General features: G+C 45.2%; 3 protein-coding genes and 1 long non-coding RNA gene across 9 annotated transcripts; 1 reads left to right on the top strand and 3 right to left on the bottom strand.

The window, feature by feature from the left end:
* Positions 1-450: 450 nt before the first annotated feature.
* LOC125434016 lies at positions 451-3,832 on the bottom strand. The gene is made up of 2 exons (XR_007244692.1): positions 3,784-3,832; positions 451-628 (listed from the first exon to the last, which is right to left on the bottom strand). It is a non-coding gene; the product is annotated as an uncharacterized LOC125434016 (long non-coding RNA).
* Positions 3,833-10,785: 6,953 nt separating this feature from the next.
* On the bottom strand, positions 10,786-14,459 carry SNRPE (small nuclear ribonucleoprotein polypeptide E). The gene is made up of 5 exons (XM_048496038.1): positions 14,291-14,459; positions 13,815-13,841; positions 12,621-12,683; positions 11,895-11,973; positions 10,786-11,025 (listed from the first exon to the last, which is right to left on the bottom strand). Exons 1-5 carry the CDS (start codon positions 14,342-14,344, stop codon positions 10,970-10,972), a joined length of 279 nt encoding a protein of 92 aa, XP_048351995.1. The 5' UTR covers positions 14,345-14,459; the 3' UTR covers positions 10,786-10,969.
* Positions 14,460-15,582: 1,123 nt separating this feature from the next.
* On the top strand, positions 15,583-47,959 carry ZC3H11A (zinc finger CCCH-type containing 11A). The gene is made up of 16 exons (XM_048496039.1): positions 15,583-19,833; positions 21,766-21,957; positions 23,804-23,923; positions 24,753-24,876; positions 26,896-27,099; positions 28,095-28,211; positions 29,681-29,761; positions 31,421-31,522; positions 32,704-32,766; positions 33,296-33,391; positions 35,128-35,625; positions 36,551-36,627; positions 38,780-39,098; positions 43,612-43,787; positions 44,231-44,298; positions 45,532-47,959. Exons 2-16 carry the CDS (start codon positions 21,904-21,906, stop codon positions 45,770-45,772), a joined length of 2,340 nt encoding a protein of 779 aa, XP_048351996.1. The 5' UTR covers positions 15,583-19,833; positions 21,766-21,903; the 3' UTR covers positions 45,773-47,959.
* A 12,687-nt stretch (positions 47,960-60,646) lies between these two features.
* Positions 60,647-256,698, bottom strand: ATP2B4 (ATPase plasma membrane Ca2+ transporting 4). Of its 6 annotated transcripts, none has more exons than XM_048496310.1 (22): positions 256,118-256,698; positions 159,651-160,246; positions 131,889-132,086; positions 109,597-109,854; positions 108,657-108,782; positions 106,521-106,646; positions 104,096-104,131; positions 101,504-101,665; positions 99,485-99,699; positions 98,342-98,584; positions 96,154-96,395; positions 94,248-94,482; positions 91,245-91,424; positions 90,596-90,683; positions 90,207-90,313; positions 89,250-89,441; positions 88,240-88,453; positions 86,729-86,940; positions 86,253-86,360; positions 85,078-85,260; positions 80,204-80,320; positions 60,647-70,702 (listed from the first exon to the last, which is right to left on the bottom strand). In XM_048496310.1, exons 2-22 carry the CDS (start codon positions 159,844-159,846, stop codon positions 70,397-70,399), a joined length of 3,744 nt encoding a protein of 1,247 aa, XP_048352267.1. In that variant the 5' UTR covers positions 159,847-160,246; positions 256,118-256,698; the 3' UTR covers positions 60,647-70,396. The 6 variants fall into 6 exon arrangements, with proteins under 6 accessions (XP_048352267.1, XP_048352261.1, XP_048352262.1 ...); XM_048496307.1 differs by having other exon boundaries at positions 70,542-70,702; positions 80,131-80,320; XM_048496304.1 differs by lacking the exon at positions 80,204-80,320.
* Between the last annotated feature and the right edge of the window lie 31,660 nt (positions 256,699-288,358).

The raw sequence follows: 288,358 nt of genomic DNA, 5'->3' as shown, positions 1-288,358 counted from the left end.
TATACTATTTTTTTAGCTGTACTCCTTTTTATACATATATTTGTAATGGTAGACACGAAGGCTGATAACTGTTTGTTACATTTCTAACACACAATAAGCACCATCCTATTGAAAGTTCCATCCCCTTGCAGATAGTTTTTTTCTCATAATTTTTCTACCATGGTAGCATTTAGAATGCCTTGAAACTGTGCTTCTGAGAAAGTACCTTTGAGAAATTGTGCTTGCAGACAGCTCCAAACCAATCTAGTTTTAATACAGATTCTTCCTGCCAAGCAGATGGAATGAAAAACCAAGGCTGGGCCACATCAAGAGTGGTTGGTGGCAGGGACAGGAGTTAAAGTGGCCAACTCTATGATGGGGAATTCTGGGAGCTTTGAGGGTGGAGCCTGGGGAGGGCGGGTTTTATGGTGGGAAGTGTAAGCTGCAAAATAAAAATAAAACAGATTTTTATTTTATGATTAAAGGTATATGTCTTTTATTTAGTTAAGTAGATCTATGTTGGGTAGGTTTTTATAGTTTAAAAATCATGTAAGTTTCTTAAGGGCACTCAGGAGACTGTAGGCTGGGCGGTTTCCTCTTTTGCATACTACTGGAAGCTGTCTCCTTTGTCCCAGCATCGATCCTGGACCTGCAACACAAAGGACTAATGAACTCATGCAAAAGGTGCTGGATTCTTTGATTGGATTATACTACCCACACCCCGAAGATCGGACTGTCTGCTGCCTTTTCCTTTGTTTGCCCGGGACTCCACCTCAATGAACTGCTGTGGCGGGACCCGTAGGCAAAAAGGGTGCACCCCGCCACAGTCACCCTCAACGGTTTTCATTTACATCTCAGAGGAAGGACTTTTCCCGCTTCTAGTTTCCCGCCATTGCAAACTCTCGCTAGGGGTGTAGTCTCAGGAGAGTTCGCCAGCATTTATTCATTGTTTCCTGAGTGTTTTGTATTGTCTTTTGTTTCCCTAATGCTTGCATTGTCTCCCCCAGTACCCCCCTTTTGTTGTACTCCCAAAGTGTTATGAAAACCCTGTATGTTCTCTCGCTCAGCGCGGTTGCATTAGCGAGAGTCTGTATTGAAGATTCCTTGATTGTATAGTAAAGCCTTTTTCATTCATAAAAATCTCAGTTTGTCAAGCTGGTTTACTTCCTATTAGAGAATCTTTTAGTTCTTGTTGCCCTAGTTTTGCGGGTAACAGAAGGACCTCAGGAGGGTATAGTGCCATAGCATCCACCCTCTATAATCTGGACACCATTTGTAATTCTGGGAGATCTGCAGGCCCCACCTGGAGGGTGACAACCCTATGAGTACATCTTATCACAAGAAAAGACCCCACAGGGAACACACTACATCCAGCTACAACCTCACCTGAGAAATGTGGATTTTTAAAAAATTCACTTACTCTCCTTCTGACCTCTGTCTGCATTTCCATGGGGACCAAAACAATACCAGCCTCTTCTGTTTATTTGCACATGCAAATTCATCCTGTTATGTTACCAAGTCAACCTGGTGCTTTTGGCAGGCAGTCCTGCTGTAGTGAACAAAGACACAGCAAAGCAGAGCAGGGGTGGGGTGAAATGGAGTGGAGTGGAGTGGGGGGGAGCAAGGGAGAGAGGACTACTCCTCTACATCCTGTCACTCAAAGGTAACCTATATCTTGTAAAGATGATATGGAAGGAGAAGGAAGGCAGTCCTTGATTCTAAAAGGAGAAGTACAGGGGGCTTCAAGCTTATCTGGAAGTCAGCATCCTTCCTCTATAATCTTAAATGCATGGAAACAGGTGTATTGTTACTAACTGTTGGGAAAAACCCCCCACTGCCCATTGCTGTTCTCTGTTGGTACATTATATATTCCTGGCCTAAGCTCTGTCTGCAAAAACAAAAGGCTGATTTGTAATTCCTAAATTGAACGAGCTTAAGCTTTGGGAAGATAGATTTTGATTGAATATTACAAGAAGCTTGAGGAGAGTAGTCTGACAAGGAAGCCAATTGTTGAGACAGTGGCAGTGGGGAGGGTGGATCCTCCTTTACTGGAGGTCTTCAAGCCAAGGCTGGCTAGCCACTCTTATATTCTAGCTTTAGATAGCTTTGGATTTCCTGCACTAAGTAGCAGATTAGTCTAGATGGTCTATCAGGCCCCTTCCAATAGCCATGCACACAAGACCCCACCAGGACTGATAGAATATAAGAGAGAGAGAGCAGGCATGAGCACACTGGGCTCTGATTTATCATCAGTACACAAATGCAGCACCTGTGCATGATGGAAGCATCTGTGTGTATACTCCCACCCCATGGTTGGCAATTTTTGAAAAGTTGCATCCCTGATCATGGGGAGTTTAGATGCAAACACTTCCTGTACTTGTTGGCATCATACAGGTGATCATGCAGGGTGTGGGGCCAGTACACTCAGGCCTGCTGTCCCTGCCCAGGCATTCAGTCAATGCTGGGAGGGCTGGTGTTTAGAGGACTTATGACACAAGCCCTTCCAACCCCTTCATAGACACATGGCCGTCTGCAGTTCTATGGATGAGTGTGCGAACCAATGAACTATGACTGCAACTGGCAGGTAATGTTGATTGCAGCAACACTTTTCCAGCCAACAGGATTACGAGAATCACTTCTGAATGACCCATTGATTTACATGCTCCATTTGTCCCCAAAGAACTACAGTTTGGAAGAAAACTGAAATAGTTTGGATGGAAGAGAAGAGTCATGCAGTAACTAGCCCAGAGTTATTCCCTTTTAATGTCTGCTGTTTAGGACCACACAGTAAACAGCTGAGGCAGTGCCAAATGTGAGGTGTGCATTCTTAGTTTGTGTCTGAATATTGCTCACTCAGAAGTCCAAAGAGATTCTGAGCTCTATATGAACCTATGGATCTGTATTCTATAGATTGGGCACTCTTCCGCTTTCTGCTTTCACACTGCCTTTCTTGGCCCAGGAACTGGCAATGAAGAGAATAGTCTTATTTCTTGGCATTCCCACCCCCAGAAACCAAAAGGCAAAGGATAACTCCACAGACTTTGACCAGAACATAGTCAAACAATGACCATCCCCAGAGACAACAATGCCCTATTGTCATGCATGGCCTTTTCAGTCTTTTCCATTGTGATGCTTGAGAAGCTGCAGTTAACAAAGGCAAAGCCACTTCCTCCTGCTGCTGCCCCAGGGCACATCCTGTTTGGCTAGGAGGGCACTGTTGGGGAGGCATCTTGGTCTAATAATGGTGCTGGAAAGCCCCCAGGACAGCACTCAGGATTCAATGGATAAATGGGACTGTAGCCCATTTTTGCATTGTTTTTGCTTCAGCAAACAATAAGGCATTGTTAGTTCTGTGGGTCCTGTTTGAATTCATGCCAAAGAACAGCAGCAAAATATAGAGATTTCTGGAGAACCAGGTAGACTTCTCTGTGAGGGGTGTGAAATAATTAGCAAGACATATTTGCAGTGTGGTATGCAATATACAGTTGGGTACACAAAAGTGAAAAACAGTGAGAGGGGTTGTGGAGAAACAGACAAGAGCATTCAAACTGAACTAGCCAGAAAGTGGTAAATCATTCGTGACAACTAAAACTAGCCCATGCCTCTGAAGTTCAGCTGTTGGCACAAAACTTTCTTTGTAAAGGCAGAGATGCCCCGAACCACCAACAAAAAGGTTCAACATGGCCCTCCAAAAAGTGTAACTGTTAGAATGTCGAACTGGGGCGCTCAAACATGCTGTCAGAATGAGGGCCAAGTTTGAGGGCAAATGTATTTCAGCTTTTCTTTTTGTGCGCCTTTGCTTACTAAGAAGAAGGGGCACAGGCAGCTGCAGAAAGAAGTCCCAGTGATAGATGTTTTGCCAAGAAGCAAGATGTTCTAAACAGGAAGGGATAGGGCTGTCTGGGTCTTCAGTACATCCCTTGCCCAGAATGGGCAAGCCTTGGATACAACCTAGAAATAGAACGGAAGAAAGCAGAGGTGGAAAACAGCAAGAAGGCAAAAAAAGAAAAAAGGTCATGTTGGTGTGGGTGGGGGCATAGCAACAGCTCAGCCTGATTCCTGCACCCCATTTCCTCTTGGACAGAAAGTCCCCTTGTTTGTTGTATGATTAGCAGGCAAAAAGTGGTTAAGAATTAGAGATAGGCCTGAAAACCATGCATCATATCTCTCAATACATCTATAAAAATGATCTTTTATCAATATTAGGCAATTAGGTGGTTTATGCTGTGGTGATGAACGTTTTAGTTTCAACACACTTGCACAACATCTTGTTAGGTATCCACAGCAGCATTAAACCAGTTTGTAAAAGCTTGAAGGGCACCTATCCAAGCAGGAGCCAAAGCTGTCCTCCTAAACGTAATGAACCAGTGAGGTTTAAGGGCTCAATCATATGCTATTGCTATGGCCTGAAAGCCATTTTTTTGTGAATTCATTCCAGGCTAATACTATAAGCTGTGAAGGTCTTGGTTCATGTGGACAGTGCCGATCATTCAGCGCTTTCTCACAATCATTACCCCCAATAGTAAATTTTCCTGGTAAACCTGACCAGGATCTAGGTTCAAAATGACTTGTTCAAGCTCACATAGAAAACATCTAGCCTGAACTATCTGCATCTCACACCCAACACAAATGACTAATTTGGTATGACAAACTATGATTATCTGATCTGGAAGAGACACTAACTTTTGTGCAGTCCATGCTTTAATAGACTGGTATCAAAACACAGAAAGAGGCCAAGCAGAGATGAAGAAAGCATGTGTGAGTTTCAGATAGGTCAAGTCATATATATGCAGCCAATACATAGTGGCACGCTCACTCTATACATCTATATATGCCTTTCCCACATCTAACACTTTCCACGACTGGTGACAGACATGAGCGATAAAACAGGGCAGAGTACAAATATGTTTTACTTAAAGAATATGGTATAATGTGATTCTTGATTGATTGATGTGGGATAAAAACAATTTTTTTCAGTACATTGGGGAATTTGGCTACCTGAAGACATCTTTTTCCAGATAATCTTTGATTATAAATGATGCTTTGGAACATTTGGCTTGAGACAAATCAAGCGCTGACCGGCTTTCTGATTTATGACTACCTGATTCCAAGTTACAGCAAGTGGGCTCCTGTCTGAAACAGTGAGCTTGCTACAGTGCAGTGTTTGATTACGTTTCTATTCTTGCACTATATGTTGTTGTGGCCAGAGACATTGTTGATACACATTTTTCATTGGGATTCTCTTATCAGCTTTTGCTTTATGCTTTTATGTCTGAAAGCTAAAACTCTTGCTATCCTCATCAGCTAGTAGTTTTTTTTCTTGTGTCACTCTTTATTTCCCTGCACTTTCATTCCCATCCATTTTGCAAGAGTCCTTGTATCAAAACATAACATGTGCATTAGTAAAGAAGTTAACAGCATGATTGATCCCAATGCAATTTATTCAAAAATGTGTGCTCTCCTCAGATGGAAACAATGCCAGCAGCTTTTCAGGGGGATGCCAAATTAGACAGGAATTGAGTACTTAGATTTATCACAAGGGCTAGGGCAGGCTTCCAAATGAATTACTGACATTTTTCATGAATATGGATTTACTATGTACTAATCTGTCATAGGACTATACTTTTGAAATTTTTATTCAAATCCAATTCTGAAGAACTAAAAATACAATATTCAGAGTTTATTAAAATACCTATATGCTGCCTTTCTTAACACACATTTTTATATATTTAAAATACTTATTAGTCATATTTCCACCTTGTGGAACCCAAGGCAGCTTACAATATACATAAAAATAATCAACCAATAACAAACACAATGTTGACAAGTGTTTATTAATGTATTGTCGAAGGCTTTCATGGCCGGAATCACTGGGGTGCTGTGTGGTTTCCGGGCTGTATGGCCGTGTTCTAGCAGCATTCTCTCCTGATGTTTCGCCTGCATCTGTGGCTGCCACAGATGCAGGCGAAATGTCAGGAGAGAATGCTGCTAGAACACAGCCATACAGCCCGGAAACCACACAGCACCCCAGTGTTTATTAATTGGAAGGCAATTCACTCAACAACCATTGGACACAAAATCCCCCTTTCTTCCTTGCATGCACTACTACTGCTGAGCTTCTCTAAAAACTAAACTTTGTTCTTCTCAGGACAACAGTGTGTATAGAGGTTGAGCATCAGTTACAAAGATGATGCATTTAGCTCATTATCTGGTATGTGCAGTCTGAGCCACTCTGAATTTGGTTCTAGATGTAGTGTCCTCCTCTGGTCAAAACTGCAGATGCCAGACAAACACACAGTGCTACCTAGTGGCCTTTCTGGCAAATGCTACTATGGCCAGATGTCCCATACAGCCCTAGCAAACCTATATCAAGCAGTAGCTGAGCAACTTCCTGCTTTCCCATCCAGTTCACACTATAGTTCACCAATGCACAATTTAATAAGCTTTTGGATATTGAGTGAAACAACACATAAGCCAACAATCTTAGCATTCTATGAGGCAATAAGGAATCAGTTTTATTACAGCTTCAACACATGACCATTCCCCTTGCAAGGGCAACCTATTTTGTGCATGATAAAATGGTTGTGCAAGCCAGCTCTTAGCCTCCACAGTTCTTCTGTAGCTCTCTAAGCACAAAGTTTTTTTTAAAAAAATCTTTATTTCGACAGCTTCCAACATATGTCAGTCAGATTCCAGTGTGACATCTGATGAAAAAGGGTCCCAGGAATCTGAAGAACTGGGAAATGTCTGCTGTTTGTATTTGGTTTGTAAACGTCTGTATTTTTAAAGTGTGTTACTTGATTTTTCCACTTTGGGACAACAGCTGAGTAAAATACAGGGTAGGAGGACCTGTACTGCTAGTATACAGTAGAACATTTATAGAAAAGAACAGGTCTAAGATGGCGTTTAACCCCTTTCCTACCTTCCTCTGGCTGTTTATAACTTGCCATAAGCCCAACTAGGGAAGAACAGCCTAGGGAATAGACCTTTGCAGGAAGCACCTGGGGGATTCAGGAATAGGTGCCCTTCCCCTCATGAGTTCTCCCCTACAACTCTTCTGCCATTTGAGCATTTGCATTATTTCAAACATAAGCATGGGAACATGGGTAGTTCCTTCCTGAGACAAGTCCAGACAATGAAAATGGATTCAATTTAGGAGAAGGTGCTGTTATTCCCGCTTTCCATGTAAAAATCTGATGCATTAAGTGACTTATGTGCATTAAGTAACTTACGTCACATGGTGATGTTTCTCATAGGATTGAACTGAATTAGATGTCAAGCTTCAGTCTGGGGACTTCAAAGGAAAGTGGTTCAGCAACAGACCTGATGGTGGAATGTATCTCTATCACTGGTCTGGACATTTTCTAATGAAGCATGCTGTTGTATGTTATTTGAGAACTGAAAGTCTTTTTTACTCCTCAAAGTCTAATGGATGTGAAATCACATATTGCATTTGTATAGCTGGTAGCCGTCTTTCCCATGCTGATCCTGGTACTGCTAGGAAATCTGGAATAGCCAGCACTGAGATGGCCATTTACCTGCACATGAAGCATGACTTTCTAGACAGGCCAACATTTGCAAGCATCTTTATTCTGCTACAAAGCCCATCGGCAGCCACTAACTCCAGTGTATCCTAGCTTATTTTCCTCCTATTTACACAAAGCTTTCAGCCAAAAGTCATTTGCATTGTTCTTTCCAATGTACAAACCTGGGCCTTATGTAAAGTACGGAAAACAAACACAGCCTGGAGCAATTCTCAAGCTTCATGGCATTTCATAGCTACAAATGTGCTCTCTGAATAGGAGCTTAACAAAATCACCACAGGATCCAGATATATCATTTGATATTAAGAGTGGCAGAGGAAGAGAAGGCAGGACAGACCCTTCCATTACCACAGGCAGATCATGTTTGTCACATCACCATCGTGCTCGGTACTAGCAGACAGGGTCCTGTGTCTTTTGCACTGGTTTTGTTGAATGTATGCAGCTTCTCACTCTTTCCAAGATTGTTATTCATCAACAGAACAAAATACGGGAATTTTACCTTCCTTCACTTCTGCCCAACCTAAATCCAGAAGGTATGAGGATGTCTGCTTTGAATTGGTTTCACTGAAGGTTGCTGTTGGGAGTCCAACTCTCGTAGGTGTGAAACTTGGTCGTGTGGGGATGTTCAAGGCTCAGTCTTGTCTTTCATGCAATTCAATCTCTAACAGCTAAAGCTCTCTGGAGAAATCACTTGTGGATTTGGAGTAGGCTGTCCTCAATATGCTGATGACACCCCGCTCTGTATTTCTTTATTCAAATTGCCTCATGACCCTGCAAAGATCCTGAACTGATGCTGTACTGCTGTGGTTATATGCATAAGGGGGAAAAAGCTGAAATCAAATCCTACCAAGACACTGGTAATGCTGGTTGAGAAGGCCAAGGTGTTGAGAAGCTGATAGGATGCAGCTGATGCTTACTGACTAAGGCCCCTTCTGCACATGCAAATAATGCACTGTCAATCCACTTTCATGACTGTTTGCAAGTGGATTTTGCTATTCTGCAAATCCAGCTGTAAAGTGCATTGAAAGTGGATTGAAAGTGCATTATTCTGCATGTGCAGAAGGGGCCTATGTTAAGAGTTTAGAGTTATAATGGATCTAACACTATTATTGAGAAGCTAAGTTAAAGCAGTTGCAAAAAAATGACATTCTATTGGTTTCATTTAGCCCAGGTGATGGTCCCTTACCTTAACTCAGCTTATATGTCCACTTGGATCTATGCTATGGCTACCTCAAGGCTAGATATGGTAATGATCTCCACAGGGTTCTGCCTTGAAAGACAACACAGAAACCCCAGTTGGTGCAGAATGCTGCAGCCCTGTTCCTATCAGGTACCAGGACATTCCATTGGTTACCAATTAAGCACCATGACCCTGGTTCTTCTATGGCAGGGGTCTGCAACCTGCAGCTCTCTAGATGTTCATGGACTACAAATCCCATCAGCCCCTGCCAGCTTGGCCAGTATGGAGCCACAGGTTGCAGACCCCTGTTCTATGGCAACTACACAGAGTTATTGTTCAGAGATGTTAAAATGCCAGTTAGCACTGCTATTGCTATGAATTCAATTACCCATCCAATGTAGACGGCAGTCTGCCAACTCCTGCAATCACAGAAAATAGTTTCCTGTGGTCAATAATCCCTGCAGTAACTCATTAAATATGGAGGTGCACTTCAAATTCCAGCCCAATGGAAAAGCAGACATGTGTATTATGGAAAAATAAAAACTCGCAAAGCAAACACATCAGGCTTCAACGAAGCAGAAAGTCAAGCAAACATGAACTTTAAAAAATGCAGCGGTTTGCTCTACCTGTTTTTTTGCTGTAACTTAGAAAGAGAACTCTTTATTTCTTCATTCAACAACCGGAATTTCTTAAGAGACACAGGTGCCCAAGATTGTAGAGCAACTTTTAGAAAGAGACAGGCATGCTTCTTTACTACTGCAGTAGCTGAGAACAGCCTTGTGGTCCTCAGCTTTAACTCATCTGTCTTCCAGGCTGTTGTGGAGCCAAAACAACTGCAAGGATGAATGCGGGAGGAAACTCTGTTCCACTTTTGGCACTCTGCACCACAGTTAGTAATTCCTTGCAAGGTGCAGCTGCGCCCTCTACTGACTACTTTTCCTGCCATCAACTTCTGACAAAACTTGTTTTTTCAAAGCACCACTCATCCTTCCATTCTTGCAAGGGCAAGTTTCTCAGTACTTGAGAAATATTGAAGCTTATGTTTGATATACTACACAAAACAAAAGCATTTCGCTCACAGCCTGAGAAGCTGAGGTGGGAATTCAGTGTCAGATATTTGGAGTGATTTCCTCAACACGGGCTAGCTCTAGCTGTTCACTATCTCAGCATCAGACATTTAATTACCAGCTAAAGATTACACATGTACAAAAGCATGCAGGGCGCAATACAGAAGTCAAAGAACCAGATCAGAATAGTAGGGAGGGGGATGTTTACCACCCCCATGCCAATTTTAACCCTCACTGGCATTAACAGAAATATCTACATCCCGTTAGTGTGGGTATTTTCATTCTAAGTCTTCTGCAAGACAGTATTTTGTCTGACTTGATTTTTTAACCTGTTATTTGTCAAAAAACCATTCTGGCATGGTTTTAATTTCAATTTTTTTTTTTTAGGGTCTGTGAGGAAATGGCTTTTACAGCTTAAAACACTGGTACAGAAGAACACTAAACAAAACAAAAGGTACTTTTGTTCTGTATTAATGCATGCACTGAGGCCTGTGCCCTTCAGTTACCATTTGCTTTTATGCAGTGCTTAGAGTGGGAGATCCTGGTTCTGATTCCCTCCCCCTGCATGGAAATTTGCTGGGTGACCTTAGGTCAGTTACACTGTCTCAGCCCAACCAACTTTACAGGGATGTTGTGCGGAAGAAGTATGAACAATGTAAGCTGCTTTGGATCCCCACTGGGGAGAAAAGTAGTGCATAAACAAAGTAAATTAAAAATGAATTACTTTAGAACAAGGGTGTCCAATTCTGGCGCTTCAGATGTTCATGGGACTACAATTCCCATCAGCCCCTGCTGGCATGGCCAATTGGCCATGTGAGCAGGGGCTCATGGGAATTGTAGTCCATGAACATCTGAAGCGCCAGAATTGGATAACCCTGCCTTAGAAGCAGGAGGTATTTTAACATTTTGCCGCTAGTACAGACATTTGAAACAATGCTTTGCTCGCTAAACCATTATCACAGGAATTGTATTTCTGCACAAGATACTTTGGATACTAATAACAGACACATCCGAGTATTAACATAGAAAAGTTTATTTATGAAGAACTACAATATTACTCCAATGTTAAAACAGTTATTGAAACTATGCAAATACAAACTAAAACTGACTTATTTTGCCTCCTCTTAGACACTGGAGCACAGTTTGAAACTGATAGAATTAACCAATTAAGTAACATCATAATCAAAGGACAGCAGTTTCTAGTTAGAAACACTTTGTAGAAGAGTAATATTGTCTCCCTTTAACATGATTCGACCTGTAACAAAGAAGAGTGCTGTTACACCTATGTATTTTAAACATTTGTCTTTTTCCTAACAACATTTCAATTTGGTTACATATGGATTCAGGGAAGAGATTCGACAACCGTGCCACCCACTCTAAGTGCCTAACTCTCCAGTGAGTTTGTTCTTAAGTTAAAGAAGTGCAATAAGTCATACAAAGCTATTAATCTTTACCATAAAATTAACTGATTCTCAGGAAATTCTGGGGCATTTTGTTTAGCAGCAGCTCTACAGAAATACTTCCATCAGTTTGGGTGTTTTTTGCTTGGCAAGCTAGTTGGGAGTTTGCTCCTCTGCTGAAAGCCTTTTGCATGCAGGCATGCATGCACACACCATCACTTTGGTGCACTTCTCTGGATTGCAGCCACTGCATACTACTGGATAAAATGACGCATATCTTCCTTCACTTGCTGATACCCACATTAGCTGTACTGGCATTTCAGATGAGCCAACATTTACTTAATCCAAATGTTGGCAAAAAAGGCAGAGTCTACCTGCCATATTCTACACACTTAGAAAACTCCCACCCTTTGATTAACTGCATAAACTAAGCACTAGTGAGCCATGAAAACGTAGAGGTGTCAAAGCACTCCAATAGCCTTCCTGTGTCAAAACCTATTGCTTTTCAAGCTATAGTTCAAGTTGCTGAAACCCAGCTAAAGTTCTCCCAGCAGTCTTCACCATGCTTATGAAGAACCATGACTGGCCATGCTTATGAAGAACCATGACTAATGACCATGCTTATGAAGCATGCTTATGAAGAACCATGACTATTGACAGAAAAGAAGCAGATTTACATCTACCTATAATGTAATTTATGATACCCCAAACTCGTGACACTTACCTAGCTGTTTCCTTGATTTTGTCTTGGAGTGGATCTCCTCAGCATCATCCAGCACCAGGTTCATATATTCATCAAATCCCTGTAAGGCAAATACAGTCAACCAGTTGCTACATTCAACACATGGTATACTCTGTTTCACATAAAGATGTTAGTAGATTGTATATTCCTCCACCACACAACAAAGCACACTGGACCTCCTTTGCTGTAGAGTGCTCTGCCTGGGTCCTAGTGCCTACCTAGCCCTGTTCCCCCCAATCTATTTGAAAGTAAAAATATCTTTTGGCATAAGTACTCAATAATGCACAAAATAATGGTTTTGACAAAGGCAGTGAACAAAAGTATCATATGATATGATTGTCCCCTGACAAACACAGTTAACATGTAGATCCGTGGTGGCAAACCTATGGCGCTCCAGATGTTCATGGACTACAATTCCCATGGCCAATTGGCCATGCTGGCAGGGGCTGATGGGAATTGTAGTCCATGAACATCTGGAGTACCATAGGTTCGCCACCACTGATGTAGGTAAAACAGTCTGAACCTGGCCTAAATGACTGTGAATCAGAGAAATGCTTAATAATTGTACTGTTTGGTTCATCTTGCCCATCAGTGACGCACTTACGACAGGATATAAGACTTGTTCCCTTGAACTAGTGGAACCAATTTCTAAGAAAGATTTAAAGAAGACAGGTGTTCTGATTTCTGGGAAGGGGTTGCAATACTCACAATAATACACCCTTCTATCCGCATGTTCACCTGTTCATACAGCCACACTTGAATCCTCGACCTCTACAAAGTAAACAATGAATACAATAAGTTATACAGCTGTGCCACAGACATTTCCTTAAGACTGACTGCTGTGGGCAAGTCCCCCAAGGAAGGCAACACAGAGATTTTCCTGAGCGATCGATAACTGCTGATAATTTTGTAGAGATGTTATAATGCTATGCTAAACTTTAGAGCAATTAAAAGCCTATGCTTGCTCCAAAACTCAACACAGCAAAGGGAACAATGCCTATGGATTTTACAGTACACAGATCAAAGGTAAGAGAACGGCCTTTCTTCTTTTCAGTGGTGGTAGGGGAAATATTGCACCTTTCCTAACGTGAGGCATGCATTCTATCTAGGCTTCAATCAATGCGGATTTGAATAGCTTCCAAGTATTCTGAAGGCACTGGACTCCCTTGAGTTGCCCTTTCAGCTCACTTCTGATAATCCTCCCTATCTTTTGAAATCAAAGATCCTGGACTTTGGAGGCAACTTTCCACTGATATAAATGCTTACATTAATAGTACTATGGGGACTGCACTCAGAGCAACAACATCAACACCTCACACCAGATCTTGAGCTCAATAGAACCAGGGCTCTGACACTTCCTCTCCAGCCTATTCCAGGGTTCAATGTCCAGTTAAGAAGCTTCCTGGGCAACCCTGGGACAGTTACTTTCTAAACCTACTTCACAGGGTTGCTGAGGATAAAATGTAGAAATTTTGCTTATATTAATTTCTCCTTCTTTGGAAGTTTTTAAACAGAGATATGGATGAACCTCAAATTCATTACCATATTACAGAAATATAGTAACTGAAATATAGTAACTGACAAATGAAAGGAAAGGCTATTTGCAACACCACTGTACAAATGTTGTTCTAACCATGTAGAAGTGCTACAGAAAACTTACCTCATTATTGCCTTTCATATGCAAGTTCTTTGAAGTTAACTCTTACCATAATAATAATAATAATAATAATACCTCATATGCCTTGATAACAACCCTATTTAGAAACACCTTAAGCACACTTGTAAAAGCTAAAGACCCTGCAAACAAATTTTACTGCCTTAGAGTGCTCCAACTGCCATGTTCCCATTTCTTTGTCTTAAAAAATTTAATAAGATTTTATTATGCATAACAATTTTACTTACATTTTGTAGATATCTGAAGATGAGGTTCTGTAACAGGTGACTTAAGGTTAAAACACATAAAGTTTATAGTAAAATGATTTCAACAGAAGGAGAATAAACCGTCATTCAACACTTACAATTACTGAGCAAGTAATTTAGGCAAATCTCAGAATACCTTCCACAATTTCCCCAGCTTAGCGGAGGCTTCCTCCTAATTCACATTTATGTTAACTGAAGAATATAAATTAAGAACTGAACTCTGCAGGCTCATTTAAAAAGTTAGCTTAAGAACGCTATCTAATCTATTTAACGAAATGATGTCGGAGCCCCTAACAATTTATAGCTACAGTTCAAACACAGAAGCAACTGGCCCCATGAAAACGACTCTCCCACCACACACATGGAGAGGCCTGCCCTATAGCGCCAACAATTCCCCCACGTCTGCGCCATTGGCAGATCCCCCCATTTCTCGGCCCCGACAGGCTTTGGAAGGATACGATGGGCTGCACCATCACCTTCTGGACCTTCTGGCCCTGCCCGCGGTACGCCATGGTCGATAACGCCACAAATCACGCCAGAGACCCTTTGCCACCGACTACTCCCCCACTCAACCACTCGCGCGCGCTCCTCACGCGCCGACGTCTCCGGCACTTCCGGTACAGGCGAGTAAGTATGTTCGTCAGTTCCGGCTTCATCATAGAGGAGGGCGGCTCCAATGTGATCCTGACCTAGACAAGAAAAGGCCATTTTGTAGCGATGCATACAAAACCACTTTCTCAATTCTATGGAGGGGCTCCAGTCTGAATGGTTATTTATCAGACCTGCAGGTTCCCGGCTGTAGTTGGTAGAACAAATCTCAGCCAGTTTGCAGATGTTCGTTGAAGAACGCTGAGAAAACTCAATAATCGTATCGGGAGGAGAACCAGGGGGCATTCATTGAAAATGCTGGGGGGAAGAATTAGGACTAATAAAAGGAAACACTTCTTCACGCAACGTCGTTGCTTTCACCTCCTGCATGTGAGCTCCCAAAGGCACCTGGTAGGCCACTGCGAGTAGCAGAGAGCTGGATTAGATGGACTCTGGTCTGATCCAGCTGGCTTGTTCTTATGTTCTTATCTGACTGAACTACAATGGTAAACTTAGGTGCTCTTTTAGTTAAGGTGAACAGTTTTTATCCTACAAAGTCCCCGAGACAGTTCAGTCTTTCTGGCTCCCTTTCTCTAATCATTGTTAAAACTCAATAAAACGCATGTCTACCAATAGTTGGTTTGTACATGTCGTCAAGTAGGAACTTATTTATGGTGGCCCCGGCAAACGAATAGATGGTTTGTCATCCCTTCCTCTGCAGAGGGGTTTCCCATTCGGGAACTGACCCTGAGTAGCCAAGATCTGACCAGATCGGGCTATATCATGCCACGTTCAGTTCAACCAGTGGCTCCGTCTTCCGAGGAGATAAATAGTTTTCGTATCTTTGATCTGTGCACGTCAGCGCTTGTGTGTGCCGGTGCCCAATGTAACTCTTCAGATCCGAATGACCGAGTCACATCTTCGGATTTCTGCTTTCATCCAATTATAATAGTACAATCTCGAAATCCTCCTCCGGCCGGGCATAATTGGTGGCCAAGAGAGAAACAGAAAACTACATCTCCCAGGAAACACCGGCTGCCACGCCTTCAGAACAAGAACCTCCCACTCAACACACGGCATGCTGGGAGCCACTCCCGCGTGGGCGTTTGTAGTTTTTATACCAACGCCTGTCTCTGGCCATCGTACTTCCGGGTGGCGTCGGCGGTGCCTGCGGAGAGGCGCCATCTTGGAGGCTGGCAGTGGTGGCGACGGTGGCGACTCGGGCTCTGCGCGGCGCCAGCGGGACAGAAGACCGGCTGCTGAGAGAGGCTCCCTCCCTCCTGGGGTTCGGTAAAGTCCCTGCGCGCCGGAGACGAAGTCCTGGGTCTCTTCCCTGCCCCCCCTTTCCCGCCGCAGTTATCTGAACAGGGGCCTCCTGGTATTGAATTTCCCGCGGCCTAGTAACGGCCTAGCGTTGTTTATTTTTGAGGCCTGTCTCGGTCATCTTCTCGTCTTCTTCGCGGGCCCTTTATTTGCTCTTTGGTTTTGTTGAACTTTCTATGAGAGTTGGTTCCCCGGATCTTCTTAGTCTGCCCCTTTGCGCGTCCAGCCCAGCCCCGCTAAGTAAAGTTTATCAATATTGCCGCTTTCTCAGCTCTCTTCCTGCGCTCTGTGACTTTCCCTGTCCTTTAAGAGATGTTTGAGGAGCTCTTTCTTTACTCCTACTCATCAGAAGCCTTGTAAGGATCTAGGAAAGTGTCGGGTGGATTGGCCTGACTCCAAAGATAATAAACATAAGTGTATCTTAATTTCTGGGCCCACGTCACTTCCCGGTCCGAGCAGTTATAGCCTGGGCTTGCCATTTCTAGCAGCACTGATATTCCCCTGTGGGCTGCTCACAGTATGACGAAATCCTGTGGTCTTCTTTTGCCTAAAAAACTGCAGAAATAGTATTTAGTGTAGTTGGGGTTACTTCAGTAGTTGGATTCTTTTGTTCTTCGAATTTTTCTAGAAAACAACTATAGATGTTCTGTATTAGTATGTGAACACTTTAAAAAAGGTATATAGCCCTTGTAGACAAAAATACAATAGTGTTGTGGCATTCAGTTTGTGGCACTGACTTTCACTTCCAAAGCAAGGGTCATGCTGTATTAAAATTTGTGTTTTTGAAAGCAGACCCTTTACTTCTTAAAATCTGCATTCAGTTAGGCATCTGAAGAAAGTGGACGTTTATATTTCTGAAGTTTAGTGTGTATTAAGTGCCATTCTATGTAGGTCTGCTAGAATTTTGCTCAGCTCTATTCATTGAGGCATACTTTTGGGAAGGTATTCTTAGAATGGCCTACTAAGTTACAGTTGCCATTATAATAAAACTTCTGAATTCTTTGAACATTCACTTAGGATCTATATGAAGACTGAATATGCCCATTTCTCCAATCACCCACACAGGAGATGCAGCACTTTTAGTGGAAAAAGCCTGTGGCTTCTTCCTAGTGTACAGATGACAGTGAGAGAAACTGAGTAATATGTTAAAACTGAGAAGGAAGGGTTAAGGATTAAGAGTAGCTCCATTCTGTATGTGGCACTTGCTTTTGGCATGGATACTGTGGTCTTTCCCAGAAGTTTGCGAATGACAGACACACAGTAAACACCAGTGTACATGAGTCTGAAAGCCCTGATTGGGTTGCAGCATTCTGCACAAGTACTTAAAGATATGATCTTATATTCATATGGTACATGTTTGCTACAGGAAATGCTGTGTGATGATAGTGCTTCAACAGAAAACATTATTTCAACAAAGCGTAGAATAGTTCAAAGAGAAAACCATGGCAAAACACCCATCTCTGCAAATTAGATTGCAGATGAGAAAATCAGCAATAGTGGAATTTACGGTTAAAGACATGCAGTGGTTAAAGACATTGAGTCACAATGTACCTGGTCTGTCACTTGCTCCCATGCATTATGATCTTCAAGTAAAAAAATGCCATTTTATTTGAACCTGGTTTAACACAAACTTATTCCTCATAGTATTACCATGGGATGTTATAAATGTATTCTTGATGAGGCAGTGTGTAAGTGTACATGAAAACTACTGCTTTTGAGTCCTTTATCTGAAACAAAAGCCCTTATGTGTCTTGCTTCAAAGCCCATTTGTGGTATTTCTGTAACAGGCAATGGACTATTGAATCTGCCAGAACTGAAAATAACATGGCTAGTGCAGGCCCAGTGACACACTTGTTGGCAAATAGCCATAAATTGTGGTAGTAACTTTCCTTGTATCTAGCAGACTAAATGCCAAATAGGACAAGACTCGGTCTGAGAACACAGGTCTGTTCCAGTTCTGATAGTCTTGAGCAGCTGATGTTCCTAGAAATGAATTTCAAAAATCTGAATTATTGGGTTTTTTTCATGTAGGCCTTGGGCTTCATCATATGTGAGATTATTCAGTTCCATGAAATAGAGGGATAGTAAATAGAACTGTAGCTGTAGTTTCTATTCTGTGCTTTAGCACAGTGTGCTGCCTTAGAAGAAGAAAATGTGCTCTCCTGTTTTTCCATCAGAACTGCCTTCTTTATGGTCTTTAAAGCATCTCCATGTGCATGCTCACAACATCCCCAGTGTGACAGCATATTAGCAGATTGCTTGCTTGATAGTCAAGTGTAATGAGAGAGTTGATGTGAGCCCAAGGATTAGAATGTGAAAGTTTGTCATACTGTACTTAGATCATTAAGTTCACATTGTGCTGCTAAGAATGAAACTGCCTTTTTCTGGCACTTGCTCAAGAGCTAACCAGTAATCATTTAGCTCTTAGAAGCATGCATATGATGGCAACACAAAATTGTGCAACTTTTCCAAGAGTACATATGCAGTCTTGAGAATCAAGTTGGCCTTCAAACAATATGCCAATTGTCAAAGTACAGTAGCATTATTTCATTATTTGTCTAAATTGGATTAATAAATTATGAAGCAATATTTTTTACTGTTAAAGGAATGTATTAATTAATATTTTCTGAGAAATGTAAATTAGTTGCTGTTGAGGAACATTTTGGTACAAAAGTGAGTTATGATTAAATATAAATTTGATTTGTTCTTTTTCCTTAATGTAAACTGTGCACTACTATCATTTAGTACAAGTAAATAAAATTTAAGTACCAAGTAAGAAAAAACCCACTAAACTTGAGTTTTTGGTGGGTTGTTTAGTTTTTAAAATATGTAATTACCCTTTATGAAAAAAAGCAGCATAGATGACTAATTTAAAAAACAAAAACAAACACACCAAAAGCAGCAACTTCTCCTTTCTCTATTTTAGATTTGGGGAAATTCCCTGCCAAAAAAAAATCCAGGAAATACACTAGTATTTGTGTGAGTAAAAGGTTCTAACCTTTTATTATTCAACTATAAGAAATATTTTTAGAGGCTAAACTATGTTCTTTTAATTAACAGGATTTTCTTTTTTTTTTTCTGTGGCTGTGGTTGTTTGCTTGGAGTTTGGATCCAGAGTATCCTGTCAATCTTTATCAACAATAAGCAGCCTCAGATATTGCACCTATGTAAGCTTTTTGCAGTGATAAGGAAAAAAACTATACTGAAGATAAGAATTCAAAGATCTTAAAAGCAAAATTAAATCACCTTTCCAAAATCTCACATAAAGCAAATTGGTTTTGAAAGCACTATGTCATGCAGTTATGTTCTCCATAAAATTTCATTGCAACTTAATTTGTCTAAAACCGATGGTTGTAAGATTGATTGTATATATGTGTACCCCTTGTGTCTTGCACATATATACAACATACATGTTATCAATTTATATTCTCAACCAATGTTACCTGATTCGTAAACTACTGACCAGAAAATGTATTTATATGCAGTTGCAATTACATCAATTCTCCAAATTTGACTTTAAACTTTAAATTGAAAATAGCCTAAACATCATTTTTAATTGCCCCTGTTTGTGTATACATTGTTGCATGTATAGACACATTTATGTAGATATACACTTGTATATATACATAAGTTTATACGTACAAGTATGTTTTTATTATACAGTTAATAAAGGCCGGGGAAGATTTTTCCTTTTTCCCAATAGGTGAAGAAATCTTGAAGACCAGAAATTGAAAATTATGTATTAATTAAAAAAAAAAGCTAAATTGTCCGGCTGTGGAAGATGGATCTTCTTCTTTGCAGCCGCTTTGAAACACAAGTTCATCTTTAAATGAACTGTTTATTTTGAAGAGGCAATGAGCCATCAGTGTCTCCAGTCTTCCTGATTGTTCAAATGGACTTGCTTCCTCCAGTAGTTGTTCACCCTCTGTCTGAATTTTGAATGAGGATGAGATGTGTTTCCTGGCAGTGTGAGGAAGAAAAGTGTTTCTATTCCATTGTTATCAATTCATGGATTGAGTGTTGATTCGGCCTACAGGAGAAAAATAACTGGAAGTCTTTGAAGACAGAGTTGATTGCTAAACTTCTCCAGGTATGTCAATTAAAAGAGCAGTTCTAATTTCTCAAACTTAAGGAAATGGACTGTATAATTTCACCTGTGGTTTTAAAAGATATCAGAACAGTAAATACTAGTTCTAAGGTATAATGAATTGACAGTCTTTAGCTGATGCATGGTGTTTTCATAAATGGTAACACGCAGTTGTAAATCGTGACTTGGAACAACTTGTTGTGATGTATTGTTGAAGGCTTTTGAATGTGATGCTATGTAGATTTGGCTATGTGCTGATGCTACTGGGGGCAAACAAAAATCAGAGTAAGGGCATTACACCCTGAAACAATGAACCTCTACAAAGCAGTGTTGCTTATCCAAAAAGAAAAAGAAAAGAAGAAAACATCCCAGAGAGAGAAACACTTTTCAATTCTGCTGGAAACATTCTTGAAAAAATGTTTATACTTCCAGCATCGCTGTACTTGAAGCCCATCTAGGTTCAGCCTGTAAGGTAGCTGAAATGGTTTATTCAAGTGGGCCAGCATTTCCTGATGAGTTTGTTTCATCACCTAAACTTCACCGAGTTCCTCAGGAAGGTACAGGGAAGAATTCTAAAACGGTTTTCTAGAGCAGAAAATTCATAGAAAAAGATCAAGATATTAGGGATCTGCAAGAGAAGCGTTATGATTCCACATATTCTTAGGGCTTTCAGGAATATAACTGCATAATGACAAGGAGCAGGAAACAAAGTTGTGCCACAACTCCAGGTGTCTTCTATTCCGGGAATATCTTTATGAAACCAGTCTGGTATTTGATACTCCCAGAGGGACAAAGGTTCACCAAACAATCCAAAAAACCTGGAATATGGGCTGAAATAACCAGGCAGACGTCACTTGTTGTGACATCATCCCAGTTTAGTACTCAGTTCTAGGTTTAGCAAATCAGAATAGAAAATGTGAAGCTGAATGCTAAGATAGCTTCAGAACTCTTTTTTACCATCAGTGAAATTGGATTGTACCCTAAGAAATCTTAAAATGCAGTATTATGGGAGTTTGCCCTTGTCCAATAAATTTTGAGAGCTTATTTTAGACTTCAGTGGAATGAAGGATGTTCCTTATACAGAAAAATGGTCAAGTAGTAAATTTTGTGGTTTTGAATTACAGCAGTTATCTTGTAGGAAGTTCCTTCCTAGTGGATGGCCTCTTACAAGTAATGAAAAATTGCAGTCAAATTAAGTGTAAATAGCTGTATGTGGAAGAATGTGTTGGCAAATTATATGCTTGCACATCCATTACTTACAAATTGTATACATACCAGCAGCATTACATTAGGTCATGGTAATCTGAACTCCATGAAGTAAAATGAGGCTGCAGCCTGTCACGTCAAACAGCTACTGTATCTGTTACCTTGCCTTACTTCATATGTATCACGTCTCTGTGATCTGATAAATATTGTTCTCAGTTAGAGATCAATACACGTGCAGGATGGATAAAATAATTGATGCACTGGCACGAGGCAGACTGGAATCTTCTGACTGCTTTGGGACTAGTTTGCACCTAATACCATTAAATAAATTAATTATCAGCTTCTGCACCAGTGTAGACTTATTTTATTTCCATGTCAGTTTTAAAAATCTGATAATCAATGCAAAGGCACCAGAGGAGGGAATCCCCCTCTTCGAAAGTCTATTAACTTTACTGGTAAACACCCTTAGTAATGACGCTGATGCCATCTCAGTGTAACATGCTGGTTAAGACATTTTGCCAATACAGCAGTGATTATGTTCTGTCTGAAAACACTGAGGATCAATCCAACCCTTTATTAAAATGGGATATTTATTTTTCGCTTCCCACCTGCTGATTTAACTTTTAAGTTTTTTCAGTAGCTTTGAATCCAAGAAAGGACTGTGAAATTTATGATCCTAATGTAATGGATTTCTTTTTTTTTAAGTGCCCTCTCTTTTCTGTTTTCAAGATAATATATTGAAGAAGATAGCAGAAGGTCTACAGAAGATTTGGGCCGGTTTAAACAAAGTTGCGGCCAGCCGTCACTTGGAAGCCTGTGTTAAATTGTCACGTTCCAGGATAACTTACAGTGAAATTATAACTCAGTATGACTAACCAAGGAGATGATTGTTATTTTTATTTCTACTCCACATGTGCCAAGGTTTGTGTTTATTTAGCTTTCTCTAATTGTGGTTGCTTTAGTATTTTCCCTGTAAGTTTAAGGTAATTGGATAAATGTAACAATTATAGATAAAGGAAAAAACTGTTTTCATGTGTTCGTGGAGAGTGTGTGTGTGTCTGTCTGTCTGTCTGTCTGTCTATACATATATATATATACTTTCAATTGCCAAAGTTGCTGTTGGGCTTGGGAATTTCATTCAATGAAACTATGGTTATACTAGGTATGGTTATAACGAAACTTTTTTTCCACTTATGTGTTTTTCAATTAAACTAGGGGGCGGGGGCAAAGCTGCTCCTGAGGTGGCATGACCCTGGGACTGGCTTAAATGCCACTTAGGCCAGAAGCACTTGCACCGGTGCAGGGAAGCCGTACAGCAGTATGACACCTGGGTGCCATCACCTAAGCCACCACTCCTCCTGCACAGGAACCCATACTGGCATCGAAGGGGGCATTCATTGTGGTGGAGCCAGCTTTATATGGATTTCTGAGGCCTTTTATGCTGAGGACACCTTCATTTGCTGGCTCACTTATGCCAGCAAAATCAGTGGGGCAGCCCATTGCGCCATATAGATCACTTGCATATTGAAAGGGGCATTCCCACTTTTTGCTTCTTGAGCATGGCACAGCAGGCCTCTTAGGAGGTGGCACAGCTACACTGCCCTCTGCTGAATTGTGACTACAACCCCCCCTCATCCCCAGGATAGCACTGCTCATCTTACATATTTAGATAGTGTCAGCACAACAGCTACATCCAAGAGCTGGGGATCTGACTGTGGTGCCTCAGCCAAGGCTGGCCATTGCTGGCTCCCAAAGAGACTTCCCAGCTGCAAGGAAAGGTTTGAAAAGTGAAAATGCCTGCCTTCTACTGAGAAACCTCTAACAGGCTTAATAGACTTGACACCACCCAAAAGGGTGGCTTACCGTGTATACTCGCGTATAAGCCGAGTTTTTCAGCCCTGTTTAAAGGCTGAGAAAAGCCCCCTCGGCTTATTTGCGAGTCACCATTTTCTATTAATCACAAGGAGGCTGGGGGCAGGAGTCACTGCCCAAAGAAGGAGCTCCCTCTGCCTGCCAGGGGGGTTTGTCAAACCCAGCCGGCAGGCAGAGGGAGCTCCTTATTTGCGCAGTGACTCCCCCTGATGTCACTGCCCAAATAAGGAGCTCCCTCTGCCTCCCGGCTTCCCACCCTCGGCTTATACCCGAGTCAATAAGTTTTCCCAGGTTTGGGCAGTAAAATTAGGTGCCTCGGCTTATACACGAGTTGGCTTATACTCGAGTATATACGGCAAGTCTCAGTCCTTCTGCTGGCATAATGTGCTGAATGACCCGGCTTGCCCTTGTTACACTGCTGGCAGCAGCAGCAGGGGTGCTGGGATATGTGACCCAGGGAGGGCAAATCGGCCAGACAGACTCTGTGCTGCTTCCACTGGTGAATCCCCCCCCCCCCCCCGGATGGGGCTCTGAAGTTTACGAAGTGATGATAATAAATTACTTCTCTTGGAACTGTCATTTCAATGTTCCAGATGTATCTTTCTCTTTAATTTCCCCCTTTGCCACCTATGTATTTTATAATTGTATTGGTAAAAGTCAGTTTCTGGTCAAGAGCCAATATCTATCTTTTATGGTGCAATCTACAGGTCTTTCCTCTTGGCAAACCTTGTTTACAGTAAAGACTGGCATTTTGCTAGTAGTTACAATTGTATTTTTGATCACCCTTTGTTCCTGGCTGGCAGGGTGAGTGTTCCTGTTTTGTGAAGATTGTTCTGTAGTTTTCAGATAGATGATCTTGGTTTTTTGTGTTTATATTTTTGTCCAATCTCCACAGGGAGATAGTTGCCCTTTCCGTCACAGTGAATCTGCCCTGGGGAATGAAACTGTCTGCACCCTCTGGCAGGAAGGTCGATGCTTCAGGAATGTATGCCGGTTTAGACACATGGAGATTGATGTGAGTGTTTGTCTTAAATAACCATTACCAAAACAAAGTTAATCTGACATGGATTGTCCTTGTAATACAGATCTGTGGTATTCTTATGGAGCATTTTGTTGACCTATGAAGAGATAATTATGATTTAAGGCAGCAGTGAAAACATGCAGAGCATTTACTCTGTAAGATTGTTTTGATAATTCCAACCTTGTTTTGGATCCATTCAGTGTACAATCCCAGCTCATCTGCTTTCCTGGAAGACAGTAGTAGCTTGCTGAATTGGAAAGAAAGATAAAACAGAGTAAGAAAGCGAAGTTATGATCAGCAGCTGCCCTTTGAGAAGCACCTTTTAGGTTTTGGCCATTGTAATAAAGTAATTTCTGCACATGTGGTTGTCCCCAAAACAAAGAGTCTAATTTTGGAAATTGGGCAAAGCGATTTGTCTTATTTCTTATCCAAATGAAAAGTTTGGGCTTTAAAGGATATGTAGTTTAAGGGTTGAACTAGGTATCATTGTGTCCCTGGATCTTATCTGTGGGCAATATCATTTTAAAGGCTAATGAGGTGTTGGCCTGCAGCACAGCAGAATGAGGTATTCTTGTCTCCCCCCCCCCCCCCAAGGTGCTGTACTGCCACCACCAGCTGTTTTGACACTAGAAGAGGCTCATGGGGTGGGGAAGCAAGAGCACCTCATTCCACTGCAGGCCCATTCACAGCATTTTACAATTGCTTCATGCATGGGTTGAAATAATGGACACAGTCTCATCTGGTTTAGCGCTTATTTTCTCATTATGCTGTGGACTTATGGGTGGATCTTACAGTACATTTTATGTCTTTGTTCTGTCCTCAGAAAAAACGTAGTGAGATTCCATGCTACTGGGAGAATCAACCAGTGGGATGTCAGAAATTGAACTGCGCATTCCACCACAACAAGGGGCGCTTTATTGATGGGCTTTTCCTACCTCCAAGTAAAAGTGAGTTGCAGTTGTTTTCTTGGAAACTTCTGCATTGATGTATTTACAAAGGGTTCATCAAGTTGCCATACACACATACTTTCTACATGCTAGAAGGAGGCCATACCTTAATGATCATCTCTCCCTGTCTCCACTGGTGGATCTGGAAAATTGTAGTGAATACAAGCCACACAGAAATAATTTCATTTTGTTACTTATAAATCTTTTGAGACTACTTGTACGGAGGGTTTTGATATGTTAAGTCCGACCTGCATCTTGAAACAGAGCTATATTGAAAGTAGTTTCTTTCTCACCTGTTGTGTCAAGTGTTATCCCATTTAGTTCAGGTAACTTTAACCCCAGCAACACAACCCTTCTTTTGAGAGGCTGCTAGGGGTACTATTAAAATCGCTTGAATCATTGAGGGAACTGCTTCCAACAACATGAATCTTCTAGCACATAACTGCCTACAAAGCCACTATCTGGGAGATGTTATCAGAAATTGAGTACCAACAGCAGGGAGGTGGCTGATTATTATTCCCTGATTATTAAGCTTCTGAACCGCTAATAACTGTGGAACAGTATTTTGTTAGACGAACCTTTTGTCCGATCCAGCTGGAGATGCTTATTTTTTGAGGATAATCTTGAGATTATAATCAAAATGACCAAAGAATAAGGATGCTGTAATGGGGTCCCTTAGGTACCGGGCGAGGGAGAGATATTATCCCACCACTAGCCACCAATTGTAACAGGACGGGTGGCCTACAATCCAGGTTCCCACTAAACTGACCAGTGGAGTTTCCTTTGCCACCCAAAATATCCCATGCTAGTGTTCAGGGATCTTCTTTTTTTTCCTCTGCTGCCACCATTAAAGAGAAGGAACTAGGAATCCCCAAAAAAACTGCTGCTGGCTGCCAAATATATTACAGGATCCCACCTCACATTCACTCTTGATCTGAGGGGAATGTCCTTCAGAGTCCCACATACAAAAATGGAGGGAACTCAAAATTGTCTGGGATTCTAGCATCTCAGACAGGCACTCTTCAACCTCTCACACACAAACGCAGGCTGGCACGAGGGTAACGTGAACACAATGAATGACATTTATTTTGAAAACAAAAGAAAAGCTTCTTAAACTGGCTCCAAGAGGTACTAATGCTTGATGGTTACAGAGAGGTTCTTTTCACTGAAAAATTACAGAGCTTCAGATGTTACTTAGGTTTCACACACACACAGACACACGCTTTAGATCTACAAAATTCCTTCACAGACACTAGTCCTTTCTGATCCACAACCCACTGAATACACACACCCACACAGTCTATGCCCTGTGAGATTCTGGCATACAAAGCCTCCCTCTCTCTTACACTAAACCCAAACTGATCTCACTGCCATTGGATCGGGCTTTTCCCAGACTGGTGTTACACAGGGGTAGGGCAGACTCTAGGTCTGGACAGTATTTACTGTCAAGCCACTGACTGGCGCGTCACTTTGCACCAAACTCAGGGCCTCCTTTCTCTGACAAGCTTCCTCTGCTTGTAGAGTGACTGGACTACTGTCAGCTAACTCGGCTGAGACAGAATCCTTCAGCTTCAGACCTGACAGAGCGCTCTCTGTCAAACTCTGGCTCCTTCTGATCTCTGTATCAGAATCTCTTCATGGAGAGTGTAACTTGACTAAACTCTGACAGGCACTGTTTATATATACTGCTTGCACTCTAGCTCCCCCTAACCCTGGCCATAGGCAACTGTGCCTTTGCTCAACCAATCAAATGGGGTCCTTAGTATAGTCGAGCCTCCTGCCTTAACTCTGGCTATTACTAAGGCCTCTTCATTAGGCCTTTCACAAACACCAGCCCTTCAGGGTTGGGCAAGTCCGTTACAGATGCCTTACCTTGGTTGGCCATTTTGAATAGAAATTGAAGTCTTAATAGTGGTAGTATCTAGCAAGATTGTTCATTATTCTAATATAATCAGGCAGGTTTCAGCAGCATGGTGACCTAAATACTTATAATTATGGAATTTTTGGTCTTTCTTTTAGATATTCTCCCAAATGTGACTGAATCTGTAGAAGAAGATATAAAGACAACACAGATTCCACTGCAACAGAATAAGCTTTCTGTCCAGTCCAATCCATCCCCGCAATTGCGTGGGGTCATGAAGGTGGAAAACTCTGAAAACGTCCCCAGCCCTACACATCCCCCTGTTGTAATTAACGCTGCAGATGATGATGAAGATGATGATGGTGAGCAGAATAGATTTCCAGAAAATATGAAAGTTATTTGTTTCAGTACATACAAAATGAAAACATTCCTTAATTCAGTTTCTGCCCTGCTTTTCAACCAACTGGTCCTCCAAGGAATTAGTAACATAGGTAAAATGCAAGATTTAATTTCAGTTGACATTAACTTTGACCCCATTTCTAGCAAGTTGCTCTGTATTTTCAAGTTTATCAAATTGGGCATTTGATTAACTGAAGCTGCCAAAGATATTCTGTCTTTAAGATCTGTGAAGATGCCATCCAAATATATTAGTGAGTACATACTCAGATGGCCTCAGTTTCATTGCTGATGTTTATTATTGATGAGGTTCCAACTTTTGAGCTTTCTTTTGCTTCCCACACCACCATGTGTGCTATGCTCCCAAAGATCTCCTCAGACCTTAAAGAACGATGAGAAAGGCCTGGACCCTTGTCCCTTCCCTTTTCTTCAGCAAAGCAGCTGTGTCTTCTTTCTATTTATAACACACCGAGAATGCAGCCTATTATATGAAATATGATGATACAATTTTAAAAAGCAGAGATCTGTAACCTTGAGATTTGGTTAATCACTCCATTTTGTTGATGCTAATATATAAATAAACCTATTCATGACTGAGTGACCAGCATTACAGATGTAAAATTATTCAGAAGTATTATTTTTTCATCCAGTATCCCACTAGGTTTGCCAATATCAAGGTGAGAAAATCCAGATGAAACTTCTAGACCAGGGGTAGGGAACCTGCGGCTCTCCAGATGTTCAGGAACTACAATTCCCATCAGCCTCTGTCAGCATGGCCAATTGGCCATGCTGGTAGGGGCTGATGGGAATTGTAGTTCCTGAACATCTGGAAAGCCGCAGGTTCCCTACCCCTGTTCTAGACTAAGACTGTAATCAGATGTCCTTGGAATATGTTACACTGAATTAAGAGCACTACCGAGTAAACATGGGATTAGACTTGTTGATGTGCTGTTCCTTTCAGATCAGTTATCTGAAGAAGGAGATGACTCTAAAATGACTCCTCAGCAAACCAGTGCAGAGAGTCATAATGGATTACGGGTCGTTTCTACTCGGAAATCGACGGTTAGCACAAAAAAAGGTAAGGAGAATAATTACCGGTAGTGCATTTGACACAATCTCAAATGTCAGAAAATTTTGGACATTCAGTGGGTTGTGGTATAGTGGTTTAGTTTTATGTAAGAATAATGAAAATCACATTTGTTTGCTGTTGTGCTCCTAATGTGGACTTGCTTGCATGTACTTATTTCGGTTTTTGGAAGATTTAAGCATATATAAAGATGTACTGGTCTGTCTAACTGTATGGTATACTCTGACAGCAGCTTTCCAGGATCTCAGCAGAGAAAGATCTTTCATAGGATCTGAGATCATTGAACTGGAAATAGCAAGGATTGAACATGGGACCTTCTGCATTCTTAGCACACTCTATGCTGACAGATTTGGTTTTCCATTCGTTTGCGTTGGTATAGGACAAGTGAGGCACCTCCCTTTCCCCTCTGCCCACTATTTTCTCCTAGGCTCTCCAAAGTTTTTTAACTTTACAAGTGTTCCTGTGAAGAGGAAGACAGGAACACCCAAACCTCTTAAGCATGTTACTTGGCCTGTTGGTTGGGGAATGAACCCAGGAGATAATTCTTATGGGGCTATTGATGCCATTGCATTAGTGGCAATTCTAGGGTTGCACTGCTGGTGAAAGAAAAATAAGAGTTTGGATTTATACCCCACCTTTCTCTCCTGTAAGGAGACTCAAGGTGGTTTTCAAGCTCCTTTCCCTTCCTCTCCCCACAACAGACACATTGTGAGGTAGATGGGGCTGCGAGAGTTCTAAAGGATTGTGACTAGCTTAGGTCACCCAGAAGGAATGTAGGAGTGCGGAAACACATCTGGTTCGCCAGATAAGCCTCTGCTACTCAGGTGAAGAAGTGGGGAATCAAACCTGGTTCTCCAGATTAGAATCCACCTGCTCTTAACCACTATACCATGCTGGCAACAATGAATCTGTGCTGTGTAGTGGATTTCATGCCAGTCTGAAACTGCTTCTTAGCCATGAAGTTTGATAAGTTGTCTTGAATCGTCAGCTTAATTCACCAGTCAGGCTGGTTATGAGAATATACAAGCAACATGTCGTAGAGATTAAATTAGAGGGTATTTATTGTCTTGCAACAGAAACTGTTCTCACATTTTATATAGTAGAGATCCCAAAACTTTTTGAGCCTGCGGGCACCTTGAGAATTGTGACACAGAGTGATGGATGTAGCCACAAAATTGCTGCCACAAGAGTCCAAGCTACATACAGAGAGGAAGCCCAAGTGCAGGAGAGGAGAGATGATTTTTTTAAATACACCAAGAAAAGGGTGTAAGAATGAAAGCAACACTGTGGTGGTAGCCACTGCTGAAATCATATTTTAATATCCTCAGCCAATCAAATCTCCAGTGACCCATAAAAATCCAGCAGGCAGGAGTCCCACCCACTTGTAGAAGGACACTAAATGTGAAGTCTCTGGCCATTGGTTTACATCTGTCATTTGAATGTCTGTTGTTGTTTTTCAGATGACAATTTAAATTTTGGAATAAAAACTCTTGATGAACTCAAGTCAAAGAAGCTGAAAGAAAAGTCAAAGAAGCAAGGCGGTGAGTTAGTTTTTCTGTCCATTGTCCCATGCACTTGAGGACTTCTTGCCTCAAACAGTAAGACTTCTTGCCTCAATCCCCATACTAAGATGCAAATAAGCAAAATGTTATGTTAGAAATAAATATCATAACATAATTTTTTTCAGGCTCTTATATAAGTACTTCAGTGTTTGCAGGGAATTAGATTAGGAGTCAGGGCACTGTACTTTTATTTTGCACTGGAATTCAGCAGCTGGGAAAAGTATTAAGAGCAGAAAAATGTGATTTTGTAGTAGTTTAACTTTTGCGGTCCAAAATGGAGAGCCAGTTGGGGTGCCACCATGTGTGTCGATCTGTGAAAGAAGTCCGTATGTTGAGATGCAATTTTCCAAAAATGTTAAATCAAATGGCTGCATATGTATAAGTTTATATGCAAGCTTTTGGTAAGAGGCATAGATGTTTGGCATAAATGTTTGGTGGATGTCCCGTAATCCCTTTTTTGGCACCTAAATTGTTTGGTCTTCAGGAGAGTGTGTAGATACATTGACGAGTTGCTTTGCAGCCTTTATACATTCTGAAGGCATTGCTCTTCTCTTGCAATGGAGTGAGTTTAAAAATTTATAAGGCAAGATAAAATAGACAGATGAATATATGTTTCTTATTGCAGACAGTGATCTGCCTTAATTTTCTTTTAAAATATCAGTCTGTAGTGCCTTCATGAAGCCTACCAAGAATCATATGATAATGGTGAATATAATGTAATGAAAATGTATAATGCTGATGTATTGCCTATTAATTCACCTGTGCTCAGTTGAGTCAGAAGATTAGAATTGAAGGTTGTTTCTGCAACTTTTGTGTAAGTCACTATCCTGGACTTAGAAGTAACTGACAACTTAGTCCTCCAAATTAGTACTACCTTGAATTAGCTTGAACATGTAGACAGTCTTTCAAAGTGGGGCATTGTATCAGCATCACAGGGAGGATACTTGACCATTGCTTACAGAAGTGAATTTGCAGTTTGGGGTGTGTGTGTTCCTTTAAGTAGTAATGCATAATCAGTGGTGAATTTTACCTAGTTCCTTTGTGTTACAGTGACTGACTTGTTTGAATTTTTTCTGGCCTTCATAATACGAGATTTTGAATGTCTTTTAAAGCTTCTGATACAGGATTTTTTGAAAAAAAATTGCTAATAGATTTTTGTTGTAAGGTACCTTAGGCATCTGTACGTGCAGTGAGTGGCTTAAATATTTTAAATAAAATGTATTGTTGCTGACAGTGAATTTGTGGTTGAGGTAGAATTTGAACTGAAACTTTCCAAGCTCATAGTTAATCCACCTCAGAAAAGTAATTGTCCTCTAGATATGGCAATTAGAATTCCTACCCTACAGGTTGCTATAAAGAGCAAGTGTCGCACAATGGTTCAAGTGTTACCATTTGAGATTGAGACCTGTAATTTCTCTGGCTACGTTTGAATGAATTTTTCTTTTCCTAATCTGTCTCACAAGGTCATTAAATGGAAGGAGAACCGTGAAAAAAGCATCAAGCTTTTTGAAGGAAGGGGAGGGATAAGAATACTGTAAAATAAATATGGAGGTCTTCAAGCTCTCAAAACAGCACTATAGGAATGCTAAACAGTAATAAATAGCACAGCTTAATATTGCTTTGTTTTGCTCTGATCAGACAACCCTATTGAAGTTGCTCTTCAAGCCCAGACCCTTCCAGGCCCACAGAAGGAAAATGTACGAACTGTGGTCAGGACAGTGATGTTATCTACAAAGCAAGGTAACTTTGCAGTGCTTATGGACATAGTTCTTTTACTTGCTCTCTGTTGTTCAGCAGTGATACTCTTGTGTTGCTGTGTTCAAAACCTGATTGATATATTCCTGGAAATGCATGTCCTCAGAGTGGCACAAATGTCATTCAATGGGTAGATCACTATACCACCTCACCCAATAAAAGGAGTTCATTTAGACCTTTATGTAAGCCAACTGAGGTCTTAGGGCCTTATGGGTTTCTAAGCATTTGTTAACACAAGCAAGCAAGTGGAAGAATGGTTTCATAATAATAATACATGCAGCTTTGTTGATCTAAAGGAACAATAGATCCAAATAGCAGTCACTTCCAATTTTTGTTAATGTTTGCTTGCAAACATGAAGTGTTCTGTAAAAGCATGGGTCAGTTTTAATGATGAGGTATGGAGAAGGTGGAGGATGTCACTTTTGTGAACGCCTCTTTTTTTCAGGGATTAGAATTCAGTTTGTGGTTTCGATGTTAACGATCTTTGAAATTAAAAAAACAGTTTGAATAGTACATCAGGCACTAACAAATAACATGCAGCCCTTGTCATATCAGTTTATTGAACCTCTAAACAGGATAATTTTATGTAAGAAAATATGCATAATACATCAATAGATTTAATTCTAATGCATATTTAGCCGACACGACCTAAATCTGTAAATGTTCACCATCACAGTATTATAAACAAAACTGTTTTTGTTGCAGCTACTGCAGAATGGGCAATTTTACACGGTCAGTTACATAAACATGCCGAGCCAATTGTGGTTTGATAGTTTTATAGTTATTCTAACTTTAATTTTGTTGTTTTATGATGTTGTTGTGTGTTAATTATTTAATAGAGCTGGAAAGATGACACATAAATTTGAATAACCTCATTTTGCAAGTAGCCACTATCAATACATTTTTTCCAACTTCGCAACTCTGTCTTAGTGTAATCTTAAAATATCTGTGTTCCTTCACCAATCTGGTAGTCTAATTAGATAAACTGTTTTAATGTATTTCTCACTGAAATAAGAGGGCACCAGTTGATCCAGTACTAATTGTGTATTATTTGTTTATAGTTTAATAAATTGGGCTTTGTGCGAATTATCTGTGCTACTATCTGTATGAGTTTTGTTTTTCCTAAAAGAATAGTTAACTACTTGCATTTCACTGTTTGTTTTCAGGAGAGGCACCTCGGGTTAGATTGACTCTTGCAGAGAGACTAGGGAAACGGAAAACATCTATAGGTGAGAAGAGGTGGAAAAACTGTTGTCCTCTGCCACTGTGCATAAATCTTAGCATGCCAAATCTTTGTTTTATTGTGTCTGCACAAGTTCTGATAATGAACTCATTTTTATTTGTTATTTTTAAGCCATAAAAACGCTGTACTGTTTATGAGACCAAGTTGGATGTTTGGCAGGGAAGGTTTTCGTTACACTTGACATTTTAGTAGAAAGATTTCATAAGATCAAGCGTGTTGTTAATGCATATCCCATTAATCTGCTGCTTGCATTTCAAAGCCCTCTTTTGATCCAAACAATCACTTAAATAAGTGAAAAAGCGTTAATAATTCATAACAGAAGAAGCAGAAGAAGCTACTACCAGAAGAAGCTGGTAGTAGGTTACATATATAAATTGAGTTTTTATCTGTTTTATCTGTTTAGTTTTTGGAATTGTAAGCTGCTTTGATCCATAGGGGAAAGGTGGGGTATAAATCTTAGTAAATAACTAAAACAACTCATGAAAATAATCTACTGGTTTTCTTTCCCTCTGAAGTTGCTGAGAGTGGTGTTCCTCTAAAACGCAGCCTTGCTGAAAGACTGGGAAAGAAAATAGACTCTGTAGACAGTGCTGAGAACACATCAAAGAAAGGTATGTCTGTTTCATTAGCAGTATACATTCCATGTACCACAGCCATAGAGAATGTTAGTACTGAGATGAGAGAACTTACCTTTTCCTTTGTAATCATCTACTTTTTCTTTTAAAATGAGCACAGAGGTGATAGAGCTGGAAACCTGCTGAGTATTATGCTAGTCAGGGTGGATTTGAGTTAAATCAAATGGATTTAAATGATAATTTTAGTTATTAAGACTTGATTTAAATAATGGTTTTACACATAAAGACTCATTGTTGCTTATATAATCTTAATATTTACAACCAAAGAAAGGTTTCATTTTTAAAATAATAACTTTTAAGATTAGTTTTACAGTTACAACAAAAATTTCTGATTTGGTTTTAGTATTAGAAATGCATAGATAGTTCACCTTGCAATAATTGCATAATTATCTTTAGTTTCATTTAGGCCACCAGGCCTTGCATTTCGTTGCTGCAGTGTCTGGATTTTACATGCATGCCTGTCTTTCACATAGGAGAATCATTAAAATATTCCCATACTGGGTCTTTTTTATGGCCTTCTACCTTTATAGATTTGTTTTCCTCCAATGAGAGAAAAATGTAATAAACCTCATGCTATACACAAAAAGACCCTAAGACTTTTGGAGTATTCTGCTCAAAAGATTTCCCTTTCATTTTTGCTGGCTGCCCTCCCTTCTCACACTTAGCTTCTTGTGCAAATCTACTCCAAACAATCTTCTGTTCATTGAATTTCTTGAAAATTAGCACTTTTGAGGTAAGGGGTTGATTCTGTGTATATAGGTTCTGTGTATCTGGTTCTGCACAGTGGGATTAAGGTCTTTTCCTCAGCTCTTTATGCTTATTTTATAACATTTTACTGTGAATAAGAGGCATATCTCTGCAGTCATAAATTCATAGTTTTGAGAACTGCAAATCTGTGGATCTGTGATAATATCTAGATGGAAAAATTGCCAAAATAATTTAACAGGAACCTTTGTGAATAGATTCATTCATTCATAAACAGCCATATTTTCTTCCTGTGGTTGTCAGAACCATAGTTCTACAGGAGAACAACCCCATATTCTGAAATTGAAGCATATGTTTATATATGTTTATCATTAGATGCTTTCATGTAGATTTTTCAAATTAAAAACGGACTAAAAGTAAGCTGACAAGAAAATTATGGAGATGTGTGATAGAAGTAAAACAGAGACGAATGGACTCCTTGCATTCATTTTGTGGTGGTTCTTGTAAATAACAAAATAGGAGACAGTTTTATTTACTTCTCTCTCTTTTCAATTACAAGTTCAGGTCTCTTAAGAGGCTAGGCTTAGCTAGGCAAGAACCATATGGAAGGAGTGAATTTTTTTGTTTGAATGTTCCCAAGTCCGCTTTCAGCATTTCCTGCAGGTGGATTGGTTATATAAGGATCAGCTTTTCTACTTCAGCATTTTTATTTTAAGCTTCTGAGCTTGCTTGCATTGAAAATCTTAGGCTGAACAGCTGTTGCAGGCTTTCAGCATTCCGACTGAGAGTTTGCTTCATTATATTAAAAATCTTTCATGGGTTACAATATAATGTGTACATTGCAATATCCTTTTAGGATTATATTGGCATATCAGCAAAAGATTCTTTAATTACCTTGGTGATGTATTGTTTCTGGAGCAATATGAAGGCATAGGAGTAAAACTTTATGTTGTTGAAATAAAGATTGTTTCTTCCAATGAGCGTTTCGGTTTTTCTTGGTGGTGCAGATTATGCTGCCAAACCTGCAGGTGAAATCCGTGTAAAAACACTTGAAGAAATCCGCTTGGAGAAAGCCAGCCAAAGAAAAGGAGAAATTCCACCCAAGGGTGAAGTTGCTTGTACAACGAATGATCCCAGTCCAGTCTCAAAACCCTCCCCTGCAATCAGGATTAAAACCTTTTCTGAAGTCCTGGCTGAGAAGAAGCAGAGACAACTGGAACAAGAGAGGATAAAAGCTGAAAAAGGGAGCCTTGGCAATCCAAAGCCCGATGGTGAGCCTCAGAAGGAGGGCTCTCTGGTTTCAGTTGTCTCTAGTAGAAGAAAACTGGAGGAGCCTTCAGGCAAAGCCAAGGGCTTCAGGGAGGTGCACATCAAAACACTGGAAGAGATTAAGCAAGAGAAGGCTCTCCGCCTGCAGCAGAGTGGAGAAAACAACTCAAAAGTGCACATGCAATCTGAGTGTGCTGTCCTTGGGAAGAGATTGCTCTGCATTACAAAGCCAACAGGTATAGCCCACGTGCCTTCTCTGGCACCTTTTTACTTTTGAAGTAGTCATCCTGTGCTCAATTTCCTTAGTGAAGCAGGTGGTTGTTAGTATAGGACAGGCACAAAGATTACCTTCTGTCTTGGTTACCTCAAAACAGGATAGAGGAATGTCTTCCTTGTAGTACTGGGGTTGCCAAGAACAGAACTTTCTCACCCATGCTGCTTTTTCTTTTTGTCAGAACCCCCTCTATCTGATTCTAGTGACTGAACTAGATGTTACGAGATCAGCACGTTGGTTAGAGCCCCATTTTCCCCTTATAGTGCTAATGTGCCAGGTTGGAGGGGGAGGGGCTTTTGCATGGGTGAATGGAAGATGGTTTGTAAACTACTTAACATGTAGTGCCAGTCAACCACCACTAGTTTTTAATTGCTGACCACCCCCAGAAAGACTTCAGGGCAGCCTTTGGCATTTTCAGTGGTAGAGGATGTAATTCTAAAGGTACTGAGGTATTTGCTACTGAAATGGCCTATTCAGGAATGTGATTTCTCATAATGTGGGGAGGACAAGTTTGTTGTCCTGTATGTATATACTGGGAATAAAGAAGCAAACTGCAACCTGGGTCAAAAGTGGTAGAGAAAGGGAATGTTGCTTGAGCAGTGTAAAAATGCTGCGGTTGCTTTGTGAACTGTGGCTATTAGGTTACATTGTTGACTACAAAGTGTAGTGGTTCTATAATGGTATAGAGCAGTGGTGGCGAACCTTTGGCACTCCAGATGTTATGGACTACAATTCCCATCAGCCCCTGCTAGCATGGCCAACTGGCCATGCTGAAAGGGGCTGATGGGAATTGTAGTCCATAACATCTGGAGTGCCAAAGGTTCGCCACCACGGGTATAGAGTGCAAGTCTGCAGTTCTTGGGAATTAACAATATGGTATTTAACAGCCCCTGGAAGGGAAGAAAAGAAGCTCCTGGAACGGAAATCCTCGCCCAGAATGTTTCCAGCAGATGCCACTGCAAAGGTAAGTCTTCTATTACCCTACATGAGACATTCTGCATATTAGAAACAGGAGGCTTGGTTACGCTGTTTGTTCACTTTCTAGAATACTTAGCATCCTGGAATCTGCTGTTCACTGGTAGTGGTGGACACAGTCACAGCTGACTTATGGTGACTCTAGGGTTTTCAAGCAAGAGACGTACAGAGGAGGCTTGCCTGCCACCAGGTGGGCTGGCAGAATTCTGAGAGAATTGTGACTGATCCAAGGTCACCCAAGCAGGCTTCATGTGGAAGAGTGGGGAATCAAACGCAGTTTTCCAGATAGAATCCTCTGCTCCTAACCACTACACCATGCTGTGTGGAGCAGCAGTGGCATAGGAGGTTAAGAGCTCATGTATCTAATCTGGAGGAACCAGGTTTGATTCCCAGCTCTGCCACCTGAGCTGTGGAGGCTTATCTGGGGAATTCAGATTAGCCTGTGCACTCCCAACATGCCAGCTGGGTGACCTTGGGCTAGTCACAGCTTCTTGGAGCTCTCAACCCCACCTACCTCACAGGGTGTTTGTTGTGAGGGGGGAATGGCAAGGAAATTGTAAGCCTCTTTGAGTCTCCTGCAGTAGAGAAAGGGGGATATAAATCCAAACTCTTTCTCTTCCTCCTCCTCCTCTTCTTCTTCCTTCTTCTTTCTTCTTCTTCTTCTTTCTTCTACTTCTTCTTCGTACCTTTTACAGCCCTCACATTGACTTATCTAAATCAAAAGTTTGGAAAGAATTCGATTAGCTGAAAGCAAAATCCAAAAAGAAAAGCCATGCAATAATTTGTATTATGACCAGTCAGAATCATAGAACCATCTGGAAGCGTTTAGGTTCTGCAGAACTCTTTTCCTCAGGTTGAAAGGGGTGGGCGAAGAGGAAGAAAGGAAGGATGTATTGTGGCATGATCCTGAGGCTTTATCCTGTAAGTGTTCTATGTGAAAAGTTGAGCAGGTGTGCAGATTTTAAACAATTCTCATGTCAGGTTGTCCCCATGGCCTTCTGGAATGAATAATTCTGACCTTTTGCTGCTTCAGCCCAGAACAGGACTGTTTCAAGTTGGCACATCTGCTTGGCTTTTCACAGAGGGTGCCTCCAAGATGAGGCCTTGGGATAATGGCCTGAGAAATTTTTTTCCTTCCACGCTTCCTTGTATTTTAAACACTCAGCCTATTGAAGAGTTCTGAAGAACTTGAAAGCTTGCATTCTGAAGAACTTGAAAGCTTGCATGCTTTGTTGTGTTATTTTGGCTCGTCTTGATACAAGGTATTAAAATGCCCTTTGTTTTAAAATCTAAATCATGAGTGGTGACAGAAGAGCTCCATAGAGCTGGTTTTCCCAATTTATCAACTGCTTTATACCTCATCAGCTGAGGTCTGAAGTCTAATAACTTTTTGACATGCCATGCCATAATTGGGCTTCATTTGTGGGACAGATATGTTCACTGTAGAAGTGTGCTATGGATATAACCAACAAAGAAATTTGGAAACCTTTGTCCAGCAACACTGTCGAAAGCTAGACAACTTAAGATGTACTTCAGTGTCTTGCATAATTTATTCCCTAATCCAAAATGTGATCCAAAATTTATTTACATAATTAGATATGTTTCCTGTGTCCTGTATTGTTCAGATTTTTAAAACTTCCTTACATTGAACCTCCACAGTAGTGGTTACACATCGTTTTCTTTTTCTTTTTTGGTCCTCCCCAACTCCCTGATGACACTTTGTCAAAGGATTATCTTGAGATAGGAAGATGTATGCATTAGGTTTAGTCATGTCATTTCATTGCTTGCCATCTGTTGGTATAAATCTAGGTCTGTAGTATTATTATTGGTTTTATTGCAGAGTTATGACATTTTTATAGTAAACGTTTTAAATGTTTATAAGCCGCCCTGAGCCTGTCTGCTATTGGTTTTAATGCAAATAAATAAATTATTCAGTTGCAGATATATTGTGTATCCTTGTTCTTCCCCATGCAAATGAGTAAACTCTTTCTCTGGTCAAGTGACAGCACTGTCTGCAGTTTGCACTTCTGGAGTAAAGTTGAGTAAGTCTGAACTCTGTCATAAAAACAAGCAAGATGAGGAGAACATACATGATTGGGGGGACCTTTGCTTACCCTCTTATTCCTTTGATTTCCAACCAGCCGTTGGATGGCAGTGCCAGCAATTCACATTCTAAAGTCTATGTGAAGAGCTTAGAAGAAATAAGGAAGGAGAAGCAACGGATAAATCAGCAACAGGGGGGGAACCTCCTCGAGGAACACGTGACCGCGCCATCTGCTGGGGAAGAACCGGCTGCAAAGAAGGCCCTAGTGATTACCAGTTCAGAGTCCTCAGTGACAAAAGAGAAAATCCGTCCAGTTACAAAGAGGGTGCTGGTGAGATCCCAAGAAGCAGCGCCAGATGATGTGGGATCAGAAGAGTTGGGGCTTTCCACTCAGGCTGTGGAGCGACGAGCTAAAGGTAAACTTTTTTCTAACAGTAACTGGAGTGTAAAAAAAAGAGAGACTGGCCTTCCTTAGAGGTAGAAAGAAGCTGTTTTAAATGCTAGCATATCGATGGTTCATATTTTTAAAGCTTTAACCTTTTCAGGGAAGAACTGAGTTATGTGCTAGTCATGCTTACACATTCCCCTTCGGTCACAAAAAAGCCATATGAGAATGGGTATATTAGTAAAATGATATTCTTGACATGTGCAAGTCAGTTCTTTGCTCAGAAGAAGAGGAGTTGGTTTTTTTACTCTACTTTGTCTCTGCCTTTAAGGAGTTTCAAAGTGGCTCACAGTCATCTTTCCTTCTCCCCACAATAGATAACTTGCGAGGTAGGTGTGGCTGAGAAAGTTCAGAGAGAACTGTGACAAGGTCACCTAGCAGGCTTCATGTGGAGGAGCAGGAAAACAAACGTAGTTCACCAAGTTAGAGTCCTCCATTCATGTGGAAGAGTGAGGAATCAAACCTGGTTCTCCAGATTAGAGTGCACTGCAGTTAACCACTACTCCGCACTGCTTTCCACTTGTGAAAATGTATGAAAACATGATTTTAAAATACAGATTCTAAAATAAGTATTTACAGCATTTCTGTCTCATATCAGTTCTTGGAATTTGCACCAGGACCAAAAATCAGAACTTGATTTGAATTTGTGCCCCTTTTGATTTGGCATTTTGATGAATAAAAAAGTGTAGGTCTGAATGTTGGGAATTTCATTAAAGTCCACTTATCACTAAAATCAAGGCAAACTGCTTTGTAAAGGGTTTCCATTGCCTCCCTTTCCCATTGTCTGCGGAGATATAGCAAGTTCTCAGGAATAATTATCCGCTGAAATCCATCCGTTTGCCAGATACCACAATCCTAAGAGGCATAAACTAAATGGGAAATGTCCCCATTAATCATCATCATCATCCACCTTTTATTGGCATTAATCTATACTCTGATATTTGGGGCTACTAATCCTAAATCGTATTCCTCAGTTTTAAGTGTTGTCATATCTGTATCTGTGAGCCAGCATGGTATAGTGGTGTCGGACTAGGATCTGAGAAACCCAGATTCAAATTGCCACTCTCCCATGAAAACTTGTTACATGACCTTGCGCCCATCATGGATTCTCAGCCTTGACTCCAAGGAAGACCAGAGTCATGACGCAGAGGCAGAAAATGGCAAACCACCTGTGGAGATGTCTTACCTTGAAAACTGTATGGGTTTGCCGTAACCCAGCTGTGAGTGAATGGCAAAACCCCCCCCAGAACAAAACTATATCTATAGATGTGTGCATGTGCCTACACATATAGGTATAATATTTTAACAATAAGGGATGGAGTTGAAATCAAAGGTAGGCTGTGATGCGTACAGGAAGGACTGTCTCAGCATGCAGAACATTAATCAGCAAATCTTCAAAGGACAGCAGGAAGATAAACAAATTTCATTTGGACAGGACCAATAAGAGAATGTTCTCTGTGCCTGCTTTAGCATTCTGTAAGTGTAAATTGAGGTCCCCAAGGGGGCCCCTGTGGGTTCCATGGTGTATGCTAACACCTTTCTTGGTGCCCATCCAGTGAATTCAGAAAGTAAGTAGGACCAAATAAAGTTTCCGATTAATCCCATAAGATTTGATCGGCTATTCAGATTTTCAGAAACTGGGCAGCTGTTGCCAGCATAGCATCATCATCTTCGCTGTGTTATTAAAGGTTGGCTGCAGCAGCCATTTTGTGACTGGCTCCACCTCCTGTGACACCCATTTTGTGACTTTGCCCACCACACTGCTTCAGAATTCCAACGGTGCTGGCAGGATTGAAAAGGTTGGGGGCCCCTGATGTGAATGGATATCAAGGAAATGAGAGTAGTAGTGGGTTTTCCAAGCTGTGTGGCCATGGTCTGGTAGATTTTGTTCCTAACGTACTGCATCTGTGGCTGGCATCTTCAGAGGTATATCACAGAGAGAAGTCTGTTACACAGTGTGAAGATGCCAGCCACAGATGCAGACAAAACATTAGGAACAAGATCCACCAGACCACAGTTCGAAAAACCCACCACAACCAGTTGAATCCGGCCGTGAAAGCCTTTGACAATACAAATGAGAATAGGTTTCACTTTCATTTTCCAAGCACAATATTTGGCTTTCTTTGGGAGTCTTTGGATTACAAATATTTAGAATTATTCCAAAATTCTGAAATTATCAAGTTCTGAAATGTTCAGGATCTTCTTTTTCCTAATATGGGTTGCATATCACAATCAGGGTCCTTAACATTGTCTTGCAGTGATTTGCCACTGTTGGAGCCAAGTCTCTGTTTACTGCCTTTGGAAAGTAAATTACGTTCTCTCTCGGATGCTATCAAGCTGCCCTACTACTCAGGCTACTCAGGCTGAGATATCCCATAGGCAGTTACTGAAACAAGGTGCAAGCAAGTAAGAGTTTTGGACAGGGGTCCCCAAACTTTTTAAACAGGGGGCCAGTTCACTGTCCCTGAGACGGTTGGAGGGCCGGACTAAAAAAAACTATGAACAAATGCCTATGCACAAATGATTGTAAAATGTTTGATTTCACCTTTCAGCCTTTCTGTCATGGTCTATTTTTAGAACAGTGACCAAAGTATGTCAAGTACAGGGTGGGCTCCAAATATTGTTGGGGAGGCTGTGAAATACCTTCCCCTGTAAAAAAAAGCAGAACTTTCCCAGTGAAGCATTCCATCTAACCCAGGGTCAGGTATCTTCCTGGGTTCTTTCCTCCCTAGCAGCCAGCGAGCAATTCACCAGCCTGGCTGATGCCAATGGGAGTGGGGTGGAACAGAAAGCCTGAGAGCAACACATGGAGTAGCCAAGAGGGAAGGGCGAAGCAGGCGTTGCCACATGTAAGGTTTCCAGAAAATTCATGGAGATTTGGGGGTGCAATCTGAGAAAGGCAGGGTTTGGGGTGGGGAGCCCACCATCCAAAGTAGTCATTTTCTCCAGGAATTGATCTCTGTCACCTGGAGGTCAGCTGTAATTCTGGGACATCTCCAGGCCTCCCCTAGAGGTTGGCTACTCTTACATAGAGGTAATATCCACAAATATGTGTCCTGCCTGTGATCAGCAATGTTTAGAAAGCAGCAATTCTAGTCACAGAAAAAGAGCAGACCTGTGGGCATTGCCTTGTTGCATAGGCTGGTTGGGGAGAAAGGAGCCCAGGAGCCCAAGGGAACCGATCTGGCAGACTCCGAAGGCCGCGGATATCTCCAGGGCTCTGTTTTCCCTCCAGCAGACCCAACAGTCAAAGCCACGGAGACCCGTTCGCCGCCTACCAGCCGGTCCTGCAGGGTGGAGGGTGGGGAGCGCCCTTCTTGCTTTCCGCTGGCCTTGTTGGCAGGGACCCTGAGCAGAGGTGTGTGGCCCCATTCACAGGTTGTGGGGGGGCCTGAAGGCAGACGAGCGACTGCAAGCACAACAACCCAGTGGGAAACTCTCCCATGCAAGCCCTGCAGAAGCAGATGGCGAGACCCTGCCAGTTCTCGGGAAGCGCCGTGGGGCTGGGGAATCCAGGTGGATTCAGTGCCCTGTTCGCTCAAGCAGTCGTGGGTGACTGTGTGTTTTGGGGAGCGTGACATCTGTTGCCCCAGCCTCGAAATAGAAAGCCTGCCCCGACTGGGGCTCAACAGTCACCTGTCCTCCCAAAAGCACGTTTGTTCTCATTCCCCCACCCCGAGCCTCAGGGCTGTCCTGGGCATCCAGGGACAGGAAATCCACACCCACTTTACTTCCCTCCCTGCCGACTGAAGAGAAGTCACCCTCTTCGCTCCCCCGATCCTTCGTGCTGGTGGTGGGGCGGGCGAGCCCCTTGCGCCAGAGGGGCCGATTCCTCCTCTCCCTCAAGCCCCCACTGCATGTGAATGGAGCCATCGCCTCCATGCCTGGCAGGCCGGATAAATGCCTCCAGGAGGCCACATTTGGCCCCCGGGCCGTAGTTTGGGGACCCCTGGTTTTGGACATTATCGATAGATTTCTAAATTCCTGGATATTTCTGCTTAGCCTGGAAATTAGACTTCTCAGTGCTGCCGACATGGACAATCTTGCTTCCTTTTCAGACAACTTTAATGTCTGTCTATGGGTCACGTAATGGTGATACCAAATCTGAGCATAGTTCAGTTCCTTCCCAGTTGTGTAGCTCTGTCCCTATGATCTATTCCTGATTCTAACAAACTAGGTCAAAACAATTTCTTCATGTTGTTTAAAGTAATGCACCGACATCAACATCACTCCAATCACGACTTCATTTTTAAATAGGCAAAGAATTAATGTGGGTAAAGAACACCAGGACTGTGTTGGATTTCGAAAAGTTACGTCAGCGCTCTGGAAATGTTCACTGTTGTACTTCACAAATTTGAAATTTACAAAGTGTTTGTAAAGAGGGCCTTCTTGAAGAACAGAAAATCTTTCCCAAAGATATTGTGCTAAATCATAGTAATAAATTTCATCTCCTCACTGGATGCTGTTTGCATTTCGTATTTCAGCCAAACCCAGGGTGAGCATGATGAAGCCATCTGGAGTAAAAGCCACATCTCCGGCAAAGCAGGCATTGAAACGGAAAGCATCTGAATGTCACCCCACTGCTATTGCAGCAGTGAAACCTCTGAGCCCTGTCCCAAACCCAAGCACAAAGGAGCTCTCATCAGAAAACATGGATGAGGTAAGGAAGCAGATTCATTTGGCTAGATTTTCTCTGAAATTCTGTGACAGAGAAGGCATTTGCCTAGGTGTCAAACTCGCGGCCCTCCAGATGTTATGGACTACAGTTCCCCGTCATCCCCTGCCAGCATCATGCTGGCACGGGACGATGGGAACTGTAATCCATAACATCTGGAGGGCCGCAAGTTTGATACCTGTGCATTAGACCATCTTGAGAACGGCATACTGTGGGTGAACTTTTGCCTTTTTATGACATAATTAGCAATATTATTGTAACTTTATTGGGAAAGTATCCATTCTTACATTTATCTTGAGAGGCAAGATAAATAAGGGGGGAGGAATAAGAGGAGAGAAATAAAGAATAAAATGGTATAATCAGAATTGAAATGGAAAAAGAACCTGCCAAGAATGTGGAGACACTCTTGTTTTTATGTGTTTTCTCAGACAAGTGCTCTGGGCTTTGCCAAAGATGCTGTGGCCACTGTTTCTGAGCAAGAGAGTTGTAAAATCAGGTAATATTCCATTTAGTTTTAAATTCATTTATTTGCAACCATGTTTCACTGTTATCATATCCTATTTTGTGAGCAGCCTCAGGCTAGGTTATGTAAAGGGGTGGCATATACATTTGTTAACTAAATGACAATACTGTCCCTTAGGTGCTGTTGCAGTAAGCATTTTTAATCTTTAAGGGGGCACTGGATGTTTGTTTTTATTGTATCTTAGAATAGCTTTACCAGTTAGCTGAGATATTCTAATAACCTGTTGAAGAAGAATTGAATAGGATAGATGTCTTTAGTGTTCTTCCCCTTTGGGTCTGAGCTTGGAACTTCCATTAAAAAAAAACAAGGGCTAGGAATAAACCGAAGCAAACTTAAGTGAGTGATATGAAGCTAGGTTATAGTGCATTCAAAATACATTTTTAATTTTGGTTTGGTCATCTCTGGCAGTGCCCCTGCTGGTTTCATCTTTGGTCGCTGCCAGCCCCTCCCAGCCTTAAGGCCGGCCTTAAGACCTGGGGCCACCAATATGGGTAGTCTGTTATTATTGGAATTGATGCTGCATATTGAATTTAAATTTTTTAGATGTTTTAAGTAACTTATTGGTTTTTATTATGTTGTGAACCGCCTAGAGCCCTTTGGGGATGAGGCGGTCTACAAAATCTAATAAATAAATAAATAAAAATATTAGTAATTGGTTCTGAAGAATTATAGGTTTGGAATAGTAATAGTTACAACTGTCCATAATTTTAATTAACAAAAGTTTAGGATTAGTCTAATACATCCTTGCCGTTCCCCCCCGCCCCCACTTATTTGGCTGCTGTGCTCCTTTCCAATGTTGGGCAGGTGGCAGGTGGGGGAAGGTGGCAGCTGTGGGCTGGGCTTCTTTCACCTTGGGCTGGGAGGCCTGGGAGATCGGCGGTTGACCTGGGGTGGTGGGATTCCAGCCAGCTAGCTACCGCTTCTGCCGAACTGGTACGAACCGGCTGAATCCCACTTCTGAGTGCATCCTGATGTTTTGATACTGTTCTGTAAATTACTTAGCATCAGCATCAGTAATTACTTAGCATTAGTAAATTACTTAGCATCAGATCTCTAGTTAATTTAGGCATATCGGATGCTAGTGAAGAAATTTAAAGCAGCTTATTATCACCTCATTTTGCAGAGACTAGGATTTCTCCATGGGCTTAGATCTGATCCCTGTTTTCCCATTGGAGATATCTAATTTTGTTTTTTCTCTTTGTGAAGATCTGAGCCACTCATAGATAACCAGGATGAGACAGTGAGCTCAACTTCTTCCCCTGCAGCTGTGAGGACACACAGGCTCAGCTCGACAGGAGCTGGGAAGTCACACGCTTCAATTGAAGATGACTTTGATAAGCTGATCTGGGAAATTTCAGGAGGCAAACTGGAAGCAGAGATTGATCTGGATCCTGGAAAAGATGAAGATGACCTCCTGCTAGAACTTTCTGAAATGATTGACAGTTGATTCTTGCACATAATTCCTTTTTTGAAAGAAAATTAAATATGTATATTTTGTTAGATAACTGAGACTACCCCTTTCTAGCTGAAGAATTCTAACATGTCTTAAAGCACACTTGAACTGGTTGAAGAAATTGGTAGTAGCTTCATTAAGTTGCCCTGAATTGCCCTGCTGGTCAGATGGATGTCTCGTCAGAGCTCTCCACTTGATGCCCACTTGAGAACAAAACCACGCACGTTTCAATTTGAGAAGATCTGGTTGTCATTCATCATTCCATGAAGGTTCCATTTGTGCTGCCAGCTTAATGATCTTCAAGAGGATTTTTATTAAACCATTGTGTTTGTTTTCCAGTTATGTGTGCAAAGCTGTTTGTCCTTATATTTCAAAGCTTCCTCTTGCCTTGTGATTTTTATATTTAATTTCTGTATTCTAGAGTTAATGTGTCAACTCTTCACATATTATTTTTTAATTTGATACAAGGTCAGCAATGCAGCTTAAAATGAGGAGCATGAACAGTAGGTAATCTTGGACCAAGCATGCTGCCAAAGTACAGCAGGGATTTGTTCCTCCTTAGTATTGAAAACGATGCAGTATGTTCAAATGAAACATTGGAAAGCATTTTATATTTTATCTTCCCAATCATTCTGTTCTAGCTGGAATGCTTCCTACTGCCAAGCATAAATTCATGAGGCAAATTATAGATGTCCCTGTCATGCTCCTGTGTCCTTTCACCATATTGTGAAGGTATGCAAAATTATTCTCAGGTTCTATTCTCTTTTCCTACACTGAGCACTGGATGGCCCACTGTGCTGGCATTGCTCGGGCCATCTTTGGCAAGGCTTTGGAATGCTATTCTATTTTCCCTTGCCCAAACTGTATAATGATTTTGAATTTTTGTCCTCTGAACTTGCTTGGCACTCAGTGACCAAGCATTTGTAACTTGTATTTGTGGACTCTCTGTGAACACTTCAGTGTTCCCTTCTGTTGCTGTTCAGTCTTGCCTCCACGTTTTTCAACCATGTTATCCTTCAATTTGCTATATTTTAATTAGTCCAATCCTTCTTCTTTACTTTTTGCAATGGTATTGGGATGGGATACAAAATGTGTTTGTGGTTGTGTTCTTAGAACCCAATTCCCCAGGATTATCTACTGTAAATATATTCATTTCTTTGGGGGGAAAACTGTGCTCTGCAAATTCACTTGAAGGTCAAAAAAGACTTGTTTTTAAATGTATTCAACAACGGCTGTGATAAAGAAACTACTAGAGAAGACAGAACTTACAGAGAAGATAGAACCAATGATTTCAAAATACCAACAGACTTGCAATGGAACTTTTGGTTGACTGTGTATGAAACTGACTGACACGCTCTGGAGACTGAAAAGCTTTTCAGTGTTGTTTTCAGTAGCTGCTCTTTGCTTAAGAAGAAATTGGTATCTATTTTCTTCACTTTGCTCCTTTGTAATCTGATGATTGGATTTTAAGTATGTCATGTTATTTTCTGTAAATTGTAATCCTTGTTTTCTATTGAAGACATTACCTAAAACACACATGTTCACCATAACTTTAAACAGTTTTACAAGACAAATGTAATTGTGTTTTAAATAAAGCTAATGTAAGAAAATGTATTAGAAAGCAAAAGGTGTTCAATACATGAGTAGAATAGCATTTCTTTATCTGCCCTAGCATCTTAGCCTCTCAGCATCAAAAACCAGGACGTTCATGTGCAGGATATTTAGTTCTACACTAGAGATAGTTATTGGGCTATATTAGAAGTCTGAAATATGTTCTGAGCTAAGGATTCTGATCGTTATGATTTTGTTGCACTTTTGCTTTCTGTAAAATTGGGGGGGGGGTTGTATGTTAAATATGTAGTATGTTTGCTCACCTTTTTTCAAGCTCATCTGGCCCAAGAATTCCAAAACTAGGCAAGATTTCAGTGTTGTTAAACCATTTATAAACAGCCAGTGCTCAGCTTCTCTATGGTACATGTGATAGTAACAACTTCCTTTCAGAAAGCCCAATAAAGAAGTGGTACAAGATGACATTTTTCAACCAGCCTTTGGAGGGGAAATCAGGATATATTTTAAAGTAGAATTACTGTTTTCTCCTAACTATTGACTATCACCAAGTGAATGCTTGGGCAATGTGAGTGCAACGTGGCTACCATCATAAAGGTTTTTCCAATCTCATCAGTTTTTTGGTTGCATGCATAGTATTGTTTTGTTCAACCATGACCTAACACCCTATATAAGGTTTGCAAGCCAGGGTTTGGAACCTCCAGTAAGGCGCCGAACCTTGGAGGAGTATTCAATAATGAATCGGGTCCCTTGCCATAGGCACTGCAGCTGCATACAGGCTTTTCCTGCCTGGAACAGATCCTCAAATTGGTTGGGCAGGGGGAGCATAAAGTGGTCAGAGTTTCCTGGTTCAAGTGCAGGGAACCTTGTTTAAGTTCATGGGACCCTGAATAGTCCCATGAATCAGGAAGCTGCTTCCCTTTCCAGCAGCACCCCTACATAGTGCACTCAGCTCATTTTGGATGCAAATAAGGCTGCCACTTGGATCATAAAATATGGCAGCTTCTCAGTTGTTCCATCAAAGGATGCCTTCAACTCTGCCCACCACTCTGCAGAAGGGCCTATCGCTGGAAGTGGAACCCAGTAGTTTCACTGGACCCATTGGCAGTGCAGCAGTGGGCAGGATGGGAGCTCCTGGAGGGCCAGAAACTGGCTGCACTAGCACCTGTCCATCAGCCCTGGCTGTCTTCCTCCCCTAACGGGACCTGGTACTGGAGGAGGAGTTTGCAGTGCCTCAAACTGCTTCATCATCTCTTTGAAGTCCCTCTGCATCTCACCCACTTAGCTTCTTAGGGTCTCATTTTTGGCCTCCAAATGATGGAGGTCCTGGTCCACAAAGGCTGATCAGTAGAACTCCCTTGCTTCTGTGAGGTCAACCTTATTCCAGGTCACCCCGCTTGGCGGCATCTTAATGGGGCATGCAACCATCAAGGTTGTTGCTGGCCGGACAGTGGCGTACCTGCCTAGGGACAGGGGGTACCCTATGTCCCCGGGCGCCCCCATTTGGTCACATGGGGGGGGGGGCGCCACCATTTCAGGGTCGTTTGTGTGTTTTAAATTTTTTTGTGTTTTTTACGTTTTGGCCTGTAGGGGGCGCATTTTTAAGGCTAGCGGCACCAAAATTTCAGGGTACCATCCAGAGACTGTCCTGATGATACTACCCAAGTTTGGTGATGTTTGGGTCAGGGGAAGCAAAGTTATGGACACCCAAATGGAATGCCCCATCCCCATTGTTTTCAATGGGAGCTAACAGGAGATGGGGGCTACCCATTTGAGGGAACATAACTTTGGTCCCCCTGAACCTAACTTCACCAAACTTGGGTGGCATCATAAGAATAGTTACCAGATGATACCCTGAAATTTTGGTGTCACTAGCTTTAAAAATACACCCCTTACAGGCACCCCAACAAATTTGTCCAAGATACTTTGTTTTGCAGTGACTTTGCTCCATTGTAGCCAATGGGGAATTTCTGAGTCAGGCTGCACATTTTTGAAGGTAGAGGCACCAGACTTTCAAGGTGGCTCCAGGAAGCCCTCCTGGTAATAGCATCCAGGCTTAGAGACCTTAGAGACCTTTGCTTCTGGGGGTTCAATTTTATGGGCCCCCAAAAGGCTTATTTTGTTTCCACACTCCTGCCCATGAAGCCTGCGGGCTGAGTTCTCTCAGAACTTAACTCGTACCCCCACCCCAAAATCAAAGCTCACCAAGCTTGGATGCTATTACCCAAGGCCTCTTGGAGCCACCTTGAAAGTCTGGCGCCTCTATCTTCAAAAATGTATGGTCAGTTCTTACACACTCAGAAATTCCCCAGAATCTGCCAGGCTCTTCAGCAAGTTCTATGGTGGGAAACTTTTTTCCACCATAGACTTCAATGGGGCTTTCTGTTATGCCCAGCTGGCACTGTGGTAGAGGTTTCAACAGGAGGCAATGTGGTAGTGGTCTTGCTCTGGGTGGGGGCACTTATTTCCTGCAGGGCTGCTGGTGTAGTATAACTTTGCTTCTCCTGAACCAAACATCACCAAACTTGGGTAGTATCATCAGGACAGTCTCTTGATGATGCCCTGAAATCATGGTGCTGCTAGCTTTAAAAATGCCCTCCCTGCAGGCCAAAAAACCCCAAAAATACCCCCCCACAAAAGCCCAAATACTTTGCATTCGCATTTGTTCATATTTGGGCAGGACATAATTGGACACTTTTTGTCCAAATGTGCCCAAATTTGCCCAGATTCCGGCTGAATCTGGTATTTGTTTCATCTGAATCTCTAACCCTCAAAAGTGATGCTGTTTCAGGGTGTGGGAGAATCCACCCCCAAACAGCATCACTTTCAATTTTGTTTTAACCGGGGACCCCAGATTCTCCTTTTAAGGTGGATTTAAAAGAAGAATCTGAGCTCCCTAGTTTAAACACCATTGAAAGTGATGCTGTTTGGGGGTGGATTCCACTGGAGGTGTTTTGTGAGAGATGATGCTGACATTTTGTTTGGTAAATGTTTTGCTGGGGGTGATTTGTGAGAGATTTACATGCTTAATGCCCACTTGCACTGGCCTGGAGTTGTTTCTCAGGCTAACAACCTACCTCATAGGGTTGTTGTGATTAGGAAATTAGGGAAAGAGTTGGTGGGGAGAGAGCCATGTATGTTTTGCTGGGAGTGGGAGGTGTTTTGTGAGCTGGTGCAAAAAATCATTGTTCATGATGGGGGAGGGTGGCCGCCCATTCGCCAGGGGTGGGGGGGGTGTCAAACTCAGGTTTTGTCCCCGGGCTCCAGTTTGCCTAGATATGCCCCTGTGACCGGATGGTGTCACTAGGGTCCTGAGCCATGGGAAACTGTCCAGCCTGGCATTATCCGGTCTTGTGGCGGTAAGATTTGTTGCAGCTTCATCCCCCACATCCAGCTTGGAGGGTTTTCCCCCTCCAAGTCTTGGAGCTTGTTGTTACCCTCATGGGTAGGTTGTGGACTGGTGTCCCCATCTGCATTCAGGTCGCTGGCCATGGCTGTCACCTGCACCTCGTACTCCCCGCAGGAAAGACACTTGGTGTTCTATCAAACTGTCGTGCTCCTGGATTGTTCAATTATGAGACTTTGTGTTCAAACAATTTCCTTTATTGAAAAGAGTGTCAGGATAAAGCATTTAGACTTCCATTGACAGAACTGAGAATTAGATGCCAAAAGAGCTTCCATTATTCCCTCACTTCATTCCCCCTGCTTGACGCCACCTTTCACCGCCAGTTCCCAGGAGAGAGAACAGCACCCCTCCATTCTCATGGAACGGCAAAGACATGGCCTTCACCAAGGCAAAACAATTCATACTCCCCAATGCTTTGAAGTGTAGATGCCAACAGGTGGCTAATGAGTAAGTGAAACTAATGAGCAAGCAAAAGACATCAGTTCCAGACAAGGAATCGCATCTCCCGGTTGGGAGACATGGCAGGATCAGGCCGGAACAAGGCCAGATCATCACACATACCATCTTTGGTCAATAAGAAGCTGAGAATTAAAAAACAGTGGTTTAAAATAATCCTTGATAGGACTTTGTGAAGAGGGCATGGAGGCAAAGCATAGTAAAGGGGACCTGGCCAATGAAGCTGAAAATCATCTTCCAGGGAATCTGTCTGTCCTAGCTCTGCATTCAAACATGGGGCATTTTGCAGTGGTCTTGTTGGCAAATAGGTCTACAGAAGGCAATCCCCACTCCTCTGAAAATTTGAATCAAATGTAGAAGGTTTAGGGACTGATCATTTGTAAGTGAATAACACCCACCTGCTGAGGAAATCTGCAGTGGTATTGGATGGTCCTACCACATGGGTGGCAACCAGGGGAACATCTCTTGGTATGGTCCATCTCCATAACTGGGAGGCCTCAGCACAGGGGGACCTGAATACCATGCCCCCTTGCTTGTTGATGTAATGTTTTGCAGCCATACTGTCTGCAGCGATGAGCAGACCTTTTACAATAATTGTGGCTGAAATAGAGGCAAGAGTGTACCTCTCAGCTCAGACTTCCAACAGATTTTATCTGTATCTGCACCTGCACCTCTATAACTGTGTGGTTTGGTTCTGCAACCCAACAAGATCGACACAGACTTCAGAGAATAATCAGAACTGCAGAAAAAACAATTGCTGCTAACCTGCCTTCCATTGAGGACCTGTATACTGCACGGGTCAAAAAAGGGCTGTGAAAATATTTACTGACCCCTCGCATCCTGGACATAAACTGTTTCAACTCTTACCCTCTAAACGTCGCTACAGAGCACTGCACACCAAGACAACTAGACATAAGAACAGTTTTTTCCCGAATGCCATCACTCTGTTAAACAAATAATTCCCTCGATAATGTTAAACTATTTATTATATACTTATTATATAATTACTGCACTACTTTTTTCATCATTCCTATTACCCATCTCCTCCCACTTATGACTGTATGACTATAGCCTGTGCTGACATTTTATTTTATTTTATTTTATGATTTTACATTTTATGTTTTCATTACTACTGATTGTTTCCTGATTGCTTACTAGACCTATATGACAATCATTAAGTGCTGTACCTTATGATTCTTGACAAATGTATTTTTCTTTTATGTACACTGAGAGCATATGCACCGGAGACAAATTCCTTGTGTGTCCAATCACACTTGGCCAATAAAGATTCTATTCTATTCTATTCTATTCTATTCTATTCTATTCTATTCTATTCTATCTTACAATGTTGAACTAGTGACTCCAAACCTGGAGGGAATTCCAGGAAGGTCCCCCATCCCATTAGGGAAGCATCAGTGTGAATGGTTAGGTTATGAGGAAGAGTACCCAAAGGAACACCTTTGAACAGGTTAGCTGGAGCAGGGGTGTAACGCCAATGGGGACATGGGTTATCTCATGTCCCTGGGGGCACACCATTTTGTCACATGGGGGGTGCCGGCCAGGTCCGTGCACCCAGCCTCTCCCATGGTGCGGTGACCCAGCCAGTGCCTGGTGGCTCCCCCCACCATGCCTGGGAGCCGCTTGCTGGTTGAGTTGTTCACCACAGCCGAAAGCTGGCTCCCCCCCCCCCCTCCAAGAGGGAAGGAGCTGGCCTACCGCCACAACGCCTGCCTGAGCTGCCTGAGCTGTCCGCTGCCGAGGCTCACCCCCTGGCCTTCCTGCAGGCCTGTTCCTGCCCTCCCCAGGCAGGAGCTGGTCTGCAGGGAGGGGGGGGGCTCAGCAGCGGGTTGCCCAGATGGGCGCTGCAGTGGCAGAGCGGCTCAGGAGCCAACCTGCCGCTGCGGCACCCCCAAGCCCGACCCCCGGCCTCCCTGCTGGTTTCTGTAAGTGGGGTGTGGCGGCGGGGGGAGCTGGGCCTGTAAATTGGTTAATCTTTGGGTGGCTAGAGTTAAATTACACTCCAAGGAATGGCAGGAAGGAGCTACAAACAACCAGTCATCCAGATATGAATACACAGTACAGCCTTCAGTAGTCAAGAAGGCAGCCACAGCAGACATAAATTACATGAAAGTGCAAGGTGCCATAACTAAACAAAAAGGCAATACATTTTGACAGATGGAACTGTTGCACTGACATCTCAAAAATTTCTGTCAAGATTCAGCGCTGGCTGTATGAAAATAAATGTCCTTAAAGTCAAGGCCTGTAAACCAAGGGTTGCCTGACAAAAAGGGGAGAATATCTGACAGGGAAAGTATTTTGAATTTAGGAATATGAAGGAACTTGTTAAGATGCCTGAGGTCCAATATCTCCTTCCACCTTTCCATTTTGTATGGTCAAGGAAGTATCTGAAATAGAATCCCCGCTCAGGAAAACGGGGAGTGCGATCTGATTGCACCTTTCTGGAGCAGTGTGGTTATCTCAGCTGCTCAGGTAGGTGATGTATGGCTGAGGAAAGTCGTGAAGGACAAGGACGGATAATTCTGAAATGCAACTAAAACCAGACTTCATTATAGATAGGACCCAGTGATCCTGGGTAATAGTGGACCAAACATAAGAAGACAGTGCCAAACAGTAAAGGAATGTACATTGGTAAGACCTGTAGCCATGCTATTTGGTTTTCCCAAATATGGGAGATCTTTAGGGGAATGAATGCTATGTTGTGCCTTTTATTCTTGTGGGAACACTTCCCCTGTTAATTAGACATGGATGGGAAAAGGAGGAGGGAAGTATGGCACTGGTATGGCTTACCATACAAAAGTTGACTGTAATGATGTGGAAAATACCTTTGTTTAAAGGCTGACGTAGTCTGTGAAGAAATGCCCTATTATTTGCGACTGAGACAATTTTTCCTGATCATATCCAGGATCATGTCCGTCTCCCCTCTAAAGAGAGCCTTGCCTTTGAAGGGTAATGTCTTCAACTCTAGCCCTAGTATCAGGGGGTAAAGAAGCATCCCTGCTCAATACAACTACATGGCTATAGTTTGGCTAGTGCTGTCAGTGACCTGTCCTGCAGAGTTAAGTTGCTGCTTGCCTAAACTGGAACCCTCAACAAATAAAATCTTGCCCAGAATCTTCTTGTCCTCCGATAAAGAATCAGTGAGCTGTGACATGCGTTTCTAAAGGAACATCTCATAGTGACCCATGACAGCAGCAAAGTTAGAGACTCTGAGGTGTAATGCACCTGATGAATACCTGTCCAACCCAGAGTGTCTAATTTCCTTCTTTATTTACAAGTAAGAAATTATAATCTGATCTACAATGAGAAGGGAGGGCATCTGCAACAAAAGCATTGGGTACTGGGTGCTGAAACAGAAAATTGTACCATTTTGTACAAATTCTTCACTTTTTTTGTCAAGGCTCAACTTGACACAGGTTTTGATATCCTGTTGGCAATTTCATGAATGTCCTTAATCAAAGGAAATTCTACCAGCCTCATGCTGGCACTATATATTTATTTATTTATTTATTTATTGAGCTTATATACCGCCCCATCCCCGAGGGGCTCTGGGCGGTGTACAACATAGAAGAAGGCAATATAAGCAATTAACTATAGAGGACACTTATAGTTGGATCAGAAGACCTCCAATGTGATTGAACATATGTAATGTCCAATTTTAGCAATTCAAATGAGATGTTCAGAGTACAGCTACCATCCTCCATTAGAGAAAAAGGAGATAAATCTCCAACACTGTGATCAGATGAAGGCATGGAGGTGTCCTCAAACTCAGGATTGGATTGGAAGGCATGATTGTTGACAGGATCCTGATATGGATATGGGAATGGGATGGAAACATCATGCATCACCATTGATGGCTGATGGACAGAGGATCTTGGCTGACTGGATATCATGTGACATGAAGGCAGCATGTCCCGATGGTCACATGGAGAGATAGAACCTCGGACATGGACAAGGCAACTGACAAGGCTGATGGAAGCCATGAGTTTCAGTAGATGAAAGTGCTCTTGACTATGAGCTTTTTCCTGGATCTAAAAGCAGTAGAGGGACCTTGAAAACATCTCCTGAGGAGGGACAGGATTTTCTGCTGAACATAGGAGAGGTTGTCCTCAGACAACGGAGATGAGAACTGATAGAGATGGTGGAGTTCATGCCTGGAGGCAATGACAATGGATCACACGGAGCAGAAACATCAATGCAAAGCACCCAAATTACAACTACAACTAAGATTGGGACTTCATTGAGGTGACTCTGACTCTCAATGTTGAGGGGATGGACAACATGGAACTGGTGTGTTTCAGGGCTGAAAGGTCAGTTGACATTAAAGCCAAGAAAGACTGGTTGAAGTGCTGATTATGAGTTTCAACAAGGAGAAGATAACGGTGATTGATGTTGAGGAGCACCCTCTAGTAGATATACTGGGAGCATTACTGTGGATGGGCCAGTGACATGTCCTGAAATTGAGAAGGAAGCAGCTTGACCTGAGAGGTACTCTCGACCTTCTTTTTGACCTTCTTTAAAGGGGGCTCTGAAGCAGTCCATGGATTTAGTAAAGTTACATCAAAAGCTGGCCCAGATGGCATTGTAGGAACCAAAGAGACTGATCAAGTACAGGTCCTCTTTGATGACTTAATAGAATGAGTATCCACTGAAATAAGGGAATTCTCCCAAAGACTGACCTTCAGTCTTGAAACTCATTTGTGTCTGGCCTTGGGTATTAAGAGATGATAAGGAAGATAAGTCTCAGAAACATGGGCCTCACCCAGACAGAAGGAACAGTCATAGTGCTCATCATTCTGGGACATCTTAGTGCCTCATTTTGCATTCTTTTAAAAGAAAGCCATTCTCCAAAGAGAAGAAAAATGTGAGGTAAGTTGAAGTGCTCAGTGAAGCAGAATCTTTCTCCATGGGTAGCAAAGAACTGAAGGAGGAATGCTCTCCCTATCTCTTTTCACATTACCATTTGGCAGCAAAACAGCACACTCCGCTCTGGAGGGGATGAGGGAGAGCACCAAGTGCTTGAAAGCTCTAGAACACAGATGTCAAGCTCGTGGCCCTCCAGATGTTATGGACTACAGTTCCCATCATGTGTAGTCCATAACATCTGGAGGGCTGCAAGTTTGACACCTATGCTCTAGAAGCCTTTTTGGTCACAACTCTGTGACCAGCCTGTACCTGCACACTCCTATGTAGGACTGCACTGAATACATGATAATGAACTTGGAAGTTACTCCTTCACTTTAGACACATACTTCAGAACTACCAACTTATTTAATAGTAGGGATATTTCTAGTAAATGTAATAAACTTGAGGGAAAAAAATGCAGACATCTCCTTAGTCAACATCTTGCTGACTGAATGAAAAAAAGACAAAGTTTCAGGTAATTCTTGCGGGTGGGTCAATATCAAAAGATAGACTGTACCCTGACCTCTGAAATCCTTGCAGGTGACATGGAAGCCTTTGTTTAAACATTCTGTGATAATATCACAAAGGGATGCAACATCTGGCATCCTCCTAGACATTAAAAAATTAAAGATTTTCCCATTATTGTTCTATGGTTTTGTCAATAGGAATCCCACCAGTATGCAGCAACCCTTTCCTCTGACAATGCTGGAACTATTCAGTTTTTCCTGTTCCAGAATTATCTCATGCAGCGGTCATTTCACCTGGTCCTTTAAAAAATTATATATACACACTATAAAAGCATTAGTATCCAAATTGATATCTAAATTTGCTTCTTTTATTCCTTTGTTATATGTTTATTAGAGTGTGAGGTATTATCCAACCTCTGCCAAGAAGAGGCATATAAATGGAAGCAATGTTTGAGCTACTGCAGATCTACCACTGTGAGGATATTAGCAACCAACAAGATTTGTTTTTGGTGCAAAGTAGCTTCCAATGAGAAGACTGATAAAATTTGTGTCTGGGTCTTTTGTGGTTTTGTCTTACATATCTGAGACCTAATCTTGTTAGCCATGTCTAAACAAATATTTTACTTAGCCTTACTTTGAAAGTGTATCTGATGCCATTTTTGGTTTGAGAACACTAGGGAATGGAAGCCCCTGTGGGGTATATATTTTGAAGGGGGTGGGTGATGGGTAGCAAGATTTCTATATGGCAAGAAGTAGTGATGGAGGGGAGAGTTTGGAGTGTGGGTTGAAAAATAAATCGAAATGGGTGTAGTTCCCAGATTGTTAAAGTTGAAGAACCAGTATACTAGTTAAATAATGTCTATGTTACATCTAGCCCCACAAAAACAATGGCTACTCTAAATGTAGGGATGGGGCGGGGGGGAGAGAACTGTATATTCCCAGTTTCAAAGCATGCTAGTTTAAGCCAGTGGATCTGGTTTAGCCTATACTCAATAGCTGAATTAGAATATCAAATGCACACAGAGAAGTCAATACTGGGAAGATGGGTGCACCGTTTCAAGTGTTTCTGTTTCTTGACAGTGCACAAGACTGGCACCCCCTCTCCTCATTGCCAGAGGAAAAACTTATAAGATGCATGGTTTAACTGTACCTACTCTGATTTGGTTATAACCCACATTCTCTACAATACATTAAACTGAACTATAAAAATCAAGTAGGTTAACACCTATTATTCTTCAGGACAACATTTTTATGCAACCTACAATTTTTAGAATTACACTTAATAGACTTGTGATCTTTTAGGACTACAATATAGTAAGCTGCATATCCTCCTGCTTGGTCTGTTTGGCAGGTAGTCAACTATCTACCCATTTTGAATTCACCTGCCATTTGACCTTTTTCACTAACACACTGCCAAACCTAGGCAGCAAAAGACCTACTTTTTCCTGTCTGGCTTTTAGTAGCTGAAGCAAGCATTATTTCAATGCACTTATGCCCCCTTGCTTGTTACAATAGCCAAGAAGACAGATTAAAATTAATACCAGTACAAACATTTCCAATACGTATTATTTGTTCTAGGTTTGATGCTGTTAGGAAGCAAGTCCATCCCCACAACACACCCGCATCACAATGATGTACCTCTTTGGCGTGATGCTTTGGACAAGATTGCAACCAAGCCAGGATAGCTGTTGTGAGGGAAGGAAAGTTCAGAGTTTGAATGCTAGATCATCCCCCACCCCAGGAACGTTCTCACTTCCAGGCCATGAAAGTGATGACACCACATAGCCAGTGCGGCTTCCTTCCCTCATGGTGAATCTCCTGTCAACCTTAGAGACTCTTAAAATATGAAAGCTTGGGAATTCAGAGTTTGATACACGAATGATGGTAATAATATGCTATTCAATTGATTAACAAACTGAGTGGAAAGTGTTGTTGTTATTGTGCTGTATCAGCAGCAATGGAAAAAACACACAAACCTGTCCCCTTGTAGAGAACCTTGAAGAGACGCCAAACTTTCTTTCATGCTATCTTGGGGCTATTATTTGTAGGGGCACGTAATGCCCTTTGGCGCCAATAGTACGGGAAATCTCCACGATTTTACTGCTCATTCTTAGTGGCTATAGGAATTGCCATAACCAGATTGGAGAGATGTATAAAGCAAATGGGTTTGAAACATTACAGCTCCTATATGCAGAGTACACTCCACAAGTGCCTTTCTTGGAGGTTTCCATGTAAACATACTCATTGTTTGAAATAACCCAGTTTCGAAGAGCTTTTTGAAAAATCTCCAATAAATCACAGTAAGCACAAGATGATTACATTACATCCTGGAACCCTGGTAATCTGTACCTTGCAGACAGCTTGGGAACAGGAAACTGCCAGATCTTCAGTGCTACATCATAATCTTAAAAATAGATGCACTACAAATTAATAAGCTTTTGTGGAGTACAGAAGTTTTCTCCCTGTGTAGAGTCTTCTGTGAACTGTGAAACAATTGGTAGCAAAATGATATATTTCCCAAGTTATTAGTCTTGGAAGGGGGGGTCCTCTCTTTGACTGTTTCTCTGACACTACTAATAACAATGTAGGATGTGTTAATTTCGATTAGAAAAATTGTGCGTTCGTCTGTGTGACAGAAGTTTAATCCCCCTCCCAATGCATGTATCACACAGCCCTAATCAGAACTGAGGCAGTGTATCGTTTCGTTTTAAAACGTTGAAAATCTCTCTGCATCAGATGTGGTTTAGTTTTCAGCTTCAGCCTGTCATCTGCAGTATTACTGACCTTCCCTATAGGATTGTGGTAAAGAATACTGAGGATAACAAACGTGACAGAGTTTTATGCACTCCCAGAGTGTAAAAATGTAAGCATTGGCAGTTGTCTCCCCAATACACTGAAAATCAATACCATTCCACTACCCAAACGAGAGCTCAGGATAGAAATGTAACCCTTTGAAAGGTCACAGTCTGATGATACTTATTTTCAACTGCCCACTAAATGGAGCATTTGTTTGTAGGTCAGGGCAAAGCAGTCATTTCGAAAGGAATTCCTGTAATATGTATTGAACCTGTTTTTATTGGGACATTCTGAACTAGTCCTGAGGCTTCACATGCTCTGCTGAAGTTCTACAGAACAGAGAATCTGGGTGAGTTTAGCAAAGGGAGCCTCCTGTTCAGAGTATCATGTCAACATGGAAATCGGGATCCATTATCTGAGTTGTAACTTGTGTTAGCCTTCAATACTATTATTTCATGAAGGCAAAGGGCAGGGGAGAGAGAGACAGAAAAAAATGCAACCTTTCCCCACCAACTCTCATTGAGTAATCTCAGAAACTTGTTCCGTTGAACTAATCAATTGTTAACACCACTTACGCATGACTGGTTCAAAACAGCATGCACACAAAAGCAAACACACACACACTGGGTGAAATTAAAAGAAAGGGTTTTGTTTTGTTTGTAAAGAAAAAGCCACCCAGCAAGCAAGCAGTCAGAAGATTCATTCCTTTGGCAATGAGATTAAGAACAGAAACCAACCCCTAAACCTATGACTTGGCATACAAAACATACCAGGAAGAAAGAGATGGGCTACATTTTTGTATCTTTTTTATTTACAATGAGATTAAAAAAATGCTTGCCCAAGGACAACGGGTGACCTCACATGTTCAGCCTGATTTGCTAGCAAAACATTGTGGAGGACCAGAGACAGCAACAGACATATAAGACAGAGGCAGTAAATATTCAGCACTGATATCTAGTGAGGCTTTGCTTTGTGTACACTTCTAATTTTTTTCAATTATTTTATTTTTTGCCCTAGAATTAGGCAATTATCTGCTAGGTCCAATTTCTTTGTTCATAAACGGCAACATGAATTTACCTGAATAGCAATCCCAATCCAGTTTTCTGGATCACAGTTCAGTCTGTTTAGGAAACAAGTTGAAAAGCCAACAGACCAAATGTCAAGGCCCCAGAACAGCTAACAAACTAGTCAAAGGGACTAAAGATTTATTGAAAAGATGAAGGCAGACTGTGCACTGGTGATTTTTTTTTAAAAAATGTAGCAGTTCACCAAGACCAAAGCACTTGGTATTGGTGTAACCCATGGTCACAAACTGGGACATAGCTAAGGAGCAGCTTTTGATTGCCAGACGTCTCCTCAGAAATGGCTCTAGCTCTTTATGGACAGATGATTTCATTCCCCTCTCCCACAAGTCTGCTTCACATGCCAATGGGCAGATTTGATTCCTCTCTGCATCTAGGCCTATACTATTTGAAGGTGAATTTATGAAAGGGAACAAATCCAAGCACCTTACAAATTTGGTAATTATTGTGAGCTATTTCAATAGATAAAGATCTTACCTTATTTTTTAATTAGGTACAACTACTTTTTTCTTAAGCTACAGATCTCCTCTCCAACTATTACTGGATGAAAATATGTTTTCCAAGCAAGCATTCTTTGGGCACCCAAGGGTTTGATTTCGGGGAACAACTGGCAAGCAGCCTTGTTCTGAAAGTTTGCTTTCTCAAGGTCTGCTACAGTCCACCGGCTTTCAGTTCAGATCACCAGGTGAAATAAAATGACTCTCACCTGTATCAAAAGAGATGCATTTGCCAAGAAATTCATCCAGACCACCAAACAATACTGTTTTGCACTTCTCATTCTATTTACGTGGAGATTGCACGCCAGCCCATTTTAAGGCAAACAAATTCTACAGAATATCCTGCTTGGTTCATTTGGGCAGATGTTAACAAAAATGTTTGGACCCAATGGAAATTTAATTATTTGAACCAACTGAAAGGTGGCCTTACATGAAATATAGTTTGACTATGATTGTCAACAATTATGGTTAAAAAAAGAAATGTGCTGTGAAGATCTCTGGTCTAGCTATTATTCTATGTAATTCCCTCATATCCTGCACTTGCAGCAGGTTCCCAATGGAAGTCTGAACTGTGTGCCATTAAAATGAAACGATTTAAAAGGCCCTTTAAAAGGCATTAACCTATTGTCCATCTGATCCAGAATCCAGCTTGCTAATATGATATTACTAGAATTGATTGCAACCTTAAGTCTCAAATCGTTCAAGTCTTACGAAGCAGTAGCTGCAAAGAACCAGCACTGTCAATTCCACAGAAGAGAGAACAGTGAGGTTGGGCAGTGGTGGGCTGGTTGAAAGGCACAGAGATGGCAGCTTTCACATCTACTAAATTATGGCACAAGTAGCACAGGTGACACAGTAAAGAACCACAGAGCACATAGGCCACAGAGATCAGACAATGCTCATGTGAATCATTAATTAGCTATTTGAAAGTAAAAGTCAAGCCACAAGGAATTTGGCATGTTTGTATAGCAGCATAGAAAAGGCAGTCAGTTAAGGAAAATACTTAGCTCTGTAGCTATACACTACTTTTCATTAGAGTCTTTTTCTAACCTTGATGTTTTTTAAAGCCCAGGGTTACTACTGTAGGACTTGCAATCATCTAATATCCTGCCAAGCACACATTTGGTTCAGAGGTTTGTTGCAAATAAATCTGCAATATCATAAAAAGTAGAGTACCGAGAAGATCATGACCCTTTGGAAAACCACAGCTTCTTTTCCCCCACTCAGCCTGAGATCAGTTTTAACAAATTATTTTGCTAGGCTTCCAAAAACTTCTGCATTGTATATTTGGTCACTTGTTTTAGCTTTATGTGAATCCGTTAGATGAGGCATTGAGTGTACAAAAAACACTGCTTGTGCAAGGTGCTATGAGATCCAGCATTTTGTTTATGTCCATATGTCTATGGATGTTGAAAGCCACTGTCGTGTCAATATCACACACACAGTCTGCTTAACAGCCTTTAAATTATGATAGTGGGCCACATGAAACTTGACTTTCTGCATATTCAGTCTTATTCAAACCACAGCACATAGAATGATCTTAGGAATAAGGCCATGGCCAGAAGCTTGGTAGGCAAAATAATCAAAATGTGCACAGAACTCAAGAAGGGTGCCAGATTAATTCTAGGATTTTCTTTCTTTTTTAAAAAGGTTGTACAGGAAACTGAATTTGCAGATGTAGCCTCTTCTATCTTGTTGGTACAGTGAAGGAACAACCAGAACCTGCTAATTTCCCTATTAAAGTCAAAATCCAGTATTTGCATCCCCTTGTTTACCAATCTGGAAACTTGAATGTGACCAAAGAATGCCTTTTTATTTAACTATTGGTTTCTTAAGAAGCATGTCCTGAAAGAAGTTGGGGTTTACCTCAAATAATACCTTTGTAATTTAAGAAGTGTCATCATGAGAGACATGTCTCATGCCAGGGGAAAGTCTAGTAGCATTCATTACCTTACTGGTCCCCTACAAATTCTGATCTAATCTATAGGTTGTCTAAAGCATGAAGAAACTTGGGGTAAAGTGTAAACATCCCTTCCAATCTCAGGTTTGCTACGTATGGAATGGTATTTGCAGAGTTCAACACTAGCCCTCATTGGGTATTAATTATTAATTTTCCACTGCTGTTGAATAATTATTTTTATATTCTGGCCTATCACTACGCTGAAATTTGGTAGAATGTTATCCTAATGTTTGTGAATGTCTTCATTGTTCAAAAAAATCAACCCTCCCCCAAATATCTTGAAGAATGCAAAACTCACATATAGCAAACACATCACTTTCTGTTGGGATAACATGGACCACTTCAGACATGATACTGGACAATCCCATTCGACCACATCAGTGCCAAATCTTACTACTGGTAGCAGGAAACAAATTTCCCAAGTGACCTAGAGTATGATTTGGATTGAGAGTGCAACCTGTAGGAAGAGCTTTGGCTTTTGCCCCATGCTGTTTTCCTTGAGCAAAATGGCCTCAGAGGGTCTTTATATGCTCAATTTTGAAGCTGCACATGTACCAACTTGTGGGACAGCTATATTGTCAAAAATAATGCATGTGTACTGTGAAACCATGCCTTGGGGTAAGGCAATTAGCCTTCATTCCGTTTGTGATAAAAGTATATGCATCAATTTTGTACTTTTCTGGTTTTATTGGAAGCATGCATAAAATCTTGGAATCTACTGGCTGCATCTACACTACACTGTCCAAAGCAGTGTACATTTATTATGTTAGTATTAAATGCTCAAATACTGGTATATAAACTGAGTTATTATAGTTGTATGCTCATTTAGGTGTTATTGGAAGCAAAAAAGATTTCTTCCATGTAAGAAACTACACACATCAAATATTTTTTATTTATGGACATAATGTTGGACTTTCTTGGAAACAAAGCTATAGGGCCCAACTAGCGCCACCAGAAGAAAACTTTCAAATCTCCTAGTTCCTGCTGCAGCCTGCTCCCTCCCTCCCCCCTTCACAATTATACCTTTGAAGGTCAATGGATTTCCCTGGAACAGTGTGGGGAGGAAATGATGGAAGTGACTTCCATTAGTGGAAGACAGGATCCAGTCCAAAAGTGTTAGAAATAAATAACATTAGTAACTTGCTTACAAATACTATCGTATGTATAATCATTACAAATTGGAGAGCTACTTTAAATTTAATATACTTATTTATGTTTTCCCTCTATTTTCTGGGCCCATTTTTTTTTTAAAAAATGCACATTTGTCAAAAAATTGTATTTTTCTGTTTTCTGCTAAAATTCTCTTCTAGAGAGCTGGTATGCATATCTTTAGTTTCAACTAGTATTTGATGGCTCTTTCTGGACCTTGCTGAGACCAAATAGAAGCTAGAAGTGGCACAAAACAGGTTGTGCATGTCTGCACACTGGATATGGGTAACTTTACAAAACTGATAAGACTTTAGTTTAGCTTTTTTTGAAATACATCAGCATAAGTTTTACACTATGATTTGACTCCAGGTCAAGACGTCTACATTCATTGAGGTTATCCTTTATCTCAGCTTCAATAGATGATCAGTGACTTCATAAAGTGGTGGGACATGTATTGAAGACATCACAGTTACAAGTGGGCACAGTTTATTCTCTCAACGCACTCGCGCATTGTTTCTGCTCAACAGCAAAAAAGCTTTATTAATTCAAAACATGCCCCCCCCCCCCCGCTGCACCTTAAAAAAAATTTGGCTTGGTTTCCCCGTCCTGTTCTCAGTCATTATCTACGTTTGAAGTTTCAAATGTTTCAGAAGAAACTAGATGACAATCATCCCAATCCCATAGTTCTGCCCCCCAACCCCAAAATTTCTTCCCAAGAACCATATAAATACATGCAAAACATTGTACATAGAGATTAAATAATATCAAAATGCAATTACAGATCAGGTGCACTTTAAGCTGGACTCTAGAATATGGCAAACACACCAGGGTACATATTGCTTTGAAACCACCATTTTTTTTAATGTCATGCATACCACATAATATTCAGTCTTTTGTTTTTTTAATTTTTTATACAAAAATACCAGTGCTTATCATACTAGTTACTGAAAAAAGGGAAAAACCCATAAATTCTTATCTGCATGCTTGTTTAGAAAAGTTTCTTATTTAGATAAATATATATACAAATATTAAGTCTAATAGTGTATATATATTTATTTATGGTCAGAAAAAAACAAAACAAGTAATCTTAGCCATGGGAATGTTAAAGGGTACATGAATTTGTAGTTTGGATTCTTCTTTTTGGTTAATAGGATATTGCCACCATAAAGCACAACCAAGAATGAGAAGAGAACAATGGGTTACAACTGCATTGGCTACAAAGGAATATTGAGGTTGGCATAAAAGCATCACACACAAGGAGGAGATAGTTCAAGCAATACTCTCTCTACTCATGATACCATTTGTTCATCAAGTATTTCTGCTGAAAATTCCCTGTCAAGAGGACCCTTGTAAAGAAGTAAGATGACTTATGGCCTCTTGAATTAATGGGAACAGCAGAAATGTGGACATGTAACACTTCCAGGACACATATGGAACCTACATTTCTTCCACTTTAAAGCTGTGACTGGTATCAACCCTGCAACAATCTCAACCATTTACTCTTATATCACATAAAAGCAAAGTAGATCAGAAACATTTGCTGAACTGGGGAGGGGGAATTTTGTGGGAAAGACAGATTCTTTGAATACAAACCCTTGCAAACAGGCCTATTGAGCTGGACTCACTTCATGGGTCCTACATTTTGCTTCAGCCCCACCTTACCTGGTGGGCATGTGAAAGAGGCAAGTGAAGCATATGCAGAAGTTTGAACTACTATATAAATGCCACTCGTAAGCATGGTTGGCATATGTATTTTTGTCTATACGTGCCCATGGCTAAAATTACCATTAGATTTGTTTTTCTTCTGGAATTGTCATCTTTTTTTTAAATAATATTTTCTTAAAACTTATTGCACAAACTTTTGAAAAATTAAGTCAGATCCCTGTGCAAATCAATAAAAAGAACCAATTATATAATCATAACCCTAAAAATGGATATTCTCCATTGCACACAGGAAGTGATGTCTTTGGTACCAATCTGCCAATTTATTTAACAAAAGAATAAATTTCTACTATTAAGAACTGGATGTAAAACTATGTTCAAGGAATTTTCCTTTTCTTAAAAAAACACAGCATTCCCAAGCAAACTAACACACCTCACAGGATATTACCTCATTTCCTGTATGGCATGACACAATCAATTATTCTTCCCTCTCTTGCTCACTCTATTGGCAGTAAAGACCTTTTAGTCCTTCAAGGTATATTTTCAGAAAAATTATAGTCTACCACTATCCTGATCCAAAAAGGTTAGATTGCACACTGAAGCAAGCTTCCATGAGTGTATAACCTTGTTTGGGTACAATCCAAATATACACAAAGGATGCTATGTGAAGTTTTAAAAAACCTACTTCCCATACCTGGGGATGACTGTGCTGATCCCTGCTGGCTTGGATCTGCATGCCTTTTCCCTGACAGGTGGCTGGCACAGTCCAATTATAACAGTACTATCAATCAATCTGTCTGTGAAAATGAAGGAACTGCATCAAGGTCCTCCCCCCTTTCCCCTCTACTCTCCAAGCAAGTGACCAGTGCTGTGAAACCCCCAAATGCCAGCGATTTGATTGATAAGTGTATGCACACATGTATCTGTTGATTGGAGGCCATGTCTTATCTAAAGCATTGCATCACCACCAAATATTGTATGGGTCCTTAATAACTTAAGCCCAGTCAATTGCTGCCAGTTTATCATAAAAACTAAAATAGAAAGAAATTACATTAAAATATATGCACAATAAACACTTATACTTTAAGCAACCAGCCATACCAACATAATTTATATAAAAACATTTCTGTATAACACAACTGACTTTAGTACAAAGATGGCTGTTCAGAGAAAGGAAGCTAGCTGGAGTCTGACCAATCATTAAGTTTCAACTGCCAGCCATGTGACCACATTCCACTGCAGTGACATAACTCACAGCTTTGTTTCCTTTAAACAAAATACATATGGCTGACTTATCTGTTTCTGATCTAAAGAAAACTATATATTTTTTGCATAATATTTATATAATTATTTCCCTCTCCCACCCTCCTTTAAGTGAGGAAGCTAGATACAAGAAAGAAAAATGTATGAACTAAAACATAGGCCAGACCCCTCAATGCAACCTGTCAATTACAGATTTTTCTGGGAGTGACTCTAAGTGCCACAGTGTTTTTTTTTCCTTCCAAAACGTTTGAGGTAATAAAAATATCAAACAAATAAAAAAATCAGTGTCCCCTCCCTCCCCAAAATATTTCATAAATATTTATGCAAGCACTTAACACCACCATTTTTTGCAAGTCTTTAAAATAGAAAAATGACCTTTGAAGCAGTGTAACCCTTAGAACATAACTAAATTAGAGTTTTTTTAAAAAAATCTAGTAGATCTCATAGCCAAAGATGGCAGTCCCCGCCCCGCCCCGCCCCATTCCACCCAGTGTGTACAGTTCAGATGAAAGGAATGAAGTGGATATATCTGGAAGGAAATTAAGTGGATGAGGGATGGTATGGTGGCTTATTCTCAATTAAGATGGCTGATGATGGGTATTTCCCCCCTGGATATTGGCAGTTGACTGAGCCTGGCATTCAAGTCCTCTTTACATCAGAATAAGAAATTTCCATCGGTCTACCGTGAACTTGTGATGAAATTCAGTGACCAATCTGGAAGGTGAAGGGGGTTGTTGAAAGAAAATCCAAACATGCCATTAAGTTTCATTTTTGCTTAAGGAACACTTTATCTCTTGGCAAAGTACCAGGCTTCCATGTGGCAGGCGGTGCTTTGGGCAGTGCTTAAACAAGGCACAGAAGTTTTTGCTGTGCGTTATTTAAAAGAAAAAGAAAAAAGGAAGCAATAGCCACCACAAAGGAGAGCTGTATACATTTCAACACTGGGAAGGCAACCAGGCAATGAAACCTTTAGTGCAGCTACTAACATACATGTTCTCTCTTTGCTTCCAGGTAGTACCAACATTTTGAGAGATGGTTGCAAGGATGAAGCAAAACATTTTGTAGTGATAGAGGTCCACCCAGTCATTTTAAGAACTACCATATTTCCAATAAAAGATTTGTGGCCTCCTGTCCTTCTCATCTAATCTTGCCCTTGGTTAGACATGCCAGAGGAGGTGGAGACTCCCCATAGGTCTGTAACTGCAAGGCTGGAGCCTGACTCTCTCTTGGTCTGTCAGCATTTTGATTCTAGGAAACATACTCCAAGCTGCAGAAACACTCCCTCCCTACCAGCATTCAGCACTAGAGCCAGATTCACCTTCTCTGGTATTCTTCTCATTAGGTAAAGGCAGCCATACTGGGAAGTGATAGAGGCCATTTCTGGTACGAGGAGAAGGAAAGACATGCCTAATGAGAAACATGATAAAGCCTTACTGTTGACCCTTATCCCTAGGAAGGTGCTGTGTACTATAACAAACAAAGGCCAACTATGCACAATCTGCTTGCTATGTGATGGGGACAAATGTCAATGGCAGCAAGATTTCTTGTACAGACCTATTTTCTGGAGCCCTGCTTTCACTTTCCATTCTTTTCATAGCAAAATGAGACCACTTTTAGCATGACTTTAAATTTTCTTTGTTGCCAGAATGGGGAAATTTGCCAGTGAACACAATTTTCCCCTGGAGATCTTCCCTCTTCCTTGCACTGCCTTCTATCTCACTGCACTCCCCCCCACCCATGCTGCTGTCTGGTTCAAGTTAAAGAAAAGAAGCTCACTCACACAGGCTTAGCCAAAACACACCAACCTCTGCATTTCATGTTGATAGATTGGTATCTCAACATAAGAACAGAGAGTGCTTGGAAATAACAAGCCTCTCTATTCTCCAGCAATAGCAGCAGGAAAGGAGGGGGGACAGAATATCAGGGCTCTATGTCCCCTTTTTTGATAGTGTGTGGTCCACGGAATTGCTTTGCTTTCTCATTTGGAGGGAGGGATTATTTTTGGAACAGTAATATGGATAAAAGTCAAGTTAAAAGGCTAAGCCAGCAATTTTGAGTACTGGGTGTAAGGAGGTCTGTGCCTTTTAAGATTTGTACCTTTAAGAATCACTTGATGGTCAGAGTTAAGAGAACCAGGCCTGAACAGTTCTCTATAGAAAAACTGCATGCCCAGGAGAAAGTGCCTCCTTGCGTGTAAACAGAAAACTGCAAGGAGACCCCTGTGCAAGTGTACTGCGCACTGAGGAGCTCATGAAGAATCCCAAGGCAAGCATTCTATGCATAAAGGGCCAAAGCGTCCCAGCTATATAAAGCCTTGCAGTTTTCCTTACGGAGTTAGTTACTATAGGGACTGACAGCTTATGATTACAGCTGAACTGGCTGTACAATTTCTCATCTCTTTGAAGAGATTACCTTATAATACTCCATCCCTATAACAACCTTTCATAAAACTAGACAGGGTTATAGCTTACATTTAGGCCACCTTATTTGGAATCATCCTTTACCAGGGGTGAACTTGGGATATTTACTTTATAGGCCCTAAGAGTTATTGACTGGATAGACAAAATTGCAAATATCAAATCAAAGTATACCTCCCCTACACAGACTGATCTACTAATATAGACTTCCAAAATAATTTGCTCTTAACTCATACCCAGCACATGCCTAGTTATGTACCACCTAATTTCAGTCTCAGAGAATACATATCTCCTTGTGGCTTTGCCTTATCTGCAACTACATCACTTATTTGCAATTACATCCATTTTAAGACCTTTTAAGTCACCCTCATCTCCTGTTTGGTTGATATTACCATGGAAACAGAGAGAGTAAGAAGTATATATGCATACAGAAAAATGATAGGAGTCCTGTATCATTCCCCCTGCCCCCACAATGGAAGACTGGGTCACTTTTTATATCTAAGACCTCACTTTCCTCTATAAAGGAATTACATCCACTTGGCATTCTCCCAACTGTTCCTCAATAACGTGTGGAGTTATTTGATTCAGATTCTGCAAGTACAAAAGAAGCTATTAGCACAGCTGCATCATCAGATGCTGGTCACATAGCTCTTTCAGATAATCTGAATCTTGTTTCTTTTAAACATGCAAACAAAACAACTATTACTAATGACATGTGGTTAGATCAAGGAGAAAATGTATTAATGTGATGGTTTCTCACTTGAGAGAGGCACCTTTGCCCAAATCACTGCTAAGCAGCAAAACTCTGACCATGTGGTCCTGGGGTTCTTACAGCTAAATCATTATTAAGGGAGAAAGGGGCAAGGGAATATATATATATGACCCTTAGAAAGGAAGTGGCCATAGTGTGTGGTCAGATGTAGGTGCCTGTGTTGCATGAGGGGGAACAAAGCAGGAGGATCACAGTTCAGAGGTCAAACCGATGTTTCCAAGCTGTGTAAAGGGCTTTCTAGATCTGGAATGGTGTCCTCAGCTATATCGCCGTCCACTGCATTGTTATTTTTGTTGAGGGGTGAGGACTCGCCTGGGTTCTCTCCACTTTGCTTTTTGAGTTCTTCATCTTCCAGGTCTTCTTCGGCACCATCGAAGAATGGGGTCCGAGGCTCATCTTCCTCCAGGATGAACTCTGGGTGAGTCATGAAGTTATGAATGGAGCTTCTGGATTCGGGTTTCTCGAGGCCTTCGTACAGGGAGCTACGGAATGCATTCACCACTTTGATCTGTGCCAAAGAAGGATGGGGGAAAAAAACAAGCAAACACAGTGAGCGGTAGTCAGAGGAGCCCTCAAGGATTTCAGGGGAAAGAAGAATGCAACAAGTGTAACAACAACAGCAGCAGCAGCAGCCACAACAACAGTAGTTTCGAACAAAATACTAAATCAATATAAAAGAGGACCTATGGAGAACCAGAACGGCCACATGGGTCAAAGGTCAGGCACTACACGTGTGATGGGTCTACCAACTATGAGGCGGCTTCAGAAGCTGAAAGAAAAAAACATGTAACATTTCTAAGACAACAGCTTTGAAATGCATAGACTTTCAAAGTACAACAGTTCTCAAATGTGTGCGTCTGTGTTCAACAAAAATACCCAAATGAAACAGCTCAAGGTGGCAAGTTAGACATAAACACAAAGTGTGATTTGCTTCAAGGCAAAATTAGGGTGGGAAGCGATGGAGTCAGTTTTTATCTTTCAAACCTATAAATATTAATTGAATGAATGTGTCACACACAGAAAAAAAGGCTGAGACCACATACTATTACAAGTCTAAGCAGATGCCAATACTGATGAACATACCAGTGAGCATGCAAGAGTGAAAGTCAGTAAATTGGACCCCATATTCTGGAGTTCCAGAGCAACTTCAGAGTTCCCATGCCAGTAAAATGGTCAGCCTTTTCCAAGAGCTTATTCTGTAGCTATGTCAAGCACTCACAGCTGCTCTTGGCCTGTGATAATAAGGACTAAATATCTTCAGTACAAGTATTGTATTAGCCTCATGAGTACAATTTTGCAGGCTAGACTCTCTTCTTTAGTGTCACAACAAAATGTCCATTAACACTATAAATAAAGACCTGGACTTTCAAAGAAGTTTAAGAAACTAGGCCTCTAAGCTCTTACGCAAATAAACTGCAGCTTTAAACAAATGTAGCAGAAAAATACCAATGCATAGCCTCCTCTGAATGTTTTGAAAATCCCAGGCTCAAATCATAAAAATCACAGTTTAGTCGGTCACACAGATAAAATGCAAATCATGTTTCAAGAACATAAAAACATTGTGAACACTGCTGCAGGGGCATCTTCTCTTTACAGGATGCAGCACATTTCTGCAACAGTCATGCTCCCCCAGACAACCAACACAAAAATGTAAAGATCACAGGTTATTGTATACCAGCTCAATTATATATGCATTGGATATATCAGTTTTCTAAAGAAGTGCACAATCCACAAAAACCAATTCCAAAAACAAAACAACATGTAATGACAAATATTTTATAGAGATGGCACAAAATTGGAACTTTAAAAAAAATTACTGAATTTGAGGATCAAACAGTTCTTCAATTGTGCACAAATTCCTGTTTCCCTTTTGTACCCAGGTGCTCATATCTCGTACAGAAGTAGTACCATTATTATAAAAGAAAGACAAAAAACTGCAGAACATTTTCAAAGTTTTGTGGTTAACACATACTACTTTTAAATTCTACAGACATCAAAACAATGTGGGCAATGCCCATCCTTCACTACAGGCATTAAAATAACTTTCCCTAAAGGCAGAGGAGCATGTTACCCGTCTTTTGCACCCCAAAACACTGTTTTTTACTTCTCTAAAGTGGCACTGGGAACGGAAACTATCCTGCTGAAAAGTAGGGCTACAACGAGAATGATTAACTGGCCACTCAACTTTCCCCCTGTAATTCTTCCTCCCATCCTAAGATCCAGGACCATGTTTGTTGGCTGCAAAGAAAGTAGCTAAGATGAGGGAGGGGAATTGCTGCAGGAGAGCACAGAGGAGAAACATCTCCCTTCTCCTGCCCACTGCTTTTCCATTGCCAATCCCCCCCCCCCACATGCAACTTTGTAGAGAACTGGCCATCAGGGTTTCCATTACAAAACTGGCCAGCTTTAAATTATAATTCTGATAAAATCTACATAAAATGTCTGTGAATGGGACCCAGACATTTCCAAATCCAAACTCAAAGTTTTGTAACGAGGCATTCAAGCATAATAGTCATTTTGTAACGAGGCATTCAAGCATAATAGTCACAGAACTCAGGCCCAAACTACAAGATGCATTTTTAGTAAGCTAGGCTTAGGAAATATATTGTTTTAAAAGTCTGTGGGGTCCCATTCAGTTCAGGACAATAGCATAGCAGGAAGAAGAACTTCTCCTGGTACCATTTTCCTGTCCTGAAATAGTCCAGGGGAAGTTATTTACCCCATGCTGGAACAACACATTGCACCTGAAGCAAACTGGGCCTCCACAGACTTTATAACAGTGTTCCTTGCAGCTGCTGTGTGGCTGCAGGGAAACTGAATCCCAAGACCTGTATCTAATTGACTGAAATTACTTCTTGCAAACTCAGTGTTATTTGGTTTTTACTGCATTCTGAAGTGTGCTGGGGAAGTTCTATTATATTTACTTCAGGTGAAGGAATGGTGGATTCAGGATGGTCAGGACAGCAGCCTTGATGCAGCCTGCCTCAAACTTCAGAAATATCTGCAGGAAACAATAGGAATTATGGATGAATTCACTCACGTTCACAAACAATAGGAATTATGGATGAATTCACTCACGTTCACCATGTCTTCATGCATTCCCTGTGGAATCCTTAACCTTACTGGTATATTACGCTAAAGTATATTATGGCTGTCATCAGAACAAATTTCATAGTTACGTTATAACCAGTGTCACACTATTACCTACAGTTATTATCCACTGTGAAAAACAGTCACATAAAAACAAAGGTTCAACAAGATGTTAGTGGAACAAACTGTATTTGCTAGATCACGGCCTTTAAATAAACTTTACTTGCTACTCTGAGTTCAATAGCCAGATTATTGGTTTTGAGAGCAAAAGAAATATCCTGCACCAGGCTGAGTAGCATTCAGTTCAACTTCCAATGTGGCCAACTAGATGCCCCTGGGAAACTGAAGAACATCTAGTAATACTCACATTCCATTGTCTATCCTCAGGATCCAGCAATCAGAGGTATACGATCCCTGAACAAGGAGGCTAATTTCAGCTAACTTGGTTAATACCTATTGACAGAACTGTCCTCTTTGAAGGATTTTTTTTAAAAAAATCAACTAATATAACAGTTAGGTCATTTTGCAATAGTGAATTTAATGAGCCAGAAGTGGGTGCTGACAGTCACCTATTGGCTATCTTGTCTACTTCCAATAAGCTCTATATGATACAGAGTTCTACTATCATGAGACAAGAGAAACATTATGTATAATTTTACAAGTCTCTATCATATCCCACCATTAGCAATTTTTTCTTTCATGAGCTACCAGCAAATTCTTGATCCTACTATTCCTGGAAGTTTCAGGCTGTAAGTTGATTAGTAGATACGTAGAACCCCAACATGCCTTAAAAGTACTCACTTGTGTTTACCAGCTACTAAAAAGGAATTCTGCTCTTTATTTACCTTGAGTCAAGTTCTCGTTATACTGGCAGGTAATTATACTTGGTGTGATTCACTGGATGACACCATTTGATCTGGTTACCAAAAGGTCAGAAAGCTAAAACCGAAGCAGCTCTGAAACTCAAAACCTGCCCCCTGCCAAAAATGCAACCATGCAAGAAATCTTTGGTTTCAGAATGCTGCATGCACAGAGACCTAAAGGGACAAAACATTATCTGAAAGCTGTATAGAATAATAACTCTGTCCACAAAATCATTTTGTCAATGTTAAGATGGCAGGTAATGCCCTGAGAAGGAGAACAATTAGTATTATGGACAGAGTACAACACCTTTGGAGATACCAATGGGGCTGCCAGTGTTTGGAAAAACATTTCACCCTGTAGGAGAGTCTTAATCAGACAGCTGGTGAACTCTTGACATGTTGTATGGGCAGTGAAGATCCACAGATATGGAGAATGGCTGAACATATCCCTAATTCTACAGCTCTGGCATTCAGTATACCACCAGCAGCATCTTAATTATAGAGCTGCTCTAGAGATGGAAAGATGGACCATGCTGAGAAGCTAGAACCAAGAATCTCTTTGAACATCATGAATGGTATTAGGGAGCTGCAACACATTCCTGGGTCCTGACTGCCTGATATAAGGCAAGGAAAAAAAAAACACAAGCCAAGCACTTGATGCTGACAAAGGCAGCACAAAACCAATACAAATAATTTTTTTTAGCGATCAGAAAACAACGATGGCAGCACTGGGAGCTCTAGATTTTAAGTCACCCAGAATGTTCATTTCTTCGGCTTATTTCTTCAGCTCCTCTTAGCTTCTTTGGTACAGAAAAGGCATTCTAAGGGTAAGTTAGTATGGTTTTTTATTTTAAAAAGTTGAATTGTATGGCCTCAACATTCCCCTACTTTTTTGTTTTGTTTTTAGGTTTTTTTCTTTTTGAGTTTCAGATTCCAAAAAACCCATGAAGTTAATATTATCCAACATTACAGTTGCTTAAACCCAAAACTCTGAATCCACACTCATTTTCTCTGTGAACTGTAAACAGTATCCATTCTTACAGCATGTTTTGTACCCACAACTGAAGTCTGTCTAGATTCTACCTGCTGCAGGATTATACCAGCGTAAAAGGGCAAAACTGCTTATGTGCCGTGACAGTGTAGAGCATTTCAAACTGCTGCAAGGGATCACGGAGTTGTTCACAGGCTTACTAAGTGTTCTACAATGAACAGACCAATAAAGGAGGTCAAAATTCATTTGCAAACCTAACATTCCATTGCAGTGTGCAGACATGGGGGGACAGCTGGGTGAACTCTGGGATCCACTCAGTTTGTGCAGGAAGTCAGTTTGGATACAGTTCTGGACTTAGCCTAGGAACACTAAGGTTCAGATCCACACTCAGCCATCAAGCTTACTGGGGGACCTTAGAGCAACTATCAGTTTTAAGCCCAGCCTGTACCACAAAGCTGTTGTGAAGAATGAGGAGAAAGTATGGGTGGTCTTAGCTACGGAGCAGCCAGGACAGCTGCGGCCCTGTACTTGGGAGACCATCACCATCTGGTCTCACCATCCCTTGCCATCATCTCCTCTGCAGTGGCCATGGTCAGAGATCAACTGTAAAGGTGTCAGGGCTTTCCTCAACACCCTGACTGCCAATGACCAACCATGTGTCTCCAGACTCAAGGGACACTCAAGCAGCTTCCAGCAATCAGCTGAAGGGTGGTCAGGCTCTCTCCTCAACTGCCATACAGCTGATTGCTGTTACCAGTCTCTGCCCTGAAATTGCCATTGCCTCTGGAGATGCAACATCAGCATAATTCAGGCAGCAGTTGGCAATCAGCTGGAGGGCACCTGGGTGGGCTGCTGCCCTGATTACTGCCCTGCCTGCTGCACCCAGTACTTCTGGGGCACCATCCTTGACTTTTCCCAATTCCATGAAATCACTACAATGTCTTCTTAGGATGGGGGAAAACTCCACTGGAAACAGTGTCCTGAGCTCTTCAGAAAAAGGGTGGATAAAAATTGAATTGATAAAAGTGGATTGAATGCAAGCTTCTTCAAATAAAGCAGGTCTGTGAAAATGATTTTTGGAACTCAAACTTTCCTTCCAAAAGCTGAGGGCTGGGGAACTTCCAGAATGATGTAATGCAGAAGAAAGAGACTTACTACAAAGGTGGAATCAGTCAAAATAGTCTTCAACATTTTTGCATAAATTCCATGGATAGAGCAAAAACTCACGAATGGGTTCATACACATTTTCAGCTGCAGTTTTTCAGGGATATGAACAGCTTTTCAGAAATATTAACTGCAGCAAAAAGCAATAAAAATTAACAGGGTATTGTGGGTTTTCTGGGCTGAATGGCTGGGGTCTGGTAGTTTCAGCTCCTAATGTTTCACCTGCATCTATGGCTGGCATCTTCAGAGGCAAGTCATGGTAAAACTACAACACAATAACAACTACATCAATCTTAACATGACATACCTCTGAAGATGCCAGTCATAGGTGTGACTGAAAGATTAGGAGCTAAAGCTACCAGACCACGACCAGACAGCCCCAAGAACCCACAGCAGCCAGTTGATTCCAGCTATGAAATCCTTCAACAATACAATAAAAACCAATTGTGTAAAAATGCTTTATCCATAGAAGTCTTGGGCCCAACCTAATAAAAGGTGAGGACAATGCCCAACAGCCCCATATGAAATGAATGGGCATCCCAGAACTTGTCCCAGGATCCTCTGCAACCTCTGATAGGGTCTGCAGTCCTCTTGGAATTACAACTGATCTTCAGACCACAGAGATCAGTTCCCTCAGAGAAAATGGCTGTTTCGGATGCTGAACACTAAAGCATTATATCCCGCTGTGGTTCCTTCCTTTGCCAAACCCCACTCTCCCCACCTGTTACACTCAAATCGCCAAGCATTTCCCAAGCCAGACCTGGCAACCATATCTGCAAAATGTAGGGATTCCTTGGCAGACTAGGAAATTCACAAAGAGTTTGCTAAAGGTAGCAGGTTTGAAACCAGTACATCTATTACAAAAGTTTGCATGGTACAAGTAAACCATAAAGTAGAAACCCTAAAAAAAAGCCTTGCACACTTTTCACCCTCCCAAATCATCACCAAGGGATATTGACTCAGGGCTGGCTTAGTAGTAAAACAAAGGAGTTTCCCACCTTCCTCTGTCTAGAAAAGGACACTCATTGGCTGGGATCCCAACTAGCATTTTTGCTTATGCAGTGCCGTTATTGATCTCACCCCTTCTTACAGTAGCTTGAAATGCTGCACTTCAGCCCCTGCAGGAGAGGGAGGCAGGAAAATCATGCTCTGCAAGTGGAAGTCCTGGCACCTGTGGAAATGCGAATTGTGATCCAAATCACAACTTTATTATTTGGTACCTGTTGTGTCATAGTTCATCAAACTCTTACGCCCTTTCCCAGAAGGGCTCTTTTCTAAGGTGTACAATCAGCAAGTCATGTGTAGAAAGCGAGTATTAAGCCCTCCCACCCTGCAATTTTATTCATGAGCTCTTCCTTTTCTAATCAGTCAGTCCTCATGAACACAGCACATGGGACTAGTGAAATTTTAACACTGTAGAACTTTCCACCAGGTATGGAGGGAGACAGAGAGAGGAGCAGACAGGTAGCTTTACAGAACAGCAAAAATAAAGCAGAGAGCTACATAGAACAAGACCAAAAAGACACAGCATAGTTTTTGATGCTGTTATTATGTGATGGGAAATCCTTCTACTTGCTCAAAGAATATGCCCCCCTGTTCCTACCTCATCCACCAGTGACACGAAAATTATTAAATCACTGCAGTGTGTGGCACCCTTGGCCAAACATGATGTATAATACTAGGGAAAAATAAAAACCTGAGCATATTTCTTTTGATGAACTGCTACACTGACAGAAGTGTAAACACTGACAGCTGCACTCCTTCAGAAATTCTGGGTGTACGCATAAAAAATAAAGTGACAGTATAGGATAAGTACTAAATGCAAGCAAGTCCTCCTTGAAACACTGGTCAGAAAAAAGGGAAATTAAATAAGTAGCAACCAGCAGGAACCATGTTGGACGATGCTTCTTAACTTGCCAAAGAACAGATCAGTATTCAAGGACTCAAATATATGACTCTAGATGGGAAGAATTTGTGTTGTTTGTGGTTTTTTTTAAAAGAAAAAACCTCTATTATATTTAGAGCATGGTATAGCCCATAATTGATTGCTGCTTCTTATAGATTTATGAGGCAATACTAAATAAAAAGAGAAACACTAGTGAAAAATTGTTCTACATGCTATTCTTCAGACTTCTTTTTCACCTGCCACTTTTTCACTCAGAGTAATACACTATCTCCACATACAACTGTAATCCTAAAGCCTGCACATCTATATATCAGATAGCTAGCCATCTGAGTTTTCCAATTTTGTGCAAATGTTCAAAGCCCATGTTTTTATGGAAGCTGACCACAAAGCTTAGGAATCATTGTACTCCCAGGTTCAAGAATGCATTTAAATCTGGTCTGGAAACCTAATTCTGACAAAGGAGCTGATATTAATGATTTGCAAAAGGTTTTGCTAACCAATATTCTGCCTTAAAAGACTGCACATTTTTATGGGAAGGGTTATGGTTCAATGGCAGAGCATATGATTTATAAACAGCAGTTCCCAAGTTTAATTCCTGACCTCTCCCATCACAGTATCTCAGACAGCAGATGTGGGGAATGACTTTTCTCTGCTTGAGACAAATGGATACTATACCACCACTCTGGTCATAAATCCTTTGCTCTGTTGATTCTCTTTTTCTTTCATAAAAATGGCTTTAGGAACATTACTGCACCTTTTTTTACATGGCAAAGGAGGTCCTTTCAGGTGGCTATCTTCCTGTAATGGACTGAGTTCTAAAAGAAGTGCTACCTAAGAGGGATGGAGTATAAACCAGTGGTGAACCACATGTTTAGCAGGCAAAAGGTGCTGAGGGCCAATCCCCTTGCCTTCAGTTAAAGGATCTCAGGAGGCAGCTATCAGAAAACACCCTCCTCTGAGAACGTGGAAAGCCACTTGACACAGCAGACAATACTGAGACATATGGACCAATAGCTTGATCTGATATAAGGCTTCTTTGTATGTTCATATGTGTTCATACATGTTCAAAATATACGAACGTATACATTTCACACTACAGCCTTTGACACAGTCTGCTGGTTTGTGTGACAAGGACCCCCCTCAAATTAAATTTGATATAGATATGACAGCTTTCTCCAGATCAGCAGTATCCATACTAAGATTTATCTGCAATGCTGAGATATTCCATTTGCACCTGAAATTTTTTAGGATTGATGGAAGGAGTAAGCCATAATTCTAAGAATCACTCACACCCTCTTCAACACAAGTTAATGTTTGGAAAATATCTATCTGTTTGCCTGAACTTATCCATGCTTACTAAAAAAAAAGGATCAAATTTATTAGCTTTAGTGAGGCTTACTGCTTAGGACTGAAGTCTCCAGCTTGTAGATGCCTTTCAAGGATAAAAATTATATCCCAGATAACATTACAATTGTTTTATGTAAGTTAAGTACTTCATGTAGAAAACCTGTACTTTTGATAGAGGCATTTCCCCCACTTAATATTTACTGGTGGCCATTATGCCTCCCCTTTTATCTTTAATAATAGCATCAAACATTTTGTGCCCCTGCGGGAATATGGGAATGATAATTCAGTCCTGCAAAGGGGAGAAAGATAAAAATTGCAATAGAGGAGGAGAAGAACCAGAAAAAGAACCAGAAGGAATTTTAAACCAAAGTTAAAGATGCAATAGCTTAAAAAAAAGTTGTATGTATACTCAAATTGATTTCCCCCCTTGTACTTCCTCCCAGTTCTCAAGATAAGAAACCATAAGTCAAGTTACGGGTTAAAAGAAAAGAGAAAGAGAACAGGTTTGGTTAGGTCTGTGCAAGTGCCCTTTGGTGGTTATTAGGAAGTCATGCATTGAATAGACTATCACTCACTGCCCGCAGGAGGAGATGCAGCAGCAGCAGCAGCAGAAGTGGTAGGAGTGGAATTGACGGAGGAAAGAGCTACATGGGTTGGGCTAGAAACATTTTTTACATCGTGGTGTTGGCTCACGATGGAAGGCTGTCTCCTGAGGGCTCCCTGTAAAGAGGAGGCGCCGGTCTGGAATGTGTAAACTACGTCCATCTGCAAAGAATCAGAGAGTGAGATAGCTTTGTCCTGCAGTCAAAAGAGGAAAAGGAACTGGGAAAGAGGAACGGGAAGGCTGGGGAGGACAAAGGATACAAACAGTAAGGGAGAAAGAAGGAGGGGAAAGAGGAACCCCCCCCCCCCATACAATTCCATAAACATGTTCAGCAGTTAATCCACAGGTAGCAGAGTTTGTCACTGAGCTTTCAAGTCTTTTTTTATCTTCTTGTCCCCAGCTATTCTTGTGTTTGCAGTAGGTGCATATTTACTTCACGGCACGTATAAAAATGTGTAAAGAAACCCTCATGACCTGCTACTTTGAGAAAATCAGATGAACATGGCTTGGATCTGCACTCACCCCTTTGTGAACAGAAACAGTGACTTCCACACTGAATTGTATTCAGCAGCAATATGTTATCCCTTTTCCAGGAGAAGCAGGCTGTCCTTTTGAAGCTGCTCCCTCCCTTTTTTTCCATGACAAAAATATTTTGAGTTTTATTTTTTTAAAAAACAACAATTGAAATTCTGATTTAAAAACTAATACTAAATAAATATTTAAATGAAAAAACAGATCAGTAGGCTTCTGAAAAAAAGTGCTTTAAAGAGCAATCATAAATGGAATTACATATGTCCAAGTCCATTGATTTCAGTTGATTTAGAGGAGTGTAACTCAAAGTGCACTGTTAAACCAAATGCATAAATGTAAGATACATTCATTTCCACCCTTAACTGCAAAACAGGATCAAGGTGGGGACAATGTATAGTAGCTCCACAACAGGCATAAAGGGAGGTATTTAAGTCCCCCCTAATACTACTTTTCCTTTGTAAGTTTGGCAAAGTCATTTTTTCTCTTGCTGGATTCCAGGTGTGTGTGTTCAAGTACACACCTGGAACCAGGGGAAGGAGCTCAACAGGTAAGTTTCCACTGCCCTATCCTTTGCTGCAGCAAATCATTCCCTCCTAAAGCTGCTCTGAAGTGAAGTAGCAGGTCACTGGGGTTTCATCAAAAGTACATGCATGTCCAGGACAGTGAAACCCTAAGATCAGAAAGTTGTGTGGGGAGAGATTGTGAGTGAGAGGTGGCAATCCAGTAGAAAAGCACTCTGCAAGCTCAGTGGGCAGGGTTGAGAAGGTGTGCATATAAGCAAAAGATATGCCACAAAAATACAGACCAGAACTTCAGTGGGATAGTTAGTGTGTTTCAGTTGCTTGGCTCCAAAGGACACCAAGGGACACAGCCACACAATCCAACAGAGATTGCCATGTGCTGACCTTCTCTCTAAGGACCAGGCCTGAAATTACCTCGGGTCCATTTGTTTGGCCAAGAGAAGACAACCAGTCACAGAACAACCAAGCTGAAGCTAATGGCAACTGCATTTGTTAATTCATCTCAAAAGGATAATGAGCACAGAGGAATGCTGAGATATCACAATAGCAGAGTGTTCTCTTCACGGTGCCTGGAGGGCCTGGGAAACACTGCTGGATTTGGTACAAACTTCCTGCTTCTCAGGACAGTTATTTGGTATCAGCTGCAAAGGCCCCTTGCTAAGAAGAAAAGGGCTGCAGTTTTCATTTCCTGATAAACCCATTATTAATCATGCAAACAATATCAACTTGTCTCCCATTGTTTCCCTGAGCGGGCACATATACTTTTCTGAGCAATCTGCAATTCCAGGAGCTTTAATGTTCAAGATCAAGACTAATTTGCTTAGATTTACATCACATACACAGAAAACAAACTGAAGCCTTTTTGTATTTGCATAGTGTTTGCTGCAGCAAGAAGCACTGTTTATTCAGTGAACATGCAAAGCTCCACAAGTGCAACCTGTCTTCCACAAAGTGGAAATGATGACTCCATTTTTTTTCTATTTGCTCAACAGGAGCTTCTTAGGGAAATTTTACACCACCATATCATTTTACATCATTCGACATTCCACCTTTTGCCATAAAGGAAGGAACACTTTGGAGACTGGATGGCTCTCCCTCTCAAAGTTCGTCCATGTAAGGTAAGCTTAAGGAACCACATACAGCCATCTCTGTGAGCAGTGCAAATGACTTCTGATCCTCATAGTCTTTGGATGTCTCAAAACCCTTAACTTACCTTAGTGGGACTTACATACTGCAAGAGACATGCAACGGCAATTGCCAGGCTGATGCAAGTCAGCACCAGGGTTTAACAAGATTCCTGATGAGACAACCATGCCCTGCTTCAAACTGCATGCCATGTTCAGCCTCCATGGGATTCATAGTCCTCAGTTTGCACTCTCAGCACGTGACTGGTGTGTAGAGTAGAAGATCTCACCATGCGTAGTACAAATAACTACCCTTAAGGTGGCAGAGTTTATAGTTCCCACTTCTAAAACACATTTAGGGCCTTGTGTCCTGTCATGGAGGCAAGCATCTGGACCACATTAACAATAGATTTTGATGATTTTTACTTTATACAAGCAAACACAAAGAGAGTCATCATGTAACACAAAGACTTCCATCTTGCAGAAATTCAGTGCTTTTCTATCCTCAGCCTGCCCCAGATTCCTTGATTCTTTTAAACTATCACCCTATCTACCTCTCAACTAGTGGCTAGAGTTCATTGCATATCAGTTTTACACCATGTAGTCCAGCCTTTCTAGTTATGACAGATAGAAATAAAAGAATGGTAAGGTTAATATCTCCTCATCTAGAATCACGCAGAATGGGATAGTAGGCTAATGAAGCTACAGTGTCTAAGCAGCATTCTGTGTCCTTGGTTAGTCCTCAAACCATTTTGTAACTATGGATGCTGCAAATTTTGCAACAAACCCATTTGGCAGTCAAACATATCCTTTCGATGCTCACAATCAGACCCTGAGCGAAGCAAGGTTACGTTCACCTTACACTGAGCAACTCCAGCAGCTATCAAACAAGGCTGCTGCTGCCTATCAGTCAGAAACTGACTGATGAATCAACTGAGAGCTGGGTTCTGATTACCCTGCCCTTCCTTGGATTCTAGCCCTGGTGTGCTGGGGCACAGAAAAGCTTTGGATCAGAAACTGACTCACTGATGATGGGGCATCAGCTGGACATGGGCTTCCAAGTCCCTTTCTCTCCCCCAGAAAACAGCTATGTAATGAAGTTGGAGATCATAAGCAATAAGCAGAAGGAACATTCTTCCCCTTTCCTCTTTAGCCCAAGCAATCTGCTCCTTTTTCATGCAGCTCAAGCCAACCATCTGTTGTTTTCCCCTCCACCCACCAAAATGAGAGTTTGGCTGTGGAGAACAAGGAATGATTTCCTCCTTTTCTCTACAGCTCACGCTGACAGCTTGGAGTGGGGAAGAGAAAGGAAATCAGCCGGGTTGTATTTGCTGCATTCTTTGTAAGTCTGGGACGCTCAAAAGTTTCCAGGATGAAAGAACAGAAGAACTTGACTTCCAGCTGATTCCCATAATCAGTTGGGAGTTCGCTCCCGATTTCCTTCTCCTAAAAGACTTTACCGGCACAGAGCAAAAATTTCCCAGTAGGAGATAAAAAGCCAAGCTGATCTGGGGCTCAGCTTCTGATAGCTCCAAACAACTGTTCCTGTGAACAGATTGTGAATAGTCAATTGATCAATCACCTGTCTGATCAGCACTGGCAAATGGGAGTTGAACTGGCAGATGTTCCAGCATCTATGAAAGCTGACTTCAGTACTATTGAGGGATATTATATGTCTACAAGAAACAGCCAGTGCAGTATAGTGGGCAGAGTGTTGGAGTAAGTTCTAGAACAGGGGTAGGGAACCTGCGGCTCTCCAGATGTTCAGGAACTACAATTCCCATCAGCCTCTGTCAGCATGGCCAATTGGCCATGCTGGTAGGGGCTGATGGGAATTGTAGTTCCTGAACATCTGGAGAGCCGCAGGTTCCCTATCCCTGTTCTAGAAGAACCATGTTTGAGTCCCTACTCTGCCATGGAAACCTTAGGCTAGGCATACTCTTTCAACCTAAACTGCTTCACAAGGCTGTTGTGAAGATAACATGGAAGGGAGGAGAATAATGCATGCCACTTCGGGTTCCTACTGGGAAGAAAAGTAAGGCATAAACAAACTCTTCACCTTTATTCTCCAAAATAAAGCCTCCTGAAACATCTGACTCTGGGTTTGTATAATTTAATGTTTCACTTGTTCTTATGACAGTGAAGAACATAATCCTATTTCCTTCCCAACAAATTAATTAATTAATTAATTAAATTTTTATACCGCCCTATTCCCAGGGTATGCTTTCCTTTTGGGTCATTCTCTCATTAAGCAGCTATTTAATCTAAAGAATCACCCACTTGAGTGGATAGCAAGGACTTAAGTAAGACACAGCAATGCAATTCTTAGTGGAATGCTCCATAGGGCTGTGTACTTGGAGGCAAACCCCAAAACCCACAGTAATTCCATGCACACTACAGGAAAATAAACTCTAATTCTGTTTAAGCCTAGAGCAGTATTTTTGCATAACTGTGGCAAGAGATAGCATTAAGTACCCCATCTTTTGCTGGGACTGTGAATGGAAGACTTTAACAAGGCTGCCTCAGAGGCAAGTACCAGGGGGCAGCACATCTAACTGCACTTCCAGTATTGCTAGCTTGGGTCTTGTACCTGGCCAACATCCGTCTACTCCAGAAGAATGGCTGTCACATTCATCTCTACGACATACAGCCCTGATCTCACTGTAATGGCATAAGACTACTAAGAGCTGCCAGTAGAACATGAAAGGCAAGCCCCTAGGAGAGAAAAAATCAGCACTATACCTGAGTCTGTATTCTGTTGAGGCCCCGGAACCACAGGATCTGTCCCCGTCTGAGCTCCATTTCAGCATGGTCAATTTCATCTAGGTCCTCTGGTAGTTCTTCCTCTGGAATATCCTCCTTGGTAATGCCATGTCCTGCCTCCTTCAGGAACTTCAGTTGGTTGGTTGGAACGGTGCAAATCACCTTTAGGGACGTGACATAGTCCAAATTAATTTTTTCCTGTTCTGTGGCTTGCATTACCTTCTTTCTGAATCAGATGGCATGCTTGATGTTTGTTCATTGTTCAGCAATGTAAGATATCACAACATTTTAGTTTTATTTGTTTAATTTTTAAGATATTGTTCTACCCTTTCTTTTGGCCTGCTTCTCCCCCTCAAGTAGTTCTGGAATAAATCATATTGCTTATTGCAACTAACAAGATGACTGTTGTGATACGTGGGCTTTGTCTTCAGACAGGAGAAAGTAAAGAATGGAAAGAGCAACAGCAATTTGCTTTAGAGAAAGAAATGGAGAAAGTTTGATGTTAACTGTTTTTTTAAAAAACAGATTCCCTCCTGCCCCAACCAACTTAAAGGGCTCTCACAAAATAAAGCAACCCATACTGTGGATGGATTTATTCTAGGAGTCATAACAGCATACTCATGCAGGCCTATTTTAATCACTGAACTGACCACCCTTTGGTCTGAAGTCTGGGCCTTAACCATCAGAGTTCTGACTACATTACTGGAATCCTGCAGGAGTCTCATTTATCTCTCTGGAACTTAACAGCACTACTTGATTTTTCAGCCACACAGCTGCAAGAAGCACAACAGCACAGTGCTTTGCTTTGCATATGGAAGGTTAGCATTTCAAGTCCTGGCAGTTTTGACGGAACAGTAGCAGGCCTGCGAAAGGCCTCTGCATAAGACCCTACAGACTCTCTGCTGGTCAGAGAAAATGCTGCAGTAAATGGACTAATCGCCTGACTCAGCATAAGGCAACCCCATATATTCATATGTTTGATTAAAGGTGTAGAGTTTGCCAAAGATTCCTTTTTATAAACAGGAAGCGACAACAAAGATGGGAGGGGTCTTATTCAAGGCAACAAAAAGTTGAGATCTTCTTGGCAGAGAAGTGAAGTTAACTACACTCCCACATCTCCAATTAACTCTATCACATAATGATTTAACTCTCACCTGCCCCCAAAGAAGTTCACCTACACCAATGAAAATACACCAGAACCACTGACTCAAGGTGAGCCCTGAACAGCTGAATGGCTTCCCACCAAATTCCACAATGATGATCTGCAGTACAAGAAAGAAAAGTCACAGTCAAAAAGGTGGTGGTATATACTCTGTGGCTCCTGGAGAACTGAATTTGCAATTAACATCGATCAAAGAGACACATTTTCTTCCATCCCTGGCAAGGAGACCTCCACTTCAGGGAGGGTTGCAACTTAACTCATTCTTTTGTGAACTACTGCCAACCCAAGCCCCACCAGGCAAGAAAGATGTAACACCACAGACTGCACCCTCCATATCATCCATTTCCTCCATGGAAATGAAGTATGACCCTGACAAGAATTTCAGATTGCTTTTTCTTCCACAGCACGTACCACCTATCAAGTTTTGTCTTAAGGTCCCTTACCTCGCTTGGAATTTATTTTACTTACCTGTGCAACAAAAGTTCCCAGCACCACTGTGCAGAAGATGGGATTGCGGAAAATGGCCTCAAAGACATTCCTCTCACCATGGATTTTACGAGCATTAATCTCATTGAAAAGCTGCATCATGACAAAAGTGTTGAAGACGATGGTGTAGTGCTCAGACGGTGGGGAATGGAGTGGAACGTTCCGACCACTGTCTATGTCAAAAAACTTCTCACCTGTCAGAAGATAATTTCAAGAGAAAATGAAACATTCTTTTCCAATTATCTGCATACTCTTGAAGCACCATCATTTGTGATTTGATTATGAAATTGTAATACAGGAGACAAACCAAACTGGAGAATAAAGGATATATCTTGTGTTCCATCAGTCGGAATGCACTCCATCAACTAGCACAGAAACTGCTTTGGCACTGGGGTTGGCTTCTTGGGAATTGCAGCTTTCATACTGAAACAACCATTTCAGATTTCTACTGGATAGTCTCAACTACAGAAGCAAACTATACAATCCCTAGAATAACATAATTCCAGGGGAGCCTACTAGGGCTTCGTAAATGTTTTGCAGAAAACTTCCACCTTCCCAGGAAGTACATAGAGAATAAAGGATTTAACTGCCCCTTGGCTAGTTAATATTCCCTGCATCTTAAGATTCCATTCTCATGACACCAACCACTTGGGCATTGGCAAAGGAAAACAAGGTGATATTAAAAATAAAAATGTTACTGTGGTCGATGTTCTACCATACAATATAAAATGGAATAAAACACATAGCAGTAGAGCCCCCTCTCCACAAGGTTGCCTAAGGTGCTTAAAAAATCTGGACAGTTTACCCAGAGAGGGGGGTTTCGATGATCAGGAAAATCCTCTGTCCTACTGAATGGTTCCTCATCAAAGTCTTCTTGAGGATTTATTGGCTTTATGCCACCTTACTCCTTTGCAAATCAGAAACATGCCCCTAGTACAGTTTGCATTAATTCATTCACAGTACAAAATCCAGACTCTCTTCAGCAAAAGGACTACTAAGTGGGTACTGGAAAAACAGGCAGAGAGCTGAAGTGAAGAGCCTTTTGGGTGAACATGTCCCAATTTAAATGTACAATCTGAAGGAATGAGGAGAAAAAACTGTGTAGCATTACATAAATGCCATATGCATATTTCTGAACCCTTCAGGATCACATGCAGTTATTGATACAGTGCAGATTTCCCAGGTCTGTTTCTGGCAACTAATAGCACAGAATATAATCAGTTAGGTTATCAGAACTGGCTGTGCAGTCAGAATGACCGGTTTTCATGACAGCAAAATATGGGAAAGAGAAAACATTTTTTTTGGAAAAAGGAACTTTCCTATAAATTAAAACGCTCAACCTATAGTTGTCACAGATATGTTCCCTGACAATTTGCCAATGGCAGAAGAATAGTGAGTAGAACCCAGGTCTACCATAAACATGTAGAAGACCTAGTTCAGTAGATCTGTCCATTGCCCCTTCAAAATTACATCTCACACTGTACAACACTTACCTGCAAAGAGCAACGTGAAGATAATGGTGAGCTGGTACACACCGTGCCCCAGGATGTTCTTCATCATGGTGCGGGAAATAAGTGGTTTGTTGCGGCCATATGGCTTGCGCAAGAGCAAGGATTCTGATGGGGGTTCAGTGGCAAGGGCTAATGAGGCAAAGGTATCCATGATCAAGTTTACCCACAACATCTGGACGGCCTTGAGAGGAGAGTCCTACAAAGGGTGAAAAAGTCTTCAGAAAGCAGCGCCAAAGATATCCTAGTCCACTTCTCCCCATGTCCTTAGCCCTGCCCACATTTCACTTACAGCAGATATGCATCAGCCAATGTTACTAATACTGTTAAATACTTATTAGTGACAAAGAGATGCTAAGGCAATCACTGCATGCCCAATGGATACCAAATCACTTGTGCATAGCCAGAAGGCTCCAGATAGAATTTTACAAATTTCAGCATTTATCTAATTAACAAAACCATATTTCCAGTTTTCATGACTGGAAATATATATGAACAGATACGACTGCCAAAATTTCTGATCTAATATTTAGGGCTAGACAAGTCAGACAGACATCTCTGTAATAATATTGGGCAAAATTCACATTAGCTCCAATAACCAATCTAGAACATCAATTCTAACAAGCAGTATAGCTCCAACTACCAGATGCTGTGGACAAAACATCTTCCCCAATCCTGCTAATGATCAGCCAAGAGAATCCAGATGGCTACTGCTGAAAAGGATGGTCAAGCTAGACCTTTGAATTTTTCCTGAAAGGCACTGCTTATTTTTTAATCTAATCCACCCTGTTCCATAACACAGACCCTTCACCCACGGATCCATGCAAAACCCAAAGCTTATGTAAGATAACAAAATCAAGACACCTCAGAGTCGCAACTACCAAGACCTAGCAATGACTTTTTATAGGAGCACAGCTAGGAATGGACACATAAAAATGTGCTTTTAAACCCTTCCTTGTGGTACACAAAGAAAGTCTCCCACCAGCGTCTATTACCTGTGTGATACAAGCACCTGTGAAAGCCACAATGACAGCAACTATATTGACTGTTAGCTGAAACTGCAGGAATTTGGAGATGCTGTCATACACGTTGCGTCCCCACATAACTGCCTTGACAATACTTGTAAAGTTATCATCTGTCAGGATGATGTCTGAGGCTTCTTTAGCAACATCTGTTCCAGCAATGCCCTGGAAGAGAAAATGAGAAGGAAGGGGAGGAGGAGGAGGGGTGGTGGTTAGTCACCAATTTTGTTTGCTGCTTTAAATGATCCTATACAGAGAGACTTGCTCCTAAAATGATAAGCATCACCCCAGTTCAGCAGTGGATAATCCTTTAATTTTGTCCCAAGTCTGGAAGAGGCAACTGTTTTGCATACAGAAATCACAAAAGGCCACCTGAGGAATGAAATGCCCAACCTACATAAATGGCTTAATTACCGTCATTTTCCCTTCCCTTGCCACTAAACTGCTAATAACTCTCTGCTCAGATGCCTTCTCCACCATGAAGAACTATGGCAGTTGATCAAAGAGCATGAGACATTATTAGGTGTATTGCAAAACTCTGTTATAGACATATGGTGGCAGTCAATTTCTACAGAATCTGCAATTGCTGGGGAAAAAAATCCCAGCAAGTTTCAGGAGCGTTAAGCAGGTACCCTGCAGCGACCAATTTTCCCTAATGTTTGCCTGCTGTGTCCTACTGAGCCCAAGAACTGTGAAATGCTGTCCTGAACTGTAACATTTCTGACTTCTGCAAAGTGCAGAAACTGGAACAGAAAATAGAACAGAATAAAAATAGAGCTTTAACCCACACTCCCCCCCTTCTATTCCCCAGCCTCTTAGGCCAGTGCTTGTCAGCTCTGAATTGCCTAGGAACTCAAAGGCAAATCACTCTTCCCACATGCTGCTGTTTTGGTTTGAACACAGCTTTCTTTGTAGTAGAGAAGCCCATACCATAGCAAATCCCACATCTGCTTTCTTCAAGGCTGGGCCATCATTGGTGCCATCGCCAGTTACAGCTACTACCTCTCTTCGTTCTCCAGTGGTGCTGTCAATAATACCTGAAATATTGGGTTAAAAGAGCATAAAAGAACTAGGCAGCAAAAAACAAAAGCAAAACAAACAAATGAAATCAAAACAAAAATACACCAAATAAAAATCCAGCTGAAATGCAACTCAGTGGCTTTAGATATACAAACCTAAGCACTTACCTCCCAACCCTTTGCAAAGGAGGCATGCCCATTTGCCAAGGGAGCCCTTGCCACCTTGTGCCCACCCCACCCCTCCAACCACCTGTAGACATTTTCCTGGGAAGCAGGTGCCACCTCCTCAGTTGACCTTACCTTTCACAAGCGTATGTTTATCTGTGGGGGAAGACCGGGCCAAGACTCGTAGCTTGGGCCAGATCTTATCCAGTTGCTCTTGTTCCACCTGTGAGGCAAAACCACAAACACAAAAACCAAGTTGGCCCTGGACCTATTTTTCCCTACCTAATGTAAGTTGTGAAAGCGTCTGAGAACCCTTACTGGCACATCTCATTCACTAAGGATAGACTAATTACATCTGACTTCCCAAAGAGAGGATTAATTATTTCATCTAGAATTGATCAGTGCCTATATGGATCCAAGACAGTGATTCTTTCTATGACAAATTTATTTGTAAATTTGGAATAACTGGCTGCAGTCAGTTCAGGTCCATCTCTGGGATGTCATAACAAATACATATATTGTTAAAGACAGCCGTGAGATGCTATGGAGAGTTTCCTCTATAGCAGCTTTCTAGTCTTGTGAAGCCTGTGGTTTGGAGCAGTCTTTTCCTCAGGAGGAATAAACTGATGAATCAGCTGATGATTCCTCTCAGAGGCCACAAATGAAGGCACTACAGAGAAAGAGGCATGTTTCAGAAGGAACTGAGTAAGGAACAGCCCTCAGGACAGACAGTCAGGGATGTGAGACGTTTTTGCCCATCCATTGCCCTGAACCTTGTCCTTACCTCTCCTTTCTCATTGCGGATAAGCCGGTTGAATTCTTTCCCTTCCAGGCACAAGAAGTCCTCCCCAGGCAATAAGATCCCACACTTGGTGGCAATGGCACGTGCTGTGTTGATATTGTCACCTGTAACCATCCGAACTGTAATACCAGCACGCTGGCACTTCTGGATAGCTTCAGGCACCTATGGCAAACAACATGTCAGTAAACTAGGCAGCATCAGATAGGAAAAAATGACAGACAAGTCTGAAATGGAGGAAGGAAGGGAAAACAACTACCTGAGATGTAGGAACACAAACAACAACAATAAAATGCTTATGCTTAAAGGCTATTTTTAGCCCCAATAGCTATTTTTTCTGTTTTAATGTGTATGTCCTGTTTGGTAGCCAGATAACAGAAAACCTTTCATTGCCCAGCCAACAGAGGCCAGTTGTTGCAACATCAGGCAGAGGCGAGGGTGGGGCCCATTCCAGAAGCTGTTCAGAAGCAACCTGTTGATTGCATTGGCTAAAATGTAGAGGGGGAACGCTTATTTTGTAATCTGGATGTTTGCCTTCATTTACCTACAGAGACAGCTTTAATCCTCTTATAGTCTGGATTTAAACCAGAGGCGTAGCTGGACTGTACTGCGCCCATTGCACACTCTGTGTTTTCCACACACCCCTCTGCCACACCCTGCCCCCCCGCCCCACACACACTTACCTTAGTGAAACAGTGCAGGCTGGAAAATTGGTCTGTTCCATTCAGGCTGAAAACAACCTGGTGGGAACTACACTTCCCATGAGACCTTGGGGCTCGCAAGGTCTTCTGGGAAGTGTAGTTCCCACCAGGCCATTTTCAGCCTGAAGGGAACAGGCCAATTCTCCAGCCTGCACTGTTTCATTAAAGTAAGTGTGTGGGGGGAAGGTCACGGGGATGATTTTCCACCCCCCCAGTGTGCACCCAGTGCAACGCGCGCCCCCCGTCCCCTGGTAGCTCCACCTCTGATTTAAACAAAGCATGGGCCAAATTTAACAGTGAGCTGCCTCAGTACATATTTTCTATGTGAAAGTCACTTGCATTTTGGAGTTTACAAGAAGTATGTCACAACTATACATCCTTGTATTTAGCTCTCCTCTTTGGGTGCATTCTACCAGGACAACCATTTATCAGTATTAGAATTAGATAAATAAGTGTACACATACACTTCCTTGCGTGTGTTGGGACGATATGGTTGGCTGCTGACTCCTAAACCCTGGCACCTCAGCTATATAGCCTGTGTTGCGTGCAGCTTGTATTACAATGTTTCCCACTTCTAACAGCAAACATTAACCTCCTTATGCAGTGATGTCACTGCTATACACACTGTTATTGGCCTGCTAACAGAACTGAGCATCATCATGCTGATGTTGCATACATGCTGAGGGACTGGCTCCGGTGCTGTGGGGAACAGAGGCAAATGTCTGGCCCTGGGTTTCCTGTCCTACCACAAGCTTCCAGCTATTGATTTGCTTTAAGTTTGGGAGAGCTGCTCTCTTCCTTTTAAGTTAGAAGATGCAAAGGTAGTCATGGTAATCCAGAATATGAGATCGACCACTCTGAAGGAGCAGGTCAACCGCCTGCCTTGGCCCATATGACTTACTGCACTGACACATCACTGCTCTAATAGGTTTATCTCCTACAGAACAAGCCTGAGCAAGGAGGAGACATTACCAAGAAATCAGCAAATTGAATCATGGCCTCCTGAGTGACTACATGCAGGGCATCTGCAAAACCATTCCCAGCCTCAAATACTTCAACATCTAATTAAGAAGAGAAGTGTGCAGGGGATTGGCTTTGAAATGTAATCAAGAGGTAGGCACAGGAGGGCTTATTGTGTTAGGTCAGCTATCTGTCTGTCATTTTTATAGTAAAGACGTGAGAGAAAACAGAGTGTGGGAGGTGGAGAGAAGCAGAGAAAGGGGATGGGTGCTGGATAATAACTAATTCCTTTCTTCTTGCAGACACCTTTGTCACCAGTCAGAATCTCTGCTGTGTCTTCTGTGGAGTTTGTAAACTGAAGTTCCTTATTCTAGATGGGATCCTTCAGAAGCTGCACTGAAGGAGGAATTTGAGTATTTGCCTTGTCTCTGACCACTGCATGGGAACAGGAGAAATTGGATCTGTTCAAGTCCTTTCTTCTATGTAATTCTTAAATGTGGATGCCAACTCCTTCCCTGATTAGAGTTTCCAGTATTTTTTAAAAAAGGATGATTAGGCAAAATTCAAGGTGCATTCTTTTCTTGCTGCTGCAAAGCCATAAAGGGAAAAGGTGCACCACTTAATTTCTTCTCATCTTTAACAGATGGAAGAAAAAGGTGAATTCATCAGGAAAGGAATGGCAAAGTGTATTTAAATTCAAAGGGGCTCTACACAATCCTGAATCTGGCAATTTTACAGGGAACTGAATCTCAAATGTAGTTTAAAAGAGTAGGGACCTTGAACCCGCAATACAGATAAGGACTATGTGATGACAGATGTCAGAACGCAGACAGGATTTCCTTTAAAGGCAGTCATTGGTGCAAGAACAGAAGTAGAGAAAACAAACAGAGAGTAAACCAGGCAGCTGAAAGGGAACATAATTGCAGGTGGAAATAGCAGACTCTCAGGAAAAGAAAATAAAGGAGAAAGAAATGGTGAAGGTCCAATATATATCAGAGGTCACAACAGATGATCAAAACAGGATGAATAAATGAGAACAATTAAAGATGAAAAGTGGGAAGTCCAAAAAAGGAAGGATCTCACTGGACAGACTGAACAGAAGACAGTCTTGCAAAAGAGCAGATCAAGGATCTAACTTCAAGAATAAGTTGGTGAGTGACCAAAGCTGCAGTGAAGCAGGTAGCAAAAGAAAGAAAAGCAAAAAAGCAGGGACAAAATGGGAATCAAACAAATGGTAAGGGTAGAAATATGACTGGCTAGGAACAAGGTGAATTTGCACTGCTAGTTCTAGCAAAGCACAGAAAAGGGAGAAGTGCTATTCTGGTACCTCTGGCCGAACTGGGTCCTCAATGCCCACCACAGTGATGCAGGTAAGGTCAGACAGGATCTCATTCTCAGCATCCCAGTCAGGCTCAACACTAGCAGGGAAATCCCGGTAGGCCAGACAAATAGTACGCAGCCCATGACAAGCCATTGGCTCGATGACTTTTTTCACCATCTCATCCCGATCCTTCACCTTAAATATTCGGGGTTCCCCATCTTTGTCCAAGATCTTTGTGCATCTGCATCAAAAGACAAACAAAGAAGTGAGCGTTATTCCACAGACTAAGTTTATGTGAGCAAAGGTGAAGATTTTAAGCACTTCTGTAAGTTTAATCAAGAGAGTGTGCCTTATTTATTCGGAAAGCTGATATGTCTTCTCTCCAGAGATCTGCTTGAGGTGGCTCAAAAAATAAAAACTCTACAATAAAATAATTTAAAATCCACCATAAAATTATTAATATTAAAATAAAATACAAAAGCCTAACTGTTGTATAAATCATGCATTCTTTACGTGTGTATATGAATACTGTATTCAAGGAGGATTGCCTTCAGTGAAATCATACTAGAATATCCTACCATTTCTCCACTCAGTTTCTGCATGGTGGATATGCTTAAGAGAGATAACATGATTACTTTTATAGCTCTTTAAAGAATTGTTCATATGAGAGTTATAGAAGCACAGAGTTCGAAGAGGCCTTAAAAGTAATCTAATCCTGGAAATAATAAACTATAGAATACTGACAGATGGTTGTTTTAGCAGTCTGCATCAATATATGCAACTTCAGAACACATTTTCAGAACCTTGAACATTTATGCCTGACACTTCAAAAACACAAAGAAACTGCAACAAATTAAGGACACTGTTGTGTTCATAGCTATGGTTAAACCACTCCAAACACACAAAAAAGCAAGGAACTCCAAATTAAGCAATTCTAATCCTCAATGATTTGCATGGCAGCTTTAACTCTATGGTGAGACAGCGGGAAATAAAATTAAGAGAGAGTTCATGTCCAGGGGAAATATGGAAATGCTAAAATAATGGAACTGTGCTAAAATTCAAGCAATAAATAGTCTGGGGGAAAAGAAAATATTATTTGATCATATATGTGCCCTAATATTTTGTATGGGAAATATTAAAAATGCACACTTCTAAAAACAGTTTTATTTGATTATAGGGAATCTTAATAATTATGTCATATTAATGGTTTATGGAAGTTACTAGAGAGACTTCTGCTCCTTTTAACTCTAGATATATGGAAGTACAGTATTAAAGTGACCATTCTGGCAATGATGTTCAATTCTATATTTCCCCTGCCAGTTGGTGTCCAACCACCACTGCTTCAGGTGCCCTTGCCTTCTGAGATCAAGCAGGCGGCAACCTGGGAGAGGGCCTTCTTGTTAGTAGTATCAGAACTCTGGAACTTTTCACAAGGGCAGAAAAGCAGCATATAAATGATGTAAAAAAAATTTAAGTCTTGTTTTTGTTTCTTGGCCAAACATCCTGTAAGTGCAGAGATGACCATGGACAACAACCACAACATCAAAGCAACTCAAATGTCTCTGGAGCTCCTTACAATATTGACGGCTTCCCGACACAGCTTTAAAATTTGCCTATCTTCTTCAGATTTTGGAGAAACGTGAAAATATAGGCAAGCAGAAGTGATGCTGACAATCAGCACTCTAGGGAAAGCAACCATTTGGATGGTACTGTACGTTCTTTGAAACCTCATTCTGCATATTCTTAACACAACGGATTTTGAATTTCCACTACAGATTCTCATCCAGTTTACAACACAGTTTCCCATTTTCTGAATCTTGGAAAGGTTTCACAGGCTACTAGCTGCAGTACATGTTCAAGAAAACACACACACATATTAAGGGTGGTACATTAGGGCAGAGTAGTAAGTTACTTGCGCAGGATGATCTCAGAAGCTCCTTTGCTGTACATGCGAAAGCTTCCATCGGGATTCTTCAGCACCGTGCTCATAGACTTACGGACAGAATTGAAGGTGTAGACCTTGTAGAGTTTTTCCTCAGGTACCTCGTTGCGGACTGCTTGATAATCCTGTTTCAAGTCCAGAACAAAGCCCAAAAGTGCACATTCTGTCTTGTTTCCAACCTGGCGTGGGAGGCCCCCTTCTTTTTCTGGTGGCTGAATTTTCCAAAATGAAAAGTAAGTAATTATACATATAGCTATGACCGCTGCACTGCAGTGACTGCTAAGTAAAATAAATAAATAAAAATGAAAAAAAAAACCCACCAGCACTGAGCATCATCGTAATGCAGTGAATACAGCACAGGACTTGGGTCAGACAGACCTGATTCAAATCTCTGCTAAGCCATGAAGCTCCTTGGGCCATCATTCCTTCTTAGCCTAACAGGGGCGTAGCTGAGCAAAATGGCCCCTGGGGCTCACCCTGGGCATGGCACCCCCCCCACTGCTATGTCCCGGCTCCCCTGAACTCCCTGTGGAGTTTGGGGCAGGGATGCAGTTGAGTGCCAACCAGTGGGGCTGGTCCTACAATACATCCCCCATTTGACCTGCAGGGAGTAGTGTCTGGGGTATAGCCCACCTGTGCCTCCTAGTTATACCACTGTAGCCTAGCCTACTCCATAGGGTTCTTAAAAGGACAACATTTGGTGGGATGGGGGAACAGAAGTTTATCTGGTGCCCTGAGCTCCTTGGATAAAAGGCAAGGTAAAAATGTCATCATTGTCTACCAGGAAAGGGTGTTTTCAGTCCTGGCCCAACTTGGTGGAATGTTCTGTTTAGTGAGATCAGGTCCCTGTGGCATTTGATGCAATTGCACTGGGTCTGTAAAACAGAGGTGGTTCACCAGGCATATGGTTGAGGTAGCTATGGCTTTTTTATCATCAAAATGGCCCCCACCCCTCCATCTTGCTGTTCTGCTTTAATTAGTTGGGATGTTATTGGATTATCGAATCCTTAGCTTATTTAAGATTCGATGTTTTAGCCACCATCTAAGTTTTAAATTGCTGTTTATTGTTGCTTTTACATGTCAGAAGCTGCCCTGAGTCTGTATATGGAAGGGTGGCATATAAGTCAAATAAATAAACAAACAAACAAACATGTCATTGCAAACATCTGGATGTTTTAGTATTGTGTAACCACTATTATTGAGCAGAATTTCAAACACAAAAACGACATTTTAAGTTTAAAAAAATCTGAAGCAGGTTAGCTAGATGGGAGTTATTTTTATCTCTCAAAAGTCAAAACTCTTAATCTCTTTAGACTTCAGTTCCCATCTGTGAAAAAGGGATATTAGCAGAATTTCCTCACCTGTCAGATTTGTGGAGCTGCTTCTGATCTCAAATTGACTGGGACTCAGTCTCCTCCTTGTCAGTCCCAGATCAGAGGAGCCACCTGTTCAGTTGTTCCCCACCTCACAGGGGAGTTTGGAAGACTTAAACATTATAAAGCTTGACATTCACTTCACATGCTACTTAACTATTTCTCAGTCTGAGGAGGAAAATGTGCATTTTCTGAAGAGGGTTGTATGTTTGCCACTGTGGACTAAGAACACTGTGTAGCCAATGAACAAGTCAGGTTTCCAGATCATATGCATGTGTTGAAAAAGATGCTTGTGCTAGTCATCTTGCAGTTTGTTTTCAAACAGAAAGATAAATCGTGTATAAAAGGGTGAACAAAAGTTTACTTTTTAAAAAGATAAACAAGCAGGACCAGTGGACTATGCTTATATCTTAAAATCTATTGTAATCTTTCAGTTCTTCCACAAGTATGTTGACCGAAATTGTTCTGGGATGGAAGAAGTAGGTATATGGGCTTTTTTTCTACTGCATTCTACTCATGTACACATGAGTGCATAGGCTAGATTTGTATAATCTGTCATCCTTGTAAAGAGAGGTAAAAATATGCTTAGGCTTATGTTTGCAATATCTGGCTTATATAATGCCCTGAAACACATGGTGAAGAACAGTGCACACAATCACTTCCTCCAACATGAAATAACAGTCTGGACAGTGTGCGAATGGGTCCATGGATGCCATATTCTCTGACAGATCACAGGAATAGTTGCAAGTGACAGCTCCTTTGCAATGAAGTGAATTAGAACTTACCAGGATTTTGGAAGTATAAGCAGAGTTGATTGCAACACCATTGACAATGAGGTCCAGGGTCTTAGGAAGGATGACGTCAGGGTCAGGGATCTGTCGGTAGTGGGTATCACCCACATAGGCCTGCACCACAGTCATACGGTTCATGGTGAGGGTACCAGTCTTGTCTGAGCAGATAGCAGTAGCATTGCCCATGGTCTCACAAGCATCCAGGTGCCTAACCAAATTGTTATCTTTCATCATTTTCTGTGGAAGACACAGTAACCAGTTGGAGCAGTCAGAGAGCCTCAGTGCCACAAACACAGACCAGTTGGTCAACATGAGCTGCTTCAGAACACCCAAGAAATCTTAGCAGGTCATCACCTCCTTGTAAAGCTTTATCATCAAAAAATGTATTCCAGTCTTCAATTATACATTTACAATTTTGAAACCCAACCTTTCTCTATTGTAAAAGTCTTTCATTCTCCTCCTTCAATCTAGGGTCCCTTAACATCAGGGGGACCCACTGTCTCCCCTGCCCCCCTCTTGGGAGGGTTTTTAAAGTTGAAGTTTAAAGTTGGACGCCGATAATTACTGTATTTTGGAACGCTGTATCTTAATGGGTTTTAGTAATTTGGGTAAATGGAGCCTATATTATATATATTTATATTTTGTATTCTGTTTAGGTGCAATGTTTGTTAATTTGTTGTAATTATGTGTACACTGCTCAGAGCACTCCGGGGGAAGGCGATATATAAACTATAACTAACTAACTAACTAACTAACTAACTAACTAACTAACTAACTAACTAACTAACTAACTAACTAACTAACTAACTAACTAACTAGATGCCCCATTAAATAACAGATATAAACTTTCAGTATTTTAGATACAAGTTGGCAGCTTTGGAACCCTGAAGTTAACATATCTGCCTTCTCTGTTTTTGGTATGTTAAAGCTCTTTCTCCATTTACCTCTAGCTAATAAAACCAAGGACATACATACAAAACTCCTTTCATGTGCCACCCAACAGAATTTACTCTATGTTCCCTCACATAACACATATCTGACACCACATGACAAATCTAGTCTAAAAGAAAGCAAAGCAGTCCTATGGAAAACCCCGCCCAATCTTCCTCCACAACCTGGCAGTCTCTGCCTTCTCACCTTCACAGAGTAAGCCAAAGAGATGGTGACAGCCAAGGGCAAGCCCTCAGGCACAGCCACTACTAGCACGGTGACACCAATGATGAAGAACTTGACAAAATACTGGATGTAGATAGGGGTGCAGTCAGCTGTCCAGCTCCTTCCCTGAATCCCAAAGGTATCAATCACAAAATACAGCACTAGGATAATGACAGTGATGGCTGACATGATTAGTCCTGAGCAGAAAGAGACAAGAAGCAGCAAAATGAGATTGAGCAGGCCTCCAGCATATCCTAAGACTACAGGCAGTCACAACTAGAAGGAAAGCTACAGGACTGAGTTAGAATTTAGTGGGCCCTTCAATAAGGGAGAGAGCTGTTAGGCACCAATTAGAGAACAGGAGCTCTTTGCTTAATGACCACCTAGCAAAGATACAGGCTACAACAGAATGTTAAGGCTACATGCTGATTTACTGGGTCATTACTTGGGGTTCATTCACTGGAATTTGAACATTCACTGTAACAGCTTGTCCTCAAGAGGTGCAAAGAAATTATTTAAACACCTTATTCCTGAATCTGCTTTAAGGCAAACAGCACAGCAGGAAGCAAAACAGATCATATCCTTGAATTTTGTTATTTTTTTAAAGCCCCAATTAAAGATGTTTGAGAAGCCTGAGGCTGCCAAGATGTAGGTTTCACTGGCACAAGCAGGATGGCTCTTGGTCACTTTGACTGACTGCGATGTGGCAGCTGCCATTTCCTTTAGGTGTCATGATATGAAAAGACCACAGCTAGATGATTTGCTTCAAAGATTACCCAAAGTGCAGCTAGGTCAAATATTAATGCTACTACTTTGCCTTATTTTCCAGAGGTTAGCTGAATTCTAGCGATGGAGTGGCGAGGGAAGTCTTGTAAGAGCTACCAGTGAATTCAATGTGGACATCTCTGGTCTCCCAAGTTTGACTTAAGAATTTAACAACTCACTGTGTGTAAATGCATGTAAGCGAAGCAAAACATGCTTATTTTTTATAAAGGAAAAGCAGTTCTAAGGAGGGAGCATTTTGGAATTGGAAAAGATGGCAAGTAGGAAGAGCTTCATACCCCTGTAAACCTTATTGCTCCCAAGGCAGCTTTCCTCTAAATGCTTTTAAAAGGCCACTGGGGGGTTGATTCAAACCTCTGCACTTAATCAGTAAAACAAGCAATTCAATTGAGAGCCACACATGTTGATAGCATCCTATCATGCAGGTACATGAGGGACAGCCCACCAGCCTTTTCAATGCAAGCAGACTTATGCTGCGTCCTTCTAATTCAGTGCTGTCTATTCTGACAGCTCTCCAGGATCTCAGGCAGAAGTCTTCCTTAATCCAGCTGCTGCCTCTGGGTCCTCAGTTGGAGATGGTGAGAGACTAGACAGGGAACATACAAAGCATGCACTGTACCAATGAGATTGTAGCAGGGCAAAAGCTCCACTTTGCCAGGAATCTCACTGGCCTAAAGAGCAATAATGTCCTTCCAATCCAATTCACTTCATTGGGCATGAAAGGGCCAAAATATGATGGTACTGTGGGTGACCTTGGATCAGTCACACTCAGCCTCACAGGGTTATTATGAATATAGGAGCTCCTGAGGAATGGCAGGATTAAAATGTGCTAAAAATGCTTTGTACACAGAAGATTCCAGGTTCAATTCCTGGCATCTCCAATGAAAAGGATTTCAGTTTTCAGGGAAGACTTTTCTCTGCTTGAGACTCTGAAAAGCTGCTGCCTGTCAGACCAGATAGTAGAGGGCTACATGGATCAATAGTGTTGTTCAGTATTAAGATGACTTTATATGAGCAGAAAGGCACACTAGGAACTCTTAGTTGGACAAAGTCAGATCCTGACTCGATTTGCAACTAAATTTTGCCACCCTGGCTCAGATCTGTTTTCTTTGGCCATGCAAAACAAATTCTACTTTAAAAAAAAGATATTTAATCACCTGGGAGCAGACCTAGTAGAAAGCTGCTAAGTAGCTCCATCCTACCCCAGAACATGCTCACCTGCTTTTCCAATCTGAACTGCCAAGCGGGTGAGTTTCCCCTGAAGTACAGACTTCTCCTTCTTCGGGATCTTCACTTTCTTCTTCTCCTTCTCCTCATTTTCCACCCCTTCTTGGCTTTTCAGTGGCTGGATCTCCAGGGCCACACCATCCTGAGTTTTTGCTGGATCCAAGATGAAACAAACAGTGAGAGTGAGTGGGAAGCAGTGGCCAAAACAAAACAAAAACAAAATTTTAGATGCAACAGAGAGAGAAGGAAGGATGGTGGAGAAAGAGAAAATCCCAGTGCACAGGAACCCCAACAACACACACAGATACTTGGTCACGTGGAAACCTAGACAGGCCGAGAGTTGTGCTCCATATTCCCCAGCACAGATGACTGAAACAGCTCCTGAGAATCCCCCCTCCCTCCAAGGCAAATACAACAGGTCACTTGACTACAGCTAGAAGAAAACAGGTCACTTGACTACAGCTAGAAGAAAGGACAGCCTTGCTAGGAAGGCACAGAAGCCACAGCTCTAGGGAGCTACTTCCCGGCTCTGCTGCTGACCAGCTGCATGTCCCTGTGCAAGGCATCTTCTCCACTAGCATTTCTGTGAGATGGAGTTATCAGTACTTACCTCACAGAGAAAGAAAGATGGCAGGGTACAAAACCTAACTTGCGGACAGATTCTGTATTCAGACTCACGGCATAAAGGCAGCATTCTGTTCCTCAGCCAAGGTCAATGCTGACTATTTTAGATGCCAGGGTCAGCATTCCAGCGACAACAATACACTTAATACATCTCTTAGACAAACAGGGAGAATATTTCTGTCTGATATTTATGATGCCTCTGAGTTGACTTAAAAGCTCAGGGGCCTATAAGTTATTCCTGTTAATATCTGGAGAAACTATAGCTTTTTAAAAAAGCAAATAAGTTGATTCTCGGTTTACATTGTGACCTCACCAATACATTGAGGCAATGTAATTCAAAAGCTAGTTTAACTGATAAGTCTGTACTAGATTAGATCCCTTAGCATCGCAACACTGCAATGACATTAGTGTTTCCCAAAGTAAATAGATTTTTTTAAATTGTGGGGTGGGGATGGAAAAGGTTAATTATGAGAGGACAAGGACCGTCAACCAGGGATGGATGGTGATGTTCACATGGCCCAGGAACAAGCTGACCTAGGCAGAATGGCAAAGGTCACTCAGCTTTTATCCATCCAGCGGCAGAAACAAGAATGGGTTAGCCTCTGTTCACAGTTGCTGCTAGCAGTGTTGTTGGGTCTGAGCTGACTAGCCCCTTCAGCACTACAAAGGCTCAATTGGGTTAGCTGTTGGCCACTAGTAGCTTTTCAGGGCACTGAGAAATTTCTTGGTAAGTTAAAGAGACAACCCACCACTGGAATCAACTAATGAGAAGTAAACCTTTTAGTTTATTTCTCCCAGACTTTGTGATCCAGCCCATATTTCTTTGGGATTTCTATTAAGTACCAAAGGTGGATCCTCATCTGGTGCACAGCAGCAGCAAACTATGTTACCTGCCAGAGGTGAGGATTGAGTTCCTAAAGCTCTTTGTAAACAAAGTCACCTCCACCTCCCACACTGCAAGCTCTTGTGCCATGCACTTTTTTCATCTCCTGTCTATCAACCATTTATAAGCACAGAGACATATTTTATAAACAGACTGAAAAACAGATTTCTCATTGTAAGCAAACATGAGATGTTAACTCTTCTCAAAGTGGAGTGAATTCAGAAGAATGTAACTGATCTGCACAGTTAGGACTTAAGGACATGACAGGGCAAAAAGTCAATGCCAAAATAACCAGGAGTTCTGATCAGGAAGAGGGAAAACTCAAAACTGCTGAGGAAAGGAAGAGAGAAAGAGAAAGGTGAAGGAGTGGGAAGGAGAACAGACAGGTGCAGAAATGGGCTTCTTCACCATAGCCTGGAAAGAACAGGGGGTGAAACATATCAGAGAATACACATTCACTTTGATTCAAAAGGCCATGAGAAGAACAGAGTGTAATGACTACGCATGCTGGACCGACCAGTGGGGACTCATAAAAAGTTCAGGTGATGGGGAACAGGAAAGACCAGTTGGTGCGACTTTGTGAAATGTGTGTTAAGGTGAATGTGTGAGACTAGCTCAATTACACAATGCTAACGTATTGATACACACAGAATAAGTCTTAGATTTAATATCACCTCATGGATTTCACTATGGGGGGCATGAGAAACCTTTTAGGCTCCTCTAAGCCTCCTATCTTTGTTTTTCCTCCTGTGTTTGATATAATTTTGCCCTTTCTTAAAAAAGAAATATACATTTAAGAAACTAATGCAGGAGGAAAAAATCAGCCCAGATATGAAATCCTAAATTAGCAGAGGCTGGCATCAGTTATGGAAAGCTGCCAGTCACAAATAAAGGTCCAGCTAGCAGAAAGGGCAAAGGGGAGAGGCTAGCACTGAGGCAATCATTACACCCTCTTCTAGAACAACAAGGCGAGATTCCCGCCATAGCGACAAAGAGCACAGACTCATGGGAAGAAGGAAGGAGGAATGCTCAGTAGTTAGTGTGGTGCTGGTTCAAAGGATGGAGAGGCTGGTTACCTTTGTTGCGATTTTCAGGGACTCCTGGTTTTTTACCTGTTCAGACAAAGAGAGAAAGGGTGGAGCACTGAGCACACGGTTCTCGACATCGATGACCCTGCTGGTGTGGGGAGGGGGGGCTCAGTGCTCTCTCAGGGAGGCTGCCAGACATGGGATGAAAGCTCTCCATGACTCAGCTGCCATCTGGGCTGAGTACCATTGCAACAGGGCTGGAAAATTTCAGCATTCCTCTCTGCTTAATGCCAGCTCTTGGATCTCACTCTGCTGTAACAAAGGATTTGAATGAACTGAACTATGTTCTTAAGACTGAAATGGAGCTGAATTTTAGTTCCATTCCCAGTACTGCCATGTGTGTTGGGGAAGTCACTCTCTGAGTTCCCAAGCAGAGGTTCTAATCTGGAGCTTCTCAAAGTTTGCCATAGTGAGCCTCCATAAATCAAAATACTTAAAAATATATGGATCACCCTAATATTTTAGGTTTTCTTCATTATCTGCAGCTCCAGGCAGCCTGCACTACACTTCAAACAGGAAGCCAATTTAATTTGTGAGTTTCCCTTCATACTGTAGAAAAGCAGTTCAAAATTCTTTCTCAAACTGCTTCCATCTCTTTATAGAGTTATGGACGTTATTCTGAGAACTGCACATGGCAATAAGCAGTCTGTATAGGGCAGTTTCATTAACAGTGCGAACAGAAGAAAACAACTAAACCTAGATTGACTTTGATCAGACAGGGTCAGGGTAGCCAGTACTCTATAATCCCCAGCAATCAGAGACATCTGTCTTATCCTGCGAAGGACATTCAAATTGCTAAGACTAGCATCTTAAAGTTCTGCAACACTAGTGTTCAGAAGAGGTCTCGCTAAATTTGTGGATGCCTAAAACAACAGAGACTGTTCTGTTTGCATCAACCATAGAGTGTTCTACAAGCATAGTTATCCTGACAAAAAGGAGATAACTTTTGATCCTGCAGAGCTTGTGTGCACAGAGGAACCCACATATACATGGCTATTGCTTTTTCCATCATGAAAGAAGTGAAAGGTAGTTTTGTTAAGTAAATGGCTACTGCAGTCATTTCAGTTTCCTCTTAATTTGGTAGTTTAAACAAATAGGAAGAAATTATTGGCTGTCTCTCATATACCCACCTGACTTCCTAACCCAATTCAACCTCCCCTCCCCAATAATTTGAGAATTGCTATTTTCATCCTGGACAACAACAGAAAAAAACATTCCCTGGAGAGACAGGATTGATCTGGGGAAACAATATGGACACCTCCCTTCAACATCTTCAAGTGCCCCTTCAGTTTCTTTAATGCTTTTGACAAGTGCTGTCTGTTATCATCATTTCAACTGGGAGGATGCTGGGGATCCCATCATTTGGACATTTTTATTTATCCCCATTTGGTTTACCAGATGGATTTTAAAGTTCAGGTGCCTCTTCTACTAGCGGTGAGTAAATTGGGCGAGGCTCTGCTTTTGTAAGCCAAATATCAAGGTTTTATTTTCCCTCACAATGGAAAGTATGAAAGGAGTCCAAAGAAGCTTCCTTATTTGGAAACCAAAGCTACTGCTTGAAACTCAGCATGAATTAGACTCATATGACTCCAGAGCCAGTATAATCTGATGCATACAGTTGGATTGGCTGAGCTGAAATCTGTTGCTCTGCCAAAAAAAATCCACTTTGGTTGTGTTTAACATTGTCAAGTCACTGTTGCTCAGTCTACTTATTCTGAACTGTGAGCTTTTTATTCTACAAAATGAGAATAAGAGGGTCATGTCATAGGGTTGTTCTGTTGAGGAATTGATGAAAATGGTAAAGCATTTTATACATTAAAAATCCTGCAGAAATTATTACCTACTGCTATTTTTCATAGCATGATTTCATGGGCCTTCTATGTCAGGGCTTACTGAAAGAAAGCTGTATTCTCTCAACTCTCTTTCAAAGTGTTCAAGGATGATGGCTGAAAAGGCATCTCACAATGCTCTTCTACTCAATTTTAAGTAATTAGGCTCCATATTTTCAAATTGGAACAATTATTTTAAAAATAAACAGATTCAGGAGAGACAATCTTGATGGTGAAGTTTTCAGGTCATGGGGCTTTTGTGGAGGAGTTGAATTATTTTTTTTATCATGTTTCAACTTTTTTTTAGGGGTTTCACAGACATAAGAAGTGCCTGCTAGATTGGACCAAGGCTCCACGTAGTCCAACATTTTTTGTCTGAAAGTGTGCACTGGCCATAGCCCCGGACTGTATTGATCTTACAGCACTAGATGCTGACCTTCCAACATCTCTTCCTAAAGCCCCCAAATATCCATTTCATCAAGTCACACTAAGGGGGCTTGTGTTTCAGCAATGACATGTCAATGCACTTATAAATACCTCCAAAGATGCTTCCCTCTGAAAGCCTGACTCCCGTATCTTCTTACCTTTCTTGATCTTCTTCTCCTCATCTCCTTCCCCTGCTCCCAGAAGAGTGAAAATTATTCCAGTTTGTGAGTTGACACCCACAGCTGTGACCACCATTCGACCAGAGCCTTCCATCACATGAGTACCTGGTAAAAAGAGGCAGCAGAAAGGGGAACTGGAATTTAAAATGAGCAGATAAGACAAAAGTATAATTCATTCTAAAGAGAAGTCAAGGGGAAACACATGTTGGTTCAGACAGTCACTGGGATTCAACGAACACAGATTTAAACTAATAAAGCTTTCAGAGATCCACATGGAAATAATGCATGCATGAAGCTCATGTGTGCATAGACTTTCTAGGACATTTCAACGGAGGGCAAAAGAACACACATACAAAGGAGTACGGGCACTGAGTTTTCTTTTCTGTTAAATGAACAGAGAAATTTTTGCAGATGTGGGCTTTGTCTTATATTTCCATAAAAGATTCCTCAATAAAGACAATTAGGTTAATGAACCCTTGAATATATATTTGGGGCAGAACAGTCCTGCTCTGACCTGCAGGCCCTATTGCACCATGCCCTACAAGGTTTTCCCAACACCTGGAGGGGTTTTTCTCTCTGCGTGTCCACACAACCTTTGTAGGAATTGCCCCTGCTTCCCTTCCAAGTTCTGGAGCCATGCCTCTATGTCTCCCACTATCCAGTGTCTGGTTATCCCAGAGACAGCTGACTGCCTTGTGTATTATTGGGGAAGTAACCACTTGCCAACTGACTGCTCCTCCATTTCCTCCTGATGCTCCTTTTTAAAACAGCACATCCAAGTCTATGGGGTACAGAGAACTCCCATCAGCAACAAATAAAGATGTTATATTAAAAAGAAAATATTCACAAGCATACTCATGGAAAACACCAGATAGAGCAAGTGATTCAAAAGAAAAGGGTAAAAAGCTATGCCTCCTTCTAGAAATGTCCTGGCAGATGTTAAATATAAAGCAGGCTCCTTAGCGTAGAAAGTTGCAGACGTTTGACAAGATTTCCATTATCTTGAAGCCTTATTCAGATGGGAAGGCCAATACATGACAATGGCTGCCTCCAAAAAACCTCAGTTCCGAGTTCTGTCTGCCTCAAATCAGTGTCAACAGAAGATCCCCTCCTCCTTGTTCCCAGGAGTTTTATCATCCCCCTTTCTCCTCCCACTGACTAGGTCAGGCCAGGTCAAAGAAGCTTTTCCTGAAGTCTTTCTAGCACTTAATTCTACAAAAAACCCATTACACCTGCTTGATATCACCTAGTTGGAGGTCTAAGTGGAGATGGGAGGAGCTTGACTACCCTAGGACCAGGAGTAATGGGTTCAAGGGGAAGGAAAAGAGATTTCACCTAAACATCAGGAAAAACTTCATGACAGTAAGGATTGTTTGACAGTGGAACGCACTGCCTAGGAGTGTAGTGGAGTCTCCTTCTTTGGAAGTTTTTAAAAAGAGGCTGGATGGCCATCTGTCAGGAGTGCTCTGATTATGTGTTCCTGCATTGCAGGGGGTTGGACTTGATGGCCCTTGGGGTTTCTTCCAACACTATGATTCTATTGTCTCCAGCTAGACATATTAACATTTCTAAAAGGGTGGCTGAAATGAGGCTGGAAAGCAATTGAATTGCCTCCCCCACCCCCGCAACATACACCTGTTCTCAGCCAAAAAGGAAAAACTTTTGTAACTCCAGATGCAGGTTTTTGTTCAGTTCAAACCTCCAAAGAAAAATGAATTTCCTTACATCCTTGATCAGACCTCCCAAGGATCAGGCAAGCAATGAAGTATTTCTGGACTGCCTCTTTACCTTCATACACTGGAGAAAAGGATATAAACCACTTGCTCACTGATATGAAGACAAGTGGAGGGAGCATGCTGTGCGGATACTCCAGCATTCATGAGTGTCTCCGCTTGCCAATGCAGAACTTCCTTTCTCAACAATATGGAGAAGTCTAGGTAATCTCAAAACTCAGCAAGACAGCACTACTACTACTGAAACACCTGACATCTCTTGCAATGATGACTACCAGACCACAGGTCAGCATTGTAAAGCAACAGTATCTTTGCAAAAATAAGCTTGGAACTGAATGACTTCCTTCTCAGGGCTCGCAGGTGACAATTACGTTTGACTTACCAGAAAGCAGCATGGGGTCCTTATCTAGAGACTTCTTCACTTGATCTGATTCCCCTGTTAGAGAGCTCTCATCAATTTTGAGATCATTGCCTTGGATCAGGATTCCATCTGCTGGCAACAAGTCCCCTGTAAGAAAGAAAATAAACAGGTCACCAGAGTTTCCAGCCCTTCTTCATCGAATGGAATACTCATGCACCTGAAGTTTCCAATACACAGTCTAATGTGAAAAACAGATTCCCCTCGCTCCCCACATGATTCTAGCAATTTCAAGGTCAGACAACTTGGAGAGTTGATGTGTCCCTTGGAGGAGAGAAAGGAAGTTCAAAATTGGAAAGTAAACCTTGATGATTTTGAGGCAGGCTACCTGGCTAATGAGAATTTAAAAAATGTAATGCAAATAAAAGAAAAAACTCTTATTTCAAACTTATTTTTGAGGTGCTCAAAATCTCAAGTACTGGACTGACAAATGTTCACCCTGCTGGATTTTTCACAGTGTAAAATTGTTCCCTGCCCAACTGACTTTCTCTTATTGCTGTTCAACCAACATCCCCCCCCCCCCACATCCTTTTTCAATCTCTTCTCTACAATCTATCACACCAATTAAGTTCTCTGCTATCATGAATTACTCAGCGGTTACTTTCTTAGTTTACAATACTTGCCCATAAAATCCTCCCACCACCTCCTACATCATGACAAATAAACAATACTTGTGTGATTCTCTCATGCCAACACCATCCTACACCAGCTACTTTCATTCTTGGCAGTGAGGAAATCTGGTGAAAAATGGGAGGTTTGTATTAGCAATGCAAACCATTCATATTGCTTGGACAAAAACAGAAGCAAGGCAGGTATGCCAGTACCTTGAGCCTCTCAGTTTTTAAATACAGTGCCACCTGTGGGAAAGGAAAAACCATTAGGTCAGGCATGAGGACCCACTTACCATACTTGATCTGAGCAATGTCCCCCACCACAATCTCAGCCACAGGGATTTGGATAACCTGCCCCTTGCGGATAACTGTGAACTTCTGCTCCTGTTCGATGCGGCTTTGGAGGCCCCGGAACTGCTTCTCTTTGCTCCAGTCATTGAAGGCTGTAACCAGCACCACAATGATAACTGAGAAGAGGATCGCTGCTCCTTCAATCCAGCCAGCCTGGGACTCACCCTCATCTTCTACTCCACCTGTTGCTTGCCCACACTCTGCAATGAGATGCGAAAGATTTCTTTTTCAATAATAACTTCACTTTTATAGTACACCTGTGCTTGAAACATTTCATAAAATGCAGTCAAACAGCATTACTATTCCAGACGTGTATATACTGTTTGTTATGTTTCCATCATTATGACAGGGAAGAAGATGACAAAGTCATAAAGACCTATAGACTATCAATGAAGAGAAGGAAGAAACATGGCTAGTTTCACGAGTGAAAGTATCTTTCTGTTATTATCCCTTGTAAGCAACAATTTCTATTATGTTATACTTTTTTTCTGAAATAAAGCCCCTTAAAACTATCCCAATGTGTGCAAACGTATATTTCTTTTCAGAGTTCAGTTTTATTTTTTTGTTTTTATACTGCAGTAGACCGTAATTGTGCTCTACTGAAATAAATACAAATAGCAAAAAAAAAAAAAAGAAGTACATAAGGGGTGGTTATATACAACACTTGTTGTACGGAAGTGCAACTGCACTCTTGTGACACAAAACAAAATGTAACGACTACTCCAGTAAGATTGTCCACCATTGTTAAAGCTTTTTTATTGCACACATTCCTTAATGCAACCCACAAGAACTTTATCTTTCAGTATGAGTTCTGCTCCATTATATATGTCTGTTATATAGAAAAAATCCAGAAAGAAATTTGTCAAAGGAGGATTTCAAAAGCATCTCCAGATATTTTTATAGTGAACCCTATTAAGGAGAGCAAAGGTACACTGCACCAGAATTGCAAAGTGAACAAGGGTGGAAGGGATATATATTAATAAGATTTAAGGTTTTTATTTACTTTAGTACCTATTACAATATTTTACCAAGTACCAATTAAGCCTTGAGGAAACTGTCAACCTGTGCATGAAAACAATTAATCCACTGAGTGGAGAATGCTCAGGAGGAATTTGCTCAGAAGGGTTAGAATCTTTTCCATCACTTCCAAATAAATTCTTCATTTTTTCATTCCCACATTTTCTTTATCTCAGTCTGATTCCAGTTAAATTAATGAACTTAGGCTGCTATGCTTTGTTTAGGATTACTCAGTTCAGATATCACACAAACTATCAATGACTAGTGTGACCACCTGAATGGGGGCCATTCTACTCAATATAGTTAGCTAGGGTCTGTCAAACTAGAATTTGAAACCATGGTTTGATGTTGTTTATTAATCAGGTAAGTTTAATTATGGTTTCATGTTACATATGAATGTGAGCTTCCTGGCATGGCCCCTGGTGGTGCCCTTGCTGTAATGTAGACTACGGTGTCAGCTGAGTATCTGTGGAGGAGTCAGAGAAATATTAAAGAAATATTAAAGAAATATTAAAGAAATATTAAAATCAGTGTTTGTTGAAGCAAGCCATAATTTCAGTGGTCATCTATATCATGATTTCACAAACTATAGTTAAAATAAACTAAAGCTCTCTGCTATGACTGAACTGAGATATGGTTCTTGCTGTATTTTGAATGGCTTGAATATGACAGAAGTTCAGCAAGGTGCAACTCTTCTGACCTCACTAAAATGAAGAAAAGAGAGATGGATATTATAGCATCAGTTAAGATACAACACCAAACTCTATCAGTATAAGTCTTGAGCTCACACTCAACATATTATTATTATTGTAGATTTCACAACTGCCAGATCTTTAGCTGGTTGCTGGCTATTCATTACAATTCGAGCCTCACCTAAAGGCCTAGAAAGTTGTAATGTATTGGCATAGTATTTGTGCAGATCCCAGTAGGACTGCCTTCTGAATTTGACAGATGTTAATTTTGTCGATTTGAAGATGTTTCAAGTGCTGCCCTAGTGTTTTCGGGATGGCGCCCAGGGTGCTGATTACCACTGGAACGACCTCGGCTGGTTTGTGCCATAGACGCTGAAGCTCAATTTTCAAATTGTGGTATCTCGTGACCTTCTCGTATTCTTTCTCAGTGATTCTGTTGTCACTGGGTACTGCTATATCGATGATGATCACTTTCTTGTCCTCGATCACAGTGATGTCTGGTGTATTGTGTTTCAACACTTTGTCCGTTTGGATTAGAAAGTCCTACAGGATTTTGACCTTCTAATTTTCCATTACAGATATTTGCACATTCCTAATCCCTGCAGCCACAACAAGTAACAATAGTGGTAGTCTCCTGGGCAAGCACCAGGTCATTATTGACCCATGGGGTGACAGCACATCACAACATTTACTAGGCAGACTATGTTTATGGAGTGGTGTGCCATTGCCTTTCCCAGTCATCTACACTACCCCCAGCAAATTAGGTACTCATTTTACCAACCTCAGAAGGATGGATGCAAGAGTCTTAAGAATGTTTTAGATGATATAGTTAATTGGCTTCAGCTGATTAAACAGAATTAATTTTGAGTGTGTTTATTATGCGCAGGAGCTGCTTAAAATAATGCCACCTGAAAGCAGTTTTATCATACTTGTGGAGGTGTATATTCCAATTAAAGATATTAACAAATTTCATGACAAGTCTGGTTTGGTTCGGAAATTCATCTCCATATATGGGATGAATCTGTAGTTATCCTATTTCTCAGCTATGCAGAACCAATAAAAACACAGGTATCAAACAGACACCTGATTATTTGTCATTTGTGCTTAAGTGGCACAGAATTAGCATGTGATGCAAAAATAGCATCAAGAGTAAATAGAGCATCTCCCGAAAAGAAAAAATACATAACTAAAATGGTATTTCTGAACATGTGAGAAAATGAAAACAGGTAGAAATATACATATCTGCACATTCCTAATACCTGCAGCCACAACAAGTAACAGTAGTGGTAGTCTCCTGAGCAAGCACCAGGTCATTATTGACCGATGGGGTGGCAGCACATCACAACATTTACTAGGCAGACTATGTTTATGGAGTGGTGTGCCATTGCCTTTCCCAGTCATCTACATTACCCCCACCAAGTTAGGTACTCATTTTACCAACCTCAGAAGGATGGAATACTGAGTCAACCTTGAGCCGGCTACCTGAAAATGATTTAGGTCAGGATCAGACTCATGCTGTGAGCAGTGATTTGACTGCAGTGCTGCAGCTTACCACTCTGTGCCTCAAGGTTTTTACTGCAGCTTCAATAGGCAACTACCATTTATGATATGTGACACATGATTTGGATTCTCTTATAGCAAGCACCAGGTCATTATTGACCGATGGAGTGGCAGCACATCACAACATTTACTAGGTAGACTATGTTTATGGAGTGGTAAATGACCTGGAAGTAGGGGTGGGTAGTGTGATGGCCAAGTTTGCAGATGATACCAAATTATGTAGGGTGGTAAGAACCACAAAGGATTGCGAAGAGCTCCAAGCGGACCTTGATAAATTAGGTGAGTGGGCTAAGAAATGGCAAATGCAGTTCAATGTAGCTAAATGTAAAGTGATGCACATAGGGGCAAAAAATCCAAACTTCACATACACGCTACAGGAGTCAGTGCTATCAGTCACAGACCAGGAGAGGGATTTGGGCGTCTTAGCTGATAGTTCCATGGGAATGTCAACTCAATGCATGGCAGCTGTGAAAAAGGCAAACTCTATGCTGGGGATAATTAGGAAAGGAGTTGATAATAAAACTGCAAGGATTGGCATGCCCTTATATAAAGCAGTGGTGCGACCGCACTTGGAGTACTATGTGTGTTTGTTCACTTCTGAGTGCAAAGCACATCTCAAAAGGGATATCGAAGAGATAGAAAAAAAAGAGATGCAGAGAAAGGGCAACCTTGGATGATTGAAGGATTGGAGCACCTTCCCTTATGAGGAGGAGGCTGCAGCGTTTGGGACTCTTTAGTTTGGAGAGGAAGGCGTCTGAGGGGGGATATGATTGAAGTCTATAAAGATTATGCCGTAATGGGATTAGAAAATGTTGACAGAGAGAAATTTTTCTCTCTTTCTCCCTCACAATACTAGAACTAGGGGCATTCATTGAAAATGCTGGGGGGAAGAATTAGGACTAATAAAAGGAAACACTTCTTCACGCAACGTGTGATTGGTGTTTGGAATATGCTGCCACAGGAGGTGGTGATGGACACTAACCTGGATAGCTTTAAAAAGGGCTTGGACAGATTTATGGAGGAGAAGTCAATCTATGGCTACCAATCTTGATCCTCCTTGATCTCAGATTGCAAATGCCTTAGCAGACCAGGTGCTCGGGAGCAGCAGCAGCAGAAGGCCATTGCTTTCACATCCTGCATGTGAGCTCCCAAAGGCACCTGGTGGGCCACTGCGAGTAGCAGAATGCTGGACTAGATGGACTCTGGTCTGATCCAGCAGGCTAGTTCTTATGTTCTTATGTTCTTATAGCATTGGTTCTCAACCTGGGGGTCGGGACCCCTTTGAGGGTCAAACGACCCTTTCACAGGGGTTGCCTAAGACTCTCTGCATCAGTGTTCTCCATCTATAAAATGGATAAATGTTAGGGTTGGGGGTCACCACAACATGAGGAACTATATTAAAGGGTCGCGGCATTAGGAAGGTTGAGAACCACTGTCTTATAGCATTTCCAGGAGAGGAGTTAAGAACTACAGTGATACTGGGAAATATACTGAGATAGAACTTCCGCAGTCTAGCTCATATTTTCCCTTCAACAAAATGTCCTAGAGTGCTTTGCTGTGGACCAGGTTGGGTTGGGGGTGGTCTGGACTGATATTTACGAGAAATAAACAAAATGCAAATGAAAAGGGAGTGAATACTTTCTGTACTCCAAACTGCACCAATAATATTTGTATTGGGATATTCTCTGATCAGCTTCTGATCTGGGAGTATGATGAATATTGCTAAAGGCTCAGTGTAAAGATTCAGCAAAATGCTCATCTACACACCAGGCTGCAGCTGATGGAATTATAAGCATACTGTCAGGAACCCATGAGGACCTGCAAGGTGCATTTCCCTCTTCCCCACTATTTCCTTTTTTTCCTCCATGAAAGCCTCCATAACTTCTTCTCCCTTTCTTGACTCTTCTCTTTCCCATCCACAAGCCAACCTACCTTTACCTTCTCCTCATCTTTTCAACTCTACCCTACCTCTGCCCAGGAAAACTAGTGCATAGCTGCAAAGTGCCAGTTACCAGGGTGGGTCCAGTTACTCAGTGGAGAATTTGCAAGGACTTGCAAAGGCCACCCATTTTTCCACCTCAACTTCCCACTCTCTCTTCCCTTCCGCCTGGCAAACTGTATATCCTCAAGCTTCTCCACTTTCTTCCTACCTTCCACTAACATTTTTCATTTGCACCTACATCTTCAGCGATATTTATTTACTTCATTTATAGGCCACCTTTCTCCATAATGGGGAATCAAAGCACTTTATTCATTTTCTTCACCTCCATTTTATCCTCAGAACAACCCAGTCAACAGTGGCGGACTGGGAACGAAAACTCTAGGAAAGGCCTCCTCCAACACCCCACTCTACAAAGGAGAGAGGAAGAGAGAAAAAGGACTGTCTGAGTCTGACTCTTCCTCTCAAAGTGGGGATGGAAGGAGCGAGGAGGAGAAGGCAGTCTGCCAAATCAATTAGGGATATTAACAAGCCAGGTGCTACTTCCTTCACCTAAGACAGGCCTCAGCAGGCCAAGGGCTGCTTCCCTCACCCTTTGTAGGCTTGGCTGGGCTGATCTGGGCACGACCCTCTGCCTTGCCTTGTATGGGGTTTATTCAGGCAGAGCTGAGATTACCCTCTGCTTTGTGGAGGGCTTGGCTTTCATCATGTCTCACCTTGTTTGAACACTGCCATCTGCCTTGCCTTGGGCTCAGCTGGGCCAGGCACTACCTTCTGTGATGTCTCTGTGATGCTTCCCTTTGCCCCACCTAATGCCAGGCTCCATCATGTGTCTTGCCTTGCATAGGGCTTAGGTAGGCCAGGTGTTGCCATCTGCTTCATCCTGCCTTATATGGGGCTTTGCTGGGTCAGGTGGCTCCATCTGCCTTGCCTTGCCTGGGGTTCTGCCTGGGCACTACTGTTTGTTTTGCTTTATGTGAGGCTTGGGCAGGTGCCAGCTTCTGCCTTGCCTTGCTTGGGCTGAGCCAGGTTCCCTCACTGCACCCCACCCCCTCCAGCTTCTTGCATAGGGCTGTAGCAGGACAGGCTCTGTCCTGCCTCACCTCCAGCTGGCTAGGTTATCACTTCTCCTGTGTTCCACAGGGATTGGGCAGGTCAGGCTTAGCCCTTCCGTCAGAGGGATAACTGGCCCAGGTGTTTGAACGGAGGCAATCAGCCTGCTGGGAAGTATTCAGGTGCTCTTAATGGTCAGTCTTGGTCCTGTCTGTGAGGTAAGTGAGGCTGAGAAGATCTGCAAGTAGATTACTTGCAGAAAATCATGAGGGAACTTTAGAAATATCATCTGCCTTCTTCAGTTTTAAGAGATGATCTATTCTATTCAGCATTCTCTTTTCTCACTCTACTGTATGTATGGATGAGAATGCTGATAAGAAGACTACCAATGGCTTGAAACAATTTAGGCTGTCTGTTTTTAAAATTGTCCTCTTTGAGCATCTTGACTAAAAGGGAGTTAAGCACACATAGGTAGTGTAATTAAATGTGGTTGGACAGGTAAATTTTGCCAGCTAGATCTTTGAGTAACCAAGGTGCTTAGGCTGTTAGACCTTAATACATAAGGCTTCAATCCTAATGCATTTGGGAGTAAGTCCCACTGAAATGTACTTACAAAAAAGGAGAAAACAATAAGGCTATAAATATATGCATGTGACTTGAGAAGGAGACGACATCAGGAAGGTCTGAAGCCAGTTTTCACTTCTTGTGGATAAAATACAATTATATATTCTGTACCTTAAAAAAAGAATCTGGACAAACAAAATCAGAATACTGTAATTTGTCCAAATAATGCAAAGTGAGCAAATTTGCACAAGCTTTGTTCACTGTGTTATTTAATCTGTGATTCATTAAGGAGCAAATAATTATGCAGAGCACTGAAAATCTCCCTTGTGATCATGTAACTCTTATTACATGCTTCAGTCAAGGGTCAATCTATACAATACAATTTCTAGAGAACTGAGGCCAGGGACTTGCTTTTCCCTACACCACAGCGGTGAGCAGTGGCGTACTGCTAATGGAGACATGGGGTATCGCATGCTGTTCTGTCATGTGGAGGGGAGGCGCCAGGTGCCAGCCAGGTCTCTGAGCCCGGCCTCTCCCACAGCTCAGCGACCCAGCTGGCACCCAGTGATCCTCCTGTGCCAGGGCACCACTTGCCAACTGAGTTTTTTGCCATGGCTGCAGGACGGTTCCAACCCCTCCCCCCACTGGGATGCCAGCTCCTGCCTTCCCCAGGCTCTGGGTAGGGCAGGAGCCAGCCTGCAGGGTGGCAGGGGGCGGGACTCAGGTGGTGGGTGGCCCAGGAGTTCACTTGCTGCTATGGCACCTGTCCAAGCCCCGCCAGTCCAAGCCCTCCCCTCCCTGCTAGCTCCATGGCTCTCATAAGTGGGATGCAGGGAGCCAAGGGGGGCGGCAATGCCCACAGGCACAATTTAGCCCCAGTACAGAACTGGCTGTGAGGAGCTGCTTCTTAAAAGCCCACAGAAACCCAGTTCTGCTGAGGATCATGGTATGGAGGGTGGAGATGCCTGCAAAAAACCTCCCACTCGTACCACTTCACCAAATCTGCATGAACTCATGCCATGTTCTGTGCAGCATAGGGTCCCTGAGGGCTTTCAACGTGTTTCAGGGGTCAAATATCATATTATGTAGTTTGACATGGAAGTTCCACCCAGGATTGCCCACTTTTCCCAGCTATAAGGGCTAGAAACACAGCTTCTAAAAACTATGTGACAAATGCTAATATTGTTAACGGCTTGTAGTAGCTGTGGTTTTATACAATAATACAGATTCTTAATTAATTAGAAACCACTTTGGAAATTTTTCATAAATAAACAATGCTAGTATAACATAGCGGTCGGAGTGTCACATTACAATCTGGAAGACCCAGGTTTGAATCCCCATTTTTGTGCATTTGCAGAGGTAAGAAACAAACACAGGGCAGCCCATCCAAAAAAACTGTTATGGGAGAAGCTATTTTGCATCCCAGTTAATATTTGTGCGTTTGCATGGGTGGGAAAGCTTAACCCAGGCATCTGCATTCATGTATCATAAGTAATAATCTAGCTGCAATTCTAAGCAAGAGAAATGTGAGGAGCAAGAGAAGCATGCAAATCTTTAGCCAGGTCAAATGTACACTTTTTCCAGCTGTGGTTATGTGTCATGACTGAACAGAGGCCCATTATGCATTACCCACTTATCCTGCGACTGCTAGCTTTAGAGTGGGGTTTCCCTGCAGCTTTCTGCGCAAAGCATCTATCAGAGGTGATTCACCATTTTGGCCACCTGTGGTGGCCTTGCTTTTCCCAAGCATGCCCTTTGAAAACCCAATTGCTGAGAATCAGTCCCTGCAGAATCTCCTGCCAATAAGACCTTTCCTCGATTCCCCTCCCCACAACTATCACCTGTCCACCATTCCCTTGATTCTGCTACCTGCTGCCTTCGTATGTTTCTGTTTTGTTCAGCATTGCTTTGTTGCTTCATTTGCACTTTTTTTTAAAAAAAGAACCTAATATCTTAGCTGCCCAATCCTGCACCCGATACATTATATGCTTGAATACATATCTAACATTTCCCTAACTCAATGTTAATAACAAGGCACAATCAACTAATTTGTTAAGGGGACTTTGAGACCTTTAGGGCTCAGAGATCCTTTGATATAAGGCACGAAATTAAGAAGTAATATGTGCACTGGTACATTTTAGGTAACAAATTTAAAGAGCTGTCACAAATTGATATTTTAATAGAAGACATTTAAGAATGAGATGATAAGCTACACAGCAATAAAATACAGATGGCATTCACTCAAATGTCCTGAAGAATCTCAAAAAGATGAAATTATGGAACTGCTAAGTGTAGAAAATTAGCTTATGTGCCACAGTTTTGGAAGACAGCTGAAATTATTCCACAACGCATGTATGTGATTTAAAGGCTGTAAAGTTGCTGGTAGTAACATACAGAGTAGCAGTGCAATCCTAGAGGACTCCTAAAATGCCCATATAGCCACTAAAGCTCATTATTCTTGGAGGAGCTCTGAAGATTAGATCAAGATAGAGGAAGACAGCCAAGACAATGCAAACAAAAGAGTTTATGACATGGGGAGGAAGCCAACTTCAGGAATATACAGAGATGATACTGAGAATTCTGTTCCCTGTTTTTCAGAAGATGTCTTTGTATTTCAAGTTAGTACATCTGGCTACACTCTGAGACAGCAAAACTTTCCAGGATAGTCTCTACACAACTTTCCAGGACAGTCTCTAGACATAAGGGCATTGTGGATGGGTCCTCTCCCCACACATGGCCCATTACCATGTTTCCCAATGCTTTCTCATCACTGCTTCTTCTCAACACATTATTGTTCTGGGCAAAGCACAGGACTTCACTGCTAACAATACAACTATTACATTAATTTGGCAAGAGAGGGAGACAGAACTCTGGTATTACAGGCAAAGGACATGGCAAATATTAAGATGGTAGGGCAGACTGTGAACAGGATGTTCTTACAAAACTAGATGAGTTGGCAGTGAAATGTCAAATGAAATTCAGTGTGAAGAGGGCAAAGTAATGAGTACCAAAAACAACTATTTAATGTAAGTGTAGAATATTGGACTTTAAATTGCCTGTCAGAAAACTGAGTTTAGACTCACTCTACACAGGTGATGCACACAGCAGTTCCAATGTATCTAACCAGACAAATGGTAAGCAGAAAGATTAGGAACTATTAGGGAAGAAGAAAAGAAATCACACAAGAAAAAGCTGACTATGTCTATAAAGAAAAACCAAGTGTTCACAACCTGATTCCATGTGCTATTCATAGAGAAAAAGACACAATGGAACATAAAAATATTTTTGACAAAAGGAAACAAAAAGATACCGAAGGCAAGGGCAGATTCCATTATGAGGAAATGCTTTACAATCTTTACAATTTGCCAGCTATGGGATGTTATCACAGATGTGAATAAGGTACTTGTCTATTTTAATCAGTATCACAAGTTATGTATGATGATAATGCTTACATCTGATCTTGCTCCTAGGGCTATTTTCCTCCAAAATATAACCAAACACCACTTAATCTAACTAACAAATCTTGGATTCAATGGGCAGCTGATTTAATGTAATGAATTATTTCATGAATTGAAGATGTATAAAAGCTCATAGCATAACTGATAAAAATGTGTGAACAATATAAATACAAACTACCACTACCTGCTACAGTCATCTTGGCAATTCAAATTTTGGGGGAGGGAGGCTTAAACTTTGACTACACCATAGCTCCTGTTGTATCAAATCTAGCCACTGGCACACGCAGGTCATTGGACTGAGTTAACCATCATCTTACCCAACTTGGCAGTTCTCAATGATCAGCCATCAGGAAATAGTCACTCCTAAGCAATGCCATGTTAAGTTTGTCACAGATACCAGAAATAACAAGAAATGTCATCACAAAGAAACAAAAAAACAACAACAATAGGCTAAGGCTCAAATTGTTCCTGCCATAGGACACTATGGCATATTTTAGAAACAGCTGGGAGCAAAAATATATATAGCAGCACCTCATTTCTAAGCACACATCTATCACACTAACCACATTGTCTCAATATATTTATAATTCTTCATAGCTCTTTAAATATTTTGTTTCCTTTTGTCAAAAATATGTTTATGTTCTACTGTTCTGCTGGCAAATTTCAGCGATGATGTTTTATTAAGTTAGAAAATTTTATGTCATCTCTTCAGGAACTTGCCCAAGTAAGCTTACAAAATAAAACAGAAAATATTAAAATATATTAATTAAAACCCAGAATTAAAATCCTGCCCAGCATAAAACAGAACATAAGCACAGACCACATTGCTCTTAAATATTTCAAAGAAGGATCTTCATGCCTTCTTGCTATGCTTTTCATGACATTTGGTGAGTGAACAGCAACAACATTATTTCATGGCTTTCTTTAAATTATCTTCTTTCCAATCTCTGAAGTTTAACCATTGCTTATCTTAGCACATGGTCTACTTTCTCCCATGTCCAAAGTGTTCCTGGGACGTTTTTCTTGGAAGAAACAATTAGTACAAAATGCACCCTTGTATTGCCCAGCTTGGAGGAACCTAGAGCCATGCGTTTTGTACTGTTTGAGCTCTTAGGTATCATTTGCTCAAAGAAATATTGCCTAACACTTCTTCTTTAGCCTCTTGCTATTTATTCTCAGATGCTAAGAGCCTGTTTCCACCTTGAGCCAAAGCCAACAGAAAACTTCTTTTAAAATGAGGAAAACAACTATTGGACACAACACTATAGTTGGAGCATCTACAAGGGGACCTGCAAAAGCTCAGTGGTAGAAGAAGGCACTTCGTGAAGCTTCTTTTGGGACTCCAGAACTTGCCTATTTGCCATAGGTTTGACCCACTCAGATTTTAGTTGCTGCACAAAGAACTTCGAGAATGGAAAAACCATTCTGGAGTGGTATTTGAGAAAAAATTCTTACTCTCAATGTGCTTAGATTTACGCTCTGGTTTGTCAAGTTCCTCTGTTGGCTGATTGCCCTTTAAATCCAGAACAGCCAAGCTCTTAGAAAGAATATATAGAAAATTCTCTGTCAAAGAAGTAAAGGGACTATTCAGGGACTAGGATCTCTTCCTCCTCTTCTTCATCAGACAAGAACTCTTTCTTCTCTGAACTCGAAGTCACTGGCTTAAGATGGAGAAGGAGCCCTGTCTGGACTCATTCTTCTGAGCAGCCTTAGTTGACCATCTGCTAGCCCCCCCCCCCCCACCAAAGGATTTCTGGCACTGCAGTGTCCAGAACAGGCTGGAGAAGAGGGGCAACTAAGTCCCTGTGCTGATGGAAACTTTAACATCTCCTCCCTAATGTAAGCAGGCAGGTCAAGTGGGATGTTACTGGAAGGGCTGTTACTGGATTGGGGATCTGTTACTGGATTGCCTCTGCTTTCACTTTAAGAAGATCTTCTGTGCTGGTGGAAGGGTTCACTTTGAATGCCCCATGAGAGTAGGGGCTCCCTCTGGGTCCTCGGTGTCTGCTGCAGGTGCTGGAGGACAGAGGTGCTGGGCAATGTCCATTTTGTTTTTGCATGTCTTTTGGCACACTTTGCAGAGTTGCAGGGTGGCTGTGATGCAGCAACACTGGCTGAGGCAGAAGCAATCCATGGGTGCAAAGTGCTTGCCTGATTAGATACTTCTTTGGCTCCTGCTGTTATTGGAACCTCCACATTGTTCTCCGACAAGAAACCACCCTGCATAGCCTCAACTCTAGTTTGAAAGCCCAGAATCCTGCTTTCTTACAAGGATCCTATCTGAGCCCAGAGGCGGTCCTCTCATTGGGCAAAGTGGGCAGTTGCCCAGGGCGCCCCCTTGTGGGGGGTGCAAAAACTGCAGGTTCGTTTGTGGGATTTTTTTGTATTTTCAGTGTTTTTCCGTTTTTGGCCTGCAGAGGGTGCAGTTTTCAGGCTAGCAGCACAATTTCAGGGATGTTTCGGGAGACTCACCTGATGCTATCAGCCAGGTTTGGTTCAGGGAGTCCAAAGTTATGGACTCCCAAAGAGGGTGTCCCATCTCCATTGTTTCCAATGGGAGCTAATAGGAGATGGGGCTACACTTTTGAGAGTCGATAACTTTGGATCCCCTGAACCAAACTTCACCAAACCTGGGAGGTATCATCAGGAGAGTCTCTTACTGATACTACCCAGGTTTGGTCCAGGGGGCCCAAAGCTATGGACTCCCAAAGGGGGTGCCCCAACACCCATTGTTTCCAATGGGAGCTAACAGAAGATGGGGGTACACCTTTGAGGGTCCATAACTTTGGTCCCCCTGAACCAAACATCACCAAACCTGGATGGTATCATTAGGAGAGTCTCCTAAAGATACCCTGAAAGTTTGGTGCTGCTAGCTTAACAATTGCACCCCTGGCAGAAGGCACCCCCAAATTTCCCCAGATTTTCCTTTTAAATCCCCCCCCTTTGGCATGGATTTAAAGGGAGAATCTGAGGTCCCCAGTTTTAACATTGAAAGGGATGCTGTTTCAGGGTGGGGGAGAATCCACCCCAAAATAGCATCACTTTCAATGTTGTTTGAACTGGGAACGGTCCATTGGTACTTACCCTGAAGGGGCCTTCTCCTGGATGGCGATGAGGGCATCTTGGACGGGTGATTTCCAACCTATACTCAGGGAGGCAGGACTAAATGATGTCACTTCCTGTAATGGGTTGGACTCTCTCTCCTCGATCCCCAGAATCCGATTGGCTTAGCAGTAGAGTGAAATAGAGATCTCGGGATAAACAGGAGTAGTGACAACAACATAGAAAAATAACACAGAACATGGAATAATATACCTATAATGAACTCCAAGAAGACCTAACTTTTAACTATAATTCTAACCATAAAAGTGATGCTGTACAACGGAGACTATGACCTCAGGGAGGGCCAAGATGCCCTCATCGCCATCCAGGAGAAGGCCCCTTCAGGGTAAGTACCAATGGACTGTTCTCCTGGAGGCGATCTCGGGCATCTTGGATGGGACCTCCCCGAGCAGTGTCCCTTTACCGGGTGGGTGTCTAGTCTCCAAATATATGTTCTAGCACTCTGGTGCCAAAGGCTGTCTCGTTAGCTGACATGGTGTGTAATCTGTAGTGCCTAATGAAGGATGTGACAGAGGACCATGTTGCTGCCCTACATATGTCTTCTAGGGGAATGAGACGCCTGAATGCAGCATTGGCAGCTGCGGACCTTGTAGAATGAGCCGTGATGCCAGGAGGGACCGGAATGTTGGAGGCCCTATATGCCTCGGTGATGCAGCTTTTTAAAGTGTAACTGAGAGACGCCTTGGACATTCTGGCTCCGACGTTTGGCGGGTTAACATTGATGAAAAGGGACTCAGTCTTTCTGATAGATTCCGTGCGGATAATGAATGCCTTGAGTGTCCTCCTGATGTCAAGGTGATGTCAAGTCTTTCCTTGGGATGGGAAGGAGAAGGACAAAAAGTCGGAATAATGAGCTCCTGTTTGAGATGGAAGGCGGAGGCAACCTTCGGGATGAAAGTCGGGTCTAGACGCATGACCACTCTGTCTTTGTGGAAAATGCATAACTGAGAGTTGACTGAGAGAGCTTGAATTTCTGATATTCTCCTGGCGGTGGTGATGGTGATGAGAAACAGCAGTTTCATCCGTAACCATCGGAGACTGATGGATTGGATGGGTTCGAAGGGTGGCTTGGTAAGAGCTGACAGAACCGTGTTAAGCCTCCAGGCTGGGAACCTGTGCACTACCGGAGGTTGTTTCTGAGAGACACCTTTAAGAAATCTTAAAATGTCCGGGTGCCTGGTGACTGGTACCTCATGGATTGTAGGCCACACGGTAGCTAGGCCTGCTAGATATCTACGTAGCGTTGAACTCCTGAGGCCCTTCTCGAAGCCGTGCTGAAGGAATAAAAGTATGTCCGAGATGGAAGGATGGAGGGGTTCTATCTTACTCTTTTGAGCCCAAGAAACGAACTCCTTCCAGGAGGAATTGTATATGCGTGTAGTAGACGCTCTTCTGGATGCAATGATGGTGTCTATAACTGTGCCGGAATAACCTTTGGTCGCTAGTGCTTGGCGTTCAAGCGCCAGGCGGTCAGACAGAACCACCCTGGTTTGGGGTGGACGATGGGGCCTTGAGATAACATGTCTACGGGCGTGGGCAATCGAAGCGGTGGAGATCTTGCCAGTTGTAGAATTGAAGAGAACCATGGCCGTCTGGGCCACCATGGTGCTACCAAAATGACCTCGGCTTTCTCTAACCATATCTTTCTGAGTAGTCTTGGCAGAAGGGGGACTGGAGGGAATGCATATAGGAGCTCCTTCGGCCAGGGGGTGGTTAAGGCATCCATTCCCTGGGCCTTTTGATGGAAGTACCTGGTGAAGAAGCAAGGCAGTTGGGCGTTGAGTGCTGATGCGAACAAGTCCAGAGATGGATTCCTTAGCTCTAGAGTCAGCCTGTGGAAGATGTCGGGGTGTAGTTGCCACTCCGCTTCGACTACCAACTGCCGGCTCAGCCAGTCTGCTTGAGTATTGAGAGTTCCTTGAATGTGTTCCGCCGACAGCGATAGGAGATGAATCTCTGCCCAGGACAGAATTGTCGACGGGACCTGGACCCACCCTGATTGTTGATGTGGGCCTTGGCGGCAATGTTGTCCGTCCTGACCAGCAGGTGGCGGTCCTGGAGAAGGGGCTGGAAGTGCTGGAGGGATAGTAGAATGGCTCTCATCTCTAGGACATTGATTGGTAGCTTGGCCTGACTTATTGACCAAACACCCTGGGCGAAGTTCTGTTGTAATGACGCTCCCCACCCGCTGAGGCTGGCATCAGTGAAGATCTGCAGTCTGTGTGGATAGAGGTAAACTTTTCCTCATGAGAGGTTCTGTTGATGGGACCACCACCGAAGGCTGTTGCGGAGCTCAGTGGAGATCTGTAGGGAGCGGTCCCTCTTCTGCATGATGTGATACTGACAAGGTCGGAGGAACAGTTGTAGTGTCCGGGCATGAAACCTGCCCCATTGTAACATGTCTATGACAGAGATGAATAGTCCCATCAGTTTGGCAAGCTGCAGAAGAGAGACTCTGCTGGCTGGAAGGAAATTGAGTACGAGTTTTTGGATCTTGGAGATCTTGGCTGGAGGGATGAACAGGCGATTGAGTGAAGTGTCTATTATTGCCCCTAGGTCAGGGGTAGGGAACCTGCGGCTCTCCAGATGTTCAGGAACTACAATTCCCATCAGCCTCTGTCAGCATGGCCAATTGGCCATGCTGGTAGGGGCTGATGGGAATTGTAGTTCCTGAACATCTGGAGAGCCGCAGGTTCCCTACCCCTGCCCTAGGTGTTCCATCCATCTCGACGGGTTGAGAGAGCTCTTCTGCAAGTTTACCAAGAAGCCGTGTTGGCGAAGTGTGGTCATGAAGATGTCCAGGTCTTGAAGTGCTTGTTCTCTTGAGCTCGAACACACAAGGATATCGTCTAAATACGGGTGGATGTGAATTCCCCGTTCCCGTAGGGCCATGATGGGTGCTAGGAGTACCTTCGAGAAAACTCGGGGTGCGGTGGCGAGTCCAAACGGAAGAGATTTGTACTGGAAGTGGTCTGGTCCCACCGTGAACCGAAGAAATCGTCTGTGCAGGGGGTTGATAGGAATGTGCAGGTAGGCCTCCGTGAGGTCCAGTGATGTGAGGTAATCGTCCACGATGGATCGGAGGGTTTCCATCTTGAAACGACGTAGGCGAATGTGTCTGTTCACGTATCGAAGATTTAAGATGGCTCTCCAATCTCTGTTCCGCTTGGGAACGGTGAAGAAGTGTGAATAAACACCGCAGGAACGTTCCGAGATGGGTACAAGCTCGATGGCCTGAATTTTGAGAAGGTGCTGCACTGCCTCTTCAGTTCTTTTTAGCTTTTCCGGATTGCATTGGGCTGGGTAGACTCGAAATCGGGACCTTGGGAAGCTGGAGAATTCTAGAAGGTATCCTGAGGTGACGACTTCCCTGGTCCACTGGTCGACGTGGTCGCCTGTCCACTGGTGGTGAAAATGTTGAAGGCGACCCCCGACTGGGATCCGGGCATAGTCAGGGTCTGGAGGTTCTATCAGGTTGAAACTGCTTGGCTCCTCTGCCTTGCTGACGATTGTAGGGACGAAAGGAACTGGAGAAGGTGTTGCGTCTTCGGAATTGTTGCTGGGGCTGCTGCTGTTGTGGAAACCAGCATTTGCCATCTCTGGGTGCACGTGGAAGGGTGCGTTGAGATCGGAAGGTGGAGTACGGCTTGAAGGATGAAGCTTGATCAGATCTGACGTACTTGGGCATAGTCTTCTTGTTTCCTTTGGTCTCGACTAGGACAGCGTCTAGCTCTTTTCCGAAGAGTCTTGATCCGTGATAATCAAATGTGGAAACAATCTGTTTGGAATGAAAGTCGGCAGACCATGCTCTCAACCAAGCCTGTCTTCTAATCACAGTGCCAAGGGCCAGGGCCCGAGAGACTAATGTGAGCGCATCAAATGTGGAGTCTGCCCAATAAGACACTGCTGACAAAATCCTTTCTATTCCTTCGCGTAGGCCTTGGGCCTCTGGAGGAATCATGAGGAGTAGACGACGCAGCCACACGATGGTGGCTCTAGCCATGGTGGAAGAGGGGGCTAGGGCTCTGATGGATAAGGCTAATCTGTCGTGAATTCTTTTGAAGAAGACCTCCGCTCTGCGGTCCATGGGGTCCTTCAGGGTCCCTTCTCCGTCCTTGGTGACAAGGCCACCTGATTGGAGGGCCACTACTGGGGCATCAACTAGGGGGGTCTTGATGATGTTATGGATGTGCTCTGGTAACACATAGAGACTTTTAAAAGATGAAGGGCAACTTTTATTAGCGTCTAGATCAGGGGTAGGGAACCTGCGGCTCGAGAGCCGCATGCGGCTCTTCTGCCCTTGCACTGTGGCTCCACGAGCTGAGCTGCCAGCCCCATCCTTGCCCACCCTGCAGGCAGCAGGGCGGGCGCACCAACTGCCCACGGTTGGCTGGGCCGCACCGCGGGCTTCCCCTCTCGCCCGCCCCGTTGGAGTGGGGTGGGCGCTTTCCCGGCGGCCGGCAAGGCTGAGCTGCCGGCTTCATCCTTGCCCGCCCTGCAGGCAGCAGGGCGGGCGCATCCATGGCTTCTCAGAATAAGCGGAGGAAAAGGTAAAAAACCCTATATATATAGTGTTATCTTTATTTTAAATGTCAAAAATTATTTGCGGCTCCAAGTGTTTTCTTTTCCTGTGGAAAACGGGTCCAAATGGCTCTTTGAGTGTTAAAGGTTCCCTACCCCTGGTCTAGATTAAGCCACTCCCTTTTTATTCTTCTCTCAAAGAATTCAGGAAGAGGGAAGGCTGCGGCAGTGTCCTCTGACTGAGGGAACATTCCCTTCTTCCCTTTAGGGATCCCTTTGACTGTCTTTTTGGAAGTGGAGGGGCCCTCGGGGTCCTCTGCATCCACGGTATCCTGCAGTTCAAGGGCAGAAATGGCCTTTGCCATAAGCTGGGCAAGGTCCTCTTTTTTGAAAAATTTTACGCACTGCTCCTTATTCTCCTCCTGAGGTTCCTCTGGATCAGAGAAATGGTCTGAAGTTTCCTCAATCTCCCCTTCGCTGGCACCTTCCTCCTCAGGGAGGTTTAGGGGATCCCTATAGCTGGTGTGGGGAGGACTTAGTGACCTAAAGGAGGAATTGGAGCGGTGACTATGTCTATGTGACCTTTTGGATTGGGAAAGGCATTTTTCCTTGCGTTTGGCTTTTTTATTTTTATCATGTTGGGCTATTTCCTCCCTCATGGTCTTTCTAAAGATGCCCATCAAGGCCTCTGGGGAAGTATTCGCCCAGGGAAATGGTTCTGGGAGGCTAGAGGCCGAGGCAGACTGGGAAGGGCCCTCCCTCTCCTTTCCCCCCCGATCTTGCCTGGTAATGGAGATGGGGGAGGAGCCCTCAGAAGCTGGAGCCTGCGCATTGTCCTCGGCTGCACCATCATGGCGGCCCGCCCCCTCAGAATTGACTCGCTCTCCCCGCGCCTCGCCTGGTGCGCAAAACGGCTCCGGTCGTCGTTGTTCGTCCTGGGGCATTGGGGGAGCGCCACCAGCCACGTCCCGGAGAGGGACGCTGGTGCTCCATTGCAGCCGGCGTTGTTCCGTTGCGCTAGGCTCCTGGCGCACTTTTTTCTCGGCCGGGGCTTTCGCGCCTTTTTTGGAGGCTGTTTTTGCCGCGTTTTTGGAGGGAGCCTTGAGTTGCTCCTGGCTGGCTCCGGCGATGGCGGGCTCCTGCAAACCCCTACGGGTTGCTGCCCTGGTGCCTTCCGCTGCTGACTTCCCAAAAGAGTCGGGGTGGGGGGGAGAAGGAGCGGGCGTAGCCGTGTTGCTCCGCCATTAGCCCTCGGGAGAGAGGCTTGGAAACGGAGAAGAGGCTGTAAGCTGGGGCGGGGGGGATTAGCCGGGCAACAGCACACAGGGAAGACAAAAAACAGGGAAGACACAAAAAACTCACGAAGAGACAATGTGGAGAAGAAGAAGTGAATAATGAAGGTCTAGGGCTTGGAGTCCTAACAAGCACTGATCTCCCTGCTCAGGCAGGAACGATTCTGGGGATCGAGGAGAGAGAGTCCAACCCATTACAGGAAGTGACATCATTTAGTCCTGCCTCCCTGAGTATAGGTTGGAAATCACCCGTCCAAGATGCCCGAGATCGCCTCCAGGAGAACCCTTAAGGTGGATTTAAAAAGAGAATCTGGGCTCCCCAGTTTAAACACCATTGAAAATTATGCTGTTTGGGGGTGAATTCCAGCATCACTTGTTTTAACTAGGGAGCCCAGATTCTCCTTTTAAATCCACCTTAAAGGGAGAATCTGGGGTTCCCAGTTTAAATAACATTGAAAGTGATGCTGTTTCTCCCAATTTGGGGGACTGGATACAACACCATAAAATGTTTTCATAGCAGTAATAAAACATTTTGAAAGCATTTTGAAAATGTTTTCCAAAAATTATTTCTGCTGTGTGGCATGGCCTATTGCTGTGTTCAGATTTGTGAGTTGGGGCATGTTCTATAATGTAATGGTGACTTTGAAACGACCTGGTGTAAAAAATCATTGCTTGGTCACAGTGGGGGAGGGCGGCTGCCCATGGGGGGGGGGCACCAAACTCCAGTTTGCATATATACGCCACTGGGCACAGCTACAAGGTGGCTGGGTGGGTGTGCGTTGCACCGGGCACACGCCTGGGGGGATCAAACTCAGGTTTTGCCTAGGGTTCCAGTTTGCCTAGTTACGCCACTGTCTGAGCCGGATCCAATCTTCAATTCAATTCACCTTCCCTCAGCCTCAGTGATAAAAAATAGGGACAGCCCAGAGGAGAAAAGATGAAGAAAGAGAATGGAGCAGAGGAAATTAAGGTAAGAAAAAGTAAAAAGGCAAAGAGAAACTAGTGCAGTCAACCAAGATAGCTGCAATTCCCTGTGAGGCAGGAAAAGAACTGAGAGGAAAGGGGATGATTCCAAGCCAAACAGGAAGAAGAGTTTCCAGCCTCCCTGACAGTGGGAATCACCCAGAAGATGTCTTCTGGCTCTGAGGGAGAACTAGACAGGGTTCCAGAAGAGGTGCTCTAAGAGAGAATAAAAACACTAAATGACGGCATCTATAGAAAAGTATAGCTTGTGTGCTTTTAAAGTATATTAACCAGAGACTTACAAGTAACCCCCTCTTCCATTCCCTGCCTTCCTCAGTAACACTGAATGTGCAGATAATTTCCAGGCAACAAATATAATCCTGAGGCATATGACACATAAGTCTTGCAGAAACAATGGTGGCATGGGTCTGGGCAAAACTTGGATGGAAGATTTCCCATCCATTTTTATCCTACTTTCTCTAGAAGGGCATCATGGCTGTTTATATGGCTGATCTTATTCATTTTAACTCTAGACCAGCCCTGTGAGAGTGATTGGCCCAGGGTCACACCCAACTAGTTCAACAGTTAAGAGAGGGTTTGAACCCAGGTTTTCCAGATCCCAATATCACATTCTAACTAGTGCATGCAGTGTCTCTCTCTATTGCCTTGATTGTTATGGTGAAAGCATTGTGAGATACATGCAATTATTCAGCCTCCAATCCCTGATTAAAGAGGACTGTTAAACCAATGCCTACAAAAATACAATGCATCATTCCCCTGAAACAAAACGTCTCCAGAGCTCCTAAAACAGTATCGACCCAGGAAGATCACTGCATGTCCCTCTTTCTTATTTAACACCATCAACCATTCAGGCGTCTTTACTGTCAGAAATACGGTTCAATTTGAACTGTCCGTTTACAGAAGCAATACAGACAACCAAGACAGGAACTACTGATATACCCTTTTCTGTTATGACAGAGCTTGGTAAGATGGTGTTTTAGTCCCAGTTTCTTTCTTGCATCTTGACTACAGTTAATCCCTGCACAGCTCATAAAATGGTTTGACACACAGCCTAACAGAAGTATTCAATGACCCGAAGTAAGTCATTTGTTTGACAGTTTCATATAATGTTCAGGTAATATTTCCAAAGCATTTAAGTAGAAATCACTTCTGTCTTCACTGAAAAAGTCACTTGTGTCTCACTGAAACTCAAGCAAAACAATTCTGTACAACGTTATAGAATAGGAAAATCAAAATAATCCCAAACCCACTGGAAACAACATTGCATTTATTATTATATTAGCCAAATTGAATTACCCAACTACTGTATTTCAGCAGGACAAAGGAGTGTCAATCAGGAGCAGTTCCTTTAACTGAAATAATTTTTGGATAGAGCTGTAGTTTAATATTTTCTTACATCGCAATATTGTTGTACTAACTGAAGAGATGAAGGTTGAGTGTGCCAAGACTATGAGAATGAGTGAAAAAGCAGGAAGGAAAACACAGCCAGCTAGGGAACTCATTGGAAGAAATATCTGTTTAATCAGGTAAGAGAACAAAGGAAGGGAAATATAAAATAATGTTTACAGCTAAAGGGGGGAGGGGGGAAATCAGCACAGATTAATAGGCAACATGGATTTAAAGTTACTGAGGAATCTGACTGAGACAACAGCCAAAATAGTCATTTCTCAAGAGCACAAAACTACTGTGCCTTGAAACGGGATTGATGTATTGATTGAGACATTCATTTCAAAGCAACTGCTTTAAAATGGGGATAAGGCCGAGATATCTTCCACTTGGAAAGGGCCTAGTTGGACGTTCTAGGAGATGAAGGTCTGGTTTTACCCTTCGTCACCTAGAGTCCTACTGTAGCAGGCATATGAGAAGAAAATGCGAGTAGGATGCTGTAATACCTATATAGAAAAACGTGAATGTACTGATTTCCCTCCTGTGTTAGGTGCTTGCATGGAAACAGAAGGCCTGCCTGGATTCGGGTCCCCATCTTCCCTTTGCTCCATCATGCTGTACCCTCAGAAGTAACAAGTTACTCACGATCATTGTTGCCATCAGAAGGGCGATAGAAAGACAGACCCAGGGAGATTATGGCTGCAATTTCCAAGATGATCAATGTGACATCCTGAAGCGCTTCCCAAACCAACTGTAGAAAGGTTTTGGCCTTTTTTGGTGGAATGAAGTTCTGGCCAAACGCTTGCCTTCTTTTCTCGAGATCAGCAGGGTTCCCTGACAGGCCTAGAAACAAGGAAAAGAGAAGACAAAAAGAGCGTCACAAAAGTATCATTGCGATCACAGCTTTATTTTATTATACTTCATTTATACCCTTCCTTTCTCCCCAAAGTGACTTACGTCATTCTCATTTCCTCTGTTTTATCTTCACAAACACCTTGTGAGGTAGTTTAGGTTGAGAATGTGTAACTGTCCCAAGGTCACCCATCAAACAGTGGAGCAGAAGTGCCAGGGTGGGGAAACAACATGCTGATTCCCCCTTCCAGCTGAACAGCCCAAGGAATAGAAGGGTCACTAAGAGATGTAAAGCCACTCACTCCAGATCATATCGTATTGGCATCCTGCAAACAGGATATCCCTTAGACTAGAGCTATGTGTACAACTAGTAGTAACAAGAAGAAGAGTTGGATTTGTAACCCTCTTTTCTTTACTGGGGAGTCTCAAAATGGCTTACAACTTTTTCCCTTTTCCTCCGCACAAGAGACACCTTGTGAGATAGGTGAGGCTGAGAGAGGCCTGAGAGAACTGTGACTAGCCCAAGGTCACCCAGCAGGCTTGATACGGAGAAGTGTGTGTGTGGGGGGGGAAAACCCTGGTACACCAGACGGTGGATTCACTGGGTACGACAGACGATAAATAGTCCATGATGAGAAGCTCTATTTCAGATGATTTGAAGAAAACAATGATGACTTTCTGTAATTTTTGAAAGATTTTCTTGACCTAAAGAACTTTCCCCCCATGTAAACCTTGCATCCTTTAGTCAAGATGCTTGAAGAAGAAGAAAAAGAAGAAGAATTGGTTTTTATACCTTACTTTTCTCTACCAAAAGGAGTTTCAGAGCAGCTTACAATTTCCCTTTCCTCAATCCTCCACTTTGGCATTTTGATAGGTGAGGCTGAGAAAGTCATGAGATAACTGTGACTAGCTCAAGGTTGCCCAACAAGCTACATGTGGAGGAGTGGGGAGACAAACCTGGTTCACTAGATTAGAGTCCACTACTCACGTGGAAGAGTAGGGAATCCAGTTCTCCAGATTAGAGTCAATCACTCTTAACCACTACATCATACAGGTTCTACAGGCATGGAATCTGGTATTCACTGTGGAAATCTGGCATTCAGATAACTGTAATACTCAGTTCCATGCATTTGCATAACAAAATTTTAATTAATATAACTTGTACTGTAAAGGATTCTACACAGCATTTAGATTTGGAAGAAATGAAATATCAGCAAAATATCTATGTCTCGAAGTACCTCTACTGACTCTCTATAACAGTGATGGCGAACCTTTCTGAGACCGGGTGCCCAAATTGCAACCCAAACCCCACTTATTTATCGCAAAGTGCCAACCCCGTAGTTTAACCTGAATGCTGAGGTTTCAGTTTAGAAAAAAACGGTTGGCTCCTTCTTCCTCTGCCACACCCATTTGAGCAGGGGCCAGCCTGCTCTAGCCTCCAGCAAGTCCTGTGTGCACCGCTCTGTGTCTCTCTAGCATCTCTGCCTCCTCTCTGCCCACCCCCAGGCAGCTGCCACCCAAAGCACAGCCACCAGGCCCGCCAGCTGAGTCCTCCCTGCTCACCGCGGTGTGGGCACATCGTGCTCAGTGGCCCAGGCCAGCCTTGATGTGTGTGTGTGTGTGTGTGTGGGGGGGTGATTTTCTGCTCCCCACATGATGAACTCTGTTTGTGTGTGCCCACAGAGAGGGCTCCGAGTGCCACCTCTGGCACCCGTGCCATAGGTTCGCCATCACTGCTCTATAAGATGAAATGAAGAAGAGAGTGATTTTGAAAACTGCCCTCACTCATCCTTATGAATTGCTATCCAACTCCTCGGTGTATGCTGGGCAAGAAGGAAATCTAAATTCTTTTAAAAACAAATTGTTCAAACATCATCGCCCATCCTAGTTTCTCATCCAGACTGATAGGGTCCAATGGCCTCGCCAACACTGTAGCATCAAATGCTCCTTCCTCTGGACCCAAAATATCTAAGAAAATCTAAGAATAAATTAACTAAATTAAATCAAATTCAAATCAACATTTATTGGCATATCAATACAACATCATAGACAGAAAAATTCATTCAAACCAAGCACAAAAAAAGGAGATATTAGATTTTCCCTCGGAGCACTGAGGTATAAGAACATCAAGGAATTTGACTACTGAGCCAGTTACATCACTGCTAGTATTGTCTAGTAATAAGATAATATTCTGCAGGTTAGAGGTACCTTCTCTGTTAGCCAATATTGGTGATAAGAATTTTGTTCTAGGAACATAATAGAAGGGGCAGTAGAGTAAAATATGGGCTATAGAGTCTAGCCAGTCCCCATTACACACACATAGCATGGTAAGGGATTCTGGCAAATCTCCCTGCTAATACTGCTGATGGAAGAGCATTACAGCAGGCCAGCTGTAATGCTCTACGTAGCCTGGGTGAAGTTAATTGATAGAGGTATTTAGCCCCCTACTTCCTATAAAGGGGATATCCAGGGAAAGAGGTGAGCAAGACCTAGTGGCCTTTTTGATTAGAATTGATCACTCCTTTTCAGAGATTAGGCAAAGTAGATTAATGCTAATTTTCTTAATTTGCATTATTCATTTTGGTCACAGAATTATGAGTTTTAAAAAGTTAAATATATGGAGGGCTTCTTGAATTGAACTTGAATTCATATATGTGTCTCACCGTTCCTGTGTCCAGGCACTCTGTCTGCCTCTGACCACCACCACTCAGCTATGTGAACAGGAAGAAATTGTCAGGCAAAATTGGGGGGAAGGGTAGGCATTACCCAGCACAATGACAATGTGACCCAGAAGTGACATTATCATCACATTGGATAATACTCTAGCTAAAATCACATTGGATAATACTCTAGCTAAATTTGCCTAAAATTCTGTGCTTGAACTGGTGTAAGTCCCTGCTTTCCACATCTTTCACCAGTGACTCTACACCAGTGATGGTGAATCTTTTCGAGACCGAGTGCCCAAACTGCAACCCAAAATCCACTTATTTATCGCAAAGTGCCAACACGGCAATTTAACCTGAATACTGAGGTTTTAGTTTAGAAAAAATGGTTGGCTCTGAGGCACGCGTTACTCTGGAGTAAGCTTGGTGGTAGTCGGTGGCTTTGCTTTGAAGCAACCGTGCAACTCTTCCAACGGGTGACTTAACGACCCTAGGAGGATTTACTTAGAAGCAAGCCCCATTGCCAGCAACTGAGCTTACTCCCAGGTAAAGGATAGCGCTTTAGTTCTTTGCAGGAAAATCAGTGGGGTTTAACAGCGCTTGACAGGGTTACCTACACTGTTTTCCCAAAACTAGGTCTTAGGTTTAATGCTAATAATTGAGCCCAGCAGCCCAGGCCAGCCTAGATGTGTGTGAGGGGGGGAGGGGGGGCGACTCTGGGCGTGCCCACAGAGAGGACTCTGAGTGCCACCTCTGGCACCCGTGCCATAGGTTTGCCACCACTGCTCTACACAGTCTGGCAACCCTAAGCTGCACCTCCAAGTCATTTTTCTGGCCAAGTGCTGTAATATCTATGTTAAAAAAACCAGGCATATACAAGAGTTCAAAGAGAAGGTCAACACCCTTGTGTTTGTTGCATGAGAAGGATTTTCAAATTGGGAATTATTTGAGTGTTGTCTGAGGAATACTTATTGCATGTAGACACACAAAGTGAACTTATACTGAACTCAACTATTGGTCCAATACTGCCTGCTCAGACCAAGAGCAGCTGTCCAGAATCTCAAGATGAGATCTTTCATATCACCTATTACCTTTTAATTAGAGATGTCAGGGATTGCATCCAAGCAGATCACTGAGCCTCAATCTTGCTACCAATGTCCTGTAAGTCATCTTGTCTTCCATAGGAAATCCTATTATCAGACCACCCCTCAGAAGCAACACAGGAATATCAGTGCAGACTGTACGAATGACACAAGATGCCAGGAATATAAATGTTTTCTTCTGCACCCTTTTCTGCAGCCCTAATGCTGGGATGCGAGGTGCGGTTCAGCCAGCAGGTGGGGTACAAGATGCAGTAAGGCCTTAGATACAAAGGTTTTGTTCAAATATTCAGCAATTTCTGGGGGTGATATACGTGAAGGGAAGACTACAGAGGGTTAGACTACAGTGAACTAATTTAATAATTTCACTATCAAACCCAAACTCAAAGTATTTTTTTCTTTACACATCAGGTAGAAAAAGGACTGTGGGAAGAGGTGGATTCCTAAAGGAAAACTAGGTATATATTTCCAGAGGTTTTGAAACTATGGGAGAAAAATGACTTGAAAAAGAACAAATTTTGGGGGAAATTCAAATTTATGAAACACTTTCTAAACTTCTTTCAGGAATCCAATGTAAAATGTATTATTTATAACTTAGCACATAAAACTGTACTATTTGCATATTTATAGAATTTAAAAGTATAAATATTTTCATTTTCCTATAATAAAGTCTACAAGTATACTAAATACCTGAGAAGCTGCAAATTGCTGCATCCCATGTCACCAAAGCACATGCATCTTTATTTTTGGCATGTGAGAGGTAGTAAAAAATAAAAGTTGAAAGTAGGGAACAAATTCTGCAGTAAACAAAACAAAGTGTATTGTTTGGACAGAAACTCTCTCATAGTGTCACAATAGGTTGAATGACGAGAATGTTTGAATATTAAGCTAAACTTTGTAACACTAAAAATACTGAACTCTTGAATAATGTGTTATCATTAAACACATAACATATTGTTGCCAAAATTATTTATATTTAAACAAAAATATTGAAATAATACTGTATATATGACAAGGCTTTTTTTTAGTGCTGTCCCAAATTTTCCCATGTTGCCATTGGAAAAATTAAGGAACTCCTCAAACCTTTTATGCTGCACATCTGCAATGTGTGAAATGCTTTGTAACACAAGGCTTTTCTAATCCAAAAATAAAATATTTCATAGGAGGTTTTTTTCCCATGTTTTTCCAAATTTTCCAATAATAAACGTTAGAAAAAGGACCTCAGGAAATAAACAGAAAAAATATTTCCCCCTTGGTTCTCATGTCTGTCAGAAGCAGTCAGTCCTGCCCCGCCCCGCCCCGCCCCGCCCCGCCCCTCCCTCATCCATTTACTCCAAGAAACTCATGGCAACAATTTCAACATTACAACAATGCTCTGGCAGACAGTGACTAAGTCATGTTTCACACCAAGTTGAAATTTATTTTAATTTATTAAATTACTGATGATCCTCAAATCACTTATAATATTCATCCCTACTCCATTTTATCCCCACAAAAACAACTAAATGTGCTCAGTTAGGCAGAGTGAGAGAGAGTGTAACCGACCCAAGGTCACTTTCTAGAGAAAAGTAGTGATTTGAATTTTAGCCTCCCAAGATCCTAGTCTGGCACTCTAACCACTGCACAACACTGAAATTTGAACACAGGTCTTCTTGTTCAAGAGCAACACTAGTTCTGCAGCACCGAATTTATTTCACTTATTTTTCTAAGGTATTTCTAAGGGTTATATGCCTATCACATGACAAACCTGTTTGAATGTATACTTATTAAAACTGTCCGTCTAGCACACTTTATATCAATGTATTTGAGAAAGCTCATGGAAAAAATAGAACAGAACAATAAAAATACTAATGCAATAAAAATTCTAAAGAACTAAAACAATAAAACCAATAAAACAGCATGATAAAACCATAAATGAACATGAACAGATAATAATAAACATCAAATCAAGAACACAAATATCAATAAAAAGTCACATTTCCATAAGAGCAGAACTCACAAGCAGGATGACATTAATGTTTTTCAACATGACAACTTGCCACGGTGAATGGAAATAAACAAGGAGCCAGTTAAGATTTTTAAGAACAGGTGAACCACATTCACTGGGCACTTCCCAAGATTCTTCAAAGACAGCTCCACATATCATATATTACAGTAATCAAGAGCAACAGCCCTAAGGGAGCTAAATCTAATAGATGGCCAAATATTTCTAGGTATATATGATATCTTTCACAAAAGCAGATGACTTGCCCAAAATTAGGAAGTAAAGTTTTTGCAGAGAGAGAAATTGAAGAGATATGTGAAAGATATAATCTCTTGAGGGTTTGCCCACAGCACTATTCTCTAGATATATCAGCATTTGTTTTCTTGAAATTTGTCATTCTAGTTCAGTAAGCTTTTCCACAGCAAGAGAAACAAAAAAGTTCCAACTGTCTCTTAAGGCACAAAAAATGCCAGGACTTGCCAGCTTCCATGATGCTTCATTTGAGCAGGGAAGGTCAAAATAGTGTCCCAACTATATTAAATATCTGGCTGCTGCTTTCTTTGACATGTGGGATGCTGCTAGGAGTTCCCAGCAGGAAAGTAAACAAAAATGGGGAAACCTGCCAGGCCCTACTGCTTCTCTCCTCCTCCCCCTGTGGATTAAGGAAAAAAGAGGGAAGAATCTTCCCAAGCTACTGGACCCTGCTGGCTTGAACAAATGTCCATTGTGAAAGAAAAATCAATTTACCTAGAGAGCATGCAGATCAGAGTGGATGCTGAACAAAGACTACATTATTCTAGAAAGGGGGGGGGGATGAGAGACACCAGAGTAGACATTGCCCATGAGAAGATGAAATGTCTTCCTCGCTTCAGGGCAAAAGACAGCAGGTGGATACCAGATATACAGAAATAAGAGACAAATAAAATCATCCACTGTCTTCCCAGCAATGACAGTCTTCAAGCCAATTTGTTCCAGACCTAGAATCTCTGGCTGAGCCAGAAAAAGAGATGGAGAACAGAACATATTAGACTTGCAGGAATTGCCAGAGTCAGAGTGGGAAGCTTCAGGGAGAAAGGACTCCACTATGGACAGCAGATTCCTGAGAGAGCACCACTGTCTTGCTGCCAACACTTGCCCTCTTCCTGCCACAGATTTCTCATCTTAGGGCTTCAGCATTATTCTGATTCTTTGCTACAAAACTGTGAGAGTCTAATCTGGAGACCCAGGCTTGATTTTCCACACCTCCACATGAGTGCCGGAGTTTATCTAGTGAATCAGATTTGTTTTCCCACTCCTACATTCCTGCTGGGCAACCTTGGGTTAGTCACAGTTCTTTGGAACCCACCTACTCCCTGAGGTGTCTGTTGTGGGGACAGCAAGGGAATGGAGTTTGTAAGTCCCTTTGAATCTCCATACAGGAGAGAAAGGTGAGGAATAAATCCAAATTCCTCCTCCTCCTCTTCTTCAGCTCACCACTGTAGGGAAGAGCAAGAACAGAGGAAAGTAAAAGGAAGAGTGAAGTCACATAGAGTCAGAAAAGAAAGGGCTGTATTGTGCAGCTGTGCCCACATAAACAAAGCCAAGCATTGTCTCATTACATGTCTTTCAGCAGGGTGCACCTCACATTGGAAATGTTTAGTATATACTTTGTGAACAAGAGTACATTCCTCAGTTTCCCTGCACAATATAAATCACATTCAGTAAATGTGAATGAGGACTTCCTAGACCTTTTTCTTCTCCACAACAAAAATATCCAAAAGCGTTCTGAGAAGAGACAGAATACACCTCACTCTGGAAATGTTAATATGAACAAATAGTTCAAGAGTATAGGTACATACTCCACTTAATTTTAAGACCATGTGTTTCCTCTTTCCACCTTCCCTAAACTATTCCCTTTGCAAGAACAAAAATATGTTAAATGTTAGGTCTCGAACCTTAAGCCAATAAATTGACTCTGCGTTGTTGATCAGTAGTGTTTATTGATAAGCTCAGAGCACCAAAGCTTGGCAAAGCCAGTTCTGATTAATATGGCCTTTGCCACCCTCTTTATCTCCGTTGTCAGTCCTCCTTCCCGTTTTCCCAAGAAGTTTGAAAGAAAGAGTTTGCAGAGCCGAGGCGCCCCAAGGTCGGCAACAGATAGTGATCAGGAGCTACCTGGCATCCTGCCCACACAGAACAACGGAAACATGGTATCTCATGAGACCAGAGTGTCAGGGGGAAGACTAGTTACCTACAGAGCATGTGAAGCCATAAAGTAAAGATAAAGGACATATGTCCCAGATGGCAGTGGTAACATAAAGAGGGCTGATTACATATATCTTCTAGCAGCATTGATATATGGTTGTAAGCAGTTACATTGCATTAGGAACGCCTCTCAATCACCTAGATAGCATCCTCCTGACATTAAGGATGTAAAAACATGATTCAAACAGTCAAGCTAATTAGTCTAATTTAACACTTTCATGCATGGGAGTGCTTTTTCCAATGATTTCCAGGAAAGGACAGTCACTGAAAGGCAGTAAAATCCATGTGGATTTTACAAGCATCAGGAACAGATTTCTACCACCTCCTCGTCATGACCCTTCCTTAGAATTAATGTTAAATAACTCGAACAAGTCAAATTAATGTTCAGTTCTAAAATGCTCCCCATTCATTTCTCCTCTGAGATAGCTCCTACAACTGAGAAACATTAATGCCTAAAAAAGAGCTCCTTCTCAAACTAAATCACCACTACGTGGACAAATTCTCTCACAAATTTCACTTCAAGTCACAGGAAAGAAATAAAGAAACCTGCATTTAATACAAATGTGTCTCCTGGCTCATAGGCCCATTCTGCATGGGCCATTTAGACTGGTGTGGGGCAGGTAAAAAAGCGGTTGTGGGGGAGAAGATTGCACAGTCGCCACGGTGTTCCCCCTCCCCAACGACATTTTTGAAAACGCCGGCTTCCATCCAGTGCTGAGCAAACGGCATCGTGTGGAAGCCGCCATTTTCCCCACAGCGGTCCCAGTCCCCTTTTACCTCTTGCTGCTGTGGTTGCTTTGTGGAGGCCATGGGACAAGCCTCCTGGCCTCTGACCCCAGAGGATCGCTATGGTCTTGGGGGCGTGTCCCTTGGTCTCCACAGAGCGATGGGAGCCGGCAGAAGGTAAAAGGACACTGGGAGCGGCACGGCCTGTGCCGAGGGCGCACCACTGGCAGCAGGGCCAGCGGGACTGTTCGTGTGAATGGCCCCCGCTCGCGTAGCCCATGCAGAAAGGGCCACACTTCTCCCTACCTCCAATGGTATCAGTAAGATGGTGGTAGTTGTCCTGGTGTTAACTCAAGGAATTGTCCCAGACTCTCTCATCCTGCAAGAGCAACAACATGAGAGTTCTACAATTGCCTGGACTATGGTAGGAGTGGAACAAGAATGTGAAGCTTGGCCTGAAGAAAACCTTAGCCAGGGAGCAAAAGTACTAGGAAGCATGAAGCCTGCACAAATTATTATAAAATCCTGGCAACTTGGAAGGAGAATGGAGGAAAGAAGAATGAGGCAAGCTGCTTTGTATCCCTACTGGGGAGAAAGATGGGGCAAAAATGAAGTGAATAAATTAATGTGGTTCATCATTCTGACCCCAGAATTCCAGAAACCATTCTAAATACCTCAAGCTTCTGATCCACTCAGGAGTAAGGCTAACATGGACAAGCACTGTGTGTTCTCATTGTATTTGAACGAGGGTTGTATCAAATAAATGCTTACTTAAAAGGGATAAAAAAGGTTGCTACAAAAGCAACTTTGAGAATTGTTGTTTTCTCTCCCCCCATGTTCTTTCAGTAATAGTTTGTCACATCTTCTGTTGCTTCAGACTCACCCTCCCACCCCCACACACATAAATGACATCCTCGTCGGTGGTGGGATTCAAATAATTTAACAACCGAGAACATAAGAACAAGCCAGCTGGATCAGACCAGAGTCCATCTAGTCCAGCTCTCTGCTACTCGCAGTGGCCCACCAGGTGCCATTGGGAGCTCACAAGCAGGATGTGAAAGCAATGGCCTTCTGCGGTTGTTGCTCCCGAGCACCTGGTCTGTTAAGGCATTTGCAATCTCAGATCAAAGAGGATCAAGATTGGTAGCCATAAATCGACTTCTCCTCCATAAATCTGTCCAAGCCCCTTTTAAAGCTATCCAGGTTAGTGGCCATCACCACCTCCTGTGGCAGCATATTCCACGCACCAATCACACGTTGCGTGAAGAAGTATTTCCTTTTATTAGTCCTAATTCTTCCCCCCAGCATTTTCAATGGATGCCCCCTGGTTCTAGTATTGTGAGAAAGAGAGAAAAATTTATCTCTGTCAACATTTTCTATCCCATGCATAATTTTATAGACTTCAATCATATCCCCCCTCAGCCGCCTCCTCTCCAAACTAAAGAGTCCCAAACGCTGCAGCCTCTCCTCATAAGGAAGGTGCTCCAATCCTTCAATCATCCTTGTTGCCCTTCTCTGCACTTTGTCTATCTCTTCAATATCCTTTTTGAGATGTGGTGACCAGAACTGAACACAGTACTCCAAGTGCAGTCGCACCACTGCTTTATATAAGGGCATGACAATCTTTGCAGTTTTATTCTCAATTCCTTTTCTAATGATCCCCAGCATAGAGTTTGCCTTTTTCACAGCTGCCATGCATTGAGTTGACATTCCCATGGAACTATCAACTAAGACGCCCAAATCCCTGTTGCAAACAAACTGGTTGTTTATAAGCACCATTTTAACATCCGGTTCTGCTGAAGTGGTGCGAACCTGCTGAATCCCACCACTGGCTACGTGTTAGTGTTGCTGAAGGCAACAAAATGGCACCGCCTTTGGAGGGGAAAAGGATACAACTGGGTTGATATGTCTTCATGCACTCTGATAATTATAATGCCCAAACTCTTCAGGACTATAGGAAACATTAGCTCAGTTGCATCAGCAATCTTTAGGGAATGAACCTTTAGCCTTCACTTCAAATGCATGGTACAGAACACACTGCAACAGAGGCCAACATGCCTTGTGTTTGGCCATGCTGCAGTAATTATAAGACTCAGCATCTCTGTTACCACCACAAGGCAATATGGCACATTGGGGCATACTGATCTTAGAAACTGGGACATATTTTCTCCTTTCATTAAGAATTACGGCTGCCTCTACGCAAAGAACAGACATTTTTCCATTTCTGCAAATGGAAAGTATCCATGAAAAGTGCCTCAGTTCAGATATTAATCCCTTTGTAAACTCTGAAATGGCATGCCTTTTTCATTCTTATGCACAAAATATTTATTTCATTTAAAGCATTTCTATGCTGCCTTTCAATGCAACCCAGGGTTCCCAAAGTGGCAAACACATACAATGATGCATCATGCATCTTGCAATATTGTAATCTTTGTAATCTTTTTACATGGTATCATCTTCATTTACACAACGGGGAATAGGTATGCTGAGGAACGGCTGGATGATGCAGACATAAGTCTACAACAGCTAAGACAGATTACAACACTGAGTGAACAATGCATGTCTAAAATATCAGGGGCTTTTACTGAAGCAAACATTTGACAATACTGAAGGAAAGTCTGTACAAACTGAGCCAACGGAATTTTAAATGGGAAGATAGACTTTCCACAGAAACCAGTTCCAGGCTGGGAAAGTGGGACTGAAAACAGAATTCCAGCATGGGGTTTCACACGTGCCTACTTTTTTTTTAACTTCCAGAAAAAAAAGATTAGTGGGTATCAAATGTGATGCAATGAACAAATTGTTGTTCTCCCAAAATTCTATGAGTCGTTCTCCTGCTTCATTTCATGCTTCTAGCCCAAATTTGCCAAAAATATTTGATTCTGCTTTGTTCCCTACTTTTGTGCTTAAGTCACCTATGATTATCAGCACATCTTGTTTAGATGTATGATCCATTACTTCCTGGACATTTGTATAAAAGCTTTCATTTTCTTCCTTGTCAGCATCTATAGTCAGGGTATAAACTTGAATGATGGTTACATTGATAGACTTTCCCTGAAGTCTGATTTATATTATTTGGTCAGACTTCGCATTATGGCTCCTGACTCACTGGCGTAATGCCCATTGGGCAAGGTGGGCAGCTGCCCAGGGCATCACCTTGTGGGGGGCCCCCCCCCCCACCCCCCCCCCCCCCCACCCCCCCCCCCCCCCACCCCCCCCCCCCCCCACCCCCCCCCCCCCCCACCCCCCCCCCCCCCCACCCCCCCCCCCCCCCACCCCCCCCCCCCCCCACCCCCCCCCCCCCCCACCCCCCCCCCCCCCCACCCCCCCCCCCCCCCACCCCCCCCCCCCCCCACCCCCCCCCCCCCCCACCCCCCCCCCCCCCCACCCCCCCCCCCCCCCACCCCCCCCCCCCCCCACCCCCCCCCCCCCCCACCCCCCCCCCCCCCCACCCCCCCCCCCCCCCACCCCCCCCCCCCCCCACCCCCCCCCCCCCCCACCCCCCCCCCCCCCCACCCCCCCCCCCCCCCACCCCCCCCCCCCCCCACCCCCCCCCCCCCCCACCCCCCCCCCCCCCCACCCCCCCCCCCCCCCACCCCCCCCCCCCCCCACCCCCCCCCCCCCCCACCCCCCCCCCCCCCCACCCCCCCCCCCCCCCACCCCCCCCCCCCCCCACCCCCCCCCCCCCCCACCCCCCCCCCCCCCCACCCCCCCCCCCCCCCACCCCCCCCCCCCCCCACCCCCCCCCCCCCCCACCCCCCCCCCCCCCCACCCCCCCCCCCCCCCACCCCCCCCCCCCCCCACCCCCCCCCCCCCCCACCCCCCCCCCCCCCCACCCCCCCCCCCCCCCACCCCCCCCCCCCCCCACCCCCCCCCCCCCCCACCCCCCCCCCCCCCCACCCCCCCCCCCCCCCACCCCCCCCCCCCCCCACCCCCCCCCCCCCCCACCCCCCCCCCCCCCCACCCCCCCCCCCCCCCACCCCCCCCCCCCCCCACCCCCCCCCCCCCCCACCCCCCCCCCCCCCCACCCCCCCCCCCCCCCACCCCCCCCCCCCCCCACCCCCCCCCCCCCCCACCCCCCCCCCCCCCCACCCCCCCCCCCCCCCACCCCCCCCCCCCCCCACCCCCCCCCCCCCCCACCCCCCCCCCCCCCCACCCCCCCCCCCCCCCACCCCCCCCCCCCCCCACCCCCCCCCCCCCCCACCCCCCCCCCCCCCCACCCCCCCCCCCCCCCACCCCCCCCCCCCCCCACCCCCCCCCCCCCCCACCCCCCCCCCCCCCCACCCCCCCCCCCCCCCACCCCCCCCCCCCCCCACCCCCCCCCCCCCCCACCCCCCCCCCCCCCCACCCCCCCCCCCCCCCACCCCCCCCCCCCCCCACCCCCCCCCCCCCCCACCCCCCCCCCCCCCCACCCCCCCCCCCCCCCACCCCCCCCCCCCCCCACCCCCCCCCCCCCCCACCCCCCCCCCCCCCCACCCCCCCCCCCCCCCACCCCCCCCCCCCCCCACCCCCCCCCCCCCCCACCCCCCCCCCCCCCCACCCCCCCCCCCCCCCACCCCCCCCCCCCCCCACCCCCCCCCCCCCCCACCCCCCCCCCCCCCCACCCCCCCCCCCCCCCACCCCCCCCCCCCCCCACCCCCCCCCCCCCCCACCCCCCCCCCCCCCCACCCCCCCCCCCCCCCACCCCCCCCCCCCCCCACCCCCCCCCCCCCCCACCCCCCCCCCCCCCCACCCCCCCCCCCCCCCACCCCCCCCCCCCCCCACCCCCCCCCCCCCCCACCCCCCCCCCCCCCCACCCCCCCCCCCCCCCACCCCCCCCCCCCCCCACCCCCCCCCCCCCCCACCCCCCCCCCCCCCCACCCCCCCCCCCCCCCACCCCCCCCCCCCCCCACCCCCCCCCCCCCCCACCCCCCCCCCCCCCCACCCCCCCCCCCCCCCACCCCCCCCCCCCCCCACCCCCCCCCCCCCCCACCCCCCCCCCCCCCCACCCCCCCCCCCCCCCACCCCCCCCCCCCCCCACCCCCCCCCCCCCCCACCCCCCCCCCCCCCCACCCCCCCCCCCCCCCACCCCCCCCCCCCCCCACCCCCCCCCCCCCCCACCCCCCCCCCCCCCCACCCCCCCCCCCCCCCACCCCCCCCCCCCCCCACCCCCCCCCCCCCCCACCCCCCCCCCCCCCCACCCCCCCCCCCCCCCACCCCCCCCCCCCCCCACCCCCCCCCCCCCCCACCCCCCCCCCCCCCCACCCCCCCCCCCCCCCACCCCCCCCCCCCCCCACCCCCCCCCCCCCCCACCCCCCCCCCCCCCCACCCCCCCCCCCCCCCACCCCCCCCCCCCCCCACCCCCCCCCCCCCCCACCCCCCCCCCCCCCCACCCCCCCCCCCCCCCACCCCCCCCCCCCCCCACCCCCCCCCCCCCCCACCCCCCCCCCCCCCCACCCCCCCCCCCCCCCACCCCCCCCCCCCCCCACCCCCCCCCCCCCCCACCCCCCCCCCCCCCCACCCCCCCCCCCCCCCACCCCCCCCCCCCCCCACCCCCCCCCCCCCCCACCCCCCCCCCCCCCCACCCCCCCCCCCCCCCACCCCCCCCCCCCCCCACCCCCCCCCCCCCCCACCCCCCCCCCCCCCCACCCCCCCCCCCCCCCACCCCCCCCCCCCCCCACCCCCCCCCCCCCCCACCCCCCCCCCCCCCCACCCCCCCCCCCCCCCACCCCCCCCCCCCCCCACCCCCCCCCCCCCCCACCCCCCCCCCCCCCCACCCCCCCCCCCCCCCACCCCCCCCCCCCCCCACCCCCCCCCCCCCCCACCCCCCCCCCCCCCCACCCCCCCCCCCCCCCACCCCCCCCCCCCCCCACCCCCCCCCCCCCCCACCCCCCCCCCCCCCCACCCCCCCCCCCCCCCACCCCCCCCCCCCCCCACCCCCCCCCCCCCCCACCCCCCCCCCCCCCCACCCCCCCCCCCCCCCACCCCCCCCCCCCCCCACCCCCCCCCCCCCCCACCCCCCCCCCCCCCCACCCCCCCCCCCCCCCACCCCCCCCCCCCCCCACCCCCCCCCCCCCCCACCCCCCCCCCCCCCCACCCCCCCCCCCCCCCACCCCCCCCCCCCCCCACCCCCCCCCCCCCCCACCCCCCCCCCCCCCCACCCCCCCCCCCCCCCACCCCCCCCCCCCCCCACCCCCCCCCCCCCCCACCCCCCCCCCCCCCCACCCCCCCCCCCCCCCACCCCCCCCCCCCCCCACCCCCCCCCCCCCCCACCCCCCCCCCCCCCCACCCCCCCCCCCCCCCACCCCCCCCCCCCCCCACCCCCCCCCCCCCCCACCCCCCCCCCCCCCCACCCCCCCCCCCCCCCACCCCCCCCCCCCCCCACCCCCCCCCCCCCCCACCCCCCCCCCCCCCCACCCCCCCCCCCCCCCACCCCCCCCCCCCCCCACCCCCCCCCCCCCCCACCCCCCCCCCCCCCCACCCCCCCCCCCCCCCACCCCCCCCCCCCCCCACCCCCCCCCCCCCCCACCCCCCCCCCCCCCCACCCCCCCCCCCCCCCACCCCCCCCCCCCCCCACCCCCCCCCCCCCCCACCCCCCCCCCCCCCCACCCCCCCCCCCCCCCACCCCCCCCCCCCCCCACCCCCCCCCCCCCCCACCCCCCCCCCCCCCCACCCCCCCCCCCCCCCACCCCCCCCCCCCCCCACCCCCCCCCCCCCCCACCCCCCCCCCCCCCCACCCCCCCCCCCCCCCACCCCCCCCCCCCCCCACCCCCCCCCCCCCCCACCCCCCCCCCCCCCCACCCCCCCCCCCCCCCACCCCCCCCCCCCCCCACCCCCCCCCCCCCCCACCCCCCCCCCCCCCCACCCCCCCCCCCCCCCACCCCCCCCCCCCCCCACCCCCCCCCCCCCCCACCCCCCCCCCCCCCCACCCCCCCCCCCCCCCACCCCCCCCCCCCCCCACCCCCCCCCCCCCCCACCCCCCCCCCCCCCCACCCCCCCCCCCCCCCACCCCCCCCCCCCCCCACCCCCCCCCCCCCCCACCCCCCCCCCCCCCCACCCCCCCCCCCCCCCACCCCCCCCCCCCCCCACCCCCCCCCCCCCCCACCCCCCCCCCCCCCCACCCCCCCCCCCCCCCACCCCCCCCCCCCCCCACCCCCCCCCCCCCCCACCCCCCCCCCCCCCCACCCCCCCCCCCCCCCACCCCCCCCCCCCCCCACCCCCCCCCCCCCCCACCCCCCCCCCCCCCCACCCCCCCCCCCCCCCACCCCCCCCCCCCCCCACCCCCCCCCCCCCCCACCCCCCCCCCCCCCCACCCCCCCCCCCCCCCACCCCCCCCCCCCCCCACCCCCCCCCCCCCCCACCCCCCCCCCCCCCCACCCCCCCCCCCCCCCACCCCCCCCCCCCCCCACCCCCCCCCCCCCCCACCCCCCCCCCCCCCCACCCCCCCCCCCCCCCACCCCCCCCCCCCCCCACCCCCCCCCCCCCCCACCCCCCCCCCCCCCCACCCCCCCCCCCCCCCACCCCCCCCCCCCCCCACCCCCCCCCCCCCCCACCCCCCCCCCCCCCCACCCCCCCCCCCCCCCACCCCCCCCCCCCCCCACCCCCCCCCCCCCCCACCCCCCCCCCCCCCCACCCCCCCCCCCCCCCACCCCCCCCCCCCCCCACCCCCCCCCCCCCCCACCCCCCCCCCCCCCCACCCCCCCCCCCCCCCACCCCCCCCCCCCCCCACCCCCCCCCCCCCCCACCCCCCCCCCCCCCCACCCCCCCCCCCCCCCACCCCCCCCCCCCCCCACCCCCCCCCCCCCCCACCCCCCCCCCCCCCCACCCCCCCCCCCCCCCACCCCCCCCCCCCCCCACCCCCCCCCCCCCCCACCCCCCCCCCCCCCCACCCCCCCCCCCCCCCACCCCCCCCCCCCCCCACCCCCCCCCCCCCCCACCCCCCCCCCCCCCCACCCCCCCCCCCCCCCACCCCCCCCCCCCCCCACCCCCCCCCCCCCCCACCCCCCCCCCCCCCCACCCCCCCCCCCCCCCACCCCCCCCCCCCCCCACCCCCCCCCCCCCCCACCCCCCCCCCCCCCCACCCCCCCCCCCCCCCACCCCCCCCCCCCCCCACCCCCCCCCCCCCCCACCCCCCCCCCCCCCCACCCCCCCCCCCCCCCACCCCCCCCCCCCCCCACCCCCCCCCCCCCCCACCCCCCCCCCCCCCCACCCCCCCCCCCCCCCACCCCCCCCCCCCCCCACCCCCCCCCCCCCCCACCCCCCCCCCCCCCCACCCCCCCCCCCCCCCACCCCCCCCCCCCCCCACCCCCCCCCCCCCCCACCCCCCCCCCCCCCCACCCCCCCCCCCCCCCACCCCCCCCCCCCCCCACCCCCCCCCCCCCCCACCCCCCCCCCCCCCCACCCCCCCCCCCCCCCACCCCCCCCCCCCCCCACCCCCCCCCCCCCCCACCCCCCCCCCCCCCCACCCCCCCCCCCCCCCACCCCCCCCCCCCCCCACCCCCCCCCCCCCCCACCCCCCCCCCCCCCCACCCCCCCCCCCCCCCACCCCCCCCCCCCCCCACCCCCCCCCCCCCCCACCCCCCCCCCCCCCCACCCCCCCCCCCCCCCACCCCCCCCCCCCCCCACCCCCCCCCCCCCCCACCCCCCCCCCCCCCCACCCCCCCCCCCCCCCACCCCCCCCCCCCCCCACCCCCCCCCCCCCCCACCCCCCCCCCCCCCCACCCCCCCCCCCCCCCACCCCCCCCCCCCCCCACCCCCCCCCCCCCCCACCCCCCCCCCCCCCCACCCCCCCCCCCCCCCACCCCCCCCCCCCCCCACCCCCCCCCCCCCCCACCCCCCCCCCCCCCCACCCCCCCCCCCCCCCACCCCCCCCCCCCCCCACCCCCCCCCCCCCCCACCCCCCCCCCCCCCCACCCCCCCCCCCCCCCACCCCCCCCCCCCCCCACCCCCCCCCCCCCCCACCCCCCCCCCCCCCCACCCCCCCCCCCCCCCACCCCCCCCCCCCCCCACCCCCCCCCCCCCCCACCCCCCCCCCCCCCCACCCCCCCCCCCCCCCACCCCCCCCCCCCCCCACCCCCCCCCCCCCCCACCCCCCCCCCCCCCCACCCCCCCCCCCCCCCACCCCCCCCCCCCCCCACCCCCCCCCCCCCCCACCCCCCCCCCCCCCCACCCCCCCCCCCCCCCACCCCCCCCCCCCCCCACCCCCCCCCCCCCCCACCCCCCCCCCCCCCCACCCCCCCCCCCCCCCACCCCCCCCCCCCCCCACCCCCCCCCCCCCCCACCCCCCCCCCCCCCCACCCCCCCCCCCCCCCACCCCCCCCCCCCCCCACCCCCCCCCCCCCCCACCCCCCCCCCCCCCCACCCCCCCCCCCCCCCACCCCCCCCCCCCCCCACCCCCCCCCCCCCCCACCCCCCCCCCCCCCCACCCCCCCCCCCCCCCACCCCCCCCCCCCCCCACCCCCCCCCCCCCCCACCCCCCCCCCCCCCCACCCCCCCCCCCCCCCACCCCCCCCCCCCCCCACCCCCCCCCCCCCCCACCCCCCCCCCCCCCCACCCCCCCCCCCCCCCACCCCCCCCCCCCCCCACCCCCCCCCCCCCCCACCCCCCCCCCCCCCCACCCCCCCCCCCCCCCACCCCCCCCCCCCCCCACCCCCCCCCCCCCCCACCCCCCCCCCCCCCCACCCCCCCCCCCCCCCACCCCCCCCCCCCCCCACCCCCCCCCCCCCCCACCCCCCCCCCCCCCCACCCCCCCCCCCCCCCACCCCCCCCCCCCCCCACCCCCCCCCCCCCCCACCCCCCCCCCCCCCCACCCCCCCCCCCCCCCACCCCCCCCCCCCCCCACCCCCCCCCCCCCCCACCCCCCCCCCCCCCCACCCCCCCCCCCCCCCACCCCCCCCCCCCCCCACCCCCCCCCCCCCCCACCCCCCCCCCCCCCCACCCCCCCCCCCCCCCACCCCCCCCCCCCCCCACCCCCCCCCCCCCCCACCCCCCCCCCCCCCCACCCCCCCCCCCCCCCACCCCCCCCCCCCCCCACCCCCCCCCCCCCCCACCCCCCCCCCCCCCCACCCCCCCCCCCCCCCACCCCCCCCCCCCCCCACCCCCCCCCCCCCCCACCCCCCCCCCCCCCCACCCCCCCCCCCCCCCACCCCCCCCCCCCCCCACCCCCCCCCCCCCCCACCCCCCCCCCCCCCCACCCCCCCCCCCCCCCACCCCCCCCCCCCCCCACCCCCCCCCCCCCCCACCCCCCCCCCCCCCCACCCCCCCCCCCCCCCACCCCCCCCCCCCCCCACCCCCCCCCCCCCCCACCCCCCCCCCCCCCCACCCCCCCCCCCCCCCACCCCCCCCCCCCCCCACCCCCCCCCCCCCCCACCCCCCCCCCCCCCCACCCCCCCCCCCCCCCACCCCCCCCCCCCCCCACCCCCCCCCCCCCCCACCCCCCCCCCCCCCCACCCCCCCCCCCCCCCACCCCCCCCCCCCCCCACCCCCCCCCCCCCCCACCCCCCCCCCCCCCCACCCCCCCCCCCCCCCACCCCCCCCCCCCCCCACCCCCCCCCCCCCCCACCCCCCCCCCCCCCCACCCCCCCCCCCCCCCACCCCCCCCCCCCCCCACCCCCCCCCCCCCCCACCCCCCCCCCCCCCCACCCCCCCCCCCCCCCACCCCCCCCCCCCCCCACCCCCCCCCCCCCCCACCCCCCCCCCCCCCCACCCCCCCCCCCCCCCACCCCCCCCCCCCCCCACCCCCCCCCCCCCCCACCCCCCCCCCCCCCCACCCCCCCCCCCCCCCACCCCCCCCCCCCCCCACCCCCCCCCCCCCCCACCCCCCCCCCCCCCCACCCCCCCCCCCCCCCACCCCCCCCCCCCCCCACCCCCCCCCCCCCCCACCCCCCCCCCCCCCCACCCCCCCCCCCCCCCACCCCCCCCCCCCCCCACCCCCCCCCCCCCCCACCCCCCCCCCCCCCCACCCCCCCCCCCCCCCACCCCCCCCCCCCCCCACCCCCCCCCCCCCCCACCCCCCCCCCCCCCCACCCCCCCCCCCCCCCACCCCCCCCCCCCCCCACCCCCCCCCCCCCCCACCCCCCCCCCCCCCCACCCCCCCCCCCCCCCACCCCCCCCCCCCCCCACCCCCCCCCCCCCCCACCCCCCCCCCCCCCCACCCCCCCCCCCCCCCACCCCCCCCCCCCCCCACCCCCCCCCCCCCCCACCCCCCCCCCCCCCCACCCCCCCCCCCCCCCACCCCCCCCCCCCCCCACCCCCCCCCCCCCCCACCCCCCCCCCCCCCCACCCCCCCCCCCCCCCACCCCCCCCCCCCCCCACCCCCCCCCCCCCCCACCCCCCCCCCCCCCCACCCCCCCCCCCCCCCACCCCCCCCCCCCCCCACCCCCCCCCCCCCCCACCCCCCCCCCCCCCCACCCCCCCCCCCCCCCACCCCCCCCCCCCCCCACCCCCCCCCCCCCCCACCCCCCCCCCCCCCCACCCCCCCCCCCCCCCACCCCCCCCCCCCCCCACCCCCCCCCCCCCCCACCCCCCCCCCCCCCCACCCCCCCCCCCCCCCACCCCCCCCCCCCCCCACCCCCCCCCCCCCCCACCCCCCCCCCCCCCCACCCCCCCCCCCCCCCACCCCCCCCCCCCCCCACCCCCCCCCCCCCCCACCCCCCCCCCCCCCCACCCCCCCCCCCCCCCACCCCCCCCCCCCCCCACCCCCCCCCCCCCCCACCCCCCCCCCCCCCCACCCCCCCCCCCCCCCACCCCCCCCCCCCCCCACCCCCCCCCCCCCCCACCCCCCCCCCCCCCCACCCCCCCCCCCCCCCACCCCCCCCCCCCCCCACCCCCCCCCCCCCCCACCCCCCCCCCCCCCCACCCCCCCCCCCCCCCACCCCCCCCCCCCCCCACCCCCCCCCCCCCCCACCCCCCCCCCCCCCCACCCCCCCCCCCCCCCACCCCCCCCCCCCCCCACCCCCCCCCCCCCCCACCCCCCCCCCCCCCCACCCCCCCCCCCCCCCACCCCCCCCCCCCCCCACCCCCCCCCCCCCCCACCCCCCCCCCCCCCCACCCCCCCCCCCCCCCACCCCCCCCCCCCCCCACCCCCCCCCCCCCCCACCCCCCCCCCCCCCCACCCCCCCCCCCCCCCACCCCCCCCCCCCCCCACCCCCCCCCCCCCCCACCCCCCCCCCCCCCCACCCCCCCCCCCCCCCACCCCCCCCCCCCCCCACCCCCCCCCCCCCCCACCCCCCCCCCCCCCCACCCCCCCCCCCCCCCACCCCCCCCCCCCCCCACCCCCCCCCCCCCCCACCCCCCCCCCCCCCCACCCCCCCCCCCCCCCACCCCCCCCCCCCCCCACCCCCCCCCCCCCCCACCCCCCCCCCCCCCCACCCCCCCCCCCCCCCACCCCCCCCCCCCCCCACCCCCCCCCCCCCCCACCCCCCCCCCCCCCCACCCCCCCCCCCCCCCACCCCCCCCCCCCCCCACCCCCCCCCCCCCCCACCCCCCCCCCCCCCCACCCCCCCCCCCCCCCACCCCCCCCCCCCCCCACCCCCCCCCCCCCCCACCCCCCCCCCCCCCCACCCCCCCCCCCCCCCACCCCCCCCCCCCCCCACCCCCCCCCCCCCCCACCCCCCCCCCCCCCCACCCCCCCCCCCCCCCACCCCCCCCCCCCCCCACCCCCCCCCCCCCCCACCCCCCCCCCCCCCCACCCCCCCCCCCCCCCACCCCCCCCCCCCCCCACCCCCCCCCCCCCCCACCCCCCCCCCCCCCCACCCCCCCCCCCCCCCACCCCCCCCCCCCCCCACCCCCCCCCCCCCCCACCCCCCCCCCCCCCCACCCCCCCCCCCCCCCACCCCCCCCCCCCCCCACCCCCCCCCCCCCCCACCCCCCCCCCCCCCCACCCCCCCCCCCCCCCACCCCCCCCCCCCCCCACCCCCCCCCCCCCCCACCCCCCCCCCCCCCCACCCCCCCCCCCCCCCACCCCCCCCCCCCCCCACCCCCCCCCCCCCCCACCCCCCCCCCCCCCCACCCCCCCCCCCCCCCACCCCCCCCCCCCCCCACCCCCCCCCCCCCCCACCCCCCCCCCCCCCCACCCCCCCCCCCCCCCACCCCCCCCCCCCCCCACCCCCCCCCCCCCCCACCCCCCCCCCCCCCCACCCCCCCCCCCCCCCACCCCCCCCCCCCCCCACCCCCCCCCCCCCCCACCCAAGTTCCTGAACATCTGGAGAGCCGCAGGTTCCCTACCCCTGCTCTAGTCAGTGCCAGATGGGCCACCCTAAATGATGGGATAGCCAACAGATGGCTGCCTGATTATTATACTTGGTTCACAAGGACACAGAGTGCAAGTTCTGAGCTCAGGAAAATCTTTCAAAACTCAAAAATTGCCAATCATCACTGCCTTTTTCAAGGCTTCTGGAATAGACTTTCTTCTCACTGATCATTTATTATCCACCCTATCTACGGTCATTCAAACACATGTATTCGCTGAGGGTAACCTTCCAGACATCCAAATGTAGAGCTTATTAAATTTAGGGCTGCTTATACTTTGCCCTTTTTCCTGAAAAGTCTACAGGCCTCTAGAAGACTCGCTGCTGGGAAGATGTAAAACTGGAAGTGATGGGAACATGCACATCCTGGGCAGCAGGGGCTGCTTGGCTGGGATTCCGCCAGCTGCCCTCCGAGAGCTTTTATATTTTAACAGAGAAAAACAGTCTCAGCAGACAACTCATCAGCAAATCAGATTCAATAAATTCTTATTACTCAAAGGAAAAATGGATGCAGAGCCTGGCCTACAGCTCTGAGGAACAACATCTCAAGTCTTATATATAGCCATCATGATATTCGGAGCTGTGTCCAGGAGGTGCACACAGAAGAACACGCGCGCACATAGCTGATTCAGTTCTGTAATGTAGGGAAAAGGCCAAACAGCATGAAAATTTTATGCTTCTGTTGTCATCTCTAGCACTTCAGGGACTAAGCAGAGGTGGCATTTAGATGAGCAGTTATTAAAGTTAATGATTAATGTATTTAAAATATTTTCATCCCACCTTTCATTTCAGAATCATCTTAGCAGTGATGAGTACAGGGATTGGAATAGTCCCTGTGCAACTTGTGGGTATCCAGCATGTCAAATTACTGTGTCTGATGTTCGAAAAAAATATTCTGTCCTAAGACAAACACAGCGTTACTAATGCATCTTACTTAGGATAAAAATTGCCACCACATTATTCTATCCCAGACTGCATCTGCACAAAACACAACATCTCAAAGAGGACAACAGGGTGGCTCCATTCCACATTTAGGCCTGCAGAGTGTTGGCACTCAGGACATTCTTACTCATGCTCCATTCTGCAAACATCTAAATACTGAGAGCACTGTGATGATGTACTCCACTCACCCCATTGATCTCTTTATACAGGCACACCTAAGATCATTATGGGAACATCCTACTGGTAGCTCCATAGACAAAAAGCTGACACTCAATCTCTCCTAATTACCCTTACTGCAGACCCACATCCCAAATGGCTGTCACAATGCAGGTCTCATTATCCCCAGCACAGCCTTCCCAGTGGTAAAAGGAGACTCCCTCCTCCCTGCTTATCAGTGGAAACCCTGGTTGGATATAACTAAACACTGAAACTGGGGCTCATTTTTTTAATCCAAATGAGTCACCCATAGTTCAGTCTTACATCTTGTCTTCAGTGCCAGAGCTTTAACACACATGTTGTGTATCCATCAGGTTGGAAGAGGGAAATGTCAAGTCTGTACAGTTAGCAATTACATTAGTTTTGTAATTCCTATTCAGAATATGCCATCAGCCTAGCATCTACCCTGAAGCACCAAGTTTTGACACTTGTACGCTCTGCCAGAACACTGGCAAAAATAGTACGGTCTTTCAAATCAGGTCAGCACCTTGCTGAGAAGAGACGTTCCCATTGGGCAGCAAATGCACACAAAACAGGCCCTGCCCACAACTGGGATATTCATTCACCCACCAGCTGCGTGGAACTCTTTTCAACTCACACACCATCGAGTGTGAGTGCCAAAGGGGGTGGAATGTCAACATCAATTTTGTCCCACACATAAATTGCAGGTTTTCCCTTCTGCCAAGAATTCCTCAAGCAACTCACCAGGAGTACATTATGAGGATGAACTAAAGGGTTTTTTGCTTTCATAATGGCTTGTATGCAAAACTGTGTGCTTTGGAAGGCAAGAGGAGAAATTCCTAGAGGCAAAGAAAAAAGTCGGGAGGTCTGCGGGAATAAAACTGTTTCTTTTCTTTGTCCAGCCCATGGAAAACGCCTGCTCACATCAAGCCATTGGTGATGCAAAATGCCTCATTACAGGCTACAAAATCATCTCAACCTGCCAAAGTGAAAAAGCGGAACAGAGAAAGAGGGGACACACGGGTGCCTAACAGCGGAGAGCAGGAAGCACATTAAAGCCTGTGGCCAAGCATAACTTTAGCTTATTGAGTTATTTTATTACAACCTTAAAATGCATAGCAAAAACAGCAATAAACCACAGTGGATCATTTCAGAATTTGCAGAGGATGGAAAAAATACAAGGTCAAGAGGGAGGCAGAACTGAGGGCCAGAAAACTGGGAATGATATTGCCGGGCCAATGACTAGGAATTTGTGCTACATCTGCAAGACTTCAAGCATCAGGGACTCCCGAGCACCAACTTTATGTCTCCTTTCTCTCCACTTTTCCCATCCAAAATAGGATGTGGACACGAATCACCATAGCAAAAGGCAGGGATTCATCCAGTCAGACCAGTGTCCCTCTTGGTCAACTAGAGGAAAATGGAATAGGAAAAAGGCTGGCAATGGAACTAAAAGTTAGGGGGCAGTGGGTCACTGTGGGGTCACTAAAGAAAGGGCCCTAAAGGTTTCCCTCCCACTTTGCTGGCCTCTCATGTCACAGACAGCACTTACCCGTATGCTTCCCCGTCTCCTGACCCTTTCCTCTTTAAACTATAAGGCCACCAGAATGAAACTGCTTGAACAGCAGGAGTTCACATATTAGTCCCAACTCTTTGGCAAACTTTGAGCATGGGAGTGTCGAACAAGTGCAGGGGTTTAAGGTGATCTGAATTTGTGGGAAAGGGGCAAACCCAAGTTGATTATTAATTTAAGAAGAATGAAGGCAGCCCTGATTTGCCCCTGTGATGAAAACCCATCAACTGGGCCATCCTCACCTATGTGCCTTCATTGCTTGGCACAGGAAACACATGTCTCTATGATCCAGATCTGGCATTTCCAGAAGGACAGCCCCCCTTCTCTAATTACATCTTTAGATTGTCTTTCCCTTGCCACTTCCTGTTCCCAATTGCAGCTGTGAAATATGCTAATCCACTGCTTACACCACAAAACAAGGGAGCTAATAATAACCTGTGAGTTTTCAAAGCCAAAAAAGGGTGGTTGTAGGCGTCTCACCCTGCCTAGTGCAGCTGCCTTCCCTCGCTGGTTGACTCTGTGCTGCATGACGACTGGCTGGACCTAGTCAGTTTTCTCTACATTCCCAGTGTGGTCTCCACTTCTAGGAAACCTTGCGTGCTCTGCTTAACAGGCAAACATTTGTTAGTCTTTCTTTTAAAACCTACAGAATGACAGCCCATGCATTTTCTTTGAACTATTGTTGATAAATTCTAAATGCATACACAGATGTGAACTGGCCTTCTGTGACACTTCGCCAACTGCTGCCACCTTATGGAGAATTTGGCTGATCTGAAAAACTTTTATGCTGACATTTCAACAGCACTACTCAGTTCCAAATTGAAAAAAAATATGTTCTTTCATAAATATCTGCTTCTTGGTCTAACATGGTTATTGCCACTCTAAAGCATCTACCTTCTAATTCTTGATGTGAGAGACAGAAGACCCAATATTCTACAGTTAAAGAAATGGAATCAGAAGAGAAAACTAAGGCTCCAGAAATGTGAAGGGTCACTATGGTTCACTGGTAGAATTTTAGGTCTTTGTGGATTTACCACTGTGGTTTCTCGTTCTCTTCCTAGGATGTTTAACATTTTTCTGCAGGGAACTTCACAGTTGCATGTTCATGAAGTTGACTGCATCTACAAGCAAGCTAGCATTGCCTACATCTTCGATTGTGTCACATCTCAGGAATTATTTACAAATTTGTGCAAAAACACAAAGTATGCTCTAAAGCTACCATCACCCCTGCAATTTGAACCCAGTCATGTGCATATGTTTATAAACAACAGATAAGGATCCTCCAAGAAACAACAGTCACAATGTCTGCTTCTTATGACTTTCAGTTGCATTTTGGGGGCATGTTAGGGTGAAGCAAGGAAGCCTGCTCCTTATCAAACCAGGACAGTTTGTAGTATGTCCTACACTTGGTAGCCTACGCCATTTAAATTTGCCAAATAAGAATAAACTACTACTTCAGACATGTTCTTCTATCATCATACACTGGAGGCCTAGGAAACACAGTTTTATTTTTTAAAATGTACCTGCCAAGCAATGCCGCACAGCTGCCACTAATATATTGGTTTTTCTTGTAGGAATATGTAAAATGTAACAGGATCCTTTACTTCCTATGCTGCTGAGAGTTCAGGAGTGCTATTATAATCCTAGAACCCTGTAAAGGACCAGCACTGCTGACAAATATTAATCAGAGGGTAACCAGAACCCTCTCTACAGAAGCACCCACTGATTTGGATCTTTCCAGAAGAAATAAGGTATCTTTGATATTTGATAAATTGTAACCTAAGGCACTCACATTCTGGAATATTGGTCAGGAAAGAAGAATGAATGCTTCACATTCACTGTGACTGCTCTGTTAGAAGTTGGACTCTACAGTCAAGTGGCAAAACCTGCCTCCAACTCTTCCTTCACTTTCACTCCCTACTATTCTGGTATAATCTTTCTGCTGACATCATAAATTATTTAAAGCATCAGGGACACCAGCTTAAAGCTCGGAGGCATCACTCAGGAAGAAGAAAGAAATCCTACAGCCTTTTATGTTTCCTTGTTTTATTCAACTCTTCACCTGTCTCTTTGGTTTTGGAATACGTGCAGCCTGATCTTGCTGCTTGGGTGGAAGAGAATGTGAAAAGCAAGGTGCGCTACTAGAAATACTGTGCCAAGAGTGATGTGCCCCCCTGCCAACACTGCCTTATCCTGCATGCAGGAGGTTTCAGCCTCAGCAATTCCACTGCTTGTCTCAAACCATGTCATAATCCCCAAACATTTCTTGGATCTGTATCTGTGGGCCAATCTATTCGCCCACTGGATTTACTTGGGCCTATGGCTACTCCCTTCTTAAAGGCAAGAAGAAGGCACAACTTGTTCATCATGAGCAGAATCTATAAAGTTTGCACGCTCACGTGAACACCTCATGGCATGCAAATCTGGCATTCTCTTAAAGACAAGTCCCACAACCCTCTAACTGCAAGCAAGAAGATGTCAGGAATGGAAGGAAAAACCCTTACATCAAGAGTATGATTCATTAATTGAATTTTAGGTCACTCTGTGGTTGCTAGTTCTCTTCAGGATATTCCTTTGCTATTGTTTTTGGAGCCTCATGGGGCAGGTCAGCAGTACCTCCTGAAACAAATTAAATTGTATGACCTGACACATAATTCAGGTTCTGTGAGGGGAAAGGCACAATATACAACTAATGAAATAATAAGAACCCTACAGGCTAATACAGCATTTAATTTCTCTCACTTTTAACAGTATCCGTGATATATCCTTTATAACGAAAAAACTGAAGATACCGTGCTGCTGAGTCATATAATTTTATGCAGAATATTGGTCTTGAGCAGCTCATTTATAAAGTTAACCTTCACTACGCAAGCTTAACACTTTGGATTTGAACTCTCCCCAAGGCAATACATTTCCTTACCTTCCACAGGCGAGGTCTTCAATCTCTTGCAAATGTTATGCACTCCCCCATAGGTGTCATTTATCCTGCTGACTGCCTCTGAGCTGCGAAGTTCCATGAGGTTCCGCAGGTCCATTACGGAGCAACCAAAGTCCCCCTCATGGTTGCCCTCAGCAACCGAGTTCCCGGGATGGTGATCTGCAGAGTTGTTCGTCATCTTGACAAAAAAATCCCTGGCAAGTTCAACAAGAAACAGTGCAAGAAAGGATGTGTGTGACTTCTTTACCAGTCTTGCTCCTTATCTTTATGAAATCGCAGCAGGCAATAGAAACTTCGGTGTTCCTTCCAGAAAGCAGCCCAGTTCTACAGCCAGTAGGCCAATACCTCAGGGAAAAACAGAGGATCCCAGGAGAAATGGCAGGATTGAAGAGGGAAGCGGGGAAACCAACACTTCTTCTACAGCTCCCCAGGTGAAGCCGATGATACTAGCCAAGTCCAGCTTCTTCAGATGAAGGTGTAAACAGGATGCACATGTTATTGTGGAAGCAATCTTAGCAACAACCAATGTGCATCTCCAAGAGAAAGGTGGGTTCCCTGGATACTGTCTTCTACTGAAACTGCAAGACAATGATTTGAAACAAAAATAATAGTTAATGAGAGGCCCAGGAGGCTGGCTAATAGACAAATGGGTACAGTGGGGAGTCACCATATAATGCAAGAATCTGTTCAGGAATGAAGATGTTGAAGAACCAATAATGTCTACAAAGAAGATGGTGGGGAATTTTATACTTCTAAATCCACCTTCTAAGTTGCATTAGAGGAAAAAAGACTTACTCATCATGGCAAGCATCTCTTCTTCCTCTAGCAAGTGGGGAAAGTCTTTTTCCTTTGACTAATGCAAAGAACACGGTCATGTTGTACTTCAGAGGTGATCTGAGCACCTTCAAATGCAGCATGACATGACCAAGCTCCTGTCAACCCCTTGAATTCAAAATATCTTTATTTATATATGTATAGTCATACATACACACATAACCTACTTTTCTCCCCCAATGAGGACCTGGAGAGGCTTATGTAATTCTGCCCTTAATGAAAATCCCCCACCTCTGAATGCTTGGAAATTTTAAACAGGATCCAACCTAGCAATGCCTGTTGGAATCCAGTTTGTCAGATGCTGGAATACAGCAGCCCAATTGACACTTGGCAGCAATAGCACACTCATATATTTACACTGGGGATTGCTTCAATCACCTATGAAGTAGGGTAGAGGGAACAAATTCTTAACATGAAAGGAATGTGCAGATAAGGGGAAATGAGACTTCCTGGTATTTCTTTATTTAGTGGATTTTTAAACTGTCTTTGTTTGAAAACCACCAAAGTGGTTTGCAAATAATAAGCATAAAACACAGTTTAAAATCTATAGTGGCAAAACAACAGCACCTAAACTTCCAAGACATACTGTTTCATTAATGTTAAGGGGTGGCTGTCTTCTCCAGATACTTTCATCTCCTTTTATGTACACTTTTGCTAACACAGCCCAGCTGGGAACAAAGCAAACTTATGAGAATGGTTTTGTGGAGGTATACCATGGGTCACAGGGAGAAAAGATTTGGTATTTTACAACCACATATCCTTTTTGCTCTAAAATTTCAGACCTGCTGCCATATATTTAAAGCTGAAGGGACTTGCTTTGCTTTCTGGCTGAGGTTGCTTCCTCAGGCCAACAGGGCCATAGCCACTGCTGAGAATGCACAACCATTTACAGTAGCAATGGAACTTTCACATAACAGATTTCACTGCATATTCCCTAATTCAACCCACCCACCTCACTGTCAGCTCCCCCTCCAACACACTACCAGAGGACATAACAATGTCAGTTACCTATCAAGAAACTCACAACGCCCGAAGCATGATGTGCAAGCAGGACTAGGAAAGATTTACACTTTGTCCAGAGGGCATTCACCCTGGCTTTGCTGCAGCCTTTCCAAAAACATTTTAGCAAAGAAGGTTCATAGACAATCACAGCAAAGTCAGGGAAAAGCTGAAAGTTGCATTTATGTCTCACAATGCTGTGTGGAAACAGGAACCAAAAAAACACAGCTCACATTCATTGCCAAGCCAGACCTGAACACCAGCATGGCAGCAAGTCAAGTATAATGAGTATTTCCCATGGATAGCTATTTTCTTCTCAATTTTCTACAGAATTTTACATGTCTTGCCAAGTAAATATTAACAAGATAACTTTTTCAAGTTACATGACGTAAAGTACATCCCTCACGCTTCCAATTGTTTTTGCTTGCCGTTAAGTGTAATGGACTATTAATTTCACCTTGAATCTATTATTGAATTCCTTATCCACAGATTCACACCTGCTCTACGCAAGGTCTAGCAATGACTATGCAACATAACAGACATGATGCTCGCTACTGGTCAAGATGCTAGGTTTTTAACTTGTTGACTTTTATGCATTCTTTCTCCCAAATCCCTCTGTTTCACCAATACTGAAGAGGAGGGGTTAATTCAGAAAAACAGATTTATCCTTGAGAAGGAAACGACATAATGAATCTAAATAAGAAGTAATTAACCACATTTGAACAGAGTACCAAAGTAACTATTTCTTCTGATGTCTGAGTTAAAGAAATTATACTGTTATCTAGCAGGAGCCAGAGACTACTATTCACCATGTTGAACTAGACAGGGATGGAATACGAGTTAATAAACAGCTTCTACCACACACCAGAGTACCCAGCATTGGCAAATGGCAATCTGCCTTTAGGAAATCACCACTTACAAAAGGATAGAAAAGGGGAAATGGCAACAGATGGATGATGGAGGAACTGGGAGGGGGGGGTTTAAGGAAATGTTTGTCAAAGGACAAACTGTTACTCTTCGTAGTCACATCCTTTCAGTCCCAACAAAGGCCAAATTGTACTGCTATCCTCCACCCAGAATTCCCTGCAAAGGAAAGATTCAATAAGGATAAACTCCTGAGCCAACGATATAAAGAGCTCCAACACTGCCATTCACCTCCTAGGTCAAGGCGAAAGGATTTATGCACAATGAACTCCACCCAATACCTTTCCATTCCATTTAACTAACTGTATGTTATGCGCATTTTGCCTCTAACTGAACCCCACTAGCTGTTCAGAAATGAAGAACCATTTTAGTAGAGAGAATACAGAGAAGGTTGTAGTGTGTGTGTGTTTGTGTGCATATGTGCATGCGCACACATACATTTAACACTTTCCGTACCCACCATTCCCCAGATCCCCTCCTCCCCAAGCAGCTTTTCTTCCACAAGAGTACAAAATAATATTACAAGTATTTATGTCTAATTTAGCCTCTTCAATTCAAGTGCAAGTTAAATATGATGCAGGATAGGTAAAAAAAAAAAAGGCTTGCCAACAAACCTGGTAAACTGGGCCCTCAGTAACTGTATATAGTAAATAACATAACGGTATTTGTCTTTAAAAGTTAAACTTGCCTTTCAACCAAGGATTTCTGAGGTGGCTACCATATTAAATTAACAATTAAACATCTCAGCAAATAGTCAACAATACAGAAACCAATCAAACTGATCCAAAATACAAGTTACTAAAACTACTATATAGAAGGGAAAACCCTTCTATGACCCTTTTTCTCAATGACCCTTTTTAACCACACAATGAGGGCTCAAGCAACTGTGGCCGATGGTATTAAGGCTTTCATAGTCACTGCATAGCTCTGCTTGCTGCAGGGTTCTGCCATTCCCTTCTAATTCACTTTTCAAAAGACTCTGGCAGAGGAAAAAATGTTTTAACATCATTCTCTTGGGGAAAATAATCTTGGTTTCACTTGGTCAACCTCTGATCCGTTTTAATTGTTGCTAACTAGATGGGTCCTCTGCATCAGCTGGGTCCTGAAGATCTAATGCAGATACTGTCTTGGAAATTAGAAATGGTAGCTCCTCTGCCCTAAAGAACCTAGGGGTCTGATCAGTGGGATCTACAACCCACTCCTCATTATCTGAGAACTGAGCACCTTCCTTAGGGTCCTTGCCCTCACTAAGACCCTCTGCACTCTCGGTGTCAGGCTCAGGTTGGAAATAATCCCTGATGGGGCATGTTAGGGCATGACAGGAATGGTGTCAGAGTTGATTTTCCTGCTGGTTCTGGTTGATCCTTTGTTTGATCATTTGTGCAAACTCTGAAGGAGAAATACTATTCCATGCCTGTGGGCTGTTGGACAGCTCTGAGTAGACCTGCCCTCTCTCATTTGAACCTGTGTCACCAGCTCTCTGGGAATTGACTTGCTGTGATTCAGAAGAGGTTCTAGGTGCTTGTGCCGGTATTTCTGTGCCATGATCCTTTTTGGGTGATTTTCTGCTCCTCAGAGCACTAGGCAATCTGGGTGCTTTGCCGTTTTGGTGCAGTTTGGAGCCACGACCAGCCGAGTTAGAGCGTCCTGGGTGGGACAACCGGCTGTCCAAAGAGGCACTGGTGCCTTCTAAAGCGTCTTCCCGTCTGGTCCCTGGGTGTCCGGTCTCTGGCTGTCGCCGCTCTAATAGCCTTAGTGGCTGAACAAACAAAGCTCTCCCAAATGGGAAAGAAGGAGCAGTCGGCCATTTTGGCTGTTTGCACCAAAAGGACTCCTCAAAATGGCACCTGTCTGAAGCCTTGTAAGGCTGAGTTCTTCTCTTCAGGGGAGAAGCCCCGAAAGGGAAAGTGAGATGGGGGGGGGGATGTACAACAAATGGAGGAGGGGAATGGGAAACAAACAAGACAAGGGAAAAAACCACAGAAGACAAAGGTTGTAGTTCACTGAAACCGAAAGCTGCAGAGCTCTACAAAGACCTTGCTCTCCTAATAGAGGCAGGAACGAAACTGGGGCAAAGGGGGAGTGGAGGACTACAGAGGAAGTGATGAAGTTTCAGTTTCTGCCTCCTAACAATAGAGGAAAGGAAATCCCAAATGAGATGTCCTTCGCCAGGTGAACAGAGGGGTGGGGAAAATTGAAAACTTCAAAAACAGACCACTGATGGGGGCAGACAGACATGGGATCACTGCCTGTAAAACCTGGCACAGCTACCAAGAAGCCCAGGTAGCAGCTACTCATCTATGTTTAAAGTCATTAAAGCTTTCCATGGTAGGAGGCTAAGAAGGCAGAGCCAATTAAACAAACCCCTGCTGATTAACAGTGTGTTGGGGAGGGGCAGTGGAAGATTATTATTATTTTGTTATTTTTCCTCCTTTAACAGCAAATAATATCTTCTGAAATGAACTTAGAGGTTCAGAAAAGGGAAACTAATTAATATTGTTATGGTGGAGTCCATAATTAGCCCTGGAGGAGCCTGCAGGGCACCTATCATTATCTTCCCATTCCAAGCAGTGAGATTCTTTTACTTCTCAGAACTAGAGCGCCAGGGATTCCTCGCCATGGGTTGAGAGAAGGAAGATAAAAACAAAACCTTGCTGGGGGGAAGGAAAAGGTCTCTGTTCCCATTTGCTTTCAAGGAAGCTTTACTAACTAAGGTAAACCTTCCATGAGACAGGCTAACAAACAGAAAGAGGGCTCCAGGGCAACACTCTTAATCAGGCATGGCCCTACTATTGAGCACATTAGAAGAGTGATCCTAGCCATACATATGCAGACGTAAGTTCCATTTTAAACTGTGGAGGTTATTACTAAATAAGCATGCAAAGGATTACAGTCTAAAGCAGTCCTACCAGGATGCACTAAACAGCAAGGACCAACATTTGTGCAATTCCCTCCCCTCCCAATAGCTTGCTTCCTTCCTCACAGCTTTTGATCTGCAGTAATCCAAATGCCTGTCTTCTCAAAAGCAGCATTTCTATAAATGCATCCCAAAAGGGCACTAGATCTAATCTTATTTAGGTCCCTAAAAGGCTACTGAGTCCTTAAGAGCCTGTTCTTATATTATAAGCTCATTAGAGTAAAGATAGCAAGACATTATGTAGGCAGAGCTTGACAGACCAAAGGTTTTGAAGCTTGATTATTCTATAAAAGTCCAAGTCATTAATTCAGAGCTTTCTAAATTCAAAAAGTGAAAGGTCACCATTTGATTTACATGTTTTAAGATCTGAAGGATCATTTTAGCTAGGAAAAAGTCACTACTAATTCCCATTAAAAAAACCTAAAATGACATGGAAAAACTCAACTGTTTCTATCTTGCAAAATTCCATCCATACATAATTCCATGTAGAACCCAATACACAACCCAAAGAAACTTCAGATTTACCTTTGAAACCAGCAAATTTATTATTTATTCCACTGCTTCTTTACCCTATTATTTATCCAAGGAAGGCATACTTGGTTTCCTGTATTTGTTCCACCAATAACCCTCTGAGATAATTAGGCTGAGAGGGAGTGACTGACACAAGTTCTTTGATAGTACAATTCTATGCAGAGTTGCACAGCAAGGGAATAGTGTAGGAAACACTGCAGACATGACTTTCTTGCCATCTTCCCCCCATACTCTCCAATAGTGCCCCACTCTACACTGGTTGGTTCCGCATGAGCCAAAAACAGCAGTGTGAAAACGGTGTAAACCCCTTTACACCATTTTAAACAATTTTACACCATTTTCACACTGCTGTTTTTGGCCCATGCGGAATCCGCCACTGTTTGGACTCATGTCATAGCTCTGACACTCTTTGTATCCACATGTCCCCTTACATTGCCTGCACTAGATACATGGGCTTCAGTTACCAACATCTGTACAATCTGCAATCTGCTAGGAAAAGGCGGAAGAGAGCAACAGCATTTCAGTGATCTGAATCACATACTTCCTTAGGGTTTTAGAAAATGTCCTATAAACAAAATTCTTATAAGTGCTTTGGGTGTGGGACAAAAACATACTTTGGCCCCAAAACAAATGTCTATCTTAGAATGAATTTTGAGTTCCAAGATGCAACAAGAAAAGTATTAATCGAATACTGTGTGTGTTTGTTTTTTAAAAAAATCTGGAAATGCTATTTTGCTTATTTAGCATAGGCTGAAATCCAAGTTGTAGGAGATGGAAATGTTTAGTGTACTAACTGGACAGAGACTACAGAGAGAACAGAACAAGTGGGAGCAAACACTATAGAAGGGGGAATAAACATGTAGGCAGAGGAACTGAGGTATATAACAGCAGACAATCTGTGATTTTGGGGAGAAGAGACCCAATACACCTGAGCAACTTATACCTTCTATGCCTAGATGTGACCGCTCAAAGGAGGTGAACATCCATTTATTGAGTTAACACCACTAGTGGGAAGAGACTGCAAACCCCTGTTGTTAGAAATCTGTTACACCTCAACACCTCTGGGCAGCAGTGGATAGCTTTTAGTGTAGACTAGAAACCAGAATTAAGCCAGTGTGCACAAAGCCAGTGTGCGCAAAAGGTTTCTTACAGGAATACTATGGTTCTTAAATCTATGGTTCCCTGCCTAATGCTTTGGGATGAGGATCAGACTAACTATACATTCAGTTCAAATAAACACTAAAAGGGTTTTTATCTCACAGACAAAACAGCTAGTCAAGGCATCCCATATTTATTTGTTCTTGGCCTTTCTGCCCAACAGGAAATCAAAGCAGTTACCAGTGTTATCCATTTTATTGACACATCATCACTACAAAGTAGTTTAAGCTGAGAGTGAGTGTGTGGCTGGCCCAGCATCATGCAGCAAAGTTCCACAGAAGAGGGGCAATTTGAACCTGTGACTCCGAAGTCCTAGACCAACAGTATAACCATTATGCTTAGTCTGAGGCTGGTCTCAGCCAGGCTTGGATCAACCTATAAACTGCAGGCTGGAAGTCGGCTGGCCCCACTCCCGACTTCCATGTGGTGATGGTGCGTGGGGAAGCCCAGCTGGCCCTCCGCCCGATCTCCACATAGAGACTGGAGGTCAAGGGAGCCCTGCTTGCAGGCACTCAGCTGCGCCCCTGCCTCAAACTACCCAGGGAGTTTGGGCTGAGGGGGGGCATGATGACCGGGGTAAGCACTAATGCCAGTTTATAACATTATGCCCTTGACACACCTGCACTTTGTATGGAGCAACATCAGGACTGCATGAATGAAAAAGGCACTCTATAATATAGGATTTTCTGCAGTGCACAATACTGCCACAGGAGACAAATGAGATTTCTGAGATTAGGGAACTTTTAAGTCCACTGCACTCTGTTCCGCATCAGGTGTAAGGGAAGGCACTTTGCTACACAACAACTTCTAAGGATGACAAAAGAAAGCATCTGTCAAAGCTCTGCCTACCCTTATGGCATTTTAAAGCTTTTGATGAGTACATGAAGGCTTCACTGAAATGAAGAAAACTGGTGACAGAGAGGCAAGAGAGACAGTGTTGCACAGGAGAGCAGGGGAACTGCAAAAATAAGTTCCAGCAACATGAAGACTGGGAAAGTGAAACTGGGAAGAGCCCATGCACCAAAACCCCTCTGCATCTGCTTATCCAGTGTCCCCAACATTTCTAACAAGACTCTCTGGCCTTATTCAATTTACTGCTGTCACAGCCACCCCTAACTAGCACATTCACCCACTCACATCAGAGACTCTTCTTCTGACAATTTCTGAGTTTAGCCAAGTGAGAAATAAGAAGGGGAAGCACGGAGGGGGTGCAGAGGAGAATCAGCACACAAGCAAGGGGGTGTGGAGGAGGGGGAGGGAGGGAGGGAGGGAGGGCGCAAGCAGCTGATGAATAATGATGGCTGAAGCAGTGCTGCAGACGAACCTGCCTGGAATAATAAATAGCTGCATTACACCTCTGCCCTGCCAGGCGGAAATCATGCATTCACTGGAACAGGGGGAGTCCTTTCAGAACAACAGCTGCAGGACAGCAAGAGGCAGGCAACAGTGCTAATGCCATCACCTCAATGTCATCATTCAGTATTAAGTGACTGGTGACTTAGGATGAGATCTGTGACAGCCCAATTTTGCATGTAAGGACTAACTATTAAGGATAAGGGCCAGAATAAGAAAATAGCCATGAGAAATTATCAGTGCCTGTCTTGGAAGAGAATACAGGTTGCTGAGTGATGGGTGAGAGGATCTCTGAATGCAAGACTACAGTAGAAGCTGTTTTCTGACTGCTATCTATGCAAATAAGGTTGCAGTTGCTTGGAAGGAAGACCCCTTTGACGACAATGGTTTTATTTCCAACTTAGTGTCATGACTGGGGATTCCTTTGTATGGAACAAAGGGAACTGCATGAGCGTCACCCTGCTGTACGGGAATCTAGTTTCTCCTCGGCTGCTCCTTCATTATCATCACATTCTGTTCCCTTATCTCACTACTCATTTGTCAATCATAACTCTTTCTCCATCTCTAGTTTGTCCAACGATTGGAGACTGGAATCAATGTCTGGCAAGCACCATGAGACTTCTTTGCTCTGTATGGATCTTCTGACCCTACTGGCATTACAAAAAAAAGTCATTGTAAAAATATCAGCTCAAGAATTCAAAGCAAGATTGTGCATTCACTCTTACTGCTCCAAGGCGGCAGAATGGGGGACAGAAATCTGGAAGAAAAACAGAAGACTATGATGAGGGATGACCCAGGATTCTGCACAGATCTCTGAAATTCTAATCTGGGTCCTTCAGTTTCACATCCCAGCAAGGAGTGGTGGCGGCGTACTCCTACTGGTGCACAGATATCTTTAGAAAGCAAGGTAGTGCTGATGGCTCAATGAGGTGCAAAGAAATCCTCTTCAGCACAGAACAATATACGTCCAATGGCATCCTGTGTGGATTTCAAATCCTTTTCACAGTATATCCTGTCCCTTTAACATAACCTTAAGGGTTCATTATTCATCTCCATGCCATTAAATGCATCATATGTCCTTTTCCACACATTAAGCCTTTATTAAAGTGATATGCCTTCTTACTCAAGGCAACCCTACAGCTTTTGTATGGATGTACTTAAGAGATTTGGTGGCCCGAACTGACCTTATAAGATGTACATGGGGTCTTACAAAATGGTAATCAACTGCCTGGCTTCCAAGGCGGACCTCAAATGCCTTCAATGTACAATACCTGTCATATACTTTCAATTAGCTTCATTATATGCGGTGCACAAAGACTTCTAATGGGTGGCTACTGTACTTGTAACCATGGCTTGTTATGTGTAAATCATGCCAGTTTTCCCAGCCACCTTTAGGCAGCTTCTGCAAACAAGTCAAGTTTGATCTACCTATAGAAGTTTAAACACTATGCTACTACGTGTATGGCAAAAACCTTTAGACAGATTAGACCAAGATGGAAGTGATTAGAGCAAGCACAGCTAGTCAAAGATGAAAGAGCACAGATCAAGCAAGTGTGGATTATTATTCTATTCATTTCAACATCCAAAGGAACTTTGCAAGAGAACGTGCCCAGGCTCATTTAGCAACCATGCCTAGCACACTTTCTTGGCACTTGTTTGCCAAAGCAAAGGACAGTAAGGATCCTGCATCCCATCCCTCCTTCCTCTTCCAGCATTTTAATCAGAGATCAGGCTCTAGGCCAGAAGTTTTGCCGCATTCACACGCCACCCTGCCAACCATCAACTGCCTGTAGTTGGCAACTGAAGCGGCACGTTGGCAGCTGTCCCATGAGTCAGGATCCTATCCTGATCTCTCTTGTGCCAGAGCATATTTCAGATGATTGCAAAGGAATTCCTCTTCAGTTTTCATTCATCTGAGTTCAAAAGCAGAGAAACTGAGCCCTGGCTGTTCTCTGAGAATGCAAGGATAGATCAAGACATGATCAGGAAGCAACTTCTGGTGGACAGTTTCTCTAAAGAAGAGTGAATTTTCTTAGGCCTGTCTGGTTAAATAGATTGTTGCTCTTCTCAAAACTTCCCTGTATCTGGTCAGAGTAACAAATATTTCAAATATGACAATTTTTTTTTCATATGCAGGTAGCACATCCATGAAAGAATTAGCATTCAATCTGTATGCAGATATAAATTTTAGAACATGTGTTCTGCTCCACACATAATGATATACTTGAGCTTTCCACAATAAGAATTCACAGACTGCTTGCAACAATCTATACACATTGTACAAAGAAGAAGGAAATTGAACAGATTCTGTAATGTTTCACACAGCTATAAGTGAATGCAATGGAATGCACATGAGATTTGCGGTTCTTTTCTTTATAACTGTTAAAAGCTACATTTGGGTCTGGCTGTGATATCTCACACCAAAATGTCTGGCACATCAGACACACCAATAACTGAGACAACCCAATCAGTCATCATCAAGGTAGGTCTTAGGAGTTGGCCTGAAGCATTCCCACCCCCCACCCCCACCCCCCATACTACTCTTCTTTCCCAAATACAGACACACACCTCCTTTGGCTGGGACAAACATCCCAGCCATGTAAAGCAGCAGTTGTTTGTTTTCCTACCTGGGTGTCATGAACACTCTTCACTTTCTGTTGCTGTGGAAAAATTTTAATACACAGTTTTGACAAAGGGAATGCTGTCCGTGCTGCTTTTCCAGGGCAGCAAATGGTGAGTGGAACTGATTATTTGGTGACTTTGAGAAAGGGAAGAGCTGAGGAGCAGGCTACAGTATAATAATGGGCAAAACTTTTTAATCAATTTGAAAAAAATTTGTTAACTCTTTTACCCTGTATTTTCTCCAAGGAGATCAGGGGCACTGCACTTGGCTTTCACCTTCCCCCATTTCATTGCAACAACCCTGTAAGATAGTCTACTCTAAACCAAGAGAGGGGGAAACTAATTTAACATCACCTAATGAATTTCATGGCTGAGTGAGGAGTGGAAACTCCTCCTCCCAACTTTAATCTGACTGTAAATAATTACATCTCATTGGCTCCCACTGTTCACAAAATGTATGGCTTTATGCCCTGCATGAAAGTATCTTGCTATCTGTTTCTCATGTATGAAGTTCTAGCAGTTTTGCCACAGATGTCTAAACACATTACAATTGTGGCTTTATCAAAAATTAAACTACCCTGACCTCCAAAAGAGGCGAGGCAACTGCTTCCAAAGGTAGCATGAGAACATACAATTAGGGTACCATAATTCTGCTCTAGTTACACACAAGAGTCTCATGTTCTAAACTGCAGGAGATCCTTATCAAATAAACAACTTGGTAAACACTTAAAAGATGTGGAATGAAGGGTCCATTGAATACTTACTGTGAAGGATCTTTCTACTGTAGGTAAGGGGGACATCTCAGATGGGTGTCTTCTCCACCAATAGCAAGGAGGCAGGAACTCGTCATAATTTTAGCCGTGTCACTTCCTGTCCAGTCCCGAGGCCATTTCTATTCAGTATCCGTATGACCTAGCAGTTTGTTTCACAGTTTTGAAGTGACCGGACGATAATGTTAGTAACAAACCAAAACAGCAATTGGTAAACTATAAACGATAACAAGAGGCTCAGGCATGTGCTAACCAACATTCAAACTATATACAAGGCATCGGGGACTAATAAGGACCAGGGGGGGGTCGAGATGTCCCCCTTGCCTACAGTAGAAAGACCCTTCACAGTAAGTATTCAATGGACCCTTCTACTGTAGGTGGGGGACATCTCAGATGGGACCTCCCCGAGCAGTGTCCCCAATTTAGGGTGGGTCCATCAGTCCCCGATGATATGTTCTAGCACTCTGCGGCCGAAAGCAGTTTCCGCTGAGGCTAGAGAGTTCATTTTGTAGTGTCTAATAAATGAGGAACTTGACGACCATGTGGCCGCTTTGCAGATTTGTTCGACTGATGCTCAATTTCTGAATGCAGCGTTAGTTGCCGCGCTGCGTAATGAATGTGCAGTAACGCCTAAAGGAACTGGTAGTGCGGCAGATTTGTACGCTTCAATGATTGTGGCTTTTAAGGTCGTGCTTATGGCTGCTGTCGACATAGGAGCGCCTACGTTAGGTGAGTTTATGTTGAGTTTATGTGAGTTTATGTTGTTGCACAAAGGATTATCGGCTGCCCTCTCCCCTCCTTGGAAGAAATCTATAATGCCCGAAGCCTAAATAAAGCCCAAAATATTCTGAGGGACCCGTCTCATCCAGCACACTCTCTTTTTAAACTGCTACCATCTGGCAGACGATACAGGGCCCTCAGAACTAGGACAAAGAGGTTTAGAGACAGCTTCTACTCTAGAGCTGTGGCTATGCTAAACTCCGCTGCTTCATATTGATGTATTTGGGGCTGTGTAGGGATGGGTGGAGGATGATGATGTATGAGTCTGAAATTGTGTGCATCGAGGAATGCTGCTGTAAATTTCATTGTGCGTGCACAATGACAATAAAATGCTTATGCTTATGCTTATGCTTATGTTGATGAAGAGATTCTCCATTTTACGGATGTCTTCTGTTCTGATTATGAAGGCTTTTAGAGCCCCTCGAAGCGTCCAATAGTATAGCTAGAAGCCTCTCTAACTAGGGTGAGAAGAGGGTTGGGCATGAAAGTCGGAACTACCTAATTTCCTGTTGTAAGTTAGGAATTTTAGGGCTATAGACTTTAGGGACGAAGGTTGCGGTCCAGGCGTGAAGACCGCTCTGTCTTTAAAAGAGTAATATGCAGAGCTTGAGCGTTGACTGATAGAGCTCTAATTTACTGAGACCCATGCGAGGGCTTTGATGTTATAGTGAGTAGGAAAAGAGTTTTCATCCGTACCCATCGTAGAGGAGTGGTTTTGTATCAAATTTGGTTCCGAGATGGGGGGGGGGGTTTTGGTTAGCGCTGTTAAACACCGCGATGTAGCCAAAGCCAGGAGAATCGATGTACTACGAGGTGGATTTGGGACCAGATTCCGGAAACCTCACAGGAAAGTTCGTCACATCAGGATGACTAGAGATGGACTAATGCCACCATCTATCGTTTGGCTTGCACTGTTGATAGTGCGAGGATTTGTCTTTGCTTTTAAGGTGGCGCATCGTAAGCCCCTCTCAAACCCTTGTTGGAGAAAGTCTAGGATGTTGCCTATAGAAGGAGCTTCTGGGTCTAGTTCTCGTGGATGGCACCATTTGACGAAAGTCTTCCAGGATGTGTTGTAGATGTTGACCGTCGATCGTCTCCGTGCCGCCAGTATGGTACTTGTAACCTTGGCTGAATATCCCCTTTGTCTCAATTTTCTCCGTTCACACTCCACGCGGTCAGCTTGAGCCAACCTGGATCTGGGTGGGCTATAGGGCCCTGTGTCAGCAGATTGTGAGATATCGGTAGAATTAGAGGCTGGCGTGTGGACATCTCCAAGAGTGTTGAGTACCACGGTCTTCTGGGCCATTGTGGAGCCATGAGGATGACCTGAGCTTTTTCCAGCCTGATTTTCCGAAGGAGGCGTGGGATCAACGGGAACGGCGGGAAGGCGTAAAGCAGCTGGCGGGTCAAGGGGCTGTGATGGCATCCACTTGGGTTGCCTTTTGATGATAATATCTGGACATGAATTGAGGCAGTTGGGAATTGTTTGCCGTGGCGAAGAGATCCATTTTGGGTGACTCAATTGTTGGCAAATGTCCTTGAAAATCTGTGGATTGAGTCTCCACTCGCCCTCTTGGACCTGCTGTCTGCTCAGCCAGTCCGCTTTGTCGTTTTTTATCCCGCGGATGTACTGTGCTTCGATTGACAGCAGATGTTTTTCTGACCAATTGAGGACTTTGAGTGCTTCCTTGTGCAGCCTTGGGGACCTCGATCCTCCCTGGTTGTTTATATACATCTTGGTAGAGATGTTGTCTGTTCTCACTATTATGTGTTGATGTTTGATTTCTGTGTGGAAGTGTTTTAACGCCATGAACACCGCTCGAGTCTCCAAGATGTTGATGGGGTCATTAGGGACCTGTTTCTTGTTCTGACCAAGTGCCTTGGACAAACTTTTGATTCAAGGTGGCCCCCCATCCCGATAGGCTTGAGTCTGTGAATATTTGAGGCCTTTCGCCATGGAGGTAGCATTTTCCCTTTTTTAGGTTGTGTGTGCAGGTCCACCACTTGAGACTTGTTCTGACCTGTGGCGTTAGGTAAAGCTTTTTGTCTTTCTTCAGAATGATGTCCAGTTGGAAAGGCCTTAGGAAATGTTGCAGCGGTCTGGCATGTAGTCGTGCCCATTGAATCATGTCTATTACAGAGATGAACAGGCCTAGAAAGCTCGCCAACTGCAAGAGAGTTGGTCGGGGCATGGCTAAGGTTTTTTGTGATAGGTTTTGTATTTTGTGAATTTTCTCTGGAGGAATGTATAATGCATTTTTTGTGGTATCTATGATCGCCCCTAGATGTTCCAGCTTCTGAGTTGGCAGGAGGGAACTTTTGTCCGAATTTATGAGGAAACCGTATTGCTGCAGTGTTTGTTGCACTCTGGCAATGTCCTGTATCCCCTTGACTCTGTTCTGGGACCTTATCAGTAGGTCGTCTAAATAGGGGTGTATATGTATCCCCTCTTCCCTGAGTTGTATTATGGGTCCCAGTAGGACCTTTGAGAACGTTCTGGGAGCCGTGGCTAATCCGAATGGCAAGGCCCTGAACTGGAAGTGGGAGTTTCCTACCGTGAACCTGAGGAATTTTTTGTGAGCCGGATTGATGGGGATGTGTAAGTAGGCTTCCCTCAGATCCAGGGAGGTTAGGAATTCTCTGTGTCTCAGAGCTAGAGTGATGGATCAGAGGGATTCCATTTTGAATTTTGGCAGCCGAATAAATTTGTTGACAAAGCGGAGGTTTTAAGACAGCTCTGGATTCCCCGTTTCGCTTGGGAACTGTAAAAAAGTGAGAATAGGTCCCTAATGACCTCTCCTGGAGGGGGACCGGTTCTACCGCTTGGATTTCTAAAAGGTGTGAGACTGCTTCTAATGATCTTTTGGCTTTTGTCGGGTTTGAGGATAGAGGAGAGGGTACAAAGAGGTGATCGGGAATTTTGAGGAATTCTATTACGTAACCCGTACTTATCACCTCTTTTGTCCATTGATCTATGTGTGCTCCTTGCCAAGCTGTTAGAAAGTTGGCAAGGCGTCCCCCCACTGGGGATTCCCGAGAGTCATTGTTTGTTTTTGTCTGATTTGAAACTCTTGCCTTGTTTTTGGAATGGTCGGAATGTGTTTTTGCCACGAAAGGAATTTTGGCTTTGCCATGAGCTGCGGTTGTTATCCCTGTTAAATCTGGGAAGGAGAGTTTGTAGTGTTCTGAAAGTATTTAAGTGAGCCTCCTGAGTTGATTAGCATGCGCTTCTGTCTAACTGATTTTGGCATAGCTTTTTTCTGGTCTTTGGTTTGAATCAATACCTGTTCCAGGTCTTTTCCGAATACTTGCTCCCCATAATATGAGTAAGCTGCCACTGCGTTCTTGGATTGCATATCCGCCTGCCATGGCCGGAGCCAGGTATTACGCCTAGCTACCATATTGGAAGCTATGGTTCTGGCCACCATGGCAATGGCGTCAAGTGTAGCATCTGCAATGAATGCGTTGGCGATGCCTTCTCTAATAGCCGTGTGCTCTGCTGGAATCATGTTTAAAATTCTTTTGTTCCATACCATAGTAGCTCTGGCCACTGTGGAGGCTGGGGTAAGTGCTTTAATAGTTGCTGCCAGCCAGTCGTGGGATCTACGTAGAGCCGCCCCAGACCTTCTGTCTAGTGGGTCTTTAATATTGCTTTCTCCCTCTTTTGCTACTAAGGTTCCCGAGTGTAATACTGCTATGGGTGCCTCCACTGCTGGAACTTTAAGCAAAGTGTGAAACTGCTGAGGTAAAAGATATACTTTTTTGTAAGCTGGAGGGAGTCCCTTTCTGCCAGTGGGGTTAAGCCATTCACGTTGAATGCGTTTAACAAAGTATTCTGGAACTGGGAAGAATTTGTGTGACTCAGCATCTTGGGGAAAGTAAGCTGCTTTTCCCTTAGGATAGCCTTTAATGGGTTTAGAGGAGGTGTTGGTTTTATCAGGTGCTGGCGGTTCCTCCGCATCTGCCTGGTCCTGGAGGTCCAGGGCGGAAATAGTTTGTTTATTAGGAGCTGAATATCCTCCTGTTTGAAAAACTGTGGGGATAATTCAGTTTTTTCAATGGTAGGTTCCTCAGAGTCTGAAAACCTAGCATCTTCTACTCCTTCCTCTTCCTCCCCTTCTAATTCTTCTTCATCATCATCCTCTTGTAATGCAAGAGGGTCTCTAAATCGTGCATAGGCCGCGTTGCCTGCAGAGCCGGTTATGGATCTGGGAGGAGGCGGGGAGTTTTTATTTAGGGCGGCTCTCTGTTCCCTAGCATCTAGCACTCTCTCAATCTGCTCTGTCAGCATTCGTGCGAAATCTGCAGGGGGCGCGCGTTGCCAGGCAATAAGTTTGTCGTTCGCGCCCTCCTGGGTCGGTGCGAGCGCATCCGGCTGTTCCAGATTGCTCTCCTCCCCCCTGTCAGCCCGGGGCCCCGGTACTTGCGTTTCTTGCGTTGGCGCGTCCTCCGCCGCATCCGCGGGTGGAGAGGTAGCCGACAGGTTGCTCCAGCACTCCACGGCCCTAATGGGGTAGGAGGAACTGGGCGGGGAGCCGCCGTCAATGGCCACACCCTGGGGAGGCGCTGAGCTCCCAGGCAGCTTCTTCTTCGCCTTCTTGGACGCCGGAGGGCCCTCCGCGCATCCTGCTGCCTTGCCGTTCTTTGAAGTTGCCGGATGCTCTTCTCAAAGCCCGGTAAGCGATGTTTTCGCCCTCCTTTATTTAAGCTGCGCGAGTCCCCTTCAGCTTCATTGTCGAGGCGAAGTCTTAATGGCGGCGGAGTAAAGGAGCCCGACGCCATGATGGTTTTTTGGCGGGCCGTTGGAAAAGGCGGGAAGCAGACTTTTTTCCCTTTTTAGTTCGCCGCGGTTGCTCGTCGCCGGTTTAGGTAGAGCTAGGCTTCTTCTTTCTTTTCTGAATAGTTGCCACATCAAACGCACCCACAACACACACACGTTATGCACACAAGAGCCTCTCAAAATCACTAGCACTCCCTGCTAGGCAGGAAAAAATACTGAATAGAAATGGCCTCGGGACTGGACAGGAAGTGACACGGCTAAAATTATGACGAGTTCCTGCCTCCTTGCTATTGGTGGAGAAGACACCCATCTGAGATGTCCCCCACCTACAGTAGAAACTGTAATTATATGTATGAACCTTTCATAGATGAATGCACTATCAGAAGCCTGAGTGGAAAGCCAAATGAAAATCCAGCCCAACTTCTTGTCATGTATAACAACCACTGCCTTCAAAGTATGACATACTTCCCTACCCACCTCAAAAGAAATATATGGACATCCAGCTGGGGGTGGGAGATGGGTGGCAATGAATAAATATTGCTTTATAGATGTACATACAGATTTGCCCCTGCAACAACCCACCTGTGCCGTGTACATATTAGGCTGACTCTTTCTTGATGGTTCTGACTTCTACACCCTCCAAGAGATCTCCCTGGAGCATTCTTGTGTAATTTAAATGTACAGGCAGCCGACGAAGTAATGCAGTTGCAGTGGACAGGTTTATATGTGACTTCAGGCAGGCAATTTCAGCTTCAATTAAGTCCTCAAACATTCTGCCCACAAAGTAGTTGCCTAGGAGAGCACATGGCTCTTGCCACTGGCCAGTATTTTCCTGGCTAAGGATACAGAGCACTTAGCAACCCTACCAACAATTTTTCCAGCGAGAAATAGGTTTGACAAGACAGTGCTTAAACTGTCTCGAGGGTGCTTCCAAAAAGCCAAAGCGACATAAATTATTATGTTTTTAAAAAGAAAGTTTATAAAATGAAAACCTTCCTGACAGACTTTATACTCCCCCCCCCCACACACACAAAGCAGGTAATGATACTCTCCTCCTCAGTGCAAATCACAGTGTTCTATACAGAGTGATTACAAGCCTCCTATCACACCTTTTAATTAGCACTCAGAGCCAGAGAATATTTGAGTGCCAAGCAAGGTTGACTCACCTCTGCAGAAGTTATTTTGTCAGAGAAGGGAAAAAGAAAAGGAGAGAGAATCTGAAGCCAAGCACCAGAGAAACAGAAGAGGGGAAAAAACAAGGAGTAGAGATGTGTTAAGTGCTACCTCTAGGGGTTATTTCTAGATACGAGAACACCATGTGGAGACAGCAAGTGTTGATTGTTACAGAAGAAAAGTGCCCAATTCTCACTTTCTTTGTGCATGCCCCCCAGTTGCAGTCCAGTCTTAGCAAGGAAACAGCTTCACTTTGGGTAGCCATGCAGGGATTGGAAAAAACAGCTATGTTTCAAGGTTTCTTTGGAATAGTCTTAATTTACAAATGGGAAGCAGAGGGCAGTCACTCACCACATGTTCAAACTGGATATATTTATTGCTGCTCCAGGCATGGTGGCAAGGAACAGAGCTGTCACACTAATTCTGTGCTAGCCAAAAAAATTATATGACCCCAAGAAGTGGTATGGGATAGGAATGACAGATCTCTCTCTCTCTCTCTCTCTGAGGCCTTCAGCAGCAGAATAATTTAATTTTTTTAAAGGCAAAAAGGGATGCTTCCAATATTATTCTGCATATATATTAAAACTCAGGGATTGAAGATCTGTATCAATATAGCTTTCATATATTGAAATGTGCAACCAATTTCACATCTATTTCACTCAGAGGCTCCATGTTCAAGAATGTTCCAGGACTGAAACTGACAGGAATTATATTAATGACATGCAATTGACACTCATCTAATTATTTTTAAAATGACACTGACAGGAATTTTACCATCCCTGTAAGAATATAAACTAACTCAGGGGTCAGACTATCAGCTGAAACCAGTGCTGGCAACCCAGTCAAAGGATTTTTTTCCCCTAAAGGGACAGTTTAAGCCGGTGGAATTTAACATTATGGGATTCATCCACACGCATAGTTTTTTTAATGGTAAGATGTATACCTGAAGATGTGTTGAAGTTACTAGCCACGATAGCCTCATAATTTCTATGTTCAGAAACTGCATACTTCAGACAACCAGCTAGTAGATGTCATCAAGGGATCTCTTCCAACACTGTGGTCTACTTGTGAATGCCCCCATATCATCCACCAAACTGTTCAGTGTGTAAAAAAACCCACACACACAGAGGCTAGGAACCAAATTTGCCCTTGAGTATCTGGAAGAGCAAGTCTGCTCATGTGAAGAGAGTATGGAAGATTTCTACTGGCTTTCTTATTTTCTGCTACAATCCCAGACACAAGATGGCATATTATAGGCCACACCATGGCCAAGGTTTCCCCAGGAGGTGGGTTTTCAGGAGCACAAACTTCTCCTGTCCTCAAGGGAGAAGTTACGTCGTTGAGTGGCCACCGATCCTGCCACAGCTTGTGAAGAGAAAATGAATGTGTCTAATGTGGCATCTGCCATGAATGAGACAGCTATCAGCATACAGTTGGCACCTTTCACCAACATAAGGAAACCATGTCGTCTGTCATGGTGGCTATAAGAGCCCCAAACAATTCCAAGAAGCTGGGATCTGTATCTGAATTGCAGAGGTTAGCATGAGCACCAGTGGTGCCTAAGGAGTCTTTCCTGAGAGACTGAGCATCCTGTGGCATCTCTGCAGCCTCGGGTGGAGTTTTGTGGCTGGCAGGATTGTCGAGTGTGGCAGCCACCATCTTGACTCATCACACCTTTTAGGCAGGCTGCACTTTGGCGCAAGATGGTACTGGTGTCCCTCAGGCTCCAGAGATTGGGGCAGCCCTCTCAGGGGTCATGCTCACCTGGCTCGCCTCTCACAGCACTGCAGGCGTTAGAGCAGGGGTAGGGAACCTGCAGCTCTCCAGATGTTCAGGAACTACAATTCCCATCAGCCTCTGTCAGCATGGCCAATTGGCCATGCTGAGTACGAAAACTGATAGGGTGTGGTCCTGAGCCTTTCTGGAAAACACGCATTCCCTACCCCTGCGTTAGAGGAACTGGTCATTGGAATTACTCTCTCCCATGCCACCACAACAAAGCCTACCAGCAAGTGCTCCTTGGTCAAGACAAAGACAGAACTGAGAACATGCTGCCAAGGCTTGGATCAAGCCGGGTGCAGGCACTAGAGACTGGTGGTTTAAAGCTAATAAGGATAGAAGAAAGAAGAAAAGAGAAAAAGAAAAGAAGGGAAAGGAAAGGAAAGGAAAGGAAAGGAAAGGAAAGGAAAGGAAAGGAAAAGAAAGCAAGGTAGCAGAACAGAAAGGCAACTAAGGACTACTTCTCCCTCAGAGGCAGGAAAGAAACAGGAGTGAAGTGACCTCCACCAGAAACAGAAAGCTGAAGCTTACATCCTGCCTCCCTGGGCATGTGGTGGGAATCACCCAAGTTAAAGAAGCCCGCCTGCTTAGGGGAGAACATGTCATCTCCTCCCTCATCATCTGTTTGATAAAGACCACTAATTCTTGCTTAAAGTCTGCCTGCAGGTGCCTGCCTTTTTACCCACAAGTAGGTCCCTCTCACAGGTGCCTTCTCTTCTGAGGAATACCCTGATTAATGTAGAGAGGCCATGGGCTGCAGTGGGTACACGAGACAATCATAGTCTGCTCAGTGGTGGTGAACCTTTGGCACTCCAGATGTTATGGACTACAATTCCCATCAGCCCCTGCCAGAATGGCCAAAGGTTTGCCACCACGGGCCTAAATAGAGGGTTCTGAGGGAGGCAAGATGGCAGCCACATATTCTTCCACAGCTGGAGAAAGGAGTCACTTTTTCTTAGTGCATTTATGCACACTCTCTGCCTGATGGCTATCCAGTGCACTGGGTCCTGGGTAGGAGTCATTTGCTGCGTGAAGTCCTGAACAGCAGCTGTTAAAGGAGCGGTGAGCCATTCCCTGAATTGTTTCCTGCCATTTCTCTTTGAGCTGAGAAAAGAGTGCAAAAATGAGGGGCTGGTATTTCAACAATCTCATGTCTAGGAGGGGATAGATAAAGGGAAAATAAAGGTAATAAGTAAAAATAGCCAGAGGGGAAAAAAGTCAGAGTGAGTTTTTTTTGGTTTAAAAAGAGCAAATAAAGACTAGGAAACGACAGAGCCTAATTCTCACACAGTTCTCCCTGTCTAAGTCAGGAAAAGAACTGATGAAGGTTAATCCCACTGAAGGAAACAGGAAGCAGAAGAAAAACTTGTTCCTGCCACCTTAAGGAAGGGTTGGGAATCACCAACATAAGATGTCCTCCTGCCTCAGGGGGGAAACAGTGAAAACGTGTGCTTTCATTCTTCAATGTTCTCTAGAGCAGAAAGCTTTCTGCCCCATTATTCTCCTGTGACAAAGGAGAATCCCATCCCAAATTGTTCAGGTACCATCTTAGAGCTGCATTTCAGAATAGCTCTCCTGACTCAAATGTTTATAATTCCTGTCCACAACCAAGAAACATTATGTGCAGGCTGAAATCAATATTCTGGCCCTCTGCTGCAACAACAGGTTATCTGTGTGCCTCCCAGACTACAGGGGGTTTGCACTCAAACACAAGAGGGAGAGAAGGGTCCATTGAATACTTACTGTGAAGGGCCTTTCTACTGGATGGCTAGGGGGATATCTTGATTGGGTGTCTTCTTCATTACTTGCAAGGAGGCAGGAACCACTTAACAAAGTTGAAACTCCCCTTCCTGTGACGTGCTCCAAGGCCAATTACCTCAGTATTCGAACTGACAAAGTAGTGCTCACAGACAAACCAGACACAGGAAGGTCAACACATGCTAACACTAAAACTAATTGCTCCCCGGGAACTAACTTAATTATAAACATTGTTGAGGTCGTACATTGGGGGTTGATAACAACCAGGGAGGGCCAAGATATCCCCCTAGCCGTCCAGTAGAAAGGCCCTTCACAATAAGTATTCAATGGACCCTTCTACTGGAGGCGGGGGATATCTTGATTGGGACCTCCCAGAGCGGTGTCCCCACAAAAAGGGTGGGTTGTATCAGTCCCCAATGATATTTTGCGGAACCCGCTTTCCGAACGCTGACTCGGAGGCGGCAATGGAGTTTAATCTGTAGTGCCTTACAAATGAAGAGGCCGATGCCCACGTAGCCGCCTTGTAGATGTCCTCCACTGAGGCGCAGTTTCTGAAGGCTGCGTTGGCTGCTGCACTTCTTATGAAGTGGGCCGTCACTCCCGCTGGTATCAGGAGGTTAATCCCACTGTTCAGTCTCTGGAACCAGCAGAGAGGAGTAGCAGCAGAAGAGACTTGGCCAGGAAGAGCAGAGTGACCTGCTGGTGTTCATTTTGGAGGGCTTTTCTCAAAGCCACAGCTTTTAAAACAGTGTATTTTAACAGGGGTTATCTCTTTTTCTCCTTGTAAGGCTGCTGAATCTGGAAGGTGGGGCTTAACAGGGGTTAACAGAGTTCATCTCTTGTTCCTCTTTGTCCCTAGAGATTGGGGCTTTTTGTCCTGAGAGGTGGGGCTTTAGTTCAGTCTCTGGAACCAGCAGAGAGGAGTAGCAACAGAAGGAACTTAGCCCCAGGAAGAGCAGAGTGACCTGCTGGTGTTGTTCATTTTGGAGGGCTTTTCTCAAAGCCACAGCACTAAAACAGTGTATTTTAACAGGGGTTATCTCTTTTTCTCCTTGTAAGGCTGCTGAATCTGGAAGGTGGGGCTTAACAGGGGTTAACAGAGTTCATCTCTTGTTCCTCTTTGTCCTAGAGGTGGGGCTTTTGTCCTGAGAGGTGGGGCTTTAGTTCAGTCTCTGGAACCAGCAATTTTAATTCAATTTTAATTTATTTTTTTTGTTTTTATTAAATTAATAAGGACATATTTGACAGATAGTACGTGCAGATAGCTCCAGGGGGGCAGTGACTAAAAGCGTAATATTTAAATATCTAAACAAATCAGATATGAAGGCAGAAAGCCAGCAGGGGGATGGGGGCTTTCCGGTAGGCACGCACTGAGTGTCACATGTATGACTATCTGCCACTAGTACAGAAGTCGTGGGTGTGCCCTCGCTGCAATGAGCTCCTGGCACTCAAGGAACGTGTGCGTTCTCTTGAAGCCAAGGTGGCAGACCTGGAGAAGCTGAAAGAGGCAGAGAGGGTGACAGGCGAGACTTTCAGGGACCCCTGTGGCGGAGTCCCCACTCCCAAAGGTGAGCATCTCTTCCAGATGTCATGGAGAATGAAGGCCTTGGGGATGGAGGGTGCCAGTCTGAGGTGGGGGAAGATGCTCCCTTTAGATGGGATCCCTTCCTTAACTAGTGATCAACTATCCTCTCGCTTTCAAGATACCCCTCGGGGAGGTAGAGGGGGGCTCCTTGTAGTAGGTGATTCAATCATTAGAAATGTAGAGAGTTGGGTTTGTAGGGAAGCGTGTTGACCGCATGGTGACTTGCCTGCCTAGTGCGAAGGTTGCTTGAGGATGTCCCGCTTGCGTCCTAGATAGGCTTTTGGAGCAGTGCTGGGGTGGAGTCAGCAGTTGTAGTCCCACATTAGCACCAGCGACGTGGGAAATGCTTGGGGAGGTTCTGGAGGCTAAATTTGGGCTGCTAGGAAGCAGGTTGAAGTCCAGGACCTCCCAAGGTGGCATTCTCAGAGATGTCACTGCAGTTCCTGCTTGAGGCCGAGAGCTAGGCAAGCGAGGGATACAGGGTCTCCAATGCTTGGATGAGAAGGTGGTGTAAAGGCAAGAGGGTTTCAGATTTGTCAGGAACTGGGGAACCTTTTGGGACAAGGTAGGCCTGTACAAGCAGGGGCCGACGGGCTTCATCTTAACCAAAGAGGAACCAGGCTGCTGGCGCTCAGCATTAAAAAGGTGGCAGAACAGCTTGCACCCAAACTGATCACTGGGGGGGGAAAGCGGTGACAGGAGCCTAGAGAGTGACTTAGGTTCGGAATACAATAACTATAGGGATGCAGACAGAGAGGGAGGTTTTTCTAAATCAACCCTGCCCTTACAAGTGAGGAACATAGCAATGTGCATGTGACAAGGGATAGTGTCTACAAAAGACTTGAGGGGTAAGCACATAAATCCCAGGTTAAGGACAGGGAACAGGGGTATACCAGGTGCATCTCTATGCTAATAGTAGAAGCATTAGACCTAAAATGGGGGAGCTAGAGTACAAGAGTTTTGAAGGAGGGACTTTTGATATAGTGGGCATTACAGAGGCATGTGGTGGAATGAGGAGAACCAGTGGGATGCTGTTATACCGGAGCTACAGGCTCTATAGGAAGGATAGAACAAGAGCATTAAGGGGTGGAGTTGCCCTTTACATCAAAAAAGAGCATGAGTATCACATAAAATAGACAATGCAAGGGGAGCTGGTTCCCCTACAGAATCACTGTGGATATCAATACCAGGTGTGAAGGACAGTTTAATATTAGGAATATATTATAAGTCCCCCTGACCAAAGTGCACAAGAGGATTCTGAGGATGGAAAAAGAAATTAGAGAGGCTAGCAAAACAAAAGAAATGTAGTGGTAATGGGTGATTTTAACTATCCCCATATAAACTGGAAAAATGCATGTTCAAGGTCATAGTAAGCAGAGAGCATTCCTGGATATGCTAACTGCCTGTGGCTTAGAGCAGATGGTTGTGGAACCAACCAGGGGAGAGGTGATCCTAGATCTAATTCTATAATGGGACCCAGGACCTGAATTGGGAGAAGTCAGTGTTGTTGAGCCGATAGGGGCAGCGACCCTGGCCACTGCTCCAGATTCAGTATCTCAGCATCTTGCGAACAAGTGGCAACTACTAATGTAGTTACATTAGCCTTCAGAAAGGAGAATTTCTCAAAGATGAGGGGATAATAGTCTTGAGGAAGCTGAAAGGGAAAATCAAGAGAGTCAAAATTGTCCAGGATGCTTGGAGGTTATTTAAAAACACAGTAATAAAAGCTCAGCTGGAATGTGTTCCACAGGTTAGAAAAGGCAGCACCCAGTCCAAAAGAAAGCCACCATGGTTAACAAGAGAGGTTGAGGAAATTATCAGAAAAAAGAAAATGTCTTTTAGAAAATGGAAGTCCAGTTTGGCTGATAGAAGAATATAAAGGAGGGAACACAAATGGTGGCAAAAGAGAAGCAAGTTAGCAGCTGTAAGGGGAGGCAAAAAAGGATTATGAGGAACGCATGGCTGTGAACATCAAGACCAGCAACAAGCAGTTCTTCAAAATTTTTATCAAAAGCAGGAAGCCAGCAAGGGAGGCGGTAGGCCCGTTAGATGACAAAGGGAACAAAGGGTGTGCTAAAAGATGGCAGGGGAGGTGCAGAGAAGCTGAATGAATTCTTTGCATCTGTCTTCACCCAAGAGGAGGTGAGGAACATTCCTGCACCTGAACCAAGCTTCTTGGGAGGCGAGGAATCCAGGGAACTAGCGAGAAGATAGTGATAGACAAGGAAGAAGAAGTTCTGGCAGCCATTGATAAACTAAATGTTACCGTCCCCTGGCCCCAGATTGCATTCACCAAAGAGTTCTTAAAAGAGCTCAAGCAAGAAAATGCTGAAATTCTAACTTTAATCTGCAACTTAGCCCTGAAACAAGGATCCATCCCTGAAACCTGGGAGATGACCAATGTCACACCAATCTTTAAGAGAGAAAGGGATCACAAGGGGGGACCCGAGGAAAGTACAGGCCGATAAGTTTAGGCATCTGTTCCTGAAGCCAAAAATTGGTAGAGAATCTATCATTAAAGATAAAATTATAAAACATGTAGAAAAGCAAGACCTATAAGGAAAGAGTCAGCATGGCTTTTACAGAGAGGCAAATCCTGTCTTACAAACTTACTGGGAGTTCTTTGAGGGGTGTAAACAGGCATGTGGATACGGGGAGTGAACCCGATTGGACGGTGTCTACTTGGATTTCCAAAAGGCTTTTGACAAAGTTCCTCACCAGGGCCTGTTGAGAAAACTCAGCAATAGAAGGGTGGAGGGGAAGTCCTCCTATGGATTAAAAACTAAGTTTGAGAAGCAGGGCAAAGAGTGGGTGTAAAAGTGGGAAGTTCTCACAATGGAGAGATGTAGGGAGTGGGTGTCCCACTGAGGATCCGTTTTGGGACCAGTGCTCTTTTAACCTATTTATAAATGACCTGGAAGTAGGGGTGGGTAAGCGTGGTGGCCAAGTTTGCAGATGATACCAAATTATGTAGAGATTGGTGAGAACCACAAAGGGATTGCGAAGAGCTCCAAGCGGACCTTGATAAATTGGGTGAGTGGGCTCAGAAGTGGCAAAATGCAGTTCAATGTGACAGAGTGTAAAATTGATGATGCATAGAGGCGCAAAAAATCCAAACTTCACATACACGCTGCAGGGGTCAGTGCTATCAGTCACAGACCAGGAAAGGGATTTAAATCTTAGTTGATGGACTCCATGGGAATGTCAACTCAATGCATGGCAGCTGTGAAAAAGGCAAACTCTATGCTGGGGATCATTAGAAAAGGAATAGAGAATAAAACTGCAAAGATTGTCATGCCCTTATATAAAGCAGTGGTGCGACCACACTTGGAGTACTGTGTAGCCAGTTCATAATTGCCGCATCTCAAAAAAAGGATATTGAGGGAGATAGAAAGGGTGCAGAGAAGGGCAACAAGGATGACTGAGGGACTGGAGCACACCTTCCCTATGAGGAGAGGCTGCGAAGTTTGGGACTCTTTAGTTTGGAGGAGAGGCGGCTGAGGGGGGATATGATTGAAGTCTACAAAATTAATAAAATAGGTAGAAAATGTTGACAGAGAGAAATTTTTCTCTCTTTCTCACAATACTAGAACCAGGGGGCATTTTCATTGAAAATGCTGGGGGGAAGAATTAGGACTAATAAAAGGAAACACTTCTTCACGCAACGTGTGATTGGTGTTTGGAATATGCTGCCACAGGAGGTGGTAATGGCCACTAACCTGGATAGCTTTAAAAGGGGCTTGGACAGATTTATGGAGGAGAGATGGAATTTATGGCTGTAATCTTGATCCTCTTTGATCTAAGGATTGCAGATGCCTATAACAGACCAGGTGATCGGGAGCAACAGCCGTAGAAGGCCATTGCTTTCACATCCTGCATGTGAGCTCCCAAAGGCACCTGGTGGGCCACTGCGAGTAGCAGAGAGCTGGACTAGATGGACTTTGGTCTGATCCAGCTGGCTTGTTCTTATGTTCTTATGTTCTTATGAGGTACTGAGCCTTGTAGGCTTCGATGGTGGTAGCCTTAAGAGTCGTACTAATGGCCACTCTTGACATGGGCATCCCCACATTGGGTGGACAGATGTTCACGAAGATGGATTCCGATCTTCTTATCGATTCGATTCTAATTAAGAATGCCTTGAGTGCCCTGCGCACATCAAGGTTATGCCATAGCCTCTCTTTAGGGTGAGCGGGGTCAGGCATAAAGTTTGGAACTACTATTTCTTGTTTCATGTGGAATGGGGAATGAATCTTTGGGCTGAATGTTGGATCCAATTGAAGGATCACTCTATCCGGATGGAACATGCAGAATTTTCTGTCTGCTGAGAGGGCCTGCAGTTCGGACACGCGTTGTGCCGAGGTTATGGCGATTAAGAACAAGGTTTTCATATGTACCCACCTTAAGGGGATGGATTGTATAGGTTCGAATGGCAGTAGTGTGAGTGCTGTCAGGACGGCGTGGAGGCGCCACGATGGGAATCTGTGTACCCTCGGGGGTTGGGAAAGTCTGACCCCTCGAAGAAACCCCACGATATCGGGATGTCTGGTGAGTGACATGCCCTTGATGGCAGGGCATACAGTGACCAGTGCCGACAGTTGTCTTCTTAGCATAGAGCAGCGTAGCCCCAGTTCGAACCCTCTCTGTAGGAACTCGAGGATGTCTCTGGTGCGTGGCTTCTCTGGGTCAATGTGCTTTGCCTGGGCCCAGCGAACGAAGGTCCTCCATGAAGCATTGTAAATATTAATTGTAGATTTCTTGCGTGCAGCCATGATAGTGTTTGTGATCTTGCTTGAGTATCCTTTTGCAGCTAGTCTCCTCCTTTCACAAGCCACACGGTCAAGTTTAACCAGCTTGGGTCCGGGTGGCAGATGGGGCCCTGTATCAGGATGTCCGCAGCTAGTGTTAGGCACACTGGCCGTCTGATGGCCATTTCCTGAAAAGTTGAAAACCACGGTCTCCTTGGCCACCTGGGGGCCACTAGGATTACTTCCGCCTGCGGCCAGTCGGCTGCCAGGGCATCTGTTTCCACCGCCCCCATGTGGAAGTGTCTTGTCATGAATTTTGGCAGTTGTGCATTGTTTGCTGTTGCGAATAGGTCTATTAGGGGTGTGCCAAAGATTTCGCAGATCCTCTGGAATTCTCTTGGGTTGAGTTGCCATTCGCTTTCTAACACCTGCTTTCTGCTTAGCCAGTCTGCTTGATTGTTTAGCTTGCCCTTGATATGTTGGGCTTCCAGGGACTGTAGGTATTTTTCTGCCCAGATTAGAATTTTTGCCGCCTCTCGGTGAAGGCTCGGGGATTTTGATCCCCCCTGGTTATTTATATATATCTTTGCTGCCACGTTGTCTGTGTGCACCAGAACATGTTGATGTTGCAGCTGTGGGCGAAAATGTTTCAGCGCCAGGAATATGGCCCTGGTCTCTAGCAAGTTGATTGGGAGTTTGGACTCTTCCTCTGACCATTGTCCCTGGGTGAATTGTTGGTTGAGAGTTGCTCCCCAGCCCTGTAGGCTGGAGTCCGTGAATATTTGCGGTCTTGCTATGTGGAGGAAACATTTGTCCTGTTCTAGATTGTGTTTGCTTAGCCACCATCTCAGGCTGACGCGGACCAAGGTAGGAATGGAGATGGTCTTGTCCCTCTTCTGGATTATGTCCCATTGGAATCTGCGTAGCAACTGTTGCAGAGGCCTTGCATGGAACCGTGCCCATTGGTTCAAGTCCATGACTGAGATAAAGAGTCCCAGTAGGCTGGCTGCTTTGAGCAGCGAAGGGCAAGGTGCCGCGAGTAGTGCCATTGCGACCTGGATCTTTTGCGCATTCTCTGGGGGAATGAAGAATGCGTCCTTGGTAGTGTCCACTATTGCTCCCAGATGTTCTAGTCTTTGCTTGGGGACCACGGAGCTTTTTTCTTCGTTGACTAAGAATCCGTGGGTCTGCAGTACCTCCTGAACCTTGGCTACATCCTCCCATGCTTTGTCTGGACTTGGACCTGATAAGGAAGTCGTCCAGGTAGGGTGTATGTGAATCCCCTGTTCCCTCAGTTGAATGATGGGTCCCAGGAGAATTTTTGAAAATGTTCTTGGGGCTGTGGCCAAGCCGAAAGGTAACGCCCTGTACTGGAAATGCTTTTGCCCCACTGCAAATCTTAGGAATTTTCTGTGGGACAGATGGATCATGATGTGTAGGTAGGCCTCCTTTAAGTCGAGGGAGGTGAGGAATTCGTTGTGCCTCTGGGCTACCGATATGGTTCGTAGAGTTTCCATGCGGAACTTTGGCAGGCGGAGCGATTTGTTGACCGTCCGGAGGTTTAGTACTGCTCTGCAGTCCCCATTGCGTTTGGGCACCATAAAAAAGTGAGAATACATGCTGGAGAATCTCTCCTGCGTCGGTACCTGTTCTATAGCTTGTATAGTCAGCAGGTGGGCCACCGCCTGGAGGGTTCTTTGTGTTTTGGATGACTTTCCCGCGATTGGTGATGGGATGAATTGCTGTCTTGGAAACTGTAGGAATTCTATCACATAGCCCTCCTGAATTACCTCTCTGGACCATCTGTCCACATGGGTTCCCTGCCAGGCTGCAGCGAACACGGTCAGGCGCCCCCCTACCGGTGCGTCTGTATAGTCACTGCTTCTTAAAGTCTGGCTTGAAGGGCTTCCCCTGTTTGTTGTTTGCCTTTGGGAAAGATTTGTCACGAAAGGAGCTCCGCTGTTGCCACCCCTGCTTGTTCCCTCCTCTGGAGAATCTAGGAAGGACTCTATTGGATCTGAATGTGGGACGACTATTGGAAGTGTTGCCCTTTTCATGTTTGATAGCTTTGGGCATTGTCTTCTTTTTGTCCTTAGTTTCCACTAAGACTCTGTCCAGTTCACTGCTGAAAAGAGCTGTCCCGTGATAAGAGCATGCAGCTACTACGTTTTTGGAACGAGCATCGGCCTGCCATGGCCATAGCCAGGCATTGCATCTGTCAATCATGCTGGTTGCCATAGCTCTCGCCACCAGGGCGATGGCATCCAGAGTGGCATCTGCTATGAAGGCGCTAGCCATGAGCACGCGTTCCACCCCTTCTCTGGTGGCGGTGTCCAGCTCCAGTATTTGCTCCAGGACCCTCTTGAGCCACACCATACTAGCCCTGGCAACCGTAGACGCTGGGGTGAGGGTTTTGGTTGCTGCTGCCAACCATTCATGCGTCTTTCTTAGCACCGCCTCTGATCTCCTGTCCAGGGGATCCCTAATCTTCCCCCCTCTACCCCCTCCTCTTCTGGGGAGGAGTCCTCCTCCTCGTCTGGGAATTCTACGGGATTCCTGTAGGCCAGGTCTACTCCCTCTCTGTGTAGTGCCCCGGCCGAGCTACTGGCTGCTCTTTCTGAAGATGCCTGGCGTTCTCTGGCCTTTAGGGCTTTTTCGATTTGTTTGCTAAGGAAGCGGGCAAATGCTGCTGGCGGAGCTGCTTGGAGACTGGCGCCAGTCTGGCTGGAGACTGGCGCCAGTCTGGCTGGAGACTGGCGCCATCTCGCGCCTCCGCCCCTCCCCCTGGGTTCCCTGGGATTGCCGTGGCTCCGTTGGGACCCGTCTCTCTTCCTCGGTGCAGGGGGAAGCCGAGGACTCCGAATCCCGCATGGGGTAGGAGGACCTGGCTGTGGAGCCGCCTGTAACGGAAGGCACTGAGCTCCCAGCAGCTTCCGTTTGGCGTGGGCGCTTCTGCGCGGGCGCGCCATCTAGTTTGCCACCGGAGGTTTTAGTCCCTTTCTTCTTGGACGTCGCTTTCTGTCCGAGCGGCTGCAGTTCTGGCAGGGTCGTTTTGTTTTTGGAGGCTCGAGTTCCCTCTGCCGTGGATCGAGCAAAGCCCTCCCAAGGGGGGGTGAAGGAGCCGGTCGCCATCTTAAGGCGGGAGCCGGTGGAATTGGCGGGAAGCTGTTACTGTCGGGGAATGTCTCTACTCTCCCTCAACTAACTTCCCCCTATTTCTGGCCTCCCCTCCCCTCCCCACCTACTTACATTTGGCAGGGGGGAGACAGACGGGAGACACAGGCACACACATACACACAGGTTTGTTGTATTGGGTAGTTCCCTAAGGAGCTGCGCGAAAAACCATGCACTCCCTGCAGGCAGGAAAAAATACTGAGGTAATTGGCCTTGGAGCACGTCACAGGAAGGGGAGTTTCAACTTTGTTAAGTGGTTCCTGCCTCCTTGCAAGTAATAAAGAAGACACCCAATCAAGATATCCCCCTAGCCATCCAGTAGAAAGCAATCCAGTAAAGTGTAGAAGAAAAGATGGCAACTCAATGCTTTTCTGGTTCCACATACTCTTTTCCCCCACAACTTAATAAGAGCCTAGAGAAGCCCTGACATGTGCAGTTAGTTTAGAATGCTACATATCAGAGATTACAGTTTTGGACAGAATAACTGAAAAGATGGGGAGGGGGAATATCTGGCTGAGCTAAAAAGGGGTATACAAGCCTTCTTTTCTTAATCCTCTCCTGATGCACTACAGATTGTTATGGGGAAAGCAAAACCTGAATTATTTAAATAGCCTGGTGGCAGTGCATTAGCTCCCAGTGTACCTAAAAGAAGACTTGGCTTTAAAACTCTGCTTTTTTTCTACCATAAGGAGTCTCACAGCTTAAAATCCCATTCCTTTCCCCCGCCCACAACAGGTACCTTGTGAGGTGGGTGGGGCTAAGAGAGTTCACACAGAACTGTGACTGGGCCAAGGTCACTCAGCAGGCTGCATGTGAAGGAGTGAGGAATCAAACCCAGTTCTCCATGGCATTTTAGATTTTGCAAGTCAAACTTTCTCAGCTCCTCCTCCTCCTCCTCCTCCCCCTCCTCCTCCCAGGTCTCAGGCAAACATCCCACTCACCTATTAGGTTGTTCCATTGCAACAGGAAGAAGCAGTTTTCCCAGCTGTGCTACTACTTCCCCTTCCCATTGTGATTATTTTGAGTAGGTTGGACCTCCTCTCTGTGTCCTGATTTCCTCACCTTTGTGCTCTGAGAACTTCACAGATGACAGGCTATTATTAAAATGAGCACATATTGTGGTGTGAGGAAGTGCTGCCATTCTGAAGTTGTGCAGGTGGACAGTTTTAACTTTTAGTTCTGATAGTAAGTGGGTTGGAAGCATGTGTGCATTTGGCTTTGTCACATCTTGAGCACAAATGTGCCCCAGTGGGAGATCAACAAGCAGATCACAAGTAAAACCCGGAAATGTCTCTTCACATTGGACCATATCCTATGCCAGCAGAGTCTGTATGTTAGCATTACTAAACTAAGACAGGCAAACCCTTTCTAGCTGGCCAATAATGGCATAGGGTGGAGTGCAGGGACTTGAGAACGTCCTTGGACTAGTAGCCACAGCAAGATCTGTACCATGTATAACTTGTCAAGAGACACTAATGAAAAGTACAATGAAGGTGAGTCATCATCCCAGCTCCATCTGTAGATGCAGATGGGGAGGCCATCTGGGGCCTGGGCAGGGGGATGGCTGTAAGATGCAAGGGGGGGTGGGGCGAGATCCTATTAGACATGGAAGTAGGGGAAAGGGAGCTGCTGATACCTATCTAGTACATTTAGCCCTCATCTGCAAAGTCTGTTCTGTTTTCTTCTGACTAAATGAAGGGAAGAACAAAGGGGGCAGGAACTACAAATGGCAACATACGTGTGTGGGGGAAACAGCCAGAAAACTATCTCCCATTCTCCATGCTGTGTCTCAAGCAGAAGATAGTTGTTCCCCCGCCCTGTACATGTTCCGGACAGAAAGGAAGGGAAAGGGGAAGTGAGAATAATCATTCAAAGATGGAAAAACAGGAACATGTGTGGAAATTAGCCTGCTCAAGACCCTGAAAGCTTACAGAATTCTAGATGGGGAAAGTCGAGGTGTTTGCGAGGTGTTTGCTCCAAACTGCCCCGTACATGTACACACACCATTAATTGCAGTCTACTAGTTTGCACTGACACATCCAGGGACTGGGATGAGAGGGGACCTTCCCCAGGCTCTTGTGTGCTACAGTCCACTTCAGCAAATGTAAACTTGTGGTTTCACATTTGTGTGTAGCTGTGACAAATTATGAATAACTCATGGACTTGTTTAAATTCTCCTTTCATATAAAATGTAACTCAACCTCCCCTTCTTCCTTGATTCAGGCCAACTCAGTCATTTCTGTAAAATGGGAATAATCAGTATGGCTGACAGAGGGATAGAGAAACTGACCTGCAAAGCAACCAAGACTCAGAAGTAAGACACGCTCATGCAGAATGTCAGTCCTGTTAACCACAATCAGGAATATGCTGCACACAAAACCAGATTCTTCAACGGCTACAGACAGCTGTGGTGCATGAGAACATTCACAAAAAGCGCACCACGTATAAAATCACAAATACCTCATCACTAATAATTTTCCTATGGGACAATCGGTAGAGTTTTAAAATCTCTCTCTCACACTGAAAAATGGGGTGACCACTTCTTTCTGGCAATCCTGTCATGCCTTAAAACACTTGCAAGAAAGTCAGCAATACAACAGGTGCTGCCTTTCCTGAATGGAGATGCACTGATGGGATCATCTTTACCTACTGAATTATGGTGGCCATGGAAAGGCATAGGCACCCTGACTGAAGAACATGAGAAAAAAAAACCAGAGGTCACCTGACCACTGCAACGTCTCTAATCATGATATCTTGCCATGCTAATACAGCCAAAGTGACTGGAAAAATTCACACAGGAGGACTGACAGCCAACCTATTACATTCCCATTGCTGGGCCTAATTCCAGGAGCTAACCCTCCAGACTAACCACTTAATCCCACTCTTCTTTCAATTAGCTCACTATAGCACACATGGTTCTTCCCTCCTCTGCCATTCTTCTTTGGATAAATGTTCCACTAACTGAAGAATAAAAGCCCCCCTCATGATTCCACGGTTGGTGGGCCGGCTTTTTCCCTGACAGGAAGCAGCAGCACCTAGCCTTTCCGCTTTCCCTCTGTACCCAGTGCCTCAGACATGTCACCACCCTCCAGTGCCACAAAAGAAGAAGGGAGGAACAAAGGCAGCTAGGAAACAGATCAAATTAAAATTCCCAGCCTCCCACATGGCGCTGACTCCTACACACCTCCCTGCCAGCCATAAGCTCCTCTGACAAGCTGCAACTTGAGAGGCTGTAACAGGAAGGGTGAGCTGTTACCATAGGAAGCACACTTAAGTGTAACATTTACCAGTGATGAAGGAAAGCTGGAGAAAGCAACAGTGCAATGTTCCATCCTGCACAGCCTCTCTTGACAACGCCCTTCCCAGAAGGCAACCGCTTCTTCCCTCTGGGTCCTTTGCATGAACCACATAAGCTATAAATGCCTGTGTTATTGTTCTCTGGCTGATTCTCCACTGACCTGTATACTTTACAGGGTGGGTGGGTTACAGTCTGAGTGCATCTATGGCAGATTCCGCATGGGCCAAAAACAGCAGTGTGAAAATGGTGAAAACCCTTTTACACCATTTAAAAACATTTTACACCATTTTCACACCACTGTTTTTGCCCCATGTGGAATCTGTGATGTGAATGCACCCATGAGCAGCTCTTGTAGTTGTACAAGGAGTATTTGTGCCAGTCAGTGGAATATTCAGGAGTTGCAGCAGTACACCTAAAAGGGAAGCCACAAGTCTACATTTGCTAAAGCCTCTAGCCTACTAAAGTTTATGTCAAATAAGTCTGTTTTTAAATCACCATACGCTTCTTTCAGGTTGGCAATTCTGCATGTGTGTGCTCCCGAGAATGGTTCATCAGGGTGTGTGCTCCTGAGAATGGTTCTGTGGGCAACGCCATTCTCTCTCTTAGGCTCATTCCGCACATGCAGAATAATGCACTTTCAAGCTGCTTTCAGTGCTCTTTGAAGCTGTGCGGAATGGCAAAATCCACTTGCAAACAGTTGTGAAAGTGGTTTGAAAACGCATTATTTTGCGTGTGCAGAAGGGGCCTCTGCCAGAAAGCAAACCCATAAATTGAAAAGCCACAGCTAGATTCATGTCCAGGAGCCACTGAATTTACATCTAGCTGTCTGCTGCAGAACGATACAACTACCCTCTGAAACTCTCATTTCTGCACAGCACTAGCATAGTGCTTGCTGTACCCAGTAGCACCTTAACTCTACAAGAGTAGGGAAGTGCATTTTCTAGCAGCAATGATGTGGCAAGGAGGAAAATCCCTGGGCTAACGAAGATACCAGTGTACCATCACAACATGTACAACTCTAGGGAGATCAAGTCCAGTGAACATATTTTATTCAAGAAAGTTTGTACCAGTTGCAGGTGTGTGCTAAAGCTACTAACCTTCTTAGACAGAGTGGGAACAGGCAATGCATGCACAGACTGTCTGCCTTGAAGTATGGGTGATCCCCCATGTCATGGGTGATCCCCCCATGTCACTAGATCAGCCATGTAATCACGCTGAGCAAGGTTCTTAACAATAGGTCAAAGGAATCTCAGAAGTAATGGCAATAATCTTCAAGAATTCCTGGAAAAGAGAAGTTCCAGCAGACTGGAGGCAAATATTTTCCCCAGCTTCAAAAGGGAAAAAAAGAAGACCCAAATAATTACTACCCAGTCAGACTGACATCAGTACCAGGAAAGATTCTAGAGAAGATAATTAAACAGTCTGCACACACCTAGAAGGAAATGCCATGATCACTAAGAGTCAACATGGGCTTCTCAAAAACATACCAGACTAAAGTTATCTCTGTTTCTGATAGAATGCCAAGCTTCGTAGATGACAGGAATGTTGTGGATGTAACGTATTTTGATTTCATATAATGAACACTTCTTGTTAAAGGAAAACACATAACCTAGCATCTTTGCAGAGGAAGCAGCAGGTCAGGTTTAGTTACGATATATGGGAAAAAGAAGCAAGAGAAGCAAAGACATCAGGAAGTTGAGACTAAAGCAACAAATGATCAAAGTGTAAAACAGTGACACAGGCTTTAGACACCGCCAGACAGAGTATTGGATGGGGGAGGAATCAGAACTGTAATTATAGGGGTTTTATATATCAGAAATATTTGTCAGTTGCCTTTGGGCTTTCTGTAAAGCATCAGCCAGATGAAAAAAAGTCAACCCATCTTTTCCTCTTATTGCTGCATTTATAGTAACTGATCCAGGAGTAACAGCATAACATCTTGATTATAAATAGTAACTGGGGGAGGGAGAATAGCTTGTTTATACAATAATAAACAAAACAGGAGGATATTCCCATCAGGACAAACAAACTTTTCTTATTTATAACTAAATAAATGTTTAAAAGGTTCATGAAATGGTGGGGCAGTTTTGCTAGTGTTTATTCTCATTTTAAAGAGGCACCTGAGTGTTCCAATTAAATGGCAGCATAGGTTTGGCTTCTGAAGGAGGGATAAATGTTTAAAAATCATAAAAAGCACAAGCATGGAAGAAGGCATGTAGTGTCACTCATCATCAGTTATGTGCTCCTGTGACACTTAACACAGCCATGTTCCACACATTGTTCCAAGATTTGACAGCCCAGCTAGATGGGGAAAGTATCACATTTCCCATATTAAGGGTTACATGTTGTAAAAATGAGGATCCCACACAACAAATGAGCAGTGAATGCACATCTGTTGCTCCATAAATGGGTAGCCTGGAAAGGCCCTAAGTCCCTGATCCTAGCATGATCCCACACTACCTTTTCCTACAGAATACAACATTATGGCTAACTGCTGCTGAACACATTCCTGTGTTCCCAGACTTGTAAGAACTCTCTCTCTCTGAATCCACATAATGGTGGAGTGACTGAAGTCCTCTGGACCATGCCTCCTTCCTCCCAAAATAAAAAGTTTCTGGCTTCCTCACCCAAGCTACAGGTCTGATGTCAGCCCAACCCCAGTAAAGAAGCAAGCGTATTCAGAGCTAAACAAAGGTAAGAACTGAAGCCCACTGCAGCAATATGAACCACCAAGATTTTATGGAGGTACTACTATGTTCAAATTTAGAGGAGATGGAAAAGGGAGAAAAGAGCCAAGGAGGAAATGTTGCTTTTCTTATAATTTGACCTGTTAAATACTTCATGAAAAGCATGTGCGCGCGCGCGCACGCACACACACACGCATGCACGCGCACACACAAACACACTCAATTGTCTCAAGATGTCACATAATAAAAAGCAGAACTGCTTTGGGAGTCTTATTTTTCAAACAAAACTCTTCCACATATATTTGCAGGACCCTTTAAATGCACAAAAGCATCAGAATTATTGTAACAAACTATGAATCTTTTCTAGAGGCAAATGCAAATCCACACTCTGTTAATAGCACATCAATTCAACTGAACTCGCATGGGACAGGAGATCCACCTACAAACGGTTTCCCACGCTCACAAATAGTTGGCTCCCTGACTCCAAGGAACCCAGTCAACTTTTAACTAGAGAACATAGTCAGAATGACGCACCTGCCTCAGATGACAGTAAGTGTTCAGGTGCAGACAACAGACTCTTGGGTCATTGTTCCATGGAAATCAGTGGTATTTATAGCATTTCTGTCTCAAGGTACTCTTCCTTTCAGAGGCTGAACTTCTAATGAATTGGGAGGGGGGGGCGGACAGCCTCTGGGAAGACTCTTATGGGAAACCTTTCCATCTAAGGCATTGGTATGTCTCTCCAAGTGTCTGCAGTAAATCATCCAAGCCTCACTCTTTACTCTTCAACACTGCTTGGCATTAAACAATGGATTGAGGGAACTAGGAGGAAATGAAAATGCAAGGGAGCATATGACACTGAGTCGAGATGTTAATTTTGTAAGCCAAAAATCTAAGAATAATTCCACTCCATTTATTCTGATCCTTTCAAATTTCCCCTCTGGCTCAGCTTTAGTCAGAAAACCATTGGGTCAGTAATATGGACCAATGAAAAAGCAAGTGGATTTGTATGCTGAAATGTTGGTTTAGATCCTAGCTGTAACTAGGAACTTCCACACTGGGGCAGGTTCTTAAGAATCCCTGTCCTGCTAAGCACTCCACACCTGTCCATCTCTATACTGTCAGTTCTCTAAAACTGTGACTTCATCCTTACCTACCTTTGCATAATAGATTATTTCTGAGGTCTTTTGAGGACTACTGTATTTTACAGAACCTGTCTGGTGGTAGAACTGGCATCTGGAAAGGCACAAGACAGAGGAGATATATGCTCATCCACAGAAAGCAGCCCTTGGCATTCAGTACTTGGCATTCACATAGCATTCATTTCCCCCTTTTTGTCTTTACTCAGCAGGGATCACCCAGCTAAAAAGTATAAAAAATCTGTTAGAAGACTGGATGGAATGGACAAGATCCCCACAGCCAATGCCAGATCCCTCATTCCAAGGACTGTGAGGAATGTTCTGCTGCAGAATGACAGTGAGGCTTTTAGGTCAAATTTATTTCACTTAGATATCCCATTCTTGCAGCTTACAAGATGAATCACATTTGAAAATGTATTATCAAAAAATCCCTAGTTCTTGTCACCCTCAGACAAGCAAAAAGAATAGGCAAAAAAGCTCTACAGTCTAAGCAAAAACACTGCAAACACACACACACACACACACACACACACACACACACACACACGAAAAGGAGTGCTTTGTAAGCTTTCCTGGAGGCAGGCGGGGAAGGAAGCCTTTCTTTCAGGGAATCCATTCTGCAGGGTGGTGTCAATGGTGTAGAAGGCTCTGGAGCAGGTTGCCACCAGGTTGGCCAGCTTCAATGAAAGGATTGCCCAAATAAATTGCTGTCTTGTTCTGAGATGTCACAGGGCTGATACTGGGAGAGGTGCTCTTTCAGAAAAGCAGGATCTCAAGCTGCAAAGTGCTTTAAGTACCATCACATTGAACTGGGTCTGGAAGCAAGCTGCTAGCCAATGCAGCTGTTTCAGTATAGGCATAATATGGACAAAATGATGAGACCCAGTTAATATGCAGGCAGCTGTCCTGCAAGCCAACTAAGATGTCTTCAAGGCTAGCATCACAGCGCACATTGCACAGTAATCTAACAGAAAGATTACAGAAGCATGGATCAACATGTCTGAGAAGACAGGGTAGTTTCCCTATAAGATGAACATGGAACACTCCTAACAACCCCAAATCACCTTTCCATCGACAGGGTTGAGTGTAGGAACACTGAAGAATCCCTGTAGTAATCAATCTTCCTGTTTTCAGATGCTTCAACAATATCAAATACTGCTCAGATATCCAACAGGATTAACAAAGAGACACTGCCTCTATTTATTTGCAGAGATCACCCACCAGAGCAACCAAACCCATCTCTATTCCAAATCCAGGCTTGAAGCCAGGAAACTCTGAAGTTGCTCCACCATTTGCTCGGTGACCTAGCCTTAAAATGGGAGACTGGAAACAGGCCTGTAATTGATGATGTCATCCTTTACCAAAGTTGGCTTTTCCAACAAAAGTCTCACTGGCAACATCTTTCAGTGGTCTTAGGAAATTTCCTTTCACCAGAGATGAACATATTAATCTGGTGAGCATAACTGATTTTATTCCTAGAAAATTTTACAAGCCAAGGAGGGCAAGGGTCTAACTTGAAGGAGGTGGGAGAATAACTCCAAAAACTCTGTCCACACATCAGTCAGGCTGATCAGTTCAAAGATATCAGCAGAAAAACTGACAAAACTGTTGCCATTGCCTTCACTGATACTACACAGGTCTGTAAATAAGCTCCATCAGACTCAGAGTAAGGTTTCTGACACCTTTCTCCCTATTTTTCCCAATTCCTACTAAACCAGAAAGACAAGGTTCAGTGGTGGGGCAAGCAGCTTGGCAGTCTTAACTGACATCTAACCCAGATCACCAGAAACCTCCTTGGTTAGAAAAGTAAATCTATTCCAGCAAATAATCTTTGTTCTGTACTGGGCCCAAAACAACCCGGGACAGTCCCATGAATGCCATGACAGCCACAAAGTCCTGAATCTGTCAAGACAAGCTAGCTTTACTGTGGTCAATTACACACAAGAGGTTTGCTGAGTGGTGGAGGTGAATGTCCGCCAAGACAAGATTTCTTGTACAGATGTATTTCCTCTAGCCCTGCTTTCACTTTCCACTCTGTCTGTAGAAAGCAAATCCACTTGTAGCACAGTTTTAATTCTGCTTCACTGCCAGAGCATGATAGATTTGCCAGTGGACACTGTTTGCCCCGGACCTCTTCCCATCTCTCACAGCCAGCCCATCTAGTCTAAACCCCCACTCCCTTACGCTGCTCTGCTTCCCCATCATCCTCCACATTGTTGCCAACTACTTCCTACTTCTTGTCCTGCTGTGTCATTTCTATTGCCTGTGTGCTCCCCACTCCTGCATATCTTTAGATCTTTAGAATTTAAAAAATTAAATAACCATATTGATAGATTGATAAGTCAATACTAATATTAAAAAAATAAGATTAGTCAGTAAGTCCAAACACCCGATTTGCCCCTGCATTTAATCAACAAAATTTTTATACACAGACAATCAGTGATTCCAGAAGGCACCAGAAAAGCCTGTCTGTTTTGATGCTTGGGTTTACAGCATATCAGGAGTCCGACGATTGTGAACCTGGGGAGATGAGCAAACGGCAGTTCATGTTGTCTTTTGGCAGTTTACACACCACCACCATTGATGTAGTAGTGCACTGCCGACCCAGCAGTGCCGTAGTAGAACGTTGGGACGCCAACGGACCTGCGGCCTTGCCGGTCGCATCGCACCCCCACTCCTCATCCCCCCATGAGTCACGGTCGCGGAACTGTACTGGCCTAATCCTCACCGGGCGCAGGGACAATGGTCTTGCCCCCAGGTGAGGATTAGGCTCAGACGCTTCGAAGCCTTTCGCTCCAAGACGTAGCCAGATGAGGATCATGTATCACATGATGATCTCCCCGACTTCTCCCGCTTCCTCCCCGAACTCCCCAGTCCTTCCCTCCTACACGCTCGGATAGAGTAACAATAAAGGTGCCAGGAACCGGCAGACGGAGACTTCGCTAGGAACACGGACCTCCGTCTCCGCTGCTGCCGATCTCCACTCAGATGTTATCTCCGCTGTCCGCTCGCTCTTTTACGCTGACCGCTGGGCGGGTTCCACTACAAGCGTTGGCCTTTAAACCCGTGGAATCCTCGAATCCTCCAACCCTGCTTCACCGCCGCTTCGGGAAGGGCCGCTGATACCGGTCCGGGCTGGATCGAGCTTATCCAGGGGACTCACCGCTTCGGTATGTCGCCTTGGTCCTCTGGATCGGCGCGATCCAGAGACCATAGCTGGCCCTAGGACACTCCTCGTCCATTATTGGACGGAACACCGGTGGAAGAGTATGGGGAGCTTGCAAAAGCAGGGCTTATGACCAAAGCACGCTGATCTAACCGAAAGCTGCTAACTTAAATGCTGCAGGGAGTCCCCGGGTGAAGAGAAGGAGCCAAGCCAAATTGGATTGAGTGAGGATTGAAGCTCGAAGTGTCCGCGGAAGGTGACCCAGCACACCCAGGGGACATTGAATCTTAAGGATTAGAGGAAAACATCGGGCGCATTCTTCGCATAGCCCGCCGTAGCCTCGGCAACGATGTCACTGCTACTGACGCGGATGGAGACAATGTTTTGTCGCCATCCAGCCTGCAGACCTATGGCTCCCTATGTCTTTGCTGTAGGTCATCGCCTCCTTTTCTCGCATCTTTCACCTTCTTCAATTCCTCAACTCCCGGAATTTTCGTCGGTCCACTAAGTTGGACGCTTCTGTCCTCCTTCTCTGCCCCCTCTGTTCCTTAGCCCAGTTCAAACTTCCTCCACGCTGCTCGGCCGCCTTCATCTCCTTTGTTCCACTTTCATTTTCCTCAAGCCACAGCACCTTCGGCTAGCGCCACGTAATAGGCGCTGGTTTCTAAAATCCTCGCGAGAACGCATTAGCCAATGCATCTGCAGAAGTAAAAGAAACCCTTGACGGAAGACGTTCCATACGAGATTCTTGCATTGTGCCCCCCGCCTCCACTCCACAGATACCGTGGGGAGGATGGCATAGTTCGGCTGGTTGTCGAAGTAATCGCCCCCTGAGCTATAATATCACTCCTCACCGAAAGCTCCGCGAAAGCGGTGCTTGGGACGGGGAGTCACCACCCCCTATGTGAGAAACGCATGCTCGAAAGGTCGTAGCTGCGAGCCTTTAATGGTTTCCGACGACTGGAGGACCACTCTTCCGCATGCTCTCCTGAGCTCCTGCACAGTTTGCTAGATCTGGGAAGGCGAAGTTCCGCCAGCAATGCTCTTAGCAGGGCAGGCCAGCCTCGAGGCGGCGCTCTCTTTACACAGCCGGGCCAGCTTTACTTGGTTTGATGGCGCCAACCCCAACTATCAGATTGTCCTGCTCTGAAGGGCCCACAATTCTACGGTGTCGCCTTCTTGAGTGCTTCTATAAGGCATTTATCAAAGTCCCCAATGCCGCCAGCCAACCCAGAGTTTTCTCCACCCATCCCGCAAAACTCCCAAGAGCTCCTATGCCGAAGTTTGTAGAACAGGCTCCAGGAGGGAGGCCCTCAAGAGTGTAGAGTTGACAACGAGAGGCTCCAGGGCTTAACTCCTTAAGTGCTCTTGCCAAGGGAGAACGCCTCAGCTGGAGTGCCGCCAGCTTACTCATCACCAGGCCTCAGGGAAGGAACCCCCGAAGCTGGCCGACATGCTCAAAGCTTGCCAGGATATCGGGTCTTTCGCCCATCCAAAGCCAGCTCTTCTAGTCGCCGCTGCCTCTCCGGCTGCCATGGGGCAGCCCCGGACGCAGAAGTGTTTCAATTCCTCGCGTTAAGCCAGGACATTTCCTCCGGGAGGAATTGTCAGGCTGCTGCCGGGCGGGGGCCACCTGGTATAACCCTGACGGAGGAGGGTTCTCCGAGTGGGCTTAAGACCCCCCCAGGAAAGTCTAGGCCGGGCGCTTCCTAATGCCACCCGCTGGGGAGGCCCGCCACTGCATCTCCCCTCAGGCCTGGAACCAAGATCCGCACTCTCAAACCTCTTCCCCCCGGAGCTCCCCATGAGATCTTCGCTGCTCCAGCTCAGTATAGTGATCCCATCACCCACGGAGACCACTAGGCTGGAGTCTTGCCAAAGCTCTCCGGCCATGGAACAGGGGTTGTTTATCCATCCCAGGGGTCATCGGACCCCATGCACCACAGGAAGCCATCCACGTAATCCAAGTATGGGCAAACATCCGCAGAGAAAACTGCCTAAGTTCAATTCGAACACCTCTGCCTCTATGCTCTCACCTTGAGTCTAATCTTAAGTTCAGCTAATCTAAATCTACGTTGCTTTCAGCGCTCCCCTCACTGCCTATATACCTCTTGCCTTATGCTGCTAGCCCTTCTACTTCCTGCTAAAGTCACCATGCCTCCGGCCAGTGCCCCCCAGATATGGCACGCGATTTCAAAAATTCCTGCAGAGTCCGCCAGTCACTGAACTTCGTAACAGAAAGAAATGCTGACGGAAGAGGACTGCCGCTTTGAACTCCTCCCTTCAGAATGCCCCATAGCCAATCCACAGGATTAAATGAGGCATGGAAAAGGGAAGATGCTCACACAATGGCCTTAAGCCAAAAGTCCTTTCTCCGTGGAAGAAGAGGCCCCTTGGCCCTCTCTCCAGCCGTGTAAGGTTCAAAACCAAATCCTCATAGCCTCTAAGCTGCCAGTGCAAGGCCCTCAAGCTCAAAGTCTTCCAGTGGCCTTAAGCAAAATCGTCCAGTACCCTCAGGAGAGAGAGCAAGATCTCAAATCCAAGAGTTGTAACTCAGTGAGCTGTAATCCTCCCTCGCTACTTTATATGTGCTCTGTATGCCCATGTATGTTCTGTATGTCTTGCCCCTTCAAGAGCATCCCTAAAGTTTTCCCCTCATAGGGGATTTTTTCCATTGCTTCCTAAGCTATATGCTCTTGCATGCGCTTCAATTAAAAGTTTTCTCCTTCTGATTATGTGTGCCAATGTCTTTGCAAAGGTTTACGCCCATTACAGCATCCGGCCTTTAAACGGACACACACAGCTCTCGCGGCGCGGTTCTCAGGATACCGGACATGGGACCCAGCTTCCAAGCAGCCTCCATCTTAGTTTGGGAACCTTCAAAACTTTTTTCTTCAAACTCCTCTCCTTGAGAACCTTTTCCTTTTCGCCGTCCATCTGGAGCCTGCTACACTGTTACCAAATTGGCGCGTGACGCAAGCTAGATCTGTTTCCTCTCCCTCCTTTCTCTTTCCTTCTGTTTTTTTGCGGACCAGTAAAGTAGCTGGAGGGCCAATTGAGCTGGACTGGCCCTCCCTGGATTAAAATCTGGGCTCATCCTCGATACTGCGTGGCACTGCTCAGGACAGGCCCCAGTTTAAAGAAGGCTGGCCGCCATTATGCCCCCAATACCCACAAGGGGTTGCTGCAAACACAGATCCTCTCTCAAGATTGGGTGCGAGTGGTGTTTAAGCCGCGCTGCGCCAGTCGGCCGTTTCTTCTTAAGGATGGGTTCTCCTGGCGGGCGGCAACTCTCGGGATAATTCGATCCTACAAAATTTAGCAAGCACCATCCAGGCTTCCTGTGCATTAGCTGCCAATTAAGGTCCACGGTAAGTGCAACTCCCTTTGCAAAGAAACCTCCCACTTTCCTTTTTTTCCTTTGTGTGTGCGAGTAGAATTTGCCTCTAATTGCCGGAGTTAGCTTCATCCCCTCGGATGCACCCATTCCCCCAAAAGGTGCTTCCAAAGCCCCCTTTGTAAGCTGCTGATTAAAGCATGCATACTCCACCAATCCCCCAGGACCCGGGCATCTCCTGTTCCCTCCCCTCAAGGCTCGACCTCAGCTTCTGACGCGCACTCCTGATGACGCTCTGAAGCTACTCCCCACCAGGGTCGCCCTACCTCCTGCCCCCCTCCTCCCCTGTCAAACAACTAAAGAAAGAGGAGTGCAGGCTGCCCCCAGGAGGGCTGGGACATTAAAGCAACCCTTCACAGGCTGCAAAACAAACCTTCTTCTCTTCCATATTTTAAAAAATCTAAACACTAATCCTGCGATCCCAATCTCCTCGGCCATCCGGCTCTAGAGACTGAGCCTGGGAGCGGGACTCCGCCCCCCCCCCCGTGGCGAACCTGGGAGAAGGGGGGGGTGTGTGTTTCTCAGTCCCTCTTCCTACAGGTTCCCGTGTGGGACTCTCTCGGGATTCGCCATGACAAGGGCCAACCCATGGAATGGCGCCAGGAGGAGAAACCAACCCCATCCCGGAGATGGAATCGATCTCTCTAGAGGGATCCCGCCCAGCCCGATCCTGCAACAGGAACGCATGATGCATGTCAGCTACCAAAGACCCGAATGACCTGGGGAGACGTCCATAGGCTTTCACCAGCCCAGGCTTCTAAGCGCTGCTGGCGCCCAGCAAGACTCACCCTCGAGACAGCCCTGAGAACCTTCTGTGTCGCTCTCTTTGCGATCATCACCCACCAACTCAGCGGTAATTCTCACCATCCTTTTGCCTGCTCTGCTGCCTCCCCTGCCGATGTAAAGCGACGTGGGCCACCCCCTGGCAGAAGCTTCACCCAGACCAACATCTCTGGGAGCAGTTTGCCGTCGCTGCCAACGCCTCATCTTTTTCTGCCTGGGCCAGTACTCTAGGAGTCGGGGAGCCTGCCTTTAAGCTTCCTGCCTGCTCCCTCGGGCCTGCAAAGCACCCTGAGACTTCCTAGCCGAGGAGTCTGGGCTGAGCCCCTTCATGAATGCCTCATCCATCAGATACTTGGTATGAGCTGCCACTGGGGACCCGCTGGCCTCAAAGGCCCTCCTCGCTGGCGCTTTCTCCTTGTCACCAAGACTGTCGCTTAACCACTGCAAGGTCTAACACCTCCGCGCTCGCGATCCACCGGGCGCAGCTCTAACGGGAACCAACCCGGCCCATTCGCCGGCTCGGCCAGTTTGGAAACTGCACACACATGGAGGGCATTCCACGTGTTCGAAACATCCCGTTCCCCCAGGGCTGGTTCTGGACCTGGGCTTGGGGAGAGGACGCTTTAACTACATTCCCGCCTCACTCCCCTGCCGGAACTCTTTTTTGCTGCCTCAGTCAGCCACCACCATTGTCCCACCCTGTGGCTCCACCTCCCGGGAGCCCGGACGCCGCCGCCGGCCCGGCCTCTGCCTCTCGACCCTCCTCCTGCCTGAGCGCACGGCCTGTCGCTTTCTCTCTCTCGAAGCGGAGCGCCCGGCCCTCCCTCGCGAACTTCCTGAGTGGGGAGTCCCCCGACTCGCCTTCCTACACAATGCTAAGACTATTGGCCGGGCTGGCCTCGTGCCCCTTGGGCGAAGTCCATCAATCTCTCACTCTCCACCGGCCTGGATGCCCCTGGCCATCCGAAAGCAGCAGGAGACTTCGGCAAGCTGGTTTAACCTTTTCTGCATCAATCCCGCACGCCATTGATTACTTGTTATTGTTACACCACCAACCGGTTGTGAGAATGTACATAATATGTGTTGTTTTAATCTTTCCTACAATGGATAATTCTCAGTTGGATTCACATAAAAGTAAAAGTCACGCTGAGCTGCAAGAGGTTGTATCTAATCTGGAAAGTATGATGTTTTGCCCCATTGGTGGTCGTGTCTCTGGAGCCCCGGCTGCCGGGAGGATGGTTGAGTGCTATTGTACCCAGCTCTGCATTGGTTTAATTGTGTGCCTTATTATCGGATCTTGTTTGCTTGCTCAATCGCGTACTATCATTGCCCAAAATGCTAAAAACGTAAGAAGCCCCTCGAATTTCCCTTACCCCAAACTAAGTTCTAATGTTACACAAGCGGCAGATGTGGTCAACTTTGACCAAACGCGGAGGAGACAAGCCGCCCCTTTAAATCGCCTCTTAAGCGTTTGGCCCCGCTTAAAATGCAAAAAAGGAGGAGATGCTTAGTAGTGCACTGCCGCACTCCAGCAGTGCCGTAGTAGAACGTTAGGGGACGCTTAACGACCTGCGCGCCTTGCCGGTGTATCAGACGCACTCCCACACTCATCCCCTACGAGTCGCAGATTACCGTCGTGAACTGTCTGGCTCAATCACCTGGCTTAGGGACAATGGTCTTGCCCCCAGGTGAGGATTAGCTCAGACGCTGCATCGCCTTCTCCAAGACGTAGCAATAGCCAGATGAGATCATGCATCACATGATGATCTCCTAATTCTCGGGCCTCGGAACTCCCCCCAGTCCCTCCTCTCCTACACGCTACCATAGAGTAACAATATTAGAGGTGCCAGGAACTGACAGACGGGGAGACTTCGCTAGGAACCACCGGACCTCCAGTCTCCATGCCATGGCGCATTCTCCACCAGATGTTATCTCCGCGTCTCGTCTCGTTCTTACGCTGACCGCGTGGGTCGACTACAATTACCCTCCCCCCTTCCCGCCATAAAAGACAATCAGTGTTCAGGAAAAGTGTACGGATGCCATATTCAAGACTTTTCTTTAATAGTTCGCTTTTTTAATGCCAATATGTTGATCTACCGATAGATTGATATATTAATCTATTGATATTGATATATCAATCTATGGATCAGGTGAAAGAGAAAAATTAAAGATTGTATTAAAAATTAAAGCACGCATGTATGATGGCGAACGCACAAAATATCACCCTCTGTGGATACAAGCAAGTTTGCAAGACTTGAGCAAGGCTGCTAACAATAGGATATTCTGGAGGACACTGATTCATAGGGTCTCCATGAGTTGGAAGCAACCTGATGGCACACACATGCACATAGGGGAAGAGATGCTTTGGGAGAGGAATAAATGGGAGCCAGAAAATATATCAATGAGTGTTGTGGCACCGTGTGTAGGATCTCGGTACTTGTGATGCCTATATCCTACTAGGTAGTAAGATCACACTGATATGACATAACAGGGTGAGATAAAATGCCAGTTAGAACCAAGGACAAGAGATCCGGCTGAGCCATTTCACTGCATTTTAATGCCACATCTGCTTGAAACCAAAATACTCTCCCTGGGATTTTCCTGGGATGCCCTTCAAATGCTACTCTCAATTAAAAAGGCGGCTTATAGATCAGGAGTTCCAAGTTCTGCAGGACAAAGCTCGAAGCAACTGTTCCCCCCTCTATGATAACATCAAATTTAAAATCAACCAGATGACAGATTACCTGACCCAACTCTTAGAGCCCAACCAAAGGTGGGCATTTATTAGGGCACGCTGCAACTCCTTCCCCTCCACTATATTACAAGGGAGGTTTACTAAGATTGCCCCACAAGATCGAAAATGCCCTCACTGCATTTCCAAGACTAATCTATGGAACATATATTGCTCTACTGCTCTAAACATGAAGGGCCCAGGAGCAGGCTCTTTGCTTTGTTCCCTGCAAAGTTTAAGGAATATACAGCAGTTGGGAAGGTCATATTCTTATTAAACAACTCTTCTCCTTTGATTGTAACCTCTGCAGCCAAGTTTCTATCAGGTTTTAGAATAATTTATTGTCTAATGGTTTTCCATTCATAGAATAATCTGACCTGCCAATGCTTATTTTCTTTCTTTTATTCTCTCAATGCCTAATAAAGATTATTATTATGCCACATCTGCTGATGAAGCAAAATGAACAGAATACCCAAGCTGTCACAGCTGGATACAGGTAGGACAGGGAACAACATGCAGCAGACTTAGTCTGAATGTATGAAGCTATCTTACAGAGTCAGCTCATGTTGTCTTCTCTACCAGCAGCAGCTCTCCAAGTCTGTCGTCCTTGCAATTTTTGTTATTTGGAGATGATAGTAATTGAACCTGCACATGCTAGATATGGGCTTCATCACATTGTTATGACCTCTCCTTACAGTGAGATAATCCAGTGCATAAGGAGTCTTCGTTCTTATCCTGGTTCTGCAGGAACAGTGTGATGAACTTCCACTGCCTTGAAGGCAATAATGTTGATCTCCCCCTACATAAATACCACCTGCTCCACTTAAAGACAGACCATAAGGAGTTCAGCCAGCTGAGCAAACCTGGACATTTATTTCCAGAAAACAAGTTGAAGAGATCCTCAGGGACTGGCTCCAAACTTGACAAACAGACAAATCTTCAAATGTGTCTAAGCCATGCAGTCATATTCAGTCACATTTATTTCTCTAATTTATAGCCTGAGTTTCTCCCCATTGTGAACCCCAAGTCCTCCTTGCCTTCATTTTACCCTCAAAACAACCCTATGAGAGAAGTTAGCCTGAATGTGTGTAAATGGTCCAAGCAAGCCTCCATGGCAGAGGGCATGAACCCTAACCATTTTACCATGGAAAATAACCCACAGAGAAAGAACCACAAGTTTCCCTTCCTCTGCCCTTGGTTCCATCTTCAGTGGATTTGTTCCCCACACGTGAACAGTTGAAAAGAGCTAGCAGAATTCAGGCTAGAGATGACTTTGGTTACTTCTGGCTGTTACAGGTCAACCCATGATTTAGTCTGAGATCATGAGCAAGTTTCACACAATTGTATATTCTACAGTGGTTAACAGTAATGGTTTCACCACTGGTGTACTGAGGTGGTTATAAATGCAAAGTTTGTGCTAGAAGTTCAGATTTTGGTTCACCCATAAAGGCCTTGGGCAGACCTTAACCCTGGTTTGCAATGAGGATACTTTGTTTACAGCTTTTATGTACCCCTTTTAGCCAAAACAGGTTCTCAAAGTGGAACCTCTCAAGTGATTATTTTGAGTGACCGTATCATGCTGTTGTAGGGACTAAGATAATCTATATGAAGCACTGTGCTAAATAAACGTGCTCAATAAATACAAATGTATTTGCTAACATTTAATATGGCAATATAATTCATGCAAGAAGGGACAGAACGTTTGAGATGTTTGCAAAGAACCATCAGTCTAGGTCAGGGGTAGGGAACCTGCGGCTCTCCAGATGTTCAGGAACTACAATTCCCATCAGCCTCTGTCAGCATGGCCAATTGGCCATGCTGGTAGAGGCTGATGGGAATTGTAGTTCCTGAACATCTGGAGAGCCGCAGGTTCCCTACCCCTGGTCTAGGTCCAAGGCAAGAACTTACTTTCTGCCTCCTTTAATGGTCACGGATGTTAAATCCCTGCAGTCAAATATTTATTTATTTACTTACTTAATACTACACCTTTCTCTACAATGGGGAACCAAAGCAGCTTGCGTTATCCTCCTCTCCTCCATTTTCCTCTGTGAGTTTGGTTAGGCTGAGTGTGTGTGACTGGCCTAAGGTAAGACAGTGAGCTTTCATGGCATGAGTGAGGATTCAAACCTGGGGCTCCCAGATACTGGGTCTCACATTCTTAACCATTACAGTACACTGGCCATATAGCATTATTCAGATGTGCAAGAGTGAAAAAACACATGTGCAAGTGTGAAAAGACACATCAGAATTCTGAAGAACAAAAAAGAGAAAAGAGTTGCAGATGATGCAGAGCAAATAGGAAACTATGCGGTAACATCCTCTCATGTATGTACCAGACAGCCCGCTTGGAAAGGATAGAACTATTGATCTTGACAAGAGTTGTACATTTGGACAGTCTCCAACATGTGCAGTTTTTTATTGTCATGCTGTAGAAAGGGTACAAGCCTCAAATGGTTCCGCTACCGAAACCAGTCTGGCATAGCTGAATCACAGTAATGTTTGCGTTGAAGTTTCTATGGTGCAGCAACCGTCACAAAGATGTTTGGTCTCTCTAGTATAGAAGAGCATGCAGCAATTCCAAATATCAATATTTGCAGTCAAGACACTGGAGACCACATTTGTCTAAAGAGCACACAAAATCTGACTCATCTATGCAGTACTGTCCAGAAAAGCAAATGAACAGCAACCATGGTAAACAGTGGGTTACGATTCTCACAATTATTTTGTTAATACTTGTTTCCTAATGAAGTTAAGTATATCAAGAAGGCAAAGAAGACAGGGTATTAACTCTGTCTCAAGTTGGTATCTTTTGTAAAAAGCCTGTCCAAGTCTAAAGGAATTCAGGGAGAGACATACAATTACCATCTGGAGGGATGAATAATTCTCTGGTTAAGACACAGGGCAATTGTGTTCTAACTCTGCTGCTGTGTGGTTTTGGGAAGGACACAAATGATTAAGTTTTCAGAAGTGTCTCTCCAACTTGCCTGATGAAAGATCTTGAAAATGGACTGATGGTAGATTCTGCTATTGCCAGATCTCTATATACTGGCCATGGTAGCATCTTTGGCATCTGCACCCAAGGATCACAACAGCCGTAATAAAAATAAAGCCTTCCCAGAAACCATATGGCCAGCTATACAAGTCTATAGCTGGAACTGATGATGACACAGTAAGATCCAGCTTGGTTCATGCTGGATTCTTACCCAGTGGGGAAGAGAGATGGAAATGGCAGCAGGGGCAGTTGGAGATGAACAGTCCCCCTCCCCTGAAACAACTTTTTAGAAGCAACTTTTCTCCTGATATAGATTAATCCCAGTCACAGAACCCTTGAGGTAGAAAAACCTCTTTAAAAATTGTGACTGTGGTGATTTGAAGGAAATGTATAGGAAGGAGTTGATTCCTCCCTCCCTCCCATCCATCTAGCTGATGCTGTGCTTTGCATCTTATCCCAACTACACATTTTAGGGATCTGGCAGTGACCCAATCCTGACACACAATACAGTCACCAATTTACACCCCAAGATGATATCAAGATTCTGAGGGCACACACGCAACCCTGATTAAAATGTCCTTTGAAGCATGTAACCAGGAGGAAACTGTAGACCTCCTTTTCTGGAAATCCCCACCAGTAAAAGAAAGTCATAGAAAACTGTCAGAAGCAGAGGTTTTTATGAAGTGTTTTAGAAACCCCAGACAAAAGCCCTGGAGCACTGTTGTTTATTATTTGGTCGGCCTCCAGGCCTGTGAACAGCTTGAGGGGTGGGGAATGACTGGGCACTTCTTCATTTCCTTTTACAGCACAAAGATGGAATTCTGTCAAACAGAGGTTTCCCCCCTCCTCTTCCCAAAGGAATCACTACACATCAGACTGAAGCAGGATCTGCAGAGAGATTTCCTCTGCTTGGCAGACGGACTGTTCCCAGCAGAATTTCTGCCAAGCTTTCACATGGGGCCATCTGTACTCTGATGGCTCACAGGGGATGGGATTGTTTTGAAAAAAGCCTCCCCTCCTTCTGAAGCAAGACTGTGAGGATCTACCCTCTGGGAGCACAAGCAGTGGAGCAACGACAGCTCTCTGGCATGCAATATCTGCCAGTTATCACAAGCAAATCAGAGGGAAGGACGTTAGCGAGGACAACATTAAAATACATAATGAGCCAGGGAAACAGCTTTTCAGATAGGAAAAAGAACATGGCCCTTTATTACTTAGGCGTTCTGTGGTTTCTTGTGGCAAAACTGATTTTTAGGCAGGCAAGCTCTTCTCTGGATTTCTAAGGTCAGCAAGGAAAAACTAATTCAAGTGCAGATAGGAAGATACTTGTTTCTACTAGGAACTCTCCATCCACCACTGCTACCAAGAACCGGATGAGCCATATTCAGGTATGGTTTAAGACTGAGGGAAACACAGAATTATAGAATATTTTAGTTGTTTAGGAATCTTTTCTGTAGTTACAAATTCAGAAAGCAGGGAACAACCATTAAACATCTACCCAGTAACACAGAAAAGAAAAAGAATCACAGAATTCTCCTTGCATCTCAGTTGCGCAGGCACTCTTAGTCTGTTCCAGCAGAATTTAAGAAGGCGGTGTATATGTGTGCCTGTTCAGACACATCAGGGTTTTTTAAACAGAATTCTTGGAGAGCCAGAAGAATTAACTCCACTATTCCCTGACTATCTCTTTCTGTAGCCTTGCCAATTCATTGAGGCTTCTAACAGGAGTTTCTGCATTGTTCAGTCTGGTTCTGGCTGCAAACCTAAGGATTGTAAACACTAAGCAGGACAGAAACAGTGAGCACTAGGAGCCAGGGATCTCTCCCCTCTCCCTAACATCCACTGACAGAAATGCAGTTGGGTTCTCTCACTCCATACGTAATGATCGGACTGCAAGTTTTGTTCTCACTATCCACCATGCTCAAAAACGTTGACCCATTATTCTTCCTACCCCATACTAAATTGGCGGGGTATCTGAACAAGCAAAAGGTGGTAGATTGAGGGTTTCCAGAGGCATGCCTCCATTTTCTGCTATGTACTCACAGGTTTGTGAACACCCTTGCTATTATCAATCAAACTCTGTGACAACAAAAGCAAAGCTTGCTGGTGCCAGTTAAGCATATTTGGGGAAACAGTACAACCCAGCCACCCCCACCCCCACCTACATACACATACATCATTCGGCTTCTGTTACCCAAAGGGAAGGGCAAGTGAAGTGTGGAACACAGCAGCTCCAACATGTGATTATGGTTTCTGAGATTTTACCAGGCACTGACCAAGCATTTTCAAGCTGATCTTTATAACCTGAAGGACTAGAAGTGAAGGACCATGATGCTGAATTCTGTACTATATTCACATGATAAGATTATGGAAACACACACTAACACAGTCCAAACTATAAGAGCACTGTATCTCCAGTAGATTATCAATGATACACCCGGATACTTGCCTGGAATGGATAGCATACTCACAAGTGCACGTTTAATTGGAAGTAAGGCCTACTAAGTTTAATATGGTTGCTCTCAAAGGAATGCAGCTTTGGCTGGGGTTTAAATATCCCACACAAATTTCTTCACCTCTCTAAGCCAACATGCTGCAAATAAGGATGCCCTGCAGGGCATCCCTCAAAAGGCACAGCATTTACAGAAGACAGGAGCAAGAATTCCAGTGGGAAGAAGAAAAAAACAGAATGAACTAGACCAGGAGTCGGCAACCTTTAACACCCAAAGAGCCATTTGGACCCATTTTCCACAGAAAAGAAAACACTTGGAGCCGCAAATACTTTTTGACAATTAAAATGAAGATAACGCTGTATATATTACCTTTACACTTTGTATAAACAATTATAGTGTGTTATGAAATCCATGAAGTGCTACATCACCGTCATCAGCCAACCAGGAAAGCTGAAAGTGGAATAGCTGTCTAGGGCTGTGCCTCTCTAGGAACGGGAACTCTTTCCCATTAACCCTTAGGGCAACTCTCCAAAGAAGGCTGAGAAGACACAAGCCACGCGGAGCCGCAGTACAAGGACGAAAGAGCCCCATGCGGCTCCGGAGCCGCAGGTTGCAGACCCCTGAACTAGACTAAGATGAAGTTTCATTGTACACTTGAAAACAGAAATTCCACCTTGCTCAGATGATGACAAATCTAACAAGTTCACTTTGAAAACTCACATTAAAAAACCTCTAGACCACTTCCTACCGGTTCACTCTTTTCTTTGCACAATTTGCACAAATCAGCTTCAGCACTGATTCTACTCCTGTGGTAACTTTAGCATGAACTACTCTCCTTCTGGAGTATTCAACTACCTTCTTTCAGCATCCTTAGGCAGAGTTGAATTAGCTCCCAATCCATAGTTTAGGCAAGGAAAATATTTTGGCTGCCCCATGGACCACAACATTCCTAGCAATGCCTACAATTTTGTTTTGAAAAAGGATGTGTGAGTTAACTATTATTTCATAGGCAGCCAAATCCCAAATCCAACTGCCCTTCTAAAGCAGTTTTTTAGGAATGCTTGAAACAATCCCCAGCTCTCCAAGTGGTAAATCTGTTTGGTCATCTATGCATTTGTAACCGAGACATGGCGGTGGCCAGTCAAAACTCTTCAGTCCATGCCCACCCGAAGCATTTGGAGTCATGTAACTCCCCTTCACATACAGAACGAAAAGGAATTATGGGGTTGTATTTGTATCTAGACCAAACATTTCATCAGTGTAATGGAAGTTTCCTGCCTTGCCCATTCCACGGCAGGCATCTGATCTCCATAAATGTTCCTCCTCAGGGATAAGGGAACCTGATGAAGGACTTGAAGATGGTCTGCAGTGGGACGGGGGAATTATAGTTGCTGCCAATTTAGTCTGGATCAAATCCATTATGCAAATAATGGTTTCAAGAGTGCTCTCAAGATATGAATCTGGGATGATCAGACTGCAGTTTTGCTTTGGAGAGTGGCAGATTAAGCCACACTGTGTGAGAGTAAAATGACACAATGGGAACAAACAAGCAAGATGAGAGCAGAGAAAGTAGGGTGAACAATGATGAGCCCATTGCTGCCAGACTACAAACACTTGTAAGCAATGTTCCCAGTAAACCGCACCGCAATGCAGGCACCATACTGGTTGGACAGGCTGGGTGGCCACCTTACAAGAGGGAGCTCTCACTGGTGGCTCAGTTCCACCCAGAGAGAGCGAGCTTCCATGCAGCAGTCTGGAAACCTTTGAGGGCCTATTGCATGCAAGTTATTTTTAGCAGCGCGATAAAGGGATTCCTATCCTGAACCTTTCTTAAGGACCTAAAATCGGTCTTGTAATTTCCTCCCAATAACAGATGTGTGAACCTGAAGCTTTTACGGTAACAGGGAACAACATACATTATAGAAGCTGCATCAAATGGTAGGGCTCCGTTCACAAGCTGGTTTGTGTCATCAAGTTTTTTTTTAAGTCTGTTTTGCATAAATATGAGCAAAATGCTATGAAGACGTTCCCAAAGCTGTATCCAAAATTGAGTTCAGCATGGTTTATTACTTCATTTATATCTTGCCTTTCTCCACAATGGAGACTCAAGGTGGTTTACATTATCATCTTCATCTCCATTTAATCCTCACAACAGTGTTGTGAGATAGGTTTGGCTGAAAGAGACCGACAGTCCCACAATTACCCAGCAAACTTCTATGGCAGAGTAGGGTTTCAGATTTTGAGTCTCTCAGATCCTAGTCGACACTCTAATCACGACACAGGACCAGGACACATCACAAGCTCATGTGCTTTTGTTTCAATGGTTGCTCTAGAAAGTCACAGATCAAGCACAGCTGCATTTTAAAGATGTAGATTGTTATAAAGATTTTCATAACAAAACACAAGGCTAAGGCATTCTGGACTGCACCCAAAATGAAAACAGACCTTTGTTCTTTCTGATAAGTTTGCAAGGGTGGCTGCTCTGTTAAAAAAAAAAAAGCAGTTCCATAAACCTTTCTGTGAAATGCTTTGCATGATCAAAGGTTTTCCTAACAATGACTTTGATAAACTTTAAATGTTTACCATTCCTCGGAGTAATCAATGTTCAATTACCTCTTAAGCATTATTTTATTGTTTAGTTCTAGAAGTCAAACTCCCACTGGGAAACACAGCACCCTATTGTCTTTCCTGCCTTGCATTCAACCCCATATGAACCTGAATGAACTGAAATCTCATGTCCCACATAATCAGTTCATATATTGGTAATCTGCACAATGTTCTGTATCATTTTGGTTGTAATACGTAACAAAAAGAGCTACATGGATTTTATTTCTTTTTCTGAATGCTGCATGGTCCATTACAACTGCCCACAAATTTTCATGTATCTTGCCATGGCCAAGTATCAAATTACATGATATATAAGGTCATAACGGGGAATCCTGACAGCTAGCCTCACTTAATACAATGTCTGGATTTCTTTTTCCTCTCTGTTCTGGTTACAAAGCCATGTTTTGACCTTGCAAATACAGCTAGTGGGCTTGTATATCATAACCCGGATTACTTATCGTGCTTCAGAAAAAAAATCCTGGTATCTGCCAGTTCTGTTCCACAGTCAGTGACCCACTGGTATAGTTATAACTTGTGAGTAAGTTAACAACTAGCTTCACTACAGCTGTCGAGGAGAAGCAGAAACTAGAATCCAAGGGAACATCGCCATCTCCTGATTGGGGTGAGGGGGTGAGGGAGACAGACAGTGATGGAATTAAACACAGAGGCTGTCTGTAGACTGCTGGCCAAGAGGAACTCTAGCTGACTGCCCTGTAGCTTTTGTCCAGGGCATTCCCCCATGTTTTGCTATCACTGCTTTCGGTTAAGCTGCTGCACTGGCATACTTTAAAGAAGTGTGGAGCTACACATCACAAAAGACCCTGTGATTTATATTAAAAAGGGGATGTCTACAATAACTTAACACCTATGTGTTTCCTACACAGAAAACACTTCTTTGTAGGAAAAAGCACAAAAACAAGCAATAACCAGACGTGCCTTTTTTTTCAAATATACACACATTAGAAATTATGCCCTTAAGATCCGGATGGACTTACCACACCAATCCTGTCTAGGCGATGGGCTGATTTATGCCCACCCGTGGAGACTTATGGATCCAATTGGTTTCCTGAATGCTCTGCGGGATCCTGAACCTGCCGGCACACTCGATGAGCAGGTGGAGGACTGGAACTCCTGGCTCTATGATGCCATTGAGGCTGTTGCTCCCCAGCGTCCTCTGCGTCCCCGCTCTCGGCGGGCCCCATGTTATACTGTGGAACTCCGCCATATGAAGCGGGGACTCAAGTGGGCCCGCCTGGAAGCCCGCAGTGTGAGGAAATCTCGTGACAGAGAAGCTGGCCTGTGGCTTAGACATCTTATAGGGCCCGTTTGCCAGAAGGAGGAGGATGAAGGCTTCCATGAGGTGGCTTAACTGAAGGAGGCGAAGAAGGCTTTCTTCTCCTCTCTCACGTCTGCTAGCTCCCGCCCAGCACAACTGTTTCGCATGATTCAATCTTTAACTTCCTTGTCGGAGGGTTCATTAAATTCTCAATTGGCTATTAGCTGTGAGGCATTTATGAGCTTTTTTGCGGATAAAGTCGCGTCACTTCGCCAGGATCTTCCCCCCACTTTGTCTACAATTAGTGAACTGGAGGCTCCCTTGCCATCTTCAGGCCCTTGTTTGGCCCAGTTTTCCCTGCTCTCTGAAGCCGCTGTCGACAGGGCCTTGGTTGCTGTTAGACCAACTACCTGTCCTCTGGATCCGTGTCCCTCCTGGCTTGTTAAACTTTGCCGGGAGAAGTTACGACCCCACCTGTTGTATATCATCAACGGCTCCCTTGAGCAAGGAGTCTTTCTGGGTGGGTTGAAGGAGGCAGTGGTCCGCCCACTCTTGAAAAGACCATCGTTAGATCCTGGGGATCTGGCCAATTACCGCCCCGTCTCGAATCTTTCATTTCTGGGGAAGGTAATTGAGAGAGTGGTGTTGGAGCAGCTTCAGGGTTTCCTGGATGACACATCGGCTTTCGACCCCTTCCAGTCTGGCTTCCGTGCTGGGCATGGGACGGAGACCGTTCTTGTCGCCGTCACAGATACACTCCGTATGCAGCTGGACCAAGGTAGATCGGAACTGTTGGTACTGTTAGATCTGACCGCAATGGCGTTGCACTTGGTGATGTGAGGCTCAGCTTCACAGCATCTTTTGCAGCCCACTGTCTACAGTCACGTCTCCGGGGTGCAGGGCACTGTGCTTCAGTGGATTGCCTCGTTCCTCCGGGATTGATGTCAGCAAGTGTGGTGCGGGGACCAAGCCTCCTGGAAGTGCCCACTTCATTGTGGGATGCCCCAGGGGGTGCGACTGTCCCCGCTGTTATTCAACATCTATATGCAACTCCTTGCTCAGCTGGTACGGAGCTTTGGGCTGATCTGTCATCAGCGTACTGATGACTCAGCTCATTCTGATGACTCAGCTCATTCTGTTGATGGAGGGGGAAGCGGTCGTCGCCCCTGCAGCTCTACAGCATTGTTTGGAGGCGGTTGATGGTTGGTTGCAGCAGAGCAGGTTAAAACTTAATCCTTCAAAGATGGAGATCCTTTGGCTTGGCCCTGGGGGTGGGGTTGGGAATTTCCAGCCGCCGGTGTGGGAGGGGGTCTCATTGGCGTTGACCTCCTCCGTCCGCAGCTTGGGGGTCCACCTGGATTCGTCTCTTTCAATGGAGACCAAGGTGGCCCATACAACCCAGGCTGCGTTTTTCCATCTTCGTCAGGCCCGGCAGCTGGCTCCCTTCCTCTCCCAAGTAGACCTAGCCACAGTGATCCATGCAACGGTCACCTCCAGGTTGGACTATTGTAACTCGCTCTACGCGGGCCTACCCTTGCGTTTGATCCGGAAATTGCAACTGGTCCAACATGCGGCGGCCCGCCTGCTCACGGGGGGGGGGGGGCCTTCCGTGACCATATTCAACCGGTATTGCGTCGCCTGCATTGGCTCCCGGTTGAGTTCCGAATGATCTTCAAGGTATGGGTGCTTATCTTTAAGGCCTTACGCGGCCTGGGACCCTCATACCTTTGAGACTGCATTACCCCATATGTCCCTACTAGGCCTCTGCGTTCAGCAGAGGCCAATCTGCTGGTAGTCTCTGGCCCCTCAATGATGCGGCTGGCCTCCACGCAGGCCAGGGCCTTTACAGCCCTGGCCCCTGCCTGGTGGAACACTCTTCCTCCAGCTGTCCGGGCCCTGCGGGATCTTGGTGAGTTCCGCAGGGCCTGTTAAGACGGAGTTGTTCAGCCGGGCTTTTGGAGTGTCCAGTCGCTGACAGGTGCCCCCTGCTCCCTCCTCCTCCTCTTCTTTTTTATCTTTCTGGATCCCTCACCATCTATGGGACCCGTTTTCTTCCCCCTTTTGGGAGGTTTTTAAGGGTTATTGCAGACATTGTTTTACTGATCGCTGTGTTTTAAACTGTTTTAATGTATTTAAGGGTTACTGTATATGTGATTTATGTTGTTCACCGCCCAAAGCCCTTCGGGGGTAGGGCGGTATAAAAAACCCAATAATAAACAAACAAACAAACAAACAAACAAACAAATAAATGTTATATACAATTCATATATTACAAATAAGAGGCATCCTATTGTCATGGATTGCTGGCTACACCCTGTAAACCAGATGGCACACAGACATCTGACAGTCACCATCAGGGACTTCAGGATTTGATGTTATGAGTCTCTGCAGTTTGCTTTAGAAGAAGTCCATAGTACTCAGTATTTGTAGTACTCATTCTCTTTGTGGATCACAAAGCAAATGTAATATATTAATGGTACAAACACAATTCCTTGTGGTGCATAAGGGATAACCCCAGAATGCAATAAAATGGATCTAATCGACACCCAGTTCATAGGCATTTTGTGGCTTCATTTTAATAACTTAACCAAAAAGTGGGGTTGAATTGACTTGGAGAAGTAGAAGAAAGGGATATAGCTTTGCTTTCATCTTTCTACATAACCACAGTCTATGTATTATTCAGCCTTAATTAGTTTAACTGCCTGGTAATGCTTCATGTCTCTCAATTTTTAAAAAGAAAATGGTAGTAGATGCTCTATTGGTGTTGGGGTCATTTTTATCACCATCTGCACTGAAACAAACTAGGGTGAAATTGACAAGGTTATACTTTCTTATTGTGAAGCTCCAGCTTCAGATGCCACCCACTGGTCCTCACACTTTTGCTCTCTCCTGTGGCTCCCTGCCACTTGGAATCCCATTCTGGGAGTTCCGGCTGAGTCAGTGGTAGTTGTCTGAAGTAAGAGGGAAATAGGTGGATCCAGCAGTTTCAGGGCAATCCCCTACTTGGCCACAGATACCTCACTGGAGGATAGTGGTCCCCAACATTTACATGTTCCTCCAGTTGCCTTTGCTAGTATACTATTTCTTATACTGCCAAAGGGAAATAATTAGTGATTTTTTTTCTTGGCAACTACTAGCACTGTTGAAGATTTTATTTCTACAATTCTCTTTGCGGGTGTATTTGAGCCACACATGATATTAGTGATGCATAGGTGGGTGGCAGTGGTAAAGAATAAAAAAATGTTAACTCTTGCTCAGTGAAATCCCAAGACAACACACAGTAAATTTGCTGGGATTCAATATATAAAATGTAGTTCCATGTGTGCCTTTTCAGTTTATACAAAGAAAACACTGGTGCAGGAAAAGGGAATTTCCTTAAACTCCATAAGGAATTTATAGCTTCTCCACCAAAATTCTCCATAGAAACCACAGATGGTTGCAAGAAAAAAAAATTCATCCAATCCTTCAAAAGGGTTAAAAAGTTACAAAAAGCAAATGCAGCAGGAAAAAGAGCTCTCCTCTTCCAGAGAGCGCCAGCTTGCTGTTTCCCTTCCCAGCAAGCCCTGCTCCTGGGAAAGTGTAGGCTGTTTTCCATATATAACTGCAAACTGTTCCATGCAGTAAGAAGGCTAATTAAAGGGAGGGCGAGAGAGAAAGACGCATGTAGAAGACCAAAAAGCAATAGTTATAAGAAGAATAGAGCCTGAGACGAGGACTAAATTAGAACCTTGGCAGAGCTGCACTTAAGATAGCCCTGGAAGATCAGACCCAGTGAGAGCAAGGCAATCAGAGAGTCCGTGCCAAAGACATAGATGAGCAGCAACAGGCCTGCATAAATTCAAGAAGGAAGTTTCAATCTTAGGGTGTGTGCCTGTAGAACACTTTCCTGTCATTTACTCCAATGCAGCTACGTTTTACTCCTGGGTAGTTGCCAGTGTTGCTGTAGCTTAAGGATACTACCAAATCTCATGGCTCTATTATTTCAACTAAAAACCCCTGAGTTTAATCTCCCTCTACTGTAGCATAAATAAAACAAGAATCTTTTATTTTCATGCCATCTTCTGCTTCTTTGAATGAAATTTCATTCCATTCACTTTAGACATCTTTAACATCATTTTTGCATCAGTTCCACAAATATGGCGTACAATGTAAAAATGAAGGCATAAAAGGGGGGAAACACCCAGGTTGGATCTAAGAGAATCAACAAGGATGACTTGCCCATCTTGAACAAATATCACCACCACCCAGCAGAATTACATTCTCCTATGTTCCAAATCCAGGCCTAAAATCAGGCTGAAGCAGGTCAAAAGCAGATGTGTGAATCCCTGCAGCTGCTCTGCCACCAAACCCTCTATCACCTTCTCCTGAAAAGGCAAGTGTCAATATCCAGTTGGCCACCTCACCCTTAACTAATGAAGGTTGAATAAGCAAAAAACAACAACTAATAACTGCAGTATCAGAGACTGCTGATTAAATAAAATGCCCAATACTTCTGATACTTGATCCAGATATATTCTGTACAATGAAAGGCATATACAATGAAATATTTCCCACCGGGCTTTTGGAGTGTCCAGCCGCTGAAGTGCCCCTCCTTTCATTCCTCCGACTTGGAGTTCCTTTTGCCATCTAGGGGACCCACTTTTTGTTTTAGTTTCCCCTCTCTTTTTGGGAGGGTTTTAATTGGGGTTTATCGCTGACGCCATCTTTGTTAATTACTGCTGTGTTTTAATCTAATTTAATCTATTTTAATGGGGTTTTGTTGTATATGCTGTACGAGGAAATTATGTTGTGCACCGCCCAGAGCCCTCCAGGGGTAGGGCGGCATACAAAACCCATAAATAAATAATAAATAAATAAATAAATAATAAATTCCAAAATTTCACAACAGATAAATATAGGAAAGATCTGAATTTGGCTGAGATGGGAAGCCTTTCCGCTGCTCTACAGGGGGCACATCAGCCCACAAAACTTTAAACAGTCATTTCAAATTGGGAGGCCACATCTGGGGCCCATTGAAAATTTTAAAGTTTATGCAGCATTTAAAGGGACAGTGCATTGTGGACCAGCTGACATAAGGGAGGGAAGAGAGAGTACTCAACAGAAGAGCTCCAATGTGGCCCTTAGAGGCCACTTTATAAGCCACTGTGTTTTGAAGTAAATGGGCTGTGGGTTATCACAGACCAACTGAGGCGCATTCTCCCGCTTTGGGTTGAGGGGCCTGGGTTGCAGCACACAGGCCCCTTTTAACTTCAATGTAAAGCTTGACCCAAAACCCATTCAGCCCAGCATCAAACTGAATAGCTGGTCTGTCTGGCTCCATCTTCATACTGTTGGCTATACCCTGAGAGCAGAGGAGGCCCAAGTACAGGGGAGAAGATCTAAGTAAGGAAGCATCCAAGAGAATAAAACCAACACTATAGTTGCTGCAGCTGAAACAAATTTATTATAATCTGCACAGCAAACTAACTCTCAACTGGCCAATCAGAAGCCTGATGGACAAGGGTCCCACCTGAGCCCACCCGCTTTCTGAAAACACTTGTTGAGCAGCAGGAAAGGTATTAATGCACTATATTGAGAACCTCTGCAGTATAGTATCAATACTCTCAATAGTTAATGAAGATTATAGTCTTGCCTTAGCTGACCTTCAGAATTTAAATGATAATTTTTGAGCAAAACAGACCTACTGCCTCCTTCAAAGATCTCAGGCCCTCAACATGCAGTATTTTCTATCTGGGGAAATCGGATTCTTTTTTCAGATGGCATCTCACCATAATGTGCCTGTGAAGATGCCAGCCACAGATGCAGATGAAGCATTAGGAACAAAACATACCAGACCATGGCTGCACATCCTGGAAAACCCACAACAGCCAGTTGATTCAGGTCATGGAAGCCTTTGACAGTATGTAGCTTCACCACCCACAAAAGCAGATGGAGAAACATAAAATGACAGCAAAAATTATGTTCTACCATCATATACTAAAGCAGCAGAACAAACTGCACAAATGAATGCATTCTCCAGGAGGTTAGTGGGCAGAGAAGTAGAAGCCAGAAAGAAAGAAAAATCACAGAATAAAACCCTATTTTCTTTGGATATCAAATGTCATAAAAGGTGTCTATGAAAAAAAATGCTTTCGGGGGGTGGTGTTTGGCATTATTCCCACTCTGATCTCAATCAAATAGCTATGGAAAATAGAATCCTTCTTTCTGACACACGTTCCTACTTCTGCTTCTAATTTAATGGGAAGGGCAAAGGGGGGGAAAACTACATTCAAAGCACAGCAAGAGCTCCAGAACAGCCGGAAGTCTAGCTGGAAAAACAAGGTAATAGTTCACATGAAGTGGAAGTTCTGCTGCAAGATATTCCATGGGAATCTCTAGGAATAATTTGAATTGAACATGTCATCACTGGCTTCATTTTTTAGGATGGAAAAGCAAACATCTGGGAATATCTCATCTGAAGACTACTCTCAGAGACCCATGGTGTTTCCTGAATATTCATAAAAGATGTCAGGTGAAGGGGAACATTTTAGCCTGTGTGAGGAATGATGTCATCCTTCTAGCATCTAACATGCTGCATTAACATGGACATCTTTTAGAAGAAGAAGAAGAGTTTGGATTTATATCCCCCCTTTCTCTCCTGCAGGAGACTCAAAGGGGCTTACAATCTCCTTGCCCTTCCCCCCTCACAACAAACACCCTGTGAGGTAGGTGGGGCTGAGAGAGCTCAGAGAAGCTGTGACTAGCCCAAGGTCACCCAGCTGGCATGTGTGGGAGTGTACAGGCTAATCTGAATTCCCCAGATAAGCCTCCACAGCTCAAGTGGCAGAGCAGGGAATCAAATCCGGTTCCTCCAGATTAGATACACGAGCTCTTAACCTCCTATGCCACTGCTGCTCCTGGATTTGGACCACATTTACAATGTGGTCCAAATCCACAGCTCTAAACTGAGCAGCACAACATACTGTTGAACTAAACCTGACTTCTTTAGGTTGCAATCCCCTTCCAGCATGATGAAACTGCATCATGCAGGCAAGATTTTGTTGGCAGTGATAGTATTGTGGTAGATACAATCCCAATCCCTTTGATCAACAGCTCCCTCCAATTCAACAGGCAGAACCACAACAAACACTAGTGTGACGTATCTTCAGCTGCAGGCTTTTTAGAAGTTCTCTTTGAGTGCTGCACCCTCCTTCCCCTTCCATTTCTTATTTGGAGGAACTGAACAACTTCCTGCTTTCTGTGTCATGACCTTTCATTTTCTTAGTCATTGCTCATCCTTTAAGGCATAAGTTATAACATGACAATGCTGATAAATAAAACCAGTTTGGGGTACACAAACAGCACTCCCTTCTAAATGTACATGGTCTGTGTACCACGCTGTATTGTGACCAAACGATGCCAGCAAATCTGTCCAACATTCTTTGTGAAATTCTCTGTGGCATCAGTAATGTGTATTGGCCAACAGAGTGAGCTGTGATCCAGAAAGTCCGCAGTTCAAGCTTCACCTAGGTTTATTTGGTGACTTCAAGAATCCCATTACATCTCACTAACTTATATCCACAACTAATTTCCACAGATTCCCATCCACAGAGAATGATTTTCTCACTTCCTCTTGCTCCTTCCAAATAGACCTAGAACAGGGGTAGGGAACCTGCGGCTCTCCAGATGTTCAGGAACTACAATTCCCATCAGCCCCTACCAGCATGGCCAATTGGCCATGCTGACAGAGGCTGATGGGAATTGTAGTTCCTGAACATCTGAGAGCCGCGAGGGTTCCCTACTCCCTGACCTAGAATTATGAACTGGGATCCTGGTGGAAGGAGACTCCTAGATAAAGAATGAGGAGTAAGCTAGAAGTATGCAGTGGGGGAGGGGAGGGGAAAGGGAATCAGTAGGAACCGTCCCCTTCCTCTTCTTTTTGCAGAAATCCTCCAGTGGACAGACGCCAATCCACTCATCCCAATTTACACTGTTAAGATTTTTAAAATCTCATCTATGTTACAGGGTAGTGCACAGATTCATGAGATCATGTATGTGCAGCACACACAACACTCAAAAATTCTTGGCTACCATAATTTGTGTTGTCAATAAAGTGAAAAGATGGGTGGCAATACTGCATCAGTAGCAAGAGCTTTTCCAGACTAAAATGGCACTAGGTAATTTTGCAGTCCAAAACCAGTGCCAACTGTGGTTTTCCTGTTCCTAAGTAATGAATTTACAGAGTTCCCCTGCTGTGTAAAGTCTGGCCTTATTTTAGCAATTGTATGTTACATGAAACTGATCTCAGCATAGTAAAAAAATCGTGAGAGGACAGCATCATCTGACATGGGTTTAGCCAGTTGCTAACCACTGTGCCTTCTCTACATTTTCATCCCATAAAACAAAACAAATATAGATCTCTTCAACAACTGAAAAAGCACCATCTTAGAGTCTGTGGTGCTTACATGCTATGCAACAGCAAGTCCTAGTTTACCCCCAAGTGTACAATCCACAAGGAAAAGCAGCCACACCCAGTATCTGGGCAAGTAAGTTCCATATACTTTTTTGAGAGTTTGCTGCATTCACCTTTTACAATTCAAAATATCTTAAGCATTCACTATGGCAGAGTGTGAAACAGATCTTCTTGAGCTAAAACAATTCAGCCCAAGAGGTGCTTTGCAGACCAAAGTCTAACATTTCAGCCCCTGCCCAAGACACACCCAGTGATAAAGATTTGTCACACACAGCCTCTTCCAGATATTGGCTGATATATGGCTAAAAGAGCTGGCTGGGACAGACCGGGCCACTCTGCTCAGCAAAAGTCTGAAGCCCTCCTTAGACTGGAAGTCTAAGACTTCAAACTGAATCAAGTGCTGGATCAGTAACTGATGAGGACAGGAAAGGTAGAGAGGGCCAGCAGCTATTGTTTAAAGATCCCAACACTTATTTTCAGTTCAATCTTTGAAGCATTGGAAAGAGGGCTCAAAATAGCCAGCAAAACATTCAGCTATTTAATCCTCCCAGTTTCCACAGCACATACAAACGTGAAAGAAAAATGAGGGACAAGTCACAGGTCTCCAACATGTCAAGCAGCCTCCACAGATCTATGTTAGGAAACAGGAAGATGGGTGTATGCCGTAGAGATCTGACAGTGCAGTGTCTTTGTCTTTGATGAAGGCCTGTACCTGGGTCAAAAGTTAAGGACATATGGGTCATTACCTGAACACCAAAAATCCTCCACCTTCACACTGCAAAGCCTGTAAGGAACTCAGAACAGATCACAACCTGTCTGCACTGCTGCACAAACTGCAGCAAGTTGGTGCATTCTGGATTGTTCTGCAGGGATTTGATGCATTGCACGTTTGACTGCAGCATTCTGCAGTGACATCAGGTTTGCATAGCTAGTGGCCCCCAGCAGAATAGAGGAACAGCAAAAGAGAAATGCTGGGGAAAGGGAGAAATAATGTGGTACATTTTCACCCATGTCTCCTCCTTTGGTGTCACACAATTCTGCTAAATGCAAGTCTCCATACAAATAGAAGCACTCTTGCATCTGGAGATGATAAGTGTAATCATCTGCAGATGGTAGGCCGGAATGAAGCAAGGAAAATGTACAGTAACCAGAAAAACACAGGGAAGAAAGGAAACATAAGGTGGAGGGAGTGAAAGGAAGTAAAGGGCCAGTTTGTAGTTATATCTCTTCTATCTCAGCTGTTAACATATTATGGCCTTTCAGTGCACAGTGGCTCACCACTGTGCCCCCAGATATCTTGGTGTCAGGATGTCCATGGCACATGAAAAGTGCCTCACCAAACAATCCAAGTGAACCAATACGCTCCAATGGTGCAGCAAAGTGACAACACCCTACAAGGAGCCTTTTAAGACCTTCTGCATAAGGCAGAAACTATAACCAACTTTTCTTCTCAGAATCTGGTGCTTGAAGGCAGATTGCCTCTGAACATGAAGGTTCAGCTGTCACAGCAAACAGCCTTTCATATACCCATTTCCATGAAGTCATCTATGCCTCTGGAAAAGGCGTTAAATCTATCTAGAGGCTACATCATGTGGCAGAACATACCACAAGTTAAAGTACATGTGAAGAAATAGTTATTCTAGTCTATGCCAAATTAATTTGATCCTGACATTAAGTAATTCGAGATAATTCCCAGCCCAGGCTCAATAAAATTTAGGATTATGCCAGCAGGTAGGCACATAAGTCACTGAGGCTTTTTCAGTTTATTTTTTACAAAATCAACAATTGAATATTATTATATAATTATAACTGTTATAAAAATGTGTGAATTGATATCTCTGAACTTCTGGCCTTTCAAAAAAAGAAATGTATGTCTCTAGTCCTTTTTGTTGAGGAGGTGTAAGGGGAACATTGTTTACCTTTTCTATCTGGACTGCAAAATTCCCTACAGAGACATTGTCACATCTATATATCTTGTGCTCAGACAGGAGGATCACCCAGAGTCTTCTCGATATGCGAATTAATTAGATTACATGCATGCATACATTATGAGCTTCATTGAGACATCTGTGTAAAACCTTCTGACAATTATTCATGCGTCACAAGCCCCTCCCATATATAAGTAGACTGGCACTGAATTCACAGAGATTTATTGAATACACTCGTAAAATGCAGACATGCAAAAAGTTGTAATTAAAGTGGCATTGCACTGGAAGCAGATAGAGGAGATGCAGAATGTTGCCATGGGTGCAAATTTGGAAGTCTCAAAATTTGGAAGTCTCAAAATGTAACAGAGAACCAAAACAGGCAGTCACACAAGAACTGAAAATATTTCTGAATTCGGAACTGGGCTGGAAGTACTCGGGTCAGCCCCTTTTTCAACTGCAATACAGAATACTGTGTTAATCCCTGCACATTATGAAAAACACACTTTTGAAAAGCACAATTTGAAAAACACTGGTTTCCATGTAGTTTTAAGCTCTTTGATCTAAATTCTCCTTCTATGCACCAAGCAGTGATTATGCAACATTACTAGTGTCTCAAATAACCTCTCTTTCTAGGGGTGTGTGGGACTCACTCTGGCCTGGGTTCCGCAGAAGTTGGAAATGGGATAGATCTCTCCCTTCAAAAAGGCTGGGCAGAAGTTATTTGAAGCTAATGAATGGCTCCTATTAGTTTAATTTCACATTACCCACGAGAACCTTAAGACCTACGTCTTAACTTCTCTCCTCTGAAATTTGTGGAAAATCTACCAAACTGTTTTATCTGTTCAGAAACTGGACAATTATACTGTGAGCCATACAAGCATAACTCCACATAAATATTTAAAACATTTTTTAAAGGACCTACAATCCTATAACTAGCTATAAACATTAATGGAGAAAAGACTGAAGTGTGGTCAGTTGAAGCGTGGTGGAAGAGACAGTAGCATGCTTCTGAAGTAGAAAAATAGTCTCTAACTATGAGCATTATAATTCATTTTAAGCGCAGTTTTTATCAAAACCATTAGTTACCCATCTCACTGTAGCTCCGCAGTGTACTAATGGATTTAGATTGAATAACTGCAGAATACTGGGTGGTCAATCCAACCACTAGGCATCACTGTCAAGGCAACCCCAGTGGCTATAGAGAAAAAGTACTGCTCTGTGTCACTGCTGTAAGCATAGACCAGGTCTGCCACTGTGGGTCATTGACAGAAGTGGTGGAGACCAGCCATGGGCTCAATGGCGGCAAGTGTAAGCCATGCCATGGTGTGTCTCAACCTGAGCTGAGAGACTCCCCACATCTAGGGTCCAGAGGAGTCACCTTCATCCTTAGTGTCGGACATGGAGACAGAGTGGCTGGATGAGCTGTGAGAGGCAGAACTCCAGCTTGGGTGGCAAGGGCCACCATAACAGGGTAAAGCTCACCAACCCGCCTATCCCTGCTGGCCACCAAACATAAGATTGCCAGCAAAATCCACACCAGATTGGCCAAGCAACATTGGAGGGAGCAGAGGGTGGCCAGAGTGCAGACCAGGAAGCCAGACAAGGTGTGCTCCTAGTTCTGTGTGCTCCTAGTTCTGGAGTAGGATCCACCAATTGTTAGCATGTGCCCCTTCCATGCCACGAAACTCAGCATGAGGTGCCAGGCAGGAATCCTCTTGTGTGCTGTTATTTGTAAGAAAAAGCACAGCAGAATGACAGATCTGCCCAGTTATGCAAAGCTCCTTCATGTTGGAATAGTACACCTCTTTCATCCAATTTCCAATAAAGTTAATGGTCTTGCAGAGCACCTTCCACTACAGATCTCATAACCCCATTACCATTGTTATTCAGCCCCTGCCCTACATAATTGACTCTTTGTTAAGCCTTCCCCATTGTGCCAAGGAAGACCATCTGTAGACCCTCTCCCCACAATGAATATGCCACCCTCATTTCCCTGGAAATGTCCCAAGCCCAGTATCCCCCGCCCCCACCACACTGTGTACACACATACATTATATCCTTGGAGATAACTGCCCAGATCTCAGGAAAGTGTGCTCCTTATTAGTGAATGCAGTTGTGTGTGTTTAAAGTGCTGTCAACTTGTAGCTGAGTTTTTTTTAAACTGTATGTATTCTGAGTTTAAAATCAGTAGACCCATGAGAGCAGCATGATTATTGAGAGGGGTTCTTGATGACCACTGAGGCTAGGTCTCTGGGCATTTGGATTTTCTTGTCTGGAAGGATGAATCTGTTGGTTTTGGTGTTGATGATCACCTCTACAAGTTCCAAGATCTGGGAAGGGACAATGGGAGCACTTGCACTCTGTTGTGATTTCCAATGACACCAGAACTAGAGTGCAGCCAGTGGAGCGCCAATTAGATAGACCTGCAGGAATTCATTCGTAAAGGATGGCAGTGCATACATTTTTTTTAAATGGATGCTGGAAATTATTTGTTAGCCATTGGTTTGGTCCATTCAGCCCTTAAGCTGAACTTCTAAATACTCTGGCACAGGTAACACTTTTTCTGCATTAGCCATTCCAGGTAAAAATTCTTTGTTCCCTTTGGGGCTGTGCTTTTTCCCCAAAGAGGTGGAAGGTTGTTCTTCACCCCCACCCTCCCTCCATCTTTTCCTGCAGTTCCAAGACTGCCAGGGTCTTCTACAGCAAATAGGAATACTCCTCTGCCTTTAAAAAAATTGGTTGTTGGTTCAGGAAGATCCATGTCCTCCTCCTCCTCATGTGCCAAAAATTCTCCTCCTATCTCACTATCTGAGGCAGCACAGCAATGGTGGGAATATGGTGTTTTCTGGAGCTTGTCATAGACTTTTGGGCTGCCTTTCTTGGTCACATACAAGTTACAGTCTCCCCTGGAACTTCCCCACTGCCTACTGAGGGTGGATTTGAAGCTGCTGCGGTGGGGGGGGGGGGGGGGGGGCACTTAGCAGCAACCCTTACTTTTCCTAGAATGCTCTCATTTCCTCCCTCATAGATTGTTTCATAAATGTTCTCAGGGTTGAGGGCACATTGGAGTAGCTGTAGGTTGAAAGACTTGAGAGAAGAAGATAGTAAAGCAATCAAGAAGACTAGGAGCAGGAGCTGCCTGGTCCTCCCCGCCATTTTCTGTCTTATCTGACCTTTCCTTTGTGAAGCATTTTTGGCACGCCTCCACTCTTTGCCCGCCAAAATAGCTGCTGCTTAGGTCTGTAGTGTTGAGGCTGCTGCTGTCAGGCTTGCTCTCAGTGTGCTTTCTCTTGGCATGTGCCTCCACTTCAGCCTGTGCAGCATCAGGCAAGGTGACTGGGGCAGCCCTGACAGAGACACTGTTTGCTGCAGAATGAGGTTCTTGCTGCGTGGGATGGATCTCAACCTTGGTTTCAGGGAGAAATCCATCAATGTTATCTCTATTCATGGCCAGAGTGGCAATAGGAGCATTTTCCACACCAGGGGACGTGACTCCTTGCTCGTCTTCCTCCTCCACTCCAAATTATGGGGGTGGGGGGTGGGGTGGGGGGATGAAGCTCTCCTTCTGGAGGCAGGAACAAAACTGAAAGAGAAGGGTGATTCCCATAGCAACAAGGAAGCAAGAAATTTGTTCCTGCCTCCCTGACTGGACAGTGGGAATCACTCAACAAGATGTCTTCTACCTTAGAGAGAGAGAGAATAGCAGCATTGAAGATCTGGAAGCTTAGAAATGTAGCCTCAGATTATTTCTACCAGTGTAGCCATAGTAGGATCTGAGCATGTCCCAAGCTCTATTCCCCTACAGTACTCCACCAGGAAAGTGCCCACTGCTTCAGTACACAGCTGACCATTAAAAGGCATCCTTGTATTCTCACATAAGCTTTGATGACCCTCACAGGTGACAGCAATGCAGCACCATCTGCTGTAACTGACCCTTGGGCCCTTTCCGCACAGGCGATATACAGCAGCCCAGGATGGCAAAAACACCGTCCCTGGGCTGCTGTTCGCACAGGAGGCACTGCTGCATCACAGCAGTGCCGTCCTAGCCACCCGAAAGGGGTGTGAAGCCGCCGCTTTTAACCTCGCTAAAGAAGCGAGGTTTTTGCAAAGCAGCAGCTTCCCATCAGCACGGTGCGAACAGCACCGCTGGGAAGACACTGCTTCGTTGCTTCCACTACTATTATGTTCAGTGCTGCCCTGGCTGCAGGGGACTCGGCTTCACGCCCTCCGACCCCTAGAGGTCAGAGGGTAGCATGGGCAGGTCCCTGAGCCCTCCAGAGCGGCACTGAACATGATGGTGAGTGGAGGGGGCTGACCAAGAGGCTGGGGGGAAGTGGGGGCTACTCGCATGCTAGTGTGCAAACGGTCCCCGAGCCTCCATCAGCATAAATTATGCTGGTGGAGGCTCGTTTCTGCCTGTGTGCGGAAAGGGCCTAAGTCTTCCCTGGCAGTACACCAGGCAGCTAGTAGTTACAGGACTCCCACAAGGCCACCTACCTGCTCTTACACAGTCGTCATAATTCTGCCCACCTGCTTGTAAAAACACATTCAATCATTAGAACATGCAACAAGTATTTTAGTAGAGCCTGTAAGTCCAGGAATAACAATTCCATAAGATGCTCAGAATAGCTTCTTCCCTGAAACTTATTCTAAATCATAAGGGTCAAGAAAACAATTTGATCCCTTCCCATATTTAAGAATTCAGAGGGCCACATTAAACACTTATTGCCTACTTATTAAAATCATTCACTGTAGCACCTTTTTGCTCACCCCAGATAAGAAGTCATTTGTTTTTACAAAGGATTTAACAAAGTGATATTAAAACAAGAAACCTCAGTTTGCAAAACATTGAGACATGCACAGTAAACTGAATCTTGCTTCCTCTTTCTCAGGAAGGCCATTGTCTTCATGCTAAATCACACTTTGCAACACAGTTTGCGAAGCTACTATCAGTGCTGAAAATGGATGCACCAGGACACAGCACTCCACCAGAGTACCCATAAACTATACCAGTTAAACATATAAATCCATTTTCATCTCAGGCAAATTTCCTAAGCAAAAGCAATCCTCTCATCATGAGCATGTAGAAAATCTGTTAACAGTGGTTACATGATTTCTACACCACATGGGCAAGTACAGATGAAGAAATAATCCATGTGGTATCAGTCCTAACAATTGGGAAGAGAGAGGAAATGGCTCGCCCACAGTCACTTTCGAGCTTACAGCAGATCCTGAAAAGAAAGGGCACAGGACTACTCAGCATCTGAACAAACACAGCTTTCTCCCAAACAGAAGATTCTCTTTTCCAAAGGGAAAAGACTTAATTTGTAGCTCTGACCCCCTGCAGACCTTAAAGTACAACCATACTTCTAAACCCAAAATATAAAATCCAAGTGGACAATAAATACAATCTTGTACAGCACAGAGTTGAACATAATGCTTGTTTTAGAAATTTCATCCACTTCCTCTTGAAAATGATTAATTTTAGTGCAAGGGAGTGGTGTGATACCCCCCCTCCCCCAATATGTGTTGTTGCTAGGAAATATTCCAACTCCTTTTACAGTTTCACAAATGAAAATATGAATAATTCAAATGAACATTAGATCACAAAATCAGCACTCACTTCTTAAATCGTCCAATCCAATTTCACATCTGCTATGCTTACCAATGAATTTCCACATGAGTAGTAATAGGGCTGACATATTAATATTTTTTTAAAATCTGAAAATATTTTTTCTGACCCATTATCATTTCTGTCCAAATTGTTCTCCAAAATACAACAGCTGTTCACAAGTGGTAATAGTGGGACTATAAAAAGTGGTCCAGCAAACAATAATTCCTCTCCTAAACCAACCAACTCTGAAAAGATTTAGGTTGGCCTCGACCAGAACCAGGGCTTTGTCAGCTTTGGCTCCAGCCTGGGGAAACTCTGTCAGCTGACATCAGGGCCCTGTGGGACCTTACCCAGTTCTGCAGGGCCTGTAAGACAGCGATGTTCCACCAGGCTTTTGGTTGAGGCCACCCATCAGTCCTCATTATCCATCTGAAGCCGGTCTCCCCAAATTTCCAATTTCCAGCTGCCACTTTTAGGGTGCAACCCTCTATCTCTTTCCCACTCCTGGAAAAAATATTTATTTTAAAAAGGGATTAAATTGGGACATGGGGAGGTGCAGGTTTGGGGATGTAGGACCCCTGCTGTAATAGCCATCTTGAGGTATATATGTAACTCTTCTAGAACAAAGTTGTTCAGTATTAGAATTTTAATGTTTCAGGTTTTAATCTCTACCCCAGGATGGGTAGGGTAGGAATATAATAAATAAATAATTTCTGCCTCCAGCCAGTGTATGGGATAGATCAGGGGTAGGGAACCTGCGGCTCTCCAGATGTTCAGGAACTACAATTCCCATCAGCCCCTACCAGCATGGCCAATTGGCCATGCTGACAGAGGCTGATGGGAATTGTAGTTCCTGAACATCTGGAGAGCCGCAGGTTCCCTACCCCTGGGATAGATTGAACCACAGTAACAAAATTAAAGCCCAAACCTCAAATACTGTCTTATAGTATTGTCTTCCTTCATGACAGCTCTATCCCAAAAACTAAGCAATGGGACCGTCAATATCCTAACTTTAGAAAATAATCTTTCCACAAGGCCTGTCACAACACAGTTTACATATGTGACTTCCTTCCATAAAGATCTTGCCATGAACAACTTTCACACCAAGCTGCAGAATGGACATAAAGCATTCATATTTCATAGTTCCCACAGATCATGGCCCTTCTGTAAGATCTTATAGATCATGAGCACAGATAAAGCAGGTTGAGTTTTGAATAGTAAAGTGCAGGGGTGGGAGGAAAAAAGATCTTTTCTCATACCAGTTATGAAGTTTATGAGACAAAAGATTTTGTTCTCCATATTAATAATATAGTAGCTCCACAGGCCAAAAAGTTGTTTTTAACCACTGTCGCTACCATAGCTCTGGATGACTGGAGGGGTTTCTTGTTAGACGATTAACATATCATTAGGATTTTAAAGCTGAAATCCACTCTATCTTAAAATTCACTGTGGTCTCCCATGCCTATACATACCTACAGGCAGAGGAGGGGGTGGAGGAACAGATGAGAAATGGATTGTGTGGGAGAAGATAGTGCTGGTTTGTCTTTATTTTCACAGCAAATTTCAAGATATATCATCTAACTTGCAACCCACCATTCCAAGTCAGCACCTAATACGACAGCTCCTGCTTCTCCCATTCTTGTCTTTCTCATGTAGCTTTAACCCCCCTGAGAACCGATCTCCTGTCCCATTTCTATATACTTGTGGAGGCTGTGAGGGGGAAGAAAGAGATTTGGCTCTGCATGTTAATTTGAGCATACACAAACATTTAGAAAAAGTGTTTTGTTCTAGACATTTTGGGGGGGGGGGTGCCACTATTTGATTGTGATTCTATTGAATCTGATGTTTCTTGAAGACATGATGTTGTAGGAATTTTATGGATATCACAAGTCCTTTTCCCAGACTCCCAGGAAGAACAAATCAATCTTTGAACCAAAGGAATTAAAAAATTTTGGACTACCTAAAGCAGGGGTCTGTAACCTGTGGCTCCGGAGCCACATGTGGCTCTTTCGTCCTTGCACTGCAGCTCCGTGTGGCTTGGTCCTCTCAGCCTCCTTCGGAGAGTCGGCCTAAGGGTTAATGGGAAAGAGTCCCCGTTCTTAGAGAGGCACAGCCCAAAGTTATCCCAAGCCACTTCCGGCTTCCCTGTCTCAGCTGCCTGGTTGGCTGATGACGGTGATGACGGCGCAGGGCGGGGGGGCGGAGCACCGCTGGTGGATCCTCTTGAACAGGTGAGCAGCGAAGGGCGGGAAACGGGAGGGAGTTGCAGGAGCGCAGATTTTCAGCGTATTCCTAACCTCAGTCCACCCCCCTTGAATGGGGATCAGGGGTCGACCCCTGCTTTGGGTGGCCTCATTTCCCCCTCCCACAGATCCTTCTTGGGGCGTAGGACCACATGGGGGACCCCAGCAGCGCCACCTTGGGTTGAAGACCCCCCCCCGTAGCCCCACTGAGCTCCAGGGGCTTTCCTAGTGGATGGCAGCCTGGCTGAGTCCAGGTGAGAAATACGATGTCAGCTTTTAAAGGAGTTATTACCTGCAGCCCTGCAAGGTTGCACCCATTGGGGCTGTTTGATGGGAAAGCGGGGGTGGGTAGGAATAGTTTGCTTCTGCATTGCCAAGGAGGGCAGGAGCGCATGGGGAAAGCCTTGCACATGGATCTTGGAAGGTTTACTTCAGAGTTAGCCAGGGGAGGGTAAGCTTGTAGATCGTGGAAGGGAAGAAGGCCGGGATCATCCTCAGCCATGGTTGTCATGGGTTGCCAACTCCCGGTGGGCAAATCCCAGGACATTTGGGGGTCAATTCTCAGAAGCTGTGACTTTTGGTAGCAGGGCGGGGCCATGCTCAGCGAGGAATATGGATGTCGAGTCAACCCTTCATGGCAGAGATTTTCTCGGGGGGGGGGGGAGTTCAGCCCCCCTGGAAGTTGACAACCCCATTAAAGGCACCAATTTTGATCCACCATCCAAGTGGAATTTGAGGGGGTTCTTTGGGAGGGCATAATCAGTGTCTTTCAACACAAGAAAAGAGAAATGTGTGAAATAGGGGTTCTATTGCTGGTCATTTGAATCATGTACAAAAACAGGCTCCCCCCCCCTTTTTTTTTTTGCTTTGATGGGTAAAAATGGGCCCCAAAGAAGGGAACTTCTCCCTGCGTGAGAATATATACAGTGTTATCTTCATTTTAGATGTCAAAAAGTATTTGCGGCTCCAAGTGTTTTCTTTTCTGTGGAAAATGGGTCCAAATGGCTCTTTGGGTGTTAAAGGTTGCCGACCCCTGACCTAAAGAAAAGCTGACTCATGAAATAAACTAGCTATATCTGCAATAAGCAGCTTTTCTCCTATTAAAAAGGTGTGTTTTTTTTCCTAAAGAATGCAGCAATATGAGTGGCATTTAAAGGCTTCATTTTGCCAAATGCTAGGTGAAAGAGGCTAATGTGCTTTGGAGTAAGGCTAACAATAGCTTGGTGCAGAGGTTAAAGACTGCACACCGTGTGTGCATATGTAAAGGGGAATGGGATCATACTCTCTGGCCCATCTCCAATGCCTGTTTGTTCAGCTGAACATATGCAGTAACTCCTACAGGCTTTTTGCTTCTCCTAAAGTGCCAGTATCCTACAAAGGGGATTTGTCTGCCCCACAAGGAAGAGCATCACCACACTATGAGTCCACAAGGGCAGCCTGAAGCATTACACTGCAGACAGATCTCACCTGTTATGAAAACTAGATCAGAGCTTTTATACAAATAAGCTCAGTAATTTGGGGTGTGTGGATACTCACTTGGTCAGCTGCTTTATGTGTTGAAATAAGGACAAAGCAGGATATGACCAGGATTTCTAAGGTCTGATCCTAAATGGAATTTTTAAAGGCTGCCTTGCGCCTTATCTATAATGGCAAGTTATTTTGAGACGGCTAAAGCAGTTAAAATAAAGGGAAGGGTTGTCAGCAGACAATAAGATGGTAAGGCAAAGATACAGGTGATGAGCAAAGAAAGGACTTAAAATATTTAGGCCTCCCCTGAAAAAACTGGTCGAACCAAGCAACAGAGGAAAAGGCTCCCCGAAAGTTCAGCTGGGGTAATGGATTGTTTTCAGTCCATTGTTATCTGAAATTCTGACATGCTGCTGGGCAAGATGCTAAGAGTTCTTCAACAGGAGCTATTGCTTTATTGGTGCCGTATGTCTTCATCTCAGGGACAGCCTGACCCCTTGGTACCAAAAGTTGCAGCTCAGCATCCTGCACAACACTGCAAAAGATCCTGGTAAGTGCTTCTTAGACCACACAGCTCAGCAGGCAGGATGCCTTAGGCAAGTCTACTCATGGCCACTGCTGAATCTATGGCAGATTAGATACTTCAGAGAAAAGAAACCCAACAGTAAGTGGAGAAGCAGTAGAAGGGTCTGTGGAGAATATGGGTGATGTGTGGATTCCCCACCCCCTCCATAAACCATGGAATGGAAGGCATGTACAGTCAACATAGGGCTTTTCCACACACTCAACTTACTCCTGATTTTCTTGGCATTTGATCCACAAGCATTGAATAATTGAAACCAACACAGTATGGGGACAGAACTAGCAACATCAGTAGCAAATCATGAGGAAACGCCCATAAAGAAGCACTTCTACTGATACTGAAATACAGGCAAACATCACTCTGGGTAGAATTTACTGCAACTGTTAAACATCCAGAGACCTTTTGCTAAATGAACTACTGAGCCGCCTCATGCCTGAAACAGCCTGGACATAGTAATCTTACTGCTTAATTCATGCCTTGCTCAAAGAGGCATCTATTATGCTTTTAAAAAGTCAATAACCCAAGTTCAAGCTTTAACATTTTAGAAAAAGCATCACTCTTCTGCAGCCCAGGAGTTCTTCCTCCACAATTCTTGCCTTTTCCTTAACACGCGAGCACTACAAATGCTGCTTTGTCCCTCTGGCAAGGAATCCCCAGGGCTGGCTTGAGGGTAACAGACATCTTCTCCCTGCCTCCCTCAGTTCTTAAGGACAGCCAGCTTATTTTTAGATTTCAGAACTTAAAAAGCCAGCAAGGCACCCCTCCCTGTGGAAAGTTGAAAAGACACAGTGTGTTCTCAATTTGGGAAGGGGATGGAAAGAAAATGCCCACTGACTTCAGGGCAAATCCTTGAGGGAAGGCATTATCTAGCAGATTCAAAAGCCAGATTAAAATCTTTTCTAGCCCAGAATACTCCAGAAAGCCTTTAGGCTTTTCTGTGAAACAGTTAATTCTCCATTGAGCGAGAGGACATCTGGGTTTTGCTGGTCCACCAATCAGGGAGGCAGGAAGTTCTGAAGTCTTTTTGGAGTTTCCCCTCTGTGTCGTGGACCTGCCCTCTACTTGCCAGTTTGCTTCCTGCCTCCAGGGAGTGCAGTCGCAGTGGTCTTAGTGACCACTGTTTCTTTACAAATTCTGTTACTATTTCTATTCTTATATTCCCCTTCAACTCTACTAACCTCCTTTCCTCCCCTCTCCTATGCTCCAGCTTTGCCTTTTGAGGGAGAGGCATATCCAGGAGCTGCTCGGTTTTGCTTTCACTTTCACAGCTTACAAGCAGCATGCCCAGTCAGCCTGTCCTCTGAGGAAGACAGTGGGGAAACAGCCTCCAGCAGACTGTGCGGAGGCGATTTGAGGCAAGAAGACCACTGTCCTTCCCACCCGGGCCATAGCCATAAGGGCGATCCCCTTCAGGACAGCTCTTCGCACCAAACAGAAAAGGCACACAAAATGGCCACTGGCAATGCCAATTCTCACGACTTGCCACAGCATAACTGTGATCCCACTCTGTAAATGGACTATGACACTGCTAGGGGAGGTCACCCAGATGTCCTCTCTCTCAATGGAGAAATAACATTGGTCTTACCCATGAAGGGGTCTTCTCCATTGAGCGACTGAGGACATTTGCCCTCCTGTACACTAGAATCTTCATCCTCTCCTGAAAAAGGTACTGCAAAGCATAGTCACAATCTGAGATCTAGTTTTCCCTCTATATTGGGACTGATTTGTCCCCTAATTCTCTTGTTATCCTGTTCTTACTTGGTTGGAATATATTCCTAGTTATGTATAATGTGAAGAGGAGCAGTGTTTTTGTATTTCAAGAGATTTTATCCAGACTGAAGCAGACTGCACTGCCGATCGGAGTAACCAGAACTGGCAAGCAGAGGGCGGGTCCACAGCACAGAGGGGAAAATCCAAAAAAACTTCAGAACTTCCTGCCTCCATGATTGGTGGACCAGCAAAACCCAGATGTCCTCAGTCGCTCAATGGAGAAGACCCCTTCACGGGTAAGACCAATGTTATTTCCCTGCATGAACAAGGAGTGCCCAGTGTTTCCTACATATGCATGATGTACAGTGAAGATGAAGAAACTATGGGCAAGGATGTATGTAATCAGCTAAACAAAACTAAAAATCAAAATTCTGCACTGAAACCGTTCAGATTTTGTATCTGGTATGATATTTTTCTGTAGTGTAACTGCTCATTATTTTTCTACAAAACTATCCAAATGATTCTGCTTCAGTCAGTCATAGGAAGCAGCTAGGTACTGGGCAGAGCACTGAATCCCCCAACCTTTGGCCATTGTGCAATTTTACTCAGCCACCCCTTGATTTTCAAGATTCAGCTTGCTTTGACAACAGGCTTTTCAGCATAGCTTCACAACCACAGAGGATAGACAAGGTTCCCAGTTAGCAGCTAGTTCAACAATCTGCACTTATTCTACATTCTTGTCGAATTATGGCACTGGCGAGGTCCTAAATAAAGGTAAACTGGAAAGAAGAATGATATTTTCTGGTGACCTTTAAAATCAGTTCCATTCTGACTCTCCAATCCACACTTTCAAAGCAATCTGGTTATTAGCATCCCTAATGAATAAACATCCTACTAAACAGTTAGTGCTTAATGAGTGGCTGCTGGTTAAGTATCCCGCACAGATCTCCCTATTAGAGAATCTCTGCCTCCCTCAGAGGTGAGAGGCTATTTCTGTCTCCAGGACTCATTTGCCACTTTGCCAGAAAGTCAGAAGTTCCTTGACAAGTGGGGAACAACCATCAAACTGATTCACTGAAGATACTTTGTGAAAATATTAGTGAACAATGACAAAGGAAAGGTTCTGTTTATTTATTTACTTGCTTTATTTGGCTTCCAGGTCTCCCTTCCCAATACCAATAAAGGATGGCTTACAACATCCATATAAACATTAAAACTGATGTGCATTAAACTATCCGCATAAATATTAATTCAGACAGCATCTTGCCACCATTCAATTCAACTCAGGAGGATGTGCCATCTCAGCCCCCACCCCCCACACCAGATATTCATATATCATTCAAAGGAGGGGAAGGAAGGAAGGAAGGAAGGAAGGAAGGAAGGAAGGAAGGAAGGAAGGAAGGAAGGAAGGAAGGAAGGAAGGAAGGAAGGAAGGAAGGAAGGAAGGAAGGAAGGAAGGAAGGAAGGAAGGAAGGAAGGAAGGAAGGAAGGAAGGAAGGAAGGAAGGAAGGAAGGAAGGAAGGAAGGAAGGAAGGAAGGAAGGAAGGAAGGAAGGAAGGAAGCCCTCAACCATAAGTCTGGTAGATCAGCTCTACTTTAAAGGACCTGCGAAATTGCAATAAGTCACGCACGGCCTCAACACCCTCATTCCACCAGACTGGGGCAAGAGCCAAAAAAGCCCTTGCCATGTTTGAGGAGTGCCCTGGTTTAACCAGAGCTCCCAACCTGGGGGCCTCAACAGATCCGCAAATCCATATGCACACTAGGCAAAGTCATTTAGATGTTTCTGTCATTAGTATTTTGTGGCTCAACAAATACTTTTAGGATAGTTACTTTCATGTGGGGCGGGGGGGGGGGGATGAAACCTGTGATTTTCAGCTTCTATTGTTTTCCTACCACTCAGATGGCAAAAGCTAAGACAGATACTAAAGTAACATACAATGCAACAGTTTGCAGCTGTCTCTCTAGGACTGGGTACTGTCAAAATGTTGCTCACAGATCACCAAGGCATATTTGTACTTTTAAATCCAATAAATATACCAAGCAGTCCAATGTATATACCAAGTTATAAATAATGTGTTTTATATGGTTAAAATTGTAAAATATATTTAGGCTGGGAAAAAGGGTAAGTGTCATACTGTAATTTACTCTACCTTCCAGAGTGGAGGAGGATGATGATGGTGGTGGTGGTGGTGGTGGTGGTGGTGGTGGTAGTAGTAGTAGTAGTAGTAGTATTTTAAATTTTAAATTAGATTCTTTAAAATGCTTTTTGAGGAAAAAATTTATCTAAAGATAGTTTTCTATTTATGATACATTACAGTCCAAAAGGTTCTTCATCATGAAATAAGGATTAGTTTTTAACTACAGTGTGTAGTATGAGGCTGGATATTTATGCAATGTTTAATTTTTTTGGTAAATTAATTCCATGTGGTAAATTAATTCTATTAATCCATTCACAATATCATGTTCTTCTGTGAGGTCACTTTGAGTATTTGTTCTAGCTAGAAAATATTATCACAAATGCTTGGTTTTGCAGTTCTCAACCCCTCACCTTTTGTTAAATTTCAAGAATGTTTGGAATGGATTAGATCTGCACAAGGACCTAATTGTGAGGAGGGAAGGGGTAGAAGTAAAAATGAAAGTGAAACCTTTTGAGCAGAATACTCCACAAGCTTGGGATCCTTGTGTATATATCCTGAGTCTTACCATATTAGTCTCTCCTTGGAGAAAAGAATCTGTAATGGCAGCAGGCTGTAAAAGCAACCCAATTTGGAAATATTTTAATGAAGTTCCTCTACCTATGGATAAGGAAAGGCATACAGGCAAAATGGAAACACCGGAACACAGAAATACATGGCCTAGTGGTCTGAACTAATATGGAGATAATTATGAAATTATCCACATATTTCTAATATATCTGTAAAACTAATCCAAAAAGTTATTATTCTAAAAATGAAACCTGCATCTGGTTGTAAATATTATAACTATACCAGCAAGTATGAATCTTGATGTAGAAAACTGATTTAAATCTAGTCTTACTGACTAGTGATTTAAACTGTGATTTAAATCATGATTTAAACCAGTTTGATTTAAATCAAATTCACCCTGCCTCCCCATAATTTACATTTCACAAATAATTTATTTTTTGCAGGACTTGAACATATCTGGAAATCTGACATCACTACAGAGCATCATCTTTGCCTCTGAAGGGAGCACCCACTTTGAAGCAGCCATTTCTATTACAGAACACTTTGCTTGGAGCCTTCAAAGAAAATCTCCTAGCACTTTGTGATGGGCTTCTATTCCATAACTGCCATATTATGCTCTGTCATATTTACAAGAGATTGGGGGGCCCCAGATATAAACTAAGTAGACTATAAATCATTGCAAAAGTTGTTCCAGGATAGCTGAGGATGTGAACCAGTCCCTAATCCATGCAGGACCAGAAGATGGTTTGGAGTGGATTTAAATATATGAAGTTGCTATACCAAGTCAGTCCATTTGCCTGTCTAGTTTGGTATTCTGCATTTTGACTGAAAGTGACTCTCCAAAGTCCCATGCAGTTCCTGCTGAGAACATATAACTGGAGGCATCAGGGACCTCTTGCCTACCACTCCTATAGGAACCCTCCTATAATTGTTAACTTTGCACCATCAGTACCACTTCCTTGAGTAGCATTTGTTTACTTACACAAGAGGACAGACAAAGAATTGCTTTGCACTGATTGTAATTCATCATCTAAAATTCATGAATCAGTGAGTCCATCAGATTTTGAGAATGTCACTTGGCCAACCTTTCAAATGCTCCCCTTCTCTCAAATGCACCACTGGTAAAACAGAGAGAAGAATCCTTTCTCCCTATGACAGGATATCTATTTAGATCTGTTGCTTATAACAATTGTTTTTCCCATTGTAACTCTGTAAAGCACCAAAACACAATAGGCCATATGATCTATATAACAAACACGGATACCAACAACAGTTAAGTAAGCCAGTACTGAGTTACAAAGAGCACTTGAAGGAGAACACACACTGCACTCATCTTATCACCAAGGGGTTAGATCACACAAAACTGACATTGACAGAGACTATAAAAGGTGCATTATTTTACATCAAATAAAAAATCTGTCCCGATCTCTCTTTAGAAGAATGACAAATGTCAAGGAAAAAAAAACAAGGGGGGGGGGGGGGGGGAAAAGGCATCTCAAAGATTTAATATTCAAAAAAGGTTTTTTTACTATTCCTGACAGCCGTTTTTGCTCAGCTGCCAAATAAACGTACTGCGAATGTCACCACTTCCACAGACCAAGCATCACAGACCGGGGGTGGGGGAGGGAGTACAGCCACTCAGAAAGATGGCTCTGATAAGACATGGGCTGTTCATTCTGTGCCTGAACTCTCTAAGAAACGACCAGGAAAAGAACACATATACTGGCATTATTTCCCGAACCCGATGAGAGAGAAGAAAGTTACCTGGTTACAATGAATGGTACCAGGATGTAACCACTGGGATGTCACTACTGGGAATCACAGTTTTCAGGTCCCTTCACATGCACACACAGCAGCTTTCCTCTGATGTAACCCGTACGATTGAGATATATGGATGCACTGTAATACTACTTGGTTGGCTCAGCCAACCCAACCACCACGCAGCTGGGGAGAAGGGGAAGAGAAGCCCGTGCCCATTTATTTATTTACAAAATTTATAAATCATCTTTCTTTTTCCAAAGGGCCACCGAAGTGGCTAACAAATTAGCAAATTAAAACATACACTAACATATAACTCCTCCACAATTAATATCCAAAAGCACTGCAATTTCTAAAACACCCTTGCATACAAGTACATCACATCCATCCCAATACCACAAACCACAAAACCTGCCCATGCACAATGCAGCTGTGTAAAGGCACCATGATCTGGAAAAGCTGCTTGCCTGGGGGAAAAATGTTCCTTGCTCTTAGTAAACAGGTGAGAGTGGCCTGCTTTTTCATCTATTTTCATCTCCACCCTTTTATAACTCATGACAGAAAGAATTAATCCCCAGCACAATTAAAGTTTTCCCTCCTTCATGAAAGTGTAGCAATTTGTTAAAGTGTGATCAAGTACACAGCTGTAAAATGTGTAATTCCTAATCATTGACTTGTTCTAGTATAGTCTGCATATATCAAATGAAAAACGGTCCCTTCTCTGAAAAATTTCAGAGAAAAAATATACAGAGACAAAAGTTGAGATGGGAAAAACAGTGCACCATGAGACCTAGTGATACAGTAATTCAGAGTCACTGCTAGGGACTGCAGGGAGATCTCAAGATTTCAAAAGAACAAGGTTCTATTTGCTGGTCCACGAACTTCAATTACAGCATTAATGGGGTGACAGCAGATTAGGCAGACTATGCCTTCATTCTTATACACTCAGGCTATAAAAGGTTCTTACAATTTCAATCACTGCCCTCCAATCTACCCATCTAATAGTGTTATTGCTAGCAAATCTCCAATCTAAATGCTACATCAATCAAAACTGTGCTCAGGGCACTGTGTATCATTTAGGTTCTCTCTTCCTTTATTTTACTAGCCTGTGTACCTGCATATGCTAGTCATTTACGATACATGACAAAAGTAATTTTTTAAAATCCCATTACTTATTAAAAATATCATTTGAAGTCAGCATAACTTGTTTTCTAGTTTAAAGCTTTGCTATTTTGTAATCACAAGGAAATGTTACTCACTCTAGGTTACCAAGCAATTGACTATCTACATGTCTTTATCTGGTATCATCTAATGTGAAAGATCAGAAACATCTCTTCTGTTAAGAGTCCATTAGTTCTACATCACTACTTTTTGAGATGGATTAATATTTGTGGAGCATCAAAAGCGATTTATGCCATTTAACCTCAAAAGAAACCAGTATAATAACCTTGCAATTGCTTTCCTCCACGAAATCAGTCTGATACCCAACCTAATGTGGAAGTCCTAATAGTGCAGAAAAGGAAATACAGATAAATTAGAAGGCCTGCACAATGTTACCCAACATAGCACAAGAAACAACTGGGATCGGGGAGGCTGAAATTATTCACATCCTCTTAGACCCTACTTTGTACCAAGGTCAAGGAGGCCACCCACAGATCTGCCATTTCCCCCTAGTTAAGCAGCACTTCCTTTCTTGCCTGATTATAAAATAGGAGGCCATTATACAGATTGCCACTGATATGATACATTGTTTGTGCCAGCACAGGACCATAACATCATGGGGCAGAAGAGGAAGCATCAATATTATTAATATTTAATCTGCCATCATACAAAATCCTCTTTTCTTCACTCTGCACATAATGAGAGGTCAGAGTGTGTTGTTTCTGACCCCACCACAGAACCTGTACGCTGCAGGAAAAAATGAAGAAAAATGGAAAGGATTATAAACCAACGGAAACTTTGTTAAACTTTAACATAAAGCCAAAAGCAACTAATTACAACATCATCAGAGATAGATATTTTATTAGCTCAGCCTTAACAGGGGATGCCAGAAAAGTCATCTCCCATGACCAGCTGGTACACAGCATCTCTACCAAATCAGTACATCACCTGCAGATAGTCAGGAAGGTGGCAGAAAAGGTCTGGCCAAAGATTTCAGAGAGATGGCAGGGATGGATGCCCAGCCTTACAAAAGATAACTCTTACAAGATGGAGGGAGATAATGTCCCACATTAAGGTTTATGCAAGTCTTTAACCATTAGGCAACATCAAGGATGAAACCATGATAACACAGATTATCCCACACATGTTTTCAGCCTTCTTCTGGGACAGCAAGTTATTGCCACTGTCAAGGACAGAATATTTAACAGATTGGGGATCTGAGCTGGTATATTAGTTCCTCCTGTCCCTAACAGTTCAATCCTATGCAGAGTTTCCCCAAGCTAACCCCAATGATGTCTACTTGGACAACAGTACAGATACAGAAAGCTTGCATCATCATATGGGTTGTACTTTTTTTTAATGTTAACCTCTGCAACCTGTATAACCCTCTGTGACAACTAATGCTCAGTTCCTGGAAAGGCATGAACGTAAGGGTCAGTTCAAGAATACTTTCTTCCCTAAAGAGAATGCAAAACATGAAAAGCCGGAATGAAATGTTCACATAGGTTTTGCACCCAAAACACATTTTTACAAATTTTTTTAGAGGCAGACAGTGAAAAAAAAATGTTACAGTGGAAGCAGCCTAAAAAGAAGTGGCATGTTTCAATGACCACACAAAACTATATTGTAGATGTATTGCATCCCCCTTCTCTTTTTCTACTATTCAGCTTCCATTTCTCAATTTAAGCGACAGCAGACTGCCACCTTACTGGGTTATTCCCACTTAAATTCTGTCCCTCTGCTTTCAACAGCGTCCTCGCAAAGTCAAGTTCTCTCGTATGCTATGCTATTAACCTTGAGGTGTATGAGGAGAATATCACAACTAGCTTAATAAATCTCCTACAAGTTCTGTCACTCTGGAGCTCATAATAGCTAGCAATGCATGGCCAATTCCCACAGCACTCCATTGCAGACAACTGAGCAGTAAGTGAGGAGGAAGAAAAACCAATGACTTCAGCCTCAGGTTAAGCTTATGGAATCCTGGCAGTACAGAGGTAGTTTGCAAACATCTTGTTCTTACGCCTTATAACAGATACTGCTCAGAATTTGCTAATGCAAAAAGGTCTGAGCACCTCCTCACCGTGAAACAAATGTTAAGTAACTAGAAAACTGGGTCACAACTGATGTGATTCCCCTGACTTTCCTCTCTTACCTTGCCAAGAAAGTTCTACCCTCTACCTCACGGACAACTGCATTTCAGTAGCCTTGCCAGAGAAACAGAAGTAATGCAAAGATAAGATATTACTGTAACTCTCCAGAGACAAATCATCCATTAAAGCTCCATCATAACCAATCAAATAAATGATGGATGGAAAATGGAGCATCTCAGCAGGCCAAGTCATAAGCCTGCCAATTCTGCCAAGAAGTACCAAAAGGAACAAAAAAAATATCTCACACTGCAATGCTTCTGGACTAAAGGTCAAACAACAAAAGACATGTAAAACCCACAACTGGTTATATTTTGTTTATGCTGTAATACAGCCATTGGGGGCTCTGATTTTGATCAGAGCTATGACACTGGGGGAGGGAATATATAACCCAATCGAAATGGCTCCCTAAAGAAGCCAATAGCCCAGTGCGGGGAAACATACAGCACTGCCCTAATAACCTCCATGGATCAATATAGCCACAGCAATGCATTCAAAGGTTATATGTGGCAGAAAAACTACTAATGCAAAATGTGGGCACAATCAGGAGAAAAAACAATGCAGTCCTAAGCAGAGTTATGCCAGTCTAAGACCACTGCCTTCAGTGGACCTGCACCCATCTATCTCTACTTAGGATTGCACTGCAGGTCATTCACAGACCAGCTCAAAGGCCACCAAACAAGCCTTCAAGCCACTATGAAAAACAAATGATGCTACTGTTGAACTGGAAGATGCAGAGAATGTTAGACTAGAGTCTTCAGAGCAAAGTAATCATGCATTTAATTGTAGTTGATGGTATGTTCCCATCTGAGAGCCTAGCCTGGCACAGAGAACTCTATATTTCATTGTCAACCTTATGCCCAAGATGACCTCAGAATCACCTGTAAGGCCTAGAAGTTAAATACTTGTCTCTCTTCATCTCTTGTGCTCAAAAATAAGGTTTTAAGATGCTTACAGCCAAAAGATGCACTGCATATTTAATCCATACTACTTAAATGCAGGCAGCCTTCCAAACCTTCCCTTGCCCATATTTGTTAAACTTGGCAGCCAAACACCACAAGCCACACAATCACAGAGTTCTGTAAAAGCTGGAACTTTCCTGTACTAGAATGTGGAATCCAGTTTAGCTCCAAAATAAAAACTCCTGCTGAAAAGCCCTGTTACAAAAGTCCAGTCTATACCATTCAAAAGTCCAGTCTATACCATCAGCACAGTGGACTGACAGAGGAAACAATTCAACTAAGAGCTCATTCCAGAGTCTTAGCACCATCACCAAAGAAGCTCTGGAATGGGCAGCCACCTTTAAACCCCTCTACAGGAGAGGATAGAAAGGAGAAAACTAATGAACAAATGCCAAGAATTCCATTGTAGTGCACTGAATACAAGGGAATGGGACCATGGACTATACTACTAATATGTATTATCTATTGTTTTATCCTCCTCTCCTCATTTAATTATATTTCTAATTATGTAATACCACTTTTGGCATTGTTCAGCATGTCATATTTAATTGTTATACTTTGTTTTAGATTCTGGATCTCCTAGTCCTATTACACTGTTTGCTAGATGTTTCTGTATTCAATTGATTGCATTAACTTGAATTATGGAATCTGCCTTGAGTCTCACTGAGTAAGGCGGACTATAAATAAGATAAACAAAGATAACTAAATCAGAGTTCCCAATGGAACAGCACTAGCCCTTCACTGCCAGTGAGGATAAGTGGCAGAGATGGAGAGTAGGCCAAATGATTGAAGTGCCTGCCTGTCAGAAACATAGGTGCAAACTTCTTTACAGCCCCAGTGAACCACCCTGGTGCTGGGCAATGCATCACAGCTATTTCTGAAAACAGAAAGGCTGTGGCAGCCAGGGCCTGCCTATTCCTAACAGAAAGGAAAGAGCTGCCAGTACATTCCTGAGCATGTTCACTCAAAATGGCACTCACCCTCAGGCAAATGCTCACCAGATTACAGTATTCAAAGACAAGCATCTTAATCTGAATTCAAATACCATTTCTCATGTGACCTCAGGATTCCAAAACTTGCAAAGGATCTCAAGGTTCCCCAGCAAAACATGCACAAAACTGCCTTATACTGAGTCAGACCAGAAATCTATCAGAGTTATCTTGTCATCTACTTTAACTGGCAGTGGCTTTCCAGGACTCTAGGATCAGGTCTTTCAGATCACCTTCCACCTGATCCTTCTAACTGAAGCTTTGGACCCACTGCTTTACATGCAAATTCTCTTCTTTTCACATAAAACAATCACTAGCCAAGGCCATATTGGGAGAGAACTTTTTAACTAAGGCCGTTTCCGCACGAAGGCGGTTTAAACTTGGCTGGAGTTCGTATGCGTTTCCCACGCCTCTTCACCATGCCGACAACGCTGGGACCGTCTTGCACAGACGGGTCCTGGGAACAGCCGGGCAGCCGTCACGCCTGTTTACTCTGAAGTCGCCCGGCGCCAAGCCGACAAACATTGTCCCCGGACGCCTCCGGCGCATGCAACCTGGGGACACGCATCAGACGCTACCTGGGCCCGCTGCGCCGCCTGCTCCAGCAGCGCAGGGCATGTGAAATCCCCAGGCCTCGCGACGCTACCGGAAGGCCCGAGGACAAGGTAAGTGATCACTGGTGGGGAAGGCGCCGTGAAGCTGCTGCCGCTTCACTGCGGGCGGCGGCTTCACGGCGGCGTTTCGCAAGCTCTCTGGGGAAATGTCGGCTTCAGGTCGGGCGGGCGGCTGCTGTGAGGGCTAAGGCGCCGACTGCGTTGCAGCTGCACCCCCCGTGCGAATGGCGGCCTGGAGACGGCATTTTTACCGTCTCCAGGCCGCCATTTAATGCCCGTGTGGAAACGGCCATAGTGTTTTATAACTTTTGTAACAAGGGCATTACAGATCATATAATAATTTCACAGCAACAGACAAAAAGTCCTAAACAGCAAACACAAGCAATCATCGCTCCACACACAGACACTTCCACAACTGAAGGCGCCATCCTGCTACAGGCAATCAAGGGGCACAAACTGTTGAACATGTGCTGGGAGCATCACCAGCAATAAAAGAACCAAGGGGGAGGGGTAACATGGTTCCACTGGTGATCAGCCTGGACTATTTTATTTTAATTGGAGGTCCACAGAGAGATCCTAGAACACAGTGTCTACTGAAGAAACCACGCCAATTTATCTGTATACCTTAACATAAAATCAATACTCTTGAATTTAAGAACATTACTAATATTATTTTTGCATACCCAACAATTTGATTCCAAAGTGGTATGGCAGGGTAGAATTTTTTCAACTAAAATAATAAGCTGAGTAGCATGCTGGTGTTGAATCAGAGAGAGAGGCTCATAGATCAGGTTCTATTTAAAAACCAGACAACAAAACAGCAAAAACTTCTGACCCACAACAGCTAGCCCAGTAGAGAACCCGTTTATTAGAGTAACATCTGATATATTTGGTTGTAGACTTTGTTACAGTTGCAAGATGCAACTGCAGTACCAAAAAGATAAATCCCTGAACTAATGAGCCTCACAAGTCGTGAAACTGCAGGCTAAAACACTGCAGCAAGAAGGCCAACCAGGATGCTGCAACCTGTTTATTTATTTATTTATTTATTTATTTTTCAGATTTTTAAACCGCCCCATCCCCTAGGGGCTCTGGGCGGTGTTCAACACGATAACCATTGTATATAGATAAAAACAGTTAAAACCTTTAAAAGCAGCAGTAGATAAAGGACTAAAAAGAATAATTAAATTAATTTGTAAGATGGCGTCCGACAATCTAATTTCACCCTCTTTCAGAGAGGGAAGGGCAGCAAATCCCGAGATGGCAGAGGCACAGATGTAAAGGCCACGGGAGGGGGGGGGCACCATCAACGGCTGGTACCTCCAAAGGCCCGGCGGACCCTGCTCTCAAATGATGGTGCAGCCACTACTCTCCAAGCTTTGGTTTGCCCACCTGTTCAACTCCTTTAAATGTTGACTGGAAAAGTCTATCCAACAGACCTTGGGGATTTAGCCTGTTAATTTTAAAATCACAAGAACTGTCTATTTCTGTAGCTCAAAGTTCCACATTCAACTCACCTGTCCAAAATACACTGAATCCATGGATAATTCATTTCACACATTTTATTTTCTCCTTTGGTGTCACCTGGAAGGTACCTTCAAGTTTCATTATTAACGTACTGTAATTAATTTTCTTCTGGAATCAATGCTGAATCCACAGCCATACATCCCACAGTTAGTGTGGTGGCTACCCTGTTGAACTGGAATGTATGAGCTACCTTCAGGTTAATTTATTTCTCAGTCTAAAAGCCACCATGGGGGTGATGTAATTCTAAAATCCCACTCCAGGCTCCTTGGAGAAAGGGAAGGATTTAAGTGTCATAAATAACTGATGCATAGTTTTGAAAATTGTGCCCCCACTCAAAGAGATGTGGGGTGAACCTTGGCTGTTTGCACATGAGAACTCCTCCCCCCAACAAGGAAAGCAACATGCCCCTGCATTTTTGGAAGCTTTTACATAACCTTTTGTCTTGGAGGTAGAACAAATAAATACCTACTTTGCCCCAACTTTAAAAAAGAACTGGAGGGTGGCTACAGGCAGAGAGCGAATTTGGATGTTCCACTGACAGCCAACCCAGGGAAGGGAGAAGCCCTTTAGTGGGATACCTAGCTATGGAGAGGAATAGTAGGGGGAAGATCTTTGTGTCTTGTTTATTGATCCTTCGGGGCAACTGGTGGCCACTGTGTGAGACAGGATGCTGGTCCAGACAGATCACTGATCTGATCCAGCAGAGCTATTCTTAAATTAATTTGGAAGTTTAACACAAACTTTCTAAAAACACAACAAATTCACACTGGCAAGAAATCAACAAACTAAATCTTCACCCCCATAACATCCCAAGAACTTTCCAAGTCCTGTACCAACAAAACTAATCAACTGCCCCAGTCTGTCAATTCCTCCTCCAGATCTGTCATTTCAATTCTGCAGGCTTATCATATCCCCCATTTACTCCAAACCTTGACCTACACACCCTTCTCTGGCCTGTGACAGCTTTCCAGCCCTGCCCCACCCAGACTCTGCAAAAGGGGCCATAACTTCAGCTGTGTATTGTGTGTCTGTGAGGTTCCTTGTTCAATCCTTGGAAACTCCAGTTTAAAAGAATCCCCTCCACCAGAAGGGCCAGAGAAAATCTCTGGGGAGTCACTATCACTCAAGGCTAACCTAAGAATCATGGAAGAGACTTTGTATGAAGGCAGCTCCTCTGTACACACACTCCTTGCTACTTTCAGGTTTCTAGTCTCACTGCACAGGGAGTGGTATTGAGGTTGCTTTATTTAAAGCAACAGTTAACAGTTAGCACCACTTCAGAGGGGAAAGGTGCCTTTTACACCTCTATTACTAAATGACATCATGTCGGGGAGATTCCCTCTTTTCTCTAGGCTTCACAAAGGCATGCATAGCAGACGTATGGAAAACCCAGCATGCGGCCATATTAACCTACAGGCACCACGATTAAGAGTGCATGTAAGGGGGGTGGGGGGAGAGAGAAAGAGAAATGTTATGACTACAGAAACAGGTAGACACTTAAGAGGGAGGCAGGAAACAGAAGGAGGGAAGGCACCTTACTTACAGTGTCCCCTTCCCAGCAGCAATTGACTAGCAGAGGGAATTCCCCCAAACAAGGTTGTGCATTCTCCCCACCTGCTTTGGTACTAAGGTGGGGGGGGGAGGAGAAACCAGGGGGTGCTTCCATCTGCTGCAGATATGCAGTCATTCTGCAGCCTTGATTACCAACCCTGTCAGACTGCAGGGGTTCTGCCCACCCAAAGGAGGGGCTCTTTACTGAGGAATATACAAACAAAGCTCTCACTGGTGTGTGGAATATGGCCTCATGAGACACATTTGCGGTGTTTGAGCTTTGAAGAAATGTAAAGATACCTCAAACTACAGCTCACTACTGCAGTGCCCCCCCCCCCCCCCCGCAATATTTGGAGAAGAGCAAACCTTGCCAGATAAATCAGCAAAGGAGTATTTTTCAGCTCTCTGGTTCTAAATACAATATAGGGGAAACAGATACAAAATGTCAGGGCCATCCACCCCTTTGCCTTTCCCCTTCCTTATTTCCCTTCCCAACTGCTTCCCCTCTCCTGTCAAGACTGCTGGCCATGAACTGCTGACTTTTTCAGTTATAATAAAAGTGAAGTGTGGTAAGACTCACATCCACTCTATTGCCTTCCAGCAGACACTACTATGTGGGGATTATTGGCGGTGGGGGGATGGGGGTTGGGGTGGGTGTCACAATTTCCATTACACTAACATTAAGAAGAAGGACGCTGGCATAGCAAGGTCAGGAAAAACAGGAGACAGATCGGTGGCGTGGAGAAACGATCCTGCTAACTTACCGGTTAAGGGTGCACATCAGCAGTAGAACCAGTTACCCGGTCGGAGCCTTTCTTCTACTTTTTTCTCTCACACCTTCTTGCGGTATGTGGGCATCGCCCCAATTTGCTGCCACCTGAGACGTGCACGCTTTTTTGCCCTTCTGAACAGGCAGAGAGCCTCGCCAACCTCTGGTTCCACCACCTTTGGCCAACCGCTGCCCTAAGGGCGAGGCGTGTTACGCCTCCCTAGGTGAGGAGCCCCTTCCCTCTCCCTGGCCGGCCGGGCGCTGCAGCTGCACAGCATTCCTCTGCACGACCCGCTCCTCCTTGCACGGGGCCAAACAGGGAAGCGCTTTCTCTCCCCCGTCGAGGGCTTACCGCGAGCAAGGCCTCGGTGGGAAGAGAGGGAGGGAGGAAGAGAGGGAGGGAGGGGGCGCGCGGGCGAGTTTACTTTCCCCGTCCTGCCGCGCCCCTTGGAGGCGACCGATTAGCTGGCATGTCTCAAGCTTCCTCCCTCTTCTGCATTTCTGCATCTGTCCGTCTGGCAGCCAACGGTTTATTTGTCGGCTCAGAAAGGGAGACTGTGCTGCTACACGCGGGGGGCGGGAGAGCGATCGAGCTTCCCCTTTTCAAATTTAACGTCGAGGCTGTCCTGGATGACACACAAACCCAGCATTGTGCTCCCGACCGGTAAATAATCAGGTTACTGTGCTAAAGCCCAAGAGGCTGAATGCAGCATGCTAAAGATATTAAACTGCACACCCTCTTAAAAAAACACACACACATACTCGGGCTGAACAACACCACACAGAGTCTCTATCTCGGAATGGATCCGTGATGTGCTAGGCGCTGTCCTTGACACGCCAGTGCCCGCGGACAGCCCATGACAGACGCACACGCCTAACCCGCGTGCTTCACCACTTCCTAGGCACAGCAGCAGCAGCAGCAGCAGCTTCGGAGCCCCCCCCCCCCCCCCGCCCCGGCCGCCGTTCCGTTTTACAAACGCACCTCCACTCACTGGCAAGAGCTCTTCGCCTAGGAATTCGGCTCTCCTCCCCCAACCACCTTTGCTAACAGAGAAGTGTTGTAGTGCTGGGGATGTGGTGGAGCTGAAACGGCGATTCAGGAAGCTCAACCTACAAGGGCCCGTTACGCGCCCACCCAATATTTGGTCTATGCGACGAAAAGCAGGAGGGGGGAGAAAACATTTTCAAATCCACTCTCACACCACAAACGAATGATAAGCAAGGAACGGCACCAAAAAAAAAAGAAGAAGAACACCCCACCAAGCAGCCGCATTATTGTTGTAGGCAACGTTACCAAAACAAAACGAGGTGGGGGAAAAAAGGGAGGTATTCAAGTTTCACCGCACAACTCAGCAACCACACAGTGGCTTATTTTCCTCCCTGAAGAGAAAATGTTATTTTCTCTCTTTTTAATTCCAATTGGACTCAGGGAACCACCTGAATTTTCCATGGCTAATTATAGTTGGGGGGAGGAGGAGGAATGAGACCAGAAGCACTTCCCTTCTTAGAGCGGCTTTTCTTCTTTTTTTGCAAGTAAAAGAGAAACCGGGCAGCGGGTATTTCAGACAAATACCTTTCGGCCGCCCTAGATTCTCAAGCAAACAGAAACTCAGCTCCGCTTTACCCCACCCAAATCTGCCTTTTACCCAAGTTTGCTCCAAGCAAACTAGCACAAGAAACGGGATCGGAAAACGTGTTTGCAACAGTTTTCCGTTTCCTGTCCATTCTCCAGTCAAGTAGAGGGGCGAGAGTCCCATGGCGCCAGGCCCGGAGAAAGAACAAGATGTGTCCTGCCCTGAAAAAAGGAAGACCGACAGCAGAAGGACATGTAATCAGGAGAGGAAATCCGGCTTACTTGTGCCTCTTCAGCGGGGCAGCAGGGAAGCCGCGATGGGCTCTTGCAGACCGACGGATTGACACCAGCAACCAGCCCCGCCGCTCCAAGTTTGCGGCTTGGGTTTGGTCGGCGCGGCTCCCTCTGCGCAGAGCGCACCGTGGAGGAGAGCGAGAGCGAGCGAAGCGAGGGCTTCTTTGCACTACGGAGGCGATTCATGTGCTGCTGCGGCTGCTCCTGCTGCTTTTCCTCCGCCTCCAGTCACCCAGTCTTCCACAGGCTGGGAAAGCCCCCTGGACTTCCATGGGAGGGAGGAGGAGGATTGGGAGGGAGGGAAGCCTCGGGGCTCCTCGATTCCTGAGGCTGCCCGTCCTTCGCTCTCGAGCTCCCCAAAGTTTAAAACAAGCAGAGAGCGGGGGCGAAACCCCCCAAAAGGATCTCTTGTCCTGTATGGTTCGGGGGATTCTTGACAACTCTATGCAGCGAGAAAGTACTCATTTGCAGAAATGTGGGTCCCTCTGAGATTCGCCCCCACCCCCCAAGCACGTTTTTTTTCCCCTGCCACTTTTTCAAATCCAGCCTTTTGCAAGTTGAGCACCTCCTGTTTTGAGCAGCGAGAGCTCAAGAAAATGCTTGTCATGGCAACGCCACTGACTAGCCCTGCCAGACTCCCCCCCCCCCCGCGCCTGAAAAGGAGGAGGGACTCTCTTAAGGTGGTTTCTAGTTCCACAGGCACGGCCCTGCCGGCTTATTCTTTTTAAGGGGGAGAACGGGAGATCAACGCCCCTGAAGATCACTGCAGGCGCTTACTCTTGTGTGACGCTTCCCGTGCAAAAAAAGAGTGGGGGATAAAAACTCGGCGGAGATCTATTGAGTCCCAGCGAGGAATGCGGCGCATAGGATGTGGAGGGCGGCGTGTGTATATGCTGCAAGCAATTATTAAACCCCGGTACTTTGAAGAAAGGGGCGGGGGGGAGAGAGAGTGCGTGTATCTGCTGATTTTTTTTTCCTCCCACCATGTTCCTGCCCACCAGGCCAGCTAATTACACACACTCAGACAGCAAGCGCATAACAGGATTGCAAAAAAAAGGAAAACGATTTTAAAACACTACCTCAACCATCTGCAACATGAATACTTGGGTTACTAAAGAGAAACACTTTCCAGAATTCAGGCTCTTTATTTCAAAATCCTCCCAGAAGTCAAAGGATGTTGTTTTGTCCATTTGTAGGTCAAAACTCGAGTCTACCGAAATATACATAACTGATCAGATTGGAATGCACTGATACATAAGCCTCTGCCTTAAATAAATGGAAACTCCAATCCATTACTTTAATATGGTCCCCCCCCAAAAAAAAAACCCTGCAGGAGGCCACAGGGGTCTCCATTACTCCCCTTCAGAGCAGCATACATTGCATATTATTGAACGTTGTATTCCAAGAGTCTTTGCATGCTTGCTTTGGCATATACTTTTTTCCCCACAGAATTGTGCTATAAAGTTATTCCCAACTATTAATCCCAGCCTTTCTCCTGAGAATTTCCAGCAGTATATAAGGTTCTTGTCTCACTGTTTATCCTCACAATTATCCCATAAAGCTGAGATATAGAAACTGATTCCAATCACTCAATAGTTCACAAGTTACTGTGAATGCACATACAATCCAACTGTTTGTTTATTTGCTACTCTTTTTCAACAAAAGTGGGGCTCAAAGTGGCTAAATATGCTATATAATTAATAAAACAAGACCATGCAAATCAATGTAAAATTATGAAATGCCAAATTAGCAATACTGTATATCAAATATATGTAAAAGATGGCATTCTCCATTATCCCTTAACAAACAGTGAACAAGCAGCTGTGGTGAATTCCAGCAATATGACAGGGCACAGTGCAGAACCAAACAGCAGGGCATCACAATCCTGGAAGGGTCCAGCAGGGAGGTCAACTGATATACAACCATTGCTGCCTTTAACTATAGACCCAGCGGAACATCTCCATCTTACAGGCCCTGCAGAAATGAACCAAGTCCTGCAGGGCCCTGGTCTCACTTGACAGAGAGTTCTGCCAGGCTAGTGCCAGGGCCGAGAAAGTCCTGGCTCTGGCTAAGGACAACCAAATATATCTTGGGCCAGGGATCACCAGCAGATTAGTTCCAGATGAAGGCCACACATATTCAGAGATATACTATACTCTGTTTCATATAAAGATGTTAGTTCAGTCAGCTGAGGTGCAGCAGTTGAGAAAATTGTATGCTTCTGCATTAGAATATAGTCCCAAATGAGTATGTGAAAGCATTCATTTTTATATGCCTCTGTCAAAACCATCATTTTGTGCATTATTGAACACAGTGCATTGATACAAGACTATTTATTCCAACCTATTTTTTTACTTTCAAACATGTAAGTGGATGGGGGAAGCAGGGCTAGGTAGGCACTGGGGTCCAGGCAGAGCATTCTACAACAAAAAAAGTCCAGCATGCTTTGTTTTGTGGCAGAGGAATGTGCAATCTACGAATATCTTTATGTGAAACAAGAGTATATGACAAGCAGTCCCACAGGTATGATGGTCCCAGAATGTTCAGGACTTTAAAGGTCAAACCCCCAATGTTGAACCTGATTCAATACTCAACCTGGAGTCAGTGCAGCTGGCTGAGCACAAGTTAAATATGTGTTATCCACAACTGCATTCAGAACCCACTGGAATTTCTAGAGCAGCCCTGTATAGCGTGAGTTACAGTAGTCTAACCTGGTGGTGACTGTTGCGTGGCTAGGTCAGGGTGGGACAGGTGCGGGATCAGCTGCCTAATTTGGCAGAGGTGAAAACACCCACCTGGTAATGTCTGTAACCTGAGCCTCCATTGAGAAAGAGGCATCCAGGACCACACTGAGGCTTTTGGTGGAGGAAGCTGGTACCAATTGAACCTATCAAAATTTGTGAGCTGAAGCCCATACTCTAGCCCTCCCCAACCCAGCCACAGGACCTTCATCTTCATTGGATTCAGTTCCAACCAACTCTGCTTCATCCACTTAACCACAGCTTCCAGGCACATGACCAACATATCTGGAACTTGATTTTTCTTCAAAATTGAATTAAGTAATTATTTTGTTAGATTCCATGCATGCACAGATGGTTCCCAGTTTCATTTATAAAGTAAACATGTGTTGGCTCCTACAAACAGATGTACACATGTACAACCAGGAAGTAAGCATGTTCAATACAACATGAGCAGGCCTAGTGAGTTGAAGATTGGAACCTGGACTTCCCCAAGTCTAATCTGACATGCTGCAATGCTACGCTAGCATTTTGATGTTCTATGGGGCTGTGGAGACACCCCTAACCCCTTCAATGTCAGCAGCATCTAGCAAGGCAGGAACAGGTGAGAATGGGGTCCACAGAAACCTGTCTTTTCCAGCTGCTATTTTCACCCCTACCCATTGCCCTGTCACACATGCACAAAAGCAACCGCACTGGACTACCCCTGCCCAGAAATTCTCATTTCCCCTCACTTTCTCTTTCCATCCTAGCTATGTTGTACCTTGAACCACAAGGAAAGATGGGGCAGAAATATTTTAAATAGCCATCCCGTGGAATCAGAAAGGAGATTTATTTTTTGAAGAGGAAAACCCCAGGAAGCCCATGAGTCATGTACAGTGTCATGTCCATGCTGCTGCTGCCCAGTAACTACTCTTCAAGGATTCCTCCACTCCCAGTCACCGCTGGAATGGTCTTTTCTCTTCTGCTGATATACTAAAAGGATTTTGTATGTGCATGCAGTATTGTGTCAATATTGTCTTGCTTAGTTAAAAGAGTCAGAAATTTGAAGTTTAATAGAAATTTAGACTATTATAAATCTCATGTGTTCCTTGAGGGAAGCTGCCTTATCAAGAATCCATTTTTAATTCTGATTTTACTGTGCAGAGGAAAAGTAGACCCTGCAAATGAAGGGCTCATTAAAACTTGGCCCCGTGATTAGAATGTTAATTGCATTTTATTGAGGCTTTTTAGGGCTCCATACGATTTTTTAATGCAGTAATTTCAAACACCAGTACAGTATCTTGTCATATCAGACAAATGGCCTTTTACAACTTTGTGCAAAGATCGAGGCTTGGTTCCTTTCCATATTGAATGGCCCCAGGTATGATGAGTTTAGCAGATGCCATCAAGACCTATTGTCCTGTCCACATACCTGATTTCAACTAGAGATCACATGCCAAAGTGCTGGGATTTGTTTAAAACAAAGGGTCATGACAATTCATTTAAATCTACTCACCACTGGAATGGCCAAATACAGTGATGGTGAACCTTTTCAAGACCGAGTGCCCAAATTGCAACCTAAAACCCACTTATTTATTGCAAAGTGCCAACACGGCAATTTAACCTGAATACTGAGGTTTTAATTTAGAAAAAAACAGGTGCATGTTACTCGGGAGTAAGCTTGGTGAAGCAACTGTGCAACGCTTCGAATGGATGAATCACGACCCTAGGAGGGTTTACTCAGAAGTAAGCCCCATTGCCAGCAACTGACCTTACTCCCAGGTAAAGGATCATGCCCAGGCCAGCCTAGGGGGGTGGGGGTGGGGTGATTTTCTGCCCCCCTCCCACATGATGATCTCTGTGCACGCGTGCCCACAGAAAGGGCTCTGAGTGCCACCTCTGGCACCTGTGCCATAGGTTCGCCACCACTGGCCTAATAGAATTTATGCAGAGAATTGAGAGCAGGAGGGTCAGGTTTTCCATTATTGCTATTTTACCATATAAGGAAGTTCTTGAGAAAGAGGTGTACCCTCACCCCACAGGCATACTCTTGATTCTGTGAACTTCCTATCTTGTAGACAAAAGATGGTGCAGCTAGGATGCCATGACTCCTTTTACAGGTGGGCAATCCTGGCAGGAGGGCCTCTTGGCTGGCATCTATAGCATAACAAAGAACCACCTGGTTTGAGTGTCAGAGGCAAGAAGCAAATTAAACACCATTGTGAAAATATTTACAGTCTCCAGAATAGCTAGCTTATCCACAATGCATTATGCTGACAGGAGAACTTCAAGTTTCTTATTTCATCTGAAAAAACCTCCAAGTCAATAACCATACATGCCCAGATTTTAAGGACAGATTCAGGCTCATTCCGCACATGCAGAATAATGCAGTTTCAAACTGCTTTCAATGCTCTTTGAAGCTGTGCGGAATGGCAAAATCCACTTGCAAACAGTTGTGAAAGTGGTTTGAAAATGCATTATTTTGCATGTGCGGAAGGGGCCTAAGACCCCATTGATTCTTGGTCTAAGAACCTGGACTGTGTGCTTGTGTTGGTGCTTTCTGCACAAGCCCCTGAAAATGTTTTGCAAATGTTTTAAACCCCCACTCCTTTGTCCACACTCACCCCCTCAAAGGTGCTTCCTGGACATCATTTTGTAGTCATTCCTTGTTTTAAAAAATAATTCCCTCTTAGATTCATAGCTACAAAGTCTCAAAGCCTCATGCGTGATTCTCTAGGGGTCATGTCTATGTAACTACATAATAATCAAGGCAGGTGTACAATAGATACTGTCACAAATATTACACCAATGCGTACTCCAACTCAATGAGTGAGTATCCTTTCAATGTTATCTTTCTATCAAAAATGTACAAAAACAATTCCACAAGTAAGTTCACCGTCCAGTATGGCTATAAAACCTCTAAATTAGGTTTTTATTTCGGCAGTCCTTTGTCAAGCCAATCTGAAATGTACAAATCCAGGAATCAATATATAAAAGCCTGTCTAATCCTTTCATTTTCAAATAATTAACCAAAAACCCAAATAACCCTTCCATATGCACTTAAATTGTTGTACAAAGTATTTTCTTTCCTCACTTCTCTAGGAGCGCAACTGTTTTTTCTTGTCCATCAAGGCTAACCCTGCCTTGGTACAGTAATGTAACGTCGTTTATCTGCACTTTTACATTTATAGAAAAATGCTGGCCACAACCTCCATAACCCCCTGAAAAAAAAACCTATTGAAAATACAGAGCAAGGCAGCCAATGGGAGCTCAGAAAATGGCATCAACAGGGAAGTCTGAGGACTGCTCAGAGGCATTTTAAAGAGAAACATTTTAAAGAGACTGCACAAGCGAAAAAATTTTCAATTTTTTTTTTTAAGAATCGCTAAATAACAGCATGAAAATTAAATGTTTCCAGGCAGGAAATAAAATATTTGGGGCTAAAGACCATACGAACTCCATGGAGAAAACATTTTATTTCGTGCCTCAACACATTTTATTTGGTTTGTGTGAAAAAGGCCATTGTCAATCTCCAGGTGGGAAACTGGAGCTCTCCTGGAATTACCACTGATCTTCAGATTACAGAGATCAGTTCCCTTGGAGAAAATGGCAGCTTCAGAGGGTAAATCTATGGGATCACATCCATGCTGTCCACATGCTGCCCTTCACCAGGCTCCACCTTCAAATCTTCAGGTATCTGCCAGTTCTGAGGGGGCAGACCTACTGGCAATTTAGTTTTACCTCAGGTGGAGAAATGGCCTAAAGCAGCTCAGTTTCAATCAGACCTATCAGATGCTTCTGTTATCACAGCCAGATTTTTCACACTTGTAAAACCCACAGTAGTCACAAAAATGTGCTTAATTTCATTTGCAGTTTTTGCTCTATTTTACCAGCTGTAACTGTCAGCTGTCTGAGCATGTCAAGAAGCCATCTTAAAGGAATTTTCCAGTTGATTCCATCCAAGTTCACTATTCTCAGATTCTCTGCAGCTGTTAGCTGCCACCCCCATTGGTAGCTACTCCTCAAAGACATCAGGCCTGTACATTAGCTCACACAGTTCAGCTGTGAATCTGATATGAGAGGGGGAACTCCCACCCTGGAAGGTACCATAAATACTGCCCAGTCATTGGTTATGGAGGTCAGGAGGTTGTGGCCAGATTTTTCTATAAATGTAAAAGTGTAGATAAACGACGTTACATTACTGTACCAAGGCAGGGTTAGCCTTGATGGACAAGAAGTATTTTGGCTTATCCTTGATCAGAGGCGGACCTCCCATAGGGCAGAAGAGGCAGCTGCCTTGGGCGTAACAATTGTAGGTCACGTGGGGGGCGACAAAACGTCCGAGCGGCCCCGCCCACTCTGGACCCGGCCGCCCGGCCCACAAGCCAGCCGGCTAATTGGAAGTCAAACTCAGGACGGGGGAGAGCTCCGCCTCCGCAGTTCGGCGCGGCTGCCCTGACCCCGCCCACCATCTTCCCCTGCCTGGGCGGCCGGCCCCTTCACCCAGATGGCAGCGCAAGGATCACTCCAGTCCCCTGAGTCCTGGCCAACGACCATTCACGGCCCCTGCCCCGGAGCAGCCGTTGCTGCCACCCCCCGGGGTCCTCCACATCATGCCGCCGCGGCGCCGCCTCTGCCGTCCGGGCTGGCCCACCGCCCGCCTGCTTCCTCAAGGCCTGCACTCAGGCCTCCCGCCCCGGAGCAGCCGCAGCCGCCGCCGCCGCCGCCGCCGCCGCCAACCTCCGCCTGGGAATCCCGGCGCCGCCTCTGCCGGCCGGCCCGGCCCAGCCGCTTCCTCGAGGTTGCCCTCCTGCTGCGCGGCCCTCGGGCAGCGGCGGTCCGAGAACCACGAGGCCAGGCCGCCGCTCGCTTCCACTGCCTCCGGCTCCTGCTCGCCTTCTGTGCAGCTCTCAAGAAGGCGAGCAGGAGCCGGAGGCAGTGGAAGCGAGCGGCGGCCGCCGGCTGGTTCTCGCGGTTCTCGGACCGCCGCTGCCCGAGGGCCGCGCAGCAGGAGGGCAACCTCGAGGAAGCGGCTGGGCCGGGCCGGCCGGCAGAGGCGGCGCCGGGATTCCCAGGCAGAGGTTGGCGGCGGCGGCGGCGGCGGCGGCTGCTGCTGCTCCGGGGAGGGAGGCCTGAGTGCAGGCCTTGAGGAAGCAGGCGGGCGGCGGGCCAGCCCGGACGGCAGAGGCGGCGCCGCGGCGGCATGATGTGGAGGACCCCGGGGGGTGGCAGCAATGGCTGCTCCGGGGCAGGGACCGTGAATGGTCGTTGGCCGGGACTCAGGGGAGCCGGAGGCGGTGGAAGCGAGCGGCTGCCTTGTGGTCTGAGAACGGCCTGAGAACGCGGTCTGAGAGGCTCTGCCCTCCTGCTGCACGGCCCTTGGATGGCGGCGGTGGCGCTCCGAGAACCGTGAGGCCGCCGCTCGCTTCCAAGTTCCACCGCCTCCTGGCCAGCGGCGTGGACTTGGCGCTGCGGCCTGTGGATCTGCCGCCTGCCAGCCAGGAGTCAGTCAGAAGAGGAGGGAGGCCGGGCGCCAGGACAATCAGCAGGTGAGGCTCAGGGTGGCTGCCCATGGGGGGGGGGGCACCCAACTCAGGTTTTGCCCGGGGGCTCAGGTTTGCCTAGGTACGCCTCTGCCTTTGATATCTTCCAATGGTTTTCCTCAAGCTTAAGTGTACTTAGTAAGCATAATTAGCAATACCAGTATCAATCAACATATCTAATTCTCAGTTTGGCTAAATCTGTGGATACTTACATCCAGAGAATTGAGCCATGAACAGACAAGAGACAAACCTCTCTACAAACATGAAAATACCCAGATTTGTAGAAAAATCTGAAATATTTTTTAAAACCCACCCCCAAAATAGGGGGGGATTAAAAGCCTCCAAAATAATACAATCAGTACCTGTAGTTTTAAAAAATATGTGCCCTCTGCAGTGGTCATTTTTGGGGTTGCTGGCCAATCGCAACATAATTGTCAGCATCCAGTTTATGGTTTTTGTCAGTTAAAGGCAAGGGAAGAAAGCAGGACCCTTTCAAGGGTTTTGGCCTTTTAAGGAGGACTCATCAGGACCAGGCCTGCTAGTTCATACTGGCAGGCCCAGTTACTTGCTACTGTTTCACATGTCACCACAAAAAAGCTGGTGTGATGTAATTTTCCCACCATAAAATGTTGTAGGTTTCCCACTGTGCAACTGGGCCTAGTCTAGCTAGATGGCAGGAACCACATAGAGTTTTCTAGGAGAGGGAAAGAGAGAAAGTTGAAGAAAAAGAGGCAGATAAATGTAAGCTGGCTAGTGGGTAGAAAAGACAAAGGAAACAGAAACAAGAGATAGGCTACAGGAGCTTTCAGGGAAGGGAAAGAGAAAATAAGTGGGGATCAAAGAGAAAATGAGATTCTCCAGAAAGTCCTTGCAGGTCTCCTGCTTGTGAATATCTGTGTCAATTATATATAGAAACTAAGGCTACTTTTGGAAGTGACACAAGTCATTTATTACACTTGGAGCATATTCATTATGTGTGTGCGTGCAAAGTGCTGTGAAGTCTCAGCTGCCTTTTGGCAACCTCATTCAGCTGAGGTGTATCAGGAGAAATGGCACCTGGGGACAACACCTGCTCCAGGCACCCCCACCCCCCTGCACTCAGGGGCAGGGCTTGGGGCGGCTCAGGTAGCTGGGAGGCCTCTCCCCCACTAGGGGATCACTCCAGCACACCCGGCCTCTCCTGCAGGGTATAAGACCTCTCCACTGCTGGTGCACTCAGCCTCTCCCATGGCACTCTCAGCCTCTTCCCAGCCAAGAGATCATGCTGGCATGCGAGGCCAGGGGATTGCACTGGTGAGACAGGTTTTCCAGCTGTGTGACTGGGAGCCGCCAGGCACCGGCTGGGTCACCATGCCACAGGAGAGGTCGGGTGTGGGGACCTGCCTGGTGTCCCCTCTCGTGACCAAAAGGCGTGCGCCACTGTCATACAGTTTTCAGAGCAAATGATTAAGCAGATGTGGTTTGTCATTGTCTTCCTCAGCATAGTCTTGGTGGTCTCCTATCCAAGTACTGACCTTGCCTAGCTTCTGAAATCTGACAAAATCAGGCTAAACTATATAGTATATAATATATAATATACATATAATTCCACATTCTCATTATGACATAGAAAAACCATATATACTGAAGTGCAGCCTTGGTGTGAAAAACATACAAGCAAGCCACGTCATTTTCTTTGGGACAGACGTGATATGGGGAAACAATCATTTTTCACTATTCTGTCTGCTTTTGCAGACACAGATATTCTAGCATAATAACTGTGCAGATGTTACTCAGTAATTAGGCAAGATGTACACATCTTTCCTCGAGGGAGAGCTTCCTTTGCAGGCCGAAAAAAAAATTCAGCTTTTGTTGCTGGGGAAATTTCACTGTTCCCAGTTCAGTTAACATATGCAATGTACTTGCACTGGGTAGACTACAATCAGATTAGTGTTACAGGAACCTATCTGACATCGCCAGTAACTTTAATGACAAGTATGAAAAAGGATGTTGCATTATTGGAGGCTAACACAAGTAATGTGCTAAAATAGAACCACATTTCATGGCCCTAATGCACTATATTCTGTATAAAAATTATATTCATGAAAAAGCTGCCAAGCAAATGCTCTGTAGGGAAGCAAGAAGGAAAAAACCCTTTTGTTGAAAGGCAAATATGTTAAAGTATGTTAAAGGAATACTGTGAATGATTTATGTACCCAAATGTGTGTAAACGTAAATTAAATACAGCCATCCACTCCAAATATATTGGATTAATTGATAACAAAAGATTAATTTTCTGCAATATAAGCATTCATATTTTTTCCACTGAGGTTCATCTTTCTATAAATATCTGAACAAGTAGAAGTTCCGCCTGGTACATCAAATGCTAGTTGAATGGATAAACTAAATCTCTAATGCAAACATAGGCTCAGCTAAATTCCCAAAGTAAACAGCCACTCAAATACTGGACATTGGACTGTGTAAATTTTAAGTAACATTAGTAACTGCTGGTCCATCCTTTCTTTCGTACATGGACATAATATAGCATAAACTGATCTATAAGCACTGATCTCTGACTTCTCAGTATTTAATATCTTCCTATTCAAAGAATGTACCATACTTGTTTTTCATTTTATTAAATTTATATCCTGCCCTCCCTGACCAAAGTCAGGCTCAGGGTGGCATACAAACATATTTAAAAAACATTCTTCTAATGCATAAAATTTACTATCCAGACATATCATTAAAAACTCAAGATTGTGAGAGCATTAGGCCTGTGGGAAACTATCCAAGCCAGCTTGAACATTAAAGAACTGTCTGAGCATGGGAGAAATTAAGGAAGGGGTAATGCAGAATGCCAAGATGCACTGATGGTTCACTGTTATAGGAAGACCAGCAGATGACTTCAGGACATTCAAGTGGCCTCAATCTTTTCAAGGACCTTCAAGATCTCCAACTGGTACTTAGATAGTGAAACTATTGAACAGGTCAAGTTCTATAAATACCTGAGCATTAATCTCCATCACAAAGCCAGCTGGTCCAAACATAGGGAAACTGTTGTTAAGGGCTGCCAAATTACTTCCGCAGCCATGGAAAGGTTTTTTTTTCCCCAAGGGTGGCAAGTTTATTCCGGCTGTCCTAAGGGTATTTAACGCCAAGGTGTCCCAACAACTTCTCCATGGGGTTCCCCTGTGGATTGAAGCTTGGCATATATCTCTGGAGCAAATTCAATCCAAATTTCTATACAAGCTTTTCGGGGTCCCCCTACGTGGCCCGCTGCCTAGAGGCAGGACAACACCTCTTGGAAACAAGGGCATGGTGGATCACCCTTAAATTCTGGATCCGACTTTGTTTTTTCAGTGATCCTAACAGCCTCATTCACTGCTCCCTCCCCAGTCATCTGCCTGGTGGGCCCACATCAAGCTTAAGATCTCCCCCTGGGTTTCACTTGGGACCAGCTTCTTATTATTCCCCCCAGTGATCTGCGCCACCATATTAAGGAATGGCTATTCGACCAGGAACATCAACTCCTAGTTAGCAAAGCAAGGAGCCTGTTTCCCCCCCTTCACTTTGAAATCATGCCCGGGAACTGCAGGACAGCTGCTTACCTAAACATCTTGCTCGACCCTAAGTCTAGGTGGTTATTCACCAGAGCAAGAACAAACACATTCCCTCTTACCTTCTCCCCGGAGAGATTCATGGCATACTCAAAGGGGCTTACAATCTCCTTGCCCTTTCCCCCTCACAACAAACACCCTGTGAGGTAGGTGGGGCTGAGAGAGCTCCGAAAAGCTGTGACTAGCCCAAGGTCACCCAACGGGCGTGTGTGGGAGTGTACAGGCTAATCTGAATTCCCCAGGTAAGCCTCCACAGCTCAGGCGGCAGAGCTGGGAATCAAACCTGGTTCCTCCAGATCAGAGTGCACCTGCTCTTAGCCACTACGCCACTGCTGCTGATCTATAGAGTCTAGATCAAGGGAAGTAATAGTACCACTCTAGTCTGTGTTGGTCAGACTTTAACTGGAATACTGTGTCCAGTTCTGGGCACCACAATTGATGAATGATATTGACAAGTTAGAGCAGGTCCAGAAGAGGGTGACCAAAATGGTAAAATATTTTGAATCCACGCACTGTGAGAGATTAAGGGAATTGGGTATGTTGAATCTGGAGAAGAGAAGGTTAAAGAATGACATGGTAGCTATGTTTAAATATTGGAAGGGATGTAATCAGTGGTGGGATTCAGCAGGTTTGCACCACTTCGGCAGAACTGGTTGTTAAAATGGTGTTTGAAATAACTAGTTGTTAAATTATTTGAATCCCATCACCAAAACTGGTTGTTAAATTTTTTGAATCCCATCACTGGATGTAATGTTAAAAAGGAAGCAAGGTTGTTTTCTGCTACTTCAGAGACTAAGACACAGAGTAATGGAATATGAGAAAAGAGATTTCACCTAGACATTAGGAAGAAAACATAGGAAGAAAAAAGATTCCGCCTAAACATTAGGAAGAACTTCCTGATGGTAATGACTTCTTTGGAAGTTTTTAAATGGAGGATGGATGGCTATATGTTGGGAGTGCTTTTGATTGAGTGGTCTGCCTGCATGGCAGGGGATTGGTCTGGATGGCCTTCACAGTCTCTTCCAACTCTATCTGTATATATATACAACAGCATGTCCCCAACAATGAATCAGGAAAAACAAAGGCCTCTGGGATATGTAGGAAGACTTGGCAGCAGAGCCAACTCCCAGCCCTTCCCTGCTTGATGACGTGAAGGTGGAGGAGCCTGCAGATCCAGTGATGAACCAGCTGTGCACAGGAGGCAAAAGCAGAGGCAGCTGCTTTAGAAGCAAAGGAGTGCTAGTCTGGCAGCAAGATATGGAAGATAGATGTATCTGCATCTGATGAGGATTAACTCCTTGCAGAATCCCAACCCCTGGTACAAGGCTCTCTATATAAGCCTTGCTGTGAGCCTGCTTTTGCCTGAGTGCAACAAGTGTGTTTCCTGTTGCTTCTGTGTGTCTGGTCTACTGCTGAACTCCATTGCCTGATCTCCTGTGCTGTGACCTGTTGGACTGTGACCTGACTATGCCTTGCCTGCCACCTGCCTTGACCTGTTGGACTGGACCTGACCATGCCCTGCCTGCCTGCAGCACAGTTAGCAGTATAATCTGTATTACTATATTACATATAGTAATATAGAGAGGCCAGCAGTGAGGGGGCAGGGAGCATGATTTTTTCCCCTCCCCCACATGACGCCCAGGGACACGGGACCACCCATGTCTCTCTGGCAGATATGCCACCGACCAGGCAACTTACTCTATCTGCTTCCCTGTCTTCAGTTTCCCTCCTTCCCTCTCTTTGGCAACCTCTGCCTGGGAAAACTATGACCTGGTTTCACAGAGACAGCCATTGGGCTAAAAATATGTGATCAGCCCAAGGATCCTTCAGGCTTCCATAGTAGAGTGTGGACTTGAACCTAACTCTCCTAGATCTAGTCTGAAACTCTAACCACAATATTACACTGGATTTGGTGGGATGGAGGCTGCCAACCAGCCAGTCCTGGATGACTCATACAAATTGCATGGTAGCCAGTCACCTGGTGATCGCTGCTGGCCCTCGCCTTGATGACTCCTCCCTAAAAGCCAAAACAGCCCTTAAAAGGGCCCTGACTCTCCCCCTGTCTTTTACTGACACGAAGAAAAGTGTGAAGGCTTATTACACTGTTGTAATTGTATTACCAATAGTTGCCTAGGTCATTGTTTCTAATATTTGGATTTTAAACCCCCAGAAGGGTTTTGAAAAAATGATTCCCCTTTTTTTCTGTAAACCTGGGGCCAGTTCATCAAGAGATCTGTCTCTGTTCATTGCTTCAGTCTCTGACTTCAAGTATTCACAGATTGTCATGTTGAGAATGAAATACATTGATGGTACAAAAGGATGGACATAATGTGACCTCTCTTACTTCTCCAGTGTGGAGAATGCTATAATGCTATAATGTGTGACAAAAGGAATACTGGGTCTTAACACAATTAGGTATAGGCCATGTCAATGGATATTTTCCACTAGTGCCGAGACCTGCCAAGGGTCCCACTGATAGCCAGCCCCACTGCCTTTGCTTTCACTTCACAAAGCTTTAGAAGCAACAATCTCTACACATATGATCAGTCCATTAATAGGTCTTGTGTAGGGCCAAGTAGCAGAATGAGCCATTGCCAAAATGTTAGGCATCACCATTGTGCACCTAAGAATTCTGGCATATTTACAAGGGTTTTTGAGAGCCTGCTTCTTGAATTGCAATCTTGACTTTAGGAATATTTAGCTGGATCCAGCCAAATTTAAGCATTTTAAATCCAACTGTATTAGGATAGGTAAGCACAAGCTCCAACAATTAGACTTTAAAGTGCTTATGATTTTCTCATTTTTGTTTCCTTGTTTTTTAAAAATCTGATGGAAAAGTATCCAGGCAGCACATAATGGAAAATAATCACTGCAGATTTAGTCATTGACATTTGAATAAGAGAAGTACCTGAGCAATGCATCCAAATAGTACCTGAAAGACCCCATTGTGCTGACCGCTGTGTACGCAGCCAGCAATAATGATTATTTACAAGAATAATAGCAGGCCTGTTCCAGGAAACCTAAGGGGAAAATGTCAAAAGCACAAAAGGACTTTTCAAGAGGAATGGTCCACAGGAGGTCCTGTGATAATCGCTCTCATACAACCCTAAATGTGGTGAGGAAGGAATGCAAGCCTGTCCTTGAAGTCCTCACATTACTGGCAGAAAAGCCATGAGATCCAGGCCTGCATTGGTGCAACACTTTGAGGATCAGAGGCAAAAGATAAGAGGAAGGCAAAAGAAATATCTTCCTTCTATATATACCAACCCAGACTAATTGGTCCATTCTGCACAACACAAATACAATGCTTTGAGGTCTGAAAATAAAACGTTTCCTGCAGGATGTCCGCAGTTTTTTGCTCAAAGTATTTGAAAAACATTTTGTTTTGAACATTCTAACCTAGCAACTTCCCCCATGGAGCATTTTCAAAATATTTTTTACTTGCTGAACAGAGAGCAGAAAACGTTTTATTTTTCCAAGCTCTCACTTTCATTTTGTTGTGTCCTCCATTTTGTGCCGTTTGTGATTCTCCGTGCTGCCTGCCATTTGCAGAGTGTTCCCCAGGGACATTTCTTCTGCTGGCATCACTGCTGGGTGACATTTCACTGATTTAAGTACATGAATCGATTCGGTTTTGCATGTCGATTTTGGCAATGTGTTGATTTCCTTTGTTTTGTTTTGTTTTCAGTAAGGCAGCTTTGAAGCTATGAAGACTTGAAATTAGTGTATACATGCCAATTCTCATACAGTGTCTCCATATTGTGTCTTTGATTAAATGGAGCTACAGAGCATTGAATCAATGAAGCATATATATATATGTTCAACTCATCTTCACTGTGTGTCTACCTGAAAAGCAGCATAGTCCCATTTTATGGGAATACTTTTCCACAACTGAGTTCTCAGCCAGTCTTATGGAAGAGGTCATACTGTTTGACACAGAATTCCACAGTGGAAAAGAGACATCTTGTGGGGCTATTCAATTGTCATATGTTTAGATTAGAGTATATTGATTAGAAGAAAGGGCAGTTAGTATCTATGGATTTACAGGCACATGTAGCAGGACTGAAGCATGGCCCTTTCCGCACTGGCAGAAAATGTAAAGTAGATGTGGATTAATGCTATGTGGAGCAGCAACTGAAGTTTTTTGATGTAGGTTTTTTCTTCCACACCTCACCTACATTCCATGGAAGGTATCTGGTCCTGCATTGGATTAAAGAAAGCCGACATTTCCACACTACTGAAAAGTGCTGTTGCCCTTGATTGCCATGGATGTCCTGATTGGCTGTCATGCCATGCAGGGGTGGGTACTTTCGAACGTGTTGCCACATGACGTGGCAATTAGAAGATGACACTCCAGTCTTCCTATTGGCTACCGTTATCTCGTGCTTTCTCGCGGGGGTATAACAAGATCTCAGAAACCTTCCTTCCAATTGCCTATTGTGGCTTGTGCTCCGCATTCCCACACATTAAGCCTTGACTGTTTTTTTTAAAAAGGACATTTCCAGCAGATCTGTTGGCAACCCAAAAGCATGTACAGAGTTCTTTTTCATTTACAATGGAGTGGCTCTCCACAACTGAGCACAAGACATTCTTGGTTGGAATGTGTCTTTTGAAAAAGCAACAATGACCTGACTATTTTTTATTGAGATGAAATTCTGTCTGCTCCAAGACGAATGAAAATAACAGAATACAGAGTTGCACAACAGAATACAGAGCTGGTGCCTGCACTTTAAAAACAAACTGTAGTATTCTCACTTCACTGGGGTTATTAACTATCTTGGTGATTCTGATCTACCCACCCTTCTATTCCAGCCCACAACTTGTCATGCCTGGATCCTCCTCCTTCTCTCCCCTCTAGATGAGCATCTCCGAAGTACAGGCTGGTTGCATCCAAAGGGGGGGGGGCTGTCTGGGGGGGCACATTTCTGAAGGCACAGTCTCAAAACATTTAGGGTCAAATCAGGAGACTGCCCTGATGATCCCCCCCAGGTTTGTTGAGGCTTGGTCCAGGGGGACCAAAGTTATGGACCCTCAAAGGGGGTGCCCCCATCCCGCATTCTTTCCAATGGGAGCTAATAGGAGATGGGGCTACCATTTTGAGGGTCCATAACTTTGGCCCTCCTGGACCAAACTGCACCAAACTTGGGGGGTGTCATAAGGACTGTCTCCAGATGACACCCCAAAATTTTGGTGCCAATACGTCCAAAAATGAGTCCCCTGCAGGAACATCCCAGAAATTTGTCCAAGAATCTTTGTTCTGAAGTGAGTTTACTGCATTGCTGTCAATGGGGGGTGCAGGCGGGGGGGCACATTTCTGAAGACACAGTCTCAAAACTTTCGGAGTCTCATCAGAAGATCAAGGTTTGGTGCAGTTTGGTTCAGGGGGACCAAAGTTATGGACCCTCAAAGGGGGTGGCCCCATCCTTTCCAATGGGAGCTAAGGAGATGGGGGCTACCCTTTTGAGGGTACATAACTTTGGCCCCCCCTGAACCAAACTGCACCAAACCTGGGGGGTAGCATCAATGATACACTGAAATTCTGGGGCCGATATATCTAAAAATGCACCCCCTGCTGGCACCAATGACCTGGTGCAAAAAAATGGGTCGTGGTGGGGTGGCTGCCCCCGGGGTAGGCACCAACTCAGGTTTTACCCAGGGCTCCAGTTTGCCTTGTTACACCTCTGGATAGCCCCCACCCCTCTACTGTAGCAGAGAATCCCCTTCCTTCTACAAGAGCATCTCTGAAGTACACGCTGGTTGCATCAAAAAGCGGGGGCTCTCTGCCTTTTATGGCCTCCCCTGAATAAACGGCATAACAATGAGCTGTGTTCCCTTCCTGCCAGTTCAACGAGTGCTACGGAGAGATAATGGAAAGCATGACTGACTGCGAGGAGCAGTAAAAGACGAGTGAGAGCAAATCGAAACCTAAAAATCTGAGCGCGCAACTCCAATTCAGTAGTGACTTCCGATTGGCTGGGTTGAATTGCGTCACAGCTTAGGCGGGCACCTTGAAAGTGGAGCAGCCACAAAAGTTTTACGCACTAGCTGGGCACATCTGGAGTTAAACCAGGGTTTTTGAAAAAAACATTGCATACATCCAGGGGCAGGGAAAAAGTGGGGTAAACGGCCAGATGTGGCGCAAATCAGAAAGTAAGCAAAACTAATCTGTGCTACGGGGCTCGACAGTGTGGAAAACTTGTAGAATATGGAGCAGCCTCAAATAATTAATCTAGAGTAAACCTGTAGTGTGGAAAGGGCCTATGTGCACTCAGTTTCTGGTGCCATGATGAGTCATTTAAAGGGACTACAAATCTTTGACAGATTTGAAGATATTTAGATGAATTTTGCCAAGTAGAATGGAGACAGTGCTCCCTGGAGTTGGAGTGCGTGCTTAGTAGAAAGGGAAGGCACTGAGGCATGGCAATGTTGCTAGTTCACCTTCTTTCCCATAGCTCTCTACTCATTTCCTTGACCCTTTCCTTGTTTACATGCAGCGTTAGAATTAGAAGCCCTGCATGTGGCACAGTTGGAAAACCATGAATTAGCTCCAGAAAACTAGAATTGCAGTTGCATCCATTTCTCCTAACAGAAGTGCTTTGTTCTTACAAGATGCCATTAAACGGGAATTCAACAAGTGCTGCTTCCCTCTCTGCCCCATTTTTTTCTAACTATCCCAGGAAAGGTTGCACTTTTGTATTTCTTTTTGTCATACATCTGTTCATATACCTTCTGTTATACATTTAATCTTACACAAAAGGCCAAGAAGCATATACTTTCTGTTGAGAAAGAAAAGGTAGCAACTCTGCCTGGGAAAAAAATACCAGTTGGCACTATAAGGGTTGCAATGTGACACCCTCACCCCATCCCACCCCACCCACCTTCTTTTGGCCTACTTCTGACTTTAAGGCCAAGTATACACTGGTGCTCTGCCCCACGCTGAAGGGAGATTCACTTCTGTTCAGGCCCATAGTTATGGTAGGGCAAAAGGTGGTGGAGCTCCATCAATCATTTGTCATGCCCCTCCAATCAGCACTGGGGGCTGGTGTGAAATTTGTCACAAGTCTTTCAAGTATAAATTCACTATGTAAAAGGAAAAGGAAAGAACTGAGGTAAAAAGGTGTGAATCCTGACATAAATCTTTCCAAGTGTGAATTCTCTAAGCAACTGGCTAAAGCAGAATGAATAATTAGCAAGGCTAAAAGTCCTGATTTTAAAAGCCTGCACGCTGTGAAGTAAAATTATGTTGGAGCAGAGAGAGAGGGATATTAAGTATTGAAGGGGTAAAAATCATGTTGTGCTAAACTCTGAACAAAGCAAAAAGAAAGACAGAGAGAACAGAATAGTGTTCTACAGTAGTCTTGAAGAACTCTTATTTCTGGGGAAATTATTTTTGACAGGACAGGAGACAAATAATAATAAGGCATTTAGGCCCAGAGGTAAGTGAGCATGAATCTTTTGCTAATTTGTGTGACCCCCACAGGAATCTTATTCACAGGGAAAAGTTGTGTTTTTTGCTCTGAAGATGAAAAAATGCTGGGAAAGGATCCCTTTACCTGTGAGCAGCTCAGGTATCATGCAACTGTTGCTTGAGGTGTGTGTGTTCACTTAGAAAACAATCCTACTCACAGTTTGTTTCTATGCATTTTATTTATTTGTTGTATTTATTTATAGTCCACCTTTCTCAGTGAGAATCACAACAGGTTACACAGTGTAAATCAATGCAATCAATCAGATGAAATATCTAATAAACAATGCAATGAGACTAGGGTTATAGCCATTTAAAACAGAGCAACATATCATTACACATAATATCTTAATGCAGAAAATGGTATCACAAAGGCAGAAAGCAATGCAGTAAGAGCAGGATAATGCATACAGAAAACAGAGTACATAACATACAGTGATGTAATCTACATTCATGTTGCTTTTATAAAAGCTCTTTCCTGAATTATTCCATTATCATGTAGCTCTATTGTCTTAATAAAAATGCCCTCTTGAATAATTCTGCTTTACATAGTTTGCAGAATGACAAAAATGAAGGAGTTTTCCTGACAGCCTCAGAAAGGCTGTTCCACAGAAAATGCATGCTTTTGTGCAGTTGTTGATCAAGCACATTTATTGGATGACAGCATTAGAAGTCATGAGCTAATGGTTTAGTTTTGTGTTCAATTTGTAAATGATTTTTAAAAAGTTTTTATAACTGTGACTTGAATATTGGGGGTCTTATTTGCCATCAGTTTAATAACTTAATCCTCCAGGAAAATGGACAAGTTCCTAACTATAACACAATAGCTAATTGTTATCTCTTACTGTGTGCACTTGCCACTGTAATACGACTGGAAACCCAGATTAACTGAGGGTGTGAATTTGTGCATACCAAAGCTGGAAAATACAGATCACCATACTCACACAAAATGACTGCCATATGTAGCAGGGTAATTGCAGGCAACACTCCCCTGTTAATCAAGGTTGGAGTCCTAAAACTGTAACTGCAAAAAGCTAGCATCAGAGTAAATAGTAAAATTCAGGTAAGGTTAGGTAATAGACAAGCTCAGGCTCTCTGCCTGATCAGGATGTAGCCAAGGATGTTGTGTTAGGAACTGCAGACCTAACCTCAAATCCTGTAGTGGGCATTCCTGCCTCTTTTCAGCTCCAAACATGTCAAATCAACTCCTGTTTGTGTAGGGAGTACACAGTTTGCAAGGCTTCTGAGAAAGTGGTATCTGGTGAAGTGAGCTGTGACTTATGAAAGCTTATATCCTACAAAAATGTGTCAGTCTTTAATGTGCTACTGGACTTATATATAGTTTATAAGGTTGATTTCTTCGATTCACCAGGCTTTGCTAGTTTTCCATCCTTTTCAAGACAAAAATTTCTAATAAAATCTAGTGACATTACTTTGCTGCCTCAGGAAAGAACAGTGCTACATTCCACCCATTCCATTGTCCGACAATAAATGTGCTAGATGTCACTGCAACCAATTACTTTAACAGTGCTGTTAATTTTCAGTTACAGAGATATCGTTACAGAGTTGGTGGCAATACAAAATAAAGATGACTGAGTTTAGACAAATTTTTGGTTTATGAAAGCAGTTATATCTCATGGTTATTCACTTTGGCTTAAATTCTGATCAATGACATTTAGCAGCCTAACTGTATGTCAGAGTCCAGGTGTAAGATACTTGGCTGTTGTGCAATCCTGTCCTTGCAAATGTTATTATTTACCTTGATATGAAGGATCCACATTCTAATTTTTCCGGGGACTACCAGTGAAGCCTTCATTGACCAAATGCCAGCCTATTAAATCTGTCTTGCAGCATCTCATATGCCTACATCATTCTCATGTCATTGCACAGACCTTGGAAGTGTGTGTAGGGGTTCCTCTGTGGGCCATTTAGGATAGAGATTGAGTTTATTGCAAACAAGAGCATAAGACTGAAATGTCTAGTTGTTGCCCTTGAATTTTTTTGCTTCTATGAATAACTTCAGCAGCAAAATTATCATATCATTATTTATCCTTAGAGCAAGTCTGTGAAATGGATCATTAATCCCAGTCCAGCTCTGATAATGAAGGGAGTAGGTGTTAACTGCCTTTGCCAATATCCGTTATCTTTGGCTGAATAAATAAACCCCAGATTGATCCTAAGTTTGATGCAAACAGGAGGATGTGAATAAATGTTCCTGGATTGCCTAGTTCCACTTTCATCTATTGGAAAGCTGATTCTGCAGGGAGGATAGGTAGGTAGGTAGGTAGGTAGGTGGGTGGGTGGGTGGGTGGGTGGGTGGGTAGGTAGATAGGTAGATAGGTAGATAGGTAGATAGGTAGGTAGATAGATAGATAGATAGATAGATAGATAGATAGATAGATAGATAGATAGATAGATAGATAGATAGATAGATAGATAGATAGATAGATAGATAGATAGATAGATAGATAGATAGATAGATAGATAGATAGATAGATAGATAGATAGATAGATAGATAGATAGATAGATAGATAGATAGATAGATAGATAGATAGATAGATAGATCCAAGAACTTGTTTAACAGAAGAAATGTGTACATATTATATAGGGAAACATTTCTTACATCCCAATCCAGACAGGGCAGCCAGGCAAGGATGACACCTTTGCAGTGCCACCCCAACCTATCCAAAGGGCTTTCCCACAGCACGAGAAGCCTGAAAAGTTTTCTTAAGTCGCTGTTGAATTCCTGATAGGGGAGAATAGAGATATGTCACAAAAATCATGGTGTATCAGCATCTCTGCTGGTGCCCGAGGGCTAACTTGGCACTGGAGGTTGACTAAGGTCAGCCCTGTCCCACCCCTGGCCTTGCTGGTACAATGTTTTGCAATGTTTTGCACTGTGCAGCATCCGATTGCTTGGGTAAGTTGCACCTCTGCTGGCGCTTTTGCCGCATGTGCTACCACGCTGGTGCAGGGCTGCACCGGATTCAGAGGGGGATTCCCTCTCCCTCAGATTGAGCTTTAAAGCTGCTTTCAATTTTCTATAAAGCTTTGTTGTTAGCTTCCATTAGAACCCACCAGCTCATTTTATGCTCACAGTAGAGGGGTTATACTAGCACCCTTAAATTCTAGCAACTGAATCTATTCACTGAAGGTTACACAAGAAGTTGTGGCAGAGCAGACAGCTGAATTGACAGAAAAAAATGGCCGGGAGTTTTGACATACAAGATGACTGTAGAATATGCAATTCTAGGCAATCATGGCCTATTTCTCCCTGGGTAGTATCATGTAAAACAGCAGACAGGGGATTCATGAGATAGAATGCTAATCCAAGTAGAAGCTTTCCTATCTAGATGAAACCAGGTGTCCCAGAACAGGCTAGAACCCATCTCCCTGCAATATAGCTTCTTAGATGCTATTTTTATGGCTTTTAAAAATGGCTTGTTCTTTTATACTGCAGTTCTTAATTGCAAGCTGCCTTGAGCATGACTCTGAAGAGGTGGCATTGAAATATTTTAAATAAATATAGATGCAGGGATTTTTTTTTGTCATTGAGGAGGATTCCATCATGGGACACTCCTCCCCGCACTAATCTGAAGTTGTGCAATCCAGACACAGTTTGCAACAATTTGGTCCACATCTCCCTGTTGTCTAAACTAATTTAGTGTTCATTTTATCTCAATCTTTTTGCAGCATGGTTACTATTTTCCTGTTAATTCAGGAAAAGGAAGGACATTATTCTGAAACTCTTGAAACTCTTAGAAACATACAATTAAAGGAATTCTCAACATTAAGCTTACTCCTATCACCCACCTCTCCGAGTTCCCCTGGAGAAGAAGAGAACCATGCCTGGCAGCAAAGGGGAGATTCCTTTTGGCAATGGCATTCATTACACCACCCAAAGACATCATTAAGAAGTGAAGATGCTCATTTTCTCTCTGCTCCTCACCACATGAAGCCCAGACTTCAGAACGCTACTGCTATCTCAAGTGCTGAGATTACCCAAGCTTCAACTTCTCGGCTGCTGTTATACCACCAAATGGTATAATTAAATCATGTCCCAGTAGCTTGCTATTACCGCTACTTCCAACCAATGGAAATGGACAGCACTGAAGCAGCATCTGAAGCACAGAGAAGTGTTAAGGGGTTGAAAACCACCACTTATCATACAGATCAGGACCATCTCATTGCTGCCTGGGGCTCTGCCATCTATGATATGTTGTTCTTGTCCTACTTTCAAACTGTTATCTGTCTCAGGCAGGAAACAGTTTTCTTTCCCCCCCCTGTTTAGTATACAGCACAGAGGGGCTCAGAGTCACAGCTGAGTCTCTAGAGGTAGACACTACGAAGAAAGTGCTCCAGGATAAAACTGTGAAATGCCACTCATGCTAGGCTTGAAGGACTAATATCCTTCCTGAGTTTGTTCAACAGATTCAAGGACTCTTCTCAGGATCAGTTCCATATATCACCTTTGTGGGTGAAACAAAAACTCCTAGCACATCCTGACTTCCAGACGTTTCCACACGTAGACATTTCAATGCACTGGTTTTAGTATGTCATGGCTAGTATACATGCGCAGCCACTCCAACAGGCAAATCCTAGCTTCTGTGCACTTACAGGACCTACCCCGTTTCCCTGAAAATAAGACCTTCCCCCAAAATAAGCCCTAGTTACAGATTCCCCAGCACAGCTGATCTGGTCATGTGGGGGGGCACAAAATCATGGGAAAAAATAAGACATTCCCTGAAAACAAGCCCAAATGCATCTTTTGGAGCAAAAATTAATATAAGACCCTGTCTTATTTTTTGGGAAACATGGTATATATGAAATGACCCTTAGCATCCTAAGAGAAAAGGACATTGTAGAGTTGGAAGAGTACAGAAGATAGCAACCACGATGACTAAGGGGTTGGAGTGCCTTTCCTGTGAGAGGATGCTAAAGAGACTGAGGCTTTTCAATTTAGAAAAAAGACAATGGGGAACATTATAGAGGCTCATAAAATTATGCATAGGGTGCTGAAAGTGGTTACGGAACTTTTTATCCCTCTCCCATAGTATTAACACTTAGGGTGAATTAATCCAATGAAATTGATGGGTAATATGTCCAAGCAGTGAGTGTAGTGATAGCTACAAGCACAGATGGCTTTAAAAAGGAGTTAGATGCTTGGAGGAGAGCTCTATCAATGCCTACTACCCATGGTGACATTCAGAGGTACTCACACCTTTGAGTGCCAGTGCTAGCTGGCAGCATCGGGAAAGCCTGTTGTTGGCCCTCCTTAGTAGTTGATAGGCCATTACATTAGACAAGATGCCGGACCGAGGGTGGGGCGGGGCTCCTAATCTGATTCTGTAAGGCTTTTCTTATAACTATGCACAGGACCACACCCTTCTAAATCCATAGAAATTAATGGTTTCAGAAGAGTATAACTTTGCTTAGGATTGCATTGAAATGCTACCATTTTAGTCAGATGATTGTAAACATCCTACTTCCTTGCAGTTTCTATTTGCTCTCAATGCCTCAGACGAATACATTAAATTGTTCATTTATTCACTTGGGCTTCCCAAAGAACATCAGAATAATAAAAAGCAGATCTGGTATCAAAGCAGAGTTCCTGATCAGATGTCTGCAGTTTAGTATACAGCCTAGTTCTAAATCCATGAAGTTAAATGTAAGTTTGCTAATAAATATTTATATAATAATAGCCTAACCATAACACATTCTAAATATGAGGTGTAATCCTTTGAAAACCTTCTTAGGAATAAGCTTTGTTGAATTCAGTAGTGCTTACTTCTAAGTAAACAAGCAAATGATCAGGCTAAATATAAGATGGATAGGCTGTAAAACTGATGCTGTCTTGAAACCAGGCAGAACAAGCCTTCAATCCACTTCTATAGCCTTAATATATGGCAATTAATATTTTTAACCTATTTTCAGGAATGTGATCTACACAAAATCAGGATGTCAAGTAATTGAGTTCCAAACTCTATGTGGAATAGAAGTATTCTTCTCTTGGGCAGGGACACATTCTCTTGACCCAACCATGCATGGCTGCAACAAGTTTCACTCAGGAAAATTCTTCTTCCTGTAAAAAAAAGCAGAAGATCCCCGTCCTGGTCTGCACTGGTATTGGCAACCCTGGGAATATACTCAAGTCTCATAGTATTGGTTACAATTTAAGAACAAATTAAGGCAATGGTCTTCAAATCTTTCAAATTCAGAACCTGTCTGGAATCTGAAGGACCCAGGGAGCTACAAGATTCAATAAGCTACAAGTATATGAAAGGAAGTGAGATGGCTTCATAGTCACATGACAGATGAATGGAAAGTAGGTTTGCCTACTCCAGCTTGGAATGTTTTTGGAGATTTGGGGACAGTGCCTGGGGAGGACAGGGTTTGGGATGGGGAATGAGTTCAGCATGGATGTGATATCATAGAATCTACCCTTTAAAGCTGCCATTTCCTCCAGGAGACCTGATCTCCATGATCAGTCATAATTCCAGGATAACTCTAAGCCACACCTAGAGGTTGACAAGTCTAAAATATGATTTCACTGATGTCAAGGTTGGGACCTGGGGCAGCAAACCAAGAAAGTCAGGGAAAGGAAATATAAGCCAATCACTTAGAGATGAGATGAAGACAGCTCCATTAAGAGGTGCCTAAACAGTCTTCCATGAAAAACATTAATCTGAAACAACGTTTAAATACATGGGACAAAAAGTAAGTCTCTTTTGAATGTTCAGACAGTTGGAGAAAGTGACTCAGCATGCCTATACATTGGGGGGTGCTAAATCTTTTAATGTGTATAAGAGTTATCTCTTGGGATGTTCCTATATTGTCTGTATGTGGGAGCTGCCATTTGACCCCTTCTCCTTTAGCCATTGCTCTTTATTTTTCTTCACATGGACTTGCATGGAGGCAGACACTTCTACAGATCTCTCCTGCAGAAGCAAATACCCCCTGCTTTGCACTTACATGATGCTGCAGTAGGTGGCCAGTTATATAAGAAAGTATGTTCTTTAGATTAGGATTTATTTCAACTGCAACAAGAATGTGAACACAATTTTCTTGAATGAATGTAAGTTTTACTTTTTGCAATTTACTTCTTGGGAAGACTGATTTTACAACACTCAGCATCATGACTGGGCAATAGCCAGCACAGACAACTTTCTCCATTTGTAGTCCTGAAAGCCACCTGGAAAAAAAACACAGAACTGGAGAAAGTTTAACACAGGAATAGTGAGAAGGCATCACCTGACCAGCAAGAATCACCTTACCTTCTGAGGCACAAGCATTATGGTGGACAAGAGGAGGCAAGGCAATATGAATAATGCTGCATTCCCAGTCTTTACCATGGTGGAACTATTGTCATGACCCCCTAATGTCTTAGCCAGAGTCCTGCCATATTTTTTTCTACTGAGGGCTTAATGCTTAAGCAGGCTTGAGAATGCTTGCCTTTCAACTCTCTCTGTACCAGTCTGCCCTTATCTATTTACCGCAGCTGGAGTGCAAGGTGGGGTAGTTGGAACTGGGTGTCTTCCTCCCAAGTTCTCACCATCTGAGGAATGTGCATGTGAATGGGTGACAGTACTTTCCTTCTACCGGGATGGTAAGGGGGGGAGGGGCTGGGGCCTGACGTATCTATGTTGGGGGATAGAATGCATTGCCTGTGCTAATGTACTCAGTTCTGACAGTATAAGCCAACAGCTTTTCTATGCTTGCAATCAATAAATAAGAATTCTACTTTCAAAGTACTGAGTCATTTATTGGACAAGTCTGCGGTTGTGACAACTATGTTTCCTGCCCCTAGAAGGAACGGGCTGAACACTCTGCCATGGAAGCTTCCTGGGGGACCTCAAGCAATCTCAGCTTAAGTGTAGTGCAGTGGTTAAAAAGGTCAGATTAGTAGTATCTGGGAGACTTGCTGGTGACCTTAGACCCATCACACATTGTTAACCCAACCTACCTCGCAGGGTTATTGTGAAGATAAATTAGAGGAAAGGAGAATCATGTGAGCTGCTTTGGATACCAATTGTCAAGAAAAGAGTTGGATAAACAAAATAAGTCTGGTGTAATGGTTAAGAGTGTCGAACTTGTATTGGGGAGAACTGGGTTTGAATGTGCTGAAACAGCACATTCAAATCCCTAAACTAGAACTGGTTGGTCTTATCCTAAGTAAACTAGGGAAAATGTAGCTAGCCAGGCATGGACTCTTTCCATGCAACCTGTGAACCACTTATATGACCCTTTGGATTCATCCAATGTGTGTTACCTTGAAATTTTTAGTGGTCTCCACGTACCTGGAGGAGTCCATGCAGTCATATATCAGAATGGTGCCAGATCAGCATGTTCACACGTGCTGAATAATGCACTTTTACTGAACTTTGCAACTGGATTTTACTATGTAAAATGGCAAAATCTATATGTGAATGATCATTGAAGTGAATTGAAAGTAGATTATTGAGAGTATATGAAAATGCCCTAGCATTAGGGTGATAACTTTTTCTATGGCCCACTTCTTAATGCTTTTTTAAACAGCTGAACAATAGATAGAAATACAGAGAGAAACTTTTCACAGCATTAAATGTTCATATCTAGCAGTTTTGCATGCAGATGTTGGCTTGTATAGCTGTTAAAGTCTCACAGAAGCAATGCCAGGAAAAAAAGCTGATAATCCTAATTATGAGAAATAAAAAGACTTCACACAAAATTGCTGAAAAGAGTTATTTGACCTAGAATGATCTAGGTGACAAGGCTCTTTCCTGAGATAAGGACCAAAGGAATGAAGAGGGACTTTCTTTTCAGTAAAAATGCACATGGTTACACTGCTAGAGCCAAGGAAAATTGCAAGTCCCTTGCAAATAAAATAAAGTTTTATTCATTCTAGAAACAGTGTGATCTTATAAAGTGGACTTGCAAAAATACCTCCTTCTACACAAGTATTTTCTATTTATTCAATTTTGAACCTGTCTTTCTTTATAGCAGCACCCATGGTACAGTAGAAGCTTGATGCCTATTCTGTCCAGTTTCCCAAATTTATCCCCTGGCTTCAATTAATTTATGGTACACAATAATCCAGAAGTTTAGGGTTGCCAGCAGGACTGCAGAAAAACACCCTCCTGTACCTTAAAATAGAGGCTTAATGTGTAGAAATAAGCAGCAGAAGCTTTTAATGGAATGCAGGTAAATAACATTCCATGAAGCCTCTGTTAAAAGGACAGGACAGTTTTCTCTGGGCTTGTTGGCAACCCTGGTCCCTCCCTGTAAACATGGCCTGTGGTGGGGAAAGAAGGTTTGAAATATGAAGAAGTAAAATGAGAGTATTCTGGAGAAATTAGATTTACAGGTACAAGGTAGAAAGGAAAGAACAAGTTCTAGGGAGAGAATGAAGAGATAAAACAAGCTATGTTAAATGATGTGACTAAAGAGAGTGGGGGATGTAAGAATAAAAAAGAATTGGGACCCCCACCACTATATAAAGCTGAGAAGAAGGAACTAAAGGACAGCGAGAAATCAAATGCCAGCACCACATCCACAAGAAAGTGCTTTACTAGGATAATCACTATCAATAATACATGCCTATGACATGGCGCTTGATGGCAATTAAAAAAGCATTATGCTCCCCCAGCCAAATCTAAATTATTCCTCACAGTCTTGCTGCACACTGTGTCCTATTAGAAGAGTGTGTCGCCTGAAGAGTGTGTCGCATATCAGCTGAGCCCTGGGAGCCAGCTAGAGAAACAGTCTTAATGTAGGGAATCATAAATGTTTGATGTCAGATGGGGGGACTTGCGCACATGGATGGGCTGTGCAGGGAGGCTAGCAACATAATTATGCAAATACAGAAAATGCAGCAAACTCAGTTAGAGATTAGAAACAGCAGACGAGGCCATGGTGGCTCTTCATAAGCCAGTCTACCCCATCCCAAACATAGCATAGCACTTTCACAGAGCTTGAGCTACAGCACAAAGCCAGGGCCAGTTTTCATCCTCTTTCTGACTTTGTAAGACACCTTCAGTTAGTCATTCAGCTTTCTAGCAGTAAGGGGATTGAATGGGACTGACCGCCTTTGTGCTGATATGTAACCTGTACATTAAAAAGCTATATAGGAGTGAGGTATATTAAGGGCCAGCCTACCATGGATATCAGATGACTTAGAAGAAGAAGAGGCAAAGGAAAAGGAGTAGGAGTATGGATTTATACCCTACCTTTCTGTCCTGTAAGGCAACGCAAGGCAGCCAAATTTTTTAATGCTCACGTAGGTCCCTTGATGCCCAGAAGTACTTTTGTGTGTAGTCTCCTTATCCTTTTTTTTTGAGCAGGTTGGATCCAGTCCAATGCCTTTCTTAGAACCAGCATCACAAAGTAATGAGCTTGCTTTCTCATTCACTTGAATTCTTCTTCAAGATGGGTCTTCTCAAAAAGAGTGAAGAAAAGAAAAACTGTTGCTTGGTGTGCAGAATATGTCTTCAAATGAACCCAGGAGGTAGGATACAGACTTAGTTAGGTTAGACTGTGTTGGTTGGTAAAAGGTTTCAGGCCATACCCAAAGCTGTGGGGACAAAAGAGCGGATCAACACATAATAGAGTATCTGCAGTTTTGTTAGTTTCAAGAACATCTGGTTATCCCCAGAGGTCACCAGGTCTGGAGAAAAAGGCTGTGCCCCTTTAATAGATGTTTAATATATGAAATAGGCAATTGAAGCTTTTTGTGGCATGGAGGCAAATAATAAGAAGATAGAAACATACTTTGCAGGTTATTCTTTCAAAAGGCCTGAAATTAAAAATGGAATTTGGGAAGGCACTAGTCTTGAAAGCAAAGGTATGGGCTAGGTTGCCAGTTCCTTTGTCCACTGGTGGGAGATGGAAGGGGCAGTTGTCAGATCCAGGAGAGAAGCTCCTGGAGATTTGGGATAGAGCCTGGGGAGGACAGGGACATCTGTAGGGTAAAATGCTATAAAGTCTACTTTTTAAAGCATCTATTTGTTCCAATGGGAACTAATCTATAATAATAACCGCCACCGCCGCCACCACCACCACCACCACCACCACCACCTCCTCCTTTATTAGGCATTAAAAGAAGAAAACAAGAAAACAAGCACTGGCAGGTCAGATTATTCCATGCATGGAGAACCAGTACAGAATAAATTATTCTAAAATATCTGATAGAAACATGGCTGCAGAGGTTACAATCAAAGGAGAAGAGTTGTTTAATAAAAATATGACCTTCCCAACTGCTGTATATTCCTTAAACTTTGCAAGGAACAAAGCAAAGAGCCTTCTCCCTCATGTTTAGAGCAGTAGAGCAATATATGTTCCATAGATTGAGTCTCGGAAATGCAGTGAGGGCATTTTCGAACTTGTGGGGCGATCTTAGTGAGGCTCGCTTGTAATATAGTGGAGGGGAAGGAGTTGCAGCGTGCCCTAGTAAATGCTCACCTTTGGTTGGGCTCTAAGAGTTGGGTCAAGTAATCTGTCATCTGGTTAATTTAAAATTTGATGTTACAATAGAGGGGGGAACAGTTGCTTCGAGCTTTGTCCTGTAGAACTTGGAACTCTTGATCTAGAAGCCGCCGCACAACTCTAATTGAACAGCTTAAATCAAGAAAGGCCCCTGGCCCTGATGCTCTTCCACCCGAGATATACAAAAAGGGAACTAATCTTTGTAGGCTTGAAATAAACTGTAATTCCAGGGGATCCCCAGGTCCCCCCAGAAGCTGGCATGCCTAGAACTGGTCTGACCTTCAGCACAGGATATTACGATTGAGTGCAAAACTGAATAAAAAGCTAAAGCTCAGCAATGCAACAGAAAGCACGCCAATAAAGCCCTTATTAAGATTTTTTTCCTTTCACAGTTCTGTAGCCTACACCAATTTATAGCTAATTTCCCCAACCTGTTCCCTGGCTTGCTCTCCCAAAGGCTTTCTAATACATCCCTCTGAGTTCTGCCTCTTTTGCCTCATCATGTATGGAGAGTGGAAAGCCCTAGAGAATATTCATTTAAGCATATTTTCCATCCCTTCCACTGGCTGAGAAAATATCAGTCAGGGACCAAAACACAGAAGATCTGAACTACTCACAACTACATCTGGTGAGCCAGAAAATTCATTACACTGCTTATTTGTAGGCACTTCATTTTTTTTGTAATAAAGAAGATAGTTCAAGCCCTTATTTTCACCAGCTTTTAATACCCATCACCCAGTTAAAGAACTGAGGTCATGTTACCTCAGAATCAGACTACTTTCTTAAATGGAGTTGCCTACCGTGAGTGAAAAGGGGATGGTAGCTCTTTGTATTTCAGTTAAAGAAACATTATAAGAGGAGAGGAAACCACTTCCTAACTCATTTTGCTGTGGCCTGGCTATTAACTAGATCGACACCTTCATACTGGTATGCCCTTCGCCTTTGTGCTGTGCTCCTCCCAGGTAAGTAATGCATGTTCTCCACCGGCTCCGTCCTAAGCTAGTCCTTTAGAACCTTCCTCTGTTTCAAACTCAGGCGCGGCGGGCTTCAGTGCCAATGTGGCACTGCCCTGCCATTCCCATAGAGGCTTCCTGGTGGTGTGAAAAGGCTTAAAAAGCCAAAAAAACCTCCCTGCCACCAGGAAGCCCCTACTGGGCAGAACAGACATGCTGTTTTTTGGTGATGTAAGTCAGCCATTCCGTCTGCTGACAACATGGGGCAAACTGCTGGGAGGGAGCCAAGTAAAGTTGGCTAAAGGTGGCTTTTCCTCCAACCGTACCCCGGACAGCCTCTGCTGCACCAGAGGTGGTGGGGATGCAGAGATGCTGGCACCTGATGTTAGCTGAGGAGGGCCACGGCAACCATGTGATGGCTGTTTTGCCCTTCCATCGGGGCAATTGCTCTGTGGATGGCAAATCTGCTGGCACGGCCATGCGCTGCTTCC

The sequence above is a fragment of the Sphaerodactylus townsendi genome, linkage group LG05 (assembly GCF_021028975.2).
Source record: "Sphaerodactylus townsendi isolate TG3544 linkage group LG05, MPM_Stown_v2.3, whole genome shotgun sequence".
NCBI classification, from domain to species: domain Eukaryota; kingdom Metazoa; phylum Chordata; class Lepidosauria; order Squamata; family Sphaerodactylidae; genus Sphaerodactylus; species Sphaerodactylus townsendi.
The sequence above is the reverse complement of the archived record's forward strand: the minus strand, read 5'-3'. Positions and strand labels throughout refer to the sequence as shown.

Coding starts and splice junctions, on each gene's coding strand:
- ZC3H11A (XM_048496039.1), top strand. CDS start 21,904: ATGACTAACCAAGGAGATGATTGTTATTTTTATTTCTACTCCACATGT. Junction 27,100..28,094: donor TGATGATGAAGATGATGATG/GTGAGCAGAATA, acceptor TGTTCCTTTCAG/ATCAGTTATCTGAAGAAGGA. Junction 36,628..38,779: donor CAGCAGATGCCACTGCAAAG/GTAAGTCTTCTA, acceptor ATTTCCAACCAG/CCGTTGGATGGCAGTGCCAG.
- SNRPE (XM_048496038.1), bottom strand. CDS start 14,344: ATGGCGTACCGCGGGCAGGGCCAGAAGGTCCAGAAGGTGATGGTGCAG. Junction 11,974..12,620: donor GGATAGAAGGGTGTATTATT/GTGAGTATTGCA, acceptor TTTGCCTTACAG/GGATTTGATGAATATATGAA. Junction 11,026..11,894: donor AAAATCAAGGAAACAGCTAG/GTAAGTGTCACG, acceptor TCTTTGTTACAG/GTCGAATCATGTTAAAGGGA.
- ATP2B4 (XM_048496310.1), bottom strand. CDS start 159,846: ATGACGAACAACTCTGCAGATCACCATCCCGGGAACTCGGTTGCTGAG. Junction 101,666..104,095: donor CCCTGAAAATCGCAACAAAG/GTAACCAGCCTC, acceptor TCTTGGATCCAG/CAAAAACTCAGGATGGTGTG. Junction 90,314..90,595: donor TAAACATACGCTTGTGAAAG/GTAAGGTCAACT, acceptor CCAATATTTCAG/GTATTATTGACAGCACCACT.